We start from the raw sequence: 288,358 nt of genomic DNA on the forward strand, positions 1-288,358 counted from the left end.
CCTTTCTTGGTCCATACAGATAATATTCTAAAGTGGCAGAGCCCTGACTAGGAGGAAGATGAAAGAGAGAAATGAGTCATGTTTCATCCTCCGAGCAATTAGCGTAATGAGGAGAGGTGAGGACAGCTTCCTGGCCTATGACACCGCATATCCTATTCAATGTTAAAGACTCAAAGAGAGCTACTGGGTTTTTTCCCTCTTCTTCATGCGTCTTCCGAGGTAGAGATCTGTCGTGAGGGTTTTCAGCCTTTGAGGATTTCCATTTCAGCTTTCTGAGGCAGTGGAGTGAAATGGTGGCCACCTGTCAGCATTGCGACTAGCTTTCCCCAGCCCTTTGTCTGTAGAATGGGGAGGAAAACGTTAGCTCGTTGTGGGATGTTGCTCAGCGTGTTGTGTAGTCAATGAGCTAATGGATGCAGAGTGCTTAGCACAGTCTACCTTGATGTAATACCCACCTCTAGGAGCTGGGAGAGTGTGGGGGAGAAAACTGGGCAGCAGAACAGACTCAGAGTGAGTCTGCAGTGTGCTGCGTTTCTGGGAATGTCTCCTGCCTCCACCCAGGACAGGACTCTGCACCCATGGACCAGGGTCTATCTTTATTATCTTTTGACTTTGGGCTAGCTGTTTACTTATATGTCTCACCTGGCTGTGAGTGCCTTGAAGAACTGACTGTATTTAATTTCACTTCTCTTTGCATCTCCTGGACACCACACCTCTCAGCACTCTAAGAGCTCCTGATGAGGCAAGCACACGTGCAGGGTAGCTTAGCATCCCGGAACCCCAGTTTATTCGGGCTACACACACACACCCCTTTATAATAATAATGCACCTGGCAGCCCGAGACATTACCTGCACACAGGATGCGTACACACACTACTCTAAATAACGGCAGAGGTTTTTCCCCTCCTTAACAACAAAGTTAGAGTAATTCTGCTCCACAGTCCTCTTTGTCCAGGCAGGAGACCCGAAAGCCTAATTTGGCCCAAACTGGATCTGAGTTCATAAAGCAAAACTGTCTTCAAGTTGAATTTTTAGAGAGAATCTCCTATTTGTACAACTATGCACAATCGAGTGTGCACATAATTAAAAGAGGATGAATCATGAGAAGATACATGTACACAGACATTTTTTTGTTGTTGTTGTCATGTCACCTAATCTTTCATTTAAAGTAGAGAAAGAACCTCCTAAACTGAACACCTTAGTACATTATGGGTCTCGGATCACTCAGATTCACCTGTCTGACTCAAGTTTTAATTTTAATAAAATAGAGGCTGTTCATTGAAACAAAAGCAAAACTGGCCAGGGCCAATGCCAGAGAGTTCTCTAGGTAAGGCCTTGGCTACTTACCTGGAGCAATTTAAAAGCCAAATGCACAAAGTTATAATTTTGGGGAGCCAGGTTAACTCTTACCCTGTTGAGGTGCAGGCAAAGCTTTGTTTTGTAACAGATGTCCAGTGGATGCCTCGGTCATCCATCCAAGCAGGCGGCTCATACCAAAGCGGAACTTAGCGCTTAGTCTGTGAATCTTGCGATCCACTGTCTTGCAGGAATAGCAGAGGCCGTGAAAGACTTTACAACAATCAGCAGTTTTTAAGAATAGCCCAAACTGCACTGGGAAGTCATTGATCTGGGGCGAGTTAGCTGACAGGATACACTCGAGATGGGAACAACTTCCTCATGGCTTACAAGCTAAAAACAATTTTGTTTTTACAAGTCCTTTCAACACAGTAAATTATCCTCTAAACCTAATGATTACCACCACAGTAACCAGCTCCTTTATTTATTTATTTTTTTAAGACTCCATAAAAAGAGGCAGTAGCTTAGGCTCTTGAGTGTCTTCAATGTGTGGCTTGCTGTCAGCATTTGGACTGTACTCCTTTTTAATCTGTACCATTGCATTGCTTTGAATAAAGCTTCCTTATTGCTTTCCAGTCTGTGCGGGGTTTTATTTCATTCTTGAGTGAGGCCAAGAACCTGAAACACCACGTCTAGACCCTGCACATGTTAACACTGTCAAAGAAGGGAACGAAGGAAAGGAGGAAAGAAAGAAGGGAGAGAGGAGGAGAAAGCATGGTCTGGAGGAAGAAGGAGGGAAGGAAGACAAGGAGGGAAGAAAGGATGAGCTTAAAAAGCAAAGTGTTTGAAGTCATTTGAAACTTGAGAAAGCTGTTCAGAACTTGAATTGTGTAAAGAAGATATTTTAGAAAACATGGGTACTTAAAGTTCACTTAATGCATGGGCTGTAGTTCGGGGCAAAATTAATGAATTGTTTTAAGCATTGAAGGAATCAAGATTTTAGGAAGAAAGGGTGAGAGTAGTTCGAATAGAAATTTAACCAAGTGATTATTTACCAAACACAGGCCAAAAAAAAAAAAAAAAAAAAAAAAGGAAACCCACATTGGGTAGCAAAGTGCCACATCTCTGGCTGGAACTTGTGTCATTTCTACACCTAGTCCTAGGAGGACAAGGGTAGAAAGGGTGATGGGAGTCTACTGAGAGCTGAGTCTTTGGGATGGGGGATATCTAAAGGGCAGGAGACCAGCTAAGAGCACCTGACCCAGCTGGGGAAGAAACTGACTGAATAAAGAGCTTCTATTGTCTGCCTACTCTTATGGCTCCCCACTGGCCAATGCAGCTTGATTCAGCAATCAAGCAAATCCACAGAAGTCAGCTGTAGACAGCAAGTCTAGGGAGGCAGATGGATGAGTTGTTGCACCACAGAGAGCAGAGTAGGAGTCCTTGATGGTGTTCCCAGGGAAGAGACACAGGGGAAACCATACTGGTGATAGCAGAGGATGGCCTATGGCATGTGGAATGCATTTGCAGTGCAAGGACTCAAAGACGTGAAGCTCGGGGGCTGCAAGTAGCTGCTGACAACCATAGTCAACACTTTCTTCTACTTGCATCATGACATCTTCTACTCTGTCTCTGTTGTCACATAGCCTTCACCACTGGGTATCTCTGACTCAGCATGGCCCCATCCTAAGTGATTATATCTGCAAAGACTCTTGCTGCCAAAAAAACCCCTCACACTTTGATGCCCCAGTAGACAGATCTGGGAACATTATTCAACTAGTTCAACTACTGTGTGATACCCCTGGATATTTGCTCAAAAAAAAAAAAAAAATGAAAGCATGCATCCTACATGATTTATGCATTAATCTTTATAGTAGCTTTATTAAAAATAATCAAAGACTAGAAACAATACAAAAGTTTATCAAGAAATGCATAAAAAATAGGCACCAGTAATGCCATACTTTGCTGAACAATGACGTATGCTCTGAGAAATGTCACTAATTGATTTTATCATTATAAGACCATCATAAAGTATATTTAAGCAAAATGCTCATGATATCACTAGGAGATAATTGGGCTTGTTTTCATTTCTTTTCCATTTTCTGTGACAAAAGCCACTTAATATAAAAAAGAGCTTTTTTTTTTTTTTAGCTTGCCATACCAGGCTGTTCATCCTTATGGAGGAGTCAAGGCAGCAGCGACTTGAAGCAGCTCTTCACATTCCCAGTCAAAAGTGGGGGAGAGAATACTTGCATTCATGCTTTTTCTCAGCTCACTTTTACACAGTCCAAGGTCCAAGCACAAGCAGCAGTGCTGCCCATGACAGTTATCATCACCAGGGCAACCCTCCATGAACATGCCAAAGCCACTAGGACTCAGACATCTCCCCATTGAAATGTCTCTTCTCAGATGATGGCCCATTTTTGTCAGGCAGACAACAAAAACTAGCACCATGGGGCCACTGCCATAAATATGGTCTGTCCATGATTTATGTGGCACCTGACTATATATCCACACAAGGGAGCATTTATGCGCAATAAAAAAAAATGAACTCTTGGAGCTGGCAAATTGGATCAGAGGGCACAGGTGCTTGCTGCCAAGCCTAAAGACCTGAGTGCCATGCCTGGAATCCACATAGTAGAAGAAGAGAACCAACTCCTCCAAGTTATCCTCTGACTTCTACATGTGTGCTATGGTGTCTCCAAACACACACACACACACACACACACACACACACACACACACACACACTTGTAAAACAATTAAAAGAATGAACTCTCAATATATGCAGTAATATGGTTAAACCTCAGAAAAATTAGGCTGAGTGAATGACACTAGACAAAGAAGACAGCATACTTTATGGCTCTATTATATTAGTCACAGAGAATGTAAATTAATATATAATGACAGAAATCAGATGTTAGATGACCAGCTGCCTGGGATTGGGAATGGGGTCCCAGCGGGAAAGACCAAGCAGAGCTGGGAGGGGCTGGACAAATGTTCCAGATGGAGGGGGCAGAGGAGAGTATGTGCACAGTGCATTTGAAGACCTCACACAGCAATCAGACTGAGTACTGCCTGGAGGCTAAACACAAGAGCTGGTGCCAAAGCCACTAGGAAGCCATTACACGGTTTCACTATGACCAGATTTGTTTTAAATTCTACTCAATCGATAGATAAATAGACATCTTCTAAAAGCAGACTAAGGTAGAGGTACAGCCACAGAGAGTAGAGATAGAGTGCTCTGCAAACTGGATGTGGGTGTTTTGAAGCACGTCTAAATGATGGGAAGGTTCTAGATTCCAGAGAGGACGACCTCAACAACAAATCAGAATAAGAGTCTTGGGAAGCCAGGAATTTCCACAGGAAAAAAAATAAATAAAGAAAGGAAGGAAGGAAGGAAGGAAGAGAAGGGTTTGCCTCCTAGGAAGAAATATGGTATATCCCATATAGGAAGGCATGGAGAAAGAGGTGGTCATGGGGACGAGTGTGTCCGCTGCAAGCGGAGCTGAGAGTTAGTAATTGGCCAGTGTCTAGCTTCTGTTTGGGGTATGTTTCACCTTCTGAGGTGGGGAGGGCAGCACAGTGGGTGAGGTTGGCTTTAATTGGAGCAGAGAGCACAGCTAGGGCAATGCAAGTGGGGAAAGGGACTCATTAGATGTGGTATAGGGCATTTATAGTGGCCCGTGGGTTTTCTCCTCCCTGTTCTGTGTTCAGGTATAGGCAGAGGCGAAGGCAGACACCAGCCTTCTCCAGACTGACGTCACTCAATCAGGAAGAGCAAGTGGGCGACTTGAAGGAGTTATCCAGAGAAAGGCTGTGTTGGGTTTTGAAAGACTTGGCTCTACACTCGCAAATAGACCAGTGGTGACAGGCCGAGGGGACTCTGAGGAAAGCTGGCCAGTTTGGGGTTCTGGCTTTATCACTTACTAGTCCAGTGACATGGGAAAGTTGTTAAGGCTCTATGTTAATTGCCAAAATCCTTCTTTCTTCTCGGCAGCAGCCAATCGCAGAGGGCTCGTAAGAATCAGGCTCTCTGCGCACTGTGCCTGCAGGGTAGAAGTTGGGAGTTCAGGGCACCAGGTGGGAATCTGCTCTGTGATCAGTCTCTGTACCTTGCCCAGCCTCAGTTTCCTTTCTGTAACATGGTAGGTACAGAGATCTAGCATATAATGCAATCCCTGGAAGACATTGATAACCTGGCTGAGTTATGGTGAGTGACACCATGAAACACAAATGTTGCATTTATTATGTTCTGATAAGGACACCGGAAGAGGTCACATGACATTTGGCTAAGGCCCCTACCCTGAACAATCCATTAACATCATATAATAAACTCCCATTAAGAGACAATTTTACATAGATAAAAGGAAATATTCACTTACATAAGACACAAGTTTTCTGACCTATTTAATATGTGTATTTAACAGCTCTCTCCTAGTATTTATTAAACACTTACAAGTGTGCTCAAAATATTTTATGTTATGATTTAGCAGCACTGTGCTACTTTCATAGTGCCCACAGTTGCTAAAGTACTCTGAGGTGAAAACTCATCAGGCAGAGGGCCAGTTTTAGCAGCGAAATAATAAATGAGCTTTTTTACCATAGTCCAAACAGCAATTTATATCAATTTAATTCCATTAACAGCATCTCTGGCACATGGTGCTTAGCCAGAAAAAAGTTCCACTCAGTCAGAAGTTTCAGGTGAGCCTCTATCTTGATTGGTTGTGCCCAGGCTGGCTTGTGTACCTGCCATGCCCTCTCTCCCTGCCCCCATGCTTCCTGCATACAGCATGACTGTGAGAATGAAAAGGTGAGTTCTCCTAGACTGTGGCCGCCTGCCACATGTGCTTCTGAAGCTTGCACAGGTGCAGTAGAGCTTAGTTCTTCCCATAAGCAGAGGAGTGCAGAGCTCCCAAGGCCAGTACTCACTCAGCCCCTTGGCCCCAGGGATTCTGGTTCAGGGAGCGGTCTAAGAGCAGTGAGCAGCAGACACTGGAGCTGCTTCTACACTCTGAAGGTGATGGATGCTAACGCTAGGGCTAGGGTGGATCATGTTGGGTTCTCAATTGGGAAGGGTTAGGGCATGGAAAAGAAATAGAGTGAGCAAGAGACCTCGCAGATTTTGGGGTGCTAGAGTCAATGAGCACAGGACAACTCATAGAAAGCCATAGCAGGTGTGTGGCTACTGAGGGAGGAGGCTGCTGCCTGACTCCAGGAACCCCACTGAAGGAAGCAATGCATCCGGGACATCTTGGAGTCACTGTGGGTCCTACTTTCACCCCATACACTCCATAAAGGAAAGGCAAGGGAATAAATTCATGTTTAACATCTATAATGAATTTTTTGTTTTTTGGAGACAGGATTTCTCTGTGTAGTCTTGGCTGTCGTGGAACTGGATCTGTAGACAAAGCTGGCCTCAAACTCACAGAGATCTGAATACCTCTACCTCCTGAACGCTGGGACTAAAGATGTGCACCACAACCACCCAGCTATCTATAATGAATTTACAGTAATTTTAATATCTTCTTCCTTTTAATATTGAGGAAAGCATATAAGATCACTTCTGTAATCACCAATATGCCTTTTAAATATAAATAATAAATAATGTATAGGAGCTAGTATCTTTTTTTAGATTTATTTATTTAATGTGTATATGAGTACTCTGTTTGCATGTGTACCTGCATGCCAGAAGAGGGCATCAGATCACATTATAGATGGCTGTGAGTCACACTGTGATTGCTAGGAATTGAACTCAGGACCTCTGGAAGTGCCGACAGTGCTCTTAACCACTAAGCCATCTCTCCAGCCCCAGGAGCTGGTGTCTTTTGATTCAATGAAGTGACTCCCAAATGGAAGTGGAGTCTTGTCATGTTTGTATTAGGCAGGAGCCAGGAAGGGGAGAACAAGGAAGTAGAGAAGAGTAGGCAAAAAATGGGATGCCAAATTATCTTTCTAAATTTATATATTACTTGTCCTGGGACAAATCGCATGACCAGTCTGACTTTCTCCTTTTACATATGAAACGATGATCCGCTGCCTTGCAGTGTCCCTGTAAGACAAGAAAAAAATCTGAGCCAACTGCCAGGCACAAACCTGGCTTCCCAAAGTACAGTCATGGCCATCTCACTGGAGGGAGGCACTGTTGTTTACCATCCAGGCTAGAGAAGCCGTGGTATGGGTGTCTCCACTTGTCCTGTCTTGTTGGGTTCCAAAGTTGAAGACTCACTGACGTTTTATTCTAAACAATTCAAGACACCAGGGTTCAGAGTGAAGGAGGCGGAGTGGATTAGACACGTGGTCATTTGGGGACTATGACAAGAAGGAAGGAAGGAAGGAAGAAAGAAAGAAAGAAAGAAAAGAAGAGAAAGAGAAAAAAGAAACCACTACATGGTTTTCCAAAGTAGTACAATTTACATTCCTGCTAATAGTATCTGAGAATTCCAGCCCTTTAACTTGAACTTCTTCCCTTTAACTTCTGTGGGTTGAACTGGGTCCCTCCAAGAGATGCTGATGTCCTAGCACTGAGTACCTATTAATGTCACTTTAGAAATATGGTCTATTATCAAGTTACAGTGAGGTCACTCAGAGATCCATAATCCAGTATGGGCAAGTTGGGAGGCAACTACGGTGGTACAGTTGGCAAAGTGTTTGCTCTGCAAACACGAGGCTCTGAGCTCAATGCCCAGCATCCTCCTAAAGCCAGACTCCATCCCATGCATCCATTCATGCAAGATCCCTGGGGCTCCAGGTTCAGAGAGAGACTCAACTCAAAACTAAGATTAAAAGTGCTTAAGGGGGCCTGGAGAGATGGCTCAGCAGTTAAGAGCACTGCCTGCTCTTCCAGAGTTCCTGAGTTCAATCCCCAGCCACTACATGGTGGCTCATGACCATTTGTAATGGGATCTGATGCCCTCTTCTGTCATACATGCAAATAGAACACTCATATAAATAAGTATATTTTTTAAAGTGCTTGAGGTAGACACCTATCCCATAGCTCTCCACCAACACACACACACACACACACACACACACACACACACACACACAACACACACACACACTCGGGGGAAATCGGACACAGAGACAAACATCAAAAAGGGAATCATCAAGTTTACATGAAAGCAGAGATTAGAGTGATGCAGCTGCAAACCAAGGGACACCGATAACCACCCACCGCTCCCTAGAAGGAAGGTAGGAGATGCTCACAGCAGGGTCGCCATAGCTCTCAAAAGACCCTCAACTCCCTGTCCTTGCATTTCTGCCTTCAATTCAGTGCTATTGTTTAAGCCACCCTTTGATAGATATGTTGTGTTGTGAGAGTGCCCAGGAAATTAATATATGTGGCAGCCCTTGATGTGGCTTATATCTCAATTTTAACCATTCTGCTAGGAGCATGGTGACATTTCCCTGTGGTCTACATGCACATTTCTTTAGGCATTAATGATTTTGGAGATCATTTCATGTGCTCATTTGTTACCTATTTATCTTCTTTGGTAAAGCTTCTGTTCAAACCCCTCCTTTTCCCCAATTGAGTTCTTTCGCTGAGTTCTGAGAAGACTTATTTTGTGTTATTTATTCTGCATATAAGTTCCTTACTTGATATACAATTTGAAAATAATATGTCTGTGGGTTATAGTCTCTCCTCTTTAAATTATCTATTGAGGGATGCTAGGCTGTTTGTCCATTTTTTCATTCGGTTTTGGTGATGTGTGATTTATGCATTCCTTCTTTTATGGTTCATTATTTTGAATCTAAGGAATCTTTAGCCCAAGGATGTAAAGTTTTTCCCCTATTTTTTTCTTTCAAAATGCTTTACATTTTCAGATTTACTGTTAGGCTCGCAGTTCCTTTGGAGTTGAGATTTGCATATGTTCTGAAGTTTCATTTTTCATATAATTCTCTAAGTATTCTGACACATGGACTCAACAGACTGTCTTGCCTCCATTTAATTGCCTTGGAACTTTGATTAAAAGAGAGCAGTCCTGAGCCTTGAGGCCTAAGCTGAGGAGCTATTGATAGTTGGTGACTGCTAGGGGAGGGAGGGTCAGGGTTTTGCTTTTGTTTTTGTTTTAAGGGCCGTGTCTGATAGGTCAACCATGCAGCCTGGATGTCTGCATACTCAAGTATGTATGTATAGAAAGGACAAGCTGGACTCAGTGGATTTCAAAAAATGGACGTAAGTTGTGTGTTGAGGATCTAGAAAGAGAAGGAGTGAATACGGCCAAAGTACATTATACATGTATGGAATTCTCAAAGAGTTAACAAAATATCATTTAAAATGAGTTGTCTAAAGCACCATAGTGGTGCTCATGCACCTTTAATCCCAGCACTCGGGAGGCAGAGACAGGCAGATCTCAGAGTTCCAGGCCAGCCCAGTCCACAGAGAGAATCCCAGGACAGCCAAGGCTACACAGTGAAACCCTGTCTCAAACAAAACAAAAGAGCTGCCTCTATGTGTCTGTTTCTGAATGATGCCCCACCCCTCACCTGTTTGCTTAGTGAAACTAGGACCTGCTAATCCTCCGGCTTGGTGCCCTCCGCCCCCTTAAGTGTTTGGCTAACTCTAAAGTTGTTTGTGTTCTTGTTTTAATTTTAGAATCAGTTTGTTGGTTTCTTCTACCCAAAGCTTGCTGAGATTTTAATTAAGATTGCATTGGGTTATAGATCAATCTGAGATAAAAATGGTATCTTAACAATATTAAATCTTCTGATATCACAAGTAAAAAAAAACCTATCCATTTATTTAGATTTCTTTAATTTTCCTCAGCAATGTTTTGCAGGTGCTTTTGTATGTTTGTTGTTTGTCGTTTTCATTTGAAAAGACACTCAGCACGTAGCCGAGGCTGGCTCCCAACTTGTGACCCGCCTTCTTCAGCCTCCCAATGCTGAGGTGTCAAGGCATCCCTGGGCTTGTTTAGCATTTCTATGTCCAAACTTTTTACATCTTTTGTCAGAACTACTTTTAGATTTTTTCCACTGCCATAAATAGCTTTGATTTTCAGATTTTTTTCAATTATATGTTTCCAGCACATAGAAACACAACTGATTTTTGAATATTAATCTTATATCATTCAATCTTGATTTTTTTCCCCTCCTACCATTTTTGTAGATCCATCAAATTCTCTGCCTGATCATATTGGCTATTTTGAGTGGGAGTAGTTAAATATGGATACTCGTTGTCCTGTTTGTGACCTTGTAACACAGGCCTTTCACCATTAACCTAACTGGTCCATTTCCTTCTCCGCTTACTGCTCCGACCCACTCTAATTCAAGTTTGCTGAGAGAGTCTTGCGGGAATGGACGTTGCTTTGTCAAATGCTGCTTCTGCATCTATGAGATATTCAAATGTTTTTTGCCGATATGACAAAATTTTCATTAATTTTTGTATAGCCAACAAATTCTCCATTCCTATGCTAAATTTCAGCTCCAAGACCTGTCTTGGACTTCTTGCTCTTTCCCAGTCCCCATGAAGACCACTGGCTCTCCACTGATCCCCTCTCCTCATCAGTTGGTCTTTGTTGGAATGTTCTATCAGAGCCCTGTCCTCAGATGGATGGCCTCTTGCATCATTTCCACCTGTGCTTCAGTTGGCTTTTCACTTTCTGAGAAAGGGTTGGTGTGTCTTCATTCTATGGGCTGGATCAAGGTCTGATGAGCTTAAATTAAGTCACAAGCCCAGCTGTGTTGTCTAAGCCACCCCCAACTCTGTGAGTGTGATGAAAGCACTCCACCTTCTGGGATTTTTCCCTGGTCCTTGGTCTGGAACTGAATTCCCTGCGGCCATGGGTGTGACTCACCTGTGTGAGCTGCTGAAACCTGTGCAGCGTTCCCCCCCCCAAATCTTTCTGTGTTTTGACTTGTGCATTCTGTTCAGCTGAGTCCCTCTTTGTTAGTAAACGCAATTGTTTACTGGTAGGGCTGACCCCAAATCTGAACTGGCCCTGACTTGCGTGCTTGAAAAACAAGCAAATCTGAGCTCTGTCACTTGTGTTCTTTATTTTCATAAATAGCTGTGGCGGGGTGTTCTCCATCCGTATTATTAGTTTTGCCTGTAGGCCCCTTATGACCTACATTCCTTTACTCTGTCCCCCGCAATTTTCTCAGCAGCATCTCATTTCTCAGAAAAGTCTGTGATTTGTTTTGTGGGGCTGTCCCTCTGGGAAGACTAGCCAGGGAGAAACCGACTAAGATATGGTGTTGTACAATTACTCTTAGAATTGAGCAACGGCCTCTAAGGGACCGTAAATGCTAATTTGTGAAACACCACTTAGTTGTTTCCTTTGTCATATCCAATATGTCTGCCCTTGAAGTCCCAAACCATTCTAAGTATTAGTATGCCACTGGGTATGAATACGAAACTTTAAACGTTCAACCTGAATTGCATGGACAACATCTACTGTTACAATACTCAGAAGGCTTGAAGCCTCTTGCACTATTCAAACGCTTTCCAGCTCTGCTTGTCACATGGTTCATGATCTTTCCTGATCCTTGCTTTGTGTTTACCTCCCAGCTTCCTCTTTTGCCCAATGCCCCAACCTTAGGCATTCTGCCCTGTTCCTAGCAGGGTGAACATAGGGTGCACTCAGATCATGAATGCCGCTAATGCTTTGAGTCTATTATGCCAGCAGCCTTAAGATGCTATGCAGTTCTCACAGCAACTCTAAGGAGTGGGCAGAGACAGAACACAGATCCAGGTATCCACTGGGTTGCTATTTTTCCCTTGTGACCCTCTCAGTATGTGACACTGAGACACAATCAGTATTCACAGCCAGTTGCCAGTTCCTTTTAGGCCTAGGATATTAAACAACCCTCTGCATGATGAGAAAGTTGACTTACAACTACGGCATAAAAATTATATGTATGCTTTTCTGCGTTACTGTGCACTGAGACCATTTCAGGTTTTGAATGAATCACAGACTTTTATTAAGTATGGGTTGGTTATCTCTTAAATGAATATTAGATTTGATTATATCAAGCAGTGACTGAACACAATGTGACTAAGACCAAGGAAGCTTCAGAGAAAAACATTGTATATTTTCTTTTTTTGTCTTGATAACAAGTTCATATCTTCTATTATGCTCAATGCTTCCAATCTTCCGCTGTTTATATCGATTCTCTCAACTCTATCTTTCTCATAAAAAAGGTTCTAAAATATGACACACTTCTTGAATTGATGAAATGGATATTTAATATACTGAGAGTAAGCAAAAACTACATTTAACCACCTATTTAATTTAAACTTTCATTATTCCACTATAATGTTTATAAAGCCAATAGTAATCTGTGGGAAGATAGTAGAACCTAGTCATTTGTTACAGAAGAAAATGAATAAACAAGAGACATGAAAAAATTTTAATAAAATTTTGTTAATCATAGAAATGATAGAATAACTATTAAGGTTATCTATAGTATTAAAATGCTTCAAAAAAAAAAACCCTTGTAAGACATTTCGTAAAGGTGGTTACAGCCAAATTCATGCATTTTCCAGAATATAGACTAAAAAAAACCCTTTAATTCTAATTTCATTCTATGTATACATGTATGATGTGTGTGTGCATGTATGTTTGCATGTATGGGCATGCATGTAGAGAACCTGAGGCTGATATCAGGTCTGATTGCTCTTGACTGCTGTTTACATTATACACGGAAGCAGACCCTCTCACTGAACTTGCCTTGGCATCTCTGTCTGGCCAGCTTAGCATGGGGAGCCCTGGCTGTGTGTCTAGGGTGCTGGGATTACAGATGATCTCCAGCCTGACCTGGCCTTCCAGTGGGAACTGAAACTCTGAGTCTCATGCCTGTATGACAAGTGTCTTACTCACTGAGCTATTTCTCAGTGGGTAAAACACCTGATATTCCCCACCCCCACTCTCAGAGTCTTCACAGTTTTTTTTTTATTTTAATGAATAATGCATATGATCTGTCATTGAGGCCACTATACAGACCTGAGAAAGGAGCTTCCATTTCTTGTTCTCTTCCTTCTTGGGCAGAATCTTGATGACCTCCTATCTCTTGGCCAGGAATCGCTCCTCATGGCATGGGCTTGCGCGCTTGCTTAGTCTTAGACCTTCAAGGCTGGGCCTAGTCAACCAAGAGCCTCTTGCAACATCTGTCTGCCTTCAGTGTGTGGAAGTGTTTATGAGAATCTGCTTTTTTTTTTTTCTTTAAACACATTCTACTTCCCCTTCAGACAGAGGTTATGTTTGGTGCACATGACAGTCAATCTCTTAGAGTCACCATAGCTCCTGACACACAGGATCTGTGTCCTTCTCATCCGAGCCACTGTAGCAGGCACTGGAGTAGGCTATGGCCTTCCTATGCCCATATGCTTTCCTATCCATGGGGTTTTCTGGCATCTAGCCAGGCATGGACAGTCACAGACCTACGGATGCTCACCTGGCCTTTGATCAGCTTCTAGATCTGCTGAGGTGACTTGCCTTGGCGATTTCACTCATGTCACTAGGGTCCAACCAGAACTTCTTTTCACCATAGCAGAGGACACCAGAGGCAAGCATCTCCTGAAGCCTGAGCATACTCCTGGCCGTGCCCTCAGCATCAAAAGGAAAGCAAGAATATCTTTTAAAACAGATTACTACACGGTAAGTAAAAGTCTTTAAAAGGTCCATTTCTGTCCTGTCTCCAGTAGCTTTGGGGAGACAAAATGAGAGACCGTAAAGACAAGGGCTTAAGAACCACTCACACTGAAGGGCTCGGATTGCAGTTCCTGTCGTATTTCTGGCCCACCCCCACCCCCGCCTGCCTCTTCTGGCCCATCAGCCAGCAAAGAGGAACATCCTGGCTTGGGTACATTGGGTACATGGCTCACTTTTCCCTTCAATGTCTCGTGGCAGGCAGGTCAGGTCCTCTATGCTGGAACATGTTTCCATTGGCACCAGCCCCTGAAGCAGAGCAGGGAAGGCAGCAGGGTGGCAGTGCGGGCACTCAGAGATGATGGTATAGGCAGGGACTGTTTCCTAAGACAACCAAGTCTACCTATTTGACCATAAAACAGTAGCATCTATGCTGCTCTGTGGAGACACAGTCTTTGCTGTGAGCAGATTCCTGCCATGTGTCAGGGTTGGATGAGCAATGTCCTCCACAGGCTGTGAGATTTGAACCCGAGGCTCCCAGTAGGTCATGCTGTTTGGGGAAGTATAGGAGATGTGGCTTTTCTACAGGGAGAACACTCCTGGTGGTGAGCTTTGAGGCTAAAAGCCTCCAGCTACATGGAATTGGTTCTCTCTGCTTCATGCTGGTGTTCGAAGAGGTGTGCTCTTGGCTTCCGCTTTGGGCCACCATGCCTGCACGCCACGATGGACTCTTACCCTTCTCCAACTATAACGGAAAAATAAACTCCTAGAAGTGGCCTTGGTCACTGTGTTTTATCACAGCATCAGAAACGTAGCTCGCATACCACATAAGAGCCCTGCCTCCGGAACAGTCTACGCCTCCTTCCAGGACTCATAAAACTGAAATGAAACCTAACGCCTAAGCAGAAGTCCATAGTGGAGAGCCTGGCCTGGCCTGACTTAAAGAATAGAAGGCACGGTTATAGACTAACTGTGCAGGACACTACCACACCCCATGTCCTTAACATATTGGCCACAGGACATTCCCCCGAAGAGGCCTTTATTTCATCGTTGAATTTCACTATAATCTTAAGGTTAAGTCTACATGGACCACTGTGACTCCATTACTGCACCTGGAAGCACTACCTTAAGACAAACTCTACAGAGCAGCTTAAGAGTAACACCTTCCTCATGCACAAAAGGGACAAATTAAGGTGTGTGTGTGTGTGTGTGTGTGTGTGTGTGTGTGTGTGTGTGTGTCCCTGACTTCAGGGATGTCAGAATAGCAAGGGGCTGAAGACTGAGGGGTCTGCATTCAGTCATATTCAGGTTTTAGTCCCACCTTCGCCATTTAGGGACTCAGTTACTCTGGGAAAATCCCTCTAACGCTCTAATCTCGTTCTTCCATACGTGTGTATTTCTGTATACACAGTCCCTTATATTTGACACAGTGAAGCCACCTGGATGAAAGAAACAGACATGACTTTTCAACTAGTCAGCTCTGACAAACAATAGGGTTTCGTGATAGTAGCTGCGGCTCTTGGCCTGCAATAGGACCAACTGGTATGCAAACCACAAGTGTCAACACATTTTAGGCTTAACCCAATAAACATTATCTGCGCGGTAAATTCCTTCTCGTAACTCATTCTTGGAAACTGCAAAGATTGAGATCACAATGCCGACAAGATCCTCTATGGGATTTGTTAAAGCTTGCAGTTATCAGTGACACCAAAAGAACGTGAGGCATCCAAACCGGTGTCCTTGGGTTCCCGGTTCCCCTTTGACATAGCTACAGGAAAGTGTATGGGATGGAACACTCCTGAGTTTCAGTTTCCCTCTTGCTGGCTGTGCAGCCCTGTGGGAAAGTATAAAAGATCAGGTACCCTAACCTTTTCCCATTGCACAGTGACTCTGCATGGGTGGGGGCGGGGTCAGCAGCAGAGAGGGCAGCCCCATGTAGTGTGCAACACAAAGGAACCAAGGGCAGGGCGGGGGGGGGGCACTCAACCACTACTGCCCTTCTGCTGATAGCCTCATCCAGAGTTGCTCCACTTCGTGTCAGAACTTCTCAGCCCAACTGACTTGTTAAGGGAGCCATGGTAATGTGACAGACAAGTTTTCTTGCTTTTGAGTTGTGTTGACTAGACTCTGTTGTAGTGTGATGAATTCTAATGAAAGTATTTCTATTTAGAACATTTCAGGTAGTCCCTGTTTCTCCTCTATAGGCGTATTTCATTATCTAGATTTGTAAGTATGGCACAGAATATTTATAAATCATCATTTTCTAGGGGTGGGGTTGACTGTTAGGGATTGAACCCAGGACTTTGCCCATGCTATGCAAATGTTTTTATCAATGGAGACACAACCTGGGCCTGTATCAATACTCAAGTGAATGCTTTGAAGGGCCAGCAAAGCTGTTAGTGGGATTGCTTCTCTAGTACCAGGAGCCTACAAGAAGCTCTAGAAGAAATAGGCAACCGAGAGATGAAAAAAAAAAAAAAGAAAATCAGAAGACTTTCAGTTAACTGGGGAGGTTATTCTGGGTCAGGCACATTATTCGGGAAGTTTCAGAGGGATATTTCAGGACACACTTGTTTTTGGTGTTGAAGAGGAAATGGAAGTCAAGTCATCACACTGACCGAAACCTCCAAATAACTGGACTTCCTGCTCTTATCAAAGAGCTAGACTTGCCTGCTGGGGTATTGAGGGGTTAACTGTCTCAAAAGCATGAGCATATTAAAAATAAGTAGCCAACCGCCTCTCATCTTCGTGTTGCATTCTCAGTATCACCCCACGCACAGGAATTTTTTCTTTCCTTTCCCTAAATTTTCCAGACTTCTCCAAACCAAGTTGTTTCCTTCTTCTCTTCTCGTTGGCTCAGTGACATTCTCTTCAGATTGGCCTAGCATTGCACTCTTCTTTGGGAAGCTTGATTTCCTTCTCATCTAGGTCCTTGAAAATATAAAAGAGCCTCTGACAGTTGCCATGGCCATTACCCCCAACCATGGAACCAACGACAGAACCCAAATAAACCATAGTTATTTCTTTTCTAGAAAGTAAAAGGGAGAAATGAGAATACTTAGCCTTTTCTGAGGCTGTAATGTAACCTTTGAGAGTCACTTACTAAGTGCAATAGTGAGTGGAGATCAGGCCGCCTTGTGTGTTAAGTACTGTCCTTAAATAATAAAAACAGGGGACTGCTTTTTTAAGGAATCTGTCTGGCAATTGATTTGAACTGTGTTCCTGTAGCTGCCGTCACAGAACAGCAGTCCTGAGAATTGCAAAGCTTAAGAAACACAAAGCACCATGTCCCCAAAATAGTGTTTTTGTTTTTTGACAGTCCAGTTAAGTCATTTGGTTCCTTCTTCTTCTTCTTCTTCTTCTTCTTCTTCTTCTTCTTCTTCTTCTTCTTCTTCTTCTTCTTCTTCTTCTTCTTTTTCCTGCGTGTAGTTGTTCTTCTTTCTCCCCAGTTCACCTTGTTCTCTCTTAAGTATGACAGAGTTGACTCCTGGAGCCTTTGTACTTGCTCACTCTCTTTTTACACAGGTCTCTGCGCAGAAATTTGAACAGTGGCTGCGGGTGCCTCCTCACACATCATGGCATGGCTTTATGTCTGTCTTATGTTTTGCATAGTTCTCAGCACCGCTAAGCTATCTTAGTTCAGGCACTCCATAAAACAAGGGCCGGAAGCAAAAGTCTATGCTAGTGCCCTATTTGGAGGCGCTACGCCAGGGAACAAGAAAAGTGCAGCAAGGCGTAAGAGATGACAAACACACAGTGGAGCTGTAGGATACTAGTGACGTCGTTCCCAGAAGCTGCTGCTGGTGGCTCGGCTTCCTTCCCAGCTCTGCTTCTTGGGTATTTTGCATGCCTCCTTTGGGTGCTAACCCTCCTGCATTGTGGGTCCTTTAGTACAGCAACTGGCAGAGCCAATCTGGACATGGTAGAGGAACCGCTGCAGCTGAGTTTTGCTGCCAAGAGGATGATGGTAATTGGAGCTATGGTTAGTTCAGGCACAGACCTGGGAGGTTGGTGTGGCCTAGTAGATGTGAGATAAGCAGGAATGTGTCTACTCTCCCAACACTACCTACTTACTTGTATATTATCATCTCCCCCACTGGGGAGATTAGAGATTGTTCTGTTCAGTGCTCACAACATAGCCATAGCCATAGGGAGAATGTTGGACATGAAATAAATATTTGTTGAATTAATTTATTGTGTGTCAAAGATAGTTAAAGGGAACTAGAAGAGACAAAAATTGTCGCCATCTTACAGATGGAAAAATTAAGATGAAAAATGACTTTCTAAGTGGTATTCAAAATAACAGCAGGTATTGGATTTCTAGAATGTGGGGCTTTAGTCTCTAAGAAATAGCTCCTGACAGGCAGAAGATAAATCCCTATTGATGAAGAGACCATGTGCTTTAGGCACAGGGTACAGAGGCCCTTGAGCTAAAACTGACCGGAAAGCCTCCTCCCTGAAGACTACCTTTCATGGCACCAGAAAGCACTATGCCAGCTTCAAAAGGAGGGAAGAAACCAACAGTTCTACCCAGATATGACATCAATGAGCTACAGCAATGAGTAACATGACATGTTAAACCTGAGGGTGCAGTAGTGGTACACATACATGGGTGGTAAACAACAATTAAAGAAAAAAGGGGACATATGGGAGGCTTTGGAGTGAGAAAAGGAAAAGAAGAAATGATGTCATTATCTCATAATCTCAAAAAAGTAAATAAAAGAAATACTATGTATAAGAAATAACTATTCTCAACTTGACTTTGAATTTTTGTAAGAAATTGAGATAGAGATTAAGCTGACACACTTTGTGAGTGTTTTGTTTCCTGCTTAATTCTCTGTACTCATGTATTAATTAATTTGGTATGTCTATTTACCAATAATGAATATTCTGAGAAAGAAATCTGGAAACCAATTGCATTTATAATGGCTCTAAAAACCTAGTAATAAAATTAACTAAAAAAACCAAAAGACTTCTAACACTAAAATTTTTAAAACATGGAAGAAAGAAATTGAAAAAAAAACCTCAAAGATGATCTTTCCATGCTTATGGGTTGGCGGAGTTGATGTAGGGGAAATGCATACCAAATTCAGTCCTATCACACCTCTATAGTAAAAAACCATCTCAAAACGGGCATATTCAAAAAGACTCTAGATAGACAAAGCAATCCTGAGCAAAAAGGAAACTGCCGGACCAATCACCACTGTTGATTTCAAGTTAGACTACAGACTCACAGTGACAAAACAACATGGTTCTGGCAGAAAGCAGATGTAAAAGTCAACAAAATACAACAGGGGATACAGAATCAACCCCCTATAGGCACGGCCACCTGATTTTTGACAAAGGTAACAAACAACAACAACAACAACAACAACAAAAACCAACCACATGTTGGAAGATGGCCTTTTCTATGCATAGTCATGGGAAAACTTGATATCCATATGTATAAGACAGAAGTCTCAATCTTATCTCTCATTCTGTACAAAAATAAACTCAAAATTTATCAGAGATCTTAATCTGAGAGCAGAAAGTCCAGCCAAATACTCAAAGATCTAGTCATTCTGAAGGGGGCTCCAATAACTCAAGAAATAACACTGCAAATTGACAAATGGGACTGCAGGAAATTTAAAAAAGACTTCTCCATAGCAAAGGAAGTAATTTGTCAAGTAATGAGACACCTTACAGAATGGGAGGAAAATCTTGGTTAGCTACACATCTGACAGAAAAATAATAGCTAGGATATATAAAAAATTTTTTAAAATAAATTAAAAGAACGAAAACAAGGGGCTGGGACAAACAAGAGGCTGGGAGGATGGCTTGGTTTACATGGTGCTTGCTGACCCAACTAACCCGAATTCCGATCCCCAGAATCTGTGTAAAATCCACACATGGGGGTTCATCTGTGAGCACAGTGCTGGGTAGGGAACTATTGTGGTGTAAGGCTCTCAGGGGCTAGCTGGCCAGCCAGTCCAGACAAACTGGTGAACTCCAGGTTTGGTGGGCAATTCTGTCTCAAAAGATGAGGTGAAGACTGATGAAGAGGATGCCCAATATAGACCTCTGGCCTTCACATGCATACATACATACATACATACATACATACATACATACATACACACACACACATACACACACACACACACACACACACAATGAATGGGAGAATGAGGTGAACAGACAGTTCAAAAAAAAAAAAGACATATAAATGGCCAATAAATATATGAAGAACTGCTCACTATCTTTAGCCACCATGGGAAGGCAAATTAAGACTACACCAAGACTTTATCCTACTCTAGTCATAGGGACTGTCATAAGGAAAAAAAAATTATTAGCAAATGCTGGTATGATTGTGGGAGAAACAGAACCAATGCTGGTGGGAATGTAAGTTTTACAGCGAAGCAGAAATCAGTGTGGCTATTCTTCATAAAACTTGAAGATGGAACTGCTGTTTCACCCATACATAGCATTTCTAGATATATACACAAAGGACTAAGTAAACAGCGAGGCCTCTGTCCTTTGTTTATGGGATGGCAGCCTCTCCCTGTGCCATGGTATGCCTCCTGTGTACATCTCTGTTCTCTCCCCTCTTTATATAAAGGGCATCGTTCATGTTGGGTTTGGACTCCACACTATAACCCCATTTTAACTTAGCTGCCTCTTTAGAGGTCCCATCTGCATTTACTGTCAACTCTAAGGTTCTAGCGCCTGAGACATGGGTCTCTGGGTGCAGCAATCAGAGGGGCTGAGGGGACCTTTAAGCTCACACACTAATCCTAAAGAACTTGGCCCTCGACTGAAATCACCAAGACAATTCAGAATAAGTCACAGAAAGATCCAGAAATGTAAGAACAGGATTTTGTACCAAGTAAATAAAAGGCATTATCATCCGACCAAATTTCACTGTTTAAATTCGGTTTATTTATGACAATGCAAAAATACAATAAAACCGCTTAAAGAACAACCATTTCATCTTCATGTAACGTAACTCTTCAGCGAAGAGCGGCAGTACTGTTCGTGTTTTGGCCTTTTCAAGGTCCTGCCTTGGGTCAAAACGGTACTTAGAGAAAGAACAAATTCCTCCCAATACACACATGAAAGAAACCTCTATTTTCTAAAATCTCATTTCAGCAACAACACAAAAATAGCACAAACAGCTCTGGTGGCAGTGCTGCCATGTCACTAGGAGTGTGTCTGCTGGTTTGCCCCACTCCGAGGTCTAGGACCATTCAAGGGGATTCATGAGGGTTCTTCTTTGCAATTTAGCTGTGTACTCCCTAACTGATTGGTTTACCTGAGTTATTAAAAAACCAGAAAAGAATCCAGATGATCAAAACATACACAGGCCTATCTGGGAGGCGTGAAGGAGCTTTGAGACTAAGCTGACAATGCAGTGGACAGCTGTTGAAGCCTCCGCTAACATGGGACTGTTTGCCTAGTGAATGGCTTCCCATTAACATCCAGTTAAGGGAATACTTTCCGCACAAAAGTACAGCAACTGGCCCGCATTCCTGGGACCCAAGTGCTATTTGTTCTGTGTCAATACACTTTCAAACTAAGATAGTTATACCATAACTAACACAATCCTTCTATCATTTACTGACAAAAGAGTATCATACAGAGAGTCAGGAGGGCTAGGAGTTAGAAGACGGAGAGACTGTACCTAGCCCTTGTGTCCAGCTTCTCAGCTTCTCTGTGGAGATGCAGTGAGAGTGGAGTGCTTTGTGATGCAGCAGTCACCCTAAGAAACGAAGTTCTCCAGAGACTCTCTCTCCAATCTGCTTCCGGATCGCTGATTGCCTGTGTTGGATTTTGTAAGTGGCCTTACCTTTTAGAGCAGGTAGGTAACATGCTCACACCATGCTAGGTGGTGCAGGTAGGCTAGCAATGTCCTGCAGGGAGCCCAGACTCCATAAAGGACTCCTGCAGTCCTGGCACACTTGATGTGAAGCCATGTGACCTTTTATTCTGTTACCCCAGGTTCTTTTTACGTTCCCAAAAACTCTATCTGAGAAGCTAACGACTTCAAATTATTTTTAAATGGACACTTTTATGTGACAAGTGTGGAGTTTTGAAGACTATGAAGCTGATTGAAATAATTGAGAATATGGGATAATAGGAGGGAAACTTGGGGACAAGAGGGAAATTGAGCATATAAGACCATATCTTGAGTTTTACTTGCAACAAAATTTATAAATTACTTCTTCCTCATCTGTGGAACAAAACAATTGTTTGTATACACGACTTTTAAGTTTGTACAAATTTACGGCAATTATTAGCACTTAATTTTCATTCTTTCACCTGGGATATGCCTGAAAGAACTACATTCTTTTAGCTGATGGGAAACCAGACTCACATTTCTCACACTTAAAAAATAAAATCGCTGAGCATGATGTAGCATGCCTTCAATCCCAGCGCTTTGGGGGCAGAGACAGGTAGATGGCTGAGTTCAAGGGCAGGCAGCCTGGTGAGTTCCAGAACAGCTAGGGCTACAAAAATTTCCTTCAGGAAATGGGAGATTTTCTGCGTTTAGAATAAGAGGCCAGTGACAGGGCACAACACAAGCAGAAAGACTCAAGAACTTTGTGGAGACAAAAGCTTTGGGTAGCTAGATTCAGGAAGCAAATGAGATGCTAATTCAGAACATTTTTCAAATGCAAATCAAGTCCCCATGAATCATTCTGATTTTTTTTTTTTGAGGCATTAATGCAACAGAGCTCATCTTCTTCAAGCAGTCTTGACTTTGCCTCTTAGCTTAGGATAGTCTTGTCTTCTCTTGGTTATGTCGAACCTGCTAACAATGCCTCACCTTCATGCTGAGAATGTCTGATCTCCAAATGACCTATTGTTGTTATCTTAAGTCAACCTTCTCTTGAAGGAACAAAGAAAGACAAATCAAACAGTGCCTTAACCTTTAACGTCAGTGAAGTTGACTCTCTGGCCGAAGCGGGTCTGTCTACCCATCTGCCTTGTGCTTTTCCCTGTGTTTGTAGGTCACATTCTTAAAAGTACTGGTGGAGCCTCGGTACAGTGGGTTGGTTCCCTAGAGAACAGGGAGGAAGGAGGAAACATTCAAAGAAAAGAAGTTGCATTTTGTAATTATACCATTTTAATATCTTCAGATATTTGTATTATAGTTCAAATTGAGGAGTCAAGCTCAAATCTTGGAAGCTATTTGGATGATTTTGATCAATTTTAAATTTTACTCATCTTTATTTCATTTACTTCCTTTTGTATGTGGTGCATGCACATATATTTCTACAATTATTATTTAAAAATTTTCAACACTCAATGATCTAGCAGAAGGGGGCGCTCATGGGTTGTTGTGTGCCTGTGAAGGTCAGAGGGCACCTTGGGAGCCAGTTCTCACTTTCCATTGTACAGGTCCTGAGAATCAAACTGAGTCCCACAGGCTCGACCACAGGCTCCATTACCCTCAGAGCCTTTCTCTCTGGCCTTCCACCCTATGTGGAGGAAACAGAATCTCTCCTTTAAGCAGAGGCTCACCAATTTGGCTAGACTGGCTGGCTAGCAATCTCCAGGACTGTATGTGACAGGGGCACCCATACATTTGCAGGACCCGCCCCCTCCCCATAATCTGTGAAGAAGTCAATACACTTAGTGGTTCTCCAGAGTGAAATTTGGTGGAATTGTGCCTGGTTTATCATGAAACTGTAGGAGGAAGGGTAGATATAGTTTACAACTCCCTAAGGGAAGGGATATTATCTACAACTTGACAAAACAAAATTGTATTTGCTATCAAAAGAGCTGAGGGAAAAACATTCCCTGACCTCACCTACCCTTGGCCTTGGATTCGAGGCAATGCTTCCTCGGAGTGGGAACCACCCCTACAGCCACATTTGTATTGTTTTGAGCCAGTGACTCAACCTCTGACATTTGGCCTTTGGTCATGTGACTTCAGGAGACAGAGGCCATCTCTGCATTAAGGGCAAGAAGAGCTGGTTCCTTGGCTAGAGGTCCCTGGTGGGTGAAGGCCAGGCAGCTGTGTTGTCCTTACTACTAAGGTCGGCCTAGATAGTTAATCCAGCTGCCATAAGCATTAAGAGCTTCTGAGGATTAATATAAACTTACGTGGTCTCAGGGAGGAGCCAAGTCTCATTTTCAATAAAACTCAGAAGAAGCTTTATGAGGTGTAAGGTCTAGAAACTATTGATAAATTAGTCAGTTGAAAAGGCAAGAGCGGAAAATGTGAGGTGAGGGTGGGGATGATGGCTGAAGCTTGGGGCTCAAGGGAGAGGTAGAGTTATGGAATAGGAAGAAAAAAATAGGCTGTGATCAGGGCCAGCTTAGGTCTTTGTAGGACTGGGTACTTGTTTGTAGGCCCCACCCCATACCTGCCAATCATATTAAAATGCACCTACTTCCCACACAAAATGGAACTGAGTGTGTTATACATGTGGGCGCAGCTATGCTTGCCTGTGGCTGCATGTGTATAGAAGAAGGTGAGAGGTCAATGCTGGGTGTCTGCTATGGCCTCCCATCCCCCCACACCACTCCCTTTATGATAGAATCTCTCAGTGTCATGGAGCTCCCTGTTTTGCTTAGGCTAGCTGGCCAGTGAGTCCCAGCTTTGCCAGTTTTCCCTCTAGCACAAGGCAGGGTGTGGGGTGGGGGTGTTACTGATTTGAGTTGTTGGGTCAGGCTTTTACGTGGGTGGTAGGGATACGAACTCAGGTCTTCTTGCTTGCAAGCTTCCCCCACTGAGCCATCTCAGGACCTCCACAAAATAGATTTCATAGGTACTCTAAAGGAGATGACTCACGTATAAGAGCAGGGCAGCATGATGTTATTTTGTAGGTAGTTGTTAATTATGCACTTGGGTGTACTTTTCACTTATTTCTGACTCAAGTCTGGACTGTTTCAGGGGATCCCTTGCAGAGGGCTAACAAACTAAAAGTCCACCCTAGTGGACTAGTACAAGGGAGGGAAAAGATGTAAAGTAGAGATGGAACAAGTTCACAATACCACGGGGGTGCGGAACGGAGATGGGGCCTGACCTCACTGATGGTCAGAGCACAGCCAGTGCCGTATTTATTACTGACCTCCCTTTGGGGGACATCCAGTTATCTATAGTGGGTGAATGTCCATGTTTGGACAAGGCCAGTTACTCTCTAAGTGTGCAAGGTGACTTAGGATCTCCCTAAATATCAAGGCCATGACTTAAGGCTGGATTCTGCAAAACCAGCAGCAGCAGCACATTTTTCAGCCTTCAACAAAAGTGGTAACAAGAAAGCTCTAGCATGACCCACAGCTTTTTAAATGATTGCCTAACTGCCAACTGCAGACCCGATTTGCTTAGCATAGAACAAAATCAATCCACGGCTCCAAGAAATGTCAGGCTAAACCTTTTTTTTCCCCCTGAAGTTAATGACTTGTCATCCAAGGGGGGGAAAATGTCTAATCAAAGATGAATTTAAATATCCTCCATTCGTGTTTTCAGAAGGAAATACTGTGGGTTTTTTTTTTTAATGTAATAAAAGGTAACCTTTCTTTATAGCCTTGACAAAATATTTCAGGAGGCAAGAGTAAGGATCTGTCCTCAACTCTGTCCTCTTAAGAGTCCCAGTGGCCCAATGGCTCAGGTGACCTCACTGTTTTTTATGTGCCCGAGTTTTAAAGATCAGTCGAGTTCACCCCTTGAGAAGCAATAGGTTTTAGATTGAAAAATGAATTAACCCGCAGATCTTTAAATGTATGCAGCAAGCATGCATTTGTCCCAGGAGAAAGATACATTAGTGAAATTTGAACTGAATTTTTGAATTGAACCTCTTTTGCATGCAAATGAATAATTATTACCTAGTCATCATCTACTCAGGAACATCAAACATTTGTTATTCAAAGAAACTTGATTTAACAAGGGACCATTTTCCATTTATGCTTTTTATCTGTTTAATGCGTGGTTTTGTCCCATTTTAGATGAGAAACAGCTAAAATTTTGGCATTTGAATTTCAGTCATGTTTAGCTTCCTGAGGGAGAACAATTGGTGTTTTGGAGGAAATTAACTGTTAATTAAAATGTTATTCTAAAAAGTATTAATCATTTGTCAGCACTCATGCCTGTGTCTGAGAACATTAAAATATGCTGGTTACTAGACACGCATCACAAAGTCATCATGTGTTTACTTGCCGAATCAGAATACCTGCTTATTATTTCTAGACTCTTCAGCCAAAGGCTGTTCTTAGAACAAGTTACAAAGCGAGGATCAACTACCTGTACTGAAGAAATATCAAACCCCAAACCTTTCTTCATTTACCCTCACTCCTACACACTTCAGTCTCCCTGACTGAAAACTACAAATATGTACCCTGTATTTACCATGCCTTTGTCATACCTAATCGAGTTAAACGTACGTCCTTGCAATCCTTCCAGCATCTAGTGCATATACACCTTTTTTTTCCAGCTGTCTTAAAAATATAATTGTACGGTTGGACTCTCCAAGTCAGGACTTACACAAGACCACATTTATTACAGCCATGGCATTTTTGCTCAAAAAGATCGAGTAGATTAAAATTTTTTTCTATTGGCCTTTACCCCGAGAGGCACGTTATGAGTAGCTTGAAATCATCTCCCAAACATAAACACTCATTATCAAAAATGGAAAAATACCACTTGCTTTCAGAACTGAGGGTATCGCTATAGGCTTAGGGAGAATAGGGCTAACATCAGTTTATTTAGGCAGATGAACCCAAAGGCGCAGCGTGTTTGTTTGCGTTTTCTCCAGTGAGCTCACTGTTTTTGGAGCCAGCGGTATAAGATAATTGCTATTAGATAGCTAGGCAACTCCATTAGAGATTGAGAGATGAAATTAAAACCATGAAATTGTTTCCAGGGGTCTCTAGGAATGTAATTATCTCTCCTGTGGAAAAGAAACACTTAAAAATTGCAGTCCTGTTTTCTGTTTGCCTACTGAGATGACATTTAAATCATATCTATCGAATGCATAGATTTAGAGGTTTATTTCTTGTAGCTACTTAAATTTTATGTTATTCAGAAAAAGGCACGTGGTATTTAAAAGGGCCTGTCAACTTCGCTTTGTCGCCCATTATATTGGTAACAGGTATTTCCACAGAAATTGGCATGAACTGTCACACTATCCACAAACACTATCCCATTAGCTAGAACACAGCCAATTTACACAACTGTTTAGACACAGCACCTCTGCTTTGCTTCACGAGGCTGCCTCCACAACAGCTCTAAGTCGACATGGCAGGAATTTCAGGAGCCTCTTCAGCTGTTATGAGCCCACGCACTAAGACACAGTACATCGTGAAAATAACCCAGGACCAGGCGACGGGTTCCTCCCGCTTTCAAGCAAGATAGAAATGAAAGCTGTTGGGCCGCACTAGGGTGGTCGGAGAAGTGACATCTGAGCTCTTATTTTCTACAAAGGATGGTGGAGTCCCCGATCACTTCCACCGGGTCTCCAGGGCTCACGTACCGTTTGCCATTTGGCCTTTGATCTTTCTGCTTCAAACTTGGCAACTTCTTTCCGATCGTGAAATGATACCAGCAGCTTCCAAATGCACAATAGGACAACTCCGATGAGCAGGATAGCCAGGGACACTCCCAACATGATCATGGGAATATTTGGAGGTTTGGGGCAGTCTGTGGGAGTGGATGAAATAATCTTTAGAAGCTGCTACTATTAATATTTCACTATAAGAAGGCTTCCCCACCTCTCACTGCAATGCAGAGATTGAACCCAGAGCACTGAACACGCTGGACAATTCTCCTCCTGCTAAGCTACATGCTCATCTCAGGGAATGGAAAGATCTTTCTCATTGGATTTCCTATTCACGTATTATCTACAAGAGGAAGGAAAAATCAATACCTTCTTGTCTTGTTAAATTTTTTTTTTCTAAAACTGAGTTACTTGTTTAAAGATAAGTTTGTATTTATTCTCAGTAGAACAAAAAGATTCAAAATAATTAAAAAATGAATTTACAACTAGCCATTCATATCCTTGGATTAAACATGCCTAGTCTTCTATCATCCCCCCTTTGTATTTCTCTCTCTCTCCTCTCTCTCTCTCTCTCTCTCTCTCTCTCTCTCTCTCTCTCTCTCACATAACACCTCCTGCTCCTGTCTTTACCTCCCCAGGGCTGGAATTACAGGCTATACCTTTATACAACCAGGATCACTACTATGCCTGGTTTTATGTAATGCTTGAGATTTAGCCCAGGGCTTCATAGGTGCTAGGCAAGCACTCTACCAACTGAGCTACATTTCAACCCCAGTATCACATTTTGTAAGTAACCTACAAATGAGTTCAGGTATATGGTAAGATGTGTGTAAATTCTATTCAAGTGTAAGGGCCTTCAGAATTCACAAGATGTACTATGTTTGGCAATCTTGAGATCTTGGCCCCAATCTCCTGCAGATGCTTGGCATTAAAACTTTAACACAACAGAGTGACAATTAATGTACATGAAATATTTAAAGAACCATAAAAAATGTTACATTTCAATTTCCAAAGATAATCTCTTCTGAGTATACCGCAACTGCCTTGGTGCATATAATTATTTTTGTCAAGAATCTCTTTGAATTGTGAACACTCTCAGGATTATATTAAAAATTATTAGTCGAGCCTGGTTGGCCATCCCTACAGTCCAAGCATTCAGCAGGCAGATGCAGGAGTTTGGTGCTAGCTAGGCTACGAAGCAAGTTAAAGGCCAACTTGAGCTCCAAAGTGAGACCCTGTCTCACAAACCAAGAGCTGGGAGTGTAGAACACTTGCTTAGGATGTGCAAAGGCTCCAATTCCATCTCCTGAATGGTAGAGATTGAGCTTTACTGCAGGTTCCTTGTCCCTTCCCTTTTTAAATCAGAAGACAACTGTAGCTTTGTACTTTATGCAATGCTCTGCTTTCCCAGTCTAGAAGAGGACAGGTTCAGTTCTTATCTCATGTACAATAGTTGTGTGGATTCCATTGAGTCCCTTGACCTCACCTGTGAGATAAAACAGAACACTCCCTGGCCTTCCCTGATGACAGAAACGTGCCAAGGTGGTCTTTGTTATCAAAACCACAGCCTCCTAGACCTCCCCCTGGCCCAGGATACTCAGTTTCAGTGGGTCTTGGGTATTACCATAGGTTATATATTATTAACAGCATCTAAGTCTCTCTTATGACCAGGACAGTGTAGCGGATTAGATACGCTTAACTTGAAGATTCCTTGAAATGTTATTTTGGCTTTATTGATAGTATTAATGTAACATTGCAGTTACATAGCACCTTTCTCCACTGACAGCAAGGTGACCGACTACCCACCCCTGCAGTGTGCCCGCAAGATGCTAAGTCTGCTAACGGAGCACTATAATTAAGCCCTACTTTTGCTTTCCTGGGAAGAAATTTTACATCAAATGATCATTACATTTCTGCATCCCTCCACAACATGTGAGGCAAAAGCCTGACACCATCTTGGGAAGGGATGAATCAGGCTTAGCCTATCCTCCATAATCTCACTCCTAGATAATCAGGGAGAATTGAACATTGGGACTAACCATGCAGCTTTTCAGACTGGAATATGAGGGGACTAATGACCCCACCCCCAGCCCCAATGGCGTGATACCTGGCCTCACACACTTTTTCTGGGTAGAAAACCATGTATGGACATCACGAAGAAATAAGAATTGTTAATGGCCACTTACTATAGCACTAAGAGCTAAAAGCTGTGTTGTAGCAAGCAAATGAAGCGTGGCTGTGTCCCTGAGAAAATATACTGATCCAGCTACCACATTTTTCGAACTATAAGACGCACCTGACCATAAGATGTACCCAGTTTTTAGAGCAGTAAAACATTAAAAACAGTAAAAACAGCAATTGAACCATAAGGTGCACCCTAATTCCCCCCAAACTTTTGAAGGGGAAAAATGGTCCAAAAAATACGTTATATCTCTGGCCAAAAAATGTCTGGGCTGGAACAGAGCATGCTCCTCTTCACAGCAGGCTGTAGCTTGCTAGGACCCACACCTGGAAAGTAAGTCAGGCGTGTGCTCGATTAGGGAAGCAGTAAGGGAAAGGTATGGCTTGGGAGGGAGCATCATTGTTCAACCTAAGGTCATAGGATGCTGTGACTCTGCCCAACTTCCAAGGCAGGTATCACAACCCAGACCTCTTCTTCTCATGCTCTGCATATTTCTTTGGTGCTTGGATGGAAGAGAGATACCTAGGTTGGAGGAAAGAGTCGGCTCTACTCCTGTATGGAATGTGACCCTACGTGGGTCACTGCTTCACCTAATGCTGAGGTCTTGAATATCAAATTCCTAGCTCTGTCTAGGCTGGCAGCTGTACTCTATGTGGCTATTGGGTACCGGGAAATATGACACCAATTCAGGTCATACTAGAAGTGTTAACACTTATCTCCCAGTCTAAGAATGGAAATGTAAAACATCTTAAGGATTTTTTGTGTTGATTTCATGTTGAAATGAGAGTATTTTGGATACAATGGTAAAGAAACTAACATCGCCCATCTTTTTTTCTTTTTAACTCTAATTTAATGTGGTTTCTAGAAAACATTACATTTTATATAGAGTTCACCTAACAGTCCTATTGGGCAATGCTGACGTCCTTTAGATTCAGATATTTATTACAGCTGTGTAGCCAGTGGGAGGCAGTGTAGTACAGTGGTTAAGAGCCTGGGCTCCAAGCCAGGCTGTTAAGCGCTCCGCAAGCAAGCATATCTGTGTTAAATTACTGCAAGACCTTGCAATGTATTTGTTTCCATGCCTCCATTTCCTCACCTGTAGAACAAAAATATAACTAGCATCCACTCTACAGGGTCGTGGAAGATACCAAGTAAAATCTGCACATAGTAAACATGAGGAGTGGTGTGTAGCCCTGTATACAAAGGGACGGTGACAACAGATGCATTTCTCTCCCCTTTCTGTCTCCCAGAAGGCAAGGGGCTGGATCTCTCAAGCTCAACTTAGACGATGTTGAGTGATCGGCCTCTTCCAGCAAAGAGGGCTCGGCTGTCATTTATTTTACATCTGGCATGGCTTGTAGGCTCTGGCATTCTCTTCTGATAGAAGAAGGAAGGTGTGAGTGATGCTCTGCTGTGCCTGCATCCTCGGCAACAGTGAGCACACTGGACCAGCTCCCTTTTCAATTTGCTTAGAGGACACTGGGAGTCATTAGTCTCTCCTTCCTTTTCCTTGTTGTGTGCATTTTGCCTTCCTTCTTATCCCAGCTTCTAACTTCAGAGCCACAGGTTTGGGTGCCGCGGGAGGAAAGAAGTATTGACCCCTGTGGTTAGGCTGCAGCCTTGCGGCTTCTGGAAGCACCAGGCCTGTCTGGGAATGGGGCATTTGAGGTAGCCTTGGGCCTGTCAGAAGATCTTGCGAAACCCAGGGAGATGGCCTTTTTTCTTCCCTTTCCCTTACCGCAAAAGAATAGGGATAAATATATATACTCTATACTATAATAAAAACGCACAAGGCATCTGTGAGTGCTCCAAAGGGCGGCATGTTGGTGTGTCATTCACACCGCGTACGAGAATAAAAGAACAGACAACCGTCAGTAACAAGATGACATTTATCAGCTGAAGGCCTGTTCCATGAGAGGGAGGCGGGAAAGAAGAGAAAGAAAAGAAAAGAAGGAAAAAAAAAATCAAACCAGCCAAGCACAAAAAAAGCCTGCACACTGAAAGCTAGGCCCTCTGCAGAAAGCGGCTTTGTTGTCTGGGATGTTTTTCCAATAGAATCAATATTTTAAGAGGTGACTTTGATTTCAGGATAACATGCTAAAGTCACCACCACGATGACAAACACAGCGTTGGGGCTGCTCGTTACAAAGTTGATAACGAGGAGGCAGGCTTTGTTGTATTATGGTATGGAATTTGGTTCCTTAGATTGTGACTCCCAGTGACTGATGCGGCATTTTGTATTCACGTTTCTCAGAAATGTGTACATGGAGTTTCCAAGTGCCTGTCACCAGGAGCACCCTGCCCTCACAAGCAGCAAAGCCATGATCGGAGTCACCCCCACATTTCATAGGTTGTGACTGACTTTAGCTGTCTTGCCCTCAGCCGGGCAATGTGATGCTTCTTCCTTTGTTCTCTTGATTGTAACAAGAGGTTTAAGGCCACATTGCAGGTGTTTTGGTATTATTTGGGTTTTCAACCTCTGAGTAATACCAATTCGATAGCTTTGGTTTCAAATTCAGGACTTAACATTTTACCAGCAAGCACACATATCAAAACCCATTTCCTTTAGACCCTGTGGGTGCTGCTGTTGTCTGTGCCCAAACCTTAGGCTCCAAACCCAAGCCGGCTGAAGTCTGACTTGATGCAGCTGTCATTTCTCTGGGACAGTTTAGGGAGGGGTAGGTCATTGCTAAAGACAGAAAATGTGAGGCACCCGTGAGTGTCAAAGAATGCAGCCGGGGATATTAGCCCAGTGGCTCTGAAGGAGGGCTTGGAGCATCTGCGCTAAGTTGGATTGTTCGAATGTATGTGCAATGCATGCAGGCCTGTTGACTCAGGACACAGGCATTTTAGATTAACCGCAGAGGAGTCTGAGACCCACACACTCTGAAAACTTCTTCAACATATGCTGCCTACTGCTTTCCTTTCTATGTAATATAAATGTGCCTTCTCCCTTGGCTGGAGATGTAATTTCTATCGGAGCATCCCTGTGGTAGAAACTGATTCCATGTCTTGACATGGTTGGAAAATCTATAGAAGCACAGGTGTTCTGGGCTTCTGGCTGGCCTGGTCTGGTACCACCAAGTCGAAGCTGCCTCAAACTCAAAGGAAGCCTCCTGCTTCACTCTCCTGAGTACTGGGATTATAGGTGTATGCTGGCTATCCTGGCACTTTGACCTTTTATATAGCCACACCCTTATTTGTTGCCTTGTGTCTTTCCCGGTCCAACATCATTATTAATGAACCATTGCTATGAGGATGGTTCACATGCTATGTTCATTATTCCATTTATTCCTTGAGCTACCTCTTAAAATATTGTGCCATGTTCCCCTCCCCCCGCCCATCCCCTCCATTTTACAGATGAGGAAATAGGAGGCTTGGAAAGACAAGTATATCCCACAACCGCAGGCAGTGGTCGCATGAGAAAATAGCATTTGGACCAAGGCTTAAATTTGGCTTTAAAATCCGTTGCGCTTCTTCCTGCTAGTTTTTCTGAAAGACACCCCTATTGCTTATGCCTGGCTTGCTTGGTTCTCCTTTCTGCACTGCCAGCAAGGAGCTGTCAGGGAGGTGATGCCCGATTCAAATGAAAGTTATCATGTTACCCCATCTTAATAAAAGACGTGGGAACACAGCAGAGGTTTTAATGAGGAGCTTTCAACCTTCAGAGGAGCACTTCAGCCCAAACTTTGAAATGTCTTTTCTGGCATGCTACCTCAAGTGACTTTCTGGATGCCTTCAACCAGGTAGTATCACTTGACATTGGCAGTGGAACACAAGCTACCCACCTTTTTCACTGATGCTGTGAATGACTGTTTTTCCTTCACTATCTGTAGTTATCAGGAATGTAATAAGACATTCATTTTCTCCTTGTAGAGAGCAGGAAACAGAAGTATCCTTTGACAGATCTGCAGATGAAAGAGTCATTCATTAGGTTAAGTGAGATTTCCAAAGAGATAATTTTTAAAGCGAAGTAGTATTGAGTTTAATATGCAAATCAGAATTCTCAATACCCTCAAATAGGGGATTGAAAGGCATAGGATTTTTTTTTCCCACCAAGTGAGAGCTTGGGGTTTACTTTATGTTCCAGAAGAACAGCTCCAGATGTGGTCAGTCAGGACTGACCATCAGAATTTCCTATCAATCTGATGTAGGCAGATTTCAATAGAGTGAAAGTAGCACAAGGCAGGTGCCCAAAGCTGCCTGGGGGAGAGAATGGCCTTGATTATGGTAATGAGGGGCTGTGCGCTTCTCTTTGCAGAGAACAGCTGGGAGGGACGGCTGGATTACACTGCAGCGCGGTGCAGATGGATACCAACACTGGTAGGAGACAGCTCCTCACAATGGTGTAGCCAGGTCTGCGGGCTTCGCATTGTCACTTGGTGAGAATAAAATAATATCAGGAAGCTAAGACAGAGGTGTTACGTATCTCGGACCCGCAGGGTAAAGGGAAACTTCTGCTCAAAAGGAACCCTGAATAACAGCTGTCCAACAGTCGGTCACTACCCTTTCTTAACAAGAAAGTGAAGTTTCCCTCAAATCTTTCCCAAATTCAGTATTTTTCCTTGTGAAGCTTATTCAAGAATTAGAAAATGAATTTCATGATAATCGTTGGCACTAAAAATGTAAAACTCCTTAGGTCCCTCATCAAAAATTCTGGTAGCCCAGATACTCTGTATTTTCTGAATTAATGTGAAACAGTTTCATTTTATGATTCTCATTATAAGTTCAAAATTTTTGATGCCATTGTTACAGTTTTTCAGAAACCTGCAATTAAAATAATGTTAGCTCTTAATCTAAACCTCTAAGACATATGAGCCAATATTAGTGTGTGAAGATAGATTATGAAAATCAAACTGTCTCAGATAATCTTGGGCCTACTCTTCCTAGACTGTGATTTTAAAAATGGAATTCATGTGTGTGTGTGTGTGTGTGTGTGTGTGTGTGTGTGTGTGTGTGTTCTTACAAGAAAAATAAATAGCCTATCTTGGGCTATTTAGGGCACAGAAATGCAGGTCATAAAATATAGAAATATAAAATTCTCATTGCTTGTTGTCTTTGCATTTAATTTTTAAGAGAAAAATCTGATAGAATCTGTAACTAATATGCCTTGTATCATTCAGGACAATAAGAGCCAGTAAATGATAAATCTAGCATTCTAAATGAGACTTTGTACAAAAGATTTACGTGAACTAACTGGGTTTTGAACTCATTAGAAGCATCTATTTATGTACATACGACTGTTAGGAAATAAAATGCAAATTATCCTCATTTGGTTATTTCCATATGCATATGGCCATCTGACTCACCTGGGAGATTTGAAAACACCCATCCTGGGGACCCATCTCAGGTGTTTTAGTGGGAGTCTGTGATGTGCACAGGGCTGGGGCATTAGGCTGTGATTTAATAAGCACTCTAATTAGATGCCTTGGCTGAAGAGCTATGGGAAACTCTTGGAACTCTGCATAAGCACGACCTGTGTTATTCCACGTGTTTGATGGTAGGTACATGGCAGACACCCTCATTGAGTTCACAGTTTGGTCCTTTCTATATGACCTTCGCCGCTGCCTAGCTTCCACTCCTGTAACTAAGATTCATGAAATCTTGGGGAGTGTGCTTTTGCATCTTGCATTTCTCTCTTTGTCGTTGGCCACAGCAATGAGAGCTTACATCGCTCTCTTGAACTCTCTTAATGGGACATCAGGCTCTCGGGTTGAAAGTATGTGTATGGCTTATCATCCTGATTTCAGTCATATTAATCCTGCCTCTTTATTTTCTTTTAAATAGCTACACTGAAGCATAGGGAGGTTTGCTTTCCGTGACCAGCCAGGATTATTTAAGTTTTAATGGAACCGCGGATCTGACCTTTGAGTCACAACTCCCCCGCCCCCCCCCCTTGTGTTTAATTACTCCACCACTCCTTTTCTTGACTGCTGCAGGCTAGATGTGCCCTGTTTTGTAGTGTTTGGGTGTTGAAATGGTACTATTGGATGTGCAATGAAAGATTTGCATAATTAGCTGCTAAGGTTTTCTTTTGCAGTTCATAGAAAAATGGCCCTTCCTTTCTTTCTTTCTCTCCCCTCCAAACTCCTTTGTGAGACTTGAATTACTGCCGCTGAATAATACATGGAAAATAAGATTTCAGGCGGCCAAGGAAATCATGCTGAGTGAAGGTAGACATGTGAGCGGTATGGAGTAGGGTGGAGGGTGGAGGGGTGGGGAGGCAGGCCTGGGAAGGTCCAGGAGAAAAAAAAAAGTAGAAAACATCGATGTCTGTACTATTGACTCACAACCCCGAGTTCTAAGATGCCCCAGCTCTGTGGTCAGCTAACAGTCCTGAAAGTAAACAGCTTCCCACAGGTGCTGGTGAGGCTTTGGGACGAGGTGGTTCTATGACTTTAGCACCTGTCCTGTCTCTCCTGGTGACTCACACTCATGTTTAATTTACTGCACATAGCAGTTCTGAAGACTCGCAAAGCTCTGAGGTCCTTAGCTTTGTGTTTCCAGAATGTATATGGCCGTGGGTGCTTCATTTCAGTGAACTTCTCAGAGACAGTTTTTGGTGGAGCAAACTGAGGAGCAACGACTTGAGTGTCTGGAATAGTGGGGTAAATGAGGAAGCAGGACTCCTTCAGTAAAACGGAAAGAATTATGTTAGATGGGCCCACCGCAGTCACCTAGGCACAGTGGGTGAATTCGTAAGTTATAATGGATGTCTGTTTCACTCCTTGTCCTCAGCAGAGGAAAGTAGGTACTAAAAGACCCTCGGATGAACAAATGTGGCGCCATCTTTTCAAAGATGTGACACCACCACCAGTGGGGGTTAGAAGCTCAGTGGACCAGAGGCGATTAGAAAGGTGCCTTTTAAACTCAGTCAGACAAATCTCTTTTCATTCAAGTTTGTCCAGCTTAGTGCTTAGAGAGGCTTAACAGTCCACTGGTTATTTTCCTTTTCCAAGTTGGAAACAGTAGTATCTCTCTCTTTTAAAGGTACTTTGGTCAAACACAAAAGAACATAAATATTCGAAATGCCCCGTAAGCTAGTCTTCCCCTCAAACCCAAGCATCTTTGACAATCCGCTCTGAAAATTGTGAACTCAGGCACAGCGGCTGCCCTGTTCACACTTCTAGGACGGGCATGCTCTTTCATACCCCTTTCCAGTGTGGCGTGTTTCCTATGTTGCTGGTGAACTATGTTTAGTCATTTGCAGGCATCTTCTGCCATTTTTGCTCATTTCTCAGAGGCAGCTGGTAAATGTCCCCACCGCTGTGAGATGAGCCTGGAGGATACACTGAGATGCATTCGAGTTAGTGGTGTGGACACTCCACAAATGCTCCTCTTTCTCCATGCTTTACTGTGTCTCACCTTTGACTGTAAGGCAAAGCACACAGCTCCTACTTGGCATATTTATCTTCGGTCACTGGGAAAGCACAGATGAGGGTTTTTTTTTTTATAAGCTCTCATCATGTCCTGCCATACCCAGTAAGTGATTCAACTGTAGCATCACAGCAATTTTTGAATCAAAGTACTTTAAAATATATATATAAATGTCTTTATATGTTCTATTTTGGAAATACATTAATTTCCACCTATTTACTACGTGTGTCCTCCAGGCTGTGTATGTTATCCTTTCCTGTTCAGCTAGAAATGCATTGTGTTAAATATTTGTGGTGAGTCTTTGACACTAGACTGTCATTTTAAATAATTAAATATGACAGATGAAAACAGAAGCTCAACGTGATTATCAGTTAGAAGAGGGATTCCTTGAATTCGGAGATTGAGCCAAGAGGCTTGGAAGGATGTTGAGGTAACACACCCATGGCTGGGAAGCGTGAAGTAAAAGCACTTGAAGGGACAGTGGAGGGACAGACAAAGAGCAGCTAGTGGGAGGAATACTTCCGGGGTCTGTAAGGTGCAGTCAGGCAAACCTGTTGCTGCAAGCTCTGTCTTATCTTGAAATAAGGCAGTCCTGTGATAAAGGAAAATTTCAGGCTGCCAGAAGGAGTTAACAGCCGTTTCTTCAATTCCCTTCTTACTAGTTTGGAAAATATAGCCTTGTAGAATTCTCTACTATCACCTCTGTCAAGCAGAGGTGAACTTGCTAACAAAGCTGAAGAGCAGTCGACTAGCCATGACTTTAAGATGCTTGCTTCTCAAGCCATCATTTCTTTAGCATTCAAAAATGCATTTATTTAAAAAAAAAAAAAGTTAAGGAACAAGAACAGCCAGTACAAACAAAGTCAAGTTACTAAAAGTCCCCTGACTCACATAGTTTCTGCCTCTCTCAAGAATTATGTGACTTAAGACAAGAAGCACACCTTCATCACTGATGGTGGCCCCGGTGGCTTTGCACTTCTCCATGCATTCTTCTTGTGGCTGGCCATCTGCGGACAGGTAGCACTCGATGCAGCTCCTGCGGATGGGACAACAGAGTTCATCATCAGCTCATGTTGGTGGAGAACGGGCATGCCTCCTTACTCTTCTCACTGGTGACATTGACCTCTTGGTACTTTCAGAAAGAGAGTTGGGTGACATCTAGGAGAATGCTACGTTGTTCTGATTTCTACCCCCAAACCAGCATCCCCCCAGCCAGCCTTAGTAACAGCCTCCATCATTAGTTTTTTTCTGCAGTGATTGCTTCTGATTGGTTAAGAAAAAAAAAACATACTTCAGTATTTGACTTAGCTGTATTTTCATTTCACAGTTTCAACATAAGGGAGTACTTATATCCATAAAATATGATCGGAGTCTAGGCAAAGTTATGAATTTCATAACACAAATGATCCATATCTCAGCAGGAATTCAAAGAACGATGAGTGCTCTTAATATATGTCAAATGTGATTACTCTAAAATTCAATTTTCTGTTACTCTTTTGAATAAGTATAAGACTTGATAGTGGGTTCTTAAAGCTTAGGATTATAGCCTGGGTCTTCATTAATTCAGGCTCCTAAATAAAAGATTGCTGCTTATAGAAAAGTATATTTCCAGGGATCCAAGGGAGTGATACTACTTTAAAGATGTCTATGGACCAAAGTAAGATGTAGGCCTTGAGTTCATCTTGTGCTACAAATAACTATACAAATAGAGTCAGTTTGGAGTAAGACAAATCTGCAAATGTTTCTTACTGTGGAGAGACAGCATGCCTTGGGAATAGACAGTCCTCACAGGGCCTGACATCCTCATGTCCTTTGGATCTCAGCTGTTGTGGTGACCCCCAACCATGAAATTGTCTCCTTGCTACTTCACGACTGTAATTTTGCAATTGTTACGAACCATAATGTAAATATCTGATATGCAGGATATTTGATATGTGACCCCTATGGGGGTCTCCGCCCACAGGTCATGAGCCACTGCTCTACAGGCGACAGGGTTTGGACCAGCAACCACTTGGGAGTAGGAACACAGGTCTTGTCTTAAAGCTGCTTCTGTGCTTTAAATATATTTGGGCAGGCTTGGTGGGGGCCTGGAGCACACTGCAGAGACTCATCAAACCACCTCTGTGCAACTCCCAGACTGCTCTCTCCCTGGAGTTCTATAGCATCCTCTATATCCCCATTGTGACTGGTACCCCACATATCTCTGTCAATTACTTGAAAAAAAAAATAATGGCATTAGGGAATGGCTCAGTGGGTAAAGAGCTTGCCATGCAAGTGTAAGGACATGAGTTCAGATCCCCAGAGCCCACATAAAAACCAGGCAAGTATGGCAACCCCACCTGTAGTCCCAGCACTCAGGAGGCAGGACAGGGGATCTGCTGCAAGCTGGCTAGCCAGATGATCTGGAATTGGAGACCTCACTTCAATAAATTAAGGGGAAAGTAATCAAGAAAGACACCTGATGTTGGACTACTCCTAGCCTACAACATCCATATTCACGCAGCAGTACATATAATGTACATCACACACATTCAAACATGCACATACACACACTATACATTCACATATACATATGCAAATAATAAAATCCTATCTTTCCCTTAGGACCTTAGCTCTTACAAAGGTAGAAACCATAACTCTTTTACTGCATTGCATATGACTTGACACCGTTCATGGCATACAGCAGGTACTTAATAGTTGTTAGTTAAATGAATACCTGCTTGAGTAAAAAGGAAGAATCGATGCATTGCAAAACCAACACCGACATCAAGCAGATGATGCTGGTTCCCAAACTGGAATGACTTTGTTAATTTCACGTCTTACAAACCAGATAAGACACTGACTCACAGTTACAAAGGAGATGAAACAGAATAGAAACAAAAACAAAAACCCTTGAAGACACTACTTTTTGTTGTTGTTGGTGGTGGTGAGCATGCTAGGAACTGAACCCAGAGACTTATGGATGCTGGGAAATCACTCTGCACCAAACCACAGCTGACAGTTTACATTTGGTTTTATTTAAGTAATTCGAATCAAGCTCTATGCTCTGGCATGTGTCTTGGTTTGCCAGGGACAGTGACAGGAACCGATTCTGTAAAGTGAAGCCGCTAACTAGAAATCGGTCTTCATAGAAAACCATGGGTGCATTTAGCTGTTGTTGTTATTGTCTTAATAGTATAAAAACCATGGTATATATGTATAACGGTAACCACACAGAAGTGCCAAAGTACATGGTGGTAATGGTGAGGGAAGTGACAGCTATGTCTCCCTGTTTCTGCCCTCTTGACCTACCAGGGTGGGAACAAATCCTGCGAGGTCAGCCTAGCCAGGTGTACATAAGAAGGTTGTCTGTTTCCCCCAGAAAAGGTGCGGACTGCCTGGGAGTGTCTACCCCAGGTAGCTCCAGGACATTCAGTGGAGAGGCCATCTGATGCTATCATCGTGGGGCATCAGCAGCACTTCCTCTGCTGTCAACAGTAGAAATGTGACATTGTGGTTTTGGATAATCAGGACCCAGAGGGAAGCAGGTCAGAGGCGGGCCGAGGATCACAGGGGCCCTTGGGCTGTGAGTTCTGATGTGTGTTGGAGACCAAACCCAGCTGAGACAATTAGAGGTTTGAGTTTACTAGACGCCATTCAAACTTTGATCCCATGGAAAGCTAGTCACAGAGGAGAATAAAGAAGAGGAGATACCAGGAGGGAGGGGGCTGCCATCCAGATGTAAAGCAAATACATTAATAAGGAGAGAGAGAGAGAGATTACCGTTTAGAGTTACAGGGGTCACCACAGGTCGGACATCGTTCACAGGTGGGTCCTGAGGCTCCAGGGTTCCTGCAGACACACTTGCCACAGACACAGTCCCCACGCCCACTGCACAGCACTCCGTCCTCAGAGGCACATGAGTCCCTGCTGGTTGTACAGTTGCAGTACTCGCCGGTCCAGCCATCCCGGCACACGCATTCGCCACAGTCACAGTCACCATTATCTGTAAAACACATTAAACACACACAGGGTTGCTTATGGCCCCAACCATTACAGGGTGGGAAATGGCTTCTTTTCTCTGTTCCTTTAAACATTGTCAGAGATTGCAGGTTGCAGAGAGAGAGAGAGAGAGAGAGAGAGAGAGAGAGAGAGAGAGAGAGAGGAAGTAGAGAAAGAAGAGACACACAGACAGAGGGGACACACAGACAGACACAGAGACAGACAAACAGAAGAGACACACACAGAGACAAAGGAACAGAGAGGCAGAAACACAGAAAAAGAGAGAGGCAGATAGATACAGAGAGAGATAGAAAGAGAAAGAGAGAGAGAGACAGAGAGGGAGAGTGTTTCTGGCCCTGTTTGTGTATTTACTAGTTTGTCTCCTAATCGAAAAATCACTCACAGCAAACTGAATAAATAACCAAAATGGGCCCACGCAGACAAGCCTACTGAAACTCTTTGGTGGGTTGTTCACTGGGTTTTAGTATGGAGATGAAGGGCAGGCAGCCCTGAATTAATACCCATCCCTCTATATCACCCATGCTGACTAATTGAAAACGGTCCCTTACAAAGCCCAGGAACAAAAAAACCTACTTCCATTGGTTGTGGTCAGGTGAAACATTCTAGTTTTATGTCCCCTGGTTAGCTATCCCATTGGTACATACTGAGCACTGACAAACTCATTAGCTATCTCATTGGTACATACTGAGCACTGACAAACTCATTAGCTATCTCATTGGTACATACTGAGCACTGACAAATTCTAACTCAGCATATACTCTGTGCCAAAGACTTCATTGGACGGGAGGATGTGAGAGTCTGACAGACAGCCTGTGCAGAGAATAGGGTCAGCCCCTGCAACAGAAGTAGCAAAGCCACCTCCTTCTGGAAAAGATTTAGAAATAACACATCTCACCACTGAATCTTTGTTCCGGGAAGCATGGAAAGCAATTAGGAGGTTCCCCCCCTCCCTTCCCCCAGCAGGCCAAATTGTAACAAGCCTAATTCCATTCACCAATTGTGGGTCTGATTTTTAGCTTTAGAATGTGGTGGGTAATGGAAACTAAGAGTCAATTATAGTTCCAGTTCTGAGTGCATCTGGCAACAAAGATGCAGAATTCAATAGCACGAGATGACTGAATTTATCCTCTAGTGTAGGAGGCAGGCAACTTATTACTACCAGTACTGACTATAACATACATCTGAGTCTATGATGCAGGGTGGAGGAGTTTCTCAGCTAAATAGGGCTTTGGGAAGGTTCAAGAGGAAGTGGTGCTTCAGCTGATTTTGGAAGATACAGATAGTTAGAAGAAAGGAGCTGCATACATTTCAGAGAGAGAAAATGACTCGAAGGGGGGTGGAAGTGTATCTAATAACCATCGTAGTTTCACAGGGCAGATAGAGCCAGAGATGGGAAAGTCCACAGAGCATCACAGAGCATCCGGAGTGAGACAATGGAAAGCCGCATGGCTAAAGGAAGCATATCTTCCCAGAAGGTTATGAAATTTTACATAAGGCAGTGACCTGAACAGATAGGTATGTGTGTCAACATCCTGGCATCAGAGAGGGTTCAAAGGAGGGCCAGGAAAGGCAGCTGTGAGGTCTTGCAGGAGCAGAAGCCTGACCCATGGCAGCAGCCTTGAGAACAGAGATAAAAAGATAAGCAATGCAAGCTGGAATGCTCGGGGCAGGGCCAAAACTGGTAAGAGCATAGCATGAAGAAAGAGATGGAATCCTCGCCAGGTCAGCAGGCTGCATAGCCGGCTGGTGGCACGGCTTTCTATTGACTTAAGAGTAGAAGCCGGCTGTGGTCACTGCTGTACTCCAGCCCTGGCACACAGTGGGGATCACTTGGTAAAGGACTGAATGGTCCTGAAGCAGAAGAGAAGAATCAGTCCTGAGTGGACTAGGCAGTGAGTCTCAATGGCTCCGTTGAGTTTGGAGGAGAAAGGACTATTGGGCATCTTAATAAACAATTGGAAAATAAAGAGAAGGGGCTTGGAATGTATCGGGGAAAGGCTCAGGTGAGGTACTTATGAATCAGCTCATCTAGGGCAACAGCCAGAGCGCGAAGAGCTGTGGAGAGCATCCATCTGTAAAACACGATTGGAGAAAAGGCTTCTTTCAGGAACAGACGAAAGGAGGAGGGTCATGGCAGGAATGGAGGAATGGTCCTGCAGAAGCCCAGGGCAGACTCAGCTTGCAGGAGGAGGTGCCTGGACACACTAATGGATAAAGATAGCTAGAAGAAGCAAGTTGCATACATTTCAGAGACAGACAGACAGACAGACAGACAGACAGACAGACACACACACACACACACACACACACACACACACACACACACACACAGAGAGAGAGACAGAGACAGAGACAGAGACAGAGAGACAGAGAGACAGAGAGACAGAGAGACAGAGAGACAGACAGAGACAGAGAGACAGAGACAGAGAGAAAGAGACAGAGAGACAGAGACAGACAGAGGGAGACAGAGGGAGAGGGAGGGAGGGAGAAATGAGGGGAGGTGCTGGAAATATGTGCAGTAACCATAGTAGTTCCACAGGGCAGAGCCAATGGTGCAGATGGTTGAGGCATTCAAGAGCCCCTTCTGGATCAGGCCACAAAATGGCTTATAAAACACTCTAAAATGGTAAATAGCTCGTTTCAGATAAGTATCCTTCCCGAGGATTTTTGAGTGCTTGCCATGGGTATTAAAGCAAGCATTTGATGTTCCAAACAAATAGCATTTATTTACAAACTCATAACAGATACGTTCCTTGGGGACGCGGGCGAGGGGCAGAGATGGCGCATATATAGGCATCTTAGGTCAGAAGTTTTGCTCTCCCAGCAAACTCTGCAATCACCTAAGTTAGTCTATGCCCATGTTTACCATGGTGCCCGCCCCAAAACTGATCTCTACAGGGGCTAGTCAGGAGAAGTGCTTCTAAAAGCTATCCAGGAGGAAGAACTTGCAAGCGATACTAAAAGGTCTACACTTTTATTAAAAACAAAGTAAAAATAATCAGGTGGCACATGCATCCACCTGTAGAAGATGCTGGTAAGTCACCATGGGACGGAAGACTGCCTTCGCTCTTGTAGACCTGGTTGTAGGAGTTGGCTGCTTTTTTGGCTTCATGACTGGGCCTTAAGTGACTGAGAGTAAAAGAGCCCTTCATATAATGCTTTGTCAGGCTCCAAACCACAGGAGTTCACAGTTGTTTTCTGAATGCTTCTGGGATGTGTGTGTATTCTCTGCGTATATGTATGTATACATGTATGTATATATGTATTTATACATGGATGTGTACATGGATTCTCTCTCTATTGCTCTATATGATATAATATTTAAGTGGCATATTTTTCAGATGAAAGATAGATCTAATTTATTTTGGACCCATCACAGTAAGACACACTCCAGATGCATTTTTATAGCCCATTGACTATGACTCAATTCATAATTGAGTCAAGGAATTCAACACAGTATAGTAAATCATTTGAGTAAAAACCAAGAATTAATTTTTCTACTGGAAGTGTTCTTGAAGACGCCAACATCTTTTGTCTGTTTGTCTGTTTCCCCCAGGAAAGGGGAAACATCTACAAAAGGGAGAAAAGCTCTATGCTATAATTTATTCTGAAAATTAATATGATGCATAAATGTGCATTTCCAGGGCCCTCAAGGCAGCCCAGTCTATCTCTATACACAAGAATTCCTGGGCAGAAGTTTAGAAAACCTGTCCTGAAAAGTTAAAAAATGACAGTCACAGCTAAAATATAAAAATGCATCTTCCAGAACTTAGAACCCTCTACTCGGCCATGATCATCATTAGGTCACTGAAAGTGTCAATTGATGCCCTTGGGCAACAAGTTGTCTGTTCGTGCCGCCACACCCGCATCTTAATATTGGTCTCATGTAGAAGCAAGAATAATAACCTTGGATCTAGAAAAAAATTTCAGGCTCTTTCCAGAGGGTTAGATCTTTCTGGAATGTCACTGAAAAATAACCCTCTGTGCATAACCACAAGACACTTTCCCCTTAATACCATTTGCCTGGTATGGCTCTCAGTCTCTTAGAATCAAAATAGACTAATGGAATTTGGGCAACGATAAACAAAATCAATGGAGCCTCCTATCTCTGAGTGCTTACAAATGGATGAAAGATGCTGTGTGACAAAGACCATCATGATAAAAGCTTTTCAGAAAAGCAGCACGCTGTCAAGTATAGTACCAGGAAAGTAACTGAGACCCATGCAAGTGTGAGTGGCATGTGTGGTGAGTTTGGCAAACCACGGCTGGGAGGGCAGCAGCTCTTCATGGGGAGGTGCAGCTTCCATGCCTGTACTGCACACAGTCCCAGACACATGGAGGCTACTCCACCAATCCCAGCTGGATTTGAACACTTGTATTTACTTTTACTGTGCCTTTTAAAAGAGAAGGCTACTGGCTATAGAGGATGATGATGAGGAGGAGGAGGAGGAGGAGATGATGATGATAATGATGATGATGATTAGCTAAAGTAGGAAAGAACTTGGCTTTGGTGGAGGTTTCTAAGTCCAGCTGAAGAAATCTTATTTTTCAAGTACGATTTCTTGCGATTCCTGCATCTGACTTTCTGAAAAGTGGCATTACTGTATAGGTTGAGAACACTCTCCTTGTGTGTATTCCTGATAAACTGCACATAGTTTAAAAAAAAAAAAAAGGAATGGGGGAACTGCATATGCCAGCGATTCCTGCTGTTTTAGGTGGTTTTACCCAGAATTTAGGGGTTAGAATATCAGGAGGGTTGCTATGCCATTAGATTAGATTAAATTATACTTGGGACCTGCAGAAATTCTTTTTTCAAGTGTTTTGGACACACATTTTACTAGAAAAGCAGTGTAGGCTTCTGCCAAATGCATCCTTCCTATGATTTGATGGTAGCTTTACCAGTGACTAGCTTCTTGTCATCTACAAGCCTAAATCAGATAAAAACACTGACCCTGGGTTTATACACACACACACACACACACACACACACACACACTGGAATCAGAAAAGGAAGCTTTGCATGAAAATGGGGAGAAAATTGATCTTTTGGGGGATAAATATTTTCATGTGGTTTTCAAAACACTTGGAATTCCTTGAGAATTTCTTCTTTCCTTCCTTCCTTCCTTCCTTCCTTCCTTCCTTCCTTCCTTCCTTCCTCCCTTCTTTCCTTCCTTCCTTTCTTCCTTCCTATCTTTTCCTGAAAATAAATTTCTTCCTTTCTTTCTTTTCATTTCCTTCTTTGTTTTGTGTGTGTATGTGTGTGTGCATGCATGTGAATGCACACATTTAAAATTTTTTTTTAATCTTTGTCACATGACTTCAGATCCTCCAACTTCAGCTTCCTGAGCACTAGGAAAATTATTCTTTTTCCAAGCTTCTGGCACTGCGGTCTAGAAATATAGCTTGCCTAGTTTTCTGTAAAGATAATGCCATTGTGTTTTGCTGAGATGTTTGCTTACCTCCTGTGATAACTAGGGTGTCTGAGTTTAGTCCACAGCCAGTTAATGCATCACTTGCAGACCACGTTTAGACCATTTAAAACTGTGTTAATATTTGCCACCCCTGTCAGAACAGGTCATAATTAAATAGGTGCATCAAAATAATTGTGAGTCATGTTTGATGTAGCATGTTCTTTTTTCTCTTCTTAAAAGATTGACTTTTAAATTATTTTTATTGTTTGTACATATGTATCTGTGCACACAAGTGCAGGTGGCAGCACAGTGCCAGCTCTAGTCCTCTGGAGCTGGAGTTACAGGCAGTTGAGAGTCTTCTGACATGCATGCTAGGAATTGAACTAAGGTCCTCTGGAAGAGCAGAATATGCTTCTAGCCATTGAGCCATCTCTTTAGCGTCTAAAACTTTATTTTATTTTTTTTTATTTATGTGTATGTGTCTGTATCAGTGAATGCCACATGGGTGCAGATGCCCATGAAGGCCAGAGGAGGGCATCAGAGCCCATGAAGTGGGCCTTATAGATAGTTAAAAGCCATTTGTCAAGAGGGCTGGAAACAAATTCAGGTCCCCTAAAGAATTGTATGTACTCTTAACCACAAAACCATCTTTCCAGGGTCTATAATATCTCTCTTTGTTTGTTTGTATTTGCTTTTTTGTTTGTTTTGAGAGAGAGACAAAGAGACAGAGAGAGACAGAGACAGAGAGAGATATCTCATTATGTAGTCCTGGCTTGTCTAAAATTCACTATGTAGACCATGGTGGACTTGAACTCACAGAGATCTGGCTACCTTTGCCTTTAAGTGCTAAGACTAAAGGTATGCACCACCATACCTGGCTTCTCTAGTATATTCTTAAAGTACATTGGTGTTTTTTTTTTTTAATATCTACAAAAGCATCTGTTAAAATGTTAATATTTATATTTTAAACTTTCCTTGAAAATTTCAAGAAATTCCAAGCTATTCTCTACTTTCATAGGCTTTTTCTCGCATGCCTTCTTGCCTAACTTGACTTGACTGGGTACCTAACTTAGTACATTTAGTGAGTTATTTGTGGCTACGTGTGACATAATCACCTGTAATCGAAGCACTTGGAGGGAGAGAGGGAGGGAGGGAGAGAGGGAGGGAGATGCAGACAGAGACGGAAGAGAGGGGGGAGGGGAAGGCCCCCAATTTCACTTAGCATTTCTGTGGCCTTCTCCTTGGTTCTGATCCTTAAGCAGTCTCCATTAGCTTATATTTTCCAAAGTAAAAGATATAAGAATCTGGTCAGACCCAGCAACTTAATCTAGAAAAGTCTGACAAACAATGGAATCCAGATCATAGTCAATTTTGTGGGATCTGGGTGATAACTAGAGAGGCGACATTCCAACGTTTATCTACTTAACGTCAAAAGACATTGTATTTAAATATACTGCAAATATAAGTTCAATTGACAGAGATCTGACCCCAAAGGAATGCTAGAAAAACAACAAATGCAAGTGACAAACCAGGTGTCCCAAGTCTAATGATTCTCCTCCCCCTCCCCCAACGCTATCAACAAACATTTACAAGTGCTCAGCCCAGGCCAGTGAAGAAGGAATGAAAGTCAGACTGCCTTGTAAGAGGCGCTTAGCCATAGCCTACCTCCGCAGAGCAGGCCTTTGTGTCTCAGACAGGAGAAGTTGTCGCACTGGCAGTAAGGGCCGTAGATGCTTCCATAGGGAGACAGGTGGCAGATGCATTGCCCACAATAGCAGTCACCCCTTCCACTGCAGGAGGGGTGACCCGGGGACTCCTTGCAGGAATCCGTGCTCACCGTGTCCTCGCCGCATTCACAGTGAGGACCCATGTGGCCAGGGTTGCAGGCACAAACCCCACACTGGAAGGAGCCATTCCCGTTGTGGCACTTCGTACTGTTTGCTTCTATTTCTCTCTGACATTCGCAGTCACATTCCGCACTGACGAGTATTTCGAGGGTGTCCCCCAGCCCCACAGGCTTTATGATAAGGGTTCTGCTTCTTTTCTCACAGTTGGATATGCTCACAGTCACATTGAAATACGCCTAGAAAAGAAAGCGCTGGTTACCTGCTTCCTCCCTGTGGCAGCCTGCAGGATTTGAGACAAGGCTGGTGGAGACTGGCTTTGCCAAAAGCGTTTAGTGAGAGATGGTTGAAAGTTTTGCAAGAAGTCTGGCTTCCACAATGTGAGCTAGCCTCTTACCCATCATCTCACTGATATTTCTTAGGATCTATTGGGCATCTACTTACTGTATCCCCAACTTTCATGTGGGAGCATTTCTTTTGGTGTGGGAAGAGGATGCCGTTGTTACAGATAGCTGTGAAGGACAGGTTGAGGCCTTCAGTGTCTCCTAACACCTCCAGTTCCACCTCAGACCGCAGTTCCTTTAGCGTAGACAAGAAAGGGTTAAGTCATAACAAGGATTAAATCATAAGGGAAAAAAAAATCCAACCGGAAGAAGGAGCCGGTTTATGCTGGCCCAGGGGGTGACGCTCTTACGCTTTGTGAGTTCAAGGACCTGAGTTCAAATTCTCAGGACTCATGTAAGGGGGACTCAGGATGGCAAGTCTGTCATCTAGACTCTATGATAGGATGGCAGGCAAAGAGAAGCCTTGCTAGCTCACTGGCTTATGTAACGGTGAATTAACAAGAGACGCTATTTTAAATATGGTGGAAGGTGAGAACCAGTACCTCCAAGCATGCCGTGGCACGTGGGAGTGTGCTCACGCACTCGAGACACACACACACACACACACACACACACATGGACAAAACTAACAACTACAAATTAATAAAGCCAAATTGAATATAAAATATAAAACCCCACCATTTCATTAATCCAACAGTAACATGATATTTAATAAATATGTGGTATATACAAACATATATAATATGTTATGTATGTTTCCCAAATATCATCAGTGTTGAGATATACTTGTTGTGGCAGTTAAGCTATGACACCATTTATGACAGACAGGAGCTGATTATTGCATGAAAGTGATTTTATTCATTCTGAAGGATTCAGTGAATCCCCCTGACCTGCACTGCATAGTTTGGCATCGGAAAGGCAATTCTTTTGCTCATGTGCCAGGAGTAAATGATAACAGTGTTCCCCTTTGTGGGTATCATCCCTGCTTCTTGGTTTTCAGAGAGCAGGACCACATCCATTCCCCAGCAGTGAACATTTGCCTCACTCATAGCAAATGCACACCTACCCTGCTGCTTGGCTGGTTGCGTTTCTGCATCTAAAGCCTCTTTTCATCTCGGTGTTAAGTCATAGTTCAAACATTTTAAGCGTATTTTACAACAGCTACTACCTTAACGCTTAAAGTAGCAAAAAATATGTGTAATGACGTGAAATGGCAATAATCTCAATTGTGGATGAAGACCATACTGTGATTGCCACCTGGCACCTGGTGCCGTAAAGACCTCACCAATTATAAGGTGGGTATATGTTTGTTTTCTTACTATGTTCGGTGGGGTTCAAATATAGGGCCTATGTAATGCCACCCCAGCACTCACCACTGAGTTATATCTCCAGCACCCCAAATTTTAGAGGTGATAATATACAGTGTGGTGGGTTGTACCTTAACATTATTTGGGTAATGTACAGTTGTGGGGGTTATACCTTAAAATTATTTGGGGAAATGTCAGTCAGACATTCAGCTTGTTTTTTCTACTCCTTGACTATTTAAAACATATATAAGGAGACAAGACCAGAACACCAAGCAATAAAAGCCAATAAAGCACTTAAATATTATAAGTTGAGTTATATTTCAATCCATACAAAAGGTTTTGAGTTCATACCTTTTTCATTGTTGGCATGTGTCATGTATGTATGTATGTATGTATGTATGTATGTATGTATCTATCTATCTATCTATCTACTATCATCTATCTACCCATGATCCTGGGGCTCTAATGTGCTAGCTATGTGCTCTACCATTGAGCTGTATCTGATCCCTCATTTTTGACAGTGTAAAATCACATTTTGGCTTCATTTTGTTCTGATGTGTAATTTTTGCCAACATCACAGAAAGATAGCTCTACTTCTTCCAAAGTCTGGTGTGTGTGTGTGTGTGTGTGTGTGTGTGTGTGTGTGTGTGTGTTATAGACTGAAGAAGAAATTCAGTCTATAGGTTTGTAAGGTGATTTATCTTGTGTGCCTGGCCCTTTGAAGGGTCTCCAGTTGCTAGTGAACTGGCCCTTTAAGGAGTTGTTAGCTATTAGAACTGCTTGACCCTATGGCCTTCAGTGTTGGTTGCCTCTTGGGTTTCTGGGAACAGGAGAAGACATAAAGAGCCAGCAGAGGCTGAGAGAAGGAGATTGAGTTAGAAGAGAAGGCAGTTGGGGCAGAAGATATTAGGAGACAGTTGAACCAGGAGAAACTGAGCAGTTGTTATGGTTTCTTCCAGAAGAAGGGTGGAGCTGCTAGTAATGGGGAAACCGGAAGAAGGGATTGTTTACACACACCCTTGGGGAACAGTTAGGAAAGAAATTAGATTCAGGGATCTCCTCCACCTCATCAATCCTTTTCTCTCTCTCCTATCTTATGTTAAAGGGTGAAACCCAGGGCATAAAGGGTGGGAAAAAGAAGACCAGCTACATAGGTTCGTCTGTTTGAAAGTCTTTTACAAATGCATTTAAGAATAACAGAGTTAAAAAAAAAAATAGTCAGACACAAGTGTCACAATCGCTTGTGCACAACACCTCATGGATTATACTGCTCCAATAACAACTCCAAAATAACAGTGCCTAGCAGAGAGATAGGTCCTTCTCGGTATTTTATGTGCAGGAGTGCTTCTTGGTATTTTTTTGAGGCAATAAATAAGGACTCAAGATTCCATTCGCGTGTGTAAGGACTTGATCTAAGCTACCTTGTAAATTGTGTGAGCGATTTGGAAATGCAAAGTGAGACGTAGCCTGGAACAGAGCAAGTAGGGGCGCGCGGGTGGATGGAGTTGGCTGACTGAATGGGTAAACATTTTTGACAATCCACTGTTCCTTCATTTGCCTAAAAATTTTTTTGAAGTGGTTAACAGTGAATACTTTTGAGAGTATAAAATTAAAGAAAATGGAATATGGTATAATCCAGTGAAGGACTGCTTTGTGATTCTATTTGATTCTTCACATTAGAACTTTAATTAGTGCACGGAGGGGGGTGTTTCTGTGTGTTTTGTTGACAGGTCTTCCTGTCTGGAAGAATTTTAAGGATGAGCTGATGTGCTGATTAATTTTTGATGAGCAATAAGAAAACTACAATATCAGATCATTGCTAGGAAGCAAAATCACCAACATTGCACAGTTTTAGTGGCTGTAAGTGTGTTTCATTCGCTGGGGGAAAAAAAATGAAGTCTTGCTTTTCTCCTTGTTGTACAAGTTTCAGATTTGGTGGGGTGATGTTAAAATCACAAGGGAGGGTTGTTTTTTTTTTTTTTTTCCAGAACATCCTTCTTCCCTTCCTCTGAATATGTCCAAGACGTCTAAGAAAGGAATCTTAAGTAGTACTAACTTTTAAAAAAGCATCTCAGGTGATTCTGGCCTGTTACTTAATTAAGGAACACTGGCTTCATATATATCCAGTATTAGAATATGTCATTATACATGGGTTATTAATCTGCAATTTTCAAACAACAAAAGTGTGGAGATTTTTGTTCCTTCATTATTAGGTAAATATTCTTTTGAAAGAAATACTAGAGCTTTACTTGATTTCTAAAAGTTTTTCTTTTTCTTTCTTTCTTTTTTTTTTTCCGTGCCTGTCCAAATTAGAGCATTAATTTTGGGGGGAGGGGTCAGGAAACACACAAAAAGGAAAATGATATTTAGGACCAAAATAAAAACAGCGGTGGCAACTGGCCATTCAGTGTTGATCAGCTGAGTTAGACAATGGAGACAAAGAAAACACAGCAATCCTTATCTATTCGTATTTGTTGAGGAAGGGGAGTTCTAGTGGCCTTGTAAGGCAAGGCAAAAACAAATACAATAACAACCAACCAAAGAAAAAAAATCGATGTGTATTTGTCTTTCTTTCTTTGTGTCTATGATGAAATATTGTGACAGGAATGAATGGCTTGTTTTAACTCAGAATTTCAGGGGTTATAATGGGGGAGTCGAGGTTTTGGCACTCAAAGGAGCTAGCCATACTGTGAGAAGAGAGCCTTCCTTACCCTGCTGCTCAGGGACAAACAACCTGTGACATCCCTACTACTATGGATGGACTCCAGCTGAACTGTGAGCTGAGATCAACCCTTTCTCCCGTAAGCGGCCCTTTTCAGGATGTTTTACCTAAGCATCCGGGAAAGGAGCTCAGACAGTGGCCTCTGCTCCTATGGGAATACAGAACAGGGACCAAAAAAACTTTTGGTACTTTGGGTTGTGGTCAGCAGCTTGTATTTTTATTTGTGTTTGATGTTCTCCCTTTGACCCCATGGAGTTAGTTCCCCACATGACTGTTACTCATTGGCAATTTATGGTTCTTGTTTGTTTTTGTTTTTGTTTTTTTTAAGTGGGGAGGAGTTCAATTATGACTCAGAGTTTTCAGCTGTTTTAGAGTTTTGCAGGAGGCCACACTTTTTCTGCGAGTTATCATTCTAAAACAGCCTCAGTTTGGGATCAGGTGTTTGGTTTTTCTACCTACTTCTCCCTTTGGGAAGATGAGCAGATGAAGTAAATAAAAGTCTCTATTTCAGCTGCCTGAACGCTGGGGTGGGGGGTGTCCTTTGGGCAAGCAGTCCTTCTACAAACAAGTGGAGGTGCATTTTGCTCCCTACACCTTAGTGTCTGGAAGGCAACGGAATGCTGGAAAGGAATCCAACTGCTTACAAAGCGAAAGAGCATACTTCGTAAGCGGAGATGATCAGCTGGAGGATGTTCCCCGAGTCCTTCTGAAGCAATCCCACGGTCGCCCCAGGAATGAGCTTGGCGTAATTCTGTAAAACCAACGACAAGCAGGGTGTAAGTGAATGTTTGGCTATTCCCGAAATGCCAAGTTCAGAGTTCAGGTTGTTATCTGGGATTCCCCTCCATGTAACTGGCCCCAGGAAAGAAGGGCTCCAGGTGGCTGCATACCTCTGTTGGTGCCCACAGAGGCAAGGAAGGCATCAGGCTGCATCGGCAATCTGGGCTGGAGCTCTTAACGAGCAATCAGTTGGTGAAAAGGGGTGTGAACTCCTGCACGCCGGCTAGTAACTCTCTACTTCTACCTGTGCCAAGCAGCCATGTGCAGGGAGTCAGGACAGTCCTACCATCAGTTGGGAGTGCTCCTCCCTGCATCCTGACCGATGAGAACCAATCCTAGCCTGTCTGTTTCCATTGCCTCTCCTGAGATGTTTTCTCTACCCAGGGACGACTTCAGGTTCACCAACATTCTGGTCCTGGAGTGTGGCCAGAAGATACCTCTTTGCAAGGAAGAAGTTTTCTGGCCAGCTGACTATTGTGAGGTGTGTGTGTGTGTGTGTGTGTGTGTGTGTGTGTGTGTGTGTGTGTGTAGACTACTGGTCAATGTTGAATGTCTTCCTTTATTGTCCTCCATCTTACTTATTTATTGTCTTGGTGTGTCTTCGTGTGTATATGCCTGTTTGCGTGTGTTTGGTAGTATGTGTCTGTAAGGGGCTATGTGATTGTGTGTGTGGAGGCTCGAGGTTGATGTTAGGCATCTTCCGCAATCGTTATCCACCTTACACACAGAGTCAGGGTCTCTCATTGAGCCCGAGGATTGCCAGTTTGGTTACTCTAGATAGCCAGCTTGATTCAATAATTCTCTGTCTCTGCTAGGATTAAAAGCAGGCTGCTATGTTCACCCAGCTTGGATTCTGGGACTCCTGATTGTTATTGTGAGCTCTCTCCCCAGTCCCTTTCACCTAATTTTCTATATAGGGTCTATCACTGGAACTGAATCTCACCAATTTGGCTATGCTGGCTAGCGAGCAAGCTCCAGGGCTGCTTCTGGTTTTGCCTCTTCAGTGTTGCGATTACAGGTGTCTGCTGCAGTTCACGGCCCTTGTTTGTTTGTTTATTGTGTGCTGGTTCTGGGGCTCTGAATCCAGGCTCTCTGACTTGCAGAACAAGCCCTTTACTGACCGTGTCATCTCTGCGAACCCAAGTGCGAGGCTTTCTGCAGCACATGCTATGAATCCCTGCCTTCTTAAACAGAGACTTTCAGGAAATATGTTGGTGCTATTTATTTTTAAGAAAATGAGCTTAGATCCCCACATTGGTAGTGAGTGAATGTGGGGCCTGCTTAGGCCCCAAACACAGTGAGTTTCAGGCCAGCTTGGGACATATATAGCAAGATAATATTAAACAAAATGAACCAAAGATTAAGAAAAGAAATGTAAAAGTAGGGAACAAAGGAAAGAATAAAGGGAAAGACACAAAATCACTGTCATCCAAGGGATCATAACCGTGTTGCTTATAATCCTTGTATTTACTTTAAAATATTCTCTACCTTCTCCTCATTGAGTCCTTAGTTTCACCCAGACACTCGTTTACTGGCTTAATATTTAAAATTGGACTTAGTATCTATTAGCTATGCCATGCTAGACGATGATAGTACTCTGTCAGCTGTGGTTTTGTACATTCCTGTGGTCATGAAATCAGATGGTGAAGTTAAAATTCTGCATAGAAGGGTAAACACACATCAAGCTATGCATTTAGGGCATCTCTATAGGTCCAAGGAAATTTTTACATCTAATCTGCGCTGGCTAGTTCTATATCAACTTGATACAAGCTTTATCCAAGTAGGAGGAACCTCAGTTGTAAGGTCAGGCTGGAGGCAAGCCTGAAGGGTATTTTCTTAATCAGTGATTGATGAGGGAAGGCCCAGCCCATTACATGTGATGCTGTCCCTGGGATTGTGGTCCTGGGTTCTGTAATAAAGGCTGAGGAAGCCACACGAACCAAGCCAGGAAGCAGCACTCTTCCATCGTCTCTGCATCAGCTCCTGCCTCCAGGTCTCTGGCCTGACTTCCTTCAGTGATGGACTTCATATGCCAAATAAACCCTTTCCTCCCAAGTTGCTTTTGGTACCTAACTGAGACACTATCTAATTCCAAAGATGATTGGAGTGGTTTAGGAAATGCACAGAACTCATTTAGAACAGCCAAAATCCATTTCAGTAGTGGCTATAAGAAGTCAGGCCAAGGGGAGAGAGGCAAACGGGAGCCCTGAAGCCAACCCAATGGCAGAATGCAAAGGCACCTGGCGGCCCCAGGGGCCTGTTAGAGGTATGCACCTGGGGAAACCCTAGCTCCCCCCCACCTCTAGTATGGAAACAATGGGCTTCAGTTTTGACCGTGGGTTTTGTAACATTCCACTTGCTCCCATGTTCATGTTCAAAGCTGCTGAAATCTGAACTCTCAGATGTGTCAGCGGCTGCCACTTTGACGCTGTATCTTAGTACTGAGTGGGTGGAGGGCAGCAGTGTGTTGGACAAGGCCCCTTGCATTTCCCAGAGTAAGAGTGAGCTTGGGAAACCCCGAGGAAGGCCCTGCTTCCTGGACGTACCTCTTACATGTATCACAAAGGGTCATGAAGCATGAGTCTGTGACTAACAGCAAATACCTAAATAGGGACTTGAGTTCCGCTCCAGCGGAGCCAGAATGTGTGTAAATTAGCCTGATCCTGCAGAAGAAGGCTGTGGAAACTTTTGTTCTTGACAGAGAAAGGTTTGGATCCCTTTGAAAAGGAATTTCAAGGTTCTCAGCTGGGCATGGAACTGCCGCTCTTGAAGGACATTTTTGTATCCCCCAGGATGAGATGTTGTATTTTTGCAGACACCAGTTCAAGTGGCTCTGCGTTTGGGGTTAATTCTTGGCTAATGACGCTGATCCCATCCGCTTCCTAATGCGTAATTACCATCCCGCATGTGGTATGACATTTGGCATTTGGCTATTAGGACAAGTGCTTAATGTTAATCACACTTGCTGATTGCCACTAGAGCCAGGGTACAAAAGAGCTGGCAGCCCAGTAGCAGTAGCCAGTGATGACACTGACAATTGTATAGAGGAAAACTATTAATTAATTTTTGGATGCTGATTCTCCCCCCCAAACCATTTCAAATAATTAACTGAAAAACATGACAATTTGGCTTAATGGCCTAACAGTGTGAAAAATTATACTTTAAATCTTTATAGTATTACGATTACTGTAAGAAGGTATCAACTGCCTTTCCTTCATTAAAATCTTAAAGTGATGTTATAAATTGTTGTGATTAGACATGCTTCAAGTGAGAAAAGGGTCCATGCATGCCAGTGAATTGCAGTACTGTGCTTCAGACAGTGAGGCTAGCAACAGGAAAGGCCGTGAACATGATGGCACATGAGCCGACTCGAAATGCAAAGCCTCACGTGTGGCCGTGCGCCCTCTTTTATCCCTCCGTGGATTATCCTAATTACAGATTCTCCTGGCCCCGCCTGCTCTACCTCCCAGGAGTTCCTGTCTGCTTGCTCTTTTGGATCACCTGAGTTTTTTTATTTATTTATTTGTGCACTCTGCTTCCATCTCAAAAAAAAAAAATGGTGGCTTATTTATTTAACAGCATATATTTGCAAGTGGAAAGGGGCCATTCAGCTGGCAGCCTTCAGGGGACACGGTGCCCGAAGTCACACTCTGACCTCCTCTTTCTTTAGAGAGCATCTCAACATTGAGTGGCGCTCAGTGCCTGGCTGTCAGACCAGTTTTTAAGTTTGCGCACTTGTTTGGCTAAGCGCAGAGGAATTTATGATTACCCTCGCGTCACCTGTGGACTGACAGTGAGTGCCTGTCCCCTCTGACAGACTCCCGGCTGAGGACCTTGGTGAGCATTCCTTTGCTCTGGGAGGTCTCTGACATGCTGCCTTTTGAGAAAGACGGCTCCTGCCAGGATGCCCTGGTGCACTTCCTGTTGGGGAGCTCTCAAGGCCCCCCCCCTGTATCCCCCCCTGACTTCTCTGGAAGTTTAGTACTATCTTCTTTCAGCTCATCCTGATTTGCCTTTTGCGCTGAGTGGAGGTGACTGAAGCCTGGATCTTTCTACATCCTCCTCTTGTAACATAGCTATAGTCGCAAAGGCCCCTCATGACCTCAGAGTTCATCGGCCATCGTTTTCTAGTGACTACACTGCCTAAGTCCCTTGTTTGATAGAGGAACTCAGATGTCAACTGTCCATCCAGCATCAGCTGGAAGCGTTCATAAGCACCTTGAAAGCTCGAGGCTCAGAAGAGCCACTGCTTGCTTCCCCTTGGGCTCTGTGCTTCCTCGTACCTTTCTATGCAGTCTCACCAATATACCCCCAAGACCATGACTGCATCTTAATGCTTAGCACTGTTTCCTCTCAGCATCACTTATTCAGTGCTATATTGGCAACGCACTTCAGTGTCTCTCATCTTAAAAATGTACTTATTAAATATAGTTCACTGAAATGCATTTACCAGAATGTTGGCTCGTATCTAATCTGCTCACAAATATCTCATCTAATCTTACAAAGATTTTTTTTTTGCCTCTTTATCTATCTTTACTCCCTTTTTCATAACAGCATTCTCCCCAACCCGTATGTTTTTCTCTATAACACACACACACACATACACACACACACACACACACACACACACACACACACACACACACACAGACACATACACACAGAGAACCCCCCCCCACACACATAGCATATACACATTAAGTATACAGGTCAGTGGGTATTAAAAATAAGCATGTATAGCTACCATAATAACCTGCCCCTGGGGCCCTCTCTTGTAGTGCCTGCCAATCATTACTACATCCTTCCAAAGTGTAACAACAATTTCAGATCTTGTCACTATAGAGCCTGGACCATTTGCATTAGTTACTTTTTCTGTAGCTGTGATGCAACACCATGACCAAGGCAGCTCATAGAAGGAAGGATTCATTTGGTCTTAAAGCTTTAGAGAGCTAAGAGTCCCTCATCTCCATGACAGGCGTGGCAGCAGGCAGGCACGGCGGTGAAGCAGCAGCAGGGACCTTACATGTTGAAGCAGGAGGGAGTGAGAACAAACTGAGGATGGGGTGAAGCTCTAGGCTCTCTAAGCTCACGCCCTCCAGTGGCACACTTCCTCTAGCCAGGCCACACTTCCCTTAAATAGCGCCATCAACTGGGGACCGAGCATTCAGATACAGGAGCCTATGGAGACAGTCTCTCTTAAACTTCATGGGCTTGGGGTAAAAAAAAAAAAAAATTAATGTTTTAAGGAGGACACAAAAATCACTGCCCATAAAAGGAGTGATAAATAAGACTTCAAAGGGAGAGTCCCATCTATAGATCTAACATTATTCCCATCGAAGTATAAGCATGTTATAAACTGATGTCAAAGTCTACAGGAAGCAGCAGAAGGCCCTGAGTAGCCAAGTAAAATAGAGAGAGGAAGCTAGCTGTCTTCAAGACTTCCTGAGAAGCTGCAGTACTCAAAAAGTATAGTATCGACAAATAGATCAATGAAACAGAACAGAAAGCCCAGAAGTCAGCTGACATAAATAAAATCAATGGATCTTTTTACAAAGAGTAAGAACATCACAATGAAGCAAAAATAGTCTTCTCAGCAAACGGTCCTGGAACAGCTGTGCATCCGCATGCACAAAAGAATCTAGACATGTATATTCATTACATCTTTTATAAAGTTTAACTCCAAATGGATTACTAATCCACATGAAAGAGGCAAAACTGTATCTCATAAAAATTTACACACCCTTGGCTTTGGGTGACGACATTTTGCTACAATACTAAAAATTTGATCCACAAGGGGATTGATGAGCTTGGTGTAAATAAAAACAATCTTGATGTGTGAAAGACAATTTTAGAGACTGTGAAGACAAGACACGTACATACAGAAAGAGAGAGAGAGAGAGAGAGAGAGAGAGAGAGAGAGAGAGAGAGATCACTTACAGAAGATATATCACATAAAGGTTTGTTATTTATGAGTATAAGAAGCTCTTAAAACTCAACATGAAAACAATCTTATGCCAGGCAGTGGTGGCGTATGCCTTTAATCCCAGCACTTGGGAGGCAGAGACAGGCAGATCTTTATGAGTTCAAGGCCAGCCTGGCTACAGAGTGAGTTCCAAGATAGCCAGAGCTGTTACACAGAGAAACCCTGTCTCAAAAAAAAAAATCTTATTTTAGAAGGAATTAAAGACCCACTCAGATGCCTCACCAAAGAAGACAAGTAGACAGCAAAGAAGCACCTGAAAACACGCTTCCCGTCAAGCTAACACTCTCTAACTCCCTGGTCCACAGTGGTTTTGCCTCAACTTTCCGACACTGTGCCTTCATAAAAGGACACTGTTCCTGTTAGATTAAGAGTTCACGTGTTTGGGCAGGCGAGATGGCTCAGCAGTTAAGAGCACTAGCTATTCTTCCGGACGACTCAGGTTCAGTTCCTAGCACCCACATAGCCACTCATGTCTGTCTGCAACTCCAGCACCAGAAACTCCAAGAGCAACCAGAATCCATTTGTGATATATGGTAATTAATTGTGTCCCCAATGAGCCTACTTCTAAATAACGTCACATCTCTGGCAAAGGAGTTAAGCCTCTAATCTACTTTTCTGGGGGACCTGATTCCTAACAGACAGCTCTGGTTCTTTTTATTTACTTTAACCTAACATCCTTAGTTGAATCGGGGCGGGTGCTACCTTGCCCAGGCGCTGAGGTCTAAAGTGGTAGAAGCAGACTGTGGCTCTAGGCCAATGCTCGCTGGCTTCTATTAGGCTGCCGTGGGAGGAAAGGGTGCAAATGCCAGCGGCAGATGAACGTGAGTGTCTCCTTAGGAAGCTAAGATCACAGTATATTATATGTATGCTTAGTGACTCAGATTTTAAAACACTTTCCCAGCCAATGCAGGAAGAAAGGACGGAGGAAGAAAGGCCTTTGGCTGTGATGACTGTCAAACACAAACACTGCCATTTCAAAAGAAACATAGGAAGGAATTAAAGGATGGGGTGGTTCCCAGGAGACCAGTGCTCTGTTATTTACCTGGTCAAAAAAAAAAAAAACAAAACAAAAAAAAAAAAAACAAACCAGCTCTTTGGTGGTAAAGCCTTGCTTCTGTGGAAAAGCATGATCCTTCCAGAGCTGGGGCCTGAGCCTGCTGACATAAATGATACTGAATTCCACCCGAAGGCTTTCTTCTTCTTCTTCGGGGGGTCTTTGATTCTTGTGGGGTTCTCATGTTCATTATTCGGAAATGCAGGGCTCCCGGTATTATGCAAAAGTTTACCCCTAGGCTCCACTCTGTTACTAGGACACCCAACATTCCAAGAAGAACGCGTAATTGTTTCTGGCAAAAAGGGGGGTGGCCTGACTGTCTGTCTCTGGGTTGCATGATTTCTGCATTGCCTTCAGGCTTTCCACGGTCAGCATTCCCCAGGCAGCCAGGCAGCCAGGATGGGAGTGTGCTAATTAGATCGGGTGCTTGATCTTGAAGTCTGTACCAGCAATGACTGGGTAGTCAGCCTCAGAACTTTTGAGCACAACCTGTCTTTCTTCCTAGTCTACCCGGAATGTAATTATCTTGTCAGCCAGAAGCCGTAGCACACAGCTGAACGAGTGCTCTGGAGCCGTGGCCATGACAAGGAAAACAAAAACAAAAACAAAAAACAACAAAAAACCAAAAAAAAAAAACGAATGGACCATGGTGCATACTGTTAGGAGACAAACAGATGCTCAGAGGCATCCAAACGGAGACTCTGAGAACAAAGGGGCTGTGTGGAGTATTTGTTGCCGAGGACACTTCATGGCTCCTCTTAATGAGATTAGCCTGCTTTCAGAGACGGAGGACATATCTTGGCTACAGAATGCACATCTTGGGTCTCTAAGCTTTAAAAAGCCCTTTCAAAATGGGAAGGGAGATGGGTTGCAGAAACAGCCTGTGTGCTCTGCAGACCAATGGGCAGGCAATAAAACTACGAAGGATGATTGGAAGGAAGGTTATCCAGGGGACAAGAAGACAGGAAGTGGGTTGTGTGCAAAGACTGCTACAGAGCCGTGAGCCCCCACACTTCAGGTGTTGTGGAGCTGGTCACACATGCGGACGCGTAGACCACTGAATCAGAACCCGCATGTTCATAAGGTGCAGAATGGTTGGATATACAGAGGAAATATAAAGACACCAACTCCAGTGTCTGAGCCCAAAGGTGTCAATTTAATCAGGCCAGGTTGTGGCCTGGGCATCGATTCATTTTTTTTTTTTAAAGCCACCTAGGTGTATCTAATAAGCACCAATGATTTAGAACCATGGGCAAAGAACAGTCTGTGATATGGAAAATAAAGACATTATGTCTTTAAGACTTAGACCCATAAGCCTTATGGCATATTCAGCCTTTCATACACGTGCGGCATCTCTGCTTTGCCATAAGGTGGTATTTTTAGGTGCCTGAACTCCATGGACTGCCTTTCACTGTCTCTCACCCTCTCTACCTACTTTAGCTTACTCCAAGCTGACTGACTTTTGAACATTTTTATTCTGTTTCTCGTAAATTCTGAGTATGGGTTGTTTACTGCCCGCAGGGCCTTTGCCTCCTCTTGATGCCCTCTCGACTTTCTGGTTGTCTCAGCACCACTTGGGTGGAGTCCACCCCGTAGAACCTCTCCAAGGAAAATCTCAGTCTTTCCCTTTAATTATCCTCCATCGCTACACACGCTTACCTCCCATTCCTTCAGCAGCACATTTAAAAGTCAGTTTCTGTTACTTATTCATTGCTTATTACTTGTCTGCTTTCCTTCAATAGAGCCCATGAGGACAGGACCTGCCTTCTAGTCTCTAGTCCCCCAGGGCTTGCTAAGTATAAAACACATTACCAAAAAAAAAAAAAAAAAAAGAATGAATGAATAAGTAAGCTATGACCTGTGGTCAACTATTGACCAGTCACCCATTTTTGTAATAACAGAAATCCGTTAATCTTCATATAGTATGGTAGACTTGTATCTTGTGACTCACGAGGCTTAAGTGGCCATCCGGCCCTTACTGATAGGCTCCAGAGAAATCAGAGTGTGCTGAAGTGTTATGGTGTAAAGCTTAGATGTCCATAAGTTCATGGTCCATAGCTGCCAGTGCTAGTTGGCAGGGGATGTGGAGCCTGTTGGAGCTGGCAGGGGCTGCGGTAGGATGAGCAGAGGGGCTGGTTGGCTGAAGGAAGGCGCTAGGGAGGGACCTCCAAATCTTGTAGCCAGCCTTTGGTTTTGGCCTCCTCTTGCTTCCTGCTCTTCCGTGATGTGAACGTCCTTTTCACTTGCTCCCACATATGGGATTCCATGCTTTCCCACAGTGGTGGGCTGAAGCCTTTGGCACTGTCAGCCAGACACTTTCTGTAACCTGTTTTCTCAGGACCCTTCTTCACAGTGGTACAAAAGTAACTAATACACAAGTTATACTTGAGTTTCACTAGAACAAAGAACATTTTCTAATGTAAGAGTATCATCAGTATTGCACGGGACACACTTTCACTAAAACTTATTTATTGTTTATTTGAAACTCAATTGTAACTAGATATTCTATATTTTATGGACAAAAAAAAATCTATCAGTCCTATGAAATAAGTGTTCCAGCCCGTGAAATAATGAATAAAGTATGTCCAAACTATACAAATTCAACAGTTTTTAAAAATTTTTTCTGTTTACTTTTTGAAAATTCTATATTGAGAGGCAATAAAATATTCAGCTGTTAAAATTAGTATTAGTCTATTTTAGGTTCTCTTTGACAACTGGGCATGAAATTAAAATATATATTTCTCCCAAACTTTATGTCCAGTGGGCCATCAGTTTTCACTTTCTCTCTTGGGATGATGAGCTATCCAGTATTTAAAAGGCAGGGCTCAGTCGAAAATGCGTGGTCATAGTTAGACACTCCCCAGTGACATACACAGTAGCCATTACAATCATGGGGACACCCAGAGAAAGCACAAGGAGCAAGCTGGCTTTATGAAAGTTAAAATGTGGCCATGCAAAACCAAAACCAAAACACATGGCATGTAAATATGGGGAAAAGTAAGTCTGGAGGGGAAATGACCTCACAGTTTGGGGCTAATGATGAGAGGGAACAAAACTCTTTAATTAGCTAATTTTCACTTTTGGTTATACTGAGCACTGAACTCAGGGGCTTGTTGACACTAGCATCACTCTACCGTTGGGCTGCAGCTAAGCCCTCTTTCTTATTTTGAGGCAAGCTCTTAAAAGTTGCTGAGACTAGCCTTGAACTTATAACCCTCTCCTGTAGCTTCTAACTCAACTGGGAATACAGATCTGTGCCACCAGTTGTGCAGGTTGCTTTTATTTTTACGGCAGAAATCCTATAAATATGAAAACCATACGCTCAGAATATTGTAGGATAACCTTGATTTCGATCTAATATTATTCTTGTTAATAAAAGTGATTGATGTATAACTACACACAATTTAATTCTTATGCCTTTCTAAGACTATAAACATATAAACTCATTTAAAAATGTGAACATACTTAATATGTATAGTATGATAGCAATTATGTTAAAATATGCAAATGCATGCAAAGAAAAAGGAAGGAAGACTTATTCTAAAATGTCAACAGTGGTTAGCTCTGTCTAAGGGGTTGCTTTATGAGTGATTTTTATTTTTTTCCTCCTGCTTTTCAGCATTTCTCTGCCTCCCCCTGTTTTGTGCAAATGTTGCATTAGTTTTGTAGCTAGAAAAAGAGTAGCTTTATTTTGTTTTCCATACTTCCAATCTGCATTGCCGGTAAGAGAGTATCTAATACAATAGTAACTTGTACAAACTACAAAGGTAACTTGGAAGACGCCATTTCCTTGTAACCCAGGGGCCTAACTTAAAGATGTGTGTATGCTGGGCATGGAGAGACAGCCTAGTGGTTAAGGACACTGGCAGTTCTTCCAGAAGACCCAGGTTCAATTCCTAGCACCCACATGGCCCCTCAGAACTGTCTGTGGCTCCAGTTCCAGAGGCTCTGACATTCTCACACAGTCATACATGCAGGCAAAGCACCAGTGCACATGAAATTAAAAATAAAATGTGTGGATGCATGATGGGGAATATAAGTGTAGGGACGGGCCCAGCTACAGCATCCACAGTGCAGCGCAGCTGCATGTGACTCAGAGCACTCAGTTACAGAGAACTGCAGATGGAGTCACCTGACACACTACAGGCATCTCCCTGGACCAGCCTCAGACACAGCCCACTGAACACGGCAAGGTCGGTATGCTTAATGCCACAAAACTATGCACTGAAAAATGAATTGAAACACTAACATTTATATCATACATGCATTTTGTCACAATATGAAAATATAACAAAAATAGTATCCCCCCAAGTCATTAAAATTCCTCTTCTCTGCTGGGTGTGGTGCCTCCCTTGGGAGGCAGAGGCAGGTGGATCTCTATGAGTTTGAGGCCAGCCTGGTTTACAAAGTGAGTCTAGGACAGCCCAGGCTATACAGAGCAACCCTGTCTGGAAAAACAAAAACAAACAAACAAACAAACAAACAAACAAAATCCTCTTCTCCCAGGATCAGTCATTGGCTGTTAAATCTTGTAGGTCATTGAGTTCAATTTTTCCTTCCTTTCTTTCTTTCTTTCTTGTTTTTTGAGACAGGGATTCTCTGTGGAGCCTTGGCTGTCCTGGACTTGACTTGTAGACCAGCCTGGCCTTGAACTCACAGAGATGTGCCTGCCTCTGCCTCCCAGAGTGCTGGGATTACAGGTGTGCACCACCATGCCCAGCTGAGTTGAGATTTTTCAATCAAGTAAAAGGAAAGTGGTAGCAATTAAATGTGCCGGCATGTCATTAATACAGAATCAGGTATGGATGGGCCTATATTTTAATATCATCAAAACAAGTGTACAAAAGATGAACACTAAGTTTAGCATCCTGGTCACCTCACAGAAAGGAAGGGCGAGAACATAGACAGGATGCTTGTTGGTGGGCAACCACACACAAGATGTTTTCCTTCTTTAAAATGATCCAATATGGTGGAGCTATTAGATTGGAGGAAATTTAGCAGTGGGTGTGTCACTGTTCAATGTATAATCTGCTTGTCTGTATGCTTAAATTATGTAAACTTAACAAATCTATAGCCTTTGTAGACCCCCGTCCTCATCTTATCTCTTTCATTGGAGCCAGAGATAATAAGTAGCCTGGGTGGGAAGACAAGTTTACATGGCAGCCCAATGACATCATGCCTCCTGGCTGTGTGGCCTCTTTCCATCACAGGGAAGGATCAGAGACACTCATTTCAAGTATAAGCGTCTGTAACTTGCTTCATTCACTTAAATTAACAGCAACACTAAAGGATACCTAGGCCCAAAACTGCCTGGCCTTAAAGGACTGCTGTTTGAAGAGTCCCTCTGTTGGGCAGCTCTGCTCCACCCTCAGGCTATGTGGCTTTACAGGGATGTTGAAAGCTGACGGGGAAAGGGCTGTTTGGTGGGTGGTCCAGCACTTAGGAGTGGGAGTGCTCTGCCACTACAGCCGCCGCCTGGGGTCAGGGCTCAACTGCGACTTTTCCCAGTGGTTGAGGCTGTAGACTCTGGTGATCTGGGTGTACATTCTGCCACGTACAACTTGATTTGCTCATCGGGAGTCTGTAGTGATACGTGGACAAGAACTGATAACGTGAGTGTAAAAGTCTTAGTCTCCGGGGACCACTTACTGTTCTCCACATTATGATGGTCATTGCTGTAAGTCATCACTAGGCCTCAGTTTTCACCCCCCACAAGAGAAAGGGGGAGGTATTGTACTGTGCTACTGTTGGCATCAAAACCAGATTTTATGATTGTCAACTAGTCTGCTACCTCTTCTAACAAAGATGATGAATAGAAAAAAAAATCTAACACTGATTGACAGAAAAAGTACAAACTCATTAGCAAAATCCTGTCACAGAGCACCTCCCTTCCCCCTGGGTCTGTGTCTACAATGCTCTCATCTTATATTTTCAGGTCAATTATTGACTTGTAAGTCTGTTAATGATGTGTGAGGCTCCCTGAGGCAGACACCGTACCTTAGCCTTGTGGTCATGAGATGCTCCTAGGAGGTGCTCAAGAGATAGTGAATGAATGAATGAATGAATGAATGAATGTGACTGTGCAGTCTGCAGCCTCATTGCCCAGGGATCCAGGAGCCATCCTAGGTCTTATGCTAATGTTCAAACATTTAGACTGTGTCGTGACAAGATCTCCTGTTTGTATATGGGAGGACCTAGCAGGGGAATCTCCTGAAGGCTCCATTTAAACCTGGCTCTTTCTTATTCTCATATGTTAATGTTTTGAAGTCCAAGCCTTCAGATTCTTGGGGAGAAGAGTCCTGTGTTAGCCAACAGTGACAACTGATGGTCGGACATAGTTGGCACTTACTAGTTAGCCTGATTCCATAGATGCCCAGCAATCCGAGGTCGTGAGGTTGTTTCTGAATCCTCCCTCTCTGAGGGATGTTTCTGTTAATGAGGAAAGCGTAGGCAGCTGACTCTCCTCAGGCTTTGTTCCCAGATACCATCAATTAAGGAGAAATCAAAATCTTCCCCATTACACTTGAATTGAGAGCAATTTATTAACTCCATGGCTATGTTACATAATTGCAAAATTGCCTTTTATCCCAGATGATTTTATTTGCATTAAAAATCCCAAGTTTGGGATATCCAATTATAGCACGAGATCGAGAGGAGGTGGGGAGTAAGTTCTTAGAGTGGGTTCTAAAATCAGCCACAGTACAGCTAGCGAACCTTGGCATCAGCGTGGAGATCGTCAGAGTTCATGGCCAGCTGCAGCGTTGGCCATTGCCTGTTAAACACGGAGGCTACCAGGCTTCCCGTTTTTATTTTATAAATACTGAGGCCAGAGAGATCAAGGCCTTTCCACTGAGCTGAAATTGTTTTGATCTTTTCTGACAAGAACATTTGAAAACAGAACAACCGAGCCAATTAACAAACAGCAAGGGGGCCCAATTTTTATTTTCTCAACCTTGTCTTACCTCCTCTCCTCCTCTCCACAGTGACTAGCTCAAAGAATAGTCAAAGGGAGAAAGGGAGAAAGAAAACCGGGGCTATTGATTCCTGAAACATGGAAACTCATGGACAGGATGCGACTGTCATGGGCTGTGCAAGAACACGAGGCTTGAGGCGTGTTATGGCTGCTCCTCAGACTTATTATTTCATCTAATGTATGCGAGGAGAGAGCTGCTACAGAGTTTCCCTGCCACGGCCCAGGGGGGAGGGAGGCTGTGGACCTTCTCCAGCAGGTCTGTCCTGAGACAGATGGCATCGATCTGTTTCCCCCTCTCATGCCATCTGGGTCCAGGATGGAAGGTTAAGGGGCGCAGCTTAGGTTACAGAGCATTCTAGCCATGGTCAGGGGCCCACACTTGCTGCTCTATGTGCCCAGGATTCCCCAACCTTGATGAGTTTCTGTTACGTCAATCCTCAAGTTCTCCCCTTAGAATAGCTGGCCCAATTTTGGAAAAAAAAAAAAAGAGAGAGATGCTTTTATTGTGTTTTTATATTCACTGAAGAATTTCACTGAGACTTGGCCTGAATGAGAAGACATGAAAGGTACAATTCTCTTCAAAGATCTAGTCACTGAGAGCTTTTTGTCTCGAAGGGAACGGGTCCGCTGAAGACATAAGAACCTGTCCCCACCTCTGTGCTCATGCTTTGGACATGTCACTCTCTCCTAGTAACCACAGGACATCAGTGAGGGAGGCTGTAGCCAGGGGTTGAACCGGAGATGTCTGCTGCAGATGGACCAGTTGTCTTAGCATCACACTATACACACTAGCTCCTATAATTGTCCTTGTGACTAGCTTTCCACACCTTGCATCCTTCCAGCCAGGCATAGACATTTTGAAAATACATAGATATTGTAAAACCTTGTAAATACCATGAGGCAGTTATTAATAACATGGTTTGACAGAATAGTGAAAATATTGATCTAATTGCTTTTAACTCACTAGGAAGGAAAGGCACCTTAAATTAGACAGTTGTACTTTAAGAGCCTGATACTATCTTAATGTTAATAAAGAGCAAACCTTTCAAAACGACAGACTGAGGATATAAACATTTTTTTTTAAGCTTGGGTAATCAAACTTAGATTTTAAACAGTATTTAGTACTTGGATGTAATCTACTACCTAGTGTTCAGCCAATTATCATTATCTTTTCAACCCTGTAATTGGCCAAACAAGAAACTATTCATAATAATAAGTTTGCTCCTAATTGTCTGTTTGCTGGAGTCTGGGGTGCACACTGCAGTCATTCTGAACGAGAAGAAAACTGCTTACTGAATCCCTTCCATTGTTTGTTCAGCGCCTTACAGCAGTGTGCAGCAGCCCCCCACACCTGGCCAGCCCAAGCACCCTACCCAGCTCACTGAAACAACAGCCGTTTTTCCTGGATCCCATGAGTGGGCAACATAAATCTTACCATGCTGCAAGACAGAGCCACCATTGAAGCTCACCCATCCCCTGCAGGCACAGAACTGTCCTTACGGTATAACTCAAGCCCTCTGGAATCTTCATTAGATCTTGCTACTTAACTTATCCTATCGCCGCCTTGATTTGCCAGTGACTCTTTGGTTCTTAAGGTCTTTATTTTCACAGCTACCTCACACATCATGTTGCTTAGGGTCTCCAGAGCACATAAGGCATGTTCTAAGAGTTTTAAATTGAAAAGCAACGCAGGCCATTATTGGTCTATTTTCTGTTTTCATAGACCATATGAAACAATAGATCTGGACTCCAGTGCTATGTGAAGACATACATGTGGCTGTCATTATCTTTAGACCAAGCTGCCTCCTGCGCCCCTAACACAGATGGCATGATGAGCCCCCAGAAGCAAGCAGAACAGCAAAGCACCAGTCATAGAGAGGGCTGTTGTCCTGGGCTGCTGAGTGGTGGCTCCCTGAAAATGTCCCTTTGAATTTAGTGGCGCCTGGATGGCAGAGGCCACAGATCATGACAGAACATAAATTCTCCTCATAATGAGATTAGTAGGCAGACAAAATAAATGTCCTGCTGCTATATTAGAGGCAGGCTATAATCTGGTGTTTTCCTTGGAAATGATCATTTCGTTTGCAACAGGGGACCATGCGCAAGTAACGTCAATGCAACAGATTCTGTTTCGCCACATAGTCATTTTTCATCCTCCCCTGTCTTCTTAATGGTGGCTTGGGGGCGGCGTCTACATGTCGTGGGTCTTAAAGACTATTGCCGACATGAATTATGGGAGTGCATGTTCATAATCATCAATCGTGGTCCCCAGACTCCCTTCTGCAGGCAAGTTCTGTGCAGCTCCCTCTCCAGTTTCTAAGCCACAGCCCTGTTGGGGAGGAGGTGGTGTGACCTGCTGGGCCCTCTCATTTTAGCCTTTGGGATCAAAGGCAGGATAGGCTCACTATTGTACTGAGGGTATTTAAAAATCCATCTTTACTGCAACTCTACTACTTAAAACTAGTGGAAACCAGTATCACATACTAAGGAGCCCTAAAAAAAAAATATGCCCAGATCAAGTGAATCGAGAAACTAAAGCCTTGAGGATGGAGCTTGATTGCAAGAGACTTCCTTAGTCTGCGGCACAAGGTGCTCTCGCCTGGGAGTACAATGCCCTCCTCTCATTAAAAATGCAAGATCACATCTCCTGCTGGAGCCTTTCCATAGAACCTGATGCAAGTTCTTGGGCTGTGCCATTCGCACTAGTGAGTACATTTAATCAAAGCCTCCTCACAAATAATTGGAGCTTGCCCTCCAAAGCCACCACACATGTTAAGAGGTCCTTTCAAAAGGAATGGGAAATCAGAGTCCGAATTTAGAAGTATTTGATATTTTTGCATATAAAGCACCAGCTAATGCCTGCATTTTCTGAAGTCCCCATCTTTTTTTTTTTATTTTTTAATGAAACTTCCTATTTTGAAGAGGCCACTTGCTGTTATCTCAGTTGCCAGAACTTTGACATCTTGTTTTTCTTAGGTTACAAAGAGACCGCAGAAATCCTAAATTTGCATAGGTGCTTTACAGGTTATATGGTGTTTTGCAAGCATCAGTTCAGCTAATGAAAGGCTCCCTTTTCCACATCGGTGCCTCCTTTCTGAACACCTGAACTATAAGCACAACTGTATTAGGGGGAAAGTATTTTTTTTGGCCCAAATTAATAACTGTTTTTCTTTTAACTTTCTACCTCACAAAAGCTTGGGTTGAGTCTCTATTTGACTTTTTCCCTGCTTGCAAATATTTAGTCAGTGCCCTCACTCTCCTAATAGTGGGCTTGTTCCCTGTTGCCCGGTCAGACAAAACGCTGGTTTTAATGCCAGTGAGTGACCCGCCCCATCCACATTCATTTGTACTCTCCTTTTTATCTACCCTTTACATGTCCAACTTTCTTATTGTTATTGGTGTGCCCCCAGTTTCCACTGGCCCTCTATGCTTATTATCTAAAATTTAAGTAGCAAATGAATGTTCTTTGAGTCACGGAGTTAACTGTAGAGTTTTACGATGCATAATCTCCTTGATGGCCTCTTTCAGATCCTCCTTGCTTACCTCATACAAGTGGACTTGTTCTTGGGTGACGGCAAAGATCAGCAGCACATTGTTTTGTACCAGTTTATCAATGAGTTGTCCAATTGTTGGATATTCCTAAAAGAAAAAAAATCGATTCAGAGGCTTACAATATAATTGTAACAAAAGAAGGTAACATTTTAAAATGCTCCTTTCACAGTCGAGAAAGTTCAGGACTCCCAGGGATTTTTATCTGTCGTTCTAAGGAAATACCCATTATCGGTGTTACTGGCTCAGCTCAGGGATTGTCCCAAGTCTTCTAAGTTCGGGTAAATCCTAAGAGTGGACACTGGTGGTAAGCCATACCATGACATATGACGTCTAAGCAGACCCCTTGGATTTATTTCAAGACTTCTACTGTGTCATTTTATCTTCCCCAAGTGCCACTCAGCAGCTGATAGGAATGTTAGACTAGAGGGCGGAGTGGGTAGACTATGATGTATGTGTCTGAGGTGGCTCTTGTGCCTCTTACTGGAATTGGACGAGGTGACGTGAAGGTTGAGCAAGGGATGGAGTGCTGATAAATAACACACTATAACTCCTGTGACTGTCTGATCTGAGACAGGCCTACTACACCCGTTTCTCAGGGTTGGTTTTATTGCTTTTGCAATATCATAAATTGGTGATATAGGATCATACAATCTTTTTTTTTTCTTTTTCTTTCTTCCTTTTCTTTTTCTTTTCTTTTCTTTTTTTTAAAATTTTTCCCCAGTATGATTGAAAGCATTTTGTCCTTCTGGCATAGAATCATTCATTTCCAAGTGATGTGAATAATTTTAAAAACAAACGAAGTTATTCACTATCACATTTACAGGTGGATTTGCTTGCCAAGTCTAGAGAACGTGAAACACATTTGCCTCCCCTATGATTCCAAAAGTGGATAATGTAGCAAGAGGAAGAGTAGAGGAAAAAGGAACCTAGCAGATTAAACTAGGACTATAGATGTGACTGTAGCCTGCCAGGCGGAGGAAAAGCTCTGATGAAGAAGCCTTCTGTTCTCTGATGTGTACGTTGTTGTGTTCTCAGGACTGCCAGAGTATTTTTGTCTGAGGCCATCAGTAGTTACAAAGTTCAAGTGGAGCAAAAGGTGTTCTTTCTAAATACTCAGGGAAAGTTCCCAACTATGACACCAACTATGCTTTTTTTTTTCCTCCCAAGTCACATTTGGGTCTTGTTTTAAATGATTTATTTATTTTTATTTATATCTGTATGAGGGTGTTGGATCCCCTGGAGTTACAGACAGTTGTGAACTGCCATATGGGCACTGGGAATTGAACCCATGTCTTCTGGAAGAGCAGTCAGTGCTTTTCACTGCTGAGCCATCTCTCCAGGCCCCATATTACCAGACAATGGAATTTCTCCTTCATCTGACACACTCAGTGCCATTTGATTTTCAGTTGCCCAAACTTTAAGCATCCTTCACTGTAAAGCCTAGGGCCCTCCAGTGCCGGATCCTTCTAACCTGTCTACTGCTTTGTGTGGAGCCAGGATCATAGCATACAGCCCACACAGGATACTGTTTTATGTTTGAGTGAGATCTGTTACTTTAGTGCTCATAATTATATTGAAAATTCAAAGTCAGAAGCAGGTCATATTTGGTGGCCCCAGGAATATAGCTTGGCTTTTCACCATATGGAAAAATCCGAAGGACTCAGGGAAACTGAATGGCCCATGGTTTCTGTGCTTGTGCAGAAATTTACTCAGAATACTGAGCTAAATGTTTACTAAATGAGAAGGACATATTAGGTAATGGGTGTTGTTGCCTCAATGATCTTTCTGTTCCCAAGATTTCTATTATTTGGGCATTTGATAAATTAATGACAAAGGGACCCATTTCCTGGAGCCTTACTGGCTAAAAAATAAACGATGGCAATAATCACTGTGATTCTCACACAAAACAATTGCAATTAGAGACCATGTGTATGTGGGGAATGAAACTGTTCAAAGACAGCCATGCGGTGGTGGTCCAGCCTGGTCTACAGAACAAGTTCCAGAGCAGAGAAACTCTTGTTTAAAAAAAAAAAATGTTCAGGCTGGAGAGATGGCTCAGAGGTTAAGAACACTGACTGTTCTTCCAGAGGTATGAGTTCAATTCCCAGCAACCGCATGATGGCTCACAACCATCTATGAGATATGGTGCCCTCTTCTGGCATGCAGGTGTACAGTCAGGAGGAACATTATATACATAATAAATAAATCTTTCTTTAAGAAAAATGTTCATTGGCTAGATCTGGGTGATCTAGCCAATGGACAGGACATTCTCCACAGTTGAGTGGAGAGTGGGGTATGACTTTCACACGAACTCTGGTGACTCATATTTGACCATGTCCCCTGGAGGGGGAGACCTGGTGGCACTCAGAAGAAGGATAGCAGGTTACCAAGAAGAGACTTGATACCCTATGAGCATATACACGGGGAGGAAGTCCCCCTCAGGAACAGTCATAGGGGAGGGGAATAAGGGGAAAATGGGAGGGAGGGAAGAATGGGAGGATACAAGGGATGGGATAACCATTGAGATGTAACAAGAATAAATTAATAAAAAATTTAAAAAAAAAAGAAAAATGTTCAAAGATAGTAGGAAATCTAGGTTGAAGTCCAGAATTAGGTCAAAGAATGACCTAAATTTGTGAACTAGTAGAGCTTGGGTAGAGTTGTTTTTTGTTTTTTGTTTTTTCCCAATTGGCATTGAATTCCAAGTTTCCCCCTCCTTCCTATGCATACTTTGTAAATCATCCTTTGAAAGGTCCTTTAACTTTCCTGAGCCATGCATCCCATTGTGTTAGATATGCATAATAGGACTTTCCCAGGTTGAGGGTTCTACCTTCCACTCATACATTTGTCAGCACCTACCCAGCTGTTAGGAAACAAGGATTACAAACCAGGCCAGGCTCTGAGGAAAGACAGAAGTCAACCCATGGCCATATAGAGATGTGTGCGAAGGCATCTGTGTATAAAGGTCAAATGAGCAGTGACTGCTTTGGGACCTAGTGGAGGTCAGAGAGGGCTCTCTGGGTTTTAAAGGGCAATTTAGTTTCTTGAGGACAGGACACAACATTGACAAGCACAGTAGCCCTGTGATCTATTAATAGAAACATCAGTTGGACACAGAGTCCAATTGAAGATCAGATGATTCCATGTGGGACAGAGACCTCTGATGTGTTTTGCTTGTTTTGTTTCTTGAGACAGGATTTCTCTCTGTAACCCTGGCTGTCCTGGACTCACTCTGTAGACCAGGCTGGCCTCAAACTCAAAGAGATCTGCCTGCCTCTGCCTCCCGAGTGCTGGGATTAAAGGCATGTGCCACCACAGCCCCACATGACCTCTGAAATTTTTTTACCTCATTTGGCAAGTCAAGTTTTGTTGCTGCTGTTGCTTTTGTTTGTTTGTTTTTTTAATGTTACCAGCATTTTCCAAGTACAGAATAAATGCTAGGTCTTAATAAGCACCATCCTTGAGCACCATGGTTGTGCCACAAGTGAGGGATAACAATGCTCAAAAAAGGGAAATGGCTCAGTGGTCATGAGCACTGTCTGCTCTTCCAAAAGTCCTGAGTTCAATTCCCAGCAACCACATGTTGGCTCACAACCATCTAGAATGTGATCTGATGCCCTCTTCTGGCATGGAGGTATATATGCAGATAGAACACTCAGACATAAATAAAAATAGATATATATTTTTTTAAAGCCCTTAGTGGTACTGTTCTGATCTGGACCATGGTTGAGACTAGAGTGCTGCTTTTTGTAGGTCTTGGGATCTCTGATAAGTTAATGAGGATCGGGGCTCACCTGTGCCACAGCAGATTTAAGCTCTTAACACATGGCCACTACCTACCTAGTGGAGGTCACCTGGGCTCTGCGGGGAACTGCAATGCAGGTGAGGTGAAAGAAAGCCACTTCTAAGTCCTAACTCAGAAAGCAACGCACCGTGTTCACCCAGTGTGAGTCACTTCATATGGCTTCAGAGCAGTTGTCGCCACATGGGGCTTACTTGTGGCTTGGGAAGCTGAAGAGAGTGAAAGTTACGTACCAACACAGTTGACATGGAGTACTCATTCCTGTTGTCCAAGTGACAGAGCCCATCGTTGGGAATGACAATGCCCGCCAGCTTGCTGTCCATTCCGAAGTGAGAATCGGCATCACTGACAAAAACCAGGAGGTGGAGCGAGTCGTTGCGCCAGCCAATCTTTTCCTGGAGTGAGAAGAAAAGCCACAGGTTGCAGGGAGACGGGCAGGCCCGAATTGAGGATTGTGAAGCATCTCACATGTGGGTTCTGAGCAAGGCATGGAGAGTCCACTCTAGCCTTTCTATCTACGTAGATTTATAGCTTATGAAAGACATGAAATCCTGTAGCATTTGCCTTTTCCTGGACCAACTTTCAGAGTTTCTTTCTTTTCTTTTCTTTTCTTTTTATTTTTTGCTTTTTTTTCAACACACACACACACACACACACACACACACACACACACACACACACCCCTTCCACAAGTAGTGTTGGGTTTGTCTTGACTTCTAGTTCTTGATCTTAACTGGTCAGCTCTCACTTCGCCAGAACAAATAAAACAAGAGGAAGTAGTGAGGAAGGTCACAGCCACTCCAAAGTCAAGCTAAATGCAATGATAATCGGTTATAGAGGAAGTCTGTTTCATTTAAATGTCATCAGACATTTAGGCATGTATTTCTAATGATGTCACCTAAAAATTATAAACCTAACTCATTGAAATGCCACCAGGGTCCTGCTAGCTGAGATCGTCTGTGATCTGTGTCTTAGCAGAGATCTCCTGGAACCATTACTAGTCTAGGAAGCATTTGGGCAAAAAGTCATCCTGGCCGCCCTGACGTAACGTATTCCTTTCCTTCTTCTTTTAACTCTTAGTTCCTTCTTCTGCCTTCTTGGGGCTTCAGCCCCATTCACCTCCTCGGGCTTCCCAGGAAGGACTAATGTCTAGACAGGATGATTGTTCTCAATCTTCCTCACATCATCAAGGAGGAGCTGAGTTGTGACAGTGCTGCAGAGACAGCGTGACTGCTGATCCTGAGGTTACTCGTTCAAAACAATAGGTTTATATCCTGTGCTATGTAATGAACCTCTGCCTCTAAAAGCCAAGGGGTGGGGGACGTAACTCACTGGTAGATTTACTATAGCGCTTGCCTAGCAGGTACAAGACTTTCACCATGAGCAAAGGTGAAAACCAATAGTTAGGGAATTATGTGTGTAGTATACTAACTCGGACATTTTACATTTGTTTATTAATGTTCCGCTTTTATTTTTTTCCACTGTAGTTAATTTAAAAACAGATAATCTGATATTTGAACTAAAATTTTGTTATGTTAGGACACTTTTATTTGATTATTGAAATATCAGACATAGGAGACAATCTCCTGCTTCAATGTGATTAAATTAAATATTTAATGGACATTTTATAGTTTAAGGAAAGGATCAAATGTAGACATATGATGATCAGAGGAATGACAATTAGCATTCCCAAAGTATACTTATTAATAGAAGATAAAATTTATGCTAACAGGATGGAGCACTGATGCCCTATGCCCATCCCCCACAACCATACCTTACACACAGCAGCCTGCATAATTGCATCAAATCCACCTTCAGGCGTGTCGATATTAGCAGAAATCTTCTGTTTCCTCACAATTTCATTGAATCTCTCGGCATCATCAGTCAATGGCAAAATGTGCTTGAATCCAAACGTAGGTAAACAGAAATAGGGAATACTACTACAAAAGGAACGCAGAAAAACAGTCTTAAATGTGATCCAGTGTGGTTAGCAGATCTGATAGCTTAGGGACATCTCCTTAAACAGGCATTGATTTTCTAAAAGGCCTCGCTCTGTGACTGGGCTGTGAATCTTGCAGTTAAGGTTGCCATCTTCTCCAGTGATTTAGCCTGGGGGGCGGGCGGGGGCTGCAGGTGATCATGTGCCAGCGCCTCATTCAGGGTGTGTAATCACGGCTTTCTATTGCCTACCAACCAAAATCTACCTGATAAGTCAGGTTTACCTGATAGCAACTGCTTTGTGTTGCTTTGTATTCAGATATCTTGACCTGTTATCAAGTCTGAGTCATCCCCTAGCCATGGAGGGAGGGACCGAGTCTCTTTCTTCCTCTCCCACCCCATCTGCCATGGGCAGAGCACAGCAAAGCTCTTGGTTCTTGTCTTAGGGTTTCTATTGCTGTGGTAAAAGACAATGACCAAAAGCAACCTTGTAGGCTATCATCCACGGAAGCCAAGGCAGGAACTCAGGGCAGGGGCCTGAGGCAGGAACTGAGGCAGAGGCCACAGAGGAGTGCTGATGACCAGCTTGGTTCTCAGGACGTGTTCAGCCAGCTTTCTTATAGCACCCAGGGCCAGCAGTCCAGGGGTGGCACTCTACACAGGGAGCTAGGCTCTCACATATCAATTATAAAGCTAGAAAACGCACCACAGGACTTGCCTATAGGCCCATCTGGTCGAGGCATTTTTTTTTTTCCAGTTGAGATTTTTCTCTTCTAAAATGACTCTAGCTATGTCAAGTTGACATAAACCTAGGCAACAGTATTTCCAACCCCACAGTGACAGAATGCATTGTGGCAGATCGGCCTGAAACTAAAACTGCACTTGAAACGTCATGGTAGGGTGAAACCTGCATCGAAGAAATGCAGTAAAGGGGGAAGAGTTAGGTGAGGATTCAGCTGCATTCGTGTTTGAAAGCTAGTTGTAAGCTGTGCCTGGAACTCTGTGGAGGTTACTCAAACCCTTTTTAGCTTTAGGCTGTACCTTGAAAAATGGAGCCAATAATATAGACCCAAGTTAATTCTTTGGACCACGAGTGCTACCGGATCATTGGTAGAAATGAAACATCTAGTACGCTACTTTAGACCTTCTGTTGAAATCCTATGGGTGGGCTTAGCCCTCTGTGTGTCTCAAGCCTTCCAGATGCATGCTCAGCTTTGCCAACCACTCGTGTAGAAGGATGGAGAGAGAGAGAGAGCAAGGAGGAGCCCCAGGAAGAGTGTGGTACACTGCCTAGGACAGCAGGTTGGATGCTGTAGAACACACGCAGTTCCTGGGCCTCTGCTCAGCAGCTCCAACCCGTAGGTCTGTCAGCACACCCAGAACAGGGGCATCCATCAGAGTCAGGCTTCCGGGTTTTGTTTTTGGTTTTTGTTTGGTTTTCTCAAGACGGGGTTTCTCTGTAAAGCTTTGGTTGTCTTAGATGCTCTTTGTAGGCCAGGCTGGCCTCGAACTCACTGAGATCCACCTGTCTGTGCCTCCCTAGTGTTAGGATCACAGGCGTGCACCATCACTTCCGGCTCAGGCTTCTGTTTACCATATCCACTACTTGAGGTAGACCTCGATCATCATTATTTTTATATTCTGTATTTTTTAAATTTACCTACTTGCTGAAGTGTATCCAAATCACCGTGTGTGTGTGTGTGTGTGTGTGTGTGTGTGTGTGTGTGTGTGTATGCATGTGTGTGTGTGTATGCGTGTGTGTGTGTGTGTGTGTGTGTGTGTGTGTGTTACTTTGCTAGAGACAAGGTCTTATTGAGTAACTAAGGCTGGGTTTGAACTCCCTGAGTGGCCCATTCATGTTTTGAACATGCGATCCTCCTTCAGCTCCCTACATAGCTGAATAACTTGTCTATATCCAGTGTGAGTATCGTTTTCTTGTTCATGGATGTGAGCAGACAGAGGAAAACAAATGCATTTCCCTATGCAAATTCCTAGCTGAGTTCCAGCAAGGGGAGGTCCTGCTTCTCCTTCAGCCCAGCACACATAGCATAGCCAAACAAGCAACCTTCTGATGGTCTATCAAGTGCCATTTGCTTTTATTTTTTTTTATTTTCCTTGCTTTTTATTGACGATTTCACTATTTGAAATGAGCCACATGCCTAACACTGAAATGCTGTTTAGTGTTCCTAGGCACAAGGCTGTGATGTACATTGTGTAGAAATAAACTTCCTTCAGACGTTACAGTCCAATGGTGATGCGTCAACAATATTGATTAAATCAGATGACCTTAAGCTGAGAGACACATAAAACAAAGGTGTTTACCAGTCAATTAGCTAAAACAAAGGCTCATGGGCGCCTACTTCATCTTGAAGAAATGCCCAGTGTATTGCAGATCAATCAGTACCATGAGTCGTGAGAACCGATAGGGCCACAGAACGGCACGACTAGGGATCTATCTTACTGGGACAAGAACATTGATCTCCATGAAGATGGTCATCTTTTTGTTAGTAGACATGCCAGAGAGAAGTTCAGACTCTGTGTTCCCAAGGGAAAGAACAGGCTGGTTTGAGGAGCCTCGCACCGACTGGCACAGGGCCAGTGTCTTGAGACGGCCATCGCCAGAACAGATGCCCTGGCCACAGAAGGTCCCTCCTGATCTTTGTTCCACTCCCTCAGACAAAGGGAGTTTTTAGACTCCCTGGCAGCCAATGGGATAGGAAACATGGCAAGAGCGTTGAACGGATGTGGCCCACGCTTGCCTCTGAGCCTCTCTCTTCTGTGCTGTCCTAACATACAGGGTTTGACTATTGTTTCAGCTGTGTGGAGACACTTGCAGCAAGTGTCATCCAATGACAGAGAAGGGACTTGATTAATGAGATCATTAGAATCATGCTTTCTTTTTATAAAAGCAAATATAAGCACGAATGTTCACTAATGAACATGTGTGTTTTACACAAGCATCTAAGGAAGCGAGTAAGAAAGAATTTTAACGGTTGTGAACTGTCTCACAGTTGGGTTGATCATCATCTGTTGCTGAAAATTTGTTTTAAAAACCTGGTGGTGCTGGGAGTGGTGGCACACGCCTTTAATCCCAGCACTCGGGAGGCAGAGGCAGGCGAATCGCTGTGAGTTTGAGGCCAGCCTGGTCTACAAAGCAAGTCTAGGACAGCCAAGGCTACACAGAGAAACCCTGTCTCGAAAAACCATAAATAAATAAATAAATAAATAACCTGGTGGCATCTTACACATTTCTTAATTGTATCAACAGGTTATACTGAGTGACAGAATCTTGCATTAGTAACAGCAGTCTATGGCTTTTGCACTATGACCTGACATCGCATCTCTCAGGCTGTGCTTCTGCCATTAAAGTGATAGGTGATATCTCTCTGGCTTCTCTGACTTGCTACTGTTACTATATGACTCATCAACGTCGCTGTATAAATTAAAGGCTTGCTTCTTTGTATTTTGAAGTAATATTCTATTACATGAAAATACCAGGGTTTTTGGTTATTTGCATTATGGTTGTTTCCTAAGTTTGTTTATTAAAAATAAAGCACAGGTACACTATGAAATGTTGTCGGCTAGATGTGACATGCCACTGCCATCACGAACACACAGCAGCTACTGCTGCTTGCACAAGACCTTCACGCATATGCGCGCGCGCACACACACACACACACACACACACACACACACACACACACAAGACTTGAAAGTAGAGGGGAGTTAGTTGGGGAGAGGAAGGCTCTGCACGACTGTGAGACAGTTTTTAAGAGGGTACTAGGGGTGAATATGGTCACAATTCACGATTGTATGAGATTGTCAAAATAAAAAATCAACAATTAAATAAAGTGACAATAAAAATCTTTCTGTAACTAAATAGTAGAGAGATCCATTTGTGTTCACATTTGCAAGTTATGCAATTCTTTTGCTTAGAAAAATACTCTTTGATGGGGGTTTTCTGGGTTGCCTTTTGATCCACATTAATACGCTCCTTCTCAGATAGTTTTCATCAGCTGCCATTTCTGCTGTTAGTGTTTCAGGCCATTCCATTTCACAACAGAAAGGAGAAAAAGCAAGGCAATTGATTGGCTAGAGACATCATTTGAATGTTATTGTTAATTTTTCTTCAATGACCAGTACTCAGCATTTGTCCATCCTTAGTGGCATTTTATTTTTAACCCCTTTTCAATTAATTGGCACAAATATGGCCTTTGCTTATTCTTCTGTTGGGAGATTTTATTTTTGGTTTTATGTGCTCACTTACTACTAATCTCTTTGTATTTCGTCTTTTAGTTTTATCTTTTAGATGTACACCTTAAAACTTTTATTCATTTTTTTTTTTACTCTCAAATATAAGAAGTATTTAAAGTGTGATGCAAGGAAGAAGTTAAATGTTTTTAAATGATGCAGGTAATTCACTGTGTGTCCTCATTGCTCCCATAGTGTCTGGAGAAGCTGCAGGGCAGTAGCCAATGTGTCTGGAACAGACTTACAAAGCCCTTACCTGTCTTTAGGTGGGGCCACAAAGCTCTGCTGGGTCTCAGAGTCCCAGTTTACACAGTTGTTGTGAAGGTGATATGAAACAGGAAGTGGATAGTCATGTTTGCCTTGGCATTTTCCCTGAGACCTAAATATTCATGGCAAATCTGAATTTTTTTTTTAATTTGGGGCTATTTCTTGGTTTGCATCCCACTGCAGCATCTTCTGGAATAGAAGGACTGGCCACTGATTTGAATATGAGAAATTTGCATCTGTGCCACTTAGACTAGCTTCTCTTAGAGGACACTCGTGTGTGTGTGTGTGTGTGTGTGTGTGTGTGTGTGTGTGTGTGTGTGTGCATGAGTGTGTGAGTGCTCATGCAAGTGTGTGTGTGTATGTGTGTGTGTGTGTGTGTGTGTGTGTGTGTGTGTGTGTGTGTGTGTGTGACAGGACCTCTGGACTGGATGGTTAGTAACCACTAGAGATCATCCCACCTCCATCTCTCCCGTGCTGGGTTTACAGGCATACACTGCAGCGCTAGCTTTTTGCATGGGTCTTGGGATCTGAAGTCTGGTCCTCGTGTCAGGGCAGCAAGTACTTTAGTGTCTTGTGAGAACTCTATGGTTTTGGACAATAGGTGAAAATTCAATATTATTCTTGCAGCTGGTTAAATGATGGGGAACATGTAGGGAGAGCAAAGCCGAACATTAGAGGTGGGTCAGAGTTGGGAAACTGGGCTATAGACCCTTGTGTTTTCAGAGATGTGTCTCTATTAAGTGGCACATTTGGATACTACCTTCTGAGCATCCAAACTAAAGGGAGCCAGGCACAGTGGTGCACACCTGTAATCCCAGCACACAGGGAGGCAGAGGCAGGGGGATCTCTGTGATTTGAGGCTAACTGGTCTACAAAGTGAGTTTATGACAGCCAAGGCTACACAGAGAAACCCTATCTCAAAAACAACAACAACAACAAAACCCAAAAAACAAACAAACACAAAAACTAAGAGAAGAGGTTTTTCTCACTGATGAGCAATTCTGAAGGCAAGACAATAATGGCTGTGCATTTCAGACACAGGATAATTATGAGCCACAACATAAAGAGGTTCTCCGTACATTTTGTTAATGTTTAAAACAAATACTGATAAAATAAGACTATCCTTACATATACCAAAAGTTATCTCTTTTGGGCAGAAATGATTTCCATTCTTTTCTTTTTTTACCTGTTTGGGTTCTTTGTTTTGTTTTTGTTTGTTTGTTTTTGTTGTAGTTTTTTTTTCTTCACACATTTCACTGCCAATAGGAGGGCAACAGTGGGGCTGAGGCCTCTCTTTATGCAGTTGCATCAAGCTCTAATGAGTGTCCTGATGGAGGTTTCTCAGGAAGCACTTGGCATAACAAAATGCTGGTTTCACCTGTTTGTCCTTGAGGAAATACTACAAATCATCCATATATTAGCTGTGCATCTCAGAATACACGTTTTTTTTTCCAACACATGGAGAGTTGCACAAAGCATTTCTGCAGCCCTGTAAACTACGACAGGAAGCATCTGGCTGATTAAGCTGAATTGGTCCTTTTTCCTGGAACATCATTTTCACCTTAAGGAATGATTGACAGCCAAACTTAAGTTAATCTAACTTGAATATTTGGCAGACGCGTTCTCAACAACGAACAAAGCAAGACTGTCATTTCCAAGAACACAAATGCTGGCATTTGCTGCTAACAGCAAAACTCAAGGCCACTAGAATATTTGGATTTGAGGGGATTGGTCATTTGCTACTTATGAGATTGACAATACTCCCAATGTTTTCCAGTACATCAACAGTCATGTGGTGAGGCTGGTGGTGATACTAACAAGCAATGCCTTTTGACATCATGGATCCTGGAGGATCTGAACAACTCAGTGAGCTCATATTTTACAAATGACCAAAGTTTCGCATTGCAGAACCATGAGCGGTAAGACCCACTCACAGGCAGACTGTGAGTGGATCCATGGGCTGCAGTGGAACACAATGGGAACTGCTCATTGATGCTTTACTGCAACAGTCACCCGTCGCCTCCTCTACTGTAACAGTACAGGAGTGCACACAGTCATCGGAAATAGCTGTCTGGCGAGGCTCTCCTTTGACAAATACATTTTTGTGTGGGGTTGGACTCCCTTTGTGGAATTCTATCAAAAACATTACAATGTGGATGAGTGGATGTAGCAACCCAGTTGCCGTCCATTAAACCAGCCGCTTTAGAGATTGGCAAACATGTGGGCTAACTATCACTCTATTTGAGAACAGAAACCTTGCTGGTTATTTTTGTTCTGAAAATTAGATATTGTTTATTAAAGCATGTTATGGTATAATAAAATGTTATAAAATAATATGCGGTATTTCTTATAAATATTAAATCAACAAATTGATGCTTATTGTTCTATTATATCCTGGTAAATAACCAATTAATAGGTTTAACCCACATAAACTGAAGCTCTCTTAGAGGTATATCATCATCATCATCATCATCATCATCATCATCGGCAGAGCCTCTCTTTATAGGTCGGATGAGCCTTATTCTTGGGGTCCTCTTGGCTCTGCCAACTGAGGGCTGGGGCTAACATCATGCAATACCACACGTGGGTGAGGTATTAATTATTATTTATATTATTGTTGTATATGTACATATGTTTGTGTTTTATGATGTGTGTGCACGAGTGAGGTCAGAGGACAATTTTCAAGAGTCTACTGTCTCCTACCATGGGCCCAGGGACTGAGCTGAGGCCATCAGGTTTGCATGCAAGTGCATTTGGCTGTTGAGCTAGCTTGATGGTCCATGAGGTGTGTAAAGGAGTCTTGAGATTTGAAAGTTTGGAGACCACTAGATGGAAATAACTAGAGACGAGGTAATGAATTAGTGAGAGAAAGGAAACTGATGCTTCCTTTGAATGTTTATTGTTCAGAGCTCACTCGCTGTCTTGATTAGTCTAGAGTCACTCTTATCCCCATATGTGGGTAAAGAGACTAAATGCAAACGCCATTGCATGTTGCAAATCTCTTTAGGCTCTTTCCTCTTATCTTTCATTGTTTTCTTACTTAAAAATCATTTTATTCTATACTTAAAAGTTTTGCTTTGATTAAGATATAAGAGTTTTCAAGCCAGGCATCACCATGTAATCCCAGCATTTGGTGAGGCAGAAACAGGTGGATCTCTGTGAGTGTGAGGCCAGCCTGGTCTACAGGGTAGTCCAGGACAGCTAAGGCTACACAGAGAAAGCCTATCTCAAAATAAAAAAGAAAAGAAAAAGAAATACGAGTTTCATATTGCTGTGCGTATGTGTGGCATGCTAGCTGGACAGAGGAACTTAGAGAGCTAGAGATATAATGGAAAGAAAAAATGAAGTATTGCAGTTTTTTAGAAACTACTTTCAATATACAACTTGAGAGATAAATGTGAGATAAATGTTTCCAGGAAGAAATAAAGAAGCAGCTTTAGCCAGCAAGATATATAGCCCTTTCAGGAGACCGAATGCATGATCATCCTTAGGTTCCTACGAGCTGTACCCTGTGCAGTGCTGTGGCCTCATCTAGTCGTGCTCAGTGGCTACTAATGGCCCCTGGTATTTATTGAGAACTTAGCAAGGTCAAGCCCAACACTTCTATTCATGACCTGACCTAATCCTTACAACCACTCTGTGAACTGAGAGGAGAAATGATGCATCTAAGGCTATGTTAGGCATGGTCTGGAGCCCATGTTGTCATCCAATGTGCCTGTCCACTGAAGAACTTCAGTCCTTCTGGAATGGATTCAGATCCCCCGCCCCTGATATTTCCACACTTAGCGTACTGCCTGAGGATCTGTAAATTTTTTTAAACAAACGAATGACTGAAAAACTGATTAAATGGAAGCCAAGTATCTTTGCTCTGGCCAGTTATCTCAGTACTCTGGCTGAGGCAAGTTGGTGGCTGTAATTTCAAGGCCAGCTATGCTCCATGGCAAGTTCAAGGCCAGACTTGGCTTCAGTGCTAGACCCTGTCTCAAACAAAAAAAAGCAAGGCAGGAAGTATGTCGAAATTAAATACATACATGGTAGAGCTAACCTACTTTGGTTTTTCCAGAGCTTGAATAAGAGCTAGGTTTCACTGCTAGCTCAAGATGTTGCCTCCCGATTTAGGTGAGTCATCCAATGTTATTACTTTTAACGATTTCCCTGGTAACATTCTATACTCATTGTTTTCCAGTTGTAAGTCAAATTGCTACATCTTATCTGACCTGAGACAGGATGAATCGCACTTTAGTCCTTGGTCCTGATGGGCCTACCCTTCACTAGGCTGCACTGGAACTTGTTGCTGGAGGTTATGAGCTATGACAAATCATTATTACACATAGACTTTAGCAGGTGCAGAGTGCTTCGCTTTACCAAAGAAAAAGCCAGAAGCCTAAATGAAAACTTTAACCTTAAAATTTCTATAAGAAAATATGGAAGAGTTTTTTAGGCCTTAGAGTAGGCCAGAGTTTCTTGAAACAATCACAACAACAAAAATGAACTATAAAATTCAAAATTGATATACTGATCTTCATCAAAACTTTTAAAAGAAATATTGTTAGTATAATAAAATACAAGGTAGAAACTGGTAAAAAAAAAATCAGAGAAGCATATTAGACAAAGATTCTGTATCCAAAATACATAAAGAGGGCCAAGAAAGACGGCTCAGCAGTTAAGAGGACTACTGCTCTTGCAGAGGACACAGGGTCAGTTACCAGCACTCACACGGTAGCTCAGAACACTCTCCACCTCCAGTCCCAGGGGTTCTGACACCACCTTCTGGACTCTGAGGGCACTCAGCATGCACTCAAACTCATAAAATAAAATAACCCTTATAAAACAATATTATTAAAATAATAAAAAATATTTAAATAGTTAAAACATTTGAAAAGATCTTTTTCAAAACAAGACAATAGCACAAATAAACACATGAAGAGATGTTCAAATCATTCATCAATAAACACAAACTAAAGCAACAGCAGGACAGCATAACAAACCTATCAGAATGCCTAAGATTAAAAGGACTGGCTGTTTTGTTTTGTTTTGTTTTGTTTTAGGACTTTTTTTTTTTTTTTTTTTAGGTGACAGTTTAGTAAGTTGAATCCTACTTATGCCATCATTCATTAACGGTGCTGTAGATGTGATCACATGGAAAAGCCTGCAAACAGTTCTTAGAAATAAAAGGTGGCACATCTGCTTTGCAAGAGAGTCTGGTAGTTTCTTGAGAAAAAAAATTTAAATTATTATATAATTCGGCAAATCTATCCTATACATCAGACGCATCTAAGAGACATAAACACATCTTTGTAAAGATCTATATGCAACTGGTTACACCAGCATTATTCACAGCATCTCAAACATAGGAACAACCCCACAATCCCTCAGTGGAAGAATGAATAAGTGGTAGCGGATCCATAAAGGACTATGTATGTTACAACAAGGAGGAACGCACTGCTGATGTGCACAACAAAATCACCAAGAAACCTGAAAGCATTTTGCTGAACAAAAGAATCCAGATATGAAGCGTACAAACTACACATTCTTACATCTGTATGAGATGCAGGAACAGGCAAAAATGAATCTAAACCACAGAATTAGAAAGCTGTCACTTCCGAGGAAGCAGAGTTGACGATACTGGCGCATGAAGAGTCCTTCTGAGGGGTGACAAGCCTGGTATGTTGATTATTTTGCCACATTCAACTACCCAAAACTCATCAAACGGCATTGTTGGCTGTGCGCTTTTTAGAGCATACCAATTAGATCTTTATTGATCCGCCTACTTCCCTTCCTTCTTTTCTTACTTCCTGGAATTCAGGCATGGCTAGTGTCCCAGCAGCCTTCTCGGATGTGAAGAGATAACCAAAGCACCGATAATGGCTGAGCAGACAGCAGGAAAGCCCTGTACTGCCTTTATCCCAACACCTCTATGTGGAAGAAAGAGAAACAATTCTCCTTTTAAGCCAGTGTCTCTGTTACATGCAACCAAACACAATTCCTAGAATTGTAATCAGTTAAGAATTTCTCTTCACGGGAGACTGTTTTGGGTTGTGTTAGATTACAGTAGATAACTATACTACTTTTCTTTTCTTTCTTTTTTCATTTGGCTTTTCAAGATAGGGTTTCACTGTGTAGTCCTGGCTGTCCCTGAAACTTGCCTTGTAGACCAGGTTAGCCTGGAACTCAGAGATTTGCCTGCCTCTGCCTCCTGAGTGCATGCATGAAAGGTGTGTACCACCACTGCCTGGCCTTTGAAAACTATCTAAAGTTCTAAACTGATATAACACCCATTTGTTTCTTATAGATACTGCTCCCTTTGGTATATTAAAATATTAAATGCTAACATACATTTTGGAAATGTGTGTGTGTGTGTGTGTGTGTGTGTGTGTGTGTGTACGTCTATGTGTTATATTGTAATCGAAGGCCAAGGACCATGCCAGATCTCTTCAGAAATCCTTATTTAGTCATGTGGCCTTGGGTACATTGCTGACCTATCAGAGTTCCCTAGCATTTCCTCTGAGTACAGGACTCACACAACACCGGCTGAAGCATCATAACAAGGGAAGAATGAGATCAGCTATATGAACTGTTCAGCATAGAGGTTGGCATAGGACAAACGGTAGCTCTTTTTTTTTTTCAGTAGAAGAATATTAAATAATTTGATTCTGAATATGTCACTGACTGTACAGGTAAGCCATCATAAAGCAATTTGCCCTTGACCGTCACCTGCATAATACATGGTTTTAATGGCTGATTATAGCATATTATAATAGAGTCACTGCCTCATTTCCTGTTGAATTAAATTGCAGTGAAGGCTACTTCTCTCAGTGATGAGCCAAAGCCACATTTCCCAAAGTGCGTCAGAGGAAGGTGCAAGAACTGTTATTTTGTTAGAAAGACTTAGGGGGGAAAATGAAGGTAAGTGTCAAATAGCCACAGGAAGTGGTAGTCACTGGGGTCTGAGGATCTCTGAGGGACTGGTTGGTATGTGTGTCTGGTACAGCCAGTGGTGAAAGGCAAGGTGAAAGGCAAACTCTCCTTACCCACAAACAGGAAACCTCACAGGCTACATCCTGACCTGCAAACCTGGCAGATGATGCACTGTCTGCAGGCTAGATCCATGGGGCTATAATGACCCCACCCCGGCTGGAAACTACCTAGGCCACAGGGAATTGCTGAGATGCAAACGTGAGACAGAATGCCAGCGTGTTAACAAGCCGCTGGCATGGCAGCTCAGGCGTGTGGATTACATCTGTAGAAACCAGTGCCCACGGATGCCAGGGAGTTCACCCGCTTACCTGCAAGGGTTGGTGATTTCCTCTGGTGTTGTTTTCATAAAAGGAGAAACGGGCTTTTCCACAAAAGAACCAAAGCCCAGTCTAAAGTTGCTGGTTAGTTTAGACATCTCCTTGGCAAGCCGGGAACCCAGCTCTTTGATTGTATTGAGGTCGTCATCCATGGAAGCCGAGAGGTCCATGAGGTAATACAGATCTACTGGGTAATCTTCCGTCTGGCGGACCTGTACTTGCAGAGTCTGCTCACCACCTGCAATGCCCCATGAGAAAGGCAACTCCATAAACTTAAAAGTGATTTGTAACTAGCCAATCTTTAGCTAGCCAGCTACTTTATTGCACTGTGATCTTATTAAGATGCATGCAATCTCACAAACTCTCTGGTAACATTTACAAATGAAAACATCCATGCAAATCTCTCAGCCATGTGTTTTGAAGAACTGATGGAGGTGTATGTTGGGACATTTTATATCTCCTTGAGAGAAGTAGCATCCATTTAGATGGAAGATAAGCTGCATTTGTGTGTGTGTGTGTGTGTGTGTGTGTGTGTGTGTGTGCGTGTGCGCGCGCGCGCGCGCATGTGTGGTCTTGGAAAAGGTGACCCCCCAAAAAGGAGAGGTTAAATTTACATTTCAGTCCTTAAAGAAATATGCAGTAGCCAGGCAGTGGTGGTGCATGCCTTTGATCCCAGCACTTGGGAGGCAGAGGCAAAAGGATCTCTTTGAGTTTGAGCCAGGCTGGTCTACAGAGCGAGTTCCAGGACAGCCAAAGCTACACAGAAAAACCCTGTCTTTAAAAAAGAAAGGAAGAAATTAAGAAAGAAATAAGGAAAAGAGAAATGTACAGTAATGTCGTCAATATTTGAGTAATTCGGATGGTCACCTCAGAGAAGATGTCTTCAGTATTTGTAGTACAATGAAGAGACATGTTAATGCTTCCTAGTTTCCTTCAGACTGGGGAATGCAAATCCCAATTAACCAATGATGTGTGATAGGGTGCCAGAGCTATTAGCCCATAGCAAGTCACAGACACAGTGCTGGGAAATCATATCATACCTGGTCTCAGTTTTAAAGCCAAGCTTTGAGGAGCAATCTGAACAATGTCAGAACTATTTTTCTGTCGGCCTACGCTGACAGGCTTATTTTGAAGTATTTCTACTTGGGAGACGGGGTTTTCAATGAATGGCAATTGACATCCTTTGGCTAAAAGATTTGCTGGGGTGTCACACCTTTCGCCAGCTCCAGAGACGTGGGTGAAATTCTAAAAGGAGAGAAAAATAAAATAAAAATGAAAAGACCAACCTGCATTTCTTTGTAAGATTCCAGACATTAATTTTTTTAAATGCATTTTGGGAGACAAGTAAGTCAAGGTACATCGTACCGCCACATGACAGGTGGTGATTGGCAGACGGAGTTATGTGACAGCAGAATAAATGGAGAATTTAGACAGCAACTTAAAAAATAAAACGGAAGCCTCTTTTTCAAAAGTATTATTATATTCAGTCGAATTCATCTAACAGGTTTTTTTTTTCTTTTTTAAAACCCACATCGTGAAGTTTCTTCAGTGACCTGAGTGAATCTTTTAAATGGCGGAGTCCCCAAAGTTGACCTTTTCCTGTGAATGTATTTGTTCGGGATGAGTGGCTGGTTCCTGGACTCGCTAGGGCTGTGATGCATTGTGTGTCTGTCACCAAACCTGTTGAGGTGTTTCCTGTGGATTCCTAAAGGGTGGGACGCCTGGCATCTCCCAGCCTGGCACTCCGCTGGTTTTATGTGCTGATGTGTTCCCTTCGATTACAGCATCACATCACCGAAATTGGCTTCTCAAGATCTCTAAGCTCAGTGTCTTAAAGGATTCTAGTTCAAGGTCTTTTAGAGCCCCCCTGCCCCCCTCCTCCGGTTTTGGAGGCTGAAAGAGAAGATGTCTGCATCCTGCCTGGGATTACAGGAAGTCCCAGCCCTTCAGATCCATGCAGAGAGTTTGCTGGGAAGTGTAAGACACAGCAGAGATGTGGCCACTCTGACCTTGTAGCACCTAGAATAGGAAGATGGAGCCAAGACATGAAGAGAACAGATGCTACTGCTAGACAAAGATGTTCCTGAGGCCCTTGGACTCATGTGTGTGTGTGTGTGTGTGTGTGTGTGTGTGTGTGTGTGTGTGTGTGTGCGCGCGCGTGCCCACTCACAAACGCGTGCACGTGGATGTGACAGGTTAGTGCCTACTGAGAACCAAGCTAATGCTCATATCTTTTCCTTGCCCCTTAGGATCCTAAGCCATTCCTGCTATTTTCTCCCACTACGAAAGTTACGCTTCTTCTGAAATTGATTTTTGAAAATACAATTTGTTACCTGCCAATCAGACCTACACAGATTTGCAGCTGTGACCTGGGTAAGCCAAACTCTGCAGCTTCCCATGAAGTCAGGAAGGCAGACGGTGGCTGGGCAAGGCCTCAGAACCCTCCCCAACACCGTGCAATGGCTGGCCTTGCCAAAAGAATAAAGGGGTCTCAACTGCAGAAGCAGTGCGTGTCTACCCCAAGCTCTGTCCATCCTTTGCTCGGATGACCACAGCTCTCCACCACCCCTGATACACTGCCGCCTGATTCTATTATTGGAGAGGTCCCTACAAATGATTGTCCTAAGAACTTGACGATCACTTAGCTGGCTAAAATTGAAACTCTCAGCAACACCTTAGGAAGCGCCTTTTTGTGCTAAGAAACCAATTTAAGTATAAACTCTAGTGGGCTGGAGAGATATATAGCACAACGGCTGAGAATGCTTGCTGTTCTTCCAGGGGACCCAAGTTCAATTCCCAGCACCACCCGTGTCAAGAAACTCACAACTGCCTATAGCTGTAGCTCCAGGTGCATGGGTGCGCGCGCGCGCGTGCACACACACACACACACACACACACACACACACACACAAATGGGGGAGGGGAGGGGAGGGGAGGGGAGAGGGGGGGGGAAACTCTAGGTCGATACAATAGTTTCTTGTCTCTGCCATGAAACCAATCTTGCCTTTTAGACAGTGTCCAAAGAGTATAAGGGTTTGTTCCTTATTGAATATTCTCAACCCCGCATTTGATATCTGACCTTAAAGGAGTATAATTGCCTTGAATTTTATTTGTGGCCTAGGAAACTGAAGAAGGGCAGTGAGCTGGTTTGTGCTGTCTTGCCTGTGAGGCAATCCTCTACAGGTACATAACGAATGTGGAATTCAGGTCTTAATAGTTACAGCCCAGTTCTGAGCCAGGCATCGAGAGTCCTTTCCCTTTGAGCATGCTACTTGGCTCTCGTTGGCTTCTGTAAGCCTTGATTGGCACTTAGGTTTTTTTGTTGTTGTTGTTTGTTTGTTTGTTTTTGCCAGTGGGTGGGACCTAAAATCCAGAAAGCCAAGGGCCTCTTCTTAATGTGAACCCTTTACAAGCTGCTCTCTGCATCACAGCACAGGCCGTGCCTTGGTCTGTCTTGTTAGATAGCCCTCATGGTCCCCACACTGCTTCCCACGTTTCACTCTGCCCAGATAAGGCCTGTTTCCTTAAAGCTCTGATTTTCAACTTTCCTAATCCATGACCCTTCAATACAGTTCCTCATCTTGGCTTTTTTCGTTTGTTTGTTTGTTTGTTTGTTTTCTCTGTGTAACCTTGGCTGGCCTGGACTCACTTTGTAGAGCAGGCTGGCCTCAAACTCACAGAGATCCGCCTGCCTCTGCCTCCCGAGAACTGAACCACCACACTTGGCTCAGTTCTTCCTCTTGTGGTGATCTCAACCATAAAATTATTTTCATTGATACTTCACAATGTAATTTTGCTACTGTTATAAATCGTAATGTAAATATCTGTGTTTTCCAGTGATCTTAAGTGAGCCTTGTGAAAGGGTCATTTGACCCTGATTGGGGTGGGGCACAAAAGAATGAATATTGTGACCTAGAGGTTTGCTTCAGAGCTTTGCTGTTTTCGCTTAGTTCGTTACTATGAAAGAGAACAGGCTGATGCCTGAATCATAGTTTTGCCTTCATGGTGGCAGTACCTAGCACAGACTCACACTGGATCTCAGGCCCCAGATGGACTAGAACTACATTGTATCAACATTACGTGTCTGCTTCGCTTTAGACAGTATCTCCATCTCTATGGCCACCAACTATGCAGACAGAATGTTACACCTGCAGCCAGCCAGAAAGGCTTTATAGTAAGACAAGTAACCAGATGGCTGGCACCCCTTCAGTCTCAGCACCGGCTAGGCAGAGAGGCAGCCATATCTCTTGTGAGTTCCAGGCCAGCCTGGTCTACATAGTGAGCTGTAGGCCAGCCAGTATTATGTAGTGAGACCCTGTCTCAAAAATAAAAATTAAAAAAAATGCTTACTTAATTAAATTAGAGAATTAGATAGATTTAATAAAGGCTGTTACGTTTTAAGAAAAATAATAATTTGCCATCCATTCCTTCAGTAAGTTGCTTTCAAAGAATACACGAGTACACAGACACTCACACTCTTTTCTCAATCTTGTTTACTCATTCAACCTCAGAGAGAGAGAGAGAGAGAGAGAGAGAGAGAGAGAGAGAGAGAGAGAGAGAGAGCTTTCACCGAGGAAGGTAACTGACTCGGAAAGGCTGTTAGAAATTGGGTGATAGCCAGTGATTTACCTCCTGGGAGCACCAGGCGCAGTGAGGTCCCGAGAGCAAGCACTCCGAGCAGGTTTCCGCACCGCCCCAGGCACAGCCACCTAAGGGCAAAAGCCAGCAAAAGACACCGGTCAAAGCACGCTCATTCATTCCATTTACGGGACTAACGTGTCCTCCTTGAGCAAAGCTGTGTCAAAACATACTTAAGAAATGTAATCATCTGAAGGCTAGTAACTCACAGCAAAGTTTGCAGTTTGTCCCCGTCACATCGGAAACATCGACATCATGTAAACAGAAATTAGCTCTCTTTTGTCTAACTGCTCAGCAGAACAGAATCATCCGATTTATTCTCCCAGTCAACACCTGCCACTTGACTTCAAAACCATGTCTGTACTCACTAAAAATGTTTCCCTTATACATTTGGCGTTTCTACTTCTGAATTCCTTATCCACTTTCAAGATTACGACTCCCAAGTGGATGGCCCTGCTATACAACGAAATATAGAAGCTTCCGAAGGGACTATTACAACAACACCCAGAAATTCCACTGTGCAGTAAAGCTGTCTGATTCTTCTCATTAAAACGCCCGTGTGATCTTTGTATTTATTTACCTTGCACCTAGAAATGCCCCGAGTCTGCCTACAGTTTGCTAAAGTGCCTCGGTGGCAAGAGAGCCATCAGACGGATCAAATGAGAAATGACCTCAGGTCTGCTTTCTGAACCAAATGACAGTTTGTCAAACACAGAACGAGCGGTACGTACACAGGAGAGCTTCGGTCTTACCTTGGACGTGATCATGCCTTCCTAGAAGTAGCAGGAACAGGCAGGCCAGCTCAATCCCCATTCGGTTCAGTTTTCACTGTGCAGACAGATTAAAAATGAATTACCTTCAGGGTTACAAGACCAAAGCTGGAGGCGAGGCTGTGATTGTCTTTCTTGCAGTGTTTAAAAAAAAAAAAAAGTAAAACTACTTACACCCGCTTTGAAAAGTAACCTGAGCTGTGAATTCAAAAGCTTTCATTAAGACTGAAATGAAAACAGAAGCTACCTGGACAGGCAAAGCAGAAAGCTGTGTTTAAAAGCAACTTCAACATGATTACTTCCTCATTCACCTTATAAGGAAGTCAGGTGTACACTCACCGGGAAGGTGGGGAGACTCGTGCAGGAGACATTTTTGTGTGTGTCAATTCTATTAGTCTTACTGTATCCTAGAGAAAATTAGTCTCTTTAGTGAAATGGTTATCAATGAGCTGTCAAAAGGCCAACTGAAATGCATGGTTTTCATAACAATTTTAATTTAATGCAATAAGTGTATTAAAAAAAAAAAACCAAGGACTTAAGCTCGATGTAAGGAAACTTAAAAAAAAAAAGCCAAATGAAAATACCTGAGATTTTTGTTTTTCATGTTAGAGCCTCTTCAGAGAATTGAAATAAGCTCTGAAAAATATAAACATTATTTTACAGTCAAATTAGAAATTAGACCAAGGTGAACAAAACAGTTTTCTTATCTTTCAAATTATGTGAGATTTTTTTCCCCCACAAGCATAGAATTTTAATTTTTTGAAATATATTAGAAACCCAGTATATGAAAACCAACTAGATCAAAATAAAGAGAGTCACAGCGCAACAACAGAAACAATAAAAAGAGAAATAGTAGCAGCCAAGATTCGGAATCCCTATTTCTAAGGCATTATTTGAGGGTGCAGAGCACACAGAGCATTTGGTGGGGCACCAGGAAAGTCCTGAGCATCTCTTCAAGTACCAGGATCTCAAAACAAAATGTGGCCAAAAACCAAGGTTTAAAAAAAAAAGAAAAGAAAGGAAATGGTTCTGACAGCCAGCTCCTGACTTGGCACATAGGAATCATTTAGTTGTTAAATGAAAGAGTGACACCTTAAAGCATGCACAGCCTTGGGAAAATCTGTGAGATCAATAGTCCACCACCGCCTGCCTCTGCCCCTACCCTTGCACCACACAAGTTCAGTGGCCATTTGGTATTTGTAGAAACTGCAAGCAGGTAAGAATCCAGTGAGCTGTCACTCTAAGCTACCTGACCTTAGGCAGGCTCCTTTGTGTCTGGGCTCACGTCCTGGGAGACTATCTTTTGAAGGTATGTTTCTAGGCAAGCGTGAGAAACCTGTAAAGAGAAGAAAACAAATTATAGACTACTTAGATTTTTTCTTTTCTCCCCAGAAGCCTATATTCAGTTTTTAACTCTATCATATACAAAACCCTGGGGAGAAAAACAGAAAGACTCCCGCAGCAAGAATCCAGGTTGTAGAGATGAAAGATGGGCCTTTGAAAGAAAATACCACAGCACGTGGAATTTGTGGGTGAACTTGAGGGACAGTAGAGGCAGGACTTTCTGCGTCCATGATACTGCCTCCATTCTAAAACTCAGCTAGAAGGCGTTTTCTGAGCATTTACTTTGTATCAAATTGTAGTGACAATTTTGGAGTTTTGGTTTCTTTAAAAAACAAAGAAATATTACAAGAATATGTTTTCTTTTTAGTCCCAGGTGTGGGATATGGGGGACGCTGCTGACTGTCTGCAGCAGCTGACTATGGTTTGCCTCGTGCTCTAGCAGAGATCTGTTTTTGCCAGATGCAGATACTTTCTGCAACTGTGTGACTTTTGGAGTTCTAGGAGGTTGTCAGAGGGTATACAAATGCTAGAGTCCTGAGAGGCGGTGTCAGTGGTTGTTCGTCATTGGGGGACAAGGGGGGTGGTGTTGCTTGCTGTTTGTTAGTAGTTGTTCTCAAAGAAACTAGATTCAGGGATCTCTCTCTCTCTCTGTCTCTCCTCTCTCTTCTTTCTCTTCTATCTAACGATAGAGGTGAAACTGGGGTGACAAAGGGTGGGAAAAAGAAGAACCCACAAAGTAGCAAAGACCAGCTATAAGCAAAGAAGAAACAAGAAAGAAATTAGATTCAGGTGTATCTAGAGATAGGGGGTGAAACAGGGAGATAAGTGTTAGAAAAAGAAGAACTTACAAAGTAGCCAAGTCCAGCTACATCAAATACACTCCTTTAAGATATACTCTTATTTTTAATTGACATAATAGTTGGATACGTCCTGAGGTAGATTGCAAGGTTTCAATGATTGTACACAACACGATCAGGTCACTGGCATATCTGTTATCCCAGAAACTTCATTTATCACACCAAAAATATATCCTCTCTTCTCGGAATGTTCAAAACCATCTCTGATAGCTATCCTAAAATAGTCAATAAATTAGTGTCAACCCAAGTGGTCCTTCTGGGTTTTAGAACATTAGATGTTATTCCTCCTCGCAAACTGCACATTGGTACCCCTTAACCATCATCTCTCCATCCCTCCCTCCTACCCTTTTCTGGCTTCTACTCTTCTATTCAATACTTCTTTGAGCCCAACTATTTACTTTCCATATATATGAGCACATGTATTTATGTTTGCCTTTCCGCACCTAGCTTATTTCCCTTAACAGTTCCAATCTGTTCATATTGCTATAAAGAACAGACTAAAGGTATGACATTTATAAACACACAAGTGCAGGTGTTTCTTCAATGTACGGTCTAATTTTCTCTGGATATTTGCCTGATAGCAAGACTTTTGGGCCATATGATAGGTTTTTTTTTGTTTTGTTTTTAATGCTCACATTTTCTAATATTCTCTGTGTTCTAAATTCATTTATCTATTTACGTGTGTGTGTGTGTGTGTGTGTGTGTGTGTGTGTGTGTGTATGAGTGCTGATACACATGTGGGATAACATAAATGGAAGATCAGAAGACAACTATTTGGGGCCTTGGTTCTTTGCTTCCTTGTTGAAGCAAGGTCTCTCTCATTGCTTGCTAGCCCAGGAGCGTCCAGCCTACTCATGTCTCTGCCTCCCGCCTCACCACAGGAGTGCTGGGATTGTAGGTGTATATGCACCACAGCATCCAGCTTTTATGTGGATTTCGGGGATCAGAATCAGGTTGTCAGGCTTTGGTGACATCTGCTCAGCTGTCTCCCCAGAGGGGGAAGTTTCAGTTTTTGAGCAAACTGTTCTGTTTTTCCCAAAGCAGATGTTAATCTTTAAATTAAAAAAAAAAAACATTATGTATCTTTATTGTATTGTATAAGTGTCAGCCTTCATATGCATACATTTACTGTGTGCCCAGTCCCGGCAGAGACCGGACAAGGCCATTAGATCCCCCTGGAACTGAAATTACAGACAGCTGTGAACTGCTGTGTGGGTCTGAGCTACAAACCAAGGTCCTCTTCAAGAACAGCAAGTGTTTTTAACTGCTGAGCTACTGCTCCAGCTCCAGATATTACTCCTGAAGCAGAGGTTATATTAATAGAATAAAATAAAAGGAAATCCAGCAAGCTTTTTATTTAGAGAGCGTACATTTTAGGCTGGGCCAGGAAGGAACAGAATCAGGCAGAGAGCTGCCTGAGTAAAAGAGAAGAAGAGGAGTGTATTCTCCTATTTAGGGAGATCAAGAGAGTTTTCTGATTTGGCTATCCAACAGCAAAGCACTGCAGTTTGAGAAAGCCTCACAAGAGGCACTTTTTAAGGGAAAAGGGAAAGTGTGGGGTGACGAGCGTGATCCTGTTTCGTGGTGGAGGTCAAGACATCCGCAAAGCTGAACCTGAATTTTATTTTAAACAGTCTTGGATCTCATTGGAAAGTTAGAACAAAAGGAACGATATAGTTTCACTTCCTTAAAAAAAAAAAAAAAAAAAAAAAAAAAAAGAATCCCGCTGGCTTCGAGCGCGTTCGAATGCACCACAGCAGGCTGAGCGGTCTTGCGGGCAGAGACGGTGCTAGCTGGTACTAGGCTGTTGATGATATGTGAGGAGAGAGGCGCCTGGCTCCAGGACGTATTTGGAGATGGACCGCGTTCAAGGACTAGTTGCGAATATAAAAGGAAGAAACATCTGTGGCCTGAGACGACACTGAGCGGCGATGCTTTTGATGACTGTGAGGTTAGTGAGGAGCAACGGGAGCTTTCATGTGGAGGATGAGCATCAAACAGGGCACGTTTGCGACCCCAGAGGACGCCCTGAATGCAACTGGACATCAAAATCTGGAAATTGGGGGCAATATTAAAGTACAAACTCTAGCATCTGATATGCTCCCGTGGACTGACAGCTATGGGGCTGAAAATATGCTAATACAGGGGTCTGAATGAGATATCCAAGGAAGTGAGCATGGGCAGAAAAGAGCCCTGAGAATGAAGGCCTGGGCCCAGCATTGTCTAGCAGTCAAGGGAGCAGCACAGAACAAAGGAAATTGCTATTTTAGGCACGCTCCGCTCCATCTTGTCAAGGAGGAAGAGCGTTTGCTAGTAAACAAATTTCTCTCATGTTTCCATACCTCTTGCAATGGCTGCCCTTGTGTTGGACTCCAAGAATGTAAACTGAGCAGCCTTTGAAGAGAGACATAGAGTCTCTCAGGCGAGTCGAAAAATTGCTTACCGCTTTCAAAGCACCAGATTAAGGGCCAGGTGTGCGTACACCTTGCAACGTTAGCAACAGGCAGCAGGCACGCTTGCTGACTGCTCATTATGTGCGGCTCAAGTCCTCTAACTCAGGCCTTCTGTCTCAGAGCCCAGCTTACTCCATCTATAGGCCTCTCTTCCCTTTGGTGTCATCTTGGGAGAACCAAGGTTGGGGTGAACGAAAGAGCAGACACTCTGGCCTCTGTGACAGCTGTGAGTGATAAAGTCCTTTATCTCTGGCACAAACATAGCATGTCTCCGTCAGTACCCACAAATCCATGACAAGCCTGGCAGTACATTGAACCCCCAGGGGCCCTTTGGCCCCTCCCGGTTTGTGACAATCTCCTCAAGTCATGACTCTTTCTTCAGACAGGACTTGTTCACCATTGCTTTGGGAGAAAAGATTTTGCACACATAAGATTGCACCTCATGATACAGCCTGACCAGTGAGTGGTGCCCACCTCCAGAGGCATCCCAGGCTCCTGAGCGGTCTATTCACAAACCTCTCAGGCTGCCAGTGTCAGTCCCCGTGGAAGAACTGGCACAATGGGTTTTGAACAGCTTCCCAACTTCCCCATCCCTAGCATCTTTGCTGGGGTTCTATCTGCCACCAAACACTTGCTCTTCTTCTTGCAGGGCATTGGGGCTGTTCCTCCTCTTCTTATGTGGTTATGAGAACTCTAGTGACTGCTCTTGCACGTGGGATGTGAGAGGGAGTGGTGCACACTATTGCACACCCTTCTGCTGACTGGATGCAGACGGCAAGGTCCTGAGAGCATTGGGGGAACCCAGTTGGGCTTGTGAAACTGGATACCTTTGAATTGAATTGGACTTTCAATGTGCTGGTTCATATAAATACTTCCACCCCACGTCAGGAGAGTTGCAGTTACCCTGGGATATTTATTTTTGTGTTCTCAGTAGGAACCCTCTGTTGTTTGTGCTGTCCATCCTATCCAGGCCTGTGGACTTGGCCCCTGCTGCTTGCAGACCCTCGTCCACCTCTCACCTGCCCAATCTAGCTCACTGTTCTTGGTCTCCAGGAGACCTCAGGGTTTCTTACATCCTCATATCTCCTGGATGTCTCTGGACATCCCTTTCCACTGCTTGCACTTGACTGAATACTGGCCTCTCTGCCTCACTGGGCTATGAGCTTATTTCTTTCTTCCTTTCTTTTCTTTTCTTTTCTTTCTTTTTTTTTTCTACAAGGCATTAATTTACACAATGAACATTTACTGAATTCTGATTAGGCAGCAGGAAGCGATTGCATCTAGTTAATCTTCTTGTTCCCAGTGAGTAGCACAACGCGCGGCACTTCATAAGTAGTCAGTTGTGTTTATGGGGCAGAATAATGAAATGTATGTTTTCATTGCCTAGTATTTCACCCTCGACAGGGCAATTACTCAAGAGATAGTGAGTAAATAGATGAGCAAATGAGCAAACTGTTTGGGAGGGTACGGAATACAATCAGGGGAAGGAAAATTATGCTCCCTGCGTGGGTTGAGATGAAAGCTGACAAAAGGCTTCGTATGTAGGGTACAGAAATGAAGGGGGGGGGACTGAAGAGAAAATGAAGGGTAGAAGGGGGGTCCCAGTAAATATCCCTTCCGCTACCTCCATGGTGACACTCGTCTGAATTCAAAGCTGTAAGGTACAGGGAAGCCTGGGTCTTGCTTCCTGAAGATGCTGTGCCCACCGCCCTATCCTAAGAAGGGAAGAGAGGCAGCGCTCCCACATCATCCCACAAGCAGCCAGCCCATTAGGTCAAGTGCCCTGAAGGAAACTTTGTCCCTTAGCCAAAAAAGTCACTCACTACCTTCTCTGTCTTTAGACTGTGGTCCTCCTTATCCGCAGGGAACAAGTATCACGACCCCTAGCAGTCCCTGAAATCATGAAGGTACAAAGCCCTATGCTGTAATTTTTCCTGTATAAATGTTCACAAATTTCACACTTTTCCTGTCTTAACCAGGTACACACAGCATGGCTTTTGCAGTTTGTGGTGTGATAGCAAAACTAGAACAGATTTCCCTCCTTTTCATAGTTTCACAAATAGACTGGTTCTTACCGTAGACTTTAGCTAGCATGGCATACAATATTTTTCTGTCCCTAAGGTGAGAATTTCCACTTTTTTACCTGAGGCAATCCTTTATGGCTTCACTTTGCATATCTAAATCCCAGCACCACAGTCGGGTGCTGTGACACACACCTGTAACCCCAGCACTTGAAGGGACAGAAACAGGAGAATCAATGTGAGTTCGAGGCCAGCCTGGTCTACAAATCAAGTCCAGGACAGCCAAGGCTACACAGAGAAACCCTGTCTTGAAAAACAAAAACAAAACAAAACAAAAACAAAAACAAAAAAATCCCAGCATCACTATGTATATTCATAGAAGGCATTTTAAAGTAAAATAAGACTTTCTTAAATACAAGAACGGCAATACCATGACCTATTATAACTAGGAGGAATAATGGATGAGCAGCATGTAATATACGGATACAGTGGACAAAGGGGTGATCCACGCCCTGGGTGGGAAGAAACAAGATGGTGAAAGGTTTTATTGTTCTATTCTTAATGGTTCACTACTCAAATATTAAAATTCATTTATTTCTAGAATTTTCCATGCCATGTTTTAAGACTGGGGTTGACTGTGTGGAACTAGAACCTTAGAAAGCCAAACTATAAATGGGTGAGTATAGGGGACCTACTATATGGAGCTATAGGGGACCTACTATATGGAGCTATAGGGGACCTACTATATGGAGTTATAGGGGACCTACTATATGGAGCTACAGGTGGAAGATCAGGCATTTGTAATGAGAGGTGAGGCTGGCTAGGGGGCTATGGGCCGTGTGTGTGTGTGTGTGTGTGTGTGTGTGTGTGTGTGTGTGTGTGAAATCAAGCAAACTAATGAGGTGATTTTAATGAGATAAAGAGACTGAGACCCTGGGAAGCTGCACAAATGCTACTGGTACTCCTGGGACAGAGTTGAAGATGAGCCAGTGCCCCATAGAACCCCCTCCCCAACCCCATCCTCAGGGCTCAGTTCATTGTGCAGATAAGAGACGGTCATGGAATTCTAAGAGAATCACAGAGAGAAATGTCAACAAGAAAACAGGACTGCAAAGGAATTTTAAAAATGCACCTCTGGCCAGGTGGTGGTGGGTGTACACCTTTAACCCCAGCACATGAGAGGCAGAGGCACACGGATTTCAATGAATTCAAGGTCAGCCTGCTCTACAAAACAAGTTCCAAAACAACCAAAGCTATACAGAGAAACTGGGTCTCAAAAACAAAAAACAAAAAACAAAAAAACAAAACAAAACAAAACAAAAATCAAAAAAAACACCACCACCAACAACAACCAAACCAAACTAAACAAAAAAAGCACCTCTGTGTCTTTTGGTTTCTTGTTCTGCTGAGACTCAAACTGTTTCCATTTGTTTTCTGCTTTCTACATCTTGTGGACCATTTACGCTGCTGAAAACAGAGGCGTCATCCTGGGCCGCGGTCCATATTCCTTATTCCTTCTCTGTGTGAAGTTTAGTTCAAATGACTTGAACAAAATGAAACAAAACATGTTGCTTGGCCCCTTAGCGGAAGTTGCAGTCACTGGTGGGCAGCCAGGCACTGAGTTCAGCCTGGCACTTTCTGGGCTGAGCTCTAAGAACTCAGTCCTGATGCTTGCCTGCCACCTGCCCACACTGGAGCCCAGCAGGCACGCACAAAATACCCTCCCTGAGCTGAGCATCGGCTCCTTGAACACCCTTCCTCCTCAGAAACCAGAAATTACTTTGAAGTCTGAGCTCTTTCTGGCTTTTTGCTTATAAAATAAACTCAAGATGAGATTTAAAAAACAAACAAACAAACAACAACAACAACAAAAAACCAAAAAAATGAGCAAATAGAAGTTTGTTTTGACCAGCCTCTGAGGAGACACATTGTGTTTTTCCCTAGTTCCATCTCCCTCCTACTTTTTCTGTCTATGTACCAAACAAATGGTTTTCTATGGCAAGAAGTCCGTGTGAACAAATAGACATTGATTGCCAGGAGATTTATTCACAGCTTGAAAACACGATAAATATTCCAATTGTTTTCATTTCAAATGATATATCCAACCAAGAATGAGGATTCCTCAATTTTGAACAAATATATATATAATATATATATATATTAGAAATATATACATATTTCTAATGAGCACTGTCTATATTATTGAAACTGTAATATGCCATGTATTTCAGTTTAAAAAATAGATTCTCATTTATTTGTTCATTCTTTAACTCATCAGCCATCTACTGGGATCATAACACACACAGAGGACTGCTCTGGGAAGACAGTGCAGATTCAAGCTGACAAAGCGCCTGCCTGTTGGAGTTTATAGTGAGAGAGACAAATATAAGCACACAAAGACAACAAGAGGAGGGAGACGAAAGCTAAGGAATTAGCAATGAATTAAGGTCAGAGAGTCCTAAGATGGAAGGCCAGAGAAGATTCTCTGCTAGGGCGTAATTTGTACAGAGCCCCCAGAGAGAAGAGAGTCGCACGGCTGCCATGGGAGGTCTGTGTGCAGGCTTCTGGGGGGGGGGGGAAGAGAAGCTGGTGTGGTTTCAGGGGATAAGTCCATAGTGTGAGACAGGCCACCGAAAGAAAAGAGCACAAAGGGCCACAGTCAGCAGACTGCGTTCCTGTGTTGCATGAGGAGAGCAACTTTTAATGAAATCGTGGTCGTAGTTTGAAGAGATCACTCTGAGAAGGCTGTAGGTAGAGTTAGCGAGGATGGAAGGCAGGAAGTGCGCCTGAGGCTGTTTCAACCATGGAAGCCAGAGACGAGGAGGGCTTGGCTTGGCGTGTGGTGGAAATAACGAAAGTAGAGAAATGTGCCCGGATTCTGCATATGTATCCAAGATCGACAAGATGTGTAAATGGATTGCTCGTGGCCGGGAGAGAAATGAAGGGAACATGAAAAACTGAAAGAGTTATGAAGGCCCTACCTGATAACCTCACCATCTCTGACAGACCTTTTTTCCAGATCTTTTAGAGAGACATGGCATTGTACCATCGCCATCCACCATCAAAGTCAGAGTGAGCTCTGATACACTCTAATGACTTGGGGAGTCAGGAGGAAGTTAGCATTGCGAAGGAAACTGCAGGGCAGAGCCAGGAGAGTCTAGACATGGCAGGCAAGAGCTCTATGGCCAGACTGTTTATAGGCTATGTAAATACTTCAGTCCAATAAGTCAGATTAGCTGGAGTCTTCAGTTCTGGAATTTCCCAAGCACCTGAAGAATAAAAGAAAATCTGAAAAATCCCCTTTGGCCCCATGATCTTCTACGACTGTGCTGATAGACCAGTTGAGATTAGTTTTAATAGGAAAATTAGTCTCCCAATTTATTTAATATAATATCTATTTAGTATGTGCACTAAAAACCAGATGAATATGTATTCATTTCTCAATCAGCTACTGTAACAAGGAAGGTGAGATGAGTCATCTTACTCTAAAATGAAGGCAAAATGGAAGAGTTTCGACCTATTTTGGCCCTTAAGGACAATTTATGTAGCTGTGACATGACGGTGAGTTGTCACATTTTAAAAAGCTAGGGAAGAGGTGGCCCATGAGTGCCTGAGGGATGCCTTTGAGATCTGCTAAGGGTGTACTACCTCCGCTGCCATTTTATGGCTTTCCATGATAGTTTCTGGTACTCATCCACTGAATCTTACCCACACACATGAGAAGGGGAGGACTGGAGAAACGAACACGATACAACCATCCAACAAGCTAATCAAAATGCCACTGGGCTGTTGACTTCTCAAGCACTGGAAGAGGGGGAAGAAAGAGAGGCCCATAAAAGCCAAGGCAATTGGCACTGAACTAAAGATGGCTTCATAAGTTTTTAGTACCACAACAGAAGTAAGGAATTTGAGGGTATAATTACTTCCAGACCCAAAGTGCCTTCAGTGAACTGTCATCTATGGGAGGTTTTTTCTTTCTTTCTTTCTTTCTTTCTTTCTTTCTTTCTTTCTTTCATTCTGTCTCTCTCTCTCTCTTTCTTTCTTTCTTCCTTCCTTTCTTTTTTCCTGTCTCCTTTTCTAGGTTTTTCAAGACAGGGTTTTTCTGTGTGGCTCTGGCTGTCTTCAAACTCACAGAGACCCACTTGCTTCTGCTTCTCAAGTGCTGGGATTCAAGGCGTCTGTCCCCACCGCCCAATTTATAGGAGGTTTTGAGGGAGTCTGAAAAGTACCTTTGTGTCCTTGCAATCCCTGTTGTCCACCGGCTGCTCTGGGTGGGGTTTCTCTGATTCTCCACTCTACTCTAAAGCTCCTTTTCTCAAGCCTCCGTCATCAAGACTGCAGCAGGCTATTCAGCCCAGGCATAAATCAGCCAACGGCTCAATAGTGATTCAGCATTAAAGTAAGACCATGATCCCTTTTAGATAAAGTCTTCCTATGTATCCCAGACTGGCCTTGAAATCTAGATCCTTCTGCCTTAGCCTCATGGTGGTGAGATTACAGACATGCACTGCCGTGCCCAATAGCAATAGTTTTGTACCAAGAAGTTCATTAAAAATTTAAGGTTACAGGGGGGAAAAAAGCTTTCTGATAGAAGAAAATTGTTCTCAGTTATAAGTGTTTTGGAAGATGTGTGTTTGTAATTCTGTAGGAGAACATTATTCCTTCTATGCATTGAAATAAATTATAAATCTTAGGTGTCCATAGATGAAAAGGTCAATACCGCGAAGAACTCAATTGTCAGGCCTGGTGGCCGCTCAGGCATTGGTGGATTCTTGGACATCTTTTGCACACCATCAGTTGGTCTTGAAGTGATTTAGGGTCTAAAGTTTATGCAACTGAAGATTAGGAGGATGGGATTGAAACTGACAGGATGATTTGTTTTTAGTGTGTGTCTCTAGTGGAAGTACCTGGCTTCCCAAACTGTGTTCTAGAGAAAGCTGTTAATCCTCACCCTCATAGTGAAAGGTGTCATAGTTTATTTCATATAGCGCACAAAATCCCCTCTTCAGAAAGTCACTATGCCCACTAATCTAGTAAATACCCCAAAAAAAGCTACACAAGGAAGAAAACTATTAATCTATGCTGGTAAGTAGGAAACGGCTTTCCCAGCAGGGGACCTTTTTCTGCGTATGGCTTCCGGCGTCCCTGAATCCCTTCCATCTAAATACGATCTCAGATTTACCGGAAGAGAGAGAAGGAGACCATATCTGAGATCTTTGGGATTTTACCGAGCCTACTGTCCAGGAAACCCAGAAGCCACTCTAAGTTGCCCCATAGAAGTCAGATTTCATAAGGAAGCTTTGCTGCTGTCTTCTGAATGCATCGTCTCTTCGAAGACTCCACAGACGGACGGGGTTCCTTGGCGGAGAGGTTTCTCTATTATAGAAGGATAAAGCTCAGAGGGCAAGTCTACTTCAGGCATAGTTCAGATATTGCCTCTGGGGTGGAGATGTCTCATAGATCTCCAGACTCCGAGGCCAGGCAGTACATTTTCAGTGTGAATGACCCAGTTGGCTCCGCCATGTGAAACAGGTCCCACGCTATTCATGGCTTTCCATCGATTTCCCCCTCTCTGAACGGAGCATCCCAGTTTTTGCTGTGTCAGCCCTTAGTTCGACCCTTTTAGGCACAACACCCCCAAGTTCTCACCTCTATCTGTCCATCTACCTATCTGGTTTGCAAGGGTCCAGCGGAGTCATCCCCTTAGAGCCACCACCCTCTTCCCCCTTCTTGGAGTAGGATCCATCCTGCTGGGCGAGGGTGCGGCATTTTATTTTACACTTGTTCCTATTGCGCTTGCTGCCTGAGTCCTGTGGCGCAGGTGGCATTCGCCACACAAGGCAGGAACACGCTCCTTGCAGCTGGGTTTGCTCTCTCAGCCCGCCGACTCTCTCAGAAGCACCTTCGCTTCTTACAGTGATCGACCACTGCTTGAGTTTTGAAGGTCGTCATCAATTTAGTGTGTCTGGTCTTGGCATTGTCATACAATATGGTTTTTTATCAGATGCTCCTATTGCTGGGTGAATCGAGGTGAATATATGGGACCTGTGTTGTCTGTCTACCTCACTGGATGTCAAAGCAGCTAAGAAAGGACCACCACAACTTATTTTCTTTGGTTTTCTATGTAAAATGTAAAATAAGATGATAGGGTTTTTTTGTTTGTTTGTTTGTTTAGTTGGTTGGTTGGTTTTGGTTTTGGTTTTTTCGAGGACAGGATCTCTCTGTGTTAGCTTTGGCTGTCCTGGACTCACTTTGTAGACCAGGCTGGCTCTGAACTCACAGCAATCCACCTGCCTCTGCCTCAGAGTGCTGGGATCAAAGGTGTGCGCCACTACCACCTCCTGGCCAAACGACCTTGTTTTTACCTTAGCCTTTTCCATTTAAAAATCCTAATGCAGTGTCACGTTACTTTAGTTGCCGTGTCTTTTTAGGACGTTTTATGGGTTCTCCCCATTTTATAGAAGAACAATATGACACACATGGAAGGCCACTAATTTCACCACAGCATCCTAGCTGCACAGTGGGGATGCTGGCCTCAAATCCAGGCAGTCTGAGCATGGGCACATGGCTAACCTTTGCACTAAGTTATTGTAACCTTAACGGTGCTATTTCATCTTGAAGTACGCAGTTCTTCGTCAGCTTGGCCAGGCAAGGGGCAGAGTGCCATGCATGACTGGCTCTGGTGCCACCATTGAAGTAGAAAAACCACTCACACAGGCAGTTTGCAACAACGAAGCAGCAGGCTCCTGGGTCGTAAGACCTCGGAGAGCTTCTGGCAATCACAGGTGGCTTACAAAACAGAAGCTGCGTCTCCTTCTGGAGGCTCTGAGTGGATCCTATCCTCTCCCCATATCCAAATGACCCCTAGCAATCCTTGGTTCTCTAGTCTTGTTCGTGTGCCACCTGGACGCCGCCTTCACATGGGCTTTGCCTTCTCTGCTTCTCCTCCTCTTCCATGGACTTTTGTCCATTGAGGCTCTGACCAGTCAAAAGATCCAGGGTGCTGTTCTCTCAAGGAGACCCTTAGCTTAGGCATACCTAAAAGACCATTTTCCAGATAAGATTCTATTCACAGGCATCAGGAAGATAGACATAGTTTTTGGATATGGCCACTATTCAACCCGTTACGGAGGTTAGTAATCCACATAGCCTAGTTGGGAGGAGTAAATGAGATAAAAATATATAAGATACCTGCATGGGAGGCATGTTTCTTAAAATGACATCATCATCATCATCACTATTATTATTATTATTATTATTATTATTATTATTATTATTAATTATTTATAATACAACTTCTCTCAGTATATGGGTATTAGGTTGGGTAAATATCCCAAATGAAATCATACCACTCATCCATGACTAGTTTGCACGTCTACCAGTGATCCTTGTGTTGACAATATTCTAGTTGTGACTATTTTTGGAACATTTAGTTTTATCAGGAATTTTACAGGACTGTTCAAAGTCCAGTGTCTCTTCCCCAATCCCCACCCTGTGTGTGTGTGTGTGTGTGTGGTGTGTGTGTGTGTGGTGTGTGGTGTGGTGTGGTGTGGTGTGTGTGAGGGTGGTGCGTGTGTGGTGTGGTGTGTGGTGTGTGTGTGTGTGGTGTGTGTGTGTGTGTGTGTGTGTGTGTGTGTGTGTGTGTGTGTGTCTGATAGAGAGCGCAGGGTTGAGGGTGCCCTCTGTCAAGACTTTCCCCTGAGGACACTTGTCCAAAAGACAAAAGCTCTTTAAGCTTACAAAGGGTCTCTTCATCAAGCCAGGGAGCAGGATGAGTGCATTTCCTGTCCTTGCCCATGCTGATGGACAAGCCACAGAAAAACAGCTGGCCAGCTCAGCTGCTCCCTGCCCCTGGGTTAGCCTCTGTGGTCACTGGTTGAAACACTTCCGCTTTCTGTTCAGGATCATTATCTGAGAGGCAGAATTTCTGCTGGGTACTAAGCACCAGTCTGGCCTCCTCCACCCCCCTGCATTGCAAGGCTGCTCCACCCACGGCTGCTCCGCCCACTGCCTCTGGTGTCTCCTGTGGTCTTACCCCCCACCCCCCACCCCCGGCAGCCACAGGACTCTGAGCTGGCTACGGTGAATTCCTTCTGCATTTGTCAGAGTCTTAGAATGTCAGGGCAAGCGGAGAACTTAATCTGCCAAGTCCACTCCGCTGCCTCTCCATTCCTTCCTTCCTTGAACAGGCAGGCATTAAACATTTATTTGCACAAGGCACTGTGCTAGGAAGCCGGCAATGTGCAATATCAAACAAGCTCAAAGGGCAACCTCCCAGAGCTCAGACTGGGCCTGTCTCTCTCAATCTGAGTAGATGCTTGAATAGTCTCCAATAATCATTGACAGCTTATGTTTTGCCTAGAAACAATTTAACATACCTGTTTTTAACCTGAGGTCTAGCTACTGACAGAACGTATAGGGCCTCTGATTTTGGAAGGAGGGAAAAGATTGCATCTTCATTTTCATCAATCTGGCTTTAAAACTAAACATTTCTTTGCATTATGGCAACAAACCTCTGTAATAATAGTTCCTGCAGCTTGCACCAAGGAAAGTCACACTTTTTTTTGCCCATCATTTCAAGGTTGCTACAAATATCTCAAAATGTTGTCTACATGTGGAGCCCGGTCAAAGTCACAGTAGACATTGGGATGCCATTGGACCTGTTATCTGCACTGCTAATGCTGTAATGTACATTTGCTTTTCAATATTTCCATAACTGTGTTCAATCTAATTGGCTGTTATAGTGATATGTATTTTATTTTAGAATTTAGAGGGTTTTTTCCTTTCATTAAACTGTTAAAGGCATCTAGAAAAGGATATTCACCATGCAAAACTAAGAACCCCCTTTTCTAGATCCAAACCCTACTTTATTCTTTTCCTATTATCTTTGTCCTTTTTATCTCTGAGATGAGATACAGACATATAATCCCCAGGAGTACACCATGCAATTGTTCCTGGGTCACATGGGTAACTATATACATTTGTAAGAATTGGGGTTCCAGAGTAGGACACAGTATTTTATATGATGTGGTGTTGGTAGGGTTTCATATTTAGAAAGGTGTAGTCAACTTCTTTTAAAATTTTTTTAGCATAAGCAAATTTCTTAACCCTGAGCCTGTAAGTTCCAGGCACAGTTCTTTTGTATTGTACATCCATTAGGGTATAGTGTTTCTAAAGATAAGTATACAAGAAACATGGAAGTGTCTCTGCTTATTTGAACACACACACACACACACACACACACACACACACACACACAGGAGCTAAGAGTGCATAAGGGTTTTTGTACTATTGCTCTCTACTTAACATACTTGAATTGTTCGATTTCCTGTAGGACAACCAAAAGCACTCAACTTGACTCTCTTTGATGTTAGTTTGGCTAATATTGCCAGACATTTCTGAACCCCAAAGTTAAGAGAGGCCCCGAGGTTTGAAAAGTTACAGAAATGTGTCCTGACACAAATTTCAAAGTTGAAAGGTCCACAACCTTCAATCCCAGCATTTGGAGACAGGTGGATCTCTGAGTTTGAGGCCAGCTGAGTCTACAGAGCTAGTTCCAGGTCATCCAGGGCTGCACAGAGAAACCCTGTCTCAAAAAACAAAAAAGGAGAAGAAAGAAAATAGAAACCTCCTAATGAAAGAAGGGCTCAACTTTTCCATTTGACCCATATTTTCTTACCTTTGCTCCAGCATGACCCACTGATTGCTAATGGTGATTAACGCTTAAATAGCCATACTTGAGCTGATGAATTGACATTTTATTGATTTGTATACAACTCTGGCCAGGTTGTCCACCTTTCTATTTGGGCAGTACCTTTCAAGTGGAACAGTACCATTTTTATTCATCGAAGTTCAGAAAAAAAGGAATATCTTTTTGAATAAATTTGTTTCCTTTATTGTTATTGCTGTTTTTTTTTCCCCCTTCAAATAATTAGATGGGACAAAAAGAGGTGCTGATGCTATTTGTGAGAAGAAAAAAAATCACAAAATTGAAAATCACTAGACTTAACCTCCTGTGTCTGCTCATTGAACTATGCACACATTGCTGAAAAGAAATGGACAAACACACTCTCTCTCTCTCTCTCTCTCTCACACACACACACACACACACACACACACACATACACACTAGAAGTATGACATTTTAAAAGGATAGCAAGACCACATCTCAGGTTGCAGGCATTGGCAAATGCAAAACTTTCTAACTCTCTGTGATAGAATCTCCTCCATTATGTCTCTGGGTAACACATTTAATACCTATATCTTGCAAACGTGTTTTGGGAAAACAAAATGCTATGATTTTGACCAAACAACTTATAATGTTTACAATTCATTTTTTTCAAAACCCTCCCCCGACAAACAACATTTACAAACCTTAGACTAATGAAATGATTTGCACCATCCCTAACCAAACCAGTGCCAAGCTTCTCTGTTCACACGTAGGTGACTTAAGCATCTTTAATCCACTTCAAGGTGATCAAGTGGTCTCCCCCTCTCCCTCCCTAGCCTTGTTCTCTCACTCACATATATACAGCTGGCTCCAGGGAAGCTTTTACAGCTGGACTTTAAATCAGTGATGACACTTCACAACCTACAGAGCAAAATCCAGTGGCTTCCTCTACTATTAGTAGAGCCTCTCAGAGTCTTGTTCCACTCTGTCACTGACTTACTGTGTAGAGCTGTCCCAGAAAGCTGTTTCCTGATGACTAATTTCTATCCCATTTCCCAACAACCCCATTTCTGCTTACATTAATCCCTGCGCATGTCCTTTCCCTTGCTGGAAATATTTGCATATAGACACAGAGATATGTTTATCACACACCATATATTGTCTTTGTTTGCTTGTTTCTTTCTTTTTTCTTTTTTAAAATATATTTTATTAATTTATTCCTATTACATCTCAGTTGTTATCCCATCCCTTGTATCCTCCCATTCTTCCCTCCCTCCCTCCCTCCCTCCCATTTTCCCCTTACTTCTCTCCCCTCATAGGGTATCAAGTCTCTTCTTGGTAGCCTGCTATCCTTCCTCTGAGTGCCACTAGGCCTCCCCATCCAGAGGATGTGGTCAAATATGGGGCACCAGAGTTCATGTGAAAACCAGACCCCACTCTCCATTCAACTGTGAAGAATGCCTTGTCCATTGGCTAGATCTGGGTAGGGGTTCGAAGTTTACTGCACATATTATCCTTGGCTGGTGTCATAGTTTGTGCAGGACCCCTGTGCCCAGATCCACCCATCATAATGTTCTTCTTATAGGTTTCTAGGACCCTCTGGATCCTTCTATTTCCCTATTCTCCCATGCTTCTCTCACTTAGAGTCCCAATAAGATGTCCTCCCCTTTATGGGATATGCCCCGTGGGCTAGTGTCCAGATATAAGTGAGTATATACCATTTGACTCTTTCTGCTTCTGGGTTAACTCACTCATTATGATCATTTCTAGTTCAATCCATTTGTCCACAAATTTTGGGAATTCCTTGTTTTTAATAGCTGAGGAATTCCCCCCTTTTTGGTTTTTTGAGACATGGTTTTTCTGTGAATAGCCCTGGCTGTCCTGGACTCACTTTGTAAACCAGGCTGGCCTTGAACTCACAGAGATCCACCTGCCTCTGCCTCCCTAGTGCTAGGATTAAAAGCATGCACTACCACACCTGGCCCAGTCTATATTCTTAACTGTCTAATTCAAGATCCAATCTCTTTACTGAACCCCAAGGTCATAATGCTCATCCTATATGAATCCCAAAGCCCCAAATATATTGTTCATTTGGGATTTACTGTGGACTATGCTGAAGCTGTGACCATTTATACTTTAACTCAACTTTATTTCAATTTCTTTACATTGAAAGTGAACACCATTCCAAATCACATAGTGAACTCTGATTTTTGTCATGTGTTGATTACTTGATTTCTGTAGTTTTCTTATTGTTAGCACAAGAATAATTGCAACCTCACATGACTGATGGATTTAGAGAAAGAAAAACAGAGCTATACAAGTAACACCGTGCTCTTCTTGGCCACTGGTTTCCCGACCTCAGTGTCTTTGGCAGGTCTGATGTTGTAGCTTGTGCTACTCAGCTTGCCTAGTGGAATGTGGGAGGAGGCTGTCTCAGCCTGTACCCTTCCCAGGCTCCAGGCAATGTGACCTCAGTAGAGCCTGACACAGAGGAAAATGCCGATCTCAGTCAGTAGAAGGCTTGGCTTGGCCTGCCCCTGCCCTGGGCCCTTCCTTTTCCTCCAGCTGGCTCTGAGCTAGAGACAAGGTGATCTGCACCTGGAGGGTGGCAGCAGAATGTTGGCCTGGGATAATCCTGATACTCGCTTGGCTCCTGCACCAACTTTGTAGATCGAGAGAGACTGGAGGATCAGTCATCTGCAGATGAGCAAAAGTTGTGTGAAAGGCCAGATTGCTCATTGCACTCCTGGTAATGATGGATATTGTAATTGAGCAAGCGGAAGTTTAGTGTCTCCGGTTATGGAGGAGGAAGGAGTAAACTCAATTCAGGTAACTTTAGCCTGACAGGGTATTTGGGGAAACAAAACTCTGGTTGGCATTGTGCTTTTGCTTACTATAACAATTGACTCAGAGATGGAAATAGAGTACTTTGAGGAAGACACCCCTTTACTAATTTGCATAAAGGCCCCATATGGGCGCCAGTGGTTTCTTTAGACCACTTCCTCGATCATGCCCTCAGCTCCACTGAGTTCTAGCATCTTTTGGTACCTGTGTGTAATAGAAGCATAAATGCTTTCTCTAGCCACGTGTTTTTTCTAGCTCACACAGAGAAAGCTGAGGCAGGTGAATTGCCAGAAGTTTGAGGCCAGTTTGGATTACGTGAGAGTGAGAGTGTTTTAGTCTCAAAAAAACAAGGACAACAACAACCAAATTGTTTCAGTTGTCTTGGAAAGGAAAACCATGGAGACCGCTGGGAAAGTTGGGGACAGGATGAGGGAAATGCTGTGAGCTCAACTCTTTATTCAATGGGAAAGAGTCTAAACTTGTAGTCACCAGACCATACACAAGGTAGATTAAAAGCTCCCTCTACTTCATGAGCCTGGATTAGGTGTGGCTGGCAAGGTTAGTAGTAGACCACCTCCCAGCCTATCAGTGAGTTGTTTGGAAGAGGCCCTGCTCTCCTCCACAGAGCTTCCAGAACTGGTCTGGGTCCCTGAAGTCTCTAGGCCCCAGAAACAAAGAGAAGCAGAGGCCAGGTAGGAACCACTAGTGCCTAAGGATGGTGGGCAGGATCTCTACGCGTCGCTCTTCAGGAGTATGTGTTAGCCAGACTTTCCATTCCTGTGGTGACCATTGGAGAAGAACAGCATGAAAGAGGACATGGTTTGCTTCTGCTCCCATTTTTAAAAAGGTGGCAGAGCAGCTCTCTGAGGTGGCCAGGAAGCAGAGACAAGGAAGGTCTATACCATCGGAACCACTCTTCCCTTTCTGTTCCACTGAGGCAGGCTCCCGGTCTACCGGGTGGTTCCACCCACACCCACAACCAGCCTCAGTCTGGAAATGTCTCACAGATGTGCCCAGAAGTACGTTTTGCTCTTCTGAGCACTTCCCAGTCCAGTTAAGTTGGCAGGCCAGATTAATCACCACACAGACAGGGGGAGCGGGTGGCAACAGCATGGCAGGTGTGGCTAATTCGGCCTTTTGGAACCTCCCTGTTTTAAGAGACAAGCACGGAGCAAGAGGTCAGGAACCTCCGGGGAGCTTCGGTTCTTGATGATTCTCTCATCGCATGTTTACCAGCTTTGTGGGAAAAGCCATTTGCTCGTTCATTTAGAACAGTCAATGGTCCTCTATAAGGAGCTAACTCTAATGGAGAAGCCTGACGAGAGGCTAAGTGGCGTCTCTGGAGGAGAGGACATGTGGGTAGCCTGTCGGGGGGTGGTGGTTTGTGTGTCAGAAGCTGCTAATCAACTAGTGGGTCTGGAGCCGTCAATACGGGGAGGTGGAGTGCAGGTGAGATGAGAGTCGTACTGTGGTTCGAGGTGTGTGGCTCTTATGTCAGCAGCCATTGGGAGTTTGTTTACAGCGAGTGCGTAGCCACTGCTGTCACCGTGGCTAGCACAGAAGCTGGCAAACCTAGCTTAGATGAGAACATTTTAGGTTGGCCATGTGAAGCTGAATAACTTCTTTGGGGAAAAAAAATCACACATGGGTACTGCCTCTCTGTGCCTGAAAAGCTCCAGTGTGCTGTAAATACCTCCTCTTTGTAGCTTGGCACTATGTGTGCCAACATCTTCCATACCCGTCAAGTCCTTTCTGACCTCTCAGGCCTATGCATCCCTCTTCAGGTGTCCTCTTAGGGGTCTGGAAGGCCCACCTGCAGTGCTCTCTCTAAGGATGTCAAGACTTTGGGGTGAGGATTTGGATTTATGAGATACGCCAGCCCCCTGCCCTCCCCCCCCCACCCCCTCCACCCCCCCCCACCCCCCCTCCACCCACCCCCCCCCTACCCCCCCCCCCCCCCCCCGTGATTCAGCGATCTGGGAGGAAAACTGGATTACACTTGTGTGGGGCTCAGCAGGGCTCTGCTCAGGTTGGGGGTGTTGAGGACGGCGGGCTTGTCCCTGTCATGTCTGGCTTGGCTTTGGAGTTCCTGCACCCATGCCTCCAGGGTCAGAACAGGGATTTCTTGTCTAGCTGATGATTCATCTTCGGCTCTAATGTTCGTGAGGACACATGAGTCACTGCCATTTCAGACAGAGCGGTTGATGGAAAGAGCCTCAGTTTTCAAAGTAGGGGCTGTTGTGTATTCCCAACCCAATGCAAGCACTGAGCCAGCACAGGCCACCTGTGAGGTCTTCTGGGCATTTCGGGTGGTTGGCGTTCTAGACCAGCTGGCTAGGTGGATACCCCCCAAAAGCGTATGAATATAAAGACAGGGTCTCCGGTCAGCTGGGTTCTGTAAAATGACTGGATGCCATTTCGGGACTGATGTGTTTCCTAAACGATACATGGACATCTTAGTGAGTCCCATCACTGTGAGTCCCATCCCTACTGTATATGCTCAAACTGCCTGAGCTACCTGACAGGCCCTAGGGGACCCAGCTGGTGACATCAAGCTGTGAGACAGGCAGACTTCCTAAAGCTGGTGGGGGCCCCACCTGGACTGCACACAGACCGGTATCACCAGCTGTTCTACTGATCTGCCCAGGGCGGCTCATCGGATGCAGATGTGCATCCCCTTTATGCCTTGACAGCAAGCCTCTGGAGACACTACGCGTATTGTCATCATTTCTCACAGAGCCTCCCCTTTCCACTTTAGCCCCTCCCCCCCCCCCACCCCGTGAACTGACCCAAGGCTTGCTTTTACAGCTCTTACTTTACAGGGCCCCACAACAGTGACTCAAGGTCCAAAGCTTTTAGGTGATTTTTTTTTCAAGTTTCCAGACTCCATTCCTAAGAACTTATTTATAGTCTACCAATTCTGGCTGCTTAGCTGGGGCGTGTGCAGTGCTTGTCTCTGTAGCCACAGCATGAACCAATGTTCGCCATTCTGTTAGTACAGCACATAAAGACACGTGTATACATAGCTCACAGATCATGGACACATATGTAGATACACACGCGCGCGCACACACACACGCACTCACAGGCACTCTGTCATAGCACACAGCTGCATGGTTTTGATCCTGGAGCTAAGCTCCTTGGCTGGAAGGAATATTTATTTCTTGGGGCAGTTTGATTCCTCCAGATAACTCTTGCTGAGATACCCACTATGCGGAAGATCCCAGGCAGGCCTTCCCGGTTGTACCAGTAGCTGAGGTCCAGCCTCTGTCCTCAGGTACATCGGTCTGAAATTACTTTGCTAGCAATATGAAAGACAAGTTACATGTGTTCGTATTTAACTCTGAAGTAATAGCTTCAGAGCTGAAGTCTCACTGGGGCCCTTTTGCTACAGATTTTTTGATCTTTTCTGTGGGAGTTACAGTGTCATAGGAAGGAAAGAAGGTCTTTTCCATATTTTGCAAATGTGCATAGACTGCAGCCCTAGGGCAGAGCGATTACAGTCTGCTCATGTTAATTAATTATGCCTATTTCATTGCAGAAGCAGAGCAGGGGTGGGCTCGCAGCGTCATCCCCTCAGCCTGTGGGATTCTGGGCTCCACAACAGGGTTGTTGTTCTAGCCTGCTGTTGCCTTTGGCTTCCCCTTGGCATTGACAATTGCATTCCAGCTGGGTAAGTCTGAACCTGTCTGCTGAGCCTTCTTGGCAGGTGTGTACCCAAATGTCCCCAGGCCTCACCAGTCTGTGGGGGCCAATTAGACCTCACTTCCACTCAAATGTTTCTCGCTGATTGCTCCACCTGAGAAACTCTGGCCCTCTGTGAATCTTCTTTCTCATAAAGTCTCTGCTTTCGGGGATAAGGCCACAGGAGGAAGTCAAACATGCTCAGAACCGGTTTGTAGATAGATGTTGGACGTTCATGGTTTGCTGGCCATTGGAAGCTGTCACTATGTTGATACCGTGTGTGCCAGTTCCTCTGTTGGGGCCAAGTGTCTCCCTCAGCCCACCTGGTACCTCCAGAAGCTTTGGAGGTGCTGAGGATGTGGAGAACTGGTGACCTGAGAGAATGCTTTGAGGGGACTAAAACAATTGCACAATTCAGAGTACCAGGGCAGCTCATGCCAACCCTTACCACCCATCTCTCATGTAGGTCCTGTCTGACAGTTGGCATGAAGCTAACCCTCGGCCTTGGCTCAGCTGCCAAGTGCAGCAGAGCGCCACATCGCCTGCGTTCTTCCTGCCACTAGCCACGATCTTCTTGCCGACTGGGAAAAACACCCTCACCCACCCTCCTTGCCTTTCCTAGTTTGAACCCCAAAGCTCTTCTGCTTTGGCTGCTGGCCCTGGCTTTGCTCTCAAGTGGGGCTCAAGTCTTGCTGGACCAGCCTCTCTCATCCTGCCCCAGCTGCCCTCATTCATCCTTAGGGCCCATCCCCCATCTGCCAGATCCTCCCGACTAACTGAAAACCAAGATGATTGCAGTTCAATCCCACCGGCGGCTGTGCCCAGACGGTGGATGGATCCCAGGCCTCTGGGGCACAGTGCTGCCTGGCAGTCTCCTTGCTGGAAGAGAAGTCTTGAGCCTCCAGGATGTCAACTCGTTTTCCTAGCGTTAGGTGGAATGCAGTAGACTGCTTCTCTGAAGCAAGGCCCTTGATTCCTTTCCCTGAATGGCCCCGCACTGTTTCCAGAGCAGCTGAATGAGCTACAGGTTGAAAGCTATAGCTGCTGTAAGTGGAAAGAAGTTAGGCTTTTGTATATTCTTAACGCCCCACAGATACTGTGAAATGGCTACTGACAGTGGCGCTTATTCCTACCTAGCAGCCCATTAAGATATGTATTGAGTCAAGTGTGGCAGCTTATGCCAGTCATTCAAGCACTGGGGAGACTGAGACAGGAGGATTGCTGTGAGTTTGAGGCCAGCCTAGGCTAAATAGTGAGCTCAAGGCTTGCCTGGGCTACATAGTAAGTTAGTTCTAGGCCAGTCTAGGTCACAATGTGATATATATATATATATATATATATATATATATATATATAATATATTCATTCCCTTCCTTGTGGATGAAGGTTTTTTTCCTAGAAAATATCTGAATGGGACGAGATGAATGGTAAATACATTTATCAATAAGAAAATTGATAGTAAAATGTCTGCAGGGAACTGATTTTGGATGATATAATGAGAGGGTATCTAGATGAATCCTTAGAGCAGAATGCCAGGTAAGACATCCCTGAGGAAGTAATAAATTAAACTGAAGGAGATCCACCCATGCCAATATCAAAGGGAAGAGAATTCCAGAGAGCGGAGCAGTGAGATGGAGTAGGCTGGGGAGCAGCTCAAGCTATGACAGAGGATTCTCTGAGGATGGTGTCTAAGGCAGGACTCAGCTTCAGCTGAGCGGAGGAGAGACAGTGACTAAGACAGGGCGATAGTATTTATCCTGGAGAGCACAGACAGGTCTAGGGCCTCTGCCGGTGCAGCTGACAGGGCTGACTGACAGGTCACATGCACGTGAGTAGAATGAGAAGATCCCAGACTCTCTAGATGACAAGAATGGACGCCAGAAGCTCCTACCACCTCTGTTGCAGGTACCTGGGGTCTAGGTGATCGCCAGTGTCTGGACAGCGGTATGTCCAACAGGAAGACAAAGGACTGCCATCCCCACCCCCACTGCCAGATGAATCCTTTGGTTTCAAATATTTTAAACTACAGTCTTGGAAAAGCAAACCATAGCTAATTCCACAGGCTAGAAAGTCAAATAACTTGAAACTAGCTCAAGATGTGCATAGTACATTCAAGTGGCCAAAATTTGTTTTCCCTGCTGAACTATCAGTGGCAGCAAGAGCGCGAGGTGAGGGAGGGGCCTGGTGAGGGAGGGGCCTGGTGAGGGAGGGGCCTGGTGAGGGAGGGGCCTGGTGAGGGGTTCTTTTTATTTGCGTATAAACCTGAAGGCCAGTTCTCATGAAAACCCGCCATCCTGCTCTGAGGGTCGCAAACCCAGACGCCAAAGGAAGCCCTGCTTTGCCAACAGTCACCACTTCTGTTTATTTGCTAATTTCACAACTCAGTGAAAACCTGAGAAACTCCAAAATGGTGGATATGAGAGAACAGGACCTTCTGGGAGCCCAAGGAATTTACAGATTCCTGAGTGTTATCACGGAGTTATCTCTAAAGTTCACGCTGGCCTTAGGGCTTTTTTTTTTTTTAATTGACAAACAGCACAGAGGTGACTCAAGTCTATGACATGATCATCTTTCCCAGAACTGGGAGTTTCCCTGGCCAACCAGACACAGGAGTGCTCTTTTTTTTTTTTCCTTCTTCTTCAAGGTATGACTTGTCCTCATCCTTAGTCACACACAAGTTACTCATTACTTCGAAGGGCATGAAGAGTTTACTCATGGCCACCGTACGTTCTGTGCTGCTTTGTTGAAGAAGGAAAAATGCAGATGGATGAGTCACTTTTTTTCGATTCATTTTTCAGTTTTATCTGGGGCCAAGGTTCTCTGATTCCATATAGTTGGATTGCTTTCCAAATCACTGTGATCATATATTTTGTAGGATAACTCTTGGGTTTTTTTTTGGCTTGAGGATATTAGCAACACACAGTATTACCATGCAGCAACACAAGCAAAATACTCTTAAGCAGATGTGGGAAAAAAAAAAAAAAAAAAAGGGAAATCCAGTAAGACTGAGTAACTCACATTCAAGGTCTGAGAGAACTAGACAGTTACAAGCCTTGAAACCATGGCAGAGCTTTGTTGCTTCGAAGAAACCCAAAGAATTATTTAATTAAGTGGATTTTACACATCTATTATAAACCCAGCCTCATTACACAAAAGTATATTCATGTATTTAGTCAATAAAATAATTTAAGTGCACTGTTATATGAAACTCATAGCTACAAGGGCCTTGTCTTTATAGACTCTGTGTGGCTGAATAAAAATGAATCCACATGAAAGTCCAGTGATGGTAAGAGGTGGTGTGTGCGTGAGATAAGACCAAATGGATGGCGCACATGTGTGCTGGAGGTCAAAAGATTTCCTGCCTGAAGCAGCCAAGGTGACCTCGATGAATGGTTCCTGAAGGGCTCTCAAGATGGGAATTGGGGAACACTCAGGAACAAGGCACTTTGGAAACAGGCACAGCATGCACCAAAGAACATGTTTAATCCCAGGACTGGTGAGGCAGGTGGGTCTCTGGGAGTTCCAGGCCAGTCTGGTCTACATAGTGAGTTCCAGGCCAGCTAGAGCTATGTAGTGAGAGTCTGTAGAAAGAAACAGAGACCTCAGTGGTCAGGAGATGCCATGAGCTGAGCGGGCCCAATGTACATAGAACCAGAATGGCTGGGTAGTGCGCAATTACAAGTCCCCCTGGCTATCAATGTGCCCGCGCATGCTCCTGTAATTACAAGGTCCCAATGTCTTCATCTTTAAAACATAAAAAATGTTTCAGAGAGTGAAACTTTAGATTTATCCTTTAGCTACCATTTAGCTGGGATGCCTAAACTAAACTAAAACAGGTTGTTATTACATTTTTATATAGCACAAAATTAGGATCAATACGGGTGGTTCTCTTCTGGACATCACAAAGTAGCTGTGAGGTCTCTAGGCAAAACTTTTAAGTTGACCAACAATTTTTTGACCTTCTACTGTCTGCTCAATATGTCACTGCCATATATGATCACGCGGCCCATGAGGTGTGGAGAGTCTAAGTGGAGATGTGCAAGTGTCAACTATGTATTGAACTTTAAACATTTAGTGTGACTACTTTTAAAAAACAATATTAAATATCTTAATAAATTTTAGTTTATTATGATGGAATAAACATTTCTTTTTCTTTTTTACTTTCTTATGGTCTGGCTTCTAGGAAATGTTCACTTGCACATCTGGCTCAGGTGTGTGGTTTCTGTTATCTTTCTTTCCATTAGATAGCGCGTCTGTGCCTGATCCTTGTGCAGGAATGCTCTGGCTTTCAGCTCCCTACCTCTCTGTCAAGATGCTACTGGCTTCCTATGTGGAGGGCTGTGTTCTGCTCACCTACTTCATGCTAGCATGTAAATCTCTGTTCTCATTCTCTCTCTCTCTCTGTCTCTCTCTCTCTCTCAGTGTGTGTGTGTGTGTGTGTGTGTGTGTGTGTGTTTATCTCTCCCCCCTCACTTTATCTCTCTACTATCTCCGTATCTATCTCCATTTCAGATGTTTAAAAAACAAAACAAAACAAAACAAAATATTTACAAAATATTTACAAAACAAAACAACCATATTTAACAGAATGTGTTGTATACCCAGTTACTGAGACTTTCTAGTGGTCACAGGGATCAGAAGCATCAAGTAGTCCATCTGTAGGTGACCAGAGAAGAGTGGCAGAGACTACAGACTGGATATCTCCCTGCCTTGGATGAAGGTAACAGATACCACCAAGCTCCAGTTCGTTTCAGACATGTTCCAATTTGGACCCAAAGGCCAGACCCCTTTGAGTTCTCATGGTCCTCTGAAGACCTGCTTTCCTATCGATGAACCCCACTGAAAGAAAAGCTGTGAGCTCGTATTGTAAACTGCATTAAAGTCTACCTGAGAGCTCCATGTGATGTACCGGCTCTCGGCTTTCTATGAAGGCCAGCTTGGTGAGATGGTATGTGGTAAGCTGGACTGGCAGCGGCTGGCTTTGGCATGTGACATGTTTAAGGCTGGAAAATCCCCTCTTTACATAGATGAGATATAGAGCCACATGGGGACCAATGCTCACTCACTCTGGCTGTCCTTCAGGACAGCTATGTCAGACTCCCACTCTTTGTGACCAGCCTGTAAGTAAGACAACAGTCAGTTGGATTTGCCTCTCAGGAATCCTTCACGAGCATGTCGGCAGGGGAGTCTCAGGACAAAAGATGCTGAGTGCCTGGGAGTCTCTGGCTAACAAGGAAAATGGCACAGATGGTCAACGTTCTTCACGAATTTGTCTCACACCACAGCACTTATTTTCTACAAGGACATACACTAATCATTTACCTTGAGTGAACTGAAATCCCCAAATAACTCAGGTGGAAAAAAATAATAAGAGTGCTGAATACCTGAGTTATTTATAGACAGGTCTGCATTCCAGATACCTGACTCAGGGCCCCTGGGAAAATGTTTCCTTATTCTGCAGTTGACACAGGAAGATTTTGATCTGGGTCATATGCCGAATGCTTGCACACCACCACCACCCCCTTCCCAATTCTAAAGTGCACAAGGCCTTATCAATCAATGGGGAAAAAACATAGATAAGGAATGCAGCATTCACTCAACACAGCCTTTGTTCCTTCTGGCCTCTCCTTGTGCAAATACAGCTTTTAGAGTAGAGCTCTTAAGGTTGGAACTGCCCACTTCTGTTCTTGATACTGATTTCAGAGAAATCCCAGATCCGGTGTGATGCTGTTTTATTTGCACCAGCCTCAGGCTTTCCTGAGTGGTGTCTGAAGATGGACATTTCCCTGTTACCCAGGTGATGAACGTGGTGGAGATGGCCGGATGTAACTGCTTGGTAATTTATAATTCCACCCATGTAGAGTTTTTAATCTCTATGACCAGCTTCATTCCAAGGATTCTCTCTGTCCCTGCTAACTGGCTGGTGAGGTCAGAAGGACAAGTATTGTCACCCACCTTCAAAAGATGAAGAAGCGGAGTCCTAGGAGGCCAACTCCGTGACTCATCTGGATGGCAAGATGGAGGTGTCTCCACCCCCCAGGGAAGGTTTGTTCTTATTATATCTAAAGCATGGAGGCTCTCAGGACTTCCAGCTGACATGACTAAGTGGAGGTCAACTCCATTATAACATGGTGCGATAATGATGCTGCCTTATTTGTTCTCTTTGGGGAACAAGACCTACTCAGACATCTGCCATACTAGTATCGGTCTTATCCCCAAATCTCACTCATTATAACATCGATTTTTTTTTTAATGTGGGCAAACAAAAAACAAAAAGGGAAGCATTGAACTTTTCACATCTGCCAATATCCTTGAACAGCACGGAAAGGTTTCATTTTCTCTGACGGAAATACTTTTTTCTCTATGGGATATTTTCTTCCTCTCTATGTAAACATTTAAGCAAGTGATCACAGCCTACCAAGCAGGACCAGCCAAACAAGTGGTCTTTGAAGGTGCTTTTCCATGTGTTGGAGCTATACAATGGGAAGACGTTCCTGCTTCCGTGTAGTTTGTGTTCTGAAGGGGGCAGATGAATTATGAAGCTATACGATATCAGTAACACTATAGAGAAAAAGTGTTAAGGGAGGTCAGGTGTGGTGGCATCCGCCTTTAATGCCAGCACTTGGGAAGCTGAGGCAGGTAGATCACTGAGTTTGAGGCCAGCCTGGTCTACATAAAGACAGTTCTAGGCTAGCCAGGGCTACATTGTGAGACTCCGTCTCAAGAGATAAAATAAACATGCCTGACATGGAAAGGAGGCAGAAATTCAGTCCAACCATTTGGTAGTATTCACTCATCACACGGAAGAGGCTGGGAATGTAGCCCAAGGAGAAAGCATTGGCTTATCATGTACACAATCCTGGGTCCAATCCCTAACAAAAACAAGCACCAAATACGAGTTACCCTCTGCCTCCTCACCTCCATCCTGACCGCACATCCCAATGAAAACACCTCTCTTAAATCTCCAACCCCACAACATTCACCCTTAAAATGCTGGGCCCGGCACCAGCATATGTGACCTGAGAACCATAAACTTGAACTATCAAGTTTGCTTCATTCCCTCTCCCCATTTCCTACTCCCCTTTTCTCAGCCTGGGTTGGCTGCCTGTGTTAACTGTTTGCTCCATTCCCTCCACACACCTATAGCGCTCCAGGCTTGGCCGAAGCCTTCCGTTGCTTTCCTCTGAGTCCATCTGAGAGCCTTGAACACCCATCCCATATGCATCGCTCCTAGCCACGTTCCCAAAGATTCTGAGAGTTCTACAGGGCTCCCCTCCTCGCTTCTAGGTGGTACCTAGATCAGCAAGAGGAAGAGGAGGAAGATGTTTCTCTAGCTCCTAACACCAGCCAGAATGCCCCTAGTCTACCAGACTTACACATATTGTCTCTGTGTAAAATTTCCTTCTGCCCACTGCCCTCAACCACAGCTCCTCCTAACCAGGCAGCTTCAACACCCCTGGCCAGCAGAGGAAGAGCCCGATTCCCAGCACAGCAGGATAAGGCCTCGCCTTCTACACAGAATCATAAAGCCCGTAAGGATGAGAGCACTATCTATTTTATCACTGGTCCATTCCCAAGCATCCAGCATTTACTAGAAGAGTGTTCAGTCCATTGTAAAATGCTCATTGTGCTAGCTAGTGTTTTGTTCGTTTTTAATCAGTTTTATACAGACTAGGGTCATCAAGAGGGAGCCTTGATGGAGAAAACGCATCCATGAGGTCCAGCTATAGGCATGCCTGGCTGTCGAGCATTTTCGTAATTAGTGGGTGGTGGTGGTGGAGGGCCCAGCCCAGGTGGGGGTGGGTAAGGGTGGCCTAGATTCTATAAGAAAGCAGACAGAGCAAGCCATGAGGAGCAAGCTGCTAGAACTCCTTCATGGCTTCCAGACAGCTCCTGCCTCCAAGTCCCTGCTCGGTTTGTGTTTCCTGTTCTGATGTGTGTGGAAGAGTAAGTGAAATAAACTCTTTCCTCCCAACTTGCTTTCGGTCATGGAGTTTCATTATAGCAACAGTAACCCCAACTAATATGCTTGTTAAATATTTTTGGATAATGGATGGATGGATGGATGGATGGGTGGACGGAGACTACAAGATGGCCTTTAGAGTTTCCAAGACTCCCCCAGATCTAACTTATGCTATACCTGCCCTGTTTTTACTCATTCTGACCAAATTCACTCCTCAGCTGTCCCAAATCCCTAACAGTGTTGTCTCACCTGGTGGACCCTTGTCTCTGGAATGCCCTTCTTTCATCTGTCTGGTATAGCAAACGCCTTTCAGTTATTAGTCCCCTGCCTGAAGTCAGTCTCAGTTCCCTCTCTCTCTCTCTCTCTCTCTCTCTCTCTCTCTCTTTCTGTGTGTGTGTGTGTGTGTCCCTCCCCCCACCACAACCCAGAATGCTACTCTTCTCATAGATGCCCCGTCCCCATCTCTATCTGGGAATGCACTGATACCCTGGGAATGCCAGGTCTACTGCATGCAGGATGGCATCTTTAGTGTCCTGTGTATTTAATGATGTCAGAGATAGGAGGAAGGAAGCAGTGGGTTGTACCTAATGGCAGCTCCTTCCCTTCTGCTGTGTTGAGCGGCACTCTAACTGACCTGTAGGTATTGCCTTGTGACTTTTGTCTTTCCTGGGCAAGGTCTGCTAAGGTCTTCCTAGCCTGGCTTTGCCTTCCCAGCAGCACCAAGAAGCCCCTTTTAATTTGTCTGTTTTTCATGCTCACACACTCCCACAACTAGCTAGACAGTCTTCTTGTACTCAATTTTTTTTCCCAGAACTGAAGCTAGTGTTTCTGAAAATGTGTTTGGTGCCTGTAGACCTGGGAGTAGGTCTGTGAAAGAAAGATTGCATCAAGAGTGCATGCTACATGTTAAGTGTTCTGTGATCTTCTTCAGGAAAAACACTTCATTAAGTTCTCATCAATGCATCATTAAGTTAGCATATATATACACACATATATAAGTTATCAAAGCTGCAGAGTGTAATTATATAATATTTTCGTTTTCATTTGTGTTTTTGTTTTTCGAGAAAGGTTTCTCTGTGTAGCCTTGGTTGTCCTGGACTCTCTTTGTAGATCAGGCTGGCCTTGAACTCTCAGAGATCCACTTGCCTCTGCCTCCCAAGTGCTGGGATTAAAAGCATGCACCATCACTGCCTGGCCTATTAAATAATAGTTCCATGTGTGATGGAGATGTACAAGAATATTTGTGAAATAAATTGAGAAATGACCTGTGGAAGGCATCATGGTACATGTGCATAGAGATGAAATAATACACAGTGACACATAGCCGCAGTGGAAGTACAGTCACGTGTGTGTGTGTGTGTGTGTGTGTGTGTGTGTGTGTGTGTTCTTTACACACCTGCTGCTGCTCCAAATCCCACTCCACTTCCCTCCCCTCATCCGTCTCATTCTGTAGACAGAGCAAGAGTCTCACTAAATTCCCAATCACTAAGCGGCAAGGGAGGACTTCACAGCCACAGGTCTGTCCTCAAGCAGCTTCCAGCCACCCTACTGTGTTGGTGCGTGATACACGGACCCCTGCAATTGCTGTGTTACACAGGGCAGCACGCTCTCTCTGTACAGTATCCACTCGAAGCCCTCAGGAACCCTTGTGGAGGGAGAGTTGTAACTCAGGTTACCTTGGGAGTAAGCAGTCTCTGTCAACATGAGCTTTCCACTCCTGATAGCAATAAAACATCTTTCTAGGACCTAAGATCACTCTCCTGGAAACCTAAGAAGACTTCCATATGGCTATTCCTTTGCAGGAATGTCCTTAAGAAGCCTGTCACTGGGCTGTGGGGACCCACCTGCTCTCACCCACCGGCTCATCAGCACAGGATTGCCTTCTGAGTTTGGAGAGGAAAGGTGGCATTCTCCAAGGCACCTCTACACCAAGGTAGCTTTTATTTCTTCTCATTAACAAGAGGACAGGAGTAAAGTCTAACGGGGTCTGTAACTGAGTACAAATGAGATTGCTGTCCACCAGGAAGGAGAGCCTGTGATGGATGGGGGCCTATGCTGTACCCTGAGAAAAGAAACCTACTGAACAGAGAGCTGACTGTTCCTAGAAGCTGTTTCCTCCCCAACCACACAAGTGAGCATTGCAATGGCAGGTAGGATGGCGCCCAAAGGGGTGTCTGCCATTGTCCTGTTCTCTCAGAAGGAAAATGGTGGCTGAGTCCAGGCTGACCAACTCAGCGTGGGGAGGAGGTTGCTGTGGCTTAGCTGTGGTGTTTCTCTAAGGAGTCATGTGCTGGAAGCTTGGCCCCCACCCCCAACTGTGAGGGTATTGAAAGACAAGGAATACTTTAAGATGGTGGTTATCAACCTGTGTGTCACAACCCCTTTGGGGGAAATGAATGACTCTTTCACCTGGGTTACATATCATATAGTCTGCATAGCCGATATTTATATTACGATTCCAAACAGTAGCAAAATTGCAATTATGAAGTAGCAATGAATAATTTTGTGGTTTGGGGGCACCACAACACGAGGAACTGTATTAAAGTGTTGCAGCCTTAGGTGGGGTCAGGCTGGCTATGACATCATGGGGTCTTGCCTAGGAAGGGATTTCTACTTGCTTTCCTGTAAGAGCTGCATTGGTTACCACAGCTGCAGCTGCTACCAAGGGAGGAGCCTGGTCCCTCCTTCCTGCCTCTTGACTTCTCTTCTTCTGGCTTCACTGGCAGAAACTGAGCTGTGTGATGCTAGCTACCAAGTTTTGAGACCACCCAAGGTCCTCACCCTGAGCTTGGGCTTTCAGCCTCCAAAACTGTAAGCCACCCCAATCGCCCCCCTCCTTATTTTATAAAGCACTGGCCTTAGCTTTAGCAGTGTAAAGAGCTGATGCAGGAAGTAGCTTGGCCCCTCTTTGTTGATGTCTTTAGTACAAAGGCTGCTGGGTAACAGTGGCATCCATAGCCAGAGCAGTTGGGGGCGGCAGAGAAGGGGGGTGGCATAGCCTTCCCACGTGTCTACATCATTCAAATGAGTGATAATAGCCCCACCAGGGAGAACAAATAGGGCCACCTGGCTTGTCAGTGCATCATGGCTTCATTACTAGCTGACGGGCTCCAACAGAAGAGGGTGGAGAATTTTCCACAGGGGAACCAACTAGTAAGTCATGGGTAAATATCTGAATTGTGGGAACAAGGGAAACCTTTGCAAGACCTGGGAAGCTGTGTTGCCAGACGTGTAGCATGAATGTACCAGTCTGCAGAGCTCATGATTCCTGTGGGGCATGGGGCGGGGGAGCGGGGGGGGGGGGGGCAGTGCTGTGGAAACTGAGTCTCCTTTGGAAAAGGTGTGCAACCAAAGTAGGGTTCAGGCCCCAGCGTAAGTTTGGAGGGCCCTGAAAGGATGAGAAAGAGCCAGGCCTTGGAGGCGACAGGGCCGGTCTGGCGTGCACTTCTGCTCTTTCTGCGATTGCCCTCTTTGAGCCTTGGGTTTTCCACACTGTGCAGTCCGCCCATAAACAATGACCGTGAATATGTTTAAAGGCTCAGTTGAAATGTACACAGAGACCGTTGGCTGTGGCGCGCTGCAAAATGTGAACTGCAATTTACGAGGTTTTGTCTGAATCAGATCACCTGGATTAGGCCCCCCCACCCCCCACCCCCCCGCCGGACACAGAGGACTCACAACCACCTGTTCGCATCGCCTTGCTAAATGCCGGCGGTAACAGCTGCACCTCTTATCCTCACGTTTTGTGCTATAGAAGCAGCAGAAACTGCTGCAGAGGGGGGAGAAGCCATGGCTCTTGATCCCAAGGAGTTCATAATCTTACGAAGAACAAGGTTACATCTGACTTACAGAAGGTCAGCTCACACTAGACGGGGAGAGGATGACGCGGAGATGGGCATGGGAGAAAGCGAGGCTGTGGTGGGATTCCAACAATATGGTCAGAGCTCTCACTCATGTGGTGCTGTGGTGGGCCAGTTGGGGCAGGGGGAGAAGAATGGGGCGGGGGGGGGGGGCGCTGAGAGACTTGGAGAAGGCACTACCCCCGACCCTGCAGAAGCCGTTTGGTGGTAGACTGTGGAAATCCCCAGACAACAGCAGCTGTGGAATCATGGGAGCTGCAGGGATGCCGTGCTGGGGCTTCAGGTTGGGAACGGAAATGGTTTGAGGACCACTGAGAATGATGCTGTCGTGCAAAACTCTAGGAGGCGATCTGTAAATCATATTCATTATAGATTTGTGACTTCATTAAGACTGTCCTATGGCATCCGAAAACCGTGTGTCTGAGAGGGAAGTGACTTGTTTTCCATTCACCGAGGGTGCTCTGTGGGCTGGGACACTTTTGCCTGAACTCTGGCAGCACACACAGGTCGTGGTAATGAATCAGAAATCTTTCTTCCCTTTTTGCCACTACTTGCCCCCATCTCAGGGGAAGAAGAAAGGATTGGTCATGTTCTCTCCCAGGAAGACAGGCCTGGTGACAGCTGTCTCAGCCTAGTGGGGCCTGTACCAACTCGCTTCCACGAAAGGCTAACACACCTTTACCTTCCCTTCGAGCGATCCGATGGGCTTGTTTCTTTATTGCTCTCTTTGTATTTCTTTTCCAATGAAACTTAAAAAACAAGGTGACACAGCTAAAAAGGTTATTTGAAAGGTGCCACTTTGAGAGAATCTTTGCAAAGAGCGGATCTTCTGCTTCCACTCTTTAGGTATAGCCTTGCCATTCTCAGGGTTTTGTGTTCAGCAAGGATCCCAAACCAGGCCTTCCCTGAAGATTCCAGGCTGAAGGGAAATCCCAGGCCTTTGGGAGAAGGAAGTGAGGTCACGGGGAAGGGATGGTCTCACACCAGAAAGGGGGAATTCTGGAGAGAGTCAAGTGCAGTGAAGAAAGCATTGTCCTCTCAAGGGTGTGTCTCTCCTGGTCCTCCGGGTCTGGCTTCTTTATCGTTCAGCATCACAGAGCCTGTGTCCTCTGGACACCTGGCAAGTGTGTTCCGTTCCCGTTGGCTGCCTCCTGCCCTAAGCCACTACCAGAGACCAGGGACTGCTGTTCAGCCATTGTTCCCAGCACTTAGCACACCGCCTCGCACATAGTTTGGCATTCCCACCTGAGTGTGAGATCAGGGGATGGATGGTTTCCAGGGGTTTCTGTGCAACGGGGCAGGGGCCTCTGACAGATAACCACTGAGTTTAGCTAAACAGAGGGCTGGGGGTTTTGTTGTTGATTGGTTGGTTGGTTGGTTGGTTGGTTTTTGTTTGTTTGTTTGAAAGGATTGGCTCATCCAATTGTTGAGGCCAGCCAATCCAGAATCCTTAGGGAGCTTAGACAGCTTAGAGCACCAGGCAGGAGTTGGTGCTGTGATTTTTAAGTCAGGATTTCTTTTTGCCTTTTAAAGGCCTTAGCTGATTGGCTAAACGCAGGCCACCCAGGCTATTGAGAGCAATCTTGAAAGCCAGCTGGTGGCAGGTGCCAGTAACCAAGTCCCTCCCAGGACTATCTGGATCCCTGTTTAAGTAAATAACTGGATATTCCAGCCCAGCCAAGTGAACACATTAAGCTCCGAATCATGCCCTGGGTCACAAAACCACTCACCACTAACCAGCAGTCCAGTCCTGAGCAGATACCGCACTAAAGTGCTGGGAAGCCAAACTGGGCTCACACTGTATCACTTCTGGCCCTCCCCCAACCCCCAGTCCCCCTCCCCCACCCAACCCATGCCCTCATACAGAGAAATCTCTAGTGAGAGACAGCCCAGCGGGAAGAGTACATGTTACAAACTTCTATTTTGGGTAAGATTGCCTTGAGTAACTTAAGAACCTACCTGAGGTCAGCCAGGCTAATATTACAATCATAGATGCCTGCAGAAAGAGTTTAAAATACTTTCAATAAATGGGCTGTGAAATGACCCAAATGCCTTCATGACAACAAATGTCAAAACACCCCAAGCAATTTGGATAGTTGGGGAAAATCCCCCCGCAAGGCAGCCTCTCTGCTCATTGCCAGAGGGTTCCAAATGCCAATCAGACACCCTGGTCCCTGTCTCGGTCTTTCCCTGAAGTCCTTTGGATGCATTCCCGGGGAAACTGAGGGAGGGGCAGACGACTGGTTGGCTCTGGGCTGTCGGCTGCCTTGCCCATGGGAAATGCCACTTGGGCTGAGCTCAACCACATTCTATTTCTGGAGTGGTAGCATCGTGTCCTGGTTGTTTCTCCAGCAAGTATGAGCAGACTGAAAGCATCTGTTCCCTGCCATGGCACTGCAGGTTTTTATGAGGTTAATGTCCTTTGATTCCCTTCCTGGTCCTATGCAGGCTCTAAATGAAAGCCTGGGCTCGTGGCTGCACTGCTCACACAGCAGAGGGTGTTATTGGAATTACCTCTTGTTCTCAAGTTCAAATCATACAGTTAGCTGTCAGTGTCCTTGCGACTGTCTGCCGAGTGGCCAGAGCCACTAACAGAATTCCAAAGCTGGGCTGGCTCGGAGTCTGGTGTTGCATCTGCTGCTGGGTTTGGGGGCATAGAGAAGGTGAGGAGGGCTGGCAGAGAAGCAGTGGGGATGTGAGTCTGCCCTGTCTATCAGTATCTGACTAGTGGGGGGAAAAACCCGCTTCAGACCTGCAGCCTGAGAGGAGTCTAGAAAGACACCCCTCAAAGCTCCTAAGAAGTATTTCAGGAGGATGAGATGGGAAGAGATGGGAGAGAAAGTTCAATTTGTACTTTACTGTCCTCCACATTGCTTACTGTTGACGTATTGAGTATTCACAACCAAAAACAAACCTAGCCTTTTGGTATCATTGATTACTTAACCCTGAAACACTGAGAGAACCCACTGGCCCTGACCCGCGACTCCCTTGACCGACTGAACTACTCTTTGAGAGAGTAGGTGACTTTGGCACTTTCATTTCTTGTTGTGGAGTTTGAAAGATCTACTAGTATGGGGAGTCATCCATGCAGAGTCCTGTTAGCTTCTTGACAGCTCTGTGCTAGGCAGCCTGGTGCATGGCCACACGTCTGCCTGAGTGGGGCTGGGGTGAGTGGTAGGGGGTGGTAGACATCTCAGTATACAGTTGCCAATAATATGATGTAGCCAAGGACCGAGGCAGGACTTAATTACCATGGGGGAGCTGCAGCTGGCTGTGGCTGGAGTGAGTTGGCATCTGCTTTTGCAGAGCACAATTTCTGCAAATAATTAACCAACAGAGCTCTTGATTCTCTCTAATTAATGGAGAGGAAGCCCGGAATCTTCAAAGTCCACAAATGTCATGCTGCCATTGTGTCAGGATTGATCTCTTTTGTTCTAGACCGAGAAGCATGCTTCTCCTGCCTCGCCTAATTCTTTATAAATTGAAATTTTCTATTACTCGTTGTGACAGCTAGGGAACATGACTTCAGAAATTCACCCCCCCCCACGCACACACACCCGCCAGTTCATGCCAGTATTAGAAGCCTGAATAATAATTTTTTTTTAAAAGAACAATAAAGTAACGGGCTTTCTGCATCTGACCCGGAATTCATCACGGGGAACAGACACTGAACGGAGCTCGTTAATTAGCGCTAATGGATCTTGCTAGGTGAAGGCTGAGTTCCTGGGAGTCTGCAGGGGAATGAGGGACACATCCTCTTCTCTGGCTATCTCTATGTGCTGAGATGCACAGGGAGTTTGCTTCTAGGAGACAGGGATTTGTGACGGGGGTGGGGGGTGGGGGAGGGGTGCAGCAGAGTTAAGTGTGAGCTCACCGAGGCTGACAATCCTGAGCAGCTTCCAGGAAAGAAGTGGAAATGGCTATTGCCTAAAGTGACCTTGTGTGGTTTTTTATTTTTATTTATTTATTTATTTTTTATTTTTTTTTATCTGAACCACAGTGAAATCCATCCCAGAAGCCAAAGTAAGACCCTAGGAAACCCTAGGTCACGGCCTGTCACTGTGTGCTCCCGGCACTCTGGAAAAGAATGCAGCCTTTATACTTTAGTCTCTGGGGAGTTCTACCTGTCTGGCTGTGGGTCCCTCAAAAACCCTCATTTCCCTGTTTTTGTGTCTCAACCCTTTGCATTATATATGCATCAGCTTCCCTGCATCCCACTCTATGCTCCTACCTCAGAGTATTTGCACTGGCTATGGGAAACATTTCCTTCCCAGCCCTGTGTGTCCTCTTCCTTTTATGTGTTGCTTAAGCATCACCTTAATGGGCATATGCCATGTAAAGGAGAGTCCTGGCCCCCGTTCTCCTTGTCCTGCTATCTTTTCCCCTCTCATCTTGCAGTACATTGTCTATTCCCTTTATTTGTCATGTCTGTTGTTAAACCCCAGCCTCCCCCTCCTGTTAGACTGCAAGCTCCAGAGGACAGAATTCACATTTGTTTTGTTTGCTGCTGTATTCCCGTCACCTAAAAACCACGGCCAGTTTAATAAGTATTCACAGAGTGAGTGACTCACCCAGCGCACTTCAGAGTGTCTGAGGTGCGTGTGAAGCCTGCCCGTGTTCATCCTGCACGCCCGCACAAGCACTATGTAAAGGTTTGCTCCTCTGCTCAAACAGCGAATGGACTGCTGTTGTATCCTCTGGCTACCAAATGCTAATAATTAAAGCGCACAGTGTGATCTGCATTAAACAGCACTTGGAGTGCTTTCCTTTCCCAGTGGCTTCTGGTAGGAAGGAGGCTTTTCTAGAATGGGGCTTCTCAGCGTTGTCCCTAGGAGCACATACTCTTTTATCTCCGTCCACAGAGAGTAAGGGGCTTTAGTGAGTGATGACAGGGGATGGGACAGGGAGAGCACCTTGGAGATAAACAAAAATGATGCATTCAGAGACAATTAGGAGAATCAAGTGTCCTGGCCAGGCCCCTGCGGAGAGCTTTGGGCAGGGATGCTGGAAGGCCAGCAGCCCCTGCCACCTCCATGCCAAGCCACCAGGATATAGATTCTCCTTCTAGATCCTTGCCACTGGGGTGTATCAGCAAGTACCAAAGAGTTAGGAAAACCTGGTACAAACTGCAGCTTAGACAGACAAGGGCCCTGAGAAGTGGCCAGAGTCAAGCTGCTGGGCTCTGCTCCAGAGTGCAGTCAAGAGAAGCAAGCCTGAGTGTAGGAAAGTCACCAGCCAGCTGCTGCTGGGATGGGCACTGCCACCACACCCAGGCTCGAGCCCTGAGTCTGCAGCTGCTAGTGGAATCACCCTGGCCAATCCTCTTCTGCACTGCTGTGGTTTGGATATGGTTTGTCCCAGGCTAACCTCAGGTTAAAGTTGTCAGTGTGATGGTGTGTGTGTGTGTGTGTTGGGAGGCGGGTGTGTAAAGAGAGTTAATCAAGTCACAGGGTTCTACTGTCTTCAAGGGATTACTGTGGGGCCTAAGGATTCATGAGTCATCCTGAGTAGGCTGTTAGAAAGTCAGCTGTGACTGTCCCCTACCTTCTCCACCTTGGGTCAGTTTATATGGCATATATGAATCAGAATGAGACCTTCACCAGAAGCCAAACAGATATCCATAAGCATCTTTGGAATCCCAGAAGTGGGAATCAAAATCAACCTCTTCCCTTTATACGTTACTGGCCTTCAGTTTTTCTGTTGGAGCAATGGAAGATAGACTAGAGCAGCCATGTCTAATTTAGCCACTTGAGATTTCTTATTTTATTGTATGCGTCTGTGCCCGTGTTAATTTGTATGCATAGTGCGCAAGCATAGTCTGGAAAAGGCCAGATCCCCTGCAAGCAGAGTTATAGGCAGTTGTGAGCCACCTGATGTGAGTGCTCGGAGCTGACCTTGGGTCCTCTGGAAGAGCGGTAGGCATGTGCTAGTAACTGCTGAGCCGTCTCTTCAGCCCTCACCCCTGTTAATATCTTACAAAGTTGTCCCACCTTTTCTCTTTATGAATAACTTTTCCTTAACTTGAGTGAAAAAGAAGGAAAGGGCCACAGAGGTCAAGGTACTTGCCTAGTTTCACACTGTTATTAAAAGGTAGGAGCTGGGGGGCGTGTGCCTTTAATCGCAGCACTCAGGAGGCAGAAGCAGGCAGATCACTGTGAGTTTGAGGTCAGCCTGGTCTGCAAAGCTGGACAGGACAGCCAAGGCTATACCACAGAGAAACCCTGTCTCAAAAAACCAATTAATTAATTAATTAATTAAAAATAAAAAGCCAGACCTAGACCTGTACTCTGCCACAGTTCCACGTTCTTCCACAGTGTGCTTTGATCAGAACAACACCTGTGCTATTTCCTGTTGACGTCACAATCATTGTTCCCACAAGGGGAAAGAGACATTACGATGCATACAATTACATCACAATCTGTAAAACAGATCGTTTCTAAAGTTGCTCTCAAAGTTAGAGGATGGTCAGGGGGCAGAGGGCAGAGGTCAGAGCTGCGATCGTGTGCTAAGTCTCATGGGCATGATTTCTTGTATTAGATGTCCAAAATTCTAATCCCAAAGCTATGTGAAGCTTTCTTCCAGAGTCAAGTTAGGCAGGGTGTTCTGGTTCTAAATAGCAAAGCTGACCTTCTTTCCTAGATGTGAGCCCTGAACCCTGACATTTCTTCCAGACGACAGCCCACCTGACAACAGCTATTGATGCTCCGGCAGGTTTATGACCTCAGCCTTCGGAAAAGGAATGGAGAAGAGCCGGGCCGGCTTTCTGATAGTCACCAGCATGAAACACCATCACTGCAGCTGGGCTTGTCACTGATTGACAAGCACCACTAACTTGCCCAGTGTTTTCCTGAAATAAGGCATTTGTTGAAAAAGCAAAAAAAAAAAAAAAAAAAAAAAAACCCAGAAGGAGACTCTTTCCTCAGTCCTCACCCACAAAGAGTAGGACAGAGGCTGCTGATGGCTACTGAGCATGCGCTTGCTTGACCGCGACTCCCACAGCCAGCCTTGAAGCCATTTCTTGTTCAGTCTCCATGCCAGTGGCTTGTCTTTGATCAGTGCCCGTGACTGCTGTGTGTGGTGCCCTTCTGTTTCCTGTCTTTACAGATGGAGTAAAGATGAGAAGCCAGGGTGCTCCAGCTGTCACAGGCAAAAATGCACTGCTTAGCTGTGGCTTGGCCATTTGGCTCAGCCAAAGCGGAGACGGGGATCCCCTCCCCTGTCCCAGCTTTCAGTTCATCAGCTAAGTATTTATTGATGCCCCCTCCTTTTCCCCAAGAGTGCGGAAAGTGACGAGAAGAAAGACCTTTCGGGCTCTTCAAGACTTTGCTTAGAAGATAAGGTGTTCATTCATCGAGAGTGAAAAACTCGGCCGGGCGTGGTGGCGCACGCCTTTAATCCCAGCACTCGGGAGGCAGAGGCAGGCAGATTGCTGTGAGTTCGAGGCCAGCCTGGTCTACAAAGCGAGTCTAGGACAGCCAAGGCTACACAGAGAAACCTTGTCTCAAAAAAACCAAAAAAAAAAAAAAAAAAAAAAAAAGAAGAGTGAAAAACTCGCTGGGCACGGTGGCACACACCTTTAATCCTAGCACTTGGGAGGCAGAGTCAGGGGATCTCTGTGAGTTTAGAGGCCAGCCTGGTCTACAAAGTAAGTCTAGGACAGCCAAAGATGTTACACAGAGAAACCCCGTCTTGAAAGACAAAAACAAAACAAAAGAGTGAAAAAGTCAATGACTATGGGGTCTGGATAGGCAGCATGAAGAAGAGAACAGATGGATGAGTGGATGAAGCTACCACATAATAGTGTCTCTAAGGCACATTTTTTTCCCCTATTCAAACACATTTTCCATATATATATTTCTCATATGTAAATACTCTTTCCTTCACTGGCTCAGAGCCTGCTGTTGTGTCTCTGGCTTTCTCATTTTCTGTAGAGACTGACGTATCATCCTCAGTTCTACCCAGTGGCTTAGGAGCTGGACGGTGGTAACCAACATTGGTTTCCATTCTCAGAGGTAACTGAAGTAATTGAAAGTGCCAGAAGAAGTGCGGAGGACTGCATTCAGTTGGAGGGCATGTGGACAGGGCGAGGGAGCTCACATGGGCCACACTGCTTTGTTGCCGCGTAAGAATGGGGCCCAATAGTACCCCACATCTTCAATATTTTCAGCAACACTACGCTTGCCTACACTTCATAAGGCATCTTGCCATTTCTCTTCCTTAGATGTCTTTGGACTCTTCTTGTGTTTCCGTTTCCTATAAGTTCTGGGAGTCTCTTTGGTGACTACAGAAATATTTTGTTATCTGGGCAAGGCGTGCTTAGCTTTCATCAGGACGCACAGGTTTACTCTCCCCAAGATCTGGTCAAACTTACGTAGAGTGTCATGGGTTGTGTGGTGGTGGTTAAGGAAGGCTGGGGCTTCCTCAAACTTCCTCAAATTCAGAAAAACGGCCCTAAGGCAGTCTCTGAAGTAGATAGCACAATGGCCTCCAACCCACACCTTCCTATAATGCAGTCTTCTTGTGGTCTCCCTATCTCCATTCTGTGGACTGTGTCACAAAAGGATTCTACCAAACACAAGTAGAGATTGAAAAAACAAAACCTGAGGCTTGCATGAGACTCAGCTAGTACTGATAATTTGGGCCCAAAGAGACCTACGAAGGAACCACGCCCATTGTGCCTACCCTAAATCACCAAGACTTTTGAGCAAATAAATGATAGTTGAAAAAAAAACATGGCATGCCACGATGAGCAATCCAACTGAAGGCTAGATTTTGCCTCTCCCCCCCCACCCCCCACCCCCCACCCCCCGTAATCTGTTCCACACTGAGGTCATAGTGACTACCTAGCCACACAGGGGACCACAGGAAGCCTACGCAAGGATACAAGGGCAGCTCACTCTGCCTGTTTCCCACAGTCAGCCTTTCTGGATGCCTCTGATAAAAGGCCCAGGTCACACACCAGGAATGGCAGTGGTAGGGTGTATGCTAGTTACAGAGCTGGAAGCTGAATTTTCCAGGCTTTCATCGTCACCTTTCATCGTCAACACTGGGAATTTGTACAGATGAGCTATGTTAATTAAACGCTAAATGAGCAAGTCTGAAGGCATAGCGTAAGTAGGGTACCTGTGGTGGTTGTCTCTGGTTCTTGTTTTTGTATTGTTTTGGATTTTTGGTTAATTGGTTTTGGGCTTCTGTGTTGGTGTTTTGTTTGTTTTTGTTTTGAGATAGGGTTCATCTGTGTAACTCCACCTGTCCTAGACTCACTTTGTAGACCAGGCTGGTTTTGAACTCACAGAGATCTGCTTGCCTCTGCCTCCTAAGTGCTAGCATTAAAGGTGTGCACCACCACACCTGGTATGCTGTCTCTGTATTAGTAGCCCTTTTGTTCCCAAGTCTTTTAGCATTAGGCTGTACTCAGAAGGTAGCAAACACCAGCCCTTAACACATCCTTGTTCCTTCCACCTTCTGACCTAACTCCTTACTCCCTAAGACTGTCCCAGTTAATCTTTTAGCTGAAATATTTTTCTGCAGTATAAATGTAGAGCCATAGACCTTATAAGTCAAGTCTATAGTAAGTAGAAAGAACTAGCCGAAGTGGGAATTGCTTTCAAGTATGTTTCCTTGGATGTTATTGGCTCTTTAGTTAGGGATTTATATGTTTATCCATATAATACACGTGTTTATTGCTTTATCTTAGGCATATTCCTAGATGTTTTACACACAAAAATCAACACCGAGTTCCAATATTAAGACACATCTCAAAGGAAAGGGCCTGTGAATGGGGGCAGGGTGGGAAGGTGGGGGTGGCGGTTGGCGGGGGTATAATAAGAGTCTGTAGTGGCCCAGAGAGGACCAGAGATGGAGTGACCAAATGTGCTCAGTTGTGAAAACTGTTTGGAGTGCTTCCCTTGACTCTCAGGCCTGTTTACCTCACTTTCTCGGGACACTGAGGCCTGCTGGACTACAGAGAGTGGAAAACACCATCAAAAAGTCGGGGTCCAGATGGACCCTGTATGAGTCACTGGCAGAGCTGGAGCTGTGGGTGACTGTGATGGGCTTGGAGAACAGTAAATTCCTCAGTTAAGACATAGGATGTATTTATGTGATGAAGGAAGGATGGAGAATCCCTAGAGAAGGAATGTAAAAGGTGAAGCTGGCAGGGTAACTAGGAAATGTCCAGATTTCAAATACTCTTTACGCAGCCTAGGTGCTGGAGTCCGAATATGTCCTTTGAAATCCATGTATTAGACGGTTGATTTAGTATGCACCAGTATAAGAGATGTGATCTTTACGATGTGTGCTGAGGACACAAGGCCCTGCCTGTCATTTCTGAAGGAGCAGGCTCATTCTGGTTTCTCCTGAAAGGCAGAGTGGCCTCCCCCTCCACCCCTGCCCCCCCCCCCCCCCCGCCGCATACACCCTACCACCATTTCTTGCTTTCCCATCATTGAATAACCCAAACAGAAGCCATTATTAGCATCTAGACCCTTGACCTTGACCTCTCAGTCTTCACAACTGAATGTCAAAACTCTTCCGTCCCTTCCAAGTTGCCCAGCCTGTGGTAGTCTGATAGAAGCATTAAGATGAAGTAAACATAAGATGAAGTAAACAGATCTAAGTTTGCAGATCTGTTAGCTGATAAGGACCAGTGAAGCAGTTCAAATACAGTGGCAAACTTCCTGGTCTGTAACGGCCTTTTTGTTTGATTTTTGTTTCCAGTACTGGGGCCAGAATCACTCCTGATTGGCACATACTCTGCTGGTTAGTTCCATTCCAAGTCCCCTTTAAAAATGAATTTTATTTGGAGCCTCTGTTAGCCTCAAACTCACTCTGCAGGCCGGAAGGCCTCAGCTCCCCGACTTGATGGCAGAACCCAAGGCCTAGATCTGGGTCTATAATTCCAAATAGCTCCCCGGATGCTGGTGAGTTAGAGGCTGGAGAAAGGACGGGAGCAGTGGCGGCAGCAGCGGACATGGGAAGAGAAGAGAGGGTCCCAGCAGCCTTTGGCCAACCTGCGTGGATAAAGCCCCGTGGAAGCTGGAGGCTGGGGATGATAGGCGTGTCAGGGAGTTTGAAACAGCCTGAGATTTCCTGCGCAACTGGGCGAAGCAGTTTGATGAGGCAGAGCTGTGAGTGGGTGAGCTTTGTTCTGTGACACAAAAGACTCATTTGACTATCACAGTGTGACACGCCTGTGAACCTGCCAGTGGGGGGGGGGGGCGCTCCAAAAAAGGTGAGGCACAGAAGGTCACCAGGCATGGGACAGACAGCAGTTCAGAATGGCTGAGCATAAAACTGAATGCCAGCAGCGTGAAGGACAGTCAAGGGCTTTCTCTTGGGAGTGCCAACTGAAAATAGCAGTCTTGCCTGGCCCGGCTGGCCTGGCTAGCTTGGCAGGGCTAACTAGACACTGTGGCTAGGTGTGCGTAATATCCATGTGAGCAGGCCAGGGTGGGTCCCCTAGATGACCTTGGTCTATAGTTAGTGCTCATAATCAGCTGTGGCTGATTTTCACAGTCACAGTAATAGCAGCAGACAGCTTTGGAAATACATTTTGTTTTCTATAAAGAAAAAGCGGTCAAACCGATATGGTTGCCCATGGCTAGTCCCACAGTTTGACTCAGTGCTTCTGTAATGGAATATATGCATCTGCTTTCTTGAAGGCCCTTGAAAATTTAGTCGCTTTTTTTTCCCTAGAACCTTATACCTCTCAGGTAACTTAGATTAGAAGAATCAAAAATGAAAGCTCTTCCCCTGGGGAACATGTCAAATAGGTGCGTACCTTAGTTCCTTAATATCGCCTACCTTTCTGCACATCACAATCAAAGCAAATTAGAATGCAAGGATTCAAAGCAGAGAAGGCGTTTAACGCTTAAGAACTAGATAAAAAGCCAATGGCCCTTTGTGGGGTCTGAAGATGAGATTGAGGTTCTACTGGGTCCAGTCCCTCAGATGAAACATTCCTGCTATCATATAATGGCCCAGTCAATACATCTAGTGATAAGCCTGCTTTAGCATATGGTGTCTGGGGAAAATACCATTTTGCTTCTGATTTGAGCCTTCAAGACTGCATTTCACCCTGGGAACGCTAGAGGGCAGAAGCCAGAGAGAAAAGGCTACCCAGAAGGGAGAGCTCTGGAAAGCCCGTGTTGGTATTTCACTAAGACATACAATTTCACTTAGGCAGACATTAATGCTCAGATTGTGGCCAGGTGAGGTCATGGTTGGAATTCAGTATTAAACTCTTATGATCTGCTGTTCAGAATCCACAGCAGTAAGGGAAAAGCGATTGCTGTCTGGATGGAATGTCTACTCTGGTCCATTTTAGACATATTGAAAGCCAATACAATATAGTTATATTCGTGAGCCCTTGATTTTAGAGGATGCATTGTTTAGATGAATGACCTTTCACAGATATTGGATTTTTAAAAAATGGAGTATTTGGTCTGTCGTAGAGTTCTCACAGTGAATAGTAATGACACTGGGCATTCCAGACACAGAAATAAAATGTGCCCTTTGGAGATAGCTAGGCTTGAAAGTCTTTCCATATCTACTTCCCCCATGATTTTCATGTATTAGCTGGAAGTTAAAACAACGTGCATAACCTGGAGATATGGAGGTCAACTGGTTCTGTGTTATTTTCATGTCAATGACAACATTTTTTTCCCTCATTTAAATGCTCAGTTCATCACTCATTTTGTGCCTTTTGTAAATGCCAGAAAGGCTGGTCTCAGCACCCATTTTTTAAAAAATCACAATTACCACAAGTAATAGCAAATACCTTAAAATATTCTTTTAAAATAGCACGACTTAGTGATTAAAGCATGTTACCAAATATGTTACCAAACATCAAGTAGCTATAAATACATGGATCACTGTCCTTTGACTATCACACATTTTTGAAGCAACTGATTAGAGCATGTGTGGATCTTAGTGTAGGAAGAGTCACAATAAAGCACACTGACTCTTAAGGATCTGCTCTTTTACAAATCTCGGGGTCGTCCTCATGGGTTCCTATGTGCTGGGTAAGTAGGAATGACGTTATGGATTCCCAAAGCAGAGTTGGTCTGTAATCACCAATGGCCAGACAAGAAACACTCAGCTCTAAAAACTGGGGTTGCATTTGTTGGTCATGCAGAAAACTTGTTGGTCCACTTACCTCTCAAGGGAGACCCTCTAATCTCAGAAAGTGCTGGCATGCGTTACTGTACCCGTGAGCAAAGCCTTTGGCAGAAGTGCCATTGATCCTTGCGGTAGTGAATAGACTTACAACGTTCTGTTGTCACCATCCCTGAAAAAGCGCATCCGTACGAATATCTCTTCCACCGGTATAATGAGACATTTCATAAAGGCATGTGGGTGTACACCACTATGAAGAGATATTGCTGGTGAGTGACAGAACGCCTGGCTGATTTACACAAACCCCCAAGTGCGCGTATGAGAATAGGTTAGGTTTAGATTGACGAGCAAATGTGTAGCCAGACTTCTGGCTGACAAATGGCTGAGCTATGCCAGCGCATTCGCTTCTCTGGAGGGAGACCAAAAGTGAAACAGGATCAAGTTCACTCTTAAAGGACATCCAAACCAAGCGGGTAGCTGAGTGGCTGGGTTGATAAAAACACATATAGACACGAAACCCCCAAAAATAGAATTGGGGGAGTTCATAGTTGAGTGCATACCGAAGCCAGTGACAGTGCTGGCCGCGAAGCCCTGGACGATGTGTGTGTTTCTATTGACATTCCTTCAGAAGGGGCCTGCTGTTTTTCAAGATAAATCTATTTTATTGGCAGCTTAGGTTTAAACTCACTACTCTCTAAAAATGGCCTGTTTGGGTAAACCAGAAACTGAAAATAACAACTGATGAGACTAGTGTTCAAAATGGTGCCAAGCAGTAAATGGGCCAGATTGGATTAGGTTTATTTTGGCCGGGCACAGCTGAGAACATGTCCAAACAGCGTTTGTCAGGAGGAGCGGATTATTCCAAGCACTCTTTTCTAGGCTAAAGTTGAAAGTTCAGGTCTCTAAGAAAGTGGTGTGACATTCATGACAGGCACTGTTTTCTGAGTCCCCCTCAGTACTTGATGTGCCTTGGTTCATTCCTTTCCTACCCTAACATCATGGGGCCGAGTCTATCATCTTTGCTTTCTAGATGAACCTGCCGTTTAGAGAAGTTAGTTGCCCTGGCCAGGGCGACAGAGCACCCGAGGCTCAGGATTTAAACTTTCTGGCCCCAAAGCCCTTTGAGCTTGAACATGTAATGGGCGTGCTGCTCGGCTTTAGCAGCTTGTGTCCTCTGTGGGGTTTGAGGAATGTTGGAGCAAGAACAGAGAAAGCCGAGAGACCTGGGTTTGAATCCAGACTCCACTGGCTGGGAGACCTATAAAAATTCCTAGCATCTGTGTATAGTCATCATCTATCAGACGTGTGTGTGGGGTGTGAGAAAACTCCTAAACTGCTTTGCATATCTCTCTTGATTCCAGGAGCCCTAATGAGCTTTTAATTTCCTGTAATTGAGGCACATAGTTGGTCTTTTTTTTTTTTTAAACTAAACTCAGATGTGAGGAAACATTTTCACTTGAAATTCAAAACCAGATTTCAGTTTTGCCACAGGAATGTTACTGTTCTCGGTCAAGCTCCTTTCCTGGGTACCAGGCCATGACATAGAGGACTGTCCATCTCCTAGGTGAAAGCCTCCTCTTCATGGAGTTCTGCACGTAGGTGAACCATAAGATGCTGAAATGGGAAGACATTATCTGTGCTGGCTGATCTTCCTTGTCACTTTGACTAGATTTGCAATTACCTAGGAGGGGCCCTCTGGGCATGTACGTGAGGGTATTTCCAGAAAGGTTGAACTGAAGAGAGAGAAGCCGCTCTGAATGTGGGTGGGACCATCCCATGCCCTAGAGTCCTGGGCCGAATAAGAGAAAGGAGACAAAACGTGAACGTCAGCATCCATCTTGTCCCGCTTCCTGACCGTGCATGTAAAGTGACCAAAAAACCTCCATTCTGGCTGCCACACCATCTCAGGTCTGCTAGACTCTCCTCAGACTGGAAAGCAAAGTGAACTCTGCCTCTGTAAGTTGCTTTTGTCACAGCGACAAGAGAAATAATTGCTATGCACAGGGCTACACAATATCACCACCAAAGGCAACTGCTAGGCTTGGCTGCCATGTGGAGCTGCTGCTACTTCCAACCAACCTTAGAAAGCCACATATGCACACCGTCCTGCTCATTTTGTGTGTTTCCTTCTACTTTTGTTAACCAATTAGTGCTCTTTATTTATCGGAGCCTTCTTTTTGTTTAGACTTCAATGCGTTCTGCCGATGGGGTGAGCTTCCTGTAAGCATGGCCATCACCTCCATCCCTTATCATTTGCACATCCTGCCAGGACACGGGTCACCTGCTGCTCGGCATTCTTGAGGCTTAAGTGACATGAACCATGCTGTTTGGGGTGTGTGTGTGCAAGGCCTGAACATTCCTTTGATGATGTGCCTTATGACACTCACTGACTAAACCCAAGCATTTGCTGTTTGACCAGATGCCAAATGTACTAGCCCGAGCATCTACGAACTTACAGATAGCTGGATCAACCCCCCAGGAAGATGTCTATATACTGATTTTGCAGGGATAGGCAAGGTAGAGTTTTGATTAATTGAAAAGTTACTTGAGAAAGATATTTACCTAACGCAGATACTTCAAAATTCAATACTTTAAAGAATCCTGTACAAAGTATCTTTTGATAGTTATTGTTGCAAAAAAAAAATGCCTTCTATTTCTTCCCAGTGCTTCTTAATACCTTTGCTGTTACAAAATGAGATCATATAGACTATTTTCAGTTTACATTTCTTCACCTGACATTACAAGAATTTAATTTAAGAATCATTCTGTGCTGAGTGCGGTGGTGCACTCCCGCAGCACTTGAAAAGGCAGAGGCAGTCTGATTTCTGTGAGTTCAAGGCTATCCTGGTCTACAAAGCGAGACCAAGAAAGCCAAGGCTCAAAATAATAATTAATAATAATAATTAATAACAATAACAACAATAGTAATAACAACAGCAGCAACAACAATAATAATGATAATAAAATAAATAAAAAGAATCATTCTGTTAGGAATATGTAGTAGAGAGCTGAAACATTCTCATTTCTTGAAAGTTTGGGTTCATTTCACTTGTTCTCCCCTCTTTTGCTAATTTTAAATTTCCCTATGCAAACTTTTATATGTGCTGTAACTGGATCAAAGGACATATATAAGTGCTCATTGTTATCAATATTCACTGGACTTGCTTTCCTAAGGAGTTGCTCCCTATCAGCCCACAATCATCACTGGATAAGTTTGTCTTTACTATCTCCATTTTTATTACTAGGTACAAGTGTGAGCAAGTGTGTGTGAGTATGTATGTGTGTGAACTTGGTCTTACCTCTTTTGAGGCCAGGCTTGTTGTGTCTTACTGTCACAGTAGCCCCTTATGTAACAGCATGGGGCCAATTTAATGAGCCTTTCAAGACAGGCCCAGAGAGGTGCACATGAGAACACAATACATGTGGATGAAATAAGCCTAGAATAGGCCACCAGGTCTAGAAATGAAAATGGCCAAATAAGATCGCTTCCTTGAAAACCAAGCACTCCAGCCCCAAAGAGTGAACAGTTTTAACTATTTTATTCATACCTTTTCATTCTTCTATACGTACCTTAAAGCTTTTTTTTTTTTAGTATGTTATTTAATAGTGCCTAAGAGTTGGAGTGTTTTAACTAAACTCAGATACACATGAGTAACTCCAGTTGGAAGCCGTTCATGCATATCGGCAAGCAGACTGTGGCCTTTTGACTTTAACTTATTAAATACAAGGAAATTCCATAGTTAAAATTCCACTCTTAGCTCCTTAGCCAAGACAGGAATGGTCCCAGCCATAAAACAAGACAGACATACCTCAAGTCCCAGAAGCCTGTTGGAATTGTCAAGTGTGCTCGTCAAGTAAATCAGGACTTCACCTTTAGTACTCAAAATGTGAGTTGGTTAAAAGTGTGTGAATGTCATCCTTACTGGTGAGGAGGTAGGCAGATGTTGCAACAAATTGGTCGCTTCTTTATTTGCTAGGACGAACAGGGGAAAATTCAGTTTGGAGCCCACAGTCCTGAAAAGATCTTTTAGCACTACCCTGATAGTGTGGCTGTGGTACTTGCATTCACCCAGAGACTGGTGTTTGGATGGTTTTATCTGAGCTAACTAGGAGGTTGAAAAGCCATGGTTTACCCGACCTCCCCCCCCCCCCCCACCATGGAAGCAAACAAACAGCAAAGCAGCAACAAATGGCGGGCATTTAATTGATAGAGACATGGTTCAGAATGTGGATACGTAGGAAGTATCTTGCTGACATCATCAGCGTCCTCTTGCTAACTACAGGGAAGAGTGGTTTCTTCATTCAAGTGTTGTCATGCGGAGGCTAGTATTGGCTTTTGAAATTACTTTGATTTGACTTTACCACAGCAAAGATGGTGGTTTAGAATTGCCCTTACTTTGAGGGGGAAAATGCGAAGCTTGCAGGATACATTTGCAGAGACGCCACATCTCCGCAGGTTCCTTGCTCTACAACCAGATTTTAATTTTAAGACACAGGAATTTGGAAGCAGCTTCCACTTTCAGAACCCTATAAGGAGATCTCTACTCCACTAATGTGTTTTCATAGCCATTTTGTTGAAAGTCCGGGCAATTAGTACACCGGTCACAGGTCTGCCTGAGGCTAAGCTCTTGTTTTGCTGGGGGCACCAGAGAAAAGGCAAGCTGAGCAGGGCGGCCCAGGTTCAGGCTTTTGCCCTGTCTAGCCTGCACGGCTCTTCTCTGCCTGGAGTGTTTTCTGTCACCTCCGAACACTGCATGCTGTGGTGACATTCATTTAGAAGTGCCTTTGAAATGCCAGCTGAGTTCGACAAGATGGCTGTCACACCCAGCCTGCACTGGCACTGCAGAAATGGGGAGGGGGCTGACCCCCAATTGGCCCCCTGTTGTTTTTGGAAGGCTCTTTTTCTTTGTCTTTTCTCCTTCCCCCTTCCTCTCCCCCCTCCTCCTTCCTCTCCCTCCCCCTCCTCCTTTTTGATACCAGTGGGTGGTCCCTTAGGTCTCCTACTACATTCCAAATATTTCTAAAATGTCCCGAGAGGTGGAGGTCAACCAAATGTACACACTCCTGACTCTGGCAAGGCTGTGCACGCTGCTTGCCCTCATATCCTGTGTTTGTTTTCTTTGAACTCAAACTGAACACAGAAGAATTTGTGAAGACCTAAAACTTGAATTTCCATAGACCCACCTTTCTTTCCTTCCTTCCTCCCTCCCTTCCTCCCTCCCTTTTTTCCTTTACTCACTCATTCATTCATTCATTCATTATTTCTTTTCCACAAACCCTGTGGTTTCTAAGCTTTAGGAGCCTATCAGAGTCAGAGTTTAAGCAGGATTTACAATACATATTTATAAATCATATACACATGTGACCAAGTCAATACTCTGATAATTAAACAGAAAATTTTAAAGATGGAACATGAAATAATACTGTTACATATTTTCCCCACTTTTGCTTCTACTGGCTCAGTAAGGTTGTGTGCCTACTTTCTATTGACATGGACTGAATTTAATGTGTCACTTGCAGAGCTTGCCTTAGCATTTTATGATTGGAGTCGCCTGTGGGTTACGTTCTGCTTATTTTTAATACCTGGGTTTTGTGGCTTTTCTGGCTAGAAGTTCTGTCAGAGAAAACACAGGAGGGGCACTGCCTGGACTTAGCCACCAGTCACTGTTTTTTCAGTCTCATCTACCAGTTTTATGGAGATTCTATTGAAAGTTCCTGAAACATTTCTATCTGCATCAGTGTCAATCAAGTGCTGTTATAATGTAATGAAAAACTCCCTTCCATGAGACACACCCACAAAACATAACAAAGGGAAAAGTCAAGTTGATTTGCTTTTTTTCCCACACATATAAGCAATGATAGAAAGGTGAAGAGCCCTCTCTTTACTCTTTTGGAGAGCCACTGAAATTATACACTAGAACACTTTAAAATAATTTAGAAAGTCCTATTTCCCAGGTTTTCAAATATGCAGGTATTATCTTTCCCTCTTTTAATGAAATAGATTTCCTCTCACATAATAAATTCTGATTTTAGTTTCTCCTCCCTCCTCCCAGTTCTTCCTCATCCCAACTCCAATCCAGAGCCAATATTTTTCTGTGTCTCATTAGAAAACAAACTGGGTGGCAGTGGTAGCAACAGGCACATGCCCCCCTTTTAATTCTAGCACTCTGGAGGCCAGCCTGGTCTACAAAGTGAGTTCCAGGACAGCCAGGGCTATATAACAAAACCCCGTTTCCAAAACAAAACAAAACCAAACCTAAACCAACCCCCACAACCAACTACCACCAACAAAAGACAAAAAGGCATGGGGGAAGGAGGAAAAGGAAGAAAGCAAATAGAGAGAATAATAAAATGAAAACTATGTGTTTTTATTTTTTTAATTTTTATTATTATTAAAAAACTAACACATTGGGGTTGGACAAGGCAAACACAAGGAAAAGATCCGAAGAAAAGGCACAAGAATCAGAGACCCACTCATTTGTATAATCAGGAATACCATAAAAACACTAAACTGGAAGACATTATACACATATACACATATACACAAATACACATATACACATATACACAAATACACATATACACATATACGCAGAGCGCCTGGTGCAGGCCCCATGCAGACCCTGTGCAGGCTGCTTCAATTTCTGATTTCATGAGCTTTACTCATGTTGATTTCGAGGGCCCAGTTTTCTTGGTGTCTTCCATTCCCTCTTCCACGGGGGAGGGATTTGATAGAGACATCTCATATAGGGCTGGAGTTCTAAAGTGTCTTACTCTCTACATTATGTCTGGCTGTGGGTCTCTATTTGTTCTCATCAACTACAGAGGAATCATCTCTAATGATGGCTGAGCAAGGCACTGATCTGTGAATATAGAAGAATGTCATTAAGAGTCATCCTTATTGCTATGTGTGTTTTTGTTTTAGACCAGTAGAATTTGGTTTTACCCCAGGTCTCTGGGCTACCTAATCTTAGGTTCTTGGTCACCCAAGCAATGTCTAGTACGGGTTCCATCTCATGCAGTGGGTGCTAAGTCAAATCATATACTGGTTGGTTAATTCTCTCACAAGTTTGTGCCACCATTATCCTATCATATCTTGCAGCTGGAATATCTGTCAATCAAACAGTTTGCGTGTGACTTGGTATTTTAGTGGTTATAGTTTTCTTTTGGTAGCATGCAGAGTAACTTCCTGAACCAAAGACACTAGACCGTAGGGGTGAAGGCTTGATGTAGGCACCATCCCAACATCTCCATGGTCAATGGGTTGTGTAGCTGTTGTCTTTAGCAATGGGATCTTGCCATCAGTTCGTAGAGGGCAACTTAAGAGTTTTGGCAACAGCCTGGGTTCTTTATGGGGTTCCCATGGGACCCTTTTGGGCAACAACTCAATTCGATGTAACCCAATTCCAGTATTGGAAGCCTCATTTGGTGACAACAAAAGGCCAGTTAGGATTCTGTCTCTCCATTATTTGGCAGTTTCACTTAGATCTCCTTCATGTACATGTATATTTTAGGAAACGTCTACGTATTAGATTTCCGTACTACCCCTCACATGGCCTTTATTTTTACCTGTTTCTTCTCATATTCATTCCCTCATCCCTCTCTCCCCTCCACCATTCCACTTGCTATTCCTGTTCCAGTCTCTTGTCCACCTATAACCATCCTATTTCCCTTTCCTAATGAGATCTATCTGTACTGTACCTCCCAGTCCCTTCCTCTGCATCTAACCTCTCTGGTTCTATGACCTGTAGCTTGGATACCGACTTAAAAGCTAATATCCACATATAAGCAAAGACATACCCTATGTGTCTTTCCAGATCTGGGTTACCTCTCTCAGGATGATTTTTATATTTAATTCCACCTATTTACCTGAGAATTTCATGATTTAATGTTTTTAAACAGTTGAGTAAAACTCCACTGTATAAACGTACCACATTTCTTTACCTGTTGTCTGTTGTGAGACATCTAGGCTATTTCCAGTAATCTGGATAACATCAGTAGAGCAGCAATGAAGAAGGTTGACTCCACATCCTTGCCAATATGAGCTTTCACTTGTTTATTGGTTTTAGCCATTCTGAAGGGTCCAAGACGAAGTCTCAAAGTGGTTTTAATTTACGTTTCCCTGATAGCTAGGGATGTTAAACATTTCTTTAAGTGTTTCTTTGCCATTTGAATTTTCTCTTTGAGAATTATGTTTAGATCAGTACACCATTTTTAATTGGGTTATTTGTTTTCTTGACGTCTAGTTTTTAGGTTTTTTTTTTTTTCATTCCTTATATAGCTTAGATATTAGCCCTCAGATATATAGTTAGTAAAAGTCCTTTCCCACTCTGTAGGCTGCTGCTTTGTCTAACTGAAGGTGTCCTTGGCCTTGCAGAAACTTCTCAGTTTCATGAGGTCCTGTTTGATAATTGTTGATCTCAGTGCCTGTTCTAACGGTGCTCTGTTCCAAAAGCCTTCCCTGTGCCAGTGAGTTCAAGGCTATTCTCTGCCTTCTCTGCTATCAGGTTCAGGGTGTCTGGGTTTATGTTGAGGTCTTTGACCCATTTGGAGTTGTTTTGTGCAGGGTGTGAGTATGGATTTATTTGGATTCTTCTACATGTAGACATCCACCTTGATCAGCACCATTTCTTGAAAATGCTATCTATTTTCCAGTCTGTGTTTTGACTTCTTTATAAAAAACCAGGTGTCCATAGGTGTGTGGATTTATGTTTCAATTTCATTGATTAACATGGTTGTTTTTGTGCAATATCATGCTTTATTTTATTTTATTTATTTATTTTTTTAGTATAGCTCTGTAGTACAATTTGCAATCAGGCAGAGTGCTCCTTCCCACAGTTCTTTTATTATTCAGGATTGTTTTAGCTATCCTGGGATTTTTGTGTTCATGTAAAGCTGAAAAGTAACCTTTAAATGGCTTCTTTAATTTCTTTCTTGAATGTCTAGAAGTTTCTTTCATAACAGGTCTTTCACTTGCTTGCTTAGTTACTGGAAGACATTTTATATTACTTGAGGCTGTTGTGGAAGGTATTGTTCCCTGATTTCTTCTCAGTCTATTTCCAGTTGTATGTAGGAGGGCTACTGATTTTCGTGAGTTAATTTTGTGTCCAGCTACTTTGCTGAAAGTGTTCATCAGATGTGAGAGTTTTCCGGTGGAACTTTTAGGGTCGGTTATATACACTGTTATGCCATTTGATTTCTTCCTTTCCAATTTGTACCTTGATCTCCTTCAATTGTTTTACTGCTCTAGCTAAGACTGAGTATGTATGGAAAGAGTGGACAACCTTGTCTGGTTCCTGATTTTAGTGGAATTGCTTTGAGTTTCTCTCCATTTAAGTTGATGCTGGCTATAGGCTTGCTGTCATCTGCCTTGATTATGTTTAGGCATGCCCCTTGTATCCCCAATCTCTCCTGGACTTGAAGGGGTGTTGGATTTTGTCAAAGGCCTCTTCTGTATCTAATGAGATGATCATGTGGTTGGTTTTTTTTTCCCAATTTGTTTATATTATGGATTATATTTATTGATTTATGTATGTTGAACCATTCCTGTATCTCTTGGATGACACCTACTTGATCACGATGGGTGATCTTTTTGATATACTTTTGGCTTCAGTTTGCAAATATTTTACTGATTATTTTTGCATCTATGTTCACAAGGGAAATTGATTTGTAAATTTTGTCTTTGTTGAGTTTTACATGGTTTGACTATCAGGTTAATGTGACCTTATAAAACAAATTGAGCAATGTTCCTTCTGTTTGCATTTTGTGGAGTACTTTGAGAAATATTAGGGTTAAGTCTTCTTTGAAAGTCAAGAGGGGTGCTGCAAAGACAGATGTACCAATCGAGGACCATGCATGCTGTGTACCTAGACCCTCTGCTCAGATGTAGTTGATAGGCAACACAGTCTCCTTGTCGATCCCATAATATGGGGAGTAGGGACTACTTCTGACACGGACTCTGGCCCCCACATGTTTATCACTTCCTCCTGGCAGGGCGCCCTGGCCAGGCCACAGAGGCAAAGAACACAGGCAGTCCACATGAGACTTGATAGGTTGAGGTTAGACGTTAGAGGAGAGCTCCCCTGTCTGAGGACTAGGGGATGGAGGGAGAAGGTATAAGGGAGGGAGGGCGGGATGGGAAAGTGACTATAATCAGGATGTAAAGTGAACAATATTTTTTTTAAATGAGAAAATTAAAATTAAGAGGAAAAAAAGAAAGTATGGTTACATTCTTTGCTAAAACCATCTGGCCCTATTGGTTTTGTTGTTGTTGTTTTGTTTTGTTTTTATTCTTTTTTTGTTAGAAGACTTTTAATAACTGCTTCTATTTCATTAGGAGTCATAGGTCTGTTTAAATTGCTTCTCTGGTCTTGATTTAACTTTGGTAAATGGTATTTATTGAGAAAATGATCCAGTTTTAAGAGATTTTCCAATTTGCTAGAGTGCATACTTACAAATTATGTCCTTATGATTCTCTGGATTTCCTTGGTACCTGTTGTTATGCCCCCTTTTCATTTAATTTTGTTAATTTGGATATTTTCTCTATGCCTTTAAGTTAATTTAGATAAGAGTTTGCCAATTTTATTGATTTTCTCAAAGAACCAACTCTTTGTTTCACTGATTCTTTGTATTATTCTTTTTTTGTTTGATTCTATTTTATTGATTTTAGCCCTGAGCTTGATTTTTTTCTTGCTGTCTATTCCTTTTGGGTGTGACTGCTTCTTTTTGTTCTAGAGATTTCAACTATGCTGTTAAGTTACTATTATGAGATGGCTCTACTTCTTTTTTTTTTTTAATGTAGGTTCTGAGTGCTGTGACCTTGGCTATTAGGACTTACCTTTATTGTGTCCCATAAGTTTAGGTAGATTGTATATTTAAAACTGTAAGGGAAAAAGAGCAAGTAACATATAGGTAGATCTATTAGGATAACACCTGACTTCTCAATAGAGTCTCTAAAAGCAGGAGAGACGGGTCAGATGTCATGGTGTCTCTTCACAGCAATAGAAACCCTAAGAAAATATTCTTTGCTCTATACATTTAGTGTTTTGATTATTATGTGCTGAGGGGACTTTCTTTTCTGGTCCAGTCTATTTGGTCTTTGTATGCTTCTTGTACCTTGATAGGCATCTTCTTCTTTAGGTTAGAACATTTTTTCTTCTAAGATTTTTGTTGAAAATATTTTCTGTGCCTTTGACCTGAGTGTCTTCTCCTTCATCTATTGCTATTTTTATTAGAATTGGTCTTTTTATAGTATCCAGATTTCCTGCATGTTTTGTGACAGTGTTTTTGTTTTTTGTTTTTTGTTTTTGTTATAACAAATATTTCTTTCAGTGACATATCCATTTTTTCTATCATGTCTTCAGTGCCTGAGCTTCTCCGTTCTATCTCTTGTATTCTGTTGGTGAGGCTTACCTCTGAGGTTCCTGTTCAAGTTCCTAAATTTTTCATTTCCAGATTTCCTTCAGTTTGGGTTTTCTTTATCAATCCTATTTCCACGTTCAGGTTTTGAACTCTTATTCATTTGCTTCCACTCTTTATATCTTCAGAGATTAAGAGATTTATTAATTTCCTCTTTAAAGACATTGGTCATGTTCATCAAAGTTATTTTAAAGGTGTTATTGTTATTATTATTATTATTATTATTATTATTATTATTATTATTATTATTATTTTGTGCTTCAGCTATGTTGGAATATATGGTTCCTGGGCTCTAGTGGAGACATACTGTACTGGCTGGCTGCTATTGATTTTGTTTTTACAGTGATGTTTGGGCATCTGGAATTGGGAAGATTGTATTTCCAGGTGATGATGTCTGGTCTTGTCCTTATTGTGCAGGTTTTTTTTTCTTCCATGGTTTCTGTTACCCTCTCTGATTTTCAGGAAAGTGTGGTGGCTGTGTGTTGCCTGGTAGAAAAGTCTTCTGGATCCTCAGTTTGGCCACTGAGGGTTCCAGGTAAAGTGTGTTTCTGGATATTGGAAGTTGACACTAAAAATGAGGGGGCTGGGGGTGGGGCACAGGTTGGAGGACAGCAGGGCGTACCACCAGGGTCGTCTCCTAAGAGTGGGGCCGAGAATGAGGAGAGGCCACAGCTGAAGGACTCCCGTAGAGCTGAGGACGAGACCAGGTAATCGGACTTGAAGGAATGGAGGGAGAGGTGAAGAGCTGCAGTGAGTCTACTGGCTTCCCTGGTCAGTGTGGCCTGTGGGCTCCCAGGGAGTGTCTGCTGGAGTTGGAGGCTGGGATAAAGCAGTGAGTTGGAGATGGAGGTGAGAAGGGGAGATCAGCGTGATCCACTGGAGACAGACACTTTGTATTGGAAGAGGCTGCAGAGCTGGGGATGAGACTTGGGGCTGGGGGCTGGGGGGTGGGGGGTGGGGCGTGGGGGCTGGGGCTGGGGGGTGGGGGGTGGGGCGTGGGGGCTGGGGGGTGGGGCGTGGGGGCTGGGGGGTGGGGTGGGGGCTGGGGGCTGGGGGTGGGGGCTGGGGGCTGGGGGGTGGGGCGTGGGGGCTGGGGGGTGGGGCGTGGGGGCTGGGGGTGGGGTGGGCTTGGATTTGCAGTAGAGGGAGAAGTGGGAAAGATTTATAGTTAGTCTACTTCATTCCCTGGCAGGACTCAAGTATTTTGAATATGGGTGTTTTTTATTTGGGCATGAAATATTTCCTTAAAATGGCTCGGAGTACTGAAGGCTTCATTCTTGATGCAAGCAGTAGGTGAAGGGCTTTGCCTCCTTCAGCCCATCACTGTATCAGTGAATTCAATCTTGACTAAACTATTCGGAGATGGTTGGCCCTGGGGAAGTGCAGGCTGGTTGTAGAACGCTCACTAGAGCAGTCTCTGGGATCTGCTTTGCCCTAACCGCTTCCTATTAGTGCTGCTAATGTGACAGGAGAGTCTTCAGCCTTCCCTCGAGTCAGTAGCCATAGCACGAACAGACTATGGACTAAAGATGCTGATACTTGGAGCCCAGATACATCTTTACTCTTTCCAACTATTTCTCTCAGGTATTGGGTCACCATCTGAGTTTATTCCCTGTGGCTGCGATAAAAGGCCCTCACAAAAGCACCTCCGTGGAGAGTTTATCTTGGCTGACAGCTCTAGGTCACACTCTCCGATGGCAGGGAAGCCACAGTGGCAGGAGCTTGAATCTGCAAGTCAAGAAGCAAGACATCCAATGTGTGTTTACTGCCCAGTTTCCTTTCCCGGCGCTTATACAGTCCAGGATCCCCTGCTTGGGAGACGATCTTACCTACAGTTAAGACGGGGTCTTCCCACAGCAGTGAACATAATCAAGACAATCCCCCCTCCCCCCTGCCACCCTCCCCCCCCCTCCAACATCCTCAGGGGCCAACTTTAATCTAGGTAATCTCTCCCAGGTGTGTGCCTGGAGGTTTCTCTCCCAGGAGAGTCTGGATTCTGATGAGTTGACGATTAACAAAAACCATCACACGGTAACCAAAACGCTAATAGAGGCGCCATTGTTTCAGGAACAAATGTGCACAGTGGTGAAAAGGCGAACTCTGTATCTTTCCCATACCCAAGGCTGTGGGTTCAACACCCGGCTCAACGTAATTAAACAGACAAGCAAAGTAGCCTTCTTCAGAGTGTTTTCTCCATCTCTCTCTCTCTTTTCACAGCAGGTACAATGTCATTATTACTGGGCCAGAGCAGACTGTGAGCCTCTATTTTTGCAGAACTAAGTGCTTTATTATGTGTTCTTAAAAAAAGAAAAAAATTCTTGTTGTCAGAAATTTTGAAGTGTTTTACCCAGTAATGTAGAGAAGCCAGTGCTCCCCCGGTGGGCTGGTCTGTCTGCTTGTGACAGGCAACTTGCATTTAGGAACAGCATAGGCACCTGTGGTGGCGACAGAATGAACGTGTGTCCCTGCAAGTGACATCAGATGCACTGCAGAAACATGGCAAGTGAAGCCAGGTGAATGAAGGCAGCTACCGAGGCCAGGCTTAGTTCAGAGAAAGCAACACTGGCAGGAAGCAACAGGGAACAGGAAGCAATCTACTGCCCTCTTCAAACATGAAGGGGAAAAGGGAAGAGGCCACTTGAAGAACCCGTGACCAGTGCATGTGGCCCTGGTTACATTACAGGAGCTGTCTTAGCTGCTCAGATTACCCAAACATTGATGCTTAAGCAGCAGAAACAGATTTGCCTGAAAATCTGAAGAAAGACCGGGAGCCCCAAGATTAAGGCTCTGACAGGTTCTTTTCTTTTCTTTCTTTTTTTTTTTAAATTACCTTTTGTTTTTATTTCTTTTTATATAAGTTAATTCAACACACACACACACACACACACACACACACACACACACATATATATATATATATATATATATATATATATATATATATTTTTTTTTAAGGAGAATCAAAGAGAAAGAAAGTGGCTGTAAAACACAGTTCAAACAATGGTATTTTGTCATGCATGGAATCCTGTGACTGATATTAGGCACCACCAAGTAAAATTGTTTTGCCATTCAACTCTACCTCCCTCATTAGCATTAATTTTAAAGGAAATGTTACACTTTTTATATTATTTGATTTGGTATTTAATAACAGTTGTGAGTTCTTCTGAGGCTTCCTTCACTATTATTGTCTTCACCCTGTGCCTCGGTGTGGTCATCCACTGTGCTTGGTCGCTGTACCCATATTTCCCAACATTATAAGGCCTGTAGTTATTTTGGAGTAAGGCCATGCCTAGTAATTTTACTTTAACTCATCTGCCTATCTGCAGATGCCTTAGCATCCTGAGATACTGGGTGGTTAAGTACGATCTTAGATGTAGCTGTGCCCTGAGGCACTAGGCAATTCCAATTGTGGTTGCAGTCGCCTTCTGGGGTGCTGGTGATTGGGTCCTATTTCCAGTTGCAGCCATATTCTGGAGTTCTGGCTATTAAATTCAGAATAGGATGGGAAGGGGGTACAGTTTAGTCCCTGACAGGGACACCTCTAATCTGTGGCCCACAGGGAAGGAGCCTGAGCAACCATGTCTTAACGGGTCATTCTCTTTCTTGTAACTCTCCTTGCAGCCTCTTGGTACCTCTTCCTGGATACACCCAAATGAAAGCCTGGAGGCAAGCGAGGCTGCCTGATGATGCTCTGGAAGTCAGTCTTCTGGGATGCAGAGAAGCGAGCAAATTGCAGGAGTGCATAGCGTATGCAGCGTACAGGGTGGCTGTGTTAGTTCTTTTCTTGTCACTCAGACAAGCCACCTGACCAAAACCACCACAGGAAGGGGCTTATTTGGCTCACAGCTTGAGGGTCTACCCCACTGTGGTGGGGGAGGCATGGGAGCAGATGCCTGAGGCAGCTGGGGCAGGTGGGATGCGGAAACATGGATGTTGCTGTCCAATCACCTCGCTCCTTCCCCACAACCCATCCCCCCCCCCCCATGCTTTATTCAGTCCTTTCAATGCAGCCTGTGGGTGGTGTTGGTGCTGGTCACGTGTTAACTCTGGACATTCACTCAAATACTCGCTCAGAGTCTCTGTCAAGGTGCCATGGAAGAGCAACCATCATGGTCACCGTGGCTGAACTTAGGAAGCACGTTTAGAAGCACTGTGAACTGTGGACATACAGAGGGGACAATGGGGTGTTCTGAGTGGGGTGGTGGGCTTTGTAGGGTACACAGTGTGAACATGATTGGCAGCACCAGCTCTGGTGAGAAAAATCAGAGTAAGGGTTGTTTGTGGGCCGACATGAAAAAGTTCTTAGTTCTTTCTTTTGGTGTATACCTTCCAGAAGTTCATCCCCTTTAGTCAGACGCATGCTGCATGACTGTGCAACACCCTGACCATGGCCTGAGGTGGACAAACAATATCCCAGAAGCCATTAATCCAGCCACCAGAATGAAGAACCTGACTAGATTTTGATGCTATGAGTTCTGTGTTCTTGTCTTCCTCAAGGTGTAGCCTTTTAGTTCTATATGGGGGAAAAAGTTGCTACGCCGCAATGCAATACAAATCTCTTGTGCTTGTTTTTGTTTTTGTTTTGTTTTTAAATATTTCAAACTCCTTTGGCTGGCAGTTTCTGGATGACCTGCACTTAAATAAGTATATGGCACATTTTATGCCAAAAGGGAGCAATTAATGCTAATTAGATCACTATTTCTTGTTAGAATCTCGGATGACCTAATTTTAAGAATGTATAATTATTGGTAAAAGCATTGAGTTGGTTTTAATATTTAAACAGCCTGTAATTTATGAGAGAGCTGCACACCACACAATGGCAGAGGCGCAGCTCCCACGGCCACTGTAATGTGTTTGTTCTGATAGTTTTCTGGCAGGTGACATAAGAGATCCTAAGAGCAGGGGCTCTTGTCCACCCCCAGTGGATAAGTGGCCAAACATTAGTGGCAATGCAAAGGGAAAGACACTCAGGAGAAAGACATGGCTTTAGTCTCCCAATGCTGAAAAGGAGGAAGACAAAGGGTACCTGTCAGCCTCAAAATACCTCAGAACACCCTCTCCAGCCTCCCTCACCCTCCCTGTGTCTGCTGTTGAGAACCACGAGTAAAGAACAGTGAGGAGAACATTCTACCATCATATCTGCTCAGTGGCAACTTCAGAGCGTGGAGGCTCTTGTTCGGACTTAAGCCTGAGACTGGCTGAGCCTTATTAGCCACTGTCAGACTACAAGGAGAGTTTCCCCAGGCCAGGGGTTGGAGTGGACTATGAGCAGTAAGTTATTCGAGCAGCAGCCTGGTCAACTCTTCAGCTGTTGTGGCTATCTCTGGAAGCCGTTGGGACATTAGCTGAGGTACGGGGAGCGGGGCGGGGGGGGGGGGAGCCCCTTAGCCGAGAAGTTCGTCCATGTTTAGTCAAACACGGCCCCTTCTTTTTCATAATGGGGAAGGTCTTTCATAGTGTTCACAGAGGGAGCAAGTATGCCTACAGATAGAAACTCCTTTATACTCACCGTACCTTGGCCTCAGCGCCTTTTCTCATGCCTCACATGAAGGCTAGCCATCTCCCAGATACGGTTCCTCATGTTAACTGCTCATCTTTACCAGTTGCTGGGCTCTCTGTGTGTCAAAAAGAGGCGTTTCTTGCAAGAACGAGAAGTACTGTATCTAACCCTAGAATGACTACTATTCAAGATATTTTGCACAATCGTGTGAAACCCCATGATCTAGCACTTGCACCCTTTAAGTCATGAATGCTCTTGAGACGTGTGCACAGATGTACCGGGAGGTGTGTACAAGTATGAACATCCCAGTGTGTTTACAACAACTTCAAACGGGAGAGAAGCACACACTTATGGAGAACAAAGTGGCGTCCAGTGCAATACTATATAAAAATAAGGTGTAGATATGCAATGTACTTAACAAAAGGAGCTGGTGGCAAGGGTAAGGCATTCTAAGAGGCGGTGACATAGACAGTGGGGCAGTGTTGAGCTGAGGAGACACTGGGGCAAACACCAGATGCCACTAGGGGGAGCTGGAGTAGGAGGGAGGGAGGGAGGGAGGGACCAGAGTTGTACAGAGGGCCTAGTGGGATGACAACCAGATCAAATGTATTTCACTGAAGAAACTATTTCCCAGGAGGCTGGCTTCTAATCTCCACACCCACACCTGAATAGACGCACGCACGCACGCACGCACGCACACACACACACACACACACACACACACACACACACACACATACACACACACACACACACACCACATACACACAAACACACACACACACACAGCGAAAATAAAATAATTCTCAAGATTGGTTTTATTTTCACTCTTCCCCATCCCCCAGTTCAACAAGGAACAATTAAGATATAAAATTTGTACTATTAAGAAAAACAACTCACGTTAAATCAAGTGGCTCAACTGGTGAGGAATAGCTCTATGCTCTGTGACGTTGGTTCTTGCTGGGAGGTCCAGGAGACCTCCTGGGAGGCCCAGGTCTCTCTGCAGATCAGTGTGAGTCTTGACTTTATAGTCTCAGAAATGGCAAGTCCTTGCTGGTATCTTAGCAATGTTGACTGTCCCTTTAATGGAACCCACACCAAAGCTGGTGGCTAAGAGCTTGTTTAGGTCGCAGCTCTGAGAGCTGGCAGGAATCGACGCCTCACTGCATCTTTTTTCCTTCCTGTGCTTTTCATACGTTCTCCATCTTGGCAAGCACTTTGGCACGGTCCATACTTTGGCATCTCTCGTTTCCATTCTCTCTCCCCTCCATGCTCCCATTCTTGGTTTACGTTTTCTCTCTGGGTTTCCCACTGTCACCTTTCCTGCTTTTTAGCTCTTCCACCCTTTACCAAGTTGCAGAGATAAGCAGATTTCAGGGGACTAGCTTACGCCAGAGGGCACTCATGTGACACTGTAAGGTAGAGCCCCTCCCAGCTTCCTGCTCTGGGTACAAGGAGTTGCTTCCTTGCCAGCCTGGCCCCACAGGGGGAGGAAATGGAGCCTGAGCGATCCAGGCTGAGACTTGTAACTTGGGAAGTAACAGAGATGGGAGACAGGTTAGACAGAGGGATTGATCAAATGGACAGGTTTCCCAAGGATTGTCAGAAAAAAACTATAGAAATGAAGAAGAGTCAATTGTGGTGTTGGTTTGAAACCAGAGGGATGCAGATAGGAACCTGTGTTCTCCAACATGTGTTCAGAGTTAGACAGGTGTCCCATCGTGTGTACACACTTCTGCACTGTTCAGTGTCAAGGATGAGAAACAGTGACATGTTGGGAACAGACACTTCATGCCTAGATCTTAGCACCCGAAAGCCAAACTCTACTGAAAAGAGGTTGAGAGAAACGGACGATTCTACTAGTTGGGGCAGGGAGTGGCCACGGCAGACAGCACTTACAAAATGACCACCCATATCTGAAAGACACATTAGCTGGCCGCACTGGCCAAGCTTGGGAAAATGTGGCGATTACAGGTTGGGACTACTTACAACCCATTGAATAGAATAAGAAAACTGGAGTTGCCTCTTCATACAGGCAAGGAAATGGAAAGCCAGGACGAGAACATTTCCATGGCACTTCCCGCAAAACACTGTTTAACTGCCAAGCCGCAAAGGGCACCTTACCGTACAATGGCTGGCAGATGTCACTGTGCCTAAGTGAGAAGCAGGACAGCAAGCAAAGTGACATCATGCTTTCTTGACGGGACCCAGCTAGAACACAGCTCAACTGGGTGGTAATCCTGCCAGTGGTGGATGACCCAGAAATGTCATGTACCAATTGGACATGCCCCCAAATGACTGGCCTATAATCCTCAGTTGTGTTGAAGTCATGAAAGTCAAGGACAGATGAGCTACTTCATACTGAGAGAAAATGAAGACGGGACAACCGAGTGTGTCACGTGATCTCCAGTTGACCCTCTTTGCAACGAGGAATGACACCAGACTCACTGGTGAAATTTGACTGTGGTCTGAGGGTTTATATCAGTGGTGACATTCTCCTCCTTACTTTCGTAGTGGGATTGTGACCATACAGAATGTCCATTTTGTGGAGTCACAGGCCAGTAACTTGCTTTTAAGTCAGAGAAGTTCTTTGTATTGTTATTTGTGACTTTGGTGTTTTTAATTTTTTAAAGATTGTTTACTACATCAAATGTCATCCCAATAGGGACATGCATTATGGCAAACAGAAACTGCTCTTTAACTTGGGGGAAGGAATGAGGACTAATGTGAGCAGTGTTTGACAGTAGGCCAGTCAGGACCCTCTATTCTCTGTCCTCTGCTCTCAAGGGATTGCTGGCTGGTAAAACAGAGATGCACTACCATTTGTGAGCATCCTTGGAAAGCTACAGCGGCTGGTACCAAAGGGTACTGTTTGCTGGCTCTCCAGTGCACTGGTTACAGGCAGGGCCACTTACCCAAATGTGTAGTCTAGTGACACCCTTGAGTTGTGGCTTCTGGTGAGGAGTACACAGTGTCTTCAGAGTAGCTTAAAATGCTCGGCAAGCCACTAGAAGTATTGTGAGCTCATGCATGCTTTCAGGGTGAGCGTAAAGTCTGAGAGCAAAGGGCTCTCAAAGGGATGAAGTACATGACCTAAGCGCGTTTGACTAGAACCTGTAAGTCGCACACTGGTAAGAGACTGCAGGCATCACTTGCAGAGAACAGTCCTGTCACACCCCGTAAGAAAGAACCTATTCAATAAATAAGTACTCAAGAACTATTACAGGCACCTGCTTATTCACAACCTATATACCTTGAGCAAATGGCTGATGGTTAAAAAAAAATTCAGAGTGCCATGTGGAAAGCAACCCATATGCTACTTGGTTAAATACAAAGCCAGAAGACAACATTATGTCTTCTTGCTACACTGGCATCTTCAGAGCAGGAGCAGCAGAGGACTGTTAACTCCTTGGTCATCTGCTCCAAGTCTCTGTACCCCTCACGAGGCCTCACAAGGAAGTGGTGAGAGTTCTGGAGTGGTTCTTACTGGCAACGAGGAGTAGTCTGCTGTGCTGGCACCTCTCAGGAGAAATGCTGACATAGACTTGGTCCCTCACAGAGCTCACACACTTCTTAAATTGGCTCTTGCTTTATGTTACATTTTGTGACACTGCCACTCCAAGGAATCAGTTTAACATCTCTCCTCAAGTGTTCTTTGAGGGCTAGAACCAGATCATGTCATATTATCTTGCTTTCCAATGTGTTAAAACAGTATCTTAAGAAAAAATGATCTACGTCTATATTCTGGTGCCCACAGAGGCCAGCAGAGGGCGCTAAATCTCCCGGCTCTGATGGTTACCAGCTGCCTGATCTAGGCACTGGGAACCAAAGTTAGATCCTCTGGAAGACCTGCCACAGCCTTAACCACTGGGCTCTCTCTCCAGCCCTGGGGCAGCATCTTTTAAATGGTGGCAATCAAACCAAGGTGGTAATGTTAGGAGCCCAGTACTTTGCATAGTTTCAAAATGTCCTGAAAGTATCCCTTTGGAAGTTTTTGTTTATGGCATACATTCTAGTTTTTTAAAATTCAGAAATATGTCAAGAAAGTGCCACAGTCCTTTCCATAATGTCCTCGCCTGCTGTTAAGTACCCTGAGATATGTTCTCCTCAGCTTTCACAATTCAATGTTTCATACTTTAGGGTTATCTGTTATCTCTAATTCTGTACTGAACACTCTAGCATTAGCACTCTTCCTGAAGCTCTCTTTAAAATGACTTCATAATGCTTCCTTGCATGGTTTTAGTCATAGCTACTCCTTTTCAAATAGCCAAAGAAATGCAATTTTAATTGTTCTCTCATGTATTATATCCCAGCCAGTTTCCCTTCCTCCTTTTCCCAGTCCCTCCAGTCCACCTCTCCTCTGTCCCAATACCCCGACCCCCAACCCACTCCTCTTCCATTTTCCTGTCAAAGGACAGGCTTCCCAGGTATATGACCCCAACGTGGTCTATCAGCTTTTGAATTCAGGCTGGATGAGGTGACCCAGACATCACCAATTTTTATGAGCTGCAAATTTGAAGAATCTACTGATTCACGTGTCTTAGGATTGAGAAGGGCAGGGACGGTGAAGCCCGACGGTGCTCCTTGTGACCCGGCGAGTGCTGTCAGCTGAGGTACATGGGGGAAGGTGAGCTGCTGGTGTGGAGGGTGCAGCCAGCAAAGGAGGCAGGTGGTGAAAGAGCAGTGAGAGGGACTGCTCAGTGCTCAGCCCAGAGAAGCCCAGCCCAGTTGACTGACAGTTGCCTTCTTTAGAAGGACTCACTCCTTCTAGAGCAGAATCCTGGCTTATTCCAGTTGGCAGAACCAACGTTGGGAGGTGAGATGGCAACAGTTTTAACTAGGCCAACAGGTTTGAAGGCTGCTATAAGGAGACACTCTATGAGGTGTGGGAAAGGAGGGAACAGCTTTAGGGGTGCCTGAGGGTGTCTGTATGGGGGTGCCTATTCTCCTATATGATGTGTCCACATAAATGGTCAAATCTTTACCTTTGAGTCATATTTTAGAATTAATAGCAGCAATGGTGTTTGTGTTTAAGCCAATGCCACCCGCTTTTAATTCAGAGCAGTTACGAAAACCTGCTGGTACTTTCTGGTGCCCAGCGATGTGCTTAGGCCAAGCCTTTGGCTTCTTCTGTCCCTTGGCATCCTCTAGCCTTGGAAGTTCCACTGAAATCATTCTGCAGTTTAAGCACTTGTTCCCATCTCTAAGACTAGTAAGACTGTGTCTGGGCTCTTCTCGTGAAGCCTAAATTCAAACAGTACACACTCTGAGACGTTAAACCCTCTCAGGCAGCTGACCTTGCAGTTTGTACTGCGTCTGGTCACCCTACAGAGACAGTTTGAATGCCTGAGACACTCTGGAGCTGTTGAGTAGGATTCAGACTCCATCCCTGAGCAGTTGATCACCCTGTAGGCTGGGCACGATGTCCACGTCCTGGCTGTGCCAATGACCTCAGATCCTGATCAGTGTCCCCACGGAAACAGAGTGCACGGTCACCCACTTGTTCTCGACCATAGCTGAAGCTTATCTCCCTGCTTTGCGATTTAAGATGAAGAAATGGCCTGACTTTCCTCAAACTCAAGTTCTGTGTCCTTGGCCCTCCCCTAACTACTGGTCATCCCCAGCTTTTTGTAGAAAGGGGAGGGCGGACGTGATAGGTTGATGAGTTCTGTAGCAGTGTTACTGGGTCTTTCTCCTTTTGGCTATGCTGGTGGGGGGAGGTTACTGTCAGTCAGGTGTCAGCATTTCAACAGGCTAGGGAGCATCACCTTCCTCCTCCCCCCATTGATACTACATGTAACTCAAGGCACAGAATTCTAACATTCACGCTCCCTAGACAATACAGAGTACCACCACTCATGAAGGGCATGGGTGCTGGGGGTGACCGGGGCTCTAGCCCGTCCCACGCCGCCAAAGGCTGCGAGCACATGTCTATTGTTCCCTTTCTTGCAGCCCCCAGTTCCACATTCCCACTTCTCAGGTTAAAAGGTAATCTTGACACCAGCTAACCTGGCAAAAGCTTGGTTTGCCCACAAAAGTGCCACCCCTTCCCTTCGTTTTTCTGAGCCACCATGTCACTAAGTCAAATTCCACTTAGTGTTCCTAGGAGTGTTCATGAATGCCTGTAAATGGCTAGCCCCTGCATCCACGCATTCTGCGTAAGTAGAAGTAACCAGTCCTCAATGAAAAATATTTAAAGAAAATAACCGCTCTACCTTGGCACTGCACATGTGTGGACCATCTTTCTGACATAATGAACATTACATTATAGTAGTAATTATTAGCACCATGGTACATAAGGCATCATACAAGATCTGGTGATGAGGTGTGGTGGCACAAACCTTTGATCCCAGCACTTGGGAGGCAGAGGCAGGTGGATCTCTGAATTAGAGGACAGCCTGGTCTACAAACAGAGCCCAGGACAAGCCAGGGCTCTGTGTAACAGAGAAACCCTGTCTCGAAACAAACAAAAACAACAATAATAAAAGATCTAGCGATGACTCAAACTGTATGGGCAGTTACATGCAAACACAACACAGATTTATTATTTAAGGGACTTAAACGTATATGGGTCTTGGCATGTGTGGAGTCCTAGAATCCATCCCCCATGAACACCAAGGGATACTGCTGAATGTACTCAGATGACACTCAGGGGACTTGTGACAAACACTGGGAAATAAGGGTAACAAAGTCCAAGGTGCCAGGTTAACTTAGTGTTTCCTCTGGCCTTTGCCATCATCCACAGGCAAGGACACATAAGCGTGTGGTTAGGAAGCTTGCCTGCACACTCTGAAATGCATGTCTCCGTCTCCCAGCTGCCCTCACCCACACCCCCAGGCAGCCATTACTTCTCCTAGGCAGTGGCATCTTTGTCTCTGGAGCGTTAGCCAGCACCAAGGGATCCTGCTTCCTCTTCTCCAGGAGCCATCCAGTGCCTGGGGATTCCCCAGCTGGGCCAACTAAAGGGCTAAATGTCTCCTATCCATGGACTGCAGGAGTCTCAGGAATAGGGGCCCTGCCAGACGGTGCAGTGAATAAAGGTGCTTGCCACTGAGCTCCACAATCTGAATTTGATCCCTGGGATGATATGGTAGAGATGGTAGAGAGAGAACTTACACAAGTTGTCCTCTGATCCCTGTGTGTGTGTGTGTGTGTGTGTGTGTGTGTGTGTGTTGTGGCGCATGAGCAGTCTTTCAACCAAATAGACACACAATAAATGAATGAATAAGAAATGTAGTAGGACCTTTTTTTTACTCTTCTTTTTACTACTATGATAGAGAGCCAATGGACAGACAATAAATACTACATCAACTACATGAAAACATTTCATGCCCTTTGCCTCCAATAAAGCAAGCATCCATGAATGTTGCATGGGAGCCTGCTATCGGGAACAGTCAAGAGGCCATCTTTAAAGGATATGCTTTAATGAGCTAAGACAATTTGACACATCTGTGCTGGCTGCAGGTAAGAAAATGTTTTTATTTTGTTTCAAATAATGGGCAGCAAGAGCTCTTGCTTAGGATGTCTGAGGCCCAGGGTCGCCAATATCATGAAAAAAGCCAAAACCCCAAAGCAGACCAAGAGTGGGGAACTTCGGGCTGGACTTATGCCAAGGTGAAATTGTGAACATCTAAGATCACGTCACAGATTAAAACAAGCAGCAATCACTGCGGGTGTGTGTGTGTGTGTGGGGGGTGTGGGGAGAGGGGAGAAAATGCATTTTCAGTGCGTGCGGAATATGACATAATTTTCAATCAACTTCTGAACCAATCTACCATGCTGAAGAGTGAGGTCAGAACTGAGATGAAGTTTTGATGCGTGCTTAATCCACAAAAAAAACCTGACAGAAGAATAAAGTTTCAGATGTTTTTATTCAAAGGTTCTCAAAAGAAATAAAACAGAAAAAGCTAACAATCTGGTCAAATGTACAGTTCAAAAATGTCTTTTGGCGTTTTAACAAGTCCTAGGAAAGAAAACTACAGAGTCATCTTGAACCGGTAAATAAGTCACCACTGGCAAGTATGTAGCACTAGTAGAACAAAAATAAAAAATTAACTCTCTTGATCATATAGATATCTCTATGAAAATCTTTTTTTTTTCAATCTGTACAAAAGGTCTTTCTTCATAAATTAATTTTTTTTATAATTTAATGGCTGTCTACTATGTGATGTTTAACTGACTTTTTTTTTCTTTCATATGTACAGAGGTTGTTTCCCAAATCTGACCCAGACGACCTTGGCACTTAGTTCAGGCATACCTAGCAGCAGATTCCCCCTCCCCTACTGACTGAGCTGTCAACATTCTGTCTTAACTAATGGAAAAACTATCAAGTAGTGAGAGGCCCGGGCTGATAAACATACTAGGTACACACGGAGGGCGCTGCCTTCAGTCTGGACTTCCACAAAGCAGAATGTTTTAGGGAGCGTAGGACCAATAATACCACAACTTCTTAAAAAAAAAAAAAAAGAACAAAAATAAAAACACATTTCTTTTATGACTATGTAATTTTCACTAGAATCTACACTTTCAGAGCAGCAAGGACTTTTGAAACTATGAAATGTCACTGACATCAATAATCAAATACAAGCAATAAAATTTAAGAACTAAAAAATACTCAAAAAGAAACGACTGCTCAGCCCTAGCTCCCGAGCTAGGAGGATTTGGTCGGTGGAAACAGGGAGGGCCAGCAACCTGTCCCAGCACAAAAGAAAAATAGCCTCTGAGGTAGATAACTGATCATACAGAGCTGACCAGACAAGTACACAGTTCTGGAAGACAACTTAATTTACCATTGCTTTTAAAACGTATGCAACTGCCTTAATAAAAGAGCATCAGTAACAGTGAATTATCCCATATGTACTAAAGTAGAAATAACTGTTTATGAATCAGGAATTTCATAGTTTCAAAGTTTGGTTTTCTTTACACTTGAACACCTGTAGTGATGACACGAAGTGTGGCACTGCTTGGATTCAAATCTTCCTTCATGCTTTTTTTTTTTTTTAAGTTTGTCTCTGTGAGTCCATACATCAGTTAAAATTATAAAACCTAATGCAAAGGTACAAAAAAAGGCACATTCTCCTAACCGCAAACTGGTCCGGCAAAAAAAGAAAGAGCAGACAAGATATGATGCTGAGACAAGGTTGGAACCTCCTGGCTACTGGCTCTTCGGTCTTTGGTGAAGTTACCTTTGAAAGTGCCAAGTAATTTTTAAGTTTTCCAAATTTACCTAATAGAAGAGAGCATGCGAGCGTGCGAGCGCACGCCAGCGTGCAAGCACACGCCAGAGCTAGTAGCCAGTCGTTTTGTTTCTGTTCATTATCTCAGCTTAGGTTTGAAGAGAAATCCTTACTTTTTAGCTTTTGCCATTTAGTTTCAACAGCAACATTCCCCTCCCCCCCCCTCAGTTTGCCAGATCACAGGCGTGCTTCTCATCCTAAAGCACTATCAGTATAAAGGACAAAACATTCGGTGACTCCCCGCCCCCGCCCCCACCCACAGCCCCAAAGCTACCTACGCTAAATCTAGAACATCGTAAGTTTGTTTGTTTGTTTGTTTTTTTCTTCCTGAAAAAAAGGCAAAAAAGACTTTACATTGCATCATACAGCAGAAATCCTAAATCGGTCAAACTATCAGAGGAAACTGTCAGTGTACAGCCTTTACAAACGATTTACCCCATTAAAAGTCCCCCAGTCAGAAAATGTGTTTCACACAAAACAGTTCTCTCTTCTTGCACATCACTACCTTACACGTTATGTGAAAAAAAAAAATCATTAAAAACACCTACTACATATTTAAAAAAGCCAAAATTTCAGCAACTTTTATTGACTACCTTTTAAAAGCCCTATGCTGCTGTTTTACAAGGCGTAATAGACCAGCCCATTTGGTCAAAGCATTCTACATCATTAGTTTGAACTAACTTTACTGAAACAGCTACAGCATCAAAAGAGTTAAGGCAAATTGGAATTCATAGAAAAGGATAAGACACTTCACACTACGTCGAAAGAAAAATGGAAAGCTAAGAAAAGACACTGAGGGCAACACTGAGTCACAGCGACACTCGCACGGCCAGCACAGAACACCATGGGGTAAAGTCACACAACTGAAACTTCAGAAAGCCCATTTCATACAGCTGGAAAGAAAAAAGACAAATTAAACACAAAATGAACAAAACTGCAAAAATCCGGTCATGCACTTGGATAAGTCTTCGTGGTCTCTTTGTGCATACCCAGAAAATTGACATTTTCTTTTTCTCTCTCTTTTTTTTTTTTTCCTTTTTTGCATCATTATATTTGATAAAAATCTTTGATTTTTTTTTGTTTTTTTTTGTTTGTTTTTTTTTGTTTTTGTTTTTTACTAAAATAAACCTGTTCAGGGGAACAGCTACTAGATGAATTTAAGGGTTTTATGCACCTTATAGAACTTATAGCAAAAATAGTTTTAGTTGATTTCATTATAAATAACGTTTTCAAGAACCTGTGCAAAACTGTCAATAATTTCCTAAAGCACAATTGATCAGAAAAATCCATGATTGTTCAGCCTTCACACCCTCTTCTTGTAAGAACTCGCTCCAGTACATCTGGAAGAGAAAAACAAAACATCAATGTCTTTGCTGACTTAATAAACACAATGGCAGGGCTTTGTCATGGTTTTTAAAGAGATGAAGATTGTGCTCATCCGTGGTGGCAGACTGAGGGACATAAATTGGGGACCTGAGGGTGGCTTTCCATTCCTTGGAGTCCATCTTTCAAATCTGGGCCTTGCAAAAAAAGTCTTCCTTCCCCGAGGAAGCCAGAGCCAACTCCTCAGCGGTCTCAGAGGGTGCCTCGATGATACCAACTCAGGACGATCCCGAAACTGGATCCCACATAACCATTTTACTCAAATATGCACAGTAAAGAGAAGTTTGACATGTGTGGCTCCAGTGAGAGCTGGTAATACAATCTTTTGCTCCAAGGATGCTAACAGTCTGAATACATTAGTCAAGATGCTGCAGAGTTTGTTGAGATTTGGTTAGGCAACATCTTAGCTGTATCTGCCTTAGTCGGTATTTAAGGAATGTGACAAATGATGCTTCTACTGTAGGAAAATTTTTGGAACCGAATGTTCTATGATGCTTCAGATTTTATGAATTCGGAGGTAGGGGAAAAATACGTTTTATTTCAACGTAAGCATTGTTCGTTACCTAGAAGAGAATCTTTACGCTCACAAACATATTAAATCTGAGTTATTCCCAAGCATCATTTGACAAAGGTTACCCCAGATTGCCTCGTCTGAGCCCTGCAGTCATAGAGACTTCCCCTCATACCTCACAGTTACTTATTGGGTTGAAAGGTATACGGAGAGTGGTCATTAGACGTCTCCACAGCCACCTGCTGCTGGCCACTTGCTTCCTACAACAGAGCAGAAGGCAAGAGGTAAGTTAGCAATCAAGTCTTAACTCTGCTGCTGAGGCTTGAGTCCAAGGACATAAACCTTTAAACAAACACTCTTCAAAGTGAATTTCTTCGAGTCAAATGAGCTTTTCAGGCTAATCACTGACTGCCCTAATGCAGCTGAAATATGACAGACCCCCAAGAACCTCCCGTCTAAATGTTTAACTTAAATATTGATCAAAGAAATCTCTTGGCTCCATCTCCCTGGAGGCAGATCTAGTTTATAATTCTGTATTTTCAGATTTTAGAGTCTGAGACAGACGTGTGCATATAGTGAAGGTCACAGGCCCACCCCAAGAAGGCACCTCACAACCAAACGTTCTAATACTTATATCTTAAAACCATGAGTCAACTCAGTAAATGGAAGAAGGGCCTGGTGGTGGTGCGAGGCTGTTACCTCAGCCACTCGGGAGGTAGGGCAGAAGGCTGCAGGTTCACAGCCTGCCTGGCCCACAGGGCGAGATCATGACTTTAAAAGTGACACAGACATAGCTCAGCAGCAGAGCACTTCTCTGGTATGTCAGAGGCCTTGGCTGAACCTTTACTAAAATAAGAATAAATCAATAAAACAAACAAACAAACAAACAAACAAAAAAACTCCAAACAAAATATTTCGGCTATTTTGCCTTGTCTCAGTTCAAATTGTTTGAAAAGCTATAGGTCAGCTTTGGTGAGGTAGCTAGAGAAAATTTTTGTTTTCTGTTGCTACGGAGGAGGTCTCATGTCATGGAGGCTGCATATAAAAAGCTGTGGGCTCGGGCTGGAGAGATGGCTCAGAGGTTAAGAGCACTGACTGCTCTTCCAGAGGTCCTGAGTTCAATTCCCAGCAACCACATGGTGGCACACAATCATCTATAATGTGATCTGATGCCCTCTTCTGACATGCAGATATACATGCAGGCAGAGCGCTGTATACATAATAATAAATAAATAAATCTTTTTAAAAAGATTAAAAACAAGCTGTGGGCTCAGGCAGCTGTGGTTGTTCAAAGTCGTATGATCATGTAAATAATACTACCACACTTCTCGGGACCCTCTCGGGGTCTGCCTGGTGAGTAAGATACTGGAACCGAGAACTCCCTTGGATTCTTGAGGAGCCTTTCACAAAAATGTTATGTTTCCTGTCCAACCATAATTGAGGTATCAGACTTCTTCAAATGCAATATATATCCCCCAAAATAACCAAGAGTAGTTAGCTATAAAACCAGGTATGGGTCTTCGTGCTTGTTACCATTTACAAACACAGGTTTTTCTTTCCTCGTTATCAGAATTATGACCAGTTTCTTTCAGGAATTATTACCACTGATTCAATCCTTAGGACCAGAATTGCAAACTCCAATTGTTTTTTTCAAGACAGGGTTTCTCTATGTAGCCTTGGCTGTCCTGGCAGCCTTTGTAGACCAGGCTGGCCTCAAACTCACAGCCGTCTGCCTGCCTCTGCCTCCCGAGAGCTGGGATTATAGGCACATGCCACCACGCCTGGCTTCCAATTTTATCTTAATATGCCTGTAAATATCATTTCAGGGGTAAAAAGACAGAGCCTTGAAGTGGTGGGAAGTGTTCTTTAAGCCTGGAAAGTTATTTGGGGGAAGTCTGGGCATGCGATGTGGTCCGGATGTTCCTGTATTAATTTGCATACAACTATTTTACAGTCAAAAGATAATACTAAGCACACACTCTTTCTAGACCCATTTATATAAATGTTTGATTTTTTTGTTCTTTTTCTTTTCTGAAGGATGGTCTGGCTATGTAGCCTATGCTGGCCTTAGCCTCTCTGGTGCTGAGACAACAGGCATACGCCACTATGTCCTGATAAAATATTTGGCTCTTGATAAATGTTTTTTGTTGTTCTATCTAAATGACTCAGACGTAAAACTACCCATGGCCACAGTGGCCACAGGATGCTCTATACCAACCTCAACAGGAACAGCTGCAGTCTGCACGTGTGTATACTGTGGCAAGTAGGCTCCTTGCATGGCTGACGTCGCAGGCATGTACTGAAAAGGAGAAGGTAGTCAGGGAATGCAGAAGCAGGCCATGCCAAATTCAGATTACTGGGGTGGTGGTGGTGTCAAGACAGATATAAAGCAGTGGGGTTTGTGGCCTACTTCTGCTGGGTTGTGTACTGTCCTGTACTCAGCTTCACAAAAAGCTGTCGCTGGCTCTCAGATTAAGAGGGAAAACACACGGCTCTTTTGGCCTTCACAGACATAAGCCGTTGTCCATCTTTTATATTCTAAACTCTACAAGTAGCAAGTTGCTAGTTGGGTCTTGTACTAACTCAGCCTTAAAACCCAGCCTCGTCCCCTGGAGTATAGGAAAACAAGTCCGTATGAAAGCTGCAATTCAGTGCTGCAACCGTGCGTGAAAGAGGAACAGGTGAGGAGAAACGCCTGCCTGCCTGCCTGCCATGTACACGTGCGTCTTTCACTTTGTGACCTGTACCTTGTAATATAGGTTATAAAAGCTGCACTGTGGTGCTATGTGGGTGAGTGAGAGGCATCCAGAGATGGACTAATCAATAATTTCCTGAGTGCTGTCTTACTTTGTGGAAGGCAATGACTGCCAGCTTGGCAGGGAGGTCAGACACAACCATTGTCACCCCCTAAGCCTGTACTTTCACTAGGGATGACACGGACTTCTTTAATTCACTTTCCTATTTGCAGAAACACAGGAATATTAACTTGCCACCTACTGTTCCTGTGCTGCCTAGTGACAGATGACTCATCTGCTGGGCCAGAGGGCTGATCATAGAAGCGGGTTGTAGTGACATGGTGTGTTCCATTGAGGGAGTTAGCACGGCACCCTGGAAAGGGGAGAGAAGAGTGACAAAAGACAAATTGTGGGAGAAGTAAGATGCGGTAGTTATAATCTGCAAAGGAAAACCCTTTGTTAAGGCAAACATAACCTCCCTCAAACTTGGAGGAGGGCTCCCAAGCAACTACCCCAAATCTTCCAGGCTGCTTTCCTGAAACTTTCATAGCCGAGGTAGAGAAAACAGTGCTGTTATTCCATCCCTCAGAAATCCCTGTGTTCAACTTGGCTTAGCCAGCTAACCCAGCAGGAAGGGCAGTAATATGAAACAAAGCGAGGACTTCTGGCTGCAAGAGCCACCAAGTGTTTTAAAAAAAAAAAAAAAAGGAGGAGGGGAGGCAGGAGAAGCTTTTGTTTTCTACAGCCACAAAATCAATATAGCATCTTGTTTTATAGGAAGTCATCTGGTTTAAGACTACGTAGGTAGGTCCAAGAATACGTTCTTCATGTGCTGCGTATTTCTCAGAACTTCCTTTCTATGTCTGGGAAGCCAATTAAGTTAGGATTAGTAATTCCACTCCAGTTCCACCTCCACTTATTTTGCTTGGAAAAATTCTGCCATTAAAAATCAAATTAAACGTATGTAAGAAAACAGAGGAAAGGAAAAGAGGGGAAAAAAAAAAAAAACCTCTCATAAAAATCGGTTTGCAGCATCTAACTGAAAGCTGGGTTCTCTCCATCAGAGAATATGAGTGATTTCCTACTTTGGGTTCTTGTTCTTAACTTAGCTTTCTACCGGAAACCGTAACGGCCTTGCTGTCATCCACTTTAATAGCTAGATCATGGTCTATTAACTAGATAGCAACCAAACTTGAGTTGTCTGGACACCTGTCAAAACTCTTCCACATAATCAACGGACTTTACCACTCCTCTCATTTTTGCAATCACCCGGTTGTTACAGCAGGCAACTACTCTGCCCTTCTCCATAACTACGAAAACATGCTTTGGGATCACTGTAGCTGATGGCCCTCAAACACATTGGTATTTACTGATTGATAATCAGGCACCAGGGTCCAAACAGACATTTCATATAGTCTGAATCTGTGTGGGGAACAGTAACCCAGCTCTCCCCAGAGTTCAATTAAAATATATGCAGTGCTTGCCTCTTTAAAAGTCACCAAAAGGAAAAACAAAGGATACAATTCATTTTTAAGGTGTATCATCAAAAAGCACAGGGTACTAAGTATTATTAGAAGTCTAGATTATAGGGGAGGGGTTTTCATCTTCCTCCCTCACCTACAGGTACCTCCTATATACTAAGGAGTCCCCAGATTAAGAGTGGGGCTGATTTCCAGCCTTCCAAAGGAACCATGAAGCATTGGGACACAGTCTGTCCTGGGAATGTGTGGATCGGTGCCACGGACATCCACATGTAGCACGTGTGGGTTTATGAATGTATGGGTGCACAAGAACAGGCACACAACACATTTTATTGTATTGGAGAGGGTGCCTCGGCACTTCCTGTTCGGCTGTTTGTCTCATGCTGCAGTGTCCACTGTAGAGGAGCCATGCATGAGACAAATCCTTGTGTCATTTTAAAGCCAAGAGCTGAGCTCTTTTCCTAAACAAATTATCTGGTTCTTGTATTCTAAATGCTGTGGTTTATCCTGCATCTGAGAATGACTAGTTTGCACTGGTAACTAGAAACCAAAGGGCCAAAAACTGTGGTCTTTTTGTGGCAAGTGTGTGGTGGGTTACCATGGGCAATGGTAGTCTGAGTTTGTTCTATACAATTGTTTTTAGTTTTGGCTGTTATGTTTAAAATTGAACAAACTGGATTTTGTGTATGTCTGAAAGACACAGACTGTATAAAAAGGCCTAGCATAATATTTAAAAAGATGCAATGCATCTTAGGATAATAAATGCTGAAATTGATGAAGAAATCATATTTGTTATTTAGAAAAAACACTGTTGCCCTTCTCCGTATCTGTTCCACAGATAGGCTAAGTGACTCAGACGAAAGGCTCTGCCTGGATCTGAACTTTATGTCTGAATTACAAAGAATGTAAAAAGGAAGAGCCGGTTCTTTCTATGCACTGCAAAATATTTAGTCACTCAATGGTATCCTATGAACTGTCCTAAGTAGGAAATAGGATGTATTTTTAAGTTCTTAACATCTACCAATAGTTCATTTTAAGTCAATGGTGAGTTAAAATTTCATAACAAATGTGACATTTTCATATTCCATGTTTCAAGTTTTTCCACCATCTCTGGCAGAGAAGTTTTAGCTCAACGGGCTGCATGCACAGCTTGCTAAGAGGACACAAAGCCATTAACACCAGAAACTTACAGGATGCTGCAGGATGTATGGCTGAGGTTGCATCCAAGAGGGACTTTGTACCTAGAAAGGATTTTAAAAGAAACATTGATTTGCACTGCAATTCCCACCCGACCCTCTAGAATTCTTTTTAATTGTGTTAAGAATCTATAGTAGGAAGATAAAGAGACAAAACTATCAATGATTACAAAGGTTAAGGCAGTTAGAGCTCATGAGAAACTGGTCACTCTAAAGCAAGTGACACAATCACTTGGAACCAATGTCAGTTTGCCCACTCAGTATGCGTTTACTGAACATTAGGCACCAAGGAGCAGTAAGGGTAAGGCACAGATGGGCTTCACCCCTGAGCAAGATACCATCTAAGCAAAGGCAATAAACACGTAAGCAACCCAAATTAGTGCAAAGTGTTATAATCGAGGTATGAACTACGTTTTAGGAATACTGATGGATCGGGATGAATTGTAGAACATTTCAGTAGACACTAACCCCCACAGTGCACACACACTATTTAAGCATAACCAAATGCAATTCTTCAATAATCAGGAAAAGTCTCTTTAGAGGTCCTGTGTACTCCTCAACAATTTCTAGTTAGTGAGGAAAATAACGTCTGGAATGCAGATCTAGGATATTAAACGGAGGTTAACTAGATCTTGACAGTTAAATTAAAAGGGCATTCACACAGGAACCCTCTGAACTGAGCAACACGGTGTGAGGGTCAGGCTTCGCGGGCGGAAAGGGAATGAATGCCCTGCCACGCGTGAGGCGCGTGCATCCTGACGCCCACGGCTTTTCTAGGTCTATGGGATTTTTAAGATACGTTCCGTTCTCCAGTTCGTATCAGAGCCCTCCTGAGTCCTGTCCCTGAGTGTTAAACTTCAGAATTCTACAGAGAGGATGCGGGGAGGAGCCGGGGGAGGGGAAAGAACGGAGGGATTTACCTTGATAGCAGAGCCCCGATACTTGTTTTCTCTGGTTTCCTTTGCCACCTAAGGCAGACCAAAGTTAAGTGCTTCTGCCTTGTTAACGGTTCAGTTATCTGGACTGCAGCCTTTCCCCACTGGGGTACTGGTGGTGTCTCGCAGATGCCACTTTCTCAAATCCAACTGCATAAGCATATGGTGGTTTAGTGGAGAAGGCCAACTCCAGCACCAGTGTGGGCCCTTACACACACATCACAGGGGGCAAGCAGCTCCCTGCAAGCCCCATTTTTATATGCATCTGTGGTCATAACTGCCTAAGCACTTATAGTATTATTGGGTTAGGGAGCTATGACACCTAATCCCACGTTTATTTCAGCGGCAAAGTTGCCACTGTTAAGTTTTTATTCAACGTTCCCTAGTTATAAAATGGGAATAATAATCTGTGAACTTTTTAACCAGTGGTTCTTTGAAAACCTGAAAGGAATAGAAACTCTATTCCAAACTAACTGTACACAAATCACATTTTTGGAAACATCTTAAAGGGACCTCAGATTACTTGGGGCTTATCCCCGACCTCTGCCTGGCACTGGCCATATAAGGACAGTGCCATATGAGAGGTTATGCCTCTTGAGTGTATGGCACATAGAAGACATTTCACATGGGTCTTAAAAAAAAAAACCACCCCAAGGAGGACACAAGGCCTTGAAATGACAGGTTGTCTGCAGTTAGCCTTGTCTAGTTGGCATCCAACACTGGCCTCCTGACTTTTTATTCTATAAAACGATTGATAGGCAAACTGCTTTAAAGAGGGAAAGTGGTAGAGAGATGGATTCGGAGCTGAAATGTCTATAGCAACATAATTAATAGTCCTTCGTCTGCTTAAGAGTAAGCTTACATTTGCCCTTATTTTTAATAACAGATCACCACAGACTACATCTTAATATCAGCTGTAGAAGCTGTTCATGGGGGGAGATGTGCTATATATCCACTTGGTCTCACTGAGAAACAAGGAAGAGACAAGCATCTCAACTCCTAAGCATCTGAAGAGACACACAAATGAATGAATACTGTGCCCAGAAAACTGTCACTTCAGAGCTAGGTGACAACTCAGGGAAAATAAAGGGAAGAAAAGGCAGGGAGACTGGGAGCAGGGACAACCTAAAGGCTGATGGTGACAGACAGCCATGAGGCTCTGCTTTTAGTATACAACCTGTTCTCCTTTTCAACATTATGTACATCATCTTTTAGGCAGAGCCAACCTTGAGAGTGTCTTATACTGACCGTTATTGGAAACAAGCAATTAATATGCATGATGACGCTACCAGACCACGCTTAGGGAGTATTAATGATATGCCAGTACCGTGGAACCCTGTTACAGTGTTATTCTGTGCTTAGGGCTCTCTCGGGTTTATAAGGCAGAAACTATTATTATCCCCATTTTAAAGACGAGGAAACTGAGGCTTGTAGCTATCACACAACACAGCCGTTAGACCAGATGCTGTTGTCCCCTAACCCCAGACGTCAGGACTACAACATCTAACTCAGTTTTAAAAACAAGTATACCCCAGAGTTTAGTCCCATAAGGTCCCAGCAGTCAACAAGAGAGAACTCTCTTACAGGCCAGTAACTGAACTCAGTGACAATGCTCCTGTCTGGGTCCGGGCAGGAGAAAGGCACTTAGGCCTCGCTAGCCCTGTTAATACCATCAGCTCTGTGTCAGATGAGGAGCTTAATGAAGGTTCCTTCCTCAGCTGGGAATACAGGAGAAAGTAAAGCCTCCTCCCCAAGTAACGGAGGAGGAGCTAACGGTCTCTTGCTTCTTGGTGGGGGGAAGGACCTCAGAGCTCAACTGCATCAGTTAATGTCACCTAATAGAGATTCTCTGTGTTAGCGGTTTTCACTGTCCTTGGATCTCTTCCTCCTAGTGAATAAACGAAGATGGGAGCACACACTCATCCTCCATTCTGCAACTCTCTTAGGTTTCAGTTTCTGGGGTACATGACGGAGGGAGTACAGGGGCTCACCCCAAATCTAGAACCACGTGATGTTTGGAACACTTTTCCTGGCTTTACACTTCCCTTCACGTAAAAAGCAAACTGCTATGCCAAATAAAAGGCAGCTTATTCCAAACCAGGTAGCCAAGCTGCATCAGATTTAACTTAGGTTTCATTTTTTTTTTTTTTAACTGTTCAGGATTTGAAGAGACATAAAAACCGCCGCAGAGATGCACAGTGCGCTGCTGACGAGTCCTGGGGTACAAACCTGGTAGGCAGATACAGGAGATGCAATATAGGGTGTAAGAGAAGTTTGAGTGATCATTCGGTTTGTGGCAATACTGTATGGTGAAGGGTAAAATCTAGAACAAACACAAAAGCCTTTATTAAGTAATCCTTTCAATGGAATCATTCATGGAACAATGTCTGATACTTTCTCCACCGTCACTGTCCCTCAAGCCACGATGCAGCTGTCCTAATGACGTACCCGTTATGTAGAGCAGCCGAAGTCGGGTCGTATGTCAGGGTCATCCCAGCCTTACGGAAGGAAGCAGAAGGAAACCGTGAGAGGTTCATCTAGAAAGGTGCTGTTTGCACACTGCGTTTTGTAGGGTCTCCCCATAGCATAAGATGGGTAAGAGTCACATCTGATAAAACTGGGAGTTTCCGTTAGCCAAGGACGAGTAGTACAAAGTCGGTATGAGAAGTAAGCGCCACTATGCTGCCCCACACACTTAGCCATTACTGCGAGGAGCTGCTGAAAATGAAATGGAAACCAATCTCTCTGGTGAAATAGCTAGACATCACATGCTCAGGGGGCCACACGTGGCTGTCACTGGACGGCACAAGTTCAAGACATTTTCTCTACACATTCTGTTTTTTTTTGTGTGTGTGTTTCTTTTAGTATTTGCTTGTTTTGTTTTTCAAGACAGGGTTTCTTCTGGGTAGCACTGGCTGTCCTGGACTTTGTAGACTAGGCTGGCCTTGTAACTCACAGAGATCTGCCTGCCTCTGTATCCCTGAATGCTGACATGAAGGCGTGTGCCACCATGCCCAGCTTACATTCTGGGTTCTTTCTTTCTTTTTTACATTCTGGTTTCTTTATGATCCTTTTAAACTCAAAAAACTATTGAGATAAATACAAGGAGGAGGAAGTCCAATGTTACATTAAAACTGGAAGTTTGTTTGTTTGTTTTAAGAAAGCTTCAAAAGATTGTTTGCCTGTTTGCTTTCGAGAGGCGGGAGAGATGGTGTTTAGAAGTGGGGAGGAAAAATCCTGATCAGAATATATCGGTATGGCATAAACCCTTTTCAACAAGGAAAAAAAAAGCCCTCGAATATATAAAACGAAATTCTCAATGACACATATATTATTTATTTCAATGTTAAGGGCAGGTTCCTGAATACTACTAATGGAAGCCTATTGGAAAAGTTATTAGCTACAACTGGAACTCTCTCCCCTCAAGACCTGTTCATTCATAGTAAATGCAGTGTAGCTGTTCCCACTATCTGCCTGGCCCCCCCCCCACTGCCCCGCCCACCCCTGGGGAATTGCACCCAGCGAAACTCCGTGTGCTCAGGCTCACACCCCCACACTAAAGTTTCCAGAAAGGACTTACAAGTCTCACCTCTCCTTCTCTGTGCCATGGCCGCCCATTAGGGATGTATTTGTTGGGGTTCTGTCTCTTCTTCTGTCCTCCGTCCGCAAACTTGCACAGTAAAGGTTCTGTAGGAGCTGTGAACACAGGGGAAGACACGGCCTGAGCCCACCGTTGTAGGTGCGTCTGATAGGATGTAAGTGGAGGGGGAGCTTCTCCTTTTCAATAGGAGCACTGCTGGTGCTATGCAGGAGCACTTTTAAGGCAAGACCTCAGGGCCTATGAGTCCACGGATGAAGAACAGAGCAGGCTGATGTGCTAGTGACTGCCTCTGAACTGGAGAGCCGAGGCTAAGACATCTCTAGACACTGCAGACGCCATGGCACTCGCCACTCTGGACTCTCTACAGTTCTGCTACTGGTCAGCACACACTCCCTCAGCTTCCCAGACAGTGCTCCGCTCCTGGCCCTGTCACGTGGATCACACCATGAGCCCATTTACAGCGGTTATAACCGTATGCGAGTGTCTGTTTTGTTAGCACCATGTCCCTACAGTCTGGCCAATCTGGTTGCTTGCTGGTTACATCAATGGATGAATACAGACAGACATCATCTGCACTTCAGAAAGCTGCAGGGGCTGGAGAGACAGCTTGGTAGTTAAGCAGAGAACTCAAGTTTGCTCCCAGCAGCACCCACCGGGTGGCTTAAAACCACCTGTATGTAACTCCAGCTCCAGGGGAGCCAATGCCCTTTCCTGGCCTGTGAGGGCACACACTTGCATGTGAGCACAAATACACGCATACACATACACACGAACGACATATTTAGAAAGTTACAAACACCCACCCTACTTATTTAAAGGCTCTTCCGTGTCTCAGATTTTCCCATTTAGTCGTTTTCCCACCCCGTTTTCACTACAGTCCTAGAAACCCAAGAAAGGAACATACAAGAAGAATGACAGACACTTCACTGAAAAGGTAAGTCCATGAGAGTCAAGGAAAAAGTGACACGCAAGTGGCACAACAGGCTACCCACGGCCTTTCCTTTACTCTGCCTTTTGGTGACACACACACACACACCAGCACACTCCTGGAAGTTGTGTTTTCCTATGTTTCTAGTTAGTGTAATAAAGGCTTTCACACCTTCTTGTCTGGCTCCCACACTCAGGCTTTTGTCTCCTGTAGAGCCATGATTATCCCTTTCGAGTTCTTTCAAAGTTAAATAACCATGAAGACAAAAACATTACTTGTGGAAAATTTACTCCTTTCTCCTTTGCCTCTTATTATCCTAATTCATCTCTAATTTTATATCACCGTTACCCACCCACTAATGACATGGTACAAGCAACTGTGTCTCTTACCATGTCACTGCCAAAAACCAAAGCAAAAACAAAAACAAAAACAAACCCCGACACAACCCGAGCTGCAATCCTTTCCTGGTGTCTAGCACTCTGCATCTGACCCTGGGCTGCAAAGTGATTCTAAGCGGATCTGCTATGGTGCGGAGGTAGTTCACTTTCCTCTGGTTCAAGTTTCATCCCTAGTGTGACAATGTTACAAGCTGGGACGTGGCAGGAGGCTCTTAGGTCACGAGGGTCACACCCTCAGAAGCAGTGAAAGTGGATCTCGAGTTTTCTCAGGAGTGAGGCAAGCCCCTGAAGAAAGAGCTCTCTGGCTACGTCTTGTAATACTTTTTCCCTGACTGTCATGTGGTCCTCACTAGAGTTGAGATGATGCAGAAACCAGGCTCTTCAACTTCCCGAACTATGACCTAATTAAACCTCTTGTTTATAACACCACTGGTATTTTGTTACAGTAATGAAAAATGGGTTGGTTATAGTACAGGAGGAGTTAATAATAAAACTGCTGGGTATCTGACAAAAAAATACCTAGTTGACCTTCTAACTCCTCCACCCCAGGCTTTCATGAACAACAAATCCCATTTAATACAAACTGGGCACAATGGAAGGTGGACGTGCTGAGGCCAAACTTCCCCTGAGCAACTAAACTATATTGCTTGTCCAGTGGAAACAAGGTGGTGACTTTTGCGAAGTTCTACCTTTCCAATAACCACAGGAGGCGGAGACTCACTGATGGGACAGGGCATTAGAGCAGGACAACACTGTAACAATCACTGTTGGTCCTTTTAAACTCTACAACTGGACCATCACAGGACAGATGGGAACATGGCATCCAAGCAAAGGCTGAAGATAACAGGCACACCTTTCTGAGAGGAGGGGCTTTACCATATCTGACGTTCCCTTAAGTTACTCGCCTTTCTAGGCAATCAAAACATGACTATTTAATCTCCAATATTAAGGACCCTTCCCCCCTACCCAGGTCCTTATGTGAGTGAGCTAGTGTGGCTGACTGGGAAGGGCTGTAGTGTAGAAGATGCCCCAGGTGATGACTAAGGACAAATGAAGAGCTCAGCCAGGACAGGCAAGATCCACTGTTCTCAGCCCCAGTGCCAGTCCAGGTTAGCAGACTTAGTTTTATGTAATCCCATAAGGTGACGGGGAGCCTGTGATAACCTCTGAGGAGCTCAACTCTGCCCATGCTCACAGTAAGGAGACACAGCCCATCAGAGGCTTTAGAAAAACGACCTCTGGTTTACTTGGCTTGTCAGAAAGACAAACTGTTTTCTTTTATTGGCATGAAGTTCTTCCACAGAGAGAAGGTACAGGCAGGACTCATTCACTCTAAAGTGCATTTCTGGCGAAGTGGCTGAGAGCTCAGTGGCCAATGCCCTATCTGGGGACAATGCGGGGCCCATGGATGTTTGTTCATCTAGATTCTGCCCTGTCACAAAGAAGTTCCAGGTGACAACAGTAGTTTGGTGTGTGAAGGCGACGGCATGTTTAAGCAGACATCATTTAACGTGAAATGAACGGACTAGGAGTGGCTGACTTTTTTTAGAAAGTGAACTATATTTACTACGTTGTTCTGTGCTACCATTCCAATTTTCCCCCCTCTAAAAGCAAACATTAACTAGCTAAAGCAGTGTGCGCACCGGCAGTGTTCATCTTAGGCAGTTTCCTACTTTAAAGAACTATAAGCCGTTAGAAATGGCATGGCTTTCAGACAGTTGCTGGCTCCACATTTCAGCCAAGTCAAGGGTGCAATAAAACTCCCAGCAGCTTCTTTCCACTATCAAAGGTCTCTTTGGTCTCCTCAGCTCAGTGTCTACCCTGTGTTAGGTCCACAGGAGCATGCTGTACGTAAGCAGCCCACAAGCCAGAGCTGCAGCCTCCTCAGGGCTTGCGTGCAGTGTGGATGAGGATGCGCCCGCTCTCCTGAAAGCCTGTCTGGTCATCCACAAGACAGAATGCTGAGCACAGGCATACACGCCTAGATAAAAATGCTCCGTTGGAACAAACACAGATGCAAGAACTGTTATTCTCTCCTGACTCTGCTCCACTGACTTGGGCGGGGCCACTGGTAAGAAAGAGGTCCTGCCTGAAACCTCTAAATGCTTTGTTTACTACCAAGACCACCCACTTGCCTTCAGAAGTTAGGGAATTTCCCAGTATTTCTGGTGACAAAGGGTTTAATTTAGTGTGACTGACAGCTGTCTTGACAGTGTGCAACAGTTGCATGAATTTGGTTAGATTTTTGGGTGGGAAAACAAGAAGTGGGCCAGATTTTTAAAATTTTTATTGAAGTGCATGCAAGCTTGTTACAGACTGGGTGGCCTCACTTCATCAGCCTCTCTGGTGCGTCCCACATACCAGGCTGTAGGTAGCTTGCTTCTGGGAGCCCAAAGCTCAGGTTCCAGGCTAAAAGAAGCAGGACTTCCTGTACGATGTCAGCCTGTAGACAGCACAGATCCTTCAAGCAGCCTCTTTATTGTCTTTCAGAAAGACTGAAGCACAAATGACATGTCAGAAATACTGAGCAACAGCTTCATTTGGCTGGATGAACTTTATAGAACTAGCATGTAACAGTCAACCTTCAGATCGTTTTCCTGGAATAACAGTTCTTTATGATTTTCATTATTTTTTTAATTATATGCATGTGTATGTGCATTTGAGTTCATGTGCCCATGGAGGCCGGAGAGCAGGGGGTGGTGGAACCCCTGGGGCAGTTACAAGCAGCTTGTGAGCTAGCCAACACACATCCTAGGAACTTTACTCAGGTCCTCTGTAAGAGCTCTAGGTGCCCCTAAGTGCTGAGCCACCTCTACAGCCCTTCAGCAGTGGTTAACTGCAGAGTTCTGATGGTTCCTGTGTGTGCTGTTCACACGTGTATGCAAGCCTCCGAGGTGCTGCTTGGTACCTTCTTCCTCTATCATTTTCCGCCTTAGAGTTTGAACCCCAGGGATCCTCGTGTCTCTGCTGCCTCAGTCCTGGGGCTATAAGGCACATCATAGTGGCCCATGGCCTACTTTTCATGTGGGTGCTAAACATATGACCTCAGGCTCTTAGGCTTTTGGAGCAAAAAGTTTATTGACAGAGCCCTCTCCCTTACCCTTGGCACACTGTTATTTATACATCCCACATTAAGAGAACAAATAAATTATATACCTACTCTGAACCAATGGACTTTGCCAGGTACGCAAGCACTCGCAGGCTGAATTTACCTTCAGTACGGGTTAGCTCTGACATCTTGTGTATTTCTCAGGTTATATGCTCTCAAGCACCCAACCCAGGAGAGTTCTTATGCATTGGAAGCAACAGGAACATGCCCCTTCCAAACTCTCATGACTCAAGTGTTACCCTTCAATGCTGCTAAGGGCTCCAAGCAACAGCACAGATAGACACAGATCTCATATTTCCTGGTACTTCTTGAGAGCCATCTAAGGTAATGGCACTACTGCTTTGACCAGTATGTCTACAGAGCTGGGGCGAGAGGCTCTTTACACATGCCTGCTTATATGGTACTGGCACTTCTAAGACAGCAGGGGTGGCTATACCCATAATGCCTTGCTGTAATCTCCATCATGTAGTTATCAAGCTCCCAAAGCCCCGACTGTGAGGTCTGTGCTATTCATACCAAACAGAGCGTTCCTCGGGGCCTGCTGTGAGCGCTGTGACTTAGAATGGCTTCTTTGTAAGTAGCTACCCAGCCTCACGGTGTCAGCTCCGAGGCTCACAGGAGAGTGGACCGACCCCCCCCCCCCAGTGCGTCCTAAGTGAGCTTTTCTCCAGGCTTTAATGCTCAGACCTTCACTGCAGCAACAGCCGGAGAGCCCCACTCCTTCCAAATGCCCTATTTTTCTAGTGGTTCAGTCAGTATTTGACCTTAGCCATCATACTGCAAAATGTAAACTGCCCTTGACAAGCTTCTCCTCCTCATCTGGAAACCCAGTATCCTCAGCCACCACAACTTTTCTGAGAATGATGGTTACTTCAGAATGGCCCCTATTGCAGTGAGCTGACCCCAGAGGAGATAGAAACAGAAGCTCCTAGCAGCTTCAGGAATCACTTTTAACTATAGAAACTTTCTCCATCTATTTCAGCCACATCAACTACCCTGAAAATTTTTTATCTAAAATTTTTAATCACTTAATTTATTCACTTTACATCCCAATCGCAGCCCCCTCCATTCTCTCCTCGCGGTCCCACCTTCCCTGCCTATTTTAACCTCTACAGTGTGAAAAATGAGCCTGGAGTTTCCCCAGAAAACCTGACCCCTGGTTTTAAGAGCATTCTGCTGCTTTGCTTGATGGAGTTCAGAGAGCAGCTCACTCCTCTCGTGGCCGGCAGCACTAAGAAGCATCACGGCCCGGTCGTCACCGGTATTTAGAGGAACTTACTGTATCATCTCTGCTCTGTCGTGAGGCTGGAGTAGGTTCTTAAGTATTTGTTTTGAACTAGAGTTGCCACTGTGGTGTTGCTTGCGTGGACGTCATCAGACAGGCTGTTCAAGTACTGCTGAATGTGGTAAAGTGTGAGAAAACGACTTCAGCGGTGTTATGATGTGGAAAACGTGTAGCCACACTGCTGGGGCCTTGGCGGGCACACCGAGGAAAGTGCAGTGTTCACCGTTAGGTTCTGTCAACTTGACACAAGCTAGAGCTACTTAAGAGGGGGATAGTAATAGAGAGCACTGTTCCATCAGGTTGGCTTGAGGGCAAGCCAGTCGGGTGTTTTCTTGATTGATGACCGGTGTGGGAGGGGACAGCTCATGGGACAGGAAGGATAGTGTCACCACCCCCCCCAGGATCCGTGGGTCCTGGATGGTCTAAAGAAAGCAGGCTGAGCAAGTCATAGGAGCAAACCAAGTAAGCAGCACCCACCCATGACCTCTGCTTCAGGTCCTGCCTCGACTTCCTTCAGTGATCGAGTGTATGCCCTGAGAGCTGGAAGGTGCAATCAAGCCTGTTTTCCCCACGTTGCTTTTGGTCATGGTGTCGCATCAATAGAAACCCTGACCAGAGCTTCTGGTGAGAATTCCAGGAGGAGTAGAAGCACCCTCACAAGACGCTGCTTTGCGGTGCTGCTGAAGACTACACGCCACTCTTCTGATGCAAAAACAGATCCAAGGCTGCTGACTGGGTTTCTAGCCTCTACATGCTTATAGCTCCAAGACATAAAATGAATACAGGGGGGAAATGCCCCATATGCAAAAAGCAGAATTCCTGTGTAGGTTTTCCCTTTATTCTAGAAAGACCTCTAAGTTCAGAGACATTTCAAGGCCTTAGCCACACTGGGTTTTGAGATGAGATAATATGGGAGACATCATGAACTCGCTGCAAGCTGTGATGGGTACTCTTAGCATTCCTACACAAAAAGTTACAGCCAGCCTTGCGTAAAGTGCTTCTTACAGTCAGCTTTTAAAATATGACTTTTTATTAAAAATTTTTAAAATGTAATTATTACAAGTTAAAAATATACCTCAACCGAGAACAAGATAGGAGCGACCCAGTCTTTGCTTTTAAAATGTTCATCGTGAGCAACCATTAGTGATTACTCATCTTTTACAAGCACACTGCTTTCCTCTGTTTTGCCCCGTTTCTAGCCAACCAAGGGGCACAGCTGTGGCTTCTCCCTATGGACACTCTTCTTCCCAGGGCTGCTGCGGTGGGAGCTGGTGGCCCCATCTGCTTTTGTCTCTCAAACAGCGCGAGGAAAGTAATAGTGCCAACTTACTCATGGTAGCTTAAGTTTCTAGTGGGTTTTGACTCTTACTGAAATTCTTTTTCTCACCTCATTTCACAACTCACCACAGGTTCTAGAACCCTCCGAGAATGGAGTCCTGTGAGACAGAAAGCAGGACCCCCACCCAGCAGAAACACTTCTGTGTCTGTGCTTTTTCCAAGTCTATGCAGATGCACTCATTTTTACAACGTGCAATGGTAAGTCTGGCCCCTCCTTCTAACCTTCATATTGTAGGCTTCCCCTATCTTACCACAGACCTATCTGTTTAGTAGCCACAGAGTGTTTATGTGAAAATAGGTCACATACGATTTCTGCAGTGTAACCAACAGTGCTCTAGCAGTGTTTGTACTATACAGTGGTTTGGACATTAGGTCCAGGCTAGTCCTCCCAAGGTCTGAAACGCACTAGCTAAGGCTTGCAAGTCATCTGACGTCTCTGGCTAGATAATCTGTGGGATGGGGGTGACAGTACCTTCTTTCAGGGGTTGTTCCACTTAACACAGTGCTTAACAGCAGTTTGGTGAGCATCATCTACTGCTCTTCGGACTGTGACAACAGGGGTGTTTAGGCTTTGTAACTTACTGCTTCTCTCACTTCTGAATTAAGGTAATTTCTCAGGAGACTCATGGCTCAGAAGTTACCAATGCTTGTGCGGACTGCCTGCTGCCACAGGATTTGATTAGGAGAGATTTAATGAGCTTCTAGAATAAAGGCATGTTCAAGCTGGGGCCAGGGTAAATCTACTGGCAAATGTCTCTTAGAAGGCGGGTGTAGGAACGCCCACACATTCTATGGCTTTAACACGATGTTTTCCAGTTACAGTTTTTTAGAGGCAGAACTTGTGAAGGTTTTGGTTGGCAGGGATGACGTAGGCTATGCTCAGTGGGGACAGTGGCCCTGCAAACTAGCTCGTCCCAAGTAGGATTTGGCACCGACACATGTGGAAAGAAACACAGCCACGTGGGTAGCTGTAGCACTCACTGGTGTATAGTGTGGAGTCAGGTCACTGCTTTCGCGATGTGGGTTCCAGGGATAGAGCCCAGATCATTAGGATTGGTGGCAGGTGCCTTTACCTGCGAGGCCACCTCACCAGTACCTTTGTTACTTTTCAAAACTGGCTTCTCCTCATTGTAAGGCACCTTTTTGCACTTGGGTCTGAAGGCAGCTGTAGTGTGGGTATGCAGTGTCTCACTGATGCTGTTGTGTGTGCGTCAAAGGTTCACTTCCCCATGTAGCCTTGTTCTCAGGCGGACTTTCAGGGAAGTGACTGGATAGTGAGGGTGCTGACTTTATCAATGCATTGATCTGATGGCACCACTGGGACTTGGTAAAGAGAGAAGAGGTGGGACTGACTGGAGAACAGACAACGGGAAGTGTGTCCTGCAAAGGTCTACCTTGTCCCCAACCCATTCCCGTCTCTGCTCCCTGCTTCCTGGCCACCATGAGGTGAACAGCTTTCCTCCACCATGCCTCTGCACCACGGTGACTCTGTCTTCAATCACGATGGACTGAAACCTCTCCAACCGAGAGTCAAAATAAAACTTCCCCACTCTACCGTGGCTCTCGTGGGTGGGTACCAGTCACAGTGAAGCCAAGTCTCAAAGGGAAGCCCTTGCTTCAGGGGTCATTCGCAACCATGTGAGCATGGCAGCAACGGCACAGTGAGCACTAAAGCCCATGCTCCCACAGCAGCAGGGGAGGGAGAGACAGCACCTCCACAGGGAACGATAGCACCATTCTAATGAGAGCACCCTGCACATTGTGAGGTATATTTATCCTGTGCTGCCCACTGGGGCTGGTTTCCTGGACACACTGCAGCTACCCAAGGCATACGAATCAAGTCTCTTACATGCAACTTGGGCTACACAGGCTTTACATAGCTTCCTGTATACCGCTCTGGATTACTTAACTCCTTCGACAATGTAAATGCTACACAAACAGTTACACTGTACTGTTTAGAGACTGATGACAGCATGTAGCACACATGAAAATCCTTGCCGAGTATTATTCCATCTGTGTGCTTGGTTACACTGATGTATGCAGAAGACTTGGCGTATTTAGTCTCAGAGCTGTCAAAATGTTCTGTTGGCCTAGAGTAAGTACATCTAAGAAAAATGCGTGTTTAAATAGGCACTAAAATCCTTTGGTAAGGTCCCTCACATTTACCCCTTCTGCCTTCTGGTATCGGACAATGCCCTAGTGATACTACCATCCTCAGAGCTATAAACTGTGGGTGAAGATGGGTTTTAAGTCAAGCTGATGAGTCAGAGGACCCAGAAGCAGATGTAGAGCAGGCTGGCCACTGGCTGCCCCCAGTGCAGTCACACCCACAGCTCACTCCAACCCAATATGAACCTGCTGCTCGAGACATGGCCAAGTGATGCCAGCACAATGTAACAATGGTGCATGTGTGAATACATGAGCAACCTCTTCTGTTCCCCAAGTCACATAAAATGCACCATCAGCAAAGCCGCTGTTGCAGGATATCTGATCATACTGTGAACCCCAAGATTGTGTTGCTTATTGGAAAAACCTGTTTCTAGTTGTGGTGGCCTCAGTCCTAGCACATACCTTTAATCCAAGAGCTTTCTGCTTGAATTAAATGAAACCAACCATAGGTCAAGAGGCAGGGCAAGCAACCAGCTGACAGGGAGTGAACATAGAAAAAAACCCAAGAGCGTAAGAAGAAGTCAGGAGGATGGAGAGAAAGACCCACAGGAAGTAGAAGGGAGGGGCATTTCAGTTTGAGATGGTGTGGCGAGGTAGAACTTTTTGTTTGTTTGTCTGTCTGTTTTCCTTTTGGTACACTGGCTGAGGAGGAAGGTCAGCTGGGTGCTTTCTCTGCCTCTCTGAACTAGCAGGCTTTCACGCCAGCATCTGGTTCCCGAGTCTTTTTTTTGGTAAAATGGAACGACTGAGATTTTGTTTAAAACAACAAGCTGCTCTTCCTTAGCACACAGGGACTACTTATTTAATGTACTGCAGAGGTCCAGAGCAATGGGTGGACATGTTGTGTCCTGCAGTACCAGACACACTGTTGTCCTTGGGGAGGAGTGTACGGTGGCAGAGGTGTTCACAGCTCCGGGGTTTGCCCAGCTAATGGCATTGAGAATATTCTTCCCAGATAGACAGGCCCTCTTCCAGGAACATAGCGCAAGAGCATTTTGAGACAAACCCCCAAGTTCTGATCATGCCCGGTGTTTGTGCCTGGAGCACAGCTCCTACTTTGGGCATCAGCTCTACACAACTGAAATTTCCCAGCCGGTTTCTAATTCTCTGCCACGAGGGAAACTACTACCACATTACTCTTCAATAATAGGATTTTTGTCAATCAGTATTAAATAGTGAAAAGCTCTACAGAATTCACTGAGTCTCTTTTACCCTGGGGCCTTCCCAAGCAAATGCGACCTACTTCAAACCCAGCAGCACTCAAAACCGAGGTAAACCCAAAGAACAATACCCCAGCATTTTTAAGGAAAAATGGGTGGAAAAGGGTAGAAGAAAAGAACTTATAAACAATTTGAAGATATTATAAGAATATAAAGCCTCCTTAAAATATGGCAATTGCAGACAGAAAACATGGTAATGCTTTTAAAAAAAGCATTCAGAAAATAGACTACATTAAAGTTGTAATGTGATAGCTTAGACTTTTTACAGAGCTACGAACATGTCCTACTATATGTCATGGCCCCAGCTACGGTGGGCACAGCTGGCACGGGGAATCCCAATGACACCTCAACATGCCTTGGCAGGATGTTGGGTAACATAGAAGTGAGTATTCAAACGTGTCTGTTTGTTTATTTGTGAGACAGGATCTCTCTATGTAGCCTTGGATAGCCTGAAACTTACTATGTAGACCTGAGTAGCATGGGATTCAGAGATCCATCTGCCTCTGCCTCAAAGGTATGCACCACCATGGCCAGTTTAACCTCCATTTGGCCTTCTAGAAGCTAGTCTGTATGTGTCACAGCTAATGACTACACTGTTCACTTTACATTCAGAACTTATCTTTGGGGGCTTGATTACTTTTTTTTTTTAAGGTTCCTCTTTTATTGGGGAGAATGTTTGTGACCTGGGTACTAACTGGCCTGCCAATGACCAGCAGACCCCTTTGAGGACTCTAGCACACCAGGATGAATGTGATTCTAGCTAAAGTGCATTTCTTTTCCTGAGCTTGGCTCCAGTGTCATAGGCAAACTGCCAACTGTGCAAGAATCCAAGTACTCCAACAGGAACCGTGCTGGTTAATTCTGTTTATGCCAGCGCGACAGCGCATCAGCAAGTAAAGCCACCTTCTGACCCTTCTGACGTATGAGATGTTCTGCCTGCCTCGCGAACAGCCTGCAGCACTTACACATCCAAAGCGGCCCATCTACTGTAACCTGCCCACCCTGACATTTTATTTTCTGCCCGATTTGGCTGGTAATCTCCAGTTGTCCCCAGACGAGGAGGCCTGTCCCTGTGACACTGGCTAGCAGTCAAAGTTCCACTCAGTACGTGTAAGAACCTAACAAGTCCAGAGAAGCTGACAACTGTTCAGATTCTTTATAGGTTCCAACGTGTTGCTGGGTGGGGGGTGGGGAGCTTGTTCTGGGGAAAAGTTGAGTTCACTGCAAGAGTGTGTGCTTCCAAATCCCAAGCTCAGACAGGAAGTCGGTTCAAGCGCATTTATATGTCAGCGGCCTCTAAGAGGCTCTGAGTACCAGGATGGGTGCTACATGGCAACTGCTCAGAGGAACTCCTCAGTGACTGCAGCAGGCACAGAGTGGTGCACACAATGAAGAGGAGCAAATGCTGCTGCAGAAACAGCTTTCAACCCAGTCCTGAACCCAGATCAGCACAAGGTGAGATCATCCAGCATTTGGAAATGAAGTGGCGATAAGCGCGGACTGGAAACACAGAGGGTGGGGCCCAGGTGTAACGATGGGCCCCTGCAGCCATGCTTGCAGTGTCGATGGCACCCCTGTCTGCTTGTACTCATTTGTCCCTTGGTACAACTTGGAAGAAGCTATCCTCTGGCAGCTGCAGCGTTGCCCAGGCTCCTCCAATCAAGTGCATGTGGTTTGGAAACCAGGGGGTTTTCCTTGACTGGGCGTGACCAGATGTCTGTAAACCCGTGCCAAAGTGACAGTCTAAGGACACAAGTGCAGTGTCCTTTAGAGAACAAAGGGGACTGTTGACCCAGTCTGTGATAGTCTGAAGTCTCTTTCACAGAGGGAATTGGAAGATTTTTATCTTACGCTGACACAAATGCCCCTGGATCCTTTTCTGTTTTCAACCAACCTTGCTGCTCCATGAAGAATGAACCAAAAGTGGGTGGGGGTCAGCCCCTGGAAGGGACAGAGGCTGTGTGTGCAGGGCTGAGGTGTCCTGAGTAAGTATGCAGAGGGCACTCAAACTGGCGCCATGCTACACTCACAAGGTTTCTATTAGTTTGGGGTTAAAACTTACTTTCCTTCCTTCCTTCCTTCCTTCCTCCTTCCTTTCATCCATCCATCCATCCATCCATGGAAAAAGGAAACTAAGTCAGAAAGGACAAAGAAGCTCTTCCAGTAGGCTGAGGTCCTCAGAAGGCGCTGTCCTCCCAGGACCCAGTGTTTATGTCCCAATTGTGTGCCTATGGGCGGCTCACCTACAGCAGCAGCTTGAGCAGTGATGTGCTGCCAGGTTTAACGTTACAAGATCAAGTCTGGTCTGTGGTCCTACACACACACACAGACACACACACACACAAGTCAGTTCCCCCTGTGAAACGAAAGGGAGCTGCCTACGCAACATTAAATCGATTCTCTAATCATCTTCATCAGTCCTCCAGGTATAGATGGAAGCTGGGAGCTCTGGGAAGGTAAACAGCCAACACTGGTTACCCGTGGATGGGCAGCCCGAGAGCGCTGCCCACTCCAGAGACTCCCGAATGGACTGAATCCAACTGCAACACACCTCAGCGCCTTTCTGGATGTGTTCTAGGTGACAAACACGGGCACACGTATGCTCTTGCCATTAAGAGGTGGGGTCTGACCAATCTTTTATGTTATTCAGGTTCAATTTGCAAGATCTACTCACTTCTAGAGTATGTTTTCATATGAAAAACAAAACAAAACAACAACAACAACAAAACAACAACAACAACAAACCAACCAAAAACCAAAAACAGAGTCTAGGGCCAAAGCTGCACTTGGCCAAATGACAAATTTTCCTCCTCAGGATTCCTGCATGTTTGCTTACTACAGAGGTTACCATGGCTCAGGGTGAGCTCAAGGACCAGACTGTTCCCCACAGGAACATCTGGGTTAATTCTTGCTGATGCAGCTGATCTGTTGCAGCTATTAGTGGAGTTGGAGGAACACCTCGGGAACGACCCCTCGCCAGACGTCTACCCAAGCAGGGCATTATCTGCACAGACAGACAACGATGCTGTAAGGAGACAGACATAGAGGCTGACACAGACTTGCTGCTCCAGACCCAGAAGCAGAAAGTGTAAATCTTGTGCCTGCCGAGCAAGGAGCCTGAGAATGTAGCGGGGAAGGGCATTTCTCACTTCTCCTGTTCTAACAGCATCAGTGCCTCTCTTTCAAAGCCAGGTGAGGTGTTTTTGAAATTCGGAGACACCACAGGCTGGCAGGGAGTGCGCCGGGGAAGTAACTGTAAACCAGAAGGCACTTCAGTCTTTTCCATGTGCTACCCTGTGAGGAGCCAGGGCTTTCCTGGTGCTATGACAAAGTGAAATTTACTCAAAACTAAACGAACACTATTTGTTGCTTGGTATAGCTCAGTCACTGCAAGGCCTGAACATATAAACAGATGAGAAAACTGCTCCTAGGAGCTGCCAGTATACTGGGACTGACATTCGCAAACATAGTCAGCGTTACGATGGCAGTGTGAACACTATGGAGGTTCCCCAGGCGAAATGTAACCCAGCTGGGTCACAGCAGGTTCACACAGGGAGAAGACAGACTCTCGACAGTCTAGAAAGGTAAGGAGAGGACATCCATTTTAATGGAAGCAAAAGAGACCAAGGTATGGGTGGCGCAAGAGAGAACACAGAAAGGAGTGATGGAATGCCATATATTGGGGGTTCAGGCGTGAAGAAGTGCCAAAAATTCGAGATTCTACCTGTGGTTCACTACTGAGGAGACAGCCCAGTAGGTAAGAACGGAGGGATAGAATTGAGGGGCAAAGGCTCGAATCGCCATGGCCTTCACTGTCATTCTGGGGATCCTGGGTCTTTTCTTTGGTGTTGGGTGGAAGAGCATAGGGCACACTCTGCCTAAAGTCCTCTGGATATTTAGGAAGGAAACTGAGGGAGGTCAGGCCAGACAGGACAAGCTGAGAGACAAAGAGGCGCACAAGGCATGAAGGGAAGGGGAAGAAATAATTAGGAAGAAAAAATCTAGGACCAGAGCTGTGATTTGAACGGGAGGGAGGAAGGCTGCAGATGGCCAGGGGAGTCCCAGTCCTGGGTTTCTCACTCAGGTGTCTGATTCTGCTGAGGTGTAGAAGGCAGGAACAGCAGCAGGGAGTGCAACAGGCTTAGCTCTGGAGACAGTGGACACGTGCAGCCTGAGACCGAACAGAAAGGTAAGAAGGGACGAATGCCTGTGACTCCCTAGAAGCGGGACTGGAATCTCAAGGTTGTGTAAAAACCTCTCAGAAATGTCATTCAGAAACAGCAAACCATGGGGACGGGGGCAGTGACTAGGCGAAGAATCATATGGCACAGAAGCTGTCAGTCACGAGCAAGGGTTGAAGTGTTCCCTTTCTATTTTCCTCTCCCCTTTAAAAAAACGACACACTAGAGTCCTAACTCCTGGCACCCCAGAATGTGACCCAGCCCAGACAGAACCTAAGGTTCCTGTCAAGCGAAAACGGCATCTCTAAGGTAGGCCATTAATCCACCATGGTTGGTGTTCTCAAAATGAAAGGACACACAGAGGGCAGGTGATGTAGAGACACAGGAAGAGGAGAGTGGCTAACTGCAAGCCAAGGAGATGTCTGGAACGGACCCTTCCCTCCCAGCCCTCAGATGGAACCTTGTATTCCTCCAGCTTGGCCTTCTGGGCCCTGGGACGGTCAGTTACTAATCTACTGTTTATGCTCCTTTGTTACAGTTGCCCTAGCAAACAGGAAGGAGCTTAAGCTACCTGATAGGAGAAGATACCAAACTGCACCACACTGAGGGGTGATGGGAAGTAGCGCTTCAAGAAAAGGCAGAGGGGGACTTTGCTTCGAGATCACAGAGACCAAGGTGACTTCAAACACAAATAGTTATCTTCTGGAAAAATCTTGGCATAGAGTAGTTTTACCCTTACTCTCCAAAATCTGTGATAAAAAGCTGGGTGCAGTGGTGCACACCTATAGTCCCAGCAATCAAGGAGGCACAGGCAAGTGGATCTCTGTGAGTTCGAGGCCAGCCTGGTCTACAAAGCGAGTCCAGGACAGGCAAGGCTACACAGAGAAACCTTGTCTCGGGGGGGGGGGGGGCGGAATTTGTGATTTAAAAAAGTCTATTATAGCTATAGCCATGAGTTTTTGTTTCTAATTGTGACAGTTTTGACAACTTGACACAACTTACAACCACCTGGGAGAAAGTCCCAGTGACAGTGGGCGTGTCTGGGGGACTATCTTAAGTCAACTGATATGGAAGACCCAGACCATCTTGGGGGGCAACATTCCCTAGAAAAGGGTTCTAAGCTATAGAAAAAACAGAGAAATCAAGTCACGCACAAGGACACGAATTCATCTATTTTCTCCCTGTTCTTCACAGTGGACTTTCCTATGCTGATAAGACTGTAAACCTGGAATGCTGAGCTAAAACAAACTCATTTCTGGCTGCTCTCTATAAGGGTGTTTTTATCACAACAATAGAAAGGGAACTAGAACACTGGTCGTGGGTTTTTCTTTCATTTGCTCACCAACTAGTCTTGTCAGAAACATGTTATTCTATAAGTGCAAAATAAAAGCTTTTTTTAAAAAATAGGATATAAGCAAAAAGCAGATATAATTATGAGAGAAGACATAGCAAGGTCCCAGTGGAACAAGATCACAAACAACTCTAAAATCCGTAAGAAAAGAGAAGGGAAAGAGTGGGACACAGGCATGGGTCCTTCACTAGAGGATGCAGAAATCAAGTGGCATTTCTGGTACTCCAGATTCCAATTAAGTGGGGAGTGAGCTCATCTGCTGGAGGACGGTACGTGTGGGTGGAGGGGAGGAACAGGCAGGTGCAGGAGAGGTCAGCGGTGGCTGAGAGTCTGGGTAGTCTGTGAATGCACAGAGAAACAAGATGTCGACCGTGGATCCCTGCAGTCTCGGTGTTCTTCCAACAGGCACAGCCAACACTGAGTGTACATGAAAGCGGAGGCTGCATAAACACAGCCCAGTCTTGGTAGAGACAGGAAAGAGATCAGGAAGTCAACTCTCAGCAACTACGGGAGTCCTCCCTTGTATTTCAGACCGGAGAAGTTTGGGTGTTGTCTTGGCATGGCACACTGGTGAGGTGCGGTGGTGCTGATTAATGACACAGGGAAGGGGCCGAAGCAGAGCGTACACAGAGGCCCCGGGATTTGCAGGCCAGGCACTCTCTAAAGACAAAGATGCTGAGTTCTCACTGCTGGGCCCAGTTGTGGGCAGGTCACTGAGGAGGGTGTGAGGTGGCATGAAAGATGGCTGCGGTCACAAGGGTTAACTCTACAGTGCTTTCCAAGTCTGCTCCTTACTACTTACTTCCGGGGAGACGCCAGCGCTTCCTGTTAGTCTTATTTGCCAATACAAACAAGTGAGTTTTAAAGAGTAAGGTGAGAGGTTTTCGGTCTTAAGATCCATTGTGTGCTAAAGTTACAGACATGCTACATAAAAAGACGACTGATAAAGATTTAGGTAAACAACATACCAGAAACTCCTGGTGGGGTCTTAATGAACTTTCCATTAAAATGACCAATTACGGCTTCGCATTTTTCTGTTGATTCCATCCTAGTCATGTTAAAAGGAAAAAAAAAAGACATTCATAAACTGTACACGCACAGCATTGAGAGACTTTTGTAACTACTGCTTTAGGGTTAGGATGCAAATGAAACCTAGCAGAAAACCGTGGACAGGATGAAGTGAAAAAGGGCTCACTGTTCCTTTAGCTGTTGCTTTGGCGTTTCTACAGTAAAATAACTGATTCTGCAGAACATTTCTGAATTATAAGAGACAGAATAAATTCCATGCAGAGTGTTTGATAGCAGTCATATCAAACCATGATTTTCCAACTGTTGGAAATTTAAAAATGAATTCATGATACTTTGTCATAATTTTGCATAAAAACTGAGTTTAACTTTTTGTTTTAAAGACGGTCTTTTCTTTTATGAACTCATACAGTGGTAAGACTAAAGGATGGTGGTATCGGCTAGTGTCAATCAGGACGCACCTCACGTGTTCTTAACTTTGGCCCCGGGCTTAAAATTAATCTAGTGAACTTAATTATGTACTTTGCCATCTTGACTTTGAAGGAGGAAGTAAAGGCCGGAGCCTAATTTTACAATTTATGTTACATCTACAGGTGACTAAAAACATTTGAGAGGCAGTTCTAGGAACTTAATTACTCTTGACTTGCTTTTCTTCAATGAAAACATCCGATCACCTACTCATAATGCATTATTTTCTGGCCCACTCAGGAACACTGTAGTTTTATCTGGCAGCGAGAGGTTTTTAAAAACCAACAGGAGTCCGCTGGACTATGAAGGAGCGCTACACTTATTTATGTTCAGGAGAGTGCTGCAGAGGGATGGCATGAGGCTGGACCATCAGATGTCTTGTCTGGAGCCTTTTCAACCCGTGAAGGACTGGGTGTGTGCTACTGATAGTGCTGGAAAGCTATTTGGTTATTATTCCAGGCTGTCTGGCCCAATGGGGCACGTGACAAAAAGCCAATAGAACCCAATTGCAGCCCTTGCCTTTGTGACTTAATGGTGAGGTGACAACCCTTGGTAATAAACGCTTTGTTGAAATCACAAGTTTGCATTAAGATGTGATTGTCCTCTGTATAGTTAAGAAAACGTCAGCATTTTCTCTCCAAAAATAGGTTAATAATTTAGCGCATGCTGATATTATCTGTCAATGCCCACTGCTAAGAAAACTCTTAAATAATTCACTGTAAAATTAGCTTTTGTGTGGGGGCTTTAGGATTATAAACCTGCCACAAATCAAAGCTCTCTAATTTAATTCTCTAGAAACTAATTTAGCCACTAAAGTATCCTTTCTAGGAAGGAAGGGGAAAAATTCCATAGGAGGGGCAAGGGTGCTTCAGTTATACCTAGAACAGTCATTAAAAAAAAAAAATAGACCCAATAAAATAAATGTATATGTTAAAAGAGGAGAAAGTAAAACAAAACAAAGCAAAAAAAAAAAAAACCTGAAGAATTATCAACGATTGACAGCTGCTAAGTTGATGAGTGTTAGTTTTATATTCCCTTTTCTCTCCTGAGTATTAGAGATATATAGCTTAAAAACCTAACTAAAATCTGTTATTATGAATCAAATTTCTGTCTGGCAAAAAGATACCAACGTATCTGTGAGCCTTCGGAGAGTGTTCATTTTTGAGTGGTTACAAGCACCTTGAAGTAATGAATCAAACTGTCAAGGCCATGTGTCCAGGGACACTGTTGTTGTGGTAATTCCAGCCATGCGCCATTGGGTACTTAGTGTGCTAGGTTTGTAGAGTCTAAAACTTCCCAAGGCTTGGAAAAAGTTTTACATGTAAAGTCGCACATACTAAGTCTATAGTACAACTGGATCCCTTGACCCTGGCTTGGACATTTCCTGCCCCCCCACCTCTTTCTCTCTCTAACTCTCCCTCTCCCACCCCCTCTCTTTTTATTTTATTTTATTTTTTATTTTTTGGTTTTTTTTCCAGACAGGGTTTCTCTGTCCTGGACTCACTTTGTAGACCAGGCTGGCCTTGAACTCACAGCGATCAGCCTGCCTCTGCCTCCCAAATGCTGAGAATAAAGGCGCGTGTCACCATGCCCAGTGGCTTGGACATTCTCTTTCCAGCCATTTTTCACTTCCTAGAGTGACTTACTATAGTTAATGAGGAAGAGGGCAGCACACTCACCTGGCAAAGCCAACACCACGGCTGGTACCACTCGAATCACGTAGAACCCTTGTAGAAATAACTTGTCCAAAGGGTTTGAGCATATTTTCAAGTTCTTGCTCATCCATGGACAGCGGCAGGTTAGAAATGTACAGGTTGGTAGGATCTTGTTCCTGTTGCTAAAGCAGAACGGAAAGTCACCCATCACTTTCCAAGAGAAGGGAGACATTCATGGCAGCATGGTTTTATTCAGCCAGGGGCTCTGCAAGTCCTTCAAGTGCTACATAGTGAAACCGGGGCATGTATCAACACTCAAGTCACCCTGGACACTTGGAGATAGTGTCTGAGTCCCGAACCACCTGCACAGGCCAGACATGGTCCCCAGTGTCATCCTCAGCAGATGTGAAAGTGACATCACTGGTCTGCACTGAGTTGCGGAGGATGCTCTCACACATGGGCAACTCCCACAGCCTGCAGTGATTCCAAAATTGACTAAGCACTGTGTTCTCAGAAGTCCAGTTTAACCTCACTGTTAACCCAGGAGGCTACTGCTGCTAATAATTCAACTTAGAGATCTGTGAAGGAAGATTCTGGATCAAACCTGTAGAGTCCAGTGCAGGTTGGGTACCACTGCCCTCCACGGGCCCGTGGTAGAATCCACACTACGTTATTTTTGTTTGTTCTCTTTTTTGATACATGGCCTCATTATATCACAGTCCCCAGTGTCAGCTTTCTGTATTGGGATGAGAGATGTCTACACCACCATAGTTGGCTCCATTCTTTTTTGAGACAGGGTTTCTTTGTGTAGCCCTGGATTTCCTGGAATTCACTCTGTAGACCAGGCTGGCCTCGAATGCAAGAGATCTGCCTACCTCTGCCTCATGAGTGCTAGGAGTAAAGGCATGTGCAGCCACCTGCCGTGGCTACTATTCTATTTTAAATAGTGGTCACCAGAGAGAAAAGGATAGCTTTTAACTTGAACCAGAAACTGTAAGCCATAGCAAACGGTACGGCACAGGCAGAACAGATTTTAGATTCCAGAATGGACAAGGAGGATAGGCTGGGTCAATCTTTGCTCCACAAAAGGGTCATCTGTCATCAGCCCACAGGTCAGCGGACTGTGCCAGCCAGATACTGGATTAGAAATCCAGAACTTCAGGCCCATACGGCACCTGCAGAACCAGAAGCTGCACTTTTAACAAGATGCTCAGCTGACTAAGATCCCACATCAGATCATTTCCCACTCGGCCTTCCTTTGTTAGGTCTCGGCTGGAATCAAAGACACACGACTGTGTGTTTTGATGAGCACTGATGACGACCTCAGTGTGTGCATATGAAGAGTGTGGTGTTGAAGTCACCAGGGAAAGCCTTCCTGACAACAAGAACATTTTTCTGAGTAAGTCAAAATTTATCCATGCAACCGAGGTCGGGACAACCTTCATTGCAACTTTTCTTTTGATATTTCCCTTGCTTCTTTCTAGTTTTGAAGATGAAACCAGGGCCCTGAGCTTTCTAGGCAAATATCCTACCATGGAACTGTATCCCCAATCCTCCAATTTTTATCTTTACACATTAAAGCATGAGCTGACTTCTCTTTAATAAGTGCTATTGGTAAAGTCATTAATTGATGTCTTAGCCTTTGGCAACAGAATAATACTCTCATTACGGCTCCCTCAATTTCTGAGGACACACTGTTCTAAAGATATATGTGATGCACTGTGCATGTTTGCATATGTACAGTCTTTCTAATACATCTTAGCAACAATTAAACCTGAAGCGAAGTTTTTCCTTTCATATTAATTTTCACGTAACGACAAACACTGACCTTTTGTGCTCTGTCTTTTCTGGAGCTGTTAAGAGTGCTTGCCTGCCATCAGATCCTAGACTTGATCCCTGTCACAACAGACATGACTGAAGAAATGGATGGGTGAACAAATGACGTAATTCAGTCTCCCACAGAATGACATACGTCCTGGTATTCTCAAGAATTAAAAGTCAACAAGGACAGAGGTACGGACAGACAAACACTGCCCTTAGAACTTCCTGGCCCAGATCTGAAAAAAGACAATGCACAGACAGGCTGAAGGAACACATGAGTGACTTCGAGCCCAGATGAACCTGAAGCCAGGTCCTCAGAATGAAAAAATGAAAAATTTCAAAATGCTGAACAGCAGCACACGACCAGTCCCCTTCATTAACCACTTACAGGCTAGTCAAGCCAGCACCTGCCTTTGCTTCAGCTGAGATTAGAGTTGTTGAGTGTGGTCCCCCTGATTAACCTGATGCTGGACAAAGCATCTTATTGTCAACGAGATAAAGTTTATCTTTAATGCTGAAAACATGCAAGTTATTTAACAGACGCAGGGCCAATGATGCGTGCAGTGTTTCAAGGCAGAAGGAAAGAGAGTAAGGTTGGCTCCAGGTGTTGAAGTTTTCAATTTCTCTCCGGGGCGGAGAGAAATCCCTCTATTTCCACTTCCGTTGCCACCTCTAGTCACTTCACCCAGTAAACTGCACAGTTCCTCCACAGGCCGTCCCATTTGGGACCCAACCTCCCAAGACTCTGAACCGCTGTTATTTGTGGAAAAATACAAGCTGGGTGAAAATAAGATCCATTGGAAATAGCTTCAGAGAAAAAGGGCTTTCCCAACGCATCCCAGACTCTCATGACAAAACAACTATGAGCCAAGTCCCGCCTTCTAGCAGCTTTCAGATCAGTACAGGTGACAGAGAACAGGTGCTCTGGAGGCTTGATATGTACACATCACGGTGGGAGGATGGATGGAAACTCCCTTAAACATGACAGAGTAGCCGGGCGGCGGTGGCGCACGCCTTTAATCCCAGCACTCGGGAGGCAAAGGCAGGTGGATCCCTGTGAGTTCGAGGCCAGCCTGGTCTACAATGCAAGTCCAGGACAGCCAAGGCTACACAGAGAGACCCTGTCTCAAACCCCCCCTCCCAAAGAGAGAGAGTAAGTGTGTTGAGAGAACAGAGAGAACTGAGAACCAGTTGAGACACTGAAGCAGGACTGCGATGCGGTCCCCAAAGAGCTTGGCTTTATTTTGTCAGTTATTTCCCCCACTCCACGAGTGGAAGGCAATGACCACATAGCCTTGCTCTAGCTACAAAACTTCCTTGAAGCCCTCTGCTTGGAGTCCATGCCTATGTGTCCCCTGCCTCTCACAGAGGCTGAGACAAGAGAATTGCTGTAAGCTGAAGGGCAGCCTGGGCTACAAAGTGAGTTCTAGGCAGCGTAGTCTATAGTGTGAGATCCTATCCCAGTATCGACCCCCATCCAACAAAGAGTTAAACTTTACTTTCTAGTGTGCAACAATTTGAATTCTTAGAGACAAGGTTTGTAACCTCACACCATTAAGTGACTGATACTTCAAGGGGACAAATGTTTTGAGATGCTTCCTTCCTCAGAGGTGGATTAGGACAGAACGGAGGAGGGGCTGTCACTTGATAGCCACACTATACAAGAGAGGAAGGCTTCAGGGGCACCAAACCGGCTAAGTAAATGTCGTGGAAATACTTTTTAGACAAAGATAATGCTGTAGTGACCTGAATGTGTTATATAAGAAATGCACATTAAAACTCTTTCGACTTTTGAAATTATGTTATAAAGATTTCAATGACATTTGCAAGCATGCGCAGAGAATTTGCTACATATTCAAATATTTTAAAAACAGAGTTGATGAGGTAGATATGAGAACCTTCTCATATGTATTTTACTTGCTTCTGGGATGAATATTAATAAAAACACTGAACACTTTTATAGGGTTTTAATTTAATTTGAAGGTTTACCAATAGGAGGGGGAAAAAAAACCAAAAACAAAAAACCCAAACCCTCACTCTGATAGAGCAGCATGCAATTAACTAAATATACGTAAGTATTTCCTATGACTTTAAAAATAATATCCTGGGCATATGAACTCAGGGACCTTTTGCGTGCTAGGCGGGCACTGTACTGCTGAGTCATGTACCAGGCCTGCTAAGGTTTCTGGCATTTGTTTCCCATAGCAACAACCTTGTCATTTAAGTTTCCTCATTTTGGGATGACCATCACAGCTAGTATTATGTATCCTTTCTCTTCATGTGGTCGGCCTGTCCTGCAAACACTACCCACAATGCTATAGTTATTCAAAACTTAGCACGCCTTTAACCCCAGCACGCGGGAGGCAGAGGCAGGCCGATCGCTGTGAGTTCGAGGCCAGCCTGGTCTACAAAGCGAGTCCAGGACAACCAAAGCTACACAGAGAAACCTTGTCTTGAAAAACCAACCAATCAACAAACAAAAACCCCAAACAAACAAACCAACCCCCACAAAAGAATGGATGGAATGAAATGCCAGGCTACACACACCCTAATCAAATCCCCTAAATGTCCATGAAGGCTCATTATTGCAAATATTCATAGGAAATGGGACATAAAGTACTTATAGTAATTGGTGGTGTTTTAAATGAAGATTAGTCCCTTTAAAATCAGCATCAACCCTAAGTGTGTCATTATGTCTAAATAATAAATTGCCGTGTCTGAAAAAAGTTATTCTGTCAATTACAGGTAGCCAAGAACAGTGGGTGCAGAGGGCCTCTTTATGTCCCTAGGCACAGATGAGGTTCAGGAGTTTTTCTAACGCGTGGAAAAAGAGGTCCCACATCGGCTGTGAGAGGGCTAAATGGCACTAATGCTCACTTGAGTAGAAAAGCCAGGCTCGGAGGTCTCGCATGTTGTAAAGCACTCAGTCACCATCTGAAAGAAATTAACAAAACCCTCCCTGCGCTTCTGGAATGGTTCCTAAAATGCAAGAAAGGGACCTGGCAAGAGGAACAGACATCTGTTTTCTCTTGTATTGAATAGGCTCACCCACCAGCGGATCGCCGCGGATGGGTGGGTGACTGCTGACTACCCAGAGCATGGTGGGCCTCTGGGTAAGGGGAACTCATTTCCTGCTTATTTGCCGGCTTATTTGTTGAGAAAAGTGTGCAAGCTTACCAACCCTGATGGTCGGCTGGCCCCCAGGTAGCTTTAGGAGGTGACAAAGAATGGCCCTACAGGAGTCACTCTGTCATAGGTTATCATCCTCAGAGTCATGCCTTCCAGCATTTTAATTGTCTGCGTTTCTTTTAATAGAATCTGATGATGATGATGATGATGATGATGATGATGATTTTCTGTTTGGAGGCCGGCTCTCACATCTGTACAGGCCAGGCTAGACTTAGACTTACTATGTAGTTCAGGCTATCCTCAAACTCACAGCAATTCTGCCTCAACTTCCAGTGTTGGGACTGCAGGCATGAGACCTCGCACCTGGCTTAGAATCTGAATCTTTTGTTTAAGAAGACAACACACATGTAAAGCATCTGCTACGCCTCACACACACAGAGGATGTCCAAGAGGGCCCAAGGCCATTTCTGGTTAAGTTTCATCAAGGTTTATTTTCAAGCACCCCTTTATGAATTCTTGGTGTCTATTCAAACTTGGAATAACAACTTTTGCTTAATTAGTTAATAGTTTTAATGACAAATGCAAACGCTTTGTGCCCTCCCCATGGCAGGTACTGAGCAAGGCTGTGGAGATTAGAGCACGAGTGAGAAACAGTCACCTTAACGTTCTCAGTTTAGAGTTTTGAAATTCTGTTTCAAGTGCCCCCTGCGTGTCAGCAACATTACATCTCTGCCTTCCCTCCCACTTGGTTGTTTCAGATTCCACAAGAGGGAGAGACCTGAATCTGTGGGTTTTGGATACACTGTGGCATCTCGACTCATTCACAAGGAGAAAGTGGACAGTGGTTGGTCCCTTATAACATAACCACAGAAGCCAGCCTTAAACTTCCTCTATAAAAATCCTCTCCCAGAAAGATGTGTACATCAGGTAGACCTTGAGTGCACCAGCATAGAAAATTAAGTCCACACTCAAACCCACAACTTTAAGGTGGAGAGCCAAGAGACCGCCTGGCATTTAAAGTGCAGTTTGTAACTTTACAAATAAAGTGAAAAAGAGTGGAGTTTGTAACTTTAAAGTGAAAAAGAAACCAGGTCTTAGAATTTACATTCTGCAGAATGATGGCACACAGCTAGCATCCCTGACCCTGTGCACCAACGATGGAGAGTCACATCCCTGAGCCAGCATGCAGACTAAAGCCCTGAAGTCCTTGACTGGAGCTTGTTCTTAACCTTCAAGGAAGCTGGCATTCAGAGTGCATCACTGATATGATCTACAGAGTCAACCTATACACAGCCCTGCTCTGAATAAACGCATGGTAAAGATTTCTTCCAAGCAGAGCCTATCTAATATACTGCATCCCTTTGTATTACAGATGCTAGGATGGTATTTAGGAAACAATGCTACAGAGGCTTCAGCATCTTTGAAGGTTGATAAAAACAGGCTTCTTTCTAACTCAGTTTCGACAGCGGGCGTCGGCGCTCCCAGGATCCATCGTGAGAAACCAGACAACCTAGAGGAAGCCTGCAAGAATCCAGCTGTGATTTAGATGAGGATGCACGGCTGAGGATCCAGCTCTTATCTGGAAGAGACACCGAGTCTGAGAACGACACTCATGTGGAGAGAAAGGCAGCCATGTTCTCAGCCTCCACATGTTGTCCGCTACCCTCTTGTTGCCAGCTGAGCATCAGGGCTGTTAGCAGACCCAGAACAAAGCTTGATCGTACCCTCACTACCTTGCTGTACACAATGGGTCTATGTCTGACTCAAAAGCTCAACAACAGAAAAGGAGACGGCTGATTGAAAGGGCCTACGGGAATGCCTGGGGAAGCAATTACTCTCTTCCTGGTGGTTGGCAAAGGTGGATGGGAACTAGGACTCACTGGAAACGGGCTTGGTAGTACACTAAATAACCCTAGCACCAGGAGGAGGAGGTGGAAAAAGCATCATCCTGGGCTATGTGCTAAGACCTCTCAAAAACCCAAGAGAAGTGACCACACAGAATGGTCCTAGAGTGAAATTCCCCAAGGAAAACTGTCTACAAGGCAGGGAGAGATAGCTCATCAGAATAAGGCTGAAGGGTAGCTTGGGGGGGATGGGTGATAGGTTAGGGAGAGAGCTTAGAAAAACTCAGAGTTCCTCAGGAGAAAGAACATCAGCGTGTTGCCTGGAAGATGACATCACCGTTAGGCCCATAAACCTTCCTGTTCTTGGCTACTGCTCCAACTCTGATGGGGTTAGAAAACACAGCTAGGGAGCTGAGAGAGACTGGAGAAAATCCCACCCTGCAAAATTACCAGTGGAGCACACCTGACTCGGGAAGGGAACTGTCACCACTGTTACCTGGCACTCAGAATTCCTGTGAAATAGGACTGCGTAGTTGAATTTTAAGTACTGCACAGCATACATTGATAATCTCTTCTTGAAAATAAGGGCTTAGCTTAAAAGTGTTAATCAAATGTTAAAATATTTTACGTTATTTTAGTAAGGAAAAAAAAATGATACCGTGTACACTAGTCACAAACCTAACCAATCTTCTAAAATGTAATTAGATTTAGCTACAATGTAACTAAGCCCATTCATCACTCGTCCACCTACGTATTCATATAATAAATGATTGTTGGCATGGAAGCCTTCAAAATGCTGCTTCCAGATCATTAAATAGTCAATATAGTTGCCGGCCAATAATTGCAATGCAGGCTGTGAGCTTCCCCAGCCCCTCCCAAACCAGCAGCATCCAAGGCTCAACCTATTTTGTAGGGCTCTAGGGAGTTCGTGAAATCTCTGTATATGACCCCACAGTCTACACACCGCTTCTGAACCATAGTGAGACTCTCCCACCAAAGATTCTTATATAGATGTCATATTGAATGAGGTTGGACATCATGGATACAGACAGGAATGGTTGTAAATGTACTGAAAGAGATTTCCTGTCTGGTGTGGTGGTGCACACCTTTAGCCATAGCACTCAATAAGGCAGAGGTAGGCAGATCTCTGTGAGTTCAAGGCCAGCCTGGTCTACATACATATAAGCCAGGACTACACACAGAAACCCATAGGTTTTCAACACCAACACTGGACATTGCTCATAGGAAGGCAATCATCTGAAAACCAGGATGCTTTCTATTTCCCGTTTGTCTTAATTTTTACTCTGGAGGTGACCAATACTCAAAGGCCAACACAGTGACAAGATTTGAGGATTACATGGGGGAGGAATACTTAGAAAAGGAATCCTTTTGATGAATCTCTGTTGACTCTTGTAGTCAAAGTATCCCTAAAACTGCAGCAGGGGTAGCGCTGTGAGCAGCTAGCTTATCTCTCAGGTCTCTCTGTAGGTGATGTATGTTTTCCTCTCAGTCCTTCAACTTCTACAAGCCTTCTTTGCTGCACATGTGAACATTGCTCAGGAAGTAATCATGTGCTTCTACTCAGAAGTAGCCAAGGACGGTACCCAATTATTTTCCTCTGCACTTCAGAAAGCCTGGTAACAGAAACTATTGCTCTTTTGAAAGGAAGACTTGAAATAGCATACTGCTAAATTTTAGGCTTGAAAATAGTTGCCCCAACAACTGATACAAGGGGGGAAAAAGCCCCACATGATTATCTTCATAGATACTAGGTGTAAGGACATATATCATCCAGACTTACACTTGGTGTATAAAGACCAGGATATAAGTCCTGGTGTAGTTATTACGACTCTGAGATGTGTTCAGTGCTGAATGAAATTCCCGTTACTGCACACAACATCTAAGAGATACAGGTGCTTTAAGGCTCACTTCTTTCCTGATTCTTACTTCCTTTTAATAAAAAATATGCTTACTTGAAAGCTATATATGTCTGGAATCTCAGGAGTCAAGAGGTGGACATGAGGCATCAGAAGCTCAAGGTCACCCTCAGCTACCTCGGGAGTGCCAGGGGAGCCTGGGTAATGTGAGACCCCGAACTCACAGAAAGAGAAAAGGCTCTCCAAAAGCAGGCTGGAGGCGAACAAGACTTGTAACTACCTTGGATCAGTGATTTTCCTCATGCTAGACTAGCTTTACCAAGTTCATCAAGTTCATCATCATCTAAGGCTGTAAGCATTTTACACATGTGGATGTGTTTGCACATGCGCTACAGTGCGCTTACTGGTATCAGAGGAGGAGTTGTAGGAGCTGGTTCCCGCCTTCTACAGTTCTGGCTCCGCGGATGGAACCCATGTTATCAGGCTTGGCAGCAAGGATGCTTATTGGCTGAGCCATCTCATCATAAGCATGCAGACTTTGACAAGGAATCAGAGGTGAAAAGGAAACACGGACTAGCCAGTTGTCAATCCATTCACATTTTTATGTGATGATGTCTTGGATTCCAGGTGGGTTTGTTTGTCTGTTTCTTGTTTTTTGTTTTGGAGACAGGGTTTCTTTAGGTTTTTAATCTTGCGAGCAAACTAGCAAATGGGAACACAACTCACGGAAACCATTATGTCCTACAGTAATTAAAACCCATGCATACTGTGCTAGAATGCTTATGACGCATGAACATACGGTCTCCGTTTTATAGTCCTTGAGCACTTAGGCATACTCCTCACATGGAGGAATACTTGAGCAGAATTCCTCAGCCAGAATGATCAACGTTCACTGGAAACAAGTCATGAATTAAGCCTACATAAAACTACTGAAGGATAGGTTTGTATTACATAAACAACAGCATCTAAAAATCATCTCCCTATTATATAGGTAAAATGGCACCTATGGCATACATTAATAGCCAACCTTTCATTTATATGGATCCATGTGTGAGCCAATTACACATCCCTTCAAAACATGACACTCTGTGCACAGCTACCTTTTCTGCCTAAGTGTGCGTCTGTGTGCAGAGAGCAGGAGGTTGATATCAGATGCCTTTCTCCATAGCTCTCCACCTTACTCTTTGACAAGATCTCTCTTCCTGGACTTCACCAAATCAGCTAGACTGGCTGGCTAGCAAGTCCACGGTCCCCTCCTGCTCCCTGTCCAGCATGGAGATTGCTGGGCCTGGCTTGCTACAGCCCTGCAAGACTCTGAACTCCAGTCAGATGTTTGCATGGCAATCACTTCACCAACCAGACATCTCCCAGTTCCCACCTTATTAAGATAATCTGTTCATCGCACAAAAGAATGGGTTTCATTATGACATTTCTATACGTACATACTATATGTTGTTTCTTATTTACCCTGCTCAGTCCTTCCTTCTCCTTTTTGCTGGTCTCCCTCTACCCCTCAAACAGCTTTTCACTCCGCTTTGGAGACAGACATAGTCTATTGCCTTCTCTTTGAGGTGTGCCTTAAACGGATTAATTCCTTGGGCAATGAATTGTAAAGTTCTATTTTTAGAAAACAGTGTCGATCTTAAAGCCTTCTGTGATTGCCCACAAAAATCAGGTGTGCTATTTCTGGATTGACTTACGGGGTTAAACAATTTGCCATGGAAAGCATATGTATTTGTTAATCCTCCTTCAGAATATGAGGAAGAAAGCCTTTGTGTAATTGCTGTTGCTGAGGATGCCCAAGTGCATTCTCTGTGTTTGGAAGGATGGAGGAACTGCAACCTTCAGGAGTATGGGCCTCCACTCACCTTTGCCATCTGAGCCTGGACTCCACTAGCCTTCAGGGCAGAGACAGCTTTCTGGGCTGCTGCAGGACTGTCAAAGTCAACAAAGCCATAACCTGAAATGTAAAAGACACTCTTCTTAAGCTGTTACCTTTAAAAAAAAAAATTATTTATGAGTGCTCTATCTGCATGTACACCTGCAGGCCAGAAGAGGGCATCAAATTACATTATTGATGGTTGTGAGCCACCATGTGGTTACTGGGAATTGAACTCAGGACCTCTGGAAGAACAGTCAGTGCTCTTAACCTCTGAGCCATCTCTCCAGGCCCCTAAACTGTTACTTTTTAATGGTAGAAAGTGTTAAAAAAAAAAAAAAGCTAAGGAAAGGAAAGGACTTCATTTTGATTCTGATAAAGGCAACAGAAGCGGATGTGTCCTGTGGGCACAAAGGTACTGACAACCGTAGTGCAGTGGCTGCCTCAGGTCCTTGGAAGCACACATTGTGTGTATGGAAGGGGGGAAGGGGACATGCAGCTTTGAACTTTGTCTTCTCAAAGATCTTCTCAGGTGTCTGGTAGTAAGAAAAAAAAAAAAACCCTAAAATTTAAGTTGCTAATCAGGGTAAAAAAATAATGATAAAGGGTTGTTAGGGGTATTATGAAAGACAACTTCAGACAAGCTTTTAAAGGGTAAAACAAAAAAGATGAAGCTGGGCTGGAGAGATGGCTCAGAGGTTAAGGTCACTGGCTGCTCTTCCAGAGGTCCTGAGTTCAATTCCCAGCAACCACATGGTGGCTCACAGCCATCTGTAATGTGCTTTGGTGCCCTCTTCTGGCCTGCAGGTGTACATGCAGGTAGAATACTGTATACATAATAAATAAATCTTAAAAAAAAAATCTGATTCCTCAATTATTCTTCAAAAAAAAAAAAGATGAAGCTATCTGACTCAGCTAAAAAGTGACAGAAACAAGAATTATATATTCTATAGACTATGTCTTAGTTTTCTAAGTTAAAATAAGTGTAAATATTTGATATTCAACTATAATATAAATTTTAGTACCTAGTTAATATCACCCATTTATCTAAAAGAACAGTTATCTCCCTTCAAAATACACGAGAGAATGAAAAATGCCTCCAGATAGCCAAAATAGTTATTTCATCCATCTCAGTGCAAAGTTTAAAGACAGTTTGCAACAGAGTAAAACATGGCCACCCAAGAAAGGCCACTGTACAGAACTTTTACCCGTGGTTTCCACAAACACTGTCAGTGAGCACATCACCTCTGTTTCCAGGCCACAATAAATCGAAACAGGAAATTAGGGGGTGGAGGGCTGAAGTGGGCAGGACTGAGAAATATACACATGGATGGCACCTAGCGATGCAGAATAGTGCAAAGGACTGTCACAGAACCATCAGAAGTTGCTGCCTGAAAACCATCAGTTTTCTTTTTTTTTTTTTAAGATTTATTTTATTTTATTTATTGCATATGAGTGCTTTATGTGCAGAAGAGGGTATGAGATTACATTATAGATGGTTGTGAGCCACCATGTGGTTGCTGGGAATTGAACTCAGGACCTCTGGAGGAGCAGGCGGCGCTCTTAACCACTGAGCCACCTCATCAGTTTTCATTGCAGCAACTCCTCCTACACCAAGCAACACATAAGTACATTTAGTGCAGTTCGAAGGCCTAGCTAGGAGCCTAGCCCAAATACCAGCTTTTTTTCTGAACTCATGTCAATTGTGAAGTTTTATTTTTGTATAGGTAGGGTGTCTCTATTGTACATGTGTGCCTCCATGTGTCTACGTATATGTACATGACTTATTTAAGTTTTTGTATGAGGCAAGGTCTTGCTATGCGGCACAGGCTACCTTGGACCTCCCCACTACTCCTCAGCCTCAGGACCACATCTGGCTCTAAAATTAATTCGAAAAAGAGTGGCCCTAGTTAGAAGTTGTGAAGAGGAGGAGGAGGAGCTAGGCCTACCACTGGTATTCAGAAGTTATAAGGAAATAGTAATTTTCAGAGTGTTGCACTGGTGTAAGAGGTCCAAGCATGGAGCAGCGAATCGAAACAGAAACACTCAACGCTGGCCTCGAAAGTTGCTTCTTCACAAAGTAAGCTGTAATGGAACAGACGATCGATTACAGAAGTGGCTGTTTCAGGAGAGATGGGTGCTGGGGCTGAAACAAGCAGCAGGCTTCTTTATATTACTGAGAATTGGTTTGAGAGGGGCTTAAATTGATTAGCCAGTACAGAAAAAGCCAGGATGGGAAGGGGAAAAAAAAAAAAAAAAAAAGGCTGCCGATCCCAGCTCGAGCAGAGTGCGCTCCCCAGCTGCCGGGTTAGGAGACAGGGTGAACATGTTTGGAGCTCATTGCTAATATGAGTCACGCTTGGATACACAAGCAAGTTCTGTGCCTATCTCTCTCATACAACACAATGTCTGGAGCTCGTAAGTGAACGCCCTGCCTCACTGAGGTGATGCAGCTACCACTGATGTATAAACCTCTCCCGCCCAACGCAGCCACTGCCAACGTATTACGGTAAGCAGAAAGTCTCCGACGGGATGCTATTTGCTGCACTTGAAGTTGCAATATGCTCACGTAATAGAACCATTCTTTTTTTTTTTTTTAAACCATCTTCGTAAGAGAAATACACAACTGTTGCCCTCAGTCATTGTTAGCATGCATTTCTGGTCTTTGTCCAACCCCTACTCTAAGAATTCAGAACTGTATACTGAAGAGAAACACAACAGGTAAGCCATGTGGTTTCCTCTTATCTGTGCTAATTTCAAGTAAAGGTAAGACCCTAGACAATTTTATACAGGGTCTGCAGGACTAATTAGGTTTCATCCTATAAGCAGGGGTGTCGCTGTCTTTGAAGGCGGGGCTTACTAAGCGACATGCAGGTTTGCTTACTGATGCTCCCCCGGAGATAAGTCATCCGGCCCTAAGACCTTTAGGGGTCATAGTTATATTGCTTACTGGAGTCTGCCCCCATTGGGAGATAGCTGGACATGGACAGAGCTTCATTTCTGCTTTGATTTCTATCAAGCACAGGCCTGTTTTTTATCAATTCTTTATGTCCTCACTTTGTCAGTCCAATTTATCCTTACCTTTCTTATGAGCAGCCCCCTCATCTCCCCCACCAAATCTCTCTCCCACACTCTCAACTCATCTCTAACTCAGTTTCTCAGTCAATCCTTTGTGTGCTCTGCTGTCCTGCCCTGGCTATGACATCACTGTCAAGCACTGAAAACCCATTTGTTTGCCAAATTTCGACAAGAATTGAAACATAAAATACCAACTGAATCTTCAATAACTAATGCATCTTACTCAAGACTTATTTTCTTCAGCTTAACTTCGTACAAAAATCAGAGGGCCCTCGGATATGTTTGTGGAAAAGTTTCATGAGTGTCTTAAGATGTCCTGGTGGCATGTGTGAACTTCTTGAATATATTTAATCTCTAAAAATTGTATTTGTGTTTCTTATTTATAGCAATCCTCTATATTCTCTTATTGTTACTAATTTATCTATATTCACCCAAACCATCATATATGAAAACAACTACAGACCACGGCAAGTTACCATGGGTTGCATGTAATCTGGCTTTATTGTGAACCAAACTGCAGACGCTGCATCCCCTTCCCATCCCAGAAGCTAGTGACACAGCGCATCCTGACCCCACAGGGAGGTCTCCGAAGACCAGCCTGCAGGCCTGGAAGGCGTCCAGGAGACTTGCTGGTCTTACCACCAGCTCTGCATCACCTCTACTTGTATTTAGAGGCCTCGAACGTCCCTCCACTTCATCTACAGACACTTTCCAGCCATGCAGCTTTGCGCGGATGGTAATGTGAGACTAGCTGTCGTTTCTTTTGACTCATGCCCTTGCCTTGTCCACACTGAACGCGGGGTAGAATTTTGGTTTCTAGGAAAGAGGCAGCTATTGGAGAAGAGAACACAGTGGTGTCTTCAGTGGAGCATGGACTGGAGAGTTCAGCCGGGAAGAGAGGTTCTTCCCCACTGCTTTCCCACCATTCTGAACTGCCATATCAGATTCCTTTGGAGTGAGAAAGAAAGGGAAGGAGGTATGGTAGGCCAAAAACCATTTATCCACTGTTATTTCTCTGCCGGTTTGAACTTCACTTTTGAGATCAGCTTCCTGCTTTGTGCTTGGCAAGAGCCGATTTTTCTCCATAAAACCAAAAGACATTTTTTTTTGAGTGTGTGTCTCTGATCTCCCAAATCATTTATTGATGTTAAATAAGACTAATCTTGGCAACTAAGTGCATGCACTTCTCCACGCATCTCTCTCTCTCTCTCTCTCTCTCTCTCTCTCTCTCTCTGGTTTAATTCATTTTAAGTACTTACTGGGTACCATTCTACATAAAGCACACTCTATTCACTGTCCCAAGGCAAAACTGCCTTAATATGCCATGTTGATTAAACACGGGCTTAGATATTTGCCACAATGGCTCCTTTAAATCTAGGGACTTTGAAGAGGACAGAATACAATGGAACACTTCAAGTCTAGATTAAAGGCAAGGAGCGGCTTACAAGCGAGGCCTCACCATAGGCTGCGTTTACGTTCCCTGCCCTTTTCATGGCTGAGCCAATGCCCCATCGCCACTACTTGAAAAACTGGGGTCTAATTAATGAGGAGATTTGCCTTCTCCGCCTATTCCTGTCAACCTTGCTTCAATTCCCAGGGTCAGTCGTTAGATTCAAAGTCAGCTGACTCCACTCTTCCGTTTTCCTAGAAATCACATGCCTATTGTTAAGAGGCTGGATCATTAAAAGTCAGATGCACAGAGCATCTGCGCCGCCCCGCTCGCGACGCTTTCGCTGGCAGCTCGAGGAGCTGGGTGAGCTCACCCTAATTGCATGGAAAACTGAAGGTCAGGGCATCAAATTAATGCAGCAGCATATTTCAAAGGGGCTCGTGACCTCCCCTCCCCTGCTACAATTTGGTCAGTGAAAATGGCTCTCTCCTCCCCACCGCCGCCAATACTGTCAACAGGCATTCAGCAGAGAACAATCGGGAGTATTGAAACATGTAATTAAGTACTGCTTAAAACTACTCTATTCTAATTAATAGAGCCAATTTACACAATATGTAATCTTTTCAGTTCTTTAGTTCAGTCCAATGGTCTTCAGTAAGCAGCTCTAATCTCCTCAGGCTCAGGGGAAAAAAAAAAAAGCTATTCTCAAGCTCAGCTCCCCCTTTTAAAGGCAGGGGCGGGAAGCCAACTTGTATTTTGCATGTTAACTCTAATGGCGCCAACCCCTGAATTCTGGCAAACTGCTAGTTGTTGGGTTTCTAGCCAAAACTCAGCTCAGGACAAAACAAACGTAAGCAATATGCTGACATTGCGCAAGACAGAAACTGAGTGCCATATGAGATCTGCTTTTTAATACCACGAGAGGTTAGTTGTGAAACTTAAGAGCGAGCCACCGTCTTCCTACAGCCATGCCTGCCCACAAAAACGTACCTTTGCACTTGTTTGTTGTCTTATCCAAAATTGCCTTCGTGGAGACGATTTTCCCATATCTAAAACAAAAGCGGAAAAAGGAGAAGTTACAAGGAACTCTGTATTCATGTCTAAGTCCAAAGAATACACTTTTATTTTTTTCTTCAAACATCTGCAAACTTTAGAGTACAAAATGTTCTTTACTATGGGGAAACACAATGAGAATTCCAAACTTTAAACCAAAAAAAAAAAAAAACAAAAAAAAAACAACAAAAAAAAAAACACCAGAATGGACAGGCTTCCCCTTTGAAGCTCTGTATTAAGTTTGATGTTTAGCTTTGAAGAACAGGTACTTTCCTCACAATCTTCAGGGGGAAAAATGCACTGTCCACTCCATACAAAAAACTATTTTTTCCCTCTTCTGGTGACATGATGTCTGTGGCTAACTACAAAGCCAACTACAACACAGATCTATTAAAGTTCTATGACCCACACAGGTTTTATGAAACACAGACAGTGAAAACGTTGTTGTACTGTTTGTTCTATTCATTCTAGGCCAGCGAACAGTGTTGTGTGGGTGCAGCCACGTGGCAGACGTGTATGTATTATACTTAACGAAATGACAAAAGATAGGGTTTCCCCCTCCTTTTGCCAAAGACTTCTATATTTATACGTATTACTAATAGCACTTCTAACTCAGTAATAACTGTTTAGTTGGCAAGAGTGAGCACGTGCGTGCGTAAGATGGGCAGTTGAGACTACGGAACAGTAAACTGGAATTAATCATTAATTATATGGTTGCGTGCATGAAAAATGTGGTTCAATTCCTTAAGGTGTCATAGAAATTGGGGAGAGGAAAAATGCAGACTATTCTGAGGCAGTGCACTGACGCTAACAATGAAACGTAACTTATATACATAGACAGATACTAGCCCCCATACCAGCTGAGTGCAGACCCCGAAGAAAAGCCCTGCAACCTACACTTGTTTTCTACAAACTCAGGGAAAAGTTTGAAAACTGGCACTTAAAAATTTTTAAAAATCAAAGTAAACATTACAGAAATGTGTAGGACATATTTGATGAATCTGGAGCCCAAACTTTCTCATGTATACATAGTAAGTGCTAAAATTCCACTTTCCTAATGGTTAATTTACACGTCTTTAGATACATTCTCTTATGCCTTTCTCATGATTGACTTTTGAGGATTAAAAAAGGGATGAGTCTCATTGCTGGGGAGGTTGCTGGGTGGCCGAGCACTTTTTTTTAGCATGTCACAAGCACACTGAGGATGAAAGAGAAGAGAAACTCAGGTCTGAAGTATGTTAGGCCATCAAAGAATACTGCATCCCATTTTACACCACTGTGAATATTATATATTCATATCTGTACATTAAAAGCAGCTGAGATATATTTGTTTGAAAGAAAGAAATGGCCGAGCCGCCTCTCTTGTCCACCTAAAGCCCCTCCCTCCTTCCACCCTGTCTAATCCCGTAGTCAAATGAGTTCTAAGTAGGCATGAAAGTAAAGATAATTTAAGGTTCAAATGATAATTATATCCAAGAGGCACAATGCAGCACAAACACCTTCAACTCCTCAAAGAAACCCTGAGCATTTATAACAACGTTACCATGGATCACTAAGTCTACAAAAAAAATAGATGTAAAGAAGCAGAAATGCTGAAAAACAAACAAGGACAAGACATAAAGATGACCCGGAGCAGCCACTCACTTCCAAGGTCACAAGCTTCACTTCCCCAGCACTCGCTCGCTCATTTGCAGTCTCCAGCTTAGAAGAAGGGGAACTTACAGTCGCTACCGTTACGATAACATGCCCGGGGTCTCAGAGAGCCAGCTTTTTGTCAGGCAAACAGTAGGACATTTGGCACTGTCCCCTTGAACACATCATGGTGGTGAAGATGTAGGGGGAGGTGAAGAGGGTAACAGCCACACCACATCCCTGCCCCACTGGGCTCTGCCCTCTCTTCTGCCTGTGACACTGGAGCCCACTCCCACACCTATGGGAACCGGTGCCGTACCTCAGGAGTGGCTCTCGGTTTCAGTGGACCCTTTTGGGGATTCCATGTCCAGTCCACTTCCTTAACTCCCTCCTTAAATTTAACCCTTGACCTTGCCTTTATTTGAACATTTATCCAGAGATGTAGCTGTAATAATTTTTATGATATCATTTCCTGACATTCCCCCCCCCCCCGCCCCCCGCCACACATTCTGCAAGAGCTTTCGGTTCTGTCTTTCCCTCTTGTTACTTAAATGCCTTAATATTTCCTTAAGATATCAATTTAGTTAAAAATTGCCTCAGCCCATCAGTTTCTAGATTCTACTCTCAAAAGCATCCCAAACACATATTCCTCTTTATCCAATAGCACTTTTGCTCCCACCAAGCTCAGGTTACCCGAGACTGTGCCAATGCAGGCATTCCTGAATGCAGACAGTGCTGAGTTTTGTCTCTGATGCTTCCAAATTTCCCTCCTTCCCTACACTGTCGTGACTCACTTAAGAAGCGCCAAAAAGTCTCCACCACCTCCCGGTGTCCTCCTAAGAGGGCTTCTGCTATGCATGTTTACCTCAGACACCACTCTGGGCATGTCCATCCTACCTGGCCATCGCCCCAGCGTACCCGTCTTGATCCCAAAGGACCTGCGCAAATCTTTTTTTCCCAGAAGCCAGCCCTAACTGTCTCACTGAAGAAATAATAAAGGGGATTACAGCAACCAAATTCCTACTTATGCTCTCAGAGCTGTGCTGCATACAATGACAATGTTTGTGTGTGACGTGTTATATCCATGTTATGTATTTTACTTATTTTCAAAATCTGCTACTATGCCCGTGTGTGTGTGTGTGTGTGTGTGTGTGTGTGTGTGTGTGTGTTTGTGTGTGTGAATGATAAAAACATACAACAAAATCAGGGTTCGAGGCTAAGCTTTGCCTAAATTTCTAAAGTTCAAAACCAGAAATCATGGTATTTAACTTTTTCAATGCAACCTATCTATGAAGCCATTGTGAGGAGCGGTTTGCCCTTCATAAGCTCAGCCATGAATGCGGTTGGGAGAAGCTAGATTGGTCTCTTCCGCTTTGGTATCGGCACTCATCTTTTTTTTTCCCTCCAAGGCACAGAGTTTTTGTTTTTCGGCATGAAACAAACACACAGTTCGAGACTGACGAAGAGGAAAGGAACAGAAGAGAGTTATCAGTTTTACTTTCCATTGTGGTTTTCATCAGCTCGTGGGCTCGGACTGGAAGACAGTGATTTCGCAGACCGTTAGAGAGGTTTCCAGTCTGCCTGTGGAGTTCCGGTCTGCTGGCTCCTGCATACATGGGGGTGATTATCTGGAGCCACCGGCGGGTGTAAAGGGGTTTCCCTTTCATTAAGCATTTCCACGATGCCCCCTCAGTAGCTACACTCAGGGCACCATTTGAAACGGTCACCGTTGCCCTGATAGCTTTACTTGCAGTAAGATTTAGTGTTGGCGGGGGTGGTGGTGGTGGGGTGTTACAGGTAATTAGAACTTAATCTAAATCTCCTGTCAATCACCGGTGTCCACAAGATTAACAGACAGGAACAAAAACTGTCGGCTTCCATTGTTCCTGTATGAAGCTTAATTTGATTTTTTTCCCAATCACTAAGGAGAAGGGATGTACACTGTACAGAGGGAACAGCGGCCCTTGACTGGCAGAATGCACACTTGAAGGTCACCGAGGAGGAACACGCCCAAGAATGGAAGGAACAGGACTGTGGGGAAGTTAATGTGTCTATGTTGATTCTTTAGGTTTTATCCAACTTCAAAGTAAGGAGGCTCAGACCACAGCCCTCGCTGCTGCCCCATTATAATGCTCTTTGCTAAGAGGAGCTAATCCACTCCAGAGGAAGTTGGTGGCAGAAAAAGGATAAAGAGTAATTAAGCGATGTGACTGCAGAATGATCAGAATTTCAAAGGGAGAGGATCGCAAGTGAAAACTCACATTCAAAAACCTACTTGCTCTTGTGGACATGGCTGAAGAACTGCTTAGAAGGAATGAAATGCAAACTCTTTAGTGTGTGATGTGCCTTTGCTCTTTTCTTTCCCACTTCCACTTACGAATAAAATCAGATATATATTAGTTTTAATTTTGAAAAAGGATCTGCCGTCCCCATAGATTTCTCCTTTCAAAATTATACCTTTCTTTTTAGTTTTGTTTGAATCATAAAAGTTACATACTACTGGAATTGGAACACTGATTATTAGGTTGACAAAATAAAATCATCCTTAGTCCTAGCTGTAACTGGTCGCTGACTTCCTTATAGGTGCTAAGTGATGTGCAAACTTGTATGTGCACACACTCATTCCCTCCCCTACTTTCTATCCTTTCTTCCCAGTTAGAGCTTGGGAGACTACACCAACCACCACCAACAGATGGCGATCATGGTTGATGTGTTATCTTAATCCTGGTCATTTGGGAAGTTTGAGGTATTGGCAGAGTTTGTGCTAGACCTGGAATATACTATGGACACTATTAAAGCTGAAAAGGCAATGCGAATATTAAAAACAGTAAGCAATATCTTCCCACAATGTTAACAGAAAAAGATAGATGACATTTGAGAAAGCCAAATCTTGTTCATGAATATAGGAGGATGGCTTATGCTTACTTTAAACTCAGGAGTGCTCCCTAAGCACACGATAATAGATGATGTGACTGTGTAAGTGATAACAGACAGCAAGACGGACAGAAAGCATGAAATGAGGATAAAATAAAACCATTGGAAGCTGATTGAGTTAATTCAGGGGGGGGAAAAAATCAAAGGCACACTTTATATTAATACAGCTCCTGTCTTGTGCCACAGACTGCTGAGTGAGTGTCTTATAATTTAATCTTCTACCTCTGAATAGGGGGTATATGATTTGTACTTGTGAAACTTAGGAGCAGAGTGCGTCTTCTCAGGGTTGCACAGCTAACAAGTATCAAAGGCCCAGGGCAGGAAGTTTGCTTTGGAGTTTAAAGGCCATGCATGCATGTTGACAATTACAGAAACTTGGGCCACCAACCGCAGATAGGTTCAAAACAATTCCACTTTGAGGTGCATGCTTTAGCGGAAGGGAAGGCCAGGCTGTCACTGCTAATGTCTCTAGGACCGATGCTGATGACATTCAGAGAGAGGTCACTTTGGTGTGTCTTGGGATCAGATGCCCAGTAAAATATGTCAGTGAGAGGAGACACAATTGGTCTTAAAAGTTTGAAAGGCATCATCTATGGATCTATGTCATGGGAACAAAACTATGGAGACTGTCAGTCAGCTCCTCTCATTATCTCAGAATTGTTAGGGGAAAAGGAAAAAAAAACCCTCATATACAAACACAAACTTATCTTTACTGACCCCCTGTGTCCACCCAGCTATATGCTGACACCCCTACCTGCCCCACACAACCACCAACCCCACTCCTACCTGACAGGCACACAGATGACATTGAGAGTGGAGTTTTCTCACCCTTACTGCTGCTTTAGTTTGTCAAGGGCCTCACAGGAAAAGGGGATTTCCTAAAATCTACTTTAGTTCGTCAAACTGTGTGGCTGGACAGAGGAAACGAAGTACAAATGACATCTGTTTAACGGGAAAGTTTGTTAATGAACAAAGCCTACGGTAAAACAGGAGAGATTTACCCATGTTCTGAATCCCCACTACCTTAAATAATTCATTTGGCAGTATTTTCTCTATTTATGCAGTAAAGTAGTAGTAGGGGTTTGAAGATGAGATATAAGATGTGAAAATTTTAAATTAGGCAATGAAGTTCAAACAGACTTTCTAAGACTTTATGTTTCACACTGGCAATTTTCATCGTTTCCAGAAAACTGGTCTAGGACATGGAACACAGACACACAGACACACACACACACAGACACACACAGACACACACAGACACACACATACACACACACACAACACACACTCTCTCTCTGTCTCTTTCTCTCTGTTTCTCTCTCTCTGTCTCTCTCTGTGTCTGTCTGTCCCTCCCTCCCTCCATCCCTCCACCCTCCTCCCTCCCTCCACCCCCCCTCCCTCCCTCCACCCCCCCTCCAGTTTCCAGGTCAGCTGTTTGAGCCAAACTCAGATAACAGCCCCATCTGCCTGTGCGGTGTGGCTGCAAGGGGTGGCATACACACAGCACAGGGAACTGTGCCTTACACAGCTGGGTATGAAGCCAGAGTTTCCAGAAGGAAAACGCTTGGCAAGAAAAGCAACTGCAGACCTGAAGGTCAGATACAACGGAAGGCCTGGTGCGGAAGGCCAGGCGATCACAGGAAAGACAAGCACAGACGAAGAGATCAAACCAAGAACGCAACTCACCGATATTCATAGCACGGCCCAGCGTGACCTTCACCACGCAGGACCCATGAAATATGTATAGGATGCCAGATCTGCTATGAAGGGGGACAAGCCTTTGAGGGATGTGAGGAATTTTCAGCACACACACAAAAAAAACCTCTTTAGTACTAAATGAAAGTACAGAATCTTGTCCGCGGAACCCTAAACAGAGAAGGCTTAAATACAGAGAGAATGTCAAAGGCAAACAAGACAGCCTTTAGGGAGCACAGGAAGCCAGGCAGGCCATGAAGAAACATGAACAGATGTTTCAGGGAAACTCATGTGAGAACAACAGAAATCATGGCTGAGAGGTCGTAGAGTGGCCTGCCTTCCAGAAAAAGAAACAGATCTTGGCTGGAGATGTTTCAACTGTAGGATTAAATGGCAAAAGCAAGATTTTTAGCAAGACTCATTAAAAAAAAAAGTTTATGCCTAGGATTAGCAAGGAAGACAGGCGTGTCTTTTAATTTACTTTGCTGTATGTTTAAAAGTTAGTAGGGATGACTGATGAGAACTGGGGGTTTCCAGAGGCCAATGGAGATTTAAGACAAATGGCTTCCCTAAAGGAGCCTTAAATGCTCAATTAAACTTGTGAGAAAAACAATCCCAGGTGTCTGCTATGGAGAGGGGCTCGCTCCTGAATTCGGGAGACAGAGGAAGGAGACCCTCAAGTTTAAGTTTGTGAGCTGGAGAGGTTAGCGCTTTTAGCCCAGGGCCTGCAGGCTGGGATACATAGCAGGACTGGGCCCATCGTCATGTGGTTTCTCTCGAGGGCAGCTAGCCCTGTCCTGCAGCAGGTGAGGTGATCGGACCATACCACAGAGGCCTGGGTACTAAGTGCCACGTCACACTATACACCTGTTTGCACCCACCAGGAAAAGAGAAAACAACCTTCAAATTAAAGCGAAATTGATTTTAGATCTAATAAAAGTACTCACTAAACTCAAAGCCTTCGTCATCAACTTTCCTACATGAAACCAGTACTGCCCATACCATATTCAGCTAGAAATATAAAGCACATGTATACTTGGATACTTAAAGTGAGCATCAAACTATCTCGCTAAAAACAGTGAAGATGTCCATTGGGTGGGGGAGCTTATATTCTGTGAAAAAAAAAATGGACAGCCTCTCTTCTAAATAGATGCACTATGGAGACTTTGATTTATTGAATGTATTTATGGTTACAGTTTAGAACCAGTTCTATCAGAACTGGTAATCAAGCTAAGGTAGTCAATGTCACAGGAGTCCACAGCACACCAATGTTCACAAGCATCACACCACCATTTCACAAGTCCCTGTACTGTGGCTCTTCAGGGCACAGCTACAGATGCTTGAACCCAAGTTAGTGTTCTCAAATACTACTGTGTTAGGGGGAATGACATGTGCTGGAGACAGAACCAAGGATGTTTTTAAAGTGTATTTCATTCAACTGATCTCAGTGTCTCATACACTGATTAGTTTACAAGTCCTAAAGCAAAGTCAATTGGACTACAGAAAGCAGTCTGTCTCTGTCCTTTTTCTCTCTGCCTTCCTCCCTTCCTCTCACTCTCCCTCTGCATTTTGAGGCAAGGTTTCTCTGTGTGTAGTCCTGGCTGTCCTGGAATTCACTCTGTAGACAAGGCTGGCCTCTAACTCAGAGATCTGCCTGCCTCTGCCTTCCAAGCCCTGGAATTAAAGGTGTGCACCACCATCTTTTATCTCTGGATTGATGACAACATCATGATTATTTTTAAAGCTGTTTTCCTCTTCCACAACAATCTATGCTGTTCTTCTTCTGTTTCCCTAATAACCTCACCTTTTGTAGTAATGTGCCGTCAGGAAAACTTGGTTACAGCAGACAGAAGGCAGAGAGTTACAACACGGAGATGTGGCTTCAGGTTCCAATACAGCCAATGACCAGCTCTGTGGCATCTTATTGTCCTCATCTATAAGACGGGTCAGTAATACCTTCCTCACAGAAGACAATACAGACTGGTCCATAGTGGCTTCTTCCTCCACCCCACCTCCAAAGGATACCAAAGACAGCAACATGGACTATTTTGCCAAAATATTAACATTGACCTCTCTACTTTAAAATGTTGAGTAGACCCAATACTTTTGTTCCTTTTTGGCATTGTTTTCTCTGCGTATCCCATATAAACATTCAATGTGTATTGGTTGAATACATCAAACATAAATAGGCAGTATAGTTTTTGCCCAATGAAAGTGTTTGGTGAAAGAGAGAGAGAGTTGTATATGAGAGAGAGAGAGAGAGAGAGAGAGAGAGAGAGAGAGAGAAAGAGAGAGAGAGTGAGTGTGTTGTGAGAGAGATGGGGGGGAGTGGATGGCAGAGATAGAAAAGAAACACTGTATGTTGTCTTGGAAGGCAGCTATGGGTGGAATTGTATCCTAATTTAGCTTATAAAAACATAGGAAGGAAAGCAATTTAGAAGTTTCGCATGAAATAAAAAATTAGTGGCAAAAAGAAAATTACCCAGTTGGGCCATGGGAGAAATTCAGGCGATTACTTTTCAAATAGCTCTAAATACGTTGCACTTAAAAAAATAAACAAATAAAGCACAACAGAAAATCTTCAGACAGACACAGAAACACACAGACAGCCCCCAGTTAGAGTCTGTAGAAACTGGATGGTACAACCCGATCACTGAAAGCCACAATGACTACTTCATTCAAAGCAGGGCAGACTGACGGAGGGCTGAAGCAAGCATGCTTCCTGAAACAGTTCAAACAGAATGCCAAATGACCCCAACATTTCTCTCCATTCTACCACAAGCCAAAAGTATAGGAGTCAAACTGGAAACTTTCTTGCACTTACACAAAAGTTGGCTGTGATACAGAATATGGCATCAGTATGTGGATCACGAAGCACACTCCGCCCTTTTGTAGGACAGTAACTCTTCCACTCCCCCACAGTCTCAGGAAGCCAGGCTGAGAAGAAACTGGCGAGGGAAACAGTATTGATCTTCCTTGTTTTACTTCTGACGAATCTGGATGTACGGTCTAAACGCCTCACAGTGAAGGGCACACTTGGTCCAAGAAAGCAACGCAACGCCAGCCAGCAGCCTGACATCTTTAAATTTACTTAGCCCAAAAGGTCGCCCGTGACAATAGTTGCAGCCCCAAGAGCAAAGCTGAAGGGGAGGGATAAATAAGGCTCCAAATTGATCACCCACAGGTCTGTCCCTGAACCACACTGTCCTCAGACACTGCAGACAAAGATGAGCAAGCATTCCAAAAGCACAGTGGAAGAGACGCCAGGGCTCAGAACCTTTACGCCGCAAGAAAGGCAGAGAGAAATGATCTTTGTCTGAAAGAATGTAGCCGAAGCGAAGCAAATGCTCTAAAATTACTTTCCTGTCAGTTCCACTCAATTGCCACGTCCTAAACGAAGGTGCTACGCTTCACTCCAACTGGAACTCAGACTCACTTCATTTTCTGGAAGGTGTTCTGCTTGTACTCTGCAAGGGGGGGGGGGCGGGGGCTGTGGGTAGTGATGGCACGCTAGATGCTTACGTACTATATGACCCAGCCAGGAAGACTTTCCCCAAGCTCAGTTTTGCAAAATCATGAGTCACAGAACAGGTAATCATGCATTGCAAAATGCTAGCTTCTTTCAAACAACAACAACAACAACAACAACAACAACAACAACAACAACAACTCTCCAAGATGCTAGGAATTAATAGCTAGGGAAGGGAAAGCTGACTGGAAGCCAAGTTCTGGAGCAGCCATGGAAGAGGAAAACTAGAGACTTGGGAAAAGATCAAGCACTAGTGTGCGAGGCTTCTTCCTCCAAACGGGACACTCCCCTCCTAGAAGGAGGAGGTGCCTCCATAGATTCAGGAAGCTGGGAATACTTAAGAGGGCTCACAAGGGCACTCCACGAAGCTGCACAGGCCGGAAGAATTGCAGCAAGTGCAGAGACACCATAGTGGAGCGGCCTGCTAACGGTTCAGGAGCCCCAGGAGCAGCTTCCCACGTCACATCACGCACACTGGGGTGGGGCTTTTAGATGTCGCTTTTGGAAGTGACCTTGATAAACCCAATGGTTCCCTGCTGTGTCGTCCGTGTCCTCTTTTGGCTAAGGACACACCTGTAAAGCTCGAACACCCAGGCATGTCCTTAATAGCCAGCCACAAGCATTGAACGCCAGCTCTGTTTGGGACGTGGTGAGAAAGGGAGGGCTACTTGGTTTATTTGCACCGAAGGAAAAGAAGCTATTTGTTTGTAAGACACTGGACGTGACCAGGAAAGGTGAAATTTGGTTTGGGTAAGTGGGTAACTAACCAGACTAGTGTTCCGTTAGCATGGAGCAAAGCGTGTAGGGACATCTCATGAGGCCCAGTCGTTAGCCAGCACATTAAGAAACAAAACCCCCAAATCTACAACCTACATCAAGCTACTGGCAACACACTATCAGATAGATCATGGTCCCAGAGCGAGATGGCACGGTGTAGACAAGCTGTCTGAATACTCTGAAATGACTTTAACAAACTAGGACTGACACTTGGCCAACAATGATTCAGTTACATTTAACAGGGAAAAATAATTCATCCTTAAGTTCTGAAGTGGCAAAAATCAACTGACAAAGGCTTGCTTCATGCACATAAAAAAACTCTGGGTTTCCTGTTAGGGATATAACTAAGATTTAGGCTACATGGATCCTAATTATAAATTATGTTCTTGGTCCTCCTGCTCAGTGTTCATCCACACAGTTATTGGTTGAGTGATGTCGCCACCAAAAGCTACGCCAATGCCCTCTGTCTTCTGCATGCCATCTCTTGAGACAGGGTCCTCTTTACAGATGTAATCAAGGTAAGACAACAGCCTCTCCACAATGGGAGCTCTAGTCCAGTATGACTGGCACCCTTCTAGGAGGAAAACTGTAGCATAAAAAAGCAGGAGTGTCCAAGTGATGCTGCAGACAGGGCGCGATGATGCTCTGGCCGGCAGAGCTAAGAACTGCTGCCACACCCAGGAAAAGATAAGGGAGGCTCCTCCCGGACATGGTCCCCCGACATATCAAATGTGGACTTTTGTCTTCCAGAGCTGCAGATAATGGACATGAGTTGTTTAAGCTCCCTAGCTTGTGGCACTTGGTTATGGCAGCCGAACAGCAAAATATAGCTTTAGCTTAACTGTGTATTTCTTTATAGGCCTTTGAACCTGCTCGGCTCAATCTTCATTTTCTGCTCTGTTAAAACAATACCTCACGTAGTAAATGCACTGTCACTCTGCAGGACTCAGTTTAACAGCACTTCCTACAGCAAGCCTGTCCTGACCTTTGCAGGCTAAGCTAAGCATTGCCTCTGCAATGTGCCCATAAAAGCAGCATGCTCAACTCCATAGTGCCCCCTGTATGGCTCTGTCCTAACCAGGCTGGCACCCTTCGACTGTTTACCTCCTCTTTGAACACATGGCCTCAGCACGGTGCCCTAAAAGTAATGAACATTCACCATTCAGGAGAAATGGTACCCACAGCCAGTTTCTACTGAGTGTTTCCTGTCTGAAGATAATTACTCTCAATGGTTTGCATGTAGTCTGAGAGAGCAGACTATAGGCCAGCCATTTCCCATGTGAAACAGTGGGGGACCCTGCTGCATTTTCAGGGTGAGCTAGGTGACTGCCTGGCTAAGAGGGATGGGGTACACAGGATCGTTCATTACAAACTGACCTAAGGAGGGTTACGTAGTCACTGCAGGGCACCAGTGGTCATCACCAAAAAAAGTGCAATGAAATCTCCCCCAAACTAAATATATTCTGTGATTATAACCTTTCCTCCTTGAAAGTTCACACAGGCCTCAGGTTGTTCTTTTTTCAACATTATACAAAACTTTAACTGTACCTGAAAAACTACCAAACAAAACAAAACAAATTTTAAAGAAAGTCTGGAAATATTCTGTGTTGGAGATCAGGAGCTGAGTCTGTCTGCTCTTAGCATGACCTAGTCTGATCAACAGGATTAAAGTAAAAAAACAGGGGTTACTTACAGAGATGAGCCAGTGAAAAGGGCAGGCCCAAAATAGCCTTTAAAAACTACACCTGACAGGATTTATTCTGTGTAAATCTCACTTTTAAATCAAAACAAACAAACAAACAAAAAGGGCTCAATAAAATTCTGTAAAGTTGTTTACAAAATGATCAGACCATAAACAAAAGAATTCCCATGGAAGAACGCAGAAGGCAGAAGGCAGAAGAAAGTCTGTCATCTTCCTTGTCTCTGCAGGCCAGGCTGGGGTGGGCGCTTATGGGCAATGGTGTCTCCTAGCACTTCCTGGCACCACCCTGCTGAAGCAGCAAAACAGCAGCTCCTCAGCTTCCTGTTTCCTTTGCTGCTTTGTTTACACTTCATGCTTAACCGGGTGAAGGAGAGCCCAGTAAGACAGCTCAGTGGCTAAAGGTGCAGCCTCACGAATTTCGGTTTCATCCCTGGAACCACCGAAAGGTGACAGAAAAGAGCTGTCCCAACAATGCTGTCCTTCTGACATGGGTCATGGCATGAGTGTGCTAGTGTAAACACACACATACACACACACTTATGTATGTACACACGCATACATGCAATAATAATAACTAGAATTGAAGACAATTTAAATGAAAGTAAAATGTGTCCTGAATATGAGGGAAGTATTTCACGGATCCTGGAAGGTCCCTTAGGCTTTTCAAGGACTACTTTTCAAAAGAAAGCTGAAATATTAGTGTTATAATACCGGAAAGCATGACATCAATCAACAGAGCTGAGAGTGTCACCACAGAACAGCTATATACACATGCACCGTATGTACACACACATACACAGTCCTTTTCAAAGAGTGTAAAAATACCTGTCCTTTAAAGTTTGAGCGTACCATCTCTGGAGGGGAGTGGTTACAGTACAACTCAGATGGCGGTGAATGTATTGTTTGTTGACCCAATCCAAGGTGCTGCTGGGTAATGATGTAATTGGGAGGCAACTATGGTAGATGGACTTTCTTTTTGAAAGGTGTGTGTGTGTGTGTGTGTGTGTGTGTGTGTGTGTGTGTGTGTGTGTGTAATGTGCAGTGGAGGATGGAGGACAACCTCAGATACCTACCTCCTGTGAGACAAGGCCTCACCGGCCTTGAACTCACTAATTAGGCTAGCCTGGCAGACCAGTGAGCTCCAGGGCTCCTCCTGTCTTTGCCTCCCCAGTGTGGGATTACAAGAGTGTACCACTACAGCCTTACATCTTCACATGTGTGCTGAGGACCAACTTCAGGTCCTTAACCTTGCAAGCAAGCACTTTATCAACTGAACTGCTTCCCTAGCATCCCCTGAGCCATCTCCCAGCCCCAAGGTAGGCTTTCTACTCATTTGAATAATACAGATTATACATAATTGACATTCTGATCCTGATCCTACAACTCCCTCTCCTTTAAGGAATATGGTATCTGTCGTGGAACTGGGGTAGAATACAAGATACAATCCTAGACAAAATCCAAGTACCTTCCTAGCTGTTCAATGATTAGCAGCTCAGCTTGTCAGAATACTGCTTTCTTTACCTGACTGAGCCCACCAGGCCCGCCTGAGACCTTCTAACAGGACGGTGCCAGTTCCAAGCCACATCCAAAATGAAGGTGATAACTGCCCCTTTACCATCCAGGCCTACACCAGGCTCATTTATCATGCCGAGTCCTGTGTGTTTCCTCTCAAAAACACTTGTTCAAAAAGAAGGCAGAGAACGGCCTTAAGATCTAGACCTGACTCCCAACCCTGGATTTCATCAAGGAGGCAGCGGGACAGACTTGAAAGAAAGGCATGGGTACGCACTTTTGGGTTCATTCAATGACAGATCAAACTTCCTTTTCTAGTGACTGGGCATAAAACACAAGGGACCCTCAACCACAGAGGAAGCAGAAACAACTGTGGCAGGAAGTCAGAAGGTAGTAAGTGACAACACAGGCTTTTCTGAAACCAGCAAGCACTTCGGAGATGAAGCTACCAGACTTTCCTGCCTGAACACTAGGATAGAGACAACAAATGCAGGGTGATCTGATTCAAAGACATCAAACCTAGAAGCAGGTCTTGTGTCTTGTGTCCCAAGATGTCCAAACCTGTACATCCGTTTGACAGTAGCTGGTTTGAGAACTCAATTCTAGAGATATTTTTTTGTTTTTGTATGAGGACCTACTGCGTTACTACCCATAGAGCATTCATCTGCAGTCCCCGGAGAGTTCGTGTTCTCTGATATGCCATTCTAAAAGGAGAGTTTGTATTATGTACCTCAGGGCCAACACACAACCTAGAGTAAACTGATGGGCAATGAGGCGTTATGTATTTGTACTGAGTCTATGACGAATATTAGACATTCAGATTAAGAGTGAGGAAGAAGCTCTGCCAAGTGTTTGTGATGACCTTTGAGACAGCTGCCACAGCTGACCCTCGAGGGTTCCCACATGGAATCTTGGCTGTACCTCTGGCAGCCAGCAAAGCAGGTACAGTACGAATCCTGTGCTCCGGAGGAAACTGAGCAACGCCCCAGGAAGCATACCAGCACACCGCATCTTTCCACTTTCCTGCACTGGAAACGAGCCAGGCCGAGCAATCACACCGTTCCCTAAGTCCTCCGTGGAAAGAATGGGTTTGTGTCAGGCTCCTTCTGGGGTTTCCTTAGAGGCCAATCTTGAGTGACAGTGCGTGTTAAGGAAACGGTTAGCTAAAACAGAACAGACCATTACGAGGACCAAGACGGGACCTGTGCCACAAAAAGCACCAGCCAAAGAAAGCCTGCAACACAACCCTCTCCTTGAGTGAGAATGAAAGCTAACATCCAATCCTTTAGTCACACCGTTCCAGGGTATGGAAGTTTGAATTTATAGAAAAACAAGAAGAGACTTGACGAAATGATGGGGGAGGGGAACCACCTCAATAACAGTCTTTGAGCAAAATGTAGATAGCTATATGATTAAATATATACCTAAGATTTATATTGAAACGGAAGGAAAAAGATATTTATTTATTCCAGAAAAAAAAGAGGCGAAAATCCTTTAGCTCACCATGAAACTAGAGCAGAATAATGAGTTCTCAACCCTCTCCCGCCCAGTCTTCACAACACAGGAAGTAGTGACTAGTCTCATAATGTGAGAGGTATGATTTACAATTATGAGCACAGCAGAGAGACAAGTACTCCAGGCTAAACGGTTGTGTGATGACCTACCTACCTACCCAAGGGGGAATTGAGAGATTGATTTTTTTTCTTGGTTTTTCAAGCTCATAGCGATCCACCTGCCTCTGCCTCCCAAGTGCTGGGATTAAAGGCGTGCACCACCACACTTGATTGATTTTTTTTTTTTTTAGGGGAAGAAGTATATCCTGAAATGTAGTTTCCTATGAAAGTAATGAACTATCTTCTGAAAAATGCAGAGCTGTGGTACTTTCGGCTCCATCACATTCTACTCAGGAGAAGGAACTCACCAAACAGGGTCTGGGAGTGCGAGCTGCTGCTGTTGTCATGGTGACACAGCCAAGCCAGAGATGACAAAATTATAGGACAGCAAGTTCCACGGGGGCTTGCTCAAACGGCTGTGTGAGAACAACGCCGGCACGCTACAGACCGCGGTGACCATCAATTTCTTGGTATAAACTCCCACTACTCTTGCTAAACACAGAGGAGAACTCAAGTGCGCTCAGAGGTCCTTTTCATGTGTTCCTCTCAACTTCAGGAAGTACAGGATAGGTTTTTGGAAACCCTTGGCTAATTGGATGTGCAATCCTGATGTAACTGTATCCCAAGTAGCCGTGCCAATTAAAAACTTCCCAGTTGTGAGGGACTCTCTCCCTCAGGACTGTCATTATGAACGTCTAACTTTTAACACACGTGTGGTGTAGTTTCTAGGTCATATCTATGGATTGGTTCCCACGAGCTTCACCTGGCCACGGTTCTATGCATTTTTAACTGATTACTGCTTATGTCTTTGTGGCCAACAAAGAGGACCAGCCCCTCACTCCCAGTGTAACTTGGAATGATTACTGAGCCTGATGCATTTCTGCAGTGACAACAAGTGAACTTAACTTCTTATCCAAAGAGGGTTACAGCAAGGGCTACACTCTTCCATCTTACACTGAGCAGCTCCTGTCACAGTATGAAACTTAGCTGAATTTTCCTTTAAAACAGAGACAACGTACTGTTTAGGCAACGGGCAAAGATGCATTAACTATAAAAAAAGGGGGGGGGGAGGAGTCTTTAGGCAGAAGACAAAATGGCAAAACGGTCATATGATTCTGCTGGAAATTAGTGGGCCACCTTCAGAGGCCAGTCTGCCAAAGGGCAGCAAAAGCTCTGCATCATTTCCCCCAAGTAAAAGCACTGCTAGTACGCACAGTGACTGCTGCAAAAACTGAATGGAAAAGCTATAAAGGACCTAGTACTGAGTAAACCACAGGACAGCCAATAAATGGGAAAAACTTGTCACGGGTGACACTGTGCGCCCTTGTTTCAGAGAGGAGACAGCCAACACTAAGAAATAAGCAAAAAAGGCAACCAAACAACAAAACCCAAAACCTCTGAGACTCAGTGATACATTGTGAATAAACCATATATATACGCCCTACAAACCTAGGCCACTGTTCTCCAACAGAAATAGAACCACAGATGCGACCATGTATATAATTTAAAATTTCCTAGTAGCCACATGTAAAGTTAAAAAAAAAACATATAAATTAATTTTAATAATTGTTTCCTTAACTCAATATATCCAAAATACCCTCGCTGTAAGCTGTAATGAATATAAAATGGCAGCATGCAGGGTAACATTTCCCACAAGCATTTGAAATCTGGTGTGTCTCTTACCAAGGCATCTCTACTTGGACCGGCCACATCCCCACACTGAAGAACCACATGTGCTGGCTGCTGCTATCTGTGCAGATCCAGAGGGTTTTTTGTTTTTGTTTTTGTTTTTGTTTTTTGGCTGCTGCTTCTTTCCTGTTTTAACATTGTCCCTATTATGGCAGATAGCAGCTTAGCACTATTTAAACCTTAGTGAAGGTGAGTTTGCTACTATTATATGTTTATAGCAGTTGTTTTAAAGTAGGCAAAAATCATCAACAGGATCCAACTTCTGTACTTTTGATGTTCGCTTTTAATGCTGGATGTAAGGGCAATGGCCTCTTATCATTTGTAACAGATCTTTGAGAACACTGGAATAGCAAGATCTGCCGTAATACCCCTAGTAGTGTTTCCTTCCTGCTTAGTGGGCAAGGGTCTGTATTTCCTCTCAGCATTTATGCTACACAGTGTGGGCAGTAAGCAAGCATTCACTAATTCTTTCTTGGTCATCCTCAACCCTTGAGGCTTTAGTCACATACTACAAGTTTACACCTTTCCCATATTATCTTTATAATACTCACTTTGTGCATGTAACATCTTCTATCAGAATGGCACATTTTTAAGAAATCCCACATTTGGGGGTTATGGATGGCTCAGCAGGCCTACCTGCCCCACACCTGATGAGTTTAGTTCCTGGGACCCACTTGGTAAAGGGAGAATGCTGATAGCCACAAGCTGTCTGCCTGTCAGTCTGCCATCACACACACACTCACATACACAGACACACAGACAAATAAACTTACAAATTAAAAAAAAAATTAAGAGAATAGAAAGTAAAACATAGGAAAAACAGCCATATTTATTATCTGAAAGAAATAATTTTTGAAAACTTGAGTAAGGCTGAAGCTAGCCAGTCTTGCAGATCTTGGATTTTTGTTTGTCACCAATTTCACATCTGAAACATATGGCACTAGGGGAGCAATCTGGGCATCCATAGACCCCTAAAGTATCTTTCTTGCAAATCAGAGAAGGATGTCCTGCAGAAGAGGAGCTAGCAGCTTAGGTATAGGGCTTAGTAAAGGCAACTATGCTGGACTGAGGCTCACTTGATTCAGGAAGGCTATCCTCTGCACGGGCCAGTTTCCCCAGTTGTGCACAGGGTCCTGGGAGCAAGGCCTCATCTGGCACTTAGCAGCGGTAGGTTAAGAGCTGTGCCGACAAGTCAGTCTAGCCTGTAAGTTATCTGCAACAGTATCTGCAACAAGGAAGAACTGACAACCTTTTTTTTTTAAATGGGAAATTCTATTATCATATAGGTTGTAAACAAAAATGTCAAAACTTCAGGTAGTTCTTACTGTAAGTGTATCATGAATTAAAGGGAACTTTTAAAATAAATATTTGTGAAGTATGTAAAAAATGATTCCATGAGAAACCATGGAATGAGATGCCTGGGAAAGTTGGAGCTTGTGGACCATGTGACCTTGAATTCTTCTGTTACTATAGTGAGCATAACAGAACAAAAACTACAGTATAAAGTGGAGCACTCAAATTTATATGCTTGATACTAAACAGATTGTAGTCAATTATCTATTTAAATATGGTCTAAAAGATGATTCAAATAAACTTATCTCCTCAAACAAATCTTCTATTTCTACAGGTCAGAAAAGAATCTTAATCCATTCATCCCCGCTTCCTTCCTTCCTTCCTTCCTTCCTTCCTTCCTTCCTTCCTTCCACTTTTCCACCCATCCATCGATCCACTTACCCTCCTTTTCATCTCAAATATATTCTAATCTCGTTAGGGATAGGAATTACGTCATATGCATTAAAAAATTAATCTACCTATCGCAATGCCTTTTAAATGACAGGTGCTTAATAAATAGCAGTTGATTTTTTTTTTAAACTTAAAAAGAATTAAACTGACCATTGGGGCCTACGGATCAGGACAAAGGGGGGCCCTGCACGGTCTGGTGCACCAACCAAGGACAGGGCATGCAGAGAACGAAGGCCCCTGGCCAGATGGGACCCACAGACTGCCAATTCTGCATGGAGGTTCCGGGGGGAACTGCTGATCAACCTCTGACATGCACGTGGTCCCTGCCTCTAGATAAAATGGCCTAGCAGGCACACAGAAGAGGAGGATGCAGGCTATCCTGATGAAACCTAATAGACTATCGGCAGATATTTGGGGGGGGGCTCCTGTACTCCTGTAGGAGGTCTGGGGAGAGGAATGGGCAATAGAGGGAGGGAGGGAGGGAGGGGATGGGAGAATGGGAGGGGATGGCAGTCAGAATGTGGTGTGAATAGGTCATAACAAATAAAATATTCATATAAAAGAAAAAGGCCAAAATGAAATAGACCTAGACGAAAGAGACTCCAAACTCATGTCCGTCTATACTTACATGAATTCAAACTTGAGAACAAGCAGGCAACTTATATTGCTAATCCTACTACACGGGAACAGCTCTGAGACTGGCCAAGACACGACCGTCTACGCATAAGCAATGCTTCTTGTTGGTTACAGAATCCCCGTGACTTATTTTCAGATGCCATTCTTCACATGGTGTGAAGATTTACAGATGTCTTTCTTCTACCCATACAAAGAGCAGAGAACCAGCCTTAACTCTTCTGTGCATCTTGCACACTTCCTACTCTTATAACGTTAGGACTGTATAAATGCTTGAGAGAAATTATATGTTTTCAGAATAGAAGAACCGGACACTGATGCTGGATCAGACCTGACAGGATGCACTCCTCTCAGCATGCTGGATGCCGACATCCTGCATCCTCCATGTTCCAGCCCCAAGTGCTTCGGTTGCTGTCCCACATCAGAACAGGACAGCTTCAAAGACAGCTTCTGATCCCAGTTAGTCCAGAATTTCAGACCGTCCCACACAGAATTTCTATTAAGTGTGGAATTTCTCAACATTTAGAAACTGGACCACAAATGCTATTCCTAGCTTGATTAACCATTTTCCCCAACTGTATGTGGGCCCTTACAAAAGTATTATTCATCCAAAATCAGCCAGAAGAAGCCTCAAAAAGAGAATTGACACTACATTTCCCTTAAGGAGGGTTGGGCAGGGTTTTGGTTGTTTTCTTGGGATATGAATATTTATTTTCACTGGGAGTTAGTTATAAGTTACTATTGGTCTTATTCAGAGAGAAGAGATATTTCTCTCTTTTCTTTTATCTTTCTTTCTTTAGGTATGGAGATAGGGGTTGAAAAGAAAGAAGAGGGAACATATAGGGAGGACAGGACAAAAAGTAGATTATTGAATCTACTACTCAATTTACGGCCTGTTACTCACAAATAAGGCTATTTTTAATTCACTGATATAGAACTCAAATTCAAGACTATTCTTCATACATATTAAATATATTTCTACTCTAATGAGATAGTATATCCATATAACTCATTTATAAATACAAGATTTACTTCCAAATACTTTGAAGGTGCAATTGTAGGTTGTTTAGGATAATTAAGTAATACAGTTGTTAGGCGATCAACTCATGGTCATGCCAATTATTGTATTTTTATCACAAGAATATACACCCTAGTTTTAACAGATAGATATGATTCTATAGATAAGGTAAGAGAGAAGGTCTTCAAAAACTACAGAGACCTACAGAATATGGCAATTAAAGATTTTTTTTTATGATTTTAAGGATCCTTCAACAGTAAGTCAGGTAAACTAGCAACACCCAGCTTACCTCAAAGAAGATGATGAGCATCAAAGAGAGATGGCTTCAAATGTGACAAAGAAGCCACTGGGTGAAATGTCCTTATTTCTGCCACAGACAGAATTCTGCCTAAAAGTGGGCAAGCTTGGATGCAGGCAGAGTCAACGGCCAAGGCCAAAGTCTGCCAAGACAGGATAAGCAAGTCCTCATTAGTTCCTGCCTCCCAAATATGTCTGCCAGATATAATGGGCCAGAAGGCTAAAGATGATTCTCCAACATTAGAGAGAGTTTGGGTGACTGTCTAGGCAGTGAACTGTCTCTGTCATTTTCTCATTTTGGAAGCTGCTAACTTGTACTTCCTGTTTACTCAGATAATTAATTTTACTCCTTCTCAAGTCTCTGATGAGGCTGAAGACCAGACAGTTTCATTTTTTACAATTAAGCTTAGTTGTTTAGGGGTTAAGATGTTTTTAGGTTGATAAAGATGAGATACTGATTTACATTCAGAATTGTAAACTCACCAAGATAGGAAAGATGTTTTCTCCAAGGTTGCCAAGTACAAATAGGCAAAACAATATGAATGCAACATTTACATAATTCCTAATTGTTTTGTGGTCCTTCTTGCTGTAGGTACTTTATTGTATATATGTGTAATGATACAAATGCATATGTAAAAGTAAGAAAAATAGTAAAAGGAAAAAAAAAACCAACAGCAAAAAAGTGTTAAGCTGGACAGAAGAACAGTGGTTATAAAGCAGAGATGAAAGGGAGAGATAGAAGATAACCCAATGAGCACTCACTGTCAGGAGACGGGATGTCTTTCATCCAGCGTTTGTTATTCTCCCTGTGTGTGCCGCGTGGGCTGTCCAGGAACTTCACACTCGTCACTCTGTCACCCCTCTTAATCTTCATGGCAGCCATTATCATCCCCATCTTATCAACCAAGAGCCACAGAGGCCAGACAGCAGCATCATCATGCCCTGCCAGCCCCAACCGGCTGCACAGCCCAGCCAGGATTTGCCCAGGTCTTCCCATCAGATCATAGATAGCCCTTTGCTCACACCCTAGATGGAAAACGGCTGAAGAAAAAGCCAAGATGCTGGCTGGTACAGGCAGTACACTGTCTGGGTCAGGGACGTCACCTCTCTGCACTCTACGACACACAGTCTTGATAGGATTATAAACTGATTACCAAGTTTTTTTTTTTAAATATTTTTCAGTAAAAATGTGCAGAAAATAAAAATACTTCGACCTTTAATTCCTTTGACGTTTTTGATAACAAGCATTTAGATGTTAGTTCTTCTTGTGTTTCTGATGTAGCTGAAAACAAGCATGACAAAGCTGTGCTGGTACTTCAAAGCCACTTGGGGTGAGCTCTGAGTTCTGGGAATGGCATTTATAAATTAGTTTTCGCTGCAATGCCAGGATCTTGGACACAATGGTGTATTTATTATACACTGTGGGGTGTCTTTTCAAAAAGGTTCTCAGTGAAAGATCCAAATTAGCGAAGCGAGTACGGAGAAGCCGAACGGCCATTCATTTTAAAATACTTACAAGGGACACAGTTTTTAAACAATGTCTCTATATTCACATATGTATAGTAGCCTTCATGATTAAAGTATATTATAATAAGGTATAGTTACTGAAAGTTAGGCTAGTTTTTAGCTTACAGAATTTATTATTAAAGAAAAATGTACTTTAAAGTAGTATATACATTTTTTTCCCACATTAATCATGTCTGAATCATTATCTGTGCACTGAATGTCAAAATACTGAAGATGCTGAGCAGCTTCCCTCAGTTTTAGAGTCTCATGTGTCAGTCACCCTCACTGAGATACTCAGGGGGACATGTGGGGCTCTGTCCTGCGAAGCTCCACATCAATCAGCTTGTTGACTGACACATCCTGGGTCTCAACCAAAATAAGAGGTGCTGCTTCATTAGAAACGAGATGACTTTTGATTTTTCAGCATCCTCTTTATGTCTATTTACCACACACACACAGTGCTTCTGAGATAAAGCGTAAGAACATTCCATTTCCTTTACTGTAATTTATTACTAGATCAATACTATTCAAAGAACGTTGCTCAAAATATTTTTTTTAAAACAGTGAGACAATCATTTGAATCCATCTCTGAATCTGTGTACAAACGCACTGGCAGCTTTTTAGTCACTGAGCTCATGTTTTCGTGGTAAATGTAAGATTACCATATTAGAGGGGAGAATTTCTCAAAATTCTCAAAACACACTCCTAGGAGGCCCACACTGTGCTCTCGGTTCTCTAAGGAGCCCTATGGGAACAGCAGACACGCAGTAGCGCAGTAGCCGACAGCACAGTACCTGGGGGAGAGGAAGGACAGTAGGGGCCCTCAGGAAGCGGGGGGGGGGGGGGGGGGGGGATCACAGGAGGCTGAAGCATACAGGCACCGAGAGTGGCCAGAACACAGGCAAGGCAGGAGCAATCCAACAGAAAGCAAGGATGGGACCAAAACCCCGACACAGAAGAGTAAGGCATGGGCACACTACAGAAAAAGACAACAAACAGCTTTTGGGTCCTGGTTCCAATGTTGAAGACTGTGTGTGTGTCTGTGTGTGTGTGTGTGTGTGTGTGTGTGTGTGTCTGTGTGTGTATGTGTGTTTGTCTGTGTGTATGTTTCATACAAAGATCTCTAGGTTAGATTGTAGTCGGGGAAACAGAATGATGACACTGCAAAAAATTTCTTTACCAATGGTTGCTTTTTTTCCTCTTCTGAATGCTCTTAGGGACTCTGCTGTGAGCACAGGGAGTCAGGCTTCGGAGTGAAACAAGAGTGTGACCTGTAATACGTGCTGCGACTGTGACTTTTACTGCGTTGACGAGGAGACTGGGCAGAGCACGCAAGCAGTCAGCCAGTGCCTTGAGAATGAGAAAGCACATGGCTCCCTCGCCTGCCTTTCTGGTTGGATTGCCTTACTTCGTAGTATGCAGTTTGTTTCACCGCTTACTTCAAGTGCTATTAATGACTCTGCTGCAGGGACACACCTCTCAGAAGATTCTTCTGCGCCCCCCCCCCCACCCCAGTGTTTCATGGATCACGTCACTCATTAGCAGTAGCCTTTTGGGGGGGGGCAGGGAGAGAAAACTTCAGATAGTGAAGATAAACATAGATGGCTGACAGTAACTAAAGTGACTCAGAATCCAAGCAATCTCAATTAGTCCTTTAGAAATAAGTTACCGTCTCTCTCCATCTCACGAGGCATTTTTACTCGTATTAAGATCCAGCGAGGAGATTATGAAAAGAGACTCATTGGTCAATGCTGGACAGACCAATGACTTAGGCAATGACTCGCCAAGCTTATGGAACTTGTCTTGGGGAGAGTCCGAGTTGAACTCGGTATATATAGTTAGAATGCTACACCAAGTCATTCAGTTGTACATTTCTAAAAAACACACGACTCGGTTAGAAGCAAAAATCTAACCGTAGACACTGCTTTGCAATGACTTACCTACGCAAATATTTGTTGTGGGACATGAAGTAAAAGGGAAATCAAAATGTGGGATAAAATTCTACGGCCATTTTAGTGTATTGTAAAGTGGTTCAATTTACAACAGAAAGCAGATGGCAGCACAGCTCAAATGCCCCACTCCTCCCTAATTAGGCAGACTCCTTTCTGGCTGTCCCCAAGAAGGAGGAGAGTGTCCTCAGGTGATAGCTAATTAGCATGTCCCCTTCAAATGAGATTTAAGCTCCCTCCCCTCAGTTCTGCTTTCTTTGGAGACTCTGAACTCCCTAACTCACAGGGAAGACAGGGTCGCCCTGACCCTTTGAGCATGCTGGGGCGGGGGTGGGGGATGGGGTGGGGTAGGGGAGAGACTCCTGCCTCTGCAGCTGACCTCAGGCCTCAGCTTTAGTGTAGGGATGGTTGAGCTGGGCCTGGATCCCTTCCCAGGCAGCAGAAGCAGGAGCTGCCCAGTGAAAAGGAAGTGGCTGCAGGACTGTGGCCACAGAGAAGCATTTGCTACACAGTCATTCGTTATGATAAAAAGCTGGAAATAACCTGAGCATGAAGAAATCATTAATAACTCTGTAGTGCCCACTCAAACAACATTACTATAGGCTTACAAGGGATATTTAATCACACACACACACACACACACACACACACACACACACACTCACAAAAAAGTCTCGCTATACTATTAAGTGAAAAACACATGGGTACTCAACACAGTTCTATTCTGATAAAATAATTACTCACTCATCCGCTTATCCATACACACGTGAAGACAATGCCCTGCTCTGGCCTTCAACTCTTGTTAGCTCTAAAGCGCGGCGGAGATAACAGGTGTGGGTGTGTCTGTATGTCCGTCTAACCCCCACACATACACCCCTGACTAGTAAGAGAGCCAGTATCTTTACAATTTTATAAGAGGAAGCTTATGATCAAGAGCAAAGAGAACATTTTACAAAAGGGAAGAAAGAGCATGTGAAGTCAGACTAGACGGAGAATTCACTTAGCCACCGGAACACGGACCGTAATTTCACACATGGCATATGCTACTGAGTGGTCACTGAGGTCCATTTAACAGTACTGGTCACTTCTCTAAGACTTACATGAAGTTTTCTTGAAAGAATCTATGTATGTACTAACATTCCTATGAAACATCCCAGTTTTCTGGAAACGTGACATGGATGTTTCACCTCTTCATGAAGCAGTAGGCACCGACTGATTTCTGTAGGTTGGCACCCACCATGAGCATTTCCACAAGGCCAGGCCATACGAGGAAGACAGCTACTGAGTGGGTGAGCTGGATGAGAAATGTTCACTTCAAACTATCCAGAGGGGTAAAACTGGCTCAAGAATTCCCTTTTGGACAGAATCAGATTTCCAGTGAACGTCCCTGCAGTAAGAAACCAGTGTGCCCATCAAAGAACCGTCTAAAACAGTTGCTCTGCACTTCCAACATTCTCCAGTATCATTACAGACAGAGAAGTGGTCAAATTTACACTGTAAGGGAAAACCTGCTTTGTAAGCATGGGACCACATTTTGCAGTCTCTCCATAGCCAAATGATAGCTATGGCTTCGCCTTTGGGCTGCATCTGGAACCTGAACCACAGCAATGGGCCCTCGAGTTCTATTATGATGTGAAACCCACTGGATCAGTGGTTCTAACTAAGAACAGTGGCACTGGCTCACACAGTCGTGAGCGAGCACTGTCGCTCCTATGGACAGCTATGACCTCTGCGGAGTCACCTGGAGCAGAACGGAATTGTCACATGGAGAAAACGGGATCGAGGATGACAGGAGCTGGCTTACTGTGAGGCATCGTTAAGTTCTATTTGGTAATGATTGCTCTGCCATTAGCGGAGTAATTACAGAAAATCCCTTACTGAAATCCAAAAGCAATTCATCTAGAAAGTGAGACCACAAGGTATCTTTTCATGTGTTGGTAATTCAGCAAATTATATGGTATATTTTTCAAAGCTCTAGAACATGAGCTACAAGAAACTGACCTTCAGTGAAATTAGGCTAATGTTTATAACACCATCAAAGAACCTGTCAATCAATGTAGGTTTTAGAGCTGCATATATAATCTTTTATCTTATCCCCTGCTAGCCACATCTACATCCATCTCTCCTGGGGATACTACTGGCCATTTTTGGATGTTGCATGATAAACTTTGATAAAAGTAATTAATTAGCAATCCAGACATCTTAGAACTAAGGTAATGTGAACGCTGTTTTTTTTTTTTTGAAAGTCAATGTGGCATCAATGAGCTGATTCAGTTTGCTATTTCAATTACAAAACTATTATTATCTCACAGCTCTTACAGCAGCTAGTAAGGTAAAAACACATGAGTGGTAAATGGGACACCAGGGACACAGCAGCAGGTGTCCCCACCGAAGAAAACAGTTTATTTATCCTGCAGGAATTGTAACTGCAGACTAAGCATTTACCTTCCTGAACTCTTCCGGGTTGGCTGTCGACAAAGGCCTCATGCATCTGATGAGCATTTTAACCTAGGACTACAATACGTGGGGACACTGAGGTTTTCTACAAAGTGCAAGCTATTTTAAAAGGAGGGCAGCCAGGCGTGGTGGCACACACCTTTAGTCCCATCACTCGGGAGGCAGAGGCAGGCGGATCGCTGTGAGTTTGAGGCCAGCCTGGTCTACAAAGTGAGTCTGGGATAGCCAAGGCTACACAGAGAAACCCTGTCTCGAAAAACCAAACCAAAACAAAACAAAACAAAAGGAGAGCATCAAACTTTAGTTTTTTGAGAAGTGTATTGAAAGGACAAAATATTTCTGAAGTAAATAACTTGATGAGTATTCAGTGCCCATCACTGTCAGCAGTCAGTGTAGATGCCAGCTGGGAGAAGAGAAAAGACAACCCAGTAATACAATATAATCGGGTCAATGTTGGCTACAATGGTCAAAGCACAAGCTTCCCAAATTAGCGTCCATGTAGTAAGTCTTCTAGTGATGCACTCCTAAGCTATGCGTCTCTGGTTTGGTTATCTACACTTGTAACATTCATGAGATTTCCAAATGTGCTCCAGAGGCTCGCTCTGCCTGCTGAGCCTAGTACCAACATAAACCACATTATCATCTGGCACAATGCCTGATGAATAGTTAGATGCTAAAATCAGACCAGACAGGCGATCCATCATGATCTCTTAAGAGTAAAATGGCATCAGTGATTCTTACAGAAACATCCAGCTATGTGTGTCATGAGGCTGGTGGTCTCCCTGGCAGCTAGGACACATACGGCAGCTACACATAAATTACATTAGCATTCTTCCCTATCTTACTAAAAATGGAGACTGAGCCTCTGGGGGGAAAAAAAATCTGTCCAAAGTCACATGGTAATTCCAGCGGGAGCGAAAGGAGAACCCTGTTCCTAGCTATTGCGGAGCTCCTGGTGCTAAGCTGAACGACCCTACAGGACGGGCAGGCTCTGAATCCTAGACAGACACAAGACAGGATCAGCTCAAGGAAGAAAGGCTTAGTAGGCATTTCCACACTGCCTTGCTGGTGTATGGAGAGCAGATGGACATAGGGGAGGTGGAAGAAAATGAGCTATCAGCATTTAAAGGCAGGAAGGGTTAGCCCACAAGGCAGGGTGCTCGTGTCTCAGGACTGTGACAAGTTCCTCCAAAGAGAACTGAAACCACCCACTTCCAAGAAAATTAAGGGATGCGAAGTAGAGGACATTGATTCATATGCCATGTAAAAGGACCTCACTTCCATTTAAAAGCTTAAGCACTTGGCATGTTGTTCTGGGTTTATTTCTATGCAACCCTTGGAAATACCCGGCAGACCCAGGCCTGCAATCAGGTACTCTGCTTCTAAGCTTCAAATTATATGCTCTGTCTTTTTACTTATTCTTGGAAAAGACACTTCAGGCCACTCAGGCCAGGCATGGTGGTGCACGCCTGTAATCCCAGCACTCGGGAGGCAGAAGCAGGTGGATCCCTGTGAGTTTGAGGCCAGCCTGGTCTACAGAGTGAGTCCTGGACAGCCAGGGCTATTACACAAAGAAACCCTGTGTCAAAGAAACAACAACAACAACAACAACAACTACAACTCCATTCAGGAATCACCCCTAACACCCTGCCCCATGGTCAGGTGTTATATACACTCTCAGTTCTTGATCTTTTTGTATTTGGTTCTTATCAAAGATGGCTTCAGTACTATTTGCCGTCAAAGCTCTACTCTTTAACATGGGCATGCCAGCCCAGGTGTGTGGCTAAGCGTAGTCAGTGCCTGGTAATGATACAGATATGGTGAGCAGCAACCAGTGAGCCTGCTGGATGCTGCCTGCAACCTGTAAACAGCCTGCTCACCCTTTCACACACTATTTTCCTAAGGTGGGCATTTTGCTTATCAAAACTATAGGAAACAAGAATCTGCGCCTATACGCAGCCACCACAGAAAACATCCCCATCACCTCGTATGTGGTCGGCCTCAACTGACCTGAGCTGGACAGCTGCCTCACACCTCCACTCCACTCGTCCATTTTAAGCGCATCTCGTCAACCTGGGAGTGGAGTGGAAGCAGCCGCCAGGCTAGATGCTGAGTGCGCAGTCTTATGACTCACATCAGGCCTGGACCTTCCATTTGTCTTAAGCTACCGTGGCTCAAAGTATAGATTTTGAAAACAATTCTAAGTAAGGAAAAGAGCAGGAGAGGAGAAACTAGTGTTCTTATTTTTACCAAGTAACACAATCTTTTTGAACATTACAGGGTTCCAAACAAAATTTCCTAAAGCTACCTTGCAAAAGATACCAAAAGCAACATGTATTTGTCCATTTGAGTTACTTAATAAACTTAAACAGAATGCAAATACTATATTGAAGTATACTTTAAAAATATTGTAAGAAAAGATGACAAAATAAAATAGTTTCCTAGAAATAAACGAGAAGGAATTCCTTTGCTAGTAGCAAAATGAACAAAGACACAAACAACCCCGCCCCCCCCCTCTCACACACACACACACACACACACACACACACACACACACTGCAAAAGCCTGGTCAGAGAGTGAGCCTTTGTGTTTTAAATTGAATATCAGGGCTAGCATGTAGCAACAGCTGGTAGACTACTTGCCGAACATGTGGGGTTCCCTAAATTGACTGAACCCCACCACCTCATAAACTGGGTATGGTGAGACATGCCTTTAATCTGAGTACTCAGGAGGTGGACAAAGAGGATCAGAAGTTCAAGGTCATCCTCAGATATACAATGATTTTTGAGGCCAGTCTAGGCTACATGAGATTTTGTTGAAAGAAAGGGAGGAAGGAAGGAAGGAAGGGAGGGAGGAAGGAAGGGAGGGAGGGAGGAAGGAAGGAAGGAAGGGAGGGAGGAAGGAAGGAAGAGTAAATCAGAGAAAACACAGATGACTGAACAAAAGAGTAAGACTATTTTTAGTGTCAATCCAGAAATGGGTCCATGGACCTCTTGTCCTTTCCAAGGGCTGGCAAGTAACCACTTAGAGTACTAGAGCAATATTCTCTTGTCTCTGTGGGTCCATTTCATAAGGCTTCACATTTCATGGAAACCCCCAACATCGTTGCTCACGAGGAACCCCAAACCACACAGCAAACCAAAAAAGTAAACTCAACCTTACCCAAACACAAGATCCTCAAACATGCTTTTATATAACAAGTGCTCACAGTTATAACCTACACTACACTTCTTTATTGAGATGCTGTTTTGACCTTATTTTCATCCTTGTATAACCTCATGGGCTATCCAGTGATGCAAAAAGTAGCACCACCATAACGCTATTTGTCGATAGGAAGGATCAAGCGAGACTGTGAAACTAGAAAGTTATTCTAAACAGAATAGTAGTGAACACAAGACAGTAGCAAGACTACTTAGCTCTTCCCCGGAGGTCAACAAGGACTAGACAGATACACAACCAACCCAGAACACTATGGAAAAAACCAACTTCCAAGTCTATCCAATGACGTCTACTTACGGTATGTACAATTTCCAGCTCTAATGTTACTGATCTATAAAGCCATATGAAAGCATTCTTTCATTTATTATCACATGAGTTATGTTTCGAAACAGAGGAATTTTATTACATTTCCTGAGTAATCCATCTAACCCAACCACATACCAGAGAAGCTATGATAGCCTCGACCCTGTTTGGATGGCATGTTTATACTTCATAAATCCATTTTGCATTCATTATCTCAAGCTTAATTTAAAGCTCATGGTTGAAAAAGAGGCTAACATAAGCAGTAAAAATAATCAGATGCTTTCCATTGCAGGGTGAGTATGTGTATGTGTGTGATGGGGGAGGGGGGGAAGAAGAGAAGAGAAGAGGAGGGGGGAGGGGAAGAGAGGGGGGAGTGCAAGACGAACACATACTTACTGGCATTTTCAGCCTGTTGTCTTATAGAATCCAGGGCCACCAGCCCAGGGATGGCACCACCCACAATAGGCCAAGCCTTCCCCCATCAATCAGAAATTAAGAAAACAGCTGGCGCACCCTATCTGGAAGCATGTTCTCAATTGAGGTTCTCTCCTTTCAGATAATTCTAGCTTGTGTAAAGCTGACATAAAACTAGCTGGAACTACATGCATGCATCTATCTTACATTCTAACCTATAAGCTTGTATGTATGCAAATGTGTGCATATACATGTGACACACAGAAATATGTGTACATGAATGTGGGTGTGCCTGTGGACAGTCTCTATCAGCGTATAAAGCAACACACAGGCGATCATATAATGACTGAAAGAACCGAATGGCATGCCTCTGAGGGCAGCTACTGTCTCACGTGGAGATCTCTCCCTGTGGTGGCAGGGTCTGAGAGTTTAATCTATCTAGTGATTGCCCACTGGGGCTGATCAAACAGAGGAACAGGACCTGGAGACAAAAATGCCTGACTGACAAGAAGCCTATCCCACGGGGGTTCCAGAGCACATGCGCGCCTTGACGATGACCAGTCCCGATAATGGCGTTCAAGTACAAGTGTTAACTGTAGCCTGAATCATGGAGACAGAAGACGGGTTTCAAAGTCCCCTGTTGCCTTGAAAACCAACAGTAAGGCAAAGCTCCATGATCGGAAAGCCAGATTAATTAGTGCCACGTTCTTGGAGACACTGGAAGGTAGCCCAGTTAACGATTACTCGGGATAATTGTTTCCTGCAGGGGGGCTTTAATAATAAAAGCAAACAAATAAACAAAAACAAGCAACCCCTGAAAACTAGTCAAGGCTCTAGGTCTGTAGAAAAGAGAGTTGCCCTTTTCTTTGTCTTTGTTTTGGATCAGAGCTGGAAGGAAGGAAATCTACAGGGAGCTCTGAGCAGTTTTCCACTGACTCGCTGCCTCCTGTGGTCCTGTGGGGTAGGGAAGGGCTCTGACGGCAAGCAGGAAGTGCAGCTCCGCTGGAGAGGGGAGGGTGCTAGTAGGATTGTTCTCTGGTCTCTGATTCAGTTTGCTGATGTCACCAGAGAGGAGCTGGCTGCTGAAAGTGGCTGGTTCCTCATGTAATCGGTTCTTTGATCTACTCAGTCACTGGTGACTTGCCTTATAACAAAACTTAGTTGATGCCACAGAAAAATGCATAACAAGATAACCATAAACAGAGAAAAATAGGGTGAGGGAGAAAAATATGTATCATGGGGGAGGTCAGAGGAGTCTTCCTTGACCAAGGCCTTTCCCAACGCTGAGGAATCCACACTCACTCACAGCAGCTCAGCAAGGGAGGGGAGTTAATCAATTCTATTTGGCCATCAGGATAATAATTCCTATACCAGTTGGGCTCTAAAGGCGCATCGGCTCTAAAGGCGCATCCCAAACTTTGTGGTGATAGACAGAGAGGCATTCCACTTCTTAATTTAAAATCACTTACAGATACTTGTGCACTGTGATTTTTTAATCTTATTCGTGTTATGTGTTCCATGTCTGTGTGGGTAGACATGCCTGCATGTGTGTGTAAGCTGAAAGAGAACCCTGAAGGTCTTTCTCAGGAAACAACACCCACACCTCCCTTGAGATGGGGGACTTCAGGTTAGGTTAGTCTTGAGGAACCACCTGTCTCCACCTCCCCAGTGCGGGATCAGAAGGACAAAGCCACAACCTCAAGTGGGTTCTGGAGACTGCAGTCACAGGGTTACTGAGCCATTTTCCCCCCAGCTTCTGCGCAGCACAGTATTAGAGAGTGGGATCTTGACAAGCAATAGTTGAGATGGCTGAGGCAGGCTGCGTGGAAGGTAACACAAGCAGAGTCTTAAAGAGCAGATGAAGGGAGTCAGGGGCAGGCAGACGGCGAGGGCAGGGGCAATGGCTGGAGGGCAAAGAGAGGGCTGGTGTGGAGATAAACAGTCTACAGCCACAACAGGATTTGTATAAGTCTCAGCGGAGCAAACCAAAAGATGTGAAGAGGCCACGTGGTACCACGTGGAACCTGCCGAGCCTCTGGCTTCTCAGGAACAGTATTTAGAACCAGAACAGACCTGTGCTTTTTGTGTAGACGTGGACAGCAATGGGATACGGAGATTTCAGGCACATGCCTGGAGATGTTTATCCTTATGGCTTATCTTGGTAAAAATAAATAAATAAATAGAATAAATAAAAAATAAAAAAACATGCAAAGACATGCTCAGACTGGGACAAATCTACAACGGTGACACCATGGCCCCAGCACACCTAAGACTGCCCTGCTGAGTTGTTTATAAATAACCAGCCACAGCTGTGCAGGGGGAAGGGCAGCTAATGTGCTACTGTCTGAAATGCCCTGATAAATGTTACCTCCCATGTCTTTAACATGCATTAAACCTTTGCTCCGGGATGTGGATTACCTGTGAGGCACATGCAGCAAGCTCCAAGCCTAGTTGTACCAGAGGTCAGGAAACCATCAAGTCTACGGAAAGATTCAAGGGCAAGCTCAGTGAAGATGTACAGACAATTCCGGAAAACTCAGGTGATGTACATGGATGTCTTTGTAGGCCCGGTTAAGGCGCACTGTGACAGCAGGTACCCAAACCGAAAGGCAGCTGTGGAGGAGCACTCCTGACCATGTGCAGGATGAGAGACTGGCAAGAGAGGAGTTCCAACCCCTGAGCAGCTCACAGGCGAAAACCAAGAAATCTAAACTGTAATTGTATTTACTTATTTTTTTCTTATTAAAATTTGTTTTTAATTTTTGGGAGACAGGATCCTACTGTGTAGCCCTGGCTAGAATGTAACTCACTATGTAGACCAGCTGCCCTTAAATGAATAGATCCAAGTACCTCTGCCTCCCAAGTACTGGGAGGTGTGTGCCTCCAGGCCCATTACAATTGTGATTTTTTGTTTGTTTGTTTGTTTAAGGTAACTTAAATACAAGTGAAGTTTAAACCTCTGGATCTAAAGCACATGCTCTAAGTGGGTTGTTTTCCTGCCTTCAGACATTAAGAAGAAAGGCAATGAAGTGAGTCCCAAGGAAGCATGAGCACAATCAAGCTGCGGGCGCACACACAGACACTCCGTCACTCTCTTCCTCTCCTTCCTTCCACTAGGGATGTCAATCACCGGAGGAGCTGCTCTACGTCACAGTGAGTATTTGCTGCTGTTGGTGACTACTGACAATTCAGGGAACAGGCACGCAACTACTCTTTTCTCTGAAGGACCCTTACAAGAAGGGAGCAGATTCCCTTCCCCTAGCCCCAGGATTCCCAGGGGAGCCACTCTGAGGAGAGTAGTGACTGCTGCACAAACTGACAAAAGATGATGACTAAGCAATGCTCCTTGTACCACAACCTCAGAGCAGGTAGTCAGTGAGCATGGGAAACGGTCCAGGCTTCTGGCAAGTATACATGCAGGAAGGAAGGACAGAAACAAAGCTGAAGGAGAAGAGAAAGTAAAGCCAGGAGTACATTTTCCCCATATATATATTAAACACACACACATACACACACACACACACACACACAAAACCAAACCAACCAAACAAAAACATATATATGCATGTATATATGTATATATATGTGTGTGTGTATATATACAATGCACTATATACATATACACACATATAAAAACCAAACCAAACAAAAACATGTATGTATATAAATATATGCATAAACACATGTATTTGTGTGTATATATGTATACGTGTGTGTACATATATACACACATATATACACATATATATGTATACATACATACATACATACATACATACACACCAGAGAACAATTCCTTGGGTTTGCTAACCCAGGGTTTATCTCAACTAAGAATGTCGTAGTAGACAAAGTAAAAATGAAATATAATTATGAAATTGAGTGCTCACTAGATTAAAATCTTGAGCCAAAGGGAGTTTGGATTGTCTTAGCTCTACAGACAGAAGGCACTTCCTCAGGGTAGGTGAGTATTGGGTGTGTTTCCAAGTGGCAGTACCCTGACTATGGCCTGAGCTACATGCAGATAGTTTTAGGGTTAATTTATAAAGCCATAGAGACTCTGAATCCCCCCAGTGAAATCTATGCTCCCTGGAGTTATTATCAAAACAGTCTCTGAGCCAGGTGAGATGGTTCATGCTTGTAAACCCAATACTTGGAGAGGCAGAGGCAGGTGGATCTCTGTGAGTTCGAGGCCAGCCTGGTCTACAAAGGACATTTAGGACAGCCAAGGCAATTACACAGAGAAACCTTGTCTCAGAAAAACAAAAAAACAAAAGACAAAAAACAAACAAAGAAAAGACAGGCTCTAGGCAGGTCTGTATCATCAACTTTCTGTCTCATTACCTCTTAACCTTGAAACCTGACAGACGACAGGAAATGTGGACCAACGAATGACACCATGCTTTAACACGCTGATGACTGCGTCTACATTAGGTTGCTTCGTGTGCAGATACTGGTCGAACATGTTTCTTGCCATCTTTTTGGTACATTTGAACTCATACATGAGTCACTGACCAGGAAAGTTTATTCTGCCTTAGTGTTTTTTTTTTTTCCTTTCGGTGAGCTCAAGCCTGTGCATGTTCATTCATATAAAACTGTACCAACGACCTACATACTCATCACTTTCAAACAAACACCAGGCCAGAAGCAGGTACAACTGGTTGGCACAAACGCTCACAGCACCTGGGGGCCAGTTGTATAAAAAGAGACCGGCCTGCCGGTTGCATCATAATGAAGTGACATCATGGGCTGGCACGGGCTCTACATTTTAGGTGCTCCTGGTGTGACTTTTATGTCTTCCGTGGAGCTGTGAATAGCTGTGTCTTTAGGAAGTCGACGGGGAAACAAAGAGCTCTCACTGTGCTCGACTTCTAAATCAGATTAACTCAAAAGTCTATCAAAAAAAATGAGATTAGCAATTGTCAACTGTTATATACTCTTAAACTGCTTATACAGGTAACTGAGGAATTTCCAAGTCATACAACCAAAGTGAGAGAAGTAAATAAGTGACATTTTACACTGGCTATGTTATCGCTCTTGGGTGGCAGCTGTCACCCAGGAGCTCTGATCTCTGATCTGTGCATTGGCCTCGCCTATAAGTTTATAAAGTATTACAAATTTCTACTTATAAAATATTATAAAACCACTTCTTTTAAACATTTTACGTGTGCTTTTGTTTAATATTTCATTTTACTGGAGGGCTTTTCAACTTAAAATTTACAGTGACAACATCAAACCCCAAAACCCTCGTTGAGATAGTGCTGTTACAGACAGGAGGCAGTATGTTGTGCCCCATCAGGGCCTGAGGCTGAGTGGTGGTACCTGCCAGCAGTGAACAGCTTCTCCAGCGGCCATGGTGTACAACCTAACACAGTAGCAATGCACTATGATATAGACATTGTCCCGTGTCTGAGTCTGAGCTCACAGAGTAGAAAGCTGTTCAGTGAACATGGCTCTGAATAAAGCTTTCCCTTTATCCTCCTGTCTTATTCTCGCCCTGATGACAAGTTATGCACAGTGGAGACAAGACAGTTACATTCCTTGGAAAGAAACGGAGGTGCAAGCTATGTCAATCTTATAAGTGAGCACAAAGCTGAGATTCCGTTCACTCGAGCAAGGAAGAGTCAGATCAAGACCAGGTGGGTGTTTCAGTAGACATAGAATTCGTTCTGATTTGGGCACATCCTAATCCAGCCTTCTCGGGCATAAACCACGAAAGCCCTCAGTTGGAACTTCCCAGGAAAGCTTTAAAAAACAAAACAAAACAAAACAAAAAAAACCAAACTAAAACAGGCGACCAACTAATTGCACGGTGGAAGAGCACAAACCTGAGACCCCAGATGCTCAAAGCCTTTTAACGCCTTTAGCTTTTGCAAGAAACTGTGTGCAGTGGATGCTATTATCATCCTGGCTTTCCATGGGGAGGAGACTTGGGCAAGGGAGTTCAAGGGGTGTGGTCAGGTGGAAGGCTGCACCTTGTGTGGCACTGCCCTCCCTACGCTGACTCAGAAGCTAAGGGAGAGAGGCTGGGCATGCAGAGCCCCATTCTTTTAAGCACTCCTTTTTCTCCTTTCTTTAAAGGATTGGGGGGGAGGGTGGACAAGCGCAGAAGCTGTCAGGATGGTGGTTCAAGGGACAGACAGAGTAAACACTCCTCCTTCACAGCACTGTGAGGAGGAGACACAAGGCTCTCAATTTCTCAATTCTAGCTAGAAGGGGCAAGAGTTCAATGAAATTTTAAATCAAAGCTCAAATTCTTTAGCTTCAAAAAGCCTGAGCCAGCATTAATTAGTATGTATTTTAATAGGTGGTATCAAATGTCAACTAAAGCTAATAAAAAAAAAAAGAATGGATTGGAGGAAACAAAATACAGTCTTCCTAGTACAGATGAGACACTGACCCCACCACATCCCCTCGATACTGCAATCTGCGGGTGCTTAAGACCCCAACATAGAATTTGCCTTATTTGAAGGGGTGGCGATGACGTCATCATTTGTGGCCTGAATTTGCAGATGAGCACGGAACACGTTTGGGAGAACCCTTTGTACGCAAATGTTTTAACAGGCTTCATCTGCTTCCGGCACCAGAAATGACTGCACCCTCCTTTCATCTTTAAAGAAACAGCCCTTGTGCCATAACAAAGTGTTCTTTGTAATTCTGGAAATCTTGAGTATAAACACTGATGTTTTGACAAGTGGTCCCCTCCATGCAGAGGTTACATTACACGCTGTTATAGAGATGGGCATATGCTACATCATAACGGGAAATTAAGAAAGACGCTGGTTTGGACCCCATAAGCGGCTTAGGCCAAGGTGAGGGAGGGAGCAGGCAGCCAAGAGGAGAGAGAATACACACCCCGTGGTGGAACCACACACGTGCCTAGAACGGTTTGTGTTTTGAATCTACTCCCTTGCGAGCTCTAGGTACCCCACTTAGGGAGCTTTGTCCTCACTTCTTCCTCTGACCAGGCTCTATGACTCTTGCAAGTTTTCTCTCAAAAGTCTCTAGTCTGAAGCCAAATGACCCTGGTCAAGGAGACTGCCAGGCATCTGTTACTCAAAAACCAATTTTGAAGGCGTTAACCCCTTGACACACTCTACTACGAGATTCCGGTTTGGAGTTTTTGTCAGTTATTTTTCCAGCCGGGTGTTGCTAGGTAGGGCGGGCCTGGTAGTACGTTTGCTCTGTTGTACCAGTTCTCCTGTGTCAGCCTCCCAAATCCTGGGATTATGGGCATGTACTGGTAGGTCTGGCTCTACTACAAAATTTCAAGAATAAGAATAAGAATAATTTCTGGAGAAACATGAATCTTATCATCACTTCCCTCTGGCTAAAGTTTCTAACGTAGCCAGTGAGCTATTCGAAGACCGTCTTACTTACTCTACATGACAATCATGATGTTTAATCACCAGTCACTGCTCTGCGCTGAAGATGCACCCGTGTGGACTGGTGGCGGCGTCCCCTCCATTAGTTTGCCATACGACCACAACATTCATAACGCAAACAGGCGACCGATTTCAAAAGCGTCCCCTGACAGTGGGCAAGTGTTCCCAGCAACAATGAAAATAAGTGCTTTCCCTTGGTCCCCATATCTGCAATGATATCACACCCCCTGTTTTTAGCCTGCAGTCTTACAGTTGTCATCTTCCTCCTTGGACACACACGCTCTACCCCACAGTAGGTCACAGGCAAACCCCAGGGCCGTTTGTATCATCTCCCTTCTCTGAGAAACATAAGGTTGACTCCAGTGTTCACGACCACCCACCGCATGTGCCCCACTCCCCAACAAACACGAGGCGGCAGGCAGATAAGGGGGTACCCTCTTCAGTCCTGCATTGTCAAGACTCATGCAAAGGCTAGCAGCTCTACAGTCTTATTCTCCGTTGTCCGGGCCCTCCTGGAAGGCAGGCTAATGTGTCTTAAAACCGCCAGCATGATGCTACAGCTATTTGCTAAGCTAGATTAAAAAGGAGAGTCACCCCTTACTTCTGCTAAAGAGTGACTTGATCTGTTTTAATCAAACATATTACTCACTCACAGGAAAATTACAGTGTTCCTACAAAGTCCATTATTTGGACTGTATTTGTCATAAAGCAGTGTCAGGATTTGTCAGACAATAGTGCCTGACAGAATGTTTCTTTTTATCTGATTCTCCCAGACATCAAGCAAATAACATGACATGCCTTCTTCGTACTGTGCAATCTCACGGTGTTGCACAGCAGCTGACCATGAGCCATGTTTCTGTGCCCAGCTGTATGTAAGGAGATTACTACTGGATGCCAGTAGACAGATTCCGCCTCTATTCTCAGGCCTCTGGTCTGAGTTTTTGGTTATGATGACTGTTTAAGTGGACTTAATTAAAAAAAATTTTTTTTAAATAAAAAAAAATATGATTTAGTCACTTTACATCCTGATCATAGCCCTCTCTCTCCTCTCCTCCTGGTCCCCACCCTCCCACCTTTTTTTTTTTTTTTTTTTTGGCATTTTATTTTTTAATCTTGCCAAATCTATCATGGCTCTTTCAGGGCCTTCAGTTAATGTGTCTCCGTAGGTTGTGACAAATGGAACAACACAGGCACAGAGGGCGGGAGCTGGCAGATCACAGATGTACTCAGAGAACTCAGCAGCTAAGAGTATGGGGCCCTGGAGTCAGACTAGTAGGAGTCCAAGTTTGGCTCAACCACATTGACCGTAGGGTCCTGATCAGTAAGAGAGAGGCCTCCTTCATCTTCATCTTAGCATGCAGGCAGGTTACTGGATGCACAGCTGCTCTAAGGATTAAATAAGTCATTTTGCATACCGACAGCAATTAGCAAGGATTTGATAAACCTTGGCAGGGAGGATCATTTAGGCATGTATATATAACACATGGATTTCCCACATATGGTTTCTCACGCTCAATTTCGATTGACACATAATAACTGGGCCTATTTGCCAAGTACCATGGGGTGTTTGGGCGTCTTTACATTACATGATGGTAAAGGGCGGATCCAGCACCTTACTCGTTCATCGTGCCTTTGTGGCAGGAACGGCCAAACGTGTATTTGAGAATATAAAACTTAAAACACACCATTTGGTCAGCACACATCACCCTCATGTGCGCTGTATCAGCTCTGCACCCACAGGGCACAGGTTATGTGAAGTGGAGATGGGCAAAGGGTCAAGGGAATCTCTGAGACTCATGGTAACTCAGTAAGGAAACTCTAAATAAAACCCATCATAACCGCCAAATAAAATTGGCATTTTTTAAAAAATAAAATGACGAGATAAAGTCAAAACAGCCAGCAATGTGCTCGGGTACCTTGGCACAAGCCCTCTCAGTCTTATGTGTTGTGCGTTTTTCTATTATGCTAATGAGCACAGTGCCAGAAACTATTGTGATTTAGCCGCTTCCTCTCTCTTTCTTTCTTTTCTTTCTTTCTTTTCTTTTTTCTTTCTTTTTTTTTTTTTTGTATTGAGAATTTTCTAGATTAATCAAGAATTCTTGAGAGGCTAAAGAAGATCGTCAAGGGACACATTTAAAACTATTTTCTGGTTTTTGTTGTTTCGTTTTTTTGTTTTGTTTTTTATTTCCTGTCCCTCAAAGAAATCTAAGAAATGAAAACTCAAGATTTGGCTTTCAGTAGAGACTTGTAACAAGTAAGCCTAAAAACCCCAAGACATGAACGGTGACAATATGGTTTTTATTAATGACACTACAAAGCAGTGACTGAGGCAGAAACCTACTCATGTTGGAATAAAACAACAGCGAGGAATGCTCCAGAGAGAGACCTTAAACAATTCTCTAGTTGGAGAAGATGGAGATACAAGAAAAAGCATGACCAGCCCAGGTCCCCACTTGGTCTCCTTAGCTTTGTCTTTAGATCAGTGGTTCTCAAACATCCTGATGCTGTAGCCCTTGAATAAAGTTCCCCCTCGTGTTGCTGTGACCCTCCTTCAACCATAGAATTATATCCGCTGCTACCTCGTAACTGTTACTGTTACTGAATTATAGTGTAGATACTTGCATTTTCCAGTTGCCTTGTGTGAGCGTCTTTGTCCTTTGAGGGCCTGAGACTCACAGGTTAAGAACCATTGCTTTAGATAATCTGAGTAACTTAAAACCTCTTGCATCAAAAATGTTCTTTTTAAATTTTTTCCTTTTTTTTTTCCTTCTTTATTAATTTATTCTTGTTACATCTCAATGGTTATCCCATCCCTTGTATCCTCCCATTCTTCCCTCCCTCCCATTTTCCCCTTATTCCCCTCCCCTATGACTGTTCCTGAGGGGGATTACCTCCCCCTGTATATGTTCATAGGGTATCAAGTCTCTTCTTGGTAACCTGCTGTCCTTCCTCTGAGTGCCACCAGGTCTCCCCCTCCAGGGGACATGGTCAAAGGTGAGGCACCAGAGTATGTGAGAAAGTAATATCCCACTCTCCACTTGAAAAAACATAAATTTTTAAAAAAAATTACATCCCTGTGTGTATATGGACAACACTTGTATAAGTATGTGTCTGTGTGTGTACATGTGCACACATATGGTGTGGGTGCTTTTCTACCACCATGTGGACCTCAGGGACCAAGCTCTGGCAGTCGGGCCTAGTTGAGTTACAGTCAGTGTCAGACAGCCCAGTGGTTTCAGAACAGGGTTTGGTTTACTGGCCTTGTTTGTGGATCCCATGGGGAAAAACATGGTCACCATGGGAACACTGTTGGATGCTGGAGCTTCAGCTCCAGCAGGGAGCCCTCTAAAGCTGCTTAGCACTTCTCAAGCTTTCTCTGTACCAATGGCTAGGCTCTTCCAGTCACTGCCAATCAGGCTCAGATCTCTATGTTCCTACATGCGCTGTCATACCCCCTACTGTCGTACACCATAGCCCCTGGATATACCTTGCCACACCCCTTTACTGTCTCATGCCATAGCCCCCTGGAATCCCCTTTCACAGCTCTCAGAGGCCACACCCTCTTAGGCAGGACTACCTGCTCCTCTAAGGGAGCCTTCCTCCTGTGCTCAGAACGGCCAACTGGGAGAGAAGGAAAATGAAAGAATTATTATGTCTTCTCCACTCCAACAAGAACTAAGTTCTCTGTGAAGAATCAACTCCAGGCCTTTTAGCTTCTGGTCCAAGGTATAAATACATGTTCCTACCTGTGTCTCCTCCTCCTTCTCCATACTCACTCACCAGGAGAGCTCTGGGTAAAGCTGCAGACCACGCAGCTGCGCACCAGTAACCCTCTGTTTCCTGCTCTGTGTATTCTAAGTGCCCAGAACTCTCCTACCTCTGGAACTCTTCTTGGAGCCTGAAGGACACCAGCAGCTATCCTTCCTGACATGGTCTGTGTCACTTGAGACCCAAATGTTACCTCATTCCTGGAAGCTACTCTGTGCCCTCAGATCACGTTAACCTGAACTTTCCTCGGGTTATCTTACGCAGAAACATAGGCACAAATGCTTACTTTGATTCTTTCTAAAACGACGGCTGGCCCTTTCGGTCTACTTCTGTTGACCTATCTTGCCTTTTTAATCCACTTTCAAAGAACTGTAATGTTAAAACAACAATAGTAATAATAACCAGGAAAACTTGCAGAGAACAGAAAACAAGGAGAGAGGAAATCAAAACACAACTGGTACTTGATGCCAGTGAACGTGGTTATTGTTCAAGGATACTCCTTCTGGTTAGTAACAGGCATATCAGAAGATAGACTCAGTTCCACGCTTAGGTAAAACAAGCTCTTTTACTACACTTGAAACAAATTATTGGGCTACGGAGCGAAGAAAAGTAGGGGTGGGGTAGGTTTAGAAGGACGAGGAACAAAGTGGGCAGGGTAGGAACGCTTTTGTAAACCCACAGGCTGTCCTTCAGCCCGCTCCCTGGACCTTGCAACAGAGAGTGGCACTGCAGCCGTCTCCCTGCAGCTGGCCGTAGCCCCTACACAAAGCCAGGATGCACCATGGGACAAGCTGTGCACACAAGGCACTGTTTTTTTTTTATTTATCTGTTTAGCTAGCTTGAGACGATCTCACCGTAGCCCAGGCTGGCCTTCAGCTGCTGGTGATACTTACACTGTCACCTCCCAAAGGCTGGGTTTTCAGGGACAGAACACCATACCCCACTTGAAATACACGTCGTGAGTCTTCAAAATGAAAGTTTGGACAAAATGATCAATTTCCCATGCCGTGGTAAAAAGAATAGCCAGGAAGGCACGAGGAGGGTTGTGTGACCCTGAAACCAGCCTTGTACAGGAACCCCAACAAAGAGCCTGAAGGAAGAGGCGTAGTTTATGTGTACAGAAACCACGTCCTCCCGTTTCCCAGCTTTCAAAAGTAGAACTCTGGTGGGGATCCTCTCTACTTTCCGTTTCTGAATGTAATACGACATATAATCACATCTTTTTCTCTAACAGAATCTTGACAAAAAGGATTAATATTTGCTTGGCGCTGGAAGGACTGGATCAGCTGTCTTCCTGTTACAAGTTCTTTTACTACTCTAAGGAATGCGAAGTCCCAAGTGGGCCAAAAATCTAAATTCTGTTTTGCCCGCTGTGACATGACACCACAGTAGAAAAATCCCACATCTAACTCCATGTGGTAGGTCACACCCAACATGCAGGCGCATTGGAAACGTATAAAGTTACTTTCATAGTGTGTGTGTGTGTGTGTGTGTGTGTGTGTGTGTGTGTGTGTGTGTTTATAGGAGTCATAACTAAATTCTGTGTATAGACTTGGATTCCTTCCCTGAGCTATCTCATTGCATATATAAAAATACTCCAAAAGCCTAAAATACAAAATACTTCTTGAACCGGGCATACTAATAAGAGAATATATATAAACGGGATCTCATTTGTTTTTGATAACAACCTTGTAAAGAATGGATTATCTGACTGACTTTGCAGACTATGGACTAAAACACAAGGTATCTGCCCAGCCCTGTTGTAGCAGCCAGCATTGGGGTTTCTAAAGCTTGTAGCCCTGACTAGCATTGCTTTTATACTCTAGGGGAGAATTTAGTAGACATGAGACACTATTAGCATGAGGCACAGCATAATATAACAGGCGGGTAGACAGCAGGATGGTATGGGTTAAAATACCGACTGTTGAGTGCTGATGGAAACAATATCATCATCATTTATAATAAAGAAGACGCAGAGTTAGCGGCATGGTCCAAACATGAAGGAGAGGCAGGGAAAGCCTGGGGCCCGGTATCATCAAATCGAGGGGTGCTGAGTGGAGAGGTATCTTAGGCGAGGTGGCAAGCAGCCAATGTTCTTTCCTGCCGCAGCACAGGGAGCAAGGAAGGAAACGACCAGTGTCACACGGAGGGGAAGGACCTCCCTGAAGAGCAAGAAGCAAATGAGAGGTAGTGGAGCAAGTCAACGGGATAAGTCACAGCTTTGAGGGGAAGAAGGTAACAGAGAATTTGGGAGGCTCAGATGAGAAACTCAAATGGCAACGTACGGCAAGTCGGAAGGTGTGGAGCACTGCGGTCCGAGAGTGGCAGCAGAGGACCCGGATGTGAAAGGGGCCAAGACTTGTTTCTTAAACGGGAGCGGCGGGCAACAGTGCCAACATGACAGAGAAGAGAAGGGCAAGGCAGTGGCAACTGAGGACCTGAATATGTGAGGGGACACGCACATGCAGGAGAGCCCCTGGCATTTTATTAACCCAGCTCAGAACTAGGAATGGAAGAACGATTTTATTGATATATATCAGAACACACAAACATATTTGATTGGGTGGGTTGCAGAGAATGGGGAGAATTAAGACCATCTGTGGCCTGGGTGTTAACAGAGCGGTCCTTTCCGCCACCTGGGCTACTTTTTCTCCCTAAGCATGCTGGGTCTTTGCTCTCATGTCGTCTCTCTGAGTAGATCGGTGTGGAGGAACGGAAGGCGCCTGCAGCGGCCTGGAACAGTTAACAGCTCCCTCTGTTTCGACCCTCTCTTCACAGGTTACCCAGAGCTCGCTGGTGTCTTTCCTAAAGTTCTCCTGTAGATGCACCTACCTACTCACAGTCCAAATCACTTGACCATGATCACCATGGCCAGCCAGGTCCTCCTTGCTACTCTCCAGTTGTCTGAACTCATGGCTTCCCAGCTGAAGTGTTATGGGCCAACATCCTCTTCCTCCTGACCAGATGGTCTACATCATCCGGTGACATGAGCTGACTTTACTCTTAACATCATAACAGTACAACATTTTCATTGTCTTTTCCCCTAACTTTTTTTTTGAGGGGGGGGGGGTTTCGAGACAGGGTCTCTCTGTGTAAGCCTTGGCTGTCCTGGACTCACTCTGTAGACCAGGCTGGCCTCGAACTCACAGCAGTCTGCCTGCCTCTGCCTCCCGAGTGCTGGGATTAAGGGCATGCGCCACCATGCCCGGCTTCCCCTAACCTTTCCATGTTATACCACAAAACCCAAAACAACTCCCCCCGCCTCAACCATACAAAAAAAGCTTTGTGTTCCTCTCCAGTGTGTAAAATCTCTGTCATACTTGCTTTCAAGCTCCACGCTTATTTTGTATGGTACAAATATTGGCACACTTCTCCATCTCTCAGACACCTGGAGCAGATCCAAGCTTCAGAAGAAACAAATCATTCATTTCGACTGTTGCTGTTCCCCTCCACCCCCCCCCCCCGCCCCTACCCCCGCAGGTCAATTTGCAATTAGTGTTAAGTTTGCACTTCTAAAATTCTTTACCCCTATTCAGAGCTACAGGTTTAATCCACCCTTAGTGCAAAGTTACCTATGCTCAAAAACCTTCCTAGGTCCTAGAGTAAGTTGTTTTCCCATAAAGGCCACATCCCACCACATTACCAACTAATTACTCTTGACCAGAAACAAGTTGAGAGCACAGATGCCTGTTATGTCTTCTTTTTCTATATATATGAGACACAGACACTCAACAAGTAAGCCCCTGTATCTGCTCTCTATGTGAAGTACAGTGAGGCTGGCTGGACCTGGGAGGGGCAGGGGCAGCATGCACTATCAGTGTCATATCCTGCCTCCATAGACATGGCTGCCAAAACGATCACCGGCATTTAAAACCCACCCTGGGCTCTTGTAAGAGCCTTCATTTATAAATGACCAGACAGGGAGAGAGGATGGCTCCGTTACTGCTGTGAACAACGACCGTGAAGAGAATAACAGTCCCACGTATTAAGAAAACCTATGCGTATCAAAGACACTAACAACAAAAAAATGCAATAAATGATCTAGGAAAAATGGTAACACGTTCTTCTACTACTTTCAGAAACCAATCTGGCTCAATTAAAAACCCACTGGCCCTATTTTTCAAGCACATTTCTTGTTTGTAAAGCATGGCATGGATCTATTAGCACGTGCCTCCTGTCCTGTCTCCCTGACATCTTACATAAAGCCAGCCGAGGAACGGTTTCCTTCTGAAATCCTCGCCTTTTATCCCTCAAGACTGTGAGAATCGGCCTCATCCCCTTGTTCCTACAGTGTATTTTTAGCTCCTTAGACTGTACGGCGCTCGATCTAGCTGCAATTATGCTGCAGAAGCACAAGGAGACGCCAAGGAAAGGCCAGCAGCAGACACGGCAGCGAAAAGGCCTCCTTGTGGTCTTCATGGCTGTGGAGGAGCAAGGTCCGCCTGGCAGAGCTCCCATAGTCCCCAGCTAGCGCTGACCGACTCCCAAGAGCTGGACTTCCTTTCGGATGAGACCCCAGTGTGAGATGTGATTTCACTCTCCCAGAGTCCAGGAGGATGGGACCGGAAGGATGATAAGGAAAAGGCAGGAACAGCTTAGCATGGTGGAGATGGCCTTTTACCCAGCCTTCCAGAGCCTGGAGGAGCACCGCCCTGCTTCTCAAAACAAAGCAAACCAAGGCCAGATGTTAGCGTTAGCTCCAGTTTGGCTCATTAGTTTTTAATATATATTTTTTTCCTTTAAAAAAAAATGAGTAGCACATCTGAGCTTCACCCAGGGCCTGAGACATGAGATGCTGTCACGCAAGCCACTTGGAAGGGAAGAGACAAGCTCGGTGCAGTTGTGCCAACTTCCCTAGGACCATCGCAGTCCTAGGATAAAATGCAAAGTGCTGTCAGGTGTAAGCACATACTGCTCAATGTGGCTTGGGGTTCCTAGTCTTTCCACAGTGATCTTTGCTCTCAAAGGTCCTTCTGCCTTCTTAAGTTTAAACCAGACCTCTGTTACTTAGCCATCACATTTGCAATATTGTTATTTAGCAATAACTTCGTTATGCTGCCATTACATAAAGCAACTGCAATGGAATCACATTCATATTCTACTCACCAACATAAATATAAAATGCAAATTTACCGTGGAACCTGATGCACATGCATCCTTCTCTTAAGATGCAGGAAGCAGAGACGTTCTTAGCTCCGCTGAGAAAAGGGTGACCGAGCTGCACCATGGAGCTCCAGGTGCTCAGGAAAACAGAGGATCACCATCCCAGCAGGAACCAAGGGTTGACACACACTCAAGGTGAGCCTAGCTTGGTAACTGCATTTCTGACAAATAACGTCAGCTGCTTTCTCTTACACTGACTGGACCTCCTCCACCTCCTCCCCAGGCTTCTAGGAAAGATGAGTACTCTTAAAAAGGATGTAGCCATCAATTTTTCTTACACTCGTGTTTATTTCTCAAATGCCGAGTCAAATTTTATCAAGAAAACACGAATTTCACTTGTATGTAGGCATTCAAGAAGCACATGTGAATACTGGCTAAGAAGGTGACCAAGTGTTTAGCACACGGGGTCTTACGTATTTCCTTATGCACTTCTCCTTTAGCACGACCGACATCCTCTACGGCTATGACCAAGGAAATCTTAGCAGCTAAGGCTCTCAGAGCAGTCATACTCACGGCTGACAGAGCTTCACCAGGTCTTGGTCAGTGGTGTGGGGGGGCAGGCCACGGATGTAGAGGTTCGTCTTGCTCAGCTGATCCCACCCTGAGTTGCTACTGCTGCTACTGTTGTTATTACTGCTGGTGGTGCTGGGGCTGGGAGGGGCCATGGGGTGCGCTGGGACCAGAGACTGCTGCAAAGCAAAACATGACAAGTGTGAGGGCAGAGGTAAGGAAGGAGTCAAGTGCCACTCAGAGGCTATGTGAGCTACAAAAGGAAGACATCAAGATTAAACACAGATTATCCTGAGCTACTGTGATGTAAAGATTTAACTTCCAGATGAATAAAAATCTATTAAGTTTAAGAAAAAAAAAATCCAAAACCAAAAGGCAAACAAGCCTCTCAACAAGAAATAAAAGAATTTTACTCAGCAATACCTGAAAATGTGGATAAACTTATAGATAACCAATTTATCCACATATTTTAAGGACCCCATCTCCTGAGACTCAAAATGACCTTGCATGACGTCACATGATGCTGTCATCTTAATATATAGTAATTTAGAAATGACTAGGCTTTTGAAAAGGCTTTCAGACTCTGCAGAATAATTGATTGAAAATAGGTGAGCATTTAAAGTACCCTTAAACAGAGACTAGTCTTAATAGGTAAGAAAGTTAGAGCTTCGCCCAGAACCTCAAACTCCTAAGCTAGCTCTGTGGCTTCAGGAAACATCTGGATGAGATTCGCCACATGCTGCCTTTCACTCTGGCTGACCCTGTGAAATTTAACCCCTGTGAGAACGCTGTGGCAGTGAGAATGCAGCAGACTTCCCCAGGGGGCATCTTATAAAGCCAGGGGTTTCAATCAGGCTTGGCTCTCCAGTTAGCAGCCACCTAGGAAGAGTGGCTGAGGAAGTCATAGCTCTCTGACCCCATGTCCCACATAAGACTTTTTCCCCCCAAGACAGGGTTTCTCTGTGTAGCCTTGGCTGTCCTGGACTTGCTCTGTATACCAGGCTGGCCTCGAACTCACAGCGATCTGCCTGCCTCTGCATCCCGAGTGCTGGGATTAAAGGCGTGTGACACCACATCCAGCTCCACACAAGACTTTTGAGAAAGTTAAAGGGCTCAGCCTGAGGACAGTGAACAGGACCCAAACTGCCCTTACAGCCAACATGTAGCAGGGCATGTTGATGTGATATTCTCCTTTATAATTTCTAATAAATAAATGCGTTGAGCCAAGAATAGCACTTAAACAGCTTGAACATGTAAACTTGAATACTTGTTGGACACTCAACAAAGATTGTCAAATACTAACATCAGACACTTACTCCTACAGACAAAAATGTACAGCACATAGAAGAAAACTTAAGCAACTCTCATTTATGTCTCCAGCAATTTCAGATGCCCAGGGTAGACTTCGGTTCTGCACCTAGTTTCTGCCACGGGGTGTGCTAATTCCACAACAGCTTAACAAGCAGAGAATTTAGGAAGTCTTTCCTCTCTGGTCTTTTACCTTCCTCCCTTTTAGTTCAGGGCCCCTGCTAAGTTATCATGCAAATCCCACTTCATCTAAAGGAGACTCGAGTACCCAGAGGAATGAACAAAGAGTGAGGAAATTCTACTTCCTAAGAGCTGAAATTGAACTCACAATACTGGTATTGCTTAATCCAAAACCAAAACTGCCCTGCCTGAGATCACATTCTTCCAACCTGTGACTCACGCCTTTCACTGGCAGTTAACTCACACGCTGTCCCCACGCTCCATGGACTCAAGGCACTGGTTTCTTGGTATAACACTAGTAGGCCCTGTTCCCTGCACTGCCATAGGTGTCACACAAAAGTGTGCCTTTCTTCTCTCAAGTCTCTCAGTATCTCCATTACCAACCCTCTCTTTTTCTCATAGTTAAACTGAGGTACACCCACTAGCCCCCATCTCAAGCTGCTGACTGACGAGACAACGTGCAGCCATAGACAGAAGTAGGGAAGACCAAATTTTCTCTTAAGCGTCATGGGATCAGTACCTGAGATGCCACCCCAGAGCACACGGCGATTGGTGTCAACACAGGACAGAGAATGTTGGCTACTGAACAATTAATTCTAGGGATGAAGGCCTGGGCTGTTGTAGTTCGGAGCGAGAACACTTGCCTCACATGCAGAGTCCTGGGTAAAATAATTATGTGCCACACTAGGGATGACAACTGGAGAAGTAGAAAACGGGGCTGTGGTTTGGGCCCCTCCCAGGTCCTAGTGTCTTTGTGAGAAGACAGCAGGGACAAGCCTATGTAGCAGCAGACTTTCTACAAACTGCATTCCAATCCAAGTCTGGGCCCATGCTAGACCTGACCTCATCTGGTTCTGATGAGGGCAGGGGGATGTTAGGTGTGGTCTTGTTCTGATCAGAAGAAACATCTGAGTTGTCGTTAATTTGTGGACTATTTGGAACTAAAGGTAGGTTTTATTTATGAACTTAATGTTGATAGTAGGAAGACAGGTATGACTTGTACTTCTGAATTTATAACTGATCTACAGTATGATGTCTGACAGCCATCCATACTTAGTATAACAATCCCTTCCCAGGGATGGAAGAAGCTGGGGACCTGGGTCTTCCTGTTGGGGTACAAGACCTCCTGGAGTTCAGATTCCAGGAAGGGCAAGAGGGTTCTGAATCCAGGAGACCATGAGGCTGGTGACTCCACTACAGCACAAAAGTCAAGTCACCGTCTACCTAAAATATCAGCGCTCCCAGAGCCAGCTCAAGACAGAAAGATGCCCAAGAGAGAGCTAAATTATTTTCGTTGAGGGGTAAAAAAGGCATTGAATATTTTAGAGTCAAGATTAACCCTTTAGAAGTCACCGAGTCTGGGCTGGGAATACAGGTCAGGAGTAGGCACGCATAAGAATCCTTGTTTAGTACCATCCAAAAGAGTGCCCCCAAGGTGGGGGGGGACACCCCGAATCTAGTGGAAACAGTACAAATACAATAGAGACCTTACCCCCAACTATTCAAAAGGATTGATAATGATCTGAGGAACATAAATACTAGCACTGGCTGAGCACCAATAGCGTAACTGGGTGCTCATTTGCTAAGCGCTGGGTGCTGTGGCCTGCTTTCTGTTTTAACGCCATGGACAAGTACAGCACCTGTTCTCTCACTGCACAGATTAGAAGACTGTGTCCTAAAAGGACCTAACTATTGTCCAAGGCACAAAGTAAGTCAGGGCAGGGCTGCATTTCGAGCCGATATCTGCCAGATAACAAAGTCAGAACTTTCAGAAACTTGAGGCGGCTGCCCAACCCCGCCCATTTCTTCGAAGAGCCATGCTGCTTTCTTTCGTTTTCTGTACCCATCCTCTTACAACCTAATTACCAAATTCTTGCTATTCTACAGTGTGACTCTTTACACCACTGGCTGCTACGCCGGAGCAAAAGGTGCCTCTGGGTTAGTCCTAATTAGCACACTGTGAACTAGTGGAGGTAAAAGCCCCAATAGCTTGAAAAAGAAGGATTAAATAAATCCCGCTTTATAGATTGTTCCCCTAAAGAACAGACTCTGAGGGCAAGAGCAGAAGTGACAGCTTTGACATGCACATGGCCTTAGGTTCAACTCCACACGCACAAGAAAGGACAAACAAGGGTGAATCTTTTGTTTTTGTGAAACAGGGGGCTCACTGTGTAGCCTCAAACTCATGATCGCTGTGTCTCCTGGGCACTGGAACTGGAGGTGTGTGTACCACCACAGCCAGCAAAAAGAATGAATTTTGACAGCCACACTGGACAGCATTACGGAGGTTCTTTTAAAAATTAAAAATAAATAAATAAAAACAAAAAAATAAATAAAAATAAAAATTAAAAATAAAGAGTCTAGCATGGTGGATCACATCTATAATTCCAGCAGTTGGAAACATGAGGCAGGAAGAAGCCAAAGTTTGAGGTCAACCTAGGCTATATAATAAGACTCAATAAAAGAACAACAAAACAAACAAGAAACAAAACCAGAGTTATCATGTCCTAATAATCATGCTACATTTAAAGGAAATAAAACCAACATGTCAAAGCAACATCTATACGTCCTTGATGACATCACTAACTATTCCCAAAAGCCAAAAAATGGTAACAAACAAAATGTCCATTAACTGCTGAATGGGTGAAGAAAATGTTTACATATGCACACCATGGAATATTATGTAGCCATTAAAACTGACATGGTATGGTAACATCATAAGTAAATTAGACATGGAAATGATGCTAATTATAGTAAAATCTACAACCAACAATCTTGTGGAAGTTGAGGGTACAGTACAGGATCTAAGGAGAGTGGAGAAGAGGAGGCTAGGGAAAGGTTTATCACACAGTGCTAACGCAGAGTACTGACGTCATGAAGGAACTGTACATTTCAAAGGGAAGGAAGGATTTTTGAAAAGTTTTCAACATGAAGAATGGTTTGAGGACAGAAGTTTATCCTGATTTAAAAATTGTACAATGGGCAATAAATATTCTGAAACATCATATTACTCCATTAATATACACAATTATATATTTTAATGTATCATTTAAAATAACTGATAATTTATTAAAAGTAAATAAGTCACTGATCTCATTCAAACTATTGAAACTGGAGTCAGAGCTTTAAGAATGTTTAACATAAAATGGAGCAAAATTAAGCCTTCACTTGTAGATTTAAATAAAAGCAAAACAAAACACTGAGTCTTTAACTATATCTTCAGAACTTGATAAAACTCCAAGTGACTATCCTTAAAGTCAGATTATCTGCCTAGATAGCACAAATGGTAATTTGTTTAAAAAATAAAATACGTACAAGGGCTAACTTTCATCATATTGTTTTGTCACTGGATGAACTTTAACATCTATCTAGGAAAATCCCTAGACTGCCTTGCAATGGTGTCCGGTGCCCACCATAGTTTAAACATAGTTAGTGCTCCAAAGACTCCAATGTCTACCTCAGTCTTCCGTAGTTGTCCACTGGCTGAGCTTCTAGGAACAGGCCCCAATTCTGGTCTCTCTAATGGGTGGGCAAAACAAGGTTTTCATGGGAACATTTATCTGAGCTTAATTTGTATGTTAGGGTTTCTATTGTTGTGATTAAAACATCATGATCAAAGGTAACTTGGGCAGGAAAGGGTTTATTTCATCTTACACCTTGTAGTCCATTATCCAGGGAAGTCAGGGCAGGAACTCAACACAGAAACTGGCGCAGAGCCCAGAAAAGAATGCTGCCCATTGGCTTGCTCCTCCTGGCTTGCTCAGCCTACTATCTTCCAAACCCCAGGAGCACCTGGCCCAGGGGTGGCATGGCCTGCAATGGACTGAGACTTCCCACATCAATCAGTGACTAAGAAAATGCCCTACAACCAGGTGCAGTGGTGCACACCTGTAATCCCCAGGTGCAGTGGCACACGCCTGTAATCCCAGCACTGGGGAGGCAGAGGGAGGCGGACCGCTGTGATTTCAAGGCCAGCCTGACCTACTAATTGGATCCAGAATAACCAAGACTACACAGAGAAACCCTGTCTCGAAAAAACAAAAAGAAAATGCCCTCCAGCCTTGCATACAGGCCAGTCTTACGGAGGCATTTTCTCAATTAAGATGCCCTCATCAAAGATATGTTTAGGCTTGTGTTAAGTTAACAAAACCAACTCACACAATTTGCTGGCCAAAAATTGACAAAAAACTAAATCGGCGGAGAATAAACAGTGGTTGTAATAACAGGTGCTCTGCCTGCGTGAGTAGATGACATCAGCAGAAGTTCCCACGAGCACTCAGCAGGGCTTCCTATGTGGAAAGCATTCCTGTGAGCAGCTCTCGGGGAGCACTTTCTGCAATGGCAGAACTAAACTGTCCACCCTGCTAGGAAGACCCCTCTCGGAATTCCTCACTGCCACAGGGAGTCGCAACAGGCCAAAGATAAGCAAGGCTCTGGCCTCTGCATCCTATACCCCAGCAAAGAGCACCGGGCACATCAACTCTATCAGTGCAAGGGCTAAAAGACCCTTGCAGAAGAGGTAAAATTAACTATATGTGAACTAAAACCAATTAGTCACCATGTCATTGCTGTAGGTGGTAATTCAGCCAGGCCCATTAAAACTAAAGACTTACCATTTTGAACTGTCTCATTTCCCTTCCTTCACTAATAAGCCAAAACCATCCATCCCCCTCCCACGGCCTTTACTTAGGAACCTCGAAGAATTTTAGTATCTTTTAAAGGGAAAGAAAACCTAGGGTGTATCTTTGGAGCTGCCGCCAATCTCCTTTAAGACAGTCTAGGTCAGAATGCCCACCCCAATTTAAAAAGGTCATAACCTGCCCCCTTTGTAGTCCCCGCCCACCCCCACCACCACCACCATCACTGCCACCCAAACACCAGCGACCTTCCTTTTCTCCATCGTTCCTCAGAGCAGAGAGACATCCCAGAACACAGGAAGCAGCACACTATCACTCCTTCACGTCACACTACACAGGAAGCAAACGGCCACACACCCATCATTCTGGATGCAAAAATGAAGTCAACAATTTAAGGGAAGTAGCCAACCGGAAGTGAGGATCCAAACAGGACAATTCCATCCTAGTTGGGAATGTTTTCTTCCTCCGGGGCTGGAATGGAGACTAAGAAAGTGCTGGTGGAAAGAGAGTGGAGAAGGAAAACTGAGGAGGATAAATTGGAGAGCTAGGAATTTGCTTGGGAAGCTGCTGTTTTTACTGGTAGATCAAAGGATGACCTGAGGCACCTGCTCGCACAGATAGGGTCCCACTGGCCTGTGCCTAGGAAGGGAGGAAGGAGCCATTAATCCTCCTCAACACGTGGATAGCATAACGTTAAATCCCCTAGCTAATTAGGTGATGAAACTGGCTCTCCTACCTTTGCTCTCCCTTGTTTGGAGATAAACCTGGTAGTAGTCCCTTAAGACTACGGAAACAGGCAGCAGATTATTAAGTATCTTTTGATTGGATGCAAGCTTGCCAAAGGAGAGGGGCCCATGTTACATTAGCCATTCAAATAAAAATCTAGAAATAAAACTTCTCTAATGGGGACTGGAGAGATGGCTCAGAAGTTAAGAATATTCGTTCCCAGAACCCACATGCTGGGTCACCACTGTCTGTAATTCCAGGGGTTTCTGACACCCTCTTTTGGACTGAGTGGGCACTTAGGTTTGCACGCAGCACAAATTAATACACGCAGGCAAAACACACATAGGAAGTAAAAATAAATACTTTTCAAAACCAACCCTTGCGGGTCAACTATACCTCCACTTTGAAATCTGTTTACTTTTTAAGGTCACCATCAGCCAGGCTGCCCACCAAGAACTCCAGGCCAGTAAATATGACATAGCTCTCGTGTCATGTGTTCCTCTTAGCTTCTCTTAACATGTATGTATTCATAAATGTGTGTGAAAGAAGGTTCATTATGGAACAGTTAAAGACCCAACATGAAGTTAGCAGCAAGCAGATGCTGAATTTTAGGCACTTAATAAAGACCAGAAAGGTCCAGAAAACAAGCAAGGGACTTAAGACAACACTTGCTAAACATCTTTGCCAGAGGAAAACAGATTGGGAAGGAGAGCTCCCTGAGATGGGGGGAGGGGGAGCGCTAGCCTTAACCACCCTTAACTAGATCACCATGGCTTGTGATGTGTTGCTAAAAATAGAACGCAAGCAAGGATGAGGGAGAAGGGAGGATGACAAGGGATGGTGACAAAGGTGGTAACCTAGGAAGCTGCATATTAAGTACCAGTACCACTGGAAGGTAGAAATGTAGGAGAAAACTAACCAGAAGAGAAGAAGGACCATTATTCAAGTCCACCAGCAATACATCCATCCTAGTTGGCTTTCTAATGCTATAATCAACACTGTGGCCAAAGACAACTTGGGGAAGAAATGGTTTATTTGCTTACACGTGCAGGGCACAGTCTACCACTGAGGGAAGTTTGGGCAGGAACTGTGAGGCAGGAAATGACAGAGAGGCCACAGAGAAACAGGGATGCTGCCGCTTACTGCCCCTCTCAGCCTGCTTCCTTACACAAGTCAGGACCCCCCTGTCCAGGGGTGGTATCACCCACACTAATCATTAAGAAAATAACCTCCTCAGACTGACCGGTTTGGAGATCCTTTTTGAACTGAAGTTTCCTCTCCCTAGATGACCTGGCCTGTGTGGAGTTGACAAATCTAAATGCAGGAAGCTCTGATAGCATGATAGGAAGGGAGAAATGCAAACGTGGAGGAAGAACCTAAAAAGCAAGTTCAAGGCCATGATGTCATAAGTCTCACAGGAAGAGTGTGTTGGCGTTAGAACAAGAGGGCTGCTTTTGGCGAATATCAAACTAGTCACCCCCACCCCCAAGTCCCAGTGAAAGGACAAGACTTTTGAGTAGGACAATCAGCAAGCACAGAGTTAGTCTGCCTTGGCCAGAAATGAGAAGGAATCCATCTTCGGACAGCTCGGTTGCTCCCGTGGGAAACTCGCAAGTGAGGCTGAGGGATTTGTAAGTTCCTTTCTGGCTCTAAAATTCTACAGCTGGCTCATTCTCCTTGCCAGCCCAGCTAAAGCATACTGCGACGGAAGGCAGCAAGCTACTGCCAGACAGACAGACAAATGGAGCGACAGAGTAGAGGAGCAGACCTGAACCGCAGCGTCGGTCCAACCTGTGCAGCTAAGTGGGGCAGGCACTACCCAGCAACCATGGCTGCCTACACCCTGGGGCCAGCACTATGCTTCTGGGTGATCACTATGATTTGGAGGAAATGGTCCCAAAATACAGGCTAAACTAAAGTCACAACGGGCCGAAAGGAAGAAACTGAAATTAGGTGTCTGGAAAACTAGTGTGGGGGCACAGAGAAAGGAGTATTTGCAAACAAAATCACCTGGCTATCTCAGCTTTCCTGGGACTCCAAGCTCCTTAACAGCCTGGCACTCCTGAGTCTGGGCGTGCATAAAAGTGACACTTCAAGCTCTGCTCGTTTGCAACAGCTCCAAAACTACCTTAGGAGCAAACTCAAGACAAAGCAAACTGCACTGGCAGACAAGCAGCTCTTGATACAGGGCGAACAAACAAACCCTTGCTAAACTCTCAGGTGCAGGAGTAACTGCGCCAAGGAGTTCTGAACACAGGTGTGCAGTGTTTTCCTCCTCCTCCGGAGCCCCAAATGCGCAATCTCCAGGCCAAGCTAATTCTCTGCCTGTGAACAGCACAAGACCAAATCCTTCCTCTTAGTTTTTCCTAAAAAAACAAAACAAAACAAAACAAAAAAACAAACTGACAAAACTTCTGGGGATGTTTTCTGCTTCTGCTGTAGACAGTTCTGAGCACCCCTGCTGTGCTTTGGGGAGTCCAGGACTAAGCACCCACCCTCTCAGCTGCCCCCCAGTGTTAATCCACAGCAGAGACTGCGCCTTTGCTTATGTTTTCTTCTGTGAGAAGAAATCTTGCTGAGGTTGCAAAATTCTCAGAGTGGCAATTACGCATTCTGAAATTCTTCCTGCTAAACAATACTTACAGAAAACACTGCAAAATGACTGAGCAAGCATTAAGTTAGAAAAATTAGGAACAAGCTTTAAACAAAAGACCTGCGAATGACTTGATTCAAGTCACTCATTGATTTTAGACGCAGAGGGACACCTGTGAGTGAGGGCGTCTTATTTATGGTTTCACAAATTAACCCCTAGAGAAAAAAGTATTCTGGGTACTTTTGAGAAACTGAATACCGTATTTTTCGGACTATAAGACGCACCTGACCATAAGACGCACCCAGTTTTTAGAGCAGCAAAACAAGAAAAACAGTAAAAACAGCAATCAGACCATAAGGCACACCCTAATTTCCCCCACACCTTTGAGGGATAAAAGTGCGTCTTACAGTCTGAAAAATACGGTAAGTAATGTCTGAACTTTTCTTAAGAACCCACATGAAATACTGCCCTTTGGCGTTGTGATTTATGTATTATAAACTGCAGAAACTTTTTTCGTTAACAGAACTAAAAAATTAAGGTTCCTTTTTTCTTCCTTTGCACCTCTTGTGCTGAGATTGTGAGCGCTTGTGGCCATGCCCTGACAGAGGTTATCTCTGTTTCTTTTTTACTGGAATGATCTAGCAGTTTATACAAGATACAAGTAGATGACTGCAGAGAGACCCTGAATGGGATGACATCACCTTGTATGGGCTTCCAAACAGTGTAAGTAGCGGGTAGCGTCTCTCGGCTAATACTCCCTACAATTATGGCTTTAATTTAAAAAGAAAAAGAAAAGTTTTTTCTTCTGGTATTTGTGTTAGAAATTTACTTGTCTGAGCTCCACCCTGTATACCCACAAAGGCACAGACATGTAAAAGCAAAACAAATTTTGGTGAGATAATACTTTCTTTACAATATGCATTATACTCTAAAAACCTTCTTATTGACTGATTGATTGATTGATAGAAATATATGCTGGTAGAGACTCACTGAGTTCACTTGATACCCTTTTTTGGCAGCCACCTACAGGTTTAAAAAAAGAGTGGTCTGCAAGTATTTCTTAAACTAATGTGTCTACGACTCAGGAGCAGGTGGAGCATAACATCTGACTCAGCGGTTTCCCCCTGGGGCATTCTAAGAAGCCTCTACCTTTGCTCATAGTTTGTGGAAACAAATCAGGAAGGCTCACGCCAGCATTAAGGCAGAGCAAGCTGCTGCAAAGAATAAAGCCTTTGACTTATGGTGGGCTGGAGCACCAGATATTACAAATACACCCACTGTATTTTAAGAGAGATTTCCCTTTCCCTCAAAAGGAAAACCAACACAAAAATCAACACAAAATTAAAAAAAAAAAGGCAAAAAAGAAACCCATGGTAGCCATTTTGTGTTGGCCACCTTCCCAGGCATGAGACATGGGGCCTGCCCTGGATGTGGTTGACATTCTCACTGACATCCTTGGAGGAAACTGACTTGCCCTTTCCCAACAGGTATCACATGCAAATAGCTTCTGGTTCAGAGGTGGGCCTCTGGGTCCAGTTTCCCCTTTCAGCACTGGGCTGTGTCTGGTTAGGGCCTGTGCAGGTCTTGTATGTGCTATCACAGTCTCTGTGAGTTCGTATGTGCAACAGTCCTGTAGTGTCTGGAGACGCTGTCTCCTTGGGGTCATCCACACAGCTGCTCCTCACATTGTTTCCACCTCCTCTTCCCAACAGATCCCTGAGCCTCGAGAAAAAAGTTTAATAAAACCATCCCACAAGAAAAGGGGAGCCTGTTTATAAAATGCTGAGAAGCACAAATTGCACCTCTTTCACTCTTTGGGTCTCCTGAAGTCAAACCACGCATCCAATGTCATCCCCCCAAAAATAAAAAATTAAGTGGGGAAAAGCGCAGTCTGAGTCCCCATCAGAGCTGTTATAAAGCACCAGTCCTTAAGGGCTGCGAAAGCAACAAGGATAACAACAGTGGCCAAATTTCCTTAGAAAAACGTTTACAAAAACCAGTAGACTTGACATTCTTCTTCTTCGAAGACACCAGAGAAGAAGTTGTCTCTTCAGTGTGGCTCTTGGTATGCAGCATTATCACCCAATGTTTATCCAGTATCAAATTCTAGGTGACTACGCCTGGATGTCCATCTTATGTTCAGATCTGGTTTCTTGCTTTGCATAAAAAGAAACTTTCATTCCTAAAGCATGCCTAGCAGCTCCATTCCTTTGGTTTGTGCACCGCGGGGGGGGGGGGGGGGGTTGGGGGAGCAGCAGCAGAGTACAACTTGGTGCTGAGCATACCTGATCTTTGTATAATCTCCAGGAACACACAAGAATCAAATGGATTATTTATAGCAGCCTGAGATGCCTTTCTGTTTAAGGGGTGCACTCAAGGTTACCTAGCTTGGATACTGGCTTGGATTAGGAACCTTTTGGAGGGCCCACCCACTCTGTAGTTCCTCACATGTCATAAATCCATATACTTTAAAAAGTGACACCAACTGTTTAATTTTCTTAAACGAGTTATTTCTAATATTTTTTTTCTTCTATTTACTCATGTTTCCTTTTACCTGGCAGCTATAAACGGACAAACTCAGACGAACTATCTGGACAAACTGAGTTTTCCTTCAAGAGCACAAAAATCAGTACAGAACCTGTTCTGAGCAGCCCCCAAGAAATCTGGGGAGCTGCTTTTCATCGCTATTTTGAATCAGTATTTCATCAAGCACCTGGTTATTTTCCATTTTCACAGGGACACAGTTTTTTACATGTCAAATGCTGGCTACCTGGGTGAACTGAGTCTCTACACGAACAATTGTTCCAGAACTCTCATCCCCAGGCATGGCTGTCCACCAGCACAGTGATGGTAGAACCGGGATTAAACTTTCAGGTGCCTGGCGAACTAGAAGTCAAGTACTGGCTCAGGTATTTCTTCTTATCTTTACTGAAGCAGACTGAAGGAGAACCTCCTCGCTTGCTCTGTGATACAGTATCTTGGAAAAGGCTTCAAATTTTACATCCTTCGTCTAGGTGTGGTGTTGCACACCATTAATTCCAGGAGGCCAGCTTGGTCTATCGTGAGTTCTAGACCAGATAGGGAAGTATGGTGAAACACCATCTCAAAGGGGGGGGAAAAATATATATATATATATATATGTATGTATGTATGTATTTCAATTGTGGCTTTTCTACTTTAGATTCTAAAATTTCTTTGCTGTATTCTTTATAAAAAATGTATTGCTCAACAACAGAAAAGCAAAAGTACGAAGCTGCACAGCTTTTACATTTTCTGTTATTAACGTTACAAGCCATGGGCTCATCTGCCCCTGGTGCACACTGTTCTACACTGATAATGTCCCATAGCTCTTTCCCAAGGCATCCTGTGCCACGTATAGCCCTGCCTCCTCGGCCCCTACTTTGTACTTTGAGGTGGAAACTAGTGGGCTCATGACACTTGGTTCACGCGTCTGCATTTTCCCATCTTTTCATTAAAGTTAGCTTTATTACATATTTTACTTTCGCTGCTCATAACAAAACACGTTTTACTTTCTGCGGCTATTAATCCAAACTATCAGCAAGGGGCCTCACAAACCCCTGCTCTTCTGAGGGACTAAAAGGAGGAGACACCATCCCCACCAACTGTTCTCCTCCACCACAGAAAACAAAAAGCAAGGTAGAGCTGAGGGAAACTGGCTTTGGGGGACTCCACACTATGACAGTGAAGGGAATCAGCTCTCTGCTCTACCCTCATTTACACATCTGCCAAGTGTTCCACAAAAGGAAAAGGGAAACCCAGGTCAGACACAGCGTGGTCCTAGAATGGATAGAGCAGACAGGAGCAACGGTGGCACGCTCACCCTGACCTGACAGTCTCTGAGTTAAGGGGACAGACAGACACAGTTCATCTGAGACCCAAGTACTGGGCATCATTAAGCCATTTTCAAAAGGACAGCAGGGAGAGGACAAATAGTTCCTCTGTAAGAGTAACTTCACAGACTCACAAAATTCAAGTCCTTGGGAACTCCTTATGAGAAGTTTTAAACTTGATTCCATCTCAAAACAGTAGTATCAGTCAGATAATAGCCGGGCATGGTGGCGCACGCCTTTAATCCCAGCACTCGGGAGGCAGAGGCAGGCGGATCGCTGTGAGTTCGAGGCCAGCCTGGTCTACAAAGTGAGTCCAGGATGGCCAAAGCTACACAGAGAAACCCTGTCTCGAAAAACCAAAAAAAAAAAAAAAAAAAAAAAAAAAAAAAAAAAAAAAAAAATTAGGACACCAAATAAAAGGTATAATTGCAGAGGAATGGTGGACTGGCTTATTCTTTTAGAATCCGAGACAGGTAAGGAAATCTAGTATGGAAAGCCATTCAGAAAGCAAAAGACAGGGTTGCATGTCTACACCATGGCTGGGAGGCTAGGGGTGTCTATCAGTTGCATGTGGCTGAGTGCTTTCCTGCAGGGCAGAAAGAGATCGCAGTCACGTGACTCAGAAGTCCCTCCACCACAAAGCGAGTAAAGGGGATCTAAGTCTAATCGTCCTATCTGATGAATTGGTTTTAAATATGAATTATACGTGTAAGGGGCCAGAATTTGCCCCTTCAGTGACAGTTACCATGATGCCCTCCACACAAGTTCAGGCAGGCCTGTTTGTATGACAGACTTTCTTTCCATGCCTTCATCCTCTACTGCAAATTTGCCCATCTTACCTCTTATCAACAGCTGATAGGCAAATCTCAGCTATCCATCACCCTTGAAATGATGGAAAAACAAGAACAGCAGTTGTTTCTCAACAGGCAGATGCATTCACCTCTTGGTTTACCCACACTGGTTGGGTCTACACTACTTCTTTCTTTCTTTCCTTTTTAACCATCACAGTAATACAGGCAATCCTTTAAAAATAGTGAACTAGAGACAGAGTATGCAGCTCAGCGAATATTTTACCCCTAAAGAACTGTCATTTATAGCATTGATGGCTCACACTACTGAGCCCTGTTTGTGTTTCCTGCACCAAAGTTAAGTGCTCTGTGTGAGTTTTCACATTTAAACAAGAAGGTACGGTACTGCCATTTTGTAGACAGGGAAAGAGATTTCCTTATGGATCTCCCCAAGGTTCCAGAGGAGGTGGCATCTGCTTGTGAAACAAATCATTGTGGTGATCTATCCAGCAGCTAATCAAAAGAGAAACCAAAGGAGTGACGCTTGGTCTCACTGGATTGGGGGCCTTACTTTATACACAATACTATGTTACCACTTAAGGCTTTTGTAGGAATGCCTCCTTGCTATGAACAACAGCCATAAAACCCTTCCCAAGAAAACATAACCGAAGTCTTAGTTCAAGGAACTGGTTGTCAGACGTGCAACTGAGCGGCCTGTCCTTCTTTCCTGCAGAACCAACAGCGCAGCTAGGTAGGAAGGGTTACAGCTAAAAAACATTCAAAGAACACACTGCTTCTCAATTCTTCCAACGTATGATATTTGTCTCAACAAAAGATTATCAGTTTTAGATAAAGAACAATTCTCCTTACTGTCCTACAAGCTTCTTGAGGACCAGAGGCCATGCCTGGTGTCATCAGGCCCCATGGCCCAGAGTTGAGTCCTAGATGTCAAGTGAAGACTAACACACTTTGGAGCCATTCACTTACTGCCTTGATTCAAATGCTGAATGCCTAATAGCCCCAGGGTGTAAAAAGGTGGGCCGCATCAGCCAGGGCTGGCTGGGTGCTGGTGATGGCTAAGTACTTTGGAAAGGAGTCTGATATCTGAGGAGAGATAGATTAACTGTTTCACTTTGCTGGCTGAAATTGCATCTTTTCTGTCATTGGAAATTTTTATATTTCCTCTTCAGACTAGAGCATCTCTGAACAATTTCCCACCTCCATGAGACTGATAATTCAGAAACAAAGAAAGACAGGCAGGCAGGCAGGCAGGCAGGCAGACAGACAGACAGACAGACAGACAGAGACACACACACACACACACACACACACACACACCCCAAACCTGAGTCCAGATTATCTTAATCTATGCCTCTGGATACAAAGGTTATGTGGGGTCTGTCTTCTCATCTCACTCAATCTAGAAGACATATATAATCACTTTGGGTTGCTCTGGCCTTTGGTGAGAGCCATGTCTGCTCAGACAGGCAGTACACAGCCATGCCAGGACTCAAATGTATTAGACTTTCAACTGAAAAAAAAAAAAAAGATACCTCTGCTCCAATGCTTTTTAACCTCAGATAAGTGTGAGATACAATTTTTACTTGCCTTAGTTTGGCTTTTCTTGTTGCGATACAATAACCTGACAAAAGCAACCTACAGAGAATGGGTTTATATTGGCTTACAGTTCCAGTGCCAATACAGTCCCTTATGGAGGGAGAGTGAGGCTGGCCTGTAACACAGCACTGGCAGTCAGGCAGCAGAGTGAACAGGTAGTGGGGCCAGGCTATGAAACCTTAAAGCCTACCCCTGGAGACATTGCTCCTCCAGAAAAGACCCAGTTCTTTCTGTTTCTGTAACCTTCCCAAACATCACAGCCAGCTGGGAACCAAATGTTCAAACCCACGAGTCTATGGGAAACAGTTCCCATTCAAGCCACACCCTTTCCCAACTTAAATCCAGCCTGAATTTATCTCAAGATCCCAGCAATGCCCTTGTTTCAAATATAGTCACATCCTAAGGATCTAGTTCAATGAATTTCGTGTGGGTACTGTTTAAACCACCTCAGTGCTTTCTCTAAAGGGCTATTCCCCCAGTTTTACTTTAAACAATACTTGGCAGTGTAATAATACAAGGCTTGTATTAAATAGCTATTTTACATAAGTTGTAACACCGATCAGTTTGGTAACCACGTTCAGATCAAGCATAAGGCCTGTATCATCTTACTACCCTATCAGCATCCAAGCTGAATTTTTGGCACGGATATTGGGGAGAGAAGTGTTTGGGGACAGAACCTTCCCGGGGGAGACAATACATATCTACTCAACTCAGATGGGAGCCCACATCAAACCAAAGTATGGATACCATCAAAGTCCAGGCTGGTGAACCAGTGAGTTTTATGGGGTTACTTACAGGAATATGGGTGAGGAGTCACTTACAGAAGCAGAAATGACTCAGCTATATCGCCAAGGCCCACACCAGCATGGGTGACAGCTCCCAAACCTGGGAACCTGGCACACAGCGGACTCTGCAGGCAGCCCAACGGACTGGATGGAGAGTGTCCTTTCCAAGTGCCTGCGTTGGTCTGAACTGTTCTCCAGGCAGCTCCCCTAGTTCCCTAAGCTGCTGATCTACTCTTAAAGAGTTTTTGAAGCTCTGCTTGTCTAAGAGTCTTTTTTTCAGCTAGTTTTCCCTTTGTCCAACAGTCACTCTTACCTTTTATTGTTTAAATTTGGCAGGAAAGGGCCTACCTAGTGAATCTGGTCAGTTTCAGGGACTTCCCGAAGCTATTTTGAGTTGTTTACTTTCCCACATCAAGAACTTCCCTACAGAATAGAATGTTTCAATCTTGAAGGAAACTGTTATCCAACCCTCACTCCACCCTTTCCTCCTGCTCTTACAATCTTTTTATCCCCCTCTTCCACAATGATCCCTAAACCTTGGAGGGGGTGAGTATAGATATCCACCCCTGGCCAAGGATTAGGCAACTGTGCCATAACCACAGTTACTTGTTCTCCAGAGCATCACCAGTGGTTATGAGTCGAGGCTGACAAGAATGGTTATCTCTGGGCATAAACCCACATGTTTAGAAGACAATTTGACAGGCACATCGTTACATCCATCTTGAAAAACAATAGAAGTTGCTTCCCCATGGGACCTATGGCCCCCCTAGCCACAGGACAATTAGGTTTTATGACCCAACTTTTCCTGGGAAGATGAGACACTCATGTCCACACAACCCAAACAGGCACATGACAGAACCAAAGATGATCTGGACAGAAGTGAGTACACAGTCATGGCTATGGGGAACAAGACAAGGCACGCAACTTAGGCTGAGAAGCCTGAGTGGGGGTCACCCACTGAGGAAATTCCATAGAGTTGTCCTTTCGGGTCTGTGTTAGTATGCCTGGGTAGTACAACAGCAGTTGCATGGACCTTTCTATGGGTAGTAAGACATCCAACTAAGGCCGAGCCATCAGGATTGGGAACAAGTGTCCATGGAAGAATGCCAGGATGGCATCAGACTTCATCTCTGTGGCATGGGGTGGGGTGGCATGCCTGCTTGATGAGTGGGGTCTACCTCATGACTATGGATACCCTGATAACAGTTAAAGGTTAGACAAGAGCTGCAGTCTTCAAGATTAGTGCACAAGGGTGGAGACCGGAGTAGCAGCTGTCTGGCTTCTTGTATGGCCTTAGGAATGCACCTGAGGCTGAGACAGTGGCCAAGCCAAGCAGGAACGTGCCGGATAAATAAGCAACTGCAACAAGAAAGGGAGACATGGCGGCCTCTGTGTTAGCCTCCGAGTTGGCAAGTGAATGAGATTAACAAGAGGACGAGAAAGCCACAGTGAAAAGTGTAAAAAGACACCCCCCTCAAGTCCAACCGTTAGTAGAAAAAAAAAAAAGAGGAAAAAAACCTGTGCCCCACTGTACAGATGGGGGAATTAACATGGTCCAAGGCAAGAAATCAGGGTGAGTAGGAAATATCCAGCCCTGAAGCTGCTGAAATTGGGGAAGACTTAAGCAATGAAAGAGCCTGTCTCTGCCTGGCTTGTGGGGCATGGGAGCAGATGCCCAGTCTCACTGCTGCGGAGGCAAGAAAACTGAGGAACGCATCTACCCATGCCTCCTTGAGACAAAGGCTGCACAACCTGAGGCAGTGTGCGGAAAGTCCGGCCCTGACAGACTGGTTATAAAAGCCACTGGGAACACTTGGGTTATCGCCATCTGAAATCCCCATAAATGTCCAGGGATGGAGAACCAGAGAGGAGGGGCAGGTGTTATTGAGGGAACTAGGAATACAAGGAGCTGTGTTTGAACCCCAGTTCACTGGGCTGGGTAGAACTCTGCTTATGGATGAGTTAAGAAAAGGTGGACACAGCAGTGACCTGGAGGCTGGTGTGGAACCTTCTTGGCCTTGCTGAGCCCTATGTGAGGCAAGAACTTTATAAAGTTGGACAGGTGCTGGCAGGGCTAGGTGACTAAGACCAGCATGTAAAGAGTATTTATAAAGTAGTAGTAGTAGTAGTAGTAGTAGTAATAATAATAATAATAATAATAATAATAATAATAATAATAATAATAATAATAATAATGTAGAGGAAAATTTTAAAGATAAAGCAGAGGAAGAGGTTTGCCTGGATTACTCAGAGACAAAAAACATGGCAGGACTTGTGTCAAATTGGAGATCCCAGGGAAAATTTGACAGAAAGCCAAACTGTGTGCTAAGGAGCTGCCAGGCAGCTTTTAAGCCCGAAGAACACCTGTGATAGAACAACACAGCTGAAGATGAGCAAGCCTGTCCCAAGGCCGGGTAATTATCACCCAGACTGAAGAGGGTATATATCCCTCCTGCAAAAATACTAGGAGTGGAAGTGATTTGCCCAGATGGGAATTCCCCAGCAGCCAAGTGTGTGGTGAATGGGGAAGCAACAGGGAGCCAGAAGGTGCAGCTGAGGGGGCAGGCGCAGGCCAAGACCATCTACCCGCTACCCCTGGGGTCTGAGCCAATTAAATCAGGCCCACTGAATTTATCAAGTGTGGAGAAATGTTGTAGGGGGCTCCATGGAATAGCTGCAAGTAGAGAAACGCAAGGGCTCAGAGGATGACTAAGGATTACAGTGAGTATTTAAGCTAGCCTCACGCCTCCTTATCCATGCTTTGTACCCAACCTTGATCTTGGGAGGAAGCAACTGACGTGAATGCGTGGGGCACTTCCATGCCATAGATTTTGCTCATATTCAACTTTGGTGTCATCTTAGGTGTGAGTGAACCTCTGGGGTCACCTGACACTTGCTGAGGACCGATGACAGCAGACTTTCAAGAGTGAAGTTTCACCAAGGCGAAAAGTTGTAATGGGATGGTGGTTTGGGATGTTGCCTCGTCATGCCCATTCTCTGGAAAAGGTTTTTTATACAGACGATATAAGGCTATTATCTGAGAGTTTTGCAGATTTTGAAAGCCATTGGAGAGTCGATAAGGTGCAATGGTCCTCCCGTATACCTTACAACTCTACTGAGGCTAGGTTAACCAAAAGGGGAAATGGATCCAAAAGGTACCCCTATATGGGTGGGAAGGGAAACTCCCAGAAGCCATGAGGTTACAAATAAAAACTCCAGTGCTAGGGGTGGGCTACGTTCCTGTGAGTTATTGGGCCAGAGAAGACTGGGGGCACACAAACCCAAAAAGGCTGTTGCTACTGCTCTTGGTGGTATGCCAGAACTAGACAGTAAGACCCGATTGCTAGACTCCACATGCTTTGACTACAGGACATGAAGAAGATGGGACCTAACTGAAAAGTCCCTGCTAGCTGTCTTTCATAGAGATGGAAGGGCCAAACAGGCAGCTGATAGAGAACTGTCACCAACATTCTTGCTTGGCTTTGGACCCTGTGTGTCTCAGTACCGGCATACTACTTAGGCACGATAGACCTGCTTGCCCTACAATGGCTTCTCTATTGTGGGTTAGACCAACAGCTTTGGGGTCAAATTTTATTTTGTTTTGTTTTGAGACAGAAGGTTTCTCTGTGTAGCCTTGGCTGTCCAGGACTTTGTAGACCAGACTGGCCTCGAATTCAAAGAGGTCTGCCTGCCTCTGCCCCCCACGTGCAGGGATTACAGGCATTAAGGCCTGCTCCACAAGAGGAAGTTGGCATTTTAAGCCAGGACAAAAAAACAAAAAACCACCCTCCAAAAAAAATCAACCCACGGCAGGAAGATCACCAGTCCCATGGGGAAGCTACTTCCATTATTTTACTAGATGAATGTGATGTGTCTGCCAAATTGCCTTCTGAATATGTGGGTTTACACCTAGAGATAACCACTGTGGTCGGCCTCAGCTCATAACCACCAGTGATGCTCTGGAGATCAAGTGTCTGGAGAACGTGTGGCACAGTGATGCTGTAGCCTAGTGGCCAAATTCCTCAACACAAGCAGACAACTGTAGCTGCCCAAGGCTCAGGGATCATTGTGGAAAAGCAGGTAAAACAATACGAAAACAGGAAGGAGGGATGGAGTGTTGTCTAAGAGATTCCTGAAGATTCAAACATTACATTCCATCCTCTAGGGATGGTCTTTAAGTTAACAATTCAAAATAGCATCAGGAAGTCCCTGAAACTGACCAGATTCCTAGGCCTCCTCCCTGCCAAAGTCAACAACAGATGCGGAGTTGTAACCTACAAAGACAACTTCCAGCCAAACCAAGCTGCCCAGAGGAAGCAGAAAACAGCTAAGCTGTCTGGAAAAGGTTTAGACTGGACACCTGGAAAGGACAGTCACCAACCTGTTGAGCTGCCTGCAGGCTGTGCAGTATGCTCCAGGTTTCCCCACACTGAGCTGTCACACGCTGGGGTAGGTCCGGGTGATGCAGCTGTCTTTGAGTTCTTTTTGTTCCTTTAAGTGAACCCTCACCCACACTTCCGTAAGGAAGCCCAATAAAACTCATTGGCTCAGGGGGGAGGGGTACAAAAAAAAAACTCATTGGCTCAGACTGGACTTTGGTGGTATCCATACTTTGGGTTATGTGGGTTCTTCTGTGGGGTGGGTAGATCTGTGTGTTATGTCTTCCAAGAAAGTTTTGTCACACAACAGGAAAATAAATGTCATTAGAAAAGAGCGGATGCCTCAAGTTATTTCTGAAGTATTGCTACAGAACACAACTAAACTTAACTTCTTTCGATCCTATTTAAGTCTTTGATGGTAAATGTCATTCTGCGTGGTATTCCTCAAAACCTAAAGGATGACCTTGAAGGAAGTGTTCTAGCCCTGGGGATGAGAGGGTAGACGCTGAGAGCAGACTGACAGAGCTTAGATGTCACGCATTCTATTTGTCCTTGGCAAAGTGACTTCTTTCCCCGTCTTGATGCCACCTATTCCATTCCAGTGAGAATTGACCAGACATCTCTGTAAGTCAGACTACAGACCCCTCAGGAAAACGTCAAGCTTATAGAAAGTTCTCAGCCAGTGCTGTTTGTGCCAAGCCCGCCTTTCCCAGGCCTCTCTCTAAATGTGCCACAGCCAGTTCTAATCTTAAAACTAACCCATACACAGCAGCTCCACAGACTCCCGTCTCCTACTCTTGGACTCCTGTGCACAAGCACATTGAAGACAGGATGGAACAAATCACACTGTGAGTTCAAGTGGCAAGACGTGAAAGGCGGGTGGGGGTGGGGAGTGCGATGATAGGTGCTTGCCTAGGAAAGGCTTTCTGCTCAAATGCACCAGATGGCCTGGACCTTCTCATTGGTCAGTGTAACAACCTGAAGGTTCTCAAGTACACATGCACTGGCTAGAGGCCCTGTCTGAAACCCTGGAATTCCAGCACCGGAAGTGGAGATGAGCATGGTGGAGGGTATTAAGAGATGGGCCCATGTTCCATTACGGTGGCTTCATTTGTGCTGTTCTCAAGCTTGAAGGAGAGTAGAACAAAAAAGCCAGCAACATACACATCTTTCACCACCACTAAGGATATTTTCCCTCCACCCAGTATACTGTATCATCAACCTGTGCTCACAAGAAGCTAAAATCTTAAGCTGGTACCATTGGTCCTAAAACTCCATTAAGAGACTATATTCCTGAACTAACTGGAAGGGTGAGAAGATTGACTATTATCAACATTTCAACAGGAAAACTTAAGAGCCAAACCATCAGATACCATGTCTCAGAGGGTGTGTGTGTGTGTGTGTGTGTGTGTGTGTGTGTGTGTGTGTGTGTGTGAGAGAGAGAGAGAGAGAGAGAGAGAGAGAGAGAGAGAGAGAGAGAGAGAATGAGAATATGAGAATGTGTTCTGATTGTAAAAATCTCATTTTTGGACAAGAACTGTCTCAGTAGTAGTTTGTTTTGTGAGAAGTCCTAGTTATAGCCCAGGCTAGCTAGGAAATCCATATGTAGACCAGGCTAGCCTCAAATTTTTGATCCTCTCCAATGCTTTGACTACATATGTACACAATCACACCCAATGCTTTTGTGAATGTAAACATTCTAACTTTATTAATGTAGATTAAACTATGATCTAAATAGCTATTGAGAAGTCAGTTTGATGGCTGCTATTTATTTACAGTCAAACCACTTGTTATTAATTAAATTGTGTCCCTTTCAAATTATATCTATCCCAAATATGTGGAAATTATGATCTTTGCCCAATATGACAAGTAGTAAGAGATTGGACCCTTGGGAGGTAATCACATCATGAAGGTGGAGCCCTCGGGCATGAGATTAGTGCCCTTAGAAAACAGAGTCCTGGACACCTCTTAAGAGATAGGCCCTACTCATGATACTGCACAGATGGCGGTGGTGTGCAACCTGAAAGAAAGCTCTCACCAGACCCAACAGTGCTGCTGCCCAAGCTAGACATCACCTTTCAGAGTTGAGAGAAATAAGGTCCCTATGTTGATAAGCCACCGAATCACCTTTGTTAAACCTACCCAGGACAGGGATCACACGTCTTCACACTCACAAGGTTATGTTCGGTTTCTCTCAGGACTTTTCACTGAATGGAAGATTTCACAAGTGACAAGCACGCTTCCTACATGGTTACAAAAGTTGCCGTTTTCAATGAATTTGATCCCAAGGTATTCGATGTTTACCAAATCTATGACAGCTCCAACTCTAGATGTTTCTGCCTGCATTTCTTACTAGCTAGTCAAAAGCCATATATCATATGAAATGTACAGGAGTCAAAACTTTCAAAATAGCATCCTATATGAGGCTGGGTGGTTATGATGATAAAAGATTATATTATAGTAACAAACTTTTTTTTTTTTATCAGAATGCTTCTTTTTATAGCCTTTCAGAGGAGGGGTGAATAAGCTCCGGGTTAAGCTTCTACATTTTATTAAGAGCTTTGAATCAATAAAACCTCGTCCCAAAGAACGGTAATGAATTTACTGGAAAGTACACGAACAGAGGCTGATTATCTGAGGGTGGTGACAGGAGATGCACACCTGGTGGCCTCTTGCCTGGGCTGCCAGCCTGTGTGCTGATGGTGGGGGTTTTGTATGATGGTACAAACCCTGGAACTGTTCCTGTATCTGCTGTCTAAGGAAGCCTTGGGCACCCTGAGGTGACAGCAGAGAGAATAAGAAGAAAGGTCAACAAAGGAGGAAAATGCCAATTCATTGCCATCCCTGTACTTAATCTCTGAGATGCTTTGGTACCTCTCCTTCTTGCTGTATCTTCTTCACAAGACCCTCAGCTACATGCTGGCATGAACACACACACACACACACACACACACACACACACACACACACACACACACACGTGGACCCATGCACCTACAAACCACAGGGAGTTGCTTGAAACTTTGACAGGGCAAAATGTGTCAAGAAGGAAAATGCGAACAGAAAAGGCTCTCCCCATCCTGGTACCTGAGTTTCAGCCTGGCCCCGGAAGTACGGTGGCCTAGGAGGTTCTGCTGGCTCAGCATCTATGCAGCCTGACCCCTGAAGCCCTTTCCTGCAGACACTCGGATGGCTCTAGTGCATGACTTTAGCTATCAGGACTCAGGCTCAGGACTCAGGCTAATGAAGGTTCCAAGGAATGTGTGCTGTCAGCATTTCTTACGTCGGCTCTAAGTGAAGTACCCCTATTTTTCTTTAGAGTCAATTCTGCCTCGATTGCTTATCAACTTGTCATTCTCCACTAAGCACCATGTACATTTACTGCCTGTATCACCTCTAGGCTTAAAGATTACTATTAAGAGACAGTTCATTCCTTACCACTGACAGGACACACACAATAACTCCTGAGGAATTCCTCAGATTTCTACGTGTTTCCAAGTCACCCACAGAACCTCAGCTGCCCCTCACCGTGTTGGGTATGCCACGACAGAAGACAGAGCAATCATTTGCACTTTTGAGATTCTGACTGGGACCACATTTAGGAAACAGCGAAGTAGGGAAGAGCCACAGCTGAGAGAGTCTGTCCCTGAAATGGACACTTCGAGGGACAACAGGAAAAGGCGTCTCCTGATTCTAAAACTGCAGGCTCTCTGGGCACACCCTCCGGATCCTGAGGCCAGCCGAGCCAAGCAATTTCTGTTTCCTTGCTCTGACAGTGCAAAGCAACCATCCTTCCGGCGGGAGAGGCTCTACAGCATCCCTGGCTAGAACTGACATGTCACAAGTTCAAGCTCCAGTTGTCTAGGTTACAAGACTCCGTGCTTCCCGAGATGGGAACCAACACAGCCCATAACCGGCTGCTCTGACCATCCCAGTGACCGCACGTGGGGCAGAGCGCCGAGCACCTGAGGTGGACAGCTGACACTGCCAAGCAAGGACACAAACTTACTGAGAAAATGACCTCCAAGCATCCCTAACCTCACATGTTGGATGCGGCTTTTGACAACTGGGCCCCCCTGGCCCCCCCCCCCCCCCCCCGAGTAAATCCTTGTCTTAAATATGATTTTTTTTTAAAAAAAGGTTTTGAAAGAAACTCTTGAGTAGACTCAGCAAATGCTGGGCCCTTAAAAGATGCGTAAATTACAGTACAAGATGGATACATTCAGCAATCTAGTTGGTAAGAGGAAGTACACCCAACCAAAAGGTTAAGGGACAATTCAAGCAACCACTACACACAAGCAACAACCCTTTGTGCAAAGCAATGGCTAACTTGGCTGATTTCCCTACAAATTAACACCATCTGAGGTTTGTTCTCGATTAACAAAAGAGAGACTATTTTTTTAAGTGAAGGCTAAATAACTGAGAAGTGAAACGCCTGTTTGTCAATAAAGCACATATCACCTCTAAGTTCTTGTCCGAGTCTTAACACGTTGCATTTTAACACCACTTTACGCTAACACAACTGCCCTAAAATAACCTTTAAAAGAAAGTTGCTAATGGACAGGAATCTCCATGCTACAACAATATTCCCTAGTAGAGTCCATCCCACTTCCCCAGAGGCAACCTGACGTCTCCAAGGCAGTGGCCCAGGAATCCCCTGCTCAGTACGAGGAGAGTGGCTGGGTTTTTCCACTCCACCCACACTACCATCAGGTGTGGTGGATGAAAACCACAGCACCTGGGGCTCAGTCCTGGCACGAGTTTCGGGTATACCTTAAGAGAGAAGAGGGAGGTGACCAGAAGGTGGCAAGATAGGGCTCTGCTACCATTCCTAATGGTCTAACAAAAGCCCGGGAGAGACGCTGGGAGAAGCTTCTGGACAGAAGTGTGGGAATGGACTTTTGCTGAGGCAGAGCAGCAATTCTCAAGCTCCTTGAGGGCTACAGTTAGAAGTAGATGCTTCCAGCATCACCTGCCTATTTCAGCCATCTGTATAAAGATGTATCTTCTGACCTATGAGTTCTAAATCAGCCATGAAAGAGAAAACATCCTTACGGCTGGCTATGTTCAACGGGTACAGCACAATACTTCCATTGAGGAAGTTACTGTAACAACTATGAATGTGTCTTTAAGTATCTTGGCCTCACTCACAGGCCCAATCAACTGTCTCAAATGA

General features: G+C 44.2%; 2 protein-coding genes across 18 annotated transcripts in view; both read right to left on the reverse strand.

Moving 5' to 3' along the window:
• Positions 1-20,784: 20,784 nt before the first annotated feature.
• Positions 20,785-141,961, reverse strand: ITGB6 (integrin subunit beta 6). 6 transcript variants are annotated; one of them, XM_084800270.1, is made up of 19 exons: positions 141,829-141,961; positions 95,117-95,198; positions 94,447-94,498; positions 94,202-94,269; positions 93,845-93,920; positions 93,084-93,163; positions 89,495-89,699; positions 88,446-88,692; positions 76,478-76,643; positions 74,937-75,098; positions 70,893-70,988; positions 53,221-53,310; positions 48,631-48,765; positions 48,008-48,425; positions 40,692-40,914; positions 37,871-37,965; positions 33,341-33,460; positions 27,347-27,513; positions 20,785-22,929 (listed from the first exon to the last, which is right to left on the reverse strand). In XM_084800270.1, exons 5-19 carry the CDS (start codon positions 93,903-93,905, stop codon positions 22,843-22,845), a joined length of 2,352 nt encoding a protein of 783 aa, XP_084656396.1. In that variant the 5' UTR covers positions 93,906-93,920; positions 94,202-94,269; positions 94,447-94,498; positions 95,117-95,198; positions 141,829-141,961; the 3' UTR covers positions 20,785-22,842. The 6 variants fall into 6 exon arrangements, with proteins under 6 accessions (XP_084656396.1, XP_084656393.1, XP_084656395.1 ...); XM_084800267.1 differs by having other exon boundaries at positions 141,718-141,948; XM_084800269.1 differs by lacking the exon at positions 94,202-94,269 and having other exon boundaries at positions 141,718-141,949.
• A 24,486-nt stretch (positions 141,962-166,447) lies between these two features.
• RBMS1 (RNA binding motif single stranded interacting protein 1) overlaps positions 166,448-288,358 on the reverse strand; it is a 224,000-nt gene continuing 102,089 nt past the window's right edge. For 5 of the 12 annotated variants that reach the window (XM_084798493.1, XM_084798492.1, XM_084798486.1 and 2 more), the window contains 14 exons: positions 262,322-262,497; positions 214,810-214,868; positions 209,341-209,432; positions 198,826-198,983; positions 196,621-196,700; positions 179,653-179,768; positions 178,521-178,570; positions 178,302-178,395; positions 176,058-176,105; positions 175,132-175,182; positions 172,723-172,833; positions 171,944-172,024; positions 169,901-169,985; positions 166,448-169,171 (listed from right to left, as the gene is read on the reverse strand). In XM_084798493.1, coding sequence (XP_084654619.1) covers positions 169,908-169,985; positions 171,944-172,024; positions 172,723-172,833; positions 175,132-175,182; positions 176,058-176,105; positions 178,302-178,395; positions 178,521-178,570; positions 179,653-179,768; positions 196,621-196,700; positions 198,826-198,983; positions 209,341-209,432; positions 214,810-214,868; positions 262,322-262,497 — 1,194 coding nt within the window. In that variant the 3' untranslated portion in view covers positions 166,448-169,171; positions 169,901-169,907. The remainder of the gene's footprint in view (positions 169,172-169,900; positions 169,986-171,943; positions 172,025-172,722; positions 172,834-175,131; positions 175,183-176,057; positions 176,106-178,301; positions 178,396-178,520; positions 178,571-179,652; positions 179,769-196,620; positions 196,701-198,825; positions 198,984-209,340; positions 209,433-214,809; positions 214,869-262,321; positions 262,498-288,358) is intronic. The other 7 variants (XM_084798495.1, XM_084798490.1, XM_084798488.1 and 4 more) reach the window with 3 other exon arrangements.

Source organism: Acomys minous, assembly GCF_964271855.1.
Source record: "Acomys minous genome assembly, chromosome: 10".
In the NCBI taxonomy this organism is placed as follows: Eukaryota; Metazoa; Chordata; class Mammalia; order Rodentia; family Muridae; genus Acomys; species Acomys minous.

Coding starts and splice junctions, on each gene's coding strand:
- ITGB6 (XM_084800270.1), bottom strand. CDS start 93,905: ATGGGGATTGAGCTGGCCTGCCTGTTCCTGCTACTTCTAGGAAGGCAT. Junction 48,766..53,220: donor TGATCATCTCCGCTTACGAA/GTATGCTCTTTC, acceptor TCTACGCTAAAG/GAACTGCGGTCTGAGGTGGA. Junction 48,426..48,630: donor ACATGAAAGTTGGGGATACA/GTAAGTAGATGC, acceptor TTTCTTTTCTAG/GCGTATTTCAATGTGACTGT.